At 57.0% G+C, this 268,127-nt stretch overlaps 17 protein-coding genes and 1 long non-coding RNA gene across 36 annotated transcripts; 7 read left to right on the top strand and 11 right to left on the bottom strand.

Moving 5' to 3' along the window:
- Nucleotides 1-47,268: 47,268 nt before the first annotated feature.
- PTP4A2 (protein tyrosine phosphatase 4A2) lies at nt 47,269-74,587 on the bottom strand. The gene is made up of 6 exons (XM_068159278.1): nt 74,335-74,587; nt 64,060-64,782; nt 60,286-60,378; nt 52,735-52,865; nt 50,261-50,335; nt 47,269-47,485 (listed from the first exon to the last, which is right to left on the bottom strand). Exons 2-6 carry the CDS (start codon nt 64,153-64,155, stop codon nt 47,377-47,379), a joined length of 504 nt encoding a protein of 167 aa, XP_068015379.1. The 5' UTR covers nt 64,156-64,782; nt 74,335-74,587; the 3' UTR covers nt 47,269-47,376.
- Nucleotides 74,588-76,311: 1,724 nt separating this feature from the next.
- Nucleotides 76,312-96,114, top strand: KHDRBS1 (KH RNA binding domain containing, signal transduction associated 1). Of its 3 annotated transcripts, none has more exons than XM_068159277.1 (9): nt 76,312-76,891; nt 85,073-85,200; nt 85,828-85,944; nt 88,116-88,262; nt 90,231-90,367; nt 91,263-91,482; nt 92,390-92,457; nt 92,751-92,809; nt 95,078-96,114. In XM_068159277.1, exons 1-9 carry the CDS (start codon nt 76,327-76,329, stop codon nt 95,167-95,169), a joined length of 1,533 nt encoding a protein of 510 aa, XP_068015378.1. In that variant the 5' UTR covers nt 76,312-76,326; the 3' UTR covers nt 95,170-96,114. The 3 variants fall into 3 exon arrangements, with proteins under 3 accessions (XP_068015378.1, XP_068015377.1, XP_068015376.1); XM_068159276.1 differs by having other exon boundaries at nt 95,072-96,114; XM_068159275.1 differs by lacking the exon at nt 95,078-96,114 and adding an exon at nt 93,885-95,065.
- A 495-nt stretch (nt 96,115-96,609) lies between these two features.
- LOC137451627 (uncharacterized) lies at nt 96,610-104,919 on the top strand. Its single transcript, XR_010989867.1, has 3 exons — nt 96,610-100,930; nt 102,486-102,642; nt 104,230-104,919. It is a non-coding gene; the product is annotated as an uncharacterized lncRNA (long non-coding RNA).
- A 252-nt stretch (nt 104,920-105,171) lies between these two features.
- On the top strand, nt 105,172-118,071 carry TMEM39B (transmembrane protein 39B). 3 transcript variants are annotated; one of them, XM_068159272.1, is made up of 9 exons: nt 105,172-105,261; nt 107,285-107,494; nt 109,695-109,914; nt 110,188-110,316; nt 110,884-111,038; nt 112,694-113,030; nt 114,124-114,311; nt 115,107-115,227; nt 116,121-118,071. In XM_068159272.1, exons 2-9 carry the CDS (start codon nt 107,367-107,369, stop codon nt 116,355-116,357), a joined length of 1,515 nt encoding a protein of 504 aa, XP_068015373.1. In that variant the 5' UTR covers nt 105,172-105,261; nt 107,285-107,366; the 3' UTR covers nt 116,358-118,071. The 3 variants fall into 3 exon arrangements, with proteins under 3 accessions (XP_068015373.1, XP_068015375.1, XP_068015374.1); XM_068159274.1 differs by having other exon boundaries at nt 105,202-105,311; XM_068159273.1 differs by having other exon boundaries at nt 105,206-105,311; nt 110,188-110,271.
- Nucleotides 118,072-138,916: 20,845 nt separating this feature from the next.
- On the top strand, nt 138,917-141,318 carry MARCKSL1 (MARCKS like 1). The gene is made up of 2 exons (XM_068159270.1): nt 138,917-139,055; nt 139,811-141,318. The coding sequence occupies exons 1-2, from the start codon at nt 138,978-138,980 to the stop codon at nt 140,420-140,422; spliced, it is 690 nt and encodes a 229-aa protein (XP_068015371.1). The 5' UTR covers nt 138,917-138,977; the 3' UTR covers nt 140,423-141,318.
- A 4,987-nt stretch (nt 141,319-146,305) lies between these two features.
- HDAC1 (histone deacetylase 1) lies at nt 146,306-166,273 on the bottom strand. The gene is made up of 14 exons (XM_068159269.1): nt 166,156-166,273; nt 160,152-160,264; nt 159,277-159,394; nt 155,961-156,035; nt 153,470-153,608; nt 152,480-152,621; nt 151,630-151,722; nt 151,211-151,319; nt 150,652-150,792; nt 149,998-150,106; nt 149,751-149,881; nt 147,369-147,515; nt 147,198-147,246; nt 146,306-146,475 (listed from the first exon to the last, which is right to left on the bottom strand). Exons 1-14 carry the CDS (start codon nt 166,202-166,204, stop codon nt 146,448-146,450), a joined length of 1,443 nt encoding a protein of 480 aa, XP_068015370.1. The 5' UTR covers nt 166,205-166,273; the 3' UTR covers nt 146,306-146,447.
- A 744-nt stretch (nt 166,274-167,017) lies between these two features.
- Nucleotides 167,018-176,662, bottom strand: LCK (LCK proto-oncogene, Src family tyrosine kinase). 3 transcript variants are annotated; one of them, XM_068159266.1, is made up of 12 exons: nt 176,228-176,662; nt 172,899-173,005; nt 172,520-172,776; nt 172,286-172,384; nt 172,046-172,149; nt 171,772-171,921; nt 171,226-171,378; nt 169,993-170,172; nt 169,529-169,605; nt 169,044-169,197; nt 168,260-168,391; nt 167,018-167,364 (listed from the first exon to the last, which is right to left on the bottom strand). In XM_068159266.1, the coding sequence occupies exons 2-12, from the start codon at nt 172,998-173,000 to the stop codon at nt 167,162-167,164; spliced, it is 1,611 nt and encodes a 536-aa protein (XP_068015367.1). In that variant the 5' UTR covers nt 173,001-173,005; nt 176,228-176,662; the 3' UTR covers nt 167,018-167,161. The 3 variants fall into 3 exon arrangements, with proteins under 3 accessions (XP_068015367.1, XP_068015369.1, XP_068015366.1); XM_068159268.1 differs by lacking the exon at nt 176,228-176,662 and having other exon boundaries at nt 172,520-172,610; nt 172,695-172,776; nt 172,899-174,304; XM_068159265.1 differs by lacking the exon at nt 176,228-176,662 and having other exon boundaries at nt 172,899-174,304.
- A 1,234-nt stretch (nt 176,663-177,896) lies between these two features.
- FAM167B (family with sequence similarity 167 member B) lies at nt 177,897-180,009 on the bottom strand. Its single transcript, XM_068159271.1, has 2 exons — nt 179,188-180,009; nt 177,897-178,484 (listed from the first exon to the last, which is right to left on the bottom strand). The coding sequence occupies exons 1-2, from the start codon at nt 179,476-179,478 to the stop codon at nt 178,221-178,223; spliced, it is 555 nt and encodes a 184-aa protein (XP_068015372.1). The 5' UTR covers nt 179,479-180,009; the 3' UTR covers nt 177,897-178,220.
- A 1,093-nt stretch (nt 180,010-181,102) lies between these two features.
- LOC137451618 (myotubularin-related protein 9-like) lies at nt 181,103-185,979 on the top strand. 3 transcript variants are annotated; one of them, XM_068159261.1, is made up of 12 exons: nt 181,103-181,114; nt 181,236-181,506; nt 181,727-181,786; nt 182,064-182,172; nt 182,586-182,711; nt 182,857-183,030; nt 183,156-183,373; nt 183,494-183,655; nt 183,773-183,914; nt 184,440-184,660; nt 184,821-184,972; nt 185,629-185,979. In XM_068159261.1, exons 1-12 carry the CDS (start codon nt 181,108-181,110, stop codon nt 185,790-185,792), a joined length of 1,806 nt encoding a protein of 601 aa, XP_068015362.1. In that variant the 5' UTR covers nt 181,103-181,107; the 3' UTR covers nt 185,793-185,979. The 3 variants fall into 3 exon arrangements, with proteins under 3 accessions (XP_068015362.1, XP_068015363.1, XP_068015364.1); XM_068159262.1 differs by lacking the exon at nt 181,727-181,786; XM_068159263.1 differs by lacking the exons at nt 181,103-181,114; nt 181,236-181,506 and having other exon boundaries at nt 181,590-181,892.
- An 857-nt stretch (nt 185,980-186,836) lies between these two features.
- Nucleotides 186,837-192,159, bottom strand: EIF3I (eukaryotic translation initiation factor 3 subunit I). Its single transcript, XM_068159264.1, has 11 exons — nt 192,112-192,159; nt 191,830-191,922; nt 191,612-191,699; nt 190,469-190,534; nt 189,858-190,007; nt 189,624-189,751; nt 188,714-188,824; nt 188,228-188,317; nt 187,868-187,941; nt 187,582-187,674; nt 186,837-187,260 (listed from the first exon to the last, which is right to left on the bottom strand). Exons 1-11 carry the CDS (start codon nt 192,112-192,114, stop codon nt 187,179-187,181), a joined length of 978 nt encoding a protein of 325 aa, XP_068015365.1. The 5' UTR covers nt 192,115-192,159; the 3' UTR covers nt 186,837-187,178.
- A 21-nt stretch (nt 192,160-192,180) lies between these two features.
- TMEM234 (transmembrane protein 234) lies at nt 192,181-195,094 on the top strand. Of its 2 annotated transcripts, none has more exons than XM_068159260.1 (5): nt 192,181-192,201; nt 193,100-193,251; nt 194,167-194,233; nt 194,415-194,507; nt 194,727-195,094. In XM_068159260.1, exons 1-5 carry the CDS (start codon nt 192,189-192,191, stop codon nt 194,786-194,788), a joined length of 387 nt encoding a protein of 128 aa, XP_068015361.1. In that variant the 5' UTR covers nt 192,181-192,188; the 3' UTR covers nt 194,789-195,094. The 2 variants fall into 2 exon arrangements, with proteins under 2 accessions (XP_068015361.1, XP_068015360.1); XM_068159259.1 differs by lacking the exon at nt 192,181-192,201 and adding an exon at nt 192,456-192,971.
- DCDC2B (doublecortin domain containing 2B) lies at nt 195,086-200,935 on the bottom strand. 4 transcript variants are annotated; one of them, XM_068159254.1, is made up of 7 exons: nt 200,583-200,935; nt 199,486-199,543; nt 198,931-199,007; nt 198,525-198,656; nt 197,861-198,007; nt 197,223-197,262; nt 195,086-197,094 (listed from the first exon to the last, which is right to left on the bottom strand). In XM_068159254.1, the coding sequence occupies exons 1-7, from the start codon at nt 200,858-200,860 to the stop codon at nt 197,035-197,037; spliced, it is 792 nt and encodes a 263-aa protein (XP_068015355.1). In that variant the 5' UTR covers nt 200,861-200,935; the 3' UTR covers nt 195,086-197,034. The 4 variants fall into 4 exon arrangements, with proteins under 4 accessions (XP_068015355.1, XP_068015356.1, XP_068015358.1 ...); XM_068159255.1 differs by having other exon boundaries at nt 198,525-198,602; XM_068159257.1 differs by lacking the exon at nt 197,861-198,007.
- Nucleotides 200,936-201,382: 447 nt separating this feature from the next.
- Nucleotides 201,383-204,990, bottom strand: IQCC (IQ motif containing C). Its single transcript, XM_068159252.1, has 5 exons — nt 204,849-204,990; nt 204,290-204,433; nt 203,431-203,761; nt 202,489-202,607; nt 201,383-202,332 (listed from the first exon to the last, which is right to left on the bottom strand). Exons 1-5 carry the CDS (start codon nt 204,921-204,923, stop codon nt 202,291-202,293), a joined length of 711 nt encoding a protein of 236 aa, XP_068015353.1. The 5' UTR covers nt 204,924-204,990; the 3' UTR covers nt 201,383-202,290.
- A 210-nt stretch (nt 204,991-205,200) lies between these two features.
- Nucleotides 205,201-207,169, bottom strand: CCDC28B (coiled-coil domain containing 28B). The gene is made up of 6 exons (XM_068159253.1): nt 206,853-207,169; nt 206,095-206,267; nt 205,837-205,994; nt 205,606-205,760; nt 205,479-205,501; nt 205,201-205,340 (listed from the first exon to the last, which is right to left on the bottom strand). The coding sequence occupies exons 2-6, from the start codon at nt 206,247-206,249 to the stop codon at nt 205,289-205,291; spliced, it is 543 nt and encodes a 180-aa protein (XP_068015354.1). The 5' UTR covers nt 206,250-206,267; nt 206,853-207,169; the 3' UTR covers nt 205,201-205,288.
- A 579-nt stretch (nt 207,170-207,748) lies between these two features.
- Nucleotides 207,749-221,677, bottom strand: TXLNA (taxilin alpha). 2 transcript variants are annotated; one of them, XM_068159250.1, is made up of 11 exons: nt 221,434-221,677; nt 220,075-220,227; nt 218,133-218,453; nt 216,838-216,929; nt 215,878-216,048; nt 214,847-215,041; nt 214,045-214,164; nt 213,684-213,758; nt 212,698-212,790; nt 210,679-210,774; nt 207,749-209,942 (listed from the first exon to the last, which is right to left on the bottom strand). In XM_068159250.1, exons 2-11 carry the CDS (start codon nt 220,190-220,192, stop codon nt 209,592-209,594), a joined length of 1,632 nt encoding a protein of 543 aa, XP_068015351.1. In that variant the 5' UTR covers nt 220,193-220,227; nt 221,434-221,677; the 3' UTR covers nt 207,749-209,591. The 2 variants fall into 2 exon arrangements, with proteins under 2 accessions (XP_068015351.1, XP_068015352.1); XM_068159251.1 differs by lacking the exon at nt 221,434-221,677 and adding an exon at nt 221,290-221,310.
- A 1,270-nt stretch (nt 221,678-222,947) lies between these two features.
- KPNA6 (karyopherin subunit alpha 6) lies at nt 222,948-248,202 on the bottom strand. Of its 5 annotated transcripts, none has more exons than XM_068159246.1 (15): nt 248,102-248,200; nt 238,794-239,018; nt 235,433-235,566; nt 234,285-234,380; nt 233,735-233,834; nt 233,427-233,521; nt 232,386-232,517; nt 232,090-232,178; nt 230,992-231,091; nt 229,857-230,020; nt 229,319-229,397; nt 229,098-229,223; nt 227,140-227,267; nt 226,331-226,509; nt 222,948-225,068 (listed from the first exon to the last, which is right to left on the bottom strand). In XM_068159246.1, the coding sequence occupies exons 3-15, from the start codon at nt 235,559-235,561 to the stop codon at nt 224,884-224,886; spliced, it is 1,602 nt and encodes a 533-aa protein (XP_068015347.1). In that variant the 5' UTR covers nt 235,562-235,566; nt 238,794-239,018; nt 248,102-248,200; the 3' UTR covers nt 222,948-224,883. The 5 variants fall into 5 exon arrangements, with proteins under 5 accessions (XP_068015347.1, XP_068015348.1, XP_068015346.1 ...); XM_068159247.1 differs by lacking the exon at nt 248,102-248,200 and adding an exon at nt 240,850-240,990; XM_068159245.1 differs by lacking the exon at nt 238,794-239,018 and having other exon boundaries at nt 248,102-248,202.
- A 2,052-nt stretch (nt 248,203-250,254) lies between these two features.
- Nucleotides 250,255-257,569, bottom strand: BSDC1 (BSD domain containing 1). Of its 2 annotated transcripts, XM_068159242.1 has the most exons (11): nt 257,525-257,569; nt 257,267-257,327; nt 256,426-256,542; nt 255,648-255,818; nt 255,491-255,545; nt 255,064-255,179; nt 254,676-254,744; nt 254,006-254,087; nt 253,276-253,815; nt 252,304-252,407; nt 250,255-251,398 (listed from the first exon to the last, which is right to left on the bottom strand). In XM_068159242.1, exons 1-11 carry the CDS (start codon nt 257,533-257,535, stop codon nt 251,366-251,368), a joined length of 1,359 nt encoding a protein of 452 aa, XP_068015343.1. In that variant the 5' UTR covers nt 257,536-257,569; the 3' UTR covers nt 250,255-251,365. The 2 variants fall into 2 exon arrangements, with proteins under 2 accessions (XP_068015343.1, XP_068015344.1); XM_068159243.1 differs by lacking the exon at nt 254,676-254,744.
- Nucleotides 257,570-257,692: 123 nt separating this feature from the next.
- On the top strand, nt 257,693-264,112 carry ZBTB8B (zinc finger and BTB domain containing 8B). The gene is made up of 4 exons (XM_068159241.1): nt 257,693-257,723; nt 258,018-258,990; nt 261,947-262,125; nt 263,611-264,112. Exons 1-4 carry the CDS (start codon nt 257,721-257,723, stop codon nt 263,920-263,922), a joined length of 1,467 nt encoding a protein of 488 aa, XP_068015342.1. The 5' UTR covers nt 257,693-257,720; the 3' UTR covers nt 263,923-264,112.
- The last annotated feature ends 4,015 nt before the right edge of the window (nt 264,113-268,127 follow it).

Raw genomic sequence — 268,127 nt, 5'->3', positions numbered from 1 at the left:
CACATAAAAGAAGAAGAAGAAGAAGGGGGGGGAAAAAAAACCCCAAACCCCACCTCATGTCAAACTAACTGCTGGAAAATTGAATCCTGCCCAGCTCTGATGCATCCCCAGGATCTCCAACATCTGCCTCTCCTCCAGCATGCTTTGAGCACAGGCTTGCAACCCACACACACCCCTCAGCAAACATCCCCCCACTGTGTGATGGTGATGGGATGCAGCACGGGCTGGGTTCCCTAGGATGACTTCCCAAAGCCACAGCAGATCTAAAACCTCAGCATTTCCCCCCCCACCAAAAAGAACCCAGGGAGGAGCCCTGCCCAGTGCTGTGACTGAGGTTCCCCCATTGCACAGCCAGCCTGGGACTGGTCCCATCCCACTGCTGGGATGTGGAGTGGGCCAGATTCCAAAATGGGGCAAGACAGCAGGAAATCAGTGCTGAGGTCAGGCTCCACCTCCTCAGCCTCCTCCTCCTCCTCCTGCCCCCGTTTTAAGGCCAATGCAGCAAACCAAAGCCCTTTTTTCTCCCTCCCAGCTCCATGAATTATTTCCAGGCACACAAAACCCAGCACCTGGAGGGAGCAGGACTCCCCCAGCAGCTCCTGGACCACAAAGCCCATCACACCTCACAGCAGCATCCCTTATCCTGCCCAACCACCAGCTGCAAACATCTTGATGCCCGTCTTGGAGCAGCTGCCTCATCCCACCAGCAGTCACAAGCCAAGGTGGTGCTGCAAAACCAGCCTCAGCTCCCCCCCATCCACCCCATCTGCCAGGGGAACCATCCCAAAGGCAAGAGGAGGGAAGGTCCTGGAGCAGCAGCTGAAGCCAGCAGCAGTCAATGGCTCTGCAGGTTTCATGCCCAAGAGCAGCCCACAGGAAAGGTCATTCCCTGCCATAGCTTCAGCTTTTATTGACCAAGCTCTGAAACAGCAAAATAATTTAATAGCTTAATAAATCCAATCGATGCAGGCAGGGGAGGGGAGCAGCAGTGATGAGCCAGAGCTGCTGGTGTCACTCTTGCACATGCTGGGCCCGGGGGACATCACTGAGGTCCAGAGGGATTATCCCAGCTGGGAAGAGGCACAGCACACAGCTGGCCAGAGGATGAGAGAGCTGGGAAGGAGCAGGATTTACCCCCAAGGATTTGCCTCCACTTTGAGGGGGAAAATGGGGGAAACCCAGCAGAGCACCACAGGAAGTCTTGGCAGGGTGCTGAAGGCAGCAGCAGCAACCTGAAAAAACAAGTGTGTGGGAGAGGGACACAGCATAGAAAAAAAAGGGATCTCAGGAAAAGAAAGGAAGAGACCCAGCAGAAAAAGAAATAAAGTCCAGCAACAAAAGGGGGGGGCAGCAAAAAAAGGGACCCAGCAGAAAGGAAAAGGGGGGCCCAGCAGAAAGGATAAATAACCCAGCAACAAAGGGAGCCAGCAGGAATAACAGGGACCCAGAAAATAAAAGGGGGACCCAGCAAAAAAAGGGAGACACAGCAAAAAAAGAAGGGGACCCAGCAACAAAATAGAAGGGGACCCAGCAAAAAAAAAGAAGGGGACCCAGAGGAAATGGGAAGCCAGAAAAAAAAGGAGGCCCAGCAAAAAAATAAACCAAAAGGGAACCCAACAGAAATAAAAAGGAAGCCAGCAAAAAAAAAAAGGACCCAGAAGGAAAGAGATCCAGCAAAAAAAGAGGACCCAGAAAAAAGGAGATCCAGCAAAAAAAGAGGACCCAGAAGAAAAGAGATCCAGGAAAAAAAAAGGACCCAGGGAAAAAAAGAGATCCAATAAAAAAAGGACCCAGAAGAAAAAGGGGACCCAGGATAAAAAAGGACCCAGAAAAAAAGAGATCCAGCAAAAAGAAAAAGGACACAGGGGGAAAAAAAGAGATCCAGCAGAAAAAGGACCCAGAAAAAAAAAGAGATCCAGCAAAAAAAGAGGACCCAGAAGAAAAGAGATCCAGCAAGAAAAAAAGGACCCAGAGAAAAAGAGATCCAGCAAAAAAGGACCCAGGGAAAAAGGGGACCCAGGATAAAAAAGGACACAGAAAAAAGAGATCCAGCAAAAAAAAAGGACACAGGGAAAAAAGGGGACCCAGGGAAAAAAAGGACCCAGAAGGAAAAGAGGTCCAGCAAAAAAAAATGACACAGGGTAAAAGAGAGATCCAGAAAAAAAAAGGACCCAGGGAAAAAAGAAAAAGGAAGCCAACCAAAAGAGGGAGCCAGAAAAAAAGGGCCCCAGACCAAAAAAAAAAAGGGGACACCCCCTCCCCAAAAGAAGGGAGCCAGCACAAAAAGGGCCACTTGGAGCCATGGTTCAGTAGTCAGGAGGTGTTGGGTGCCAGGTTGGACTGGATGATCTCTGAGGTCTTTTCCATCCTTATCGATCCTGTGATTAGAAAGCAAAAGGGAGCCAGCAAGAGGCACCCACCCCAAGCCCTCCCACAGGCCACCGGTGACTTCCCCACGGCACGAGTAGCAGTGCCCACGCTCCCTCTGCCCCCCGCCCCCCACCTCCCACCCCCCTCCTCCTCAACTGTTTCCCTTCAGCTTAGTTTCTTTGTTTCCCGGCTGTTAATTGCTCCCTCCTCCGTTTGCTCTGCTCCTCCAAGTGCTGCTCTTAATTTGCCTCTCTTGCTGCAGGTGCTTGGCTGTGTTATTAACTTTTAATGGGGAGTGTTAGGGATCCCTGAGTTTGTTTTCCTTGTTCCTGATGGATATTTAATTGGCCAGGGGCTGCCGGGGTGGGGGTGGGGGCAGCCAGCAGGAACCCAAGGCAAACAGCATCTCGCGTTCTCCCCCCTCCTCCCCTCACCCAAGTGCCAAATATTGTAATAAATAATGAAGAAGGCTGCAGCAAGGAGGTCCAGGAGCAAGGAGGCTCTGGAGGTGCTCACACGGCCCCAGCCCCAGGCTAAGAAACCCCTTTGGAGGATTCCAAAGCCAGCCCCCGAGGAGCTGGACAAGGGTTTTGCCGGCAGCTGGGATCCCACCAGTGAGGGTTTGGCATCCTGGTGTGCAGCTCTCCAGCAGGCCTCCCCCCCGTGCCAGCCTGGGCAGGGCAGTGGGGAACCAGCTGCTTAATAACACCTTGCATTAATGTCCCGCATTGCAGACGCTAATCAAGAGGCAGCAATCTCCCATCCCGGCAGAGATTTAACCCTTCACCAGCTGCAAGCAGCTGCATCAGCCTCGGCACCACGCCTGCCAACCTCCCCCCCTGCTCTTGGAGTCAGGTGCTGGGCCCTGAAGCGCTGCAAATCTCAGCTCCCTGCTCCAAACCAGCTCAAACCCCAGCTCCAAGCCAGCCTAAAGCCAAGCTCTCAGCTCCAAACCACTCCAGATCCTAGGTCTCAGCTCTGATCCAGCCCAGCTTCCATATCCCAGCTTGGAACCAGTCCAGCTCCCTGCTCCAAACCAGCCCAAATCCAAGCTCCCAGGTCTGAAGCAGCCCAAATCCCAGCTCTCAGGTCCAAACCAGCCCAAATCCCGGCTCTGACCCAGCCCAAAACCCTAAATTCCATCTCTCAGCCCAGATTCCATCTCCCACCTCTGACCCAGCTCCAAACCTGCCCAAATTCCAGCTCTCAGTTCCAAACCCATCCACATCCCAGCTGCCAGCTCCAAATCCCAGTGCCTGCAGGTCGGTGCCACCTCCTGCACCCCATTAGCCATCAGTCCAGCACATCGTGGTGCCAGCAGAGCTCAGCAGGACCCCCAGGACCCCAGCTCCACCCTGGGCCCATCCTTTGCAGCAGGAATGCTCCAGGGTTACAGCTCCCCTGCCTGGGCTGGTTGATTGGCAGCTGCCACTCAGCTGCTCTCTGCTGGCATCTCCCCAGCTGATGAATATTTATGCTTCCAGTGGGACCCTTCTGCAGGGGCCCTCCCTCTTAACTATTCATCAGCCACCAGGCAAAATGCTAATGCTGGGGGGCTTGGCCCATGGCAAGTGGCTCTCCTGTCACCTGTGTCAGTGACCCTCGCCCTCCTGTGCCACTGCAGGCCTGGGCAGTGCCAGGAGTGGTTTGAGAACATGGATGTGCCCCTTCAGGTCTCATCTGAGGGGTGCTGGGGGCACCCAGGGGCTGGCAGGGGCGAGTGGATAGGTGCTGGGGGATGTGACCTTGGCTGGTCACCTGGACCCTCCTGCATCTCCATAGGCCTCAGCCAGCCTGGCACAGCCCAGCCCAGCTCATTCCACTGCCCTGGGCACCACCAGCCCCACAGCCCAAACGTGCCCCTGGGCAGGGCCATGCTCTGCTCAGTGCTGGGGAAACTGAGGCACAGAGCAAGGCAAGGGCAGCCCAAAGCCACAGCAAGGGGAAGGATGAGCAGCTGCCAGGGCTGCTGCTGGGCACAGGCAGATGGCCCTGAGCCCTCCTTGCACCGTGCTCACCGTCTGAGCCCCAGCTCACAGCCATGCAATGCCATTAGCAAGAGTAGCTCAGCTAATTAAATACTCATTAGTGATACAGTCATTATCGAGGGCAATAAAAGCTCCTTGGCTCCTCTGCTCAGTGCTGTGCCCAAGCTGCCTGCAGCAACCATTGATCCCCCACCAGCACCCATCGGCCACGCAGGCAGGATTGGGTCCAGCAGGTGCTGTGTGTCCCTGCCCTGTGCTCACAACATTGGCCACCAGCTTGGGCCCCCCCTGAGGTCCCCCAGCCCCACCATCCTGGCAGCCCTCAGGCCCTGCTCCAACACCAGCTCCATGGTGCCACCCTTGAGGACCAGGGGGTGCCAACCCCTGCCCCAGGACCTCAGAGTCCTGCCTTGGCTCACTGCTGTGGTTGCATCCCCAGTGGGCAGCCATGCCATGGGGACAAGGGCTTGCCAGCTGCCTGCAGCCCAGCTCTGTCCCCACGGCACAGGGACAAGCACCACAGCCCTGCCAACCTGGTGGCTCTGGAGCTGCTCATCCCTGCACCCTCCAGGGGCACCTCCTGCCTGCCCCAGACCGAGCCAGCCTGGGAAGCCGTTCCCCATCCCTGTGTCACCCTTGCTCCAGCCTGGTTGCTGTGGTTTCCATCCACACTGCAGAATGGAACCGGCAGCCTGCGGGGAGCCACTGGCCGGGGTGGGCAGGCAGCAACCCTGCCTGCCCCGGGAGCCCAGGCCAGGCCACCCCACGGGGAAGGGAGAGGGTCTGATGTAATAGGAGAGAGCCAGGGCTGGAGTTGGAAAAGGAGGGGAAGAAAAAGGGAGAGGAGGAAGTGAGGGAGGAAGGGAAAAGGAGAAAGGGAGGGAGGGAAAAGGAGAAAGGGAGGGAGGGAAAAGGAGAAAGGGAGGGAGGGAGGGAAAAGGAGAAAGGGAGGGAGGGAGAGAAAAGGAGAAAGGGAGGGAGGGAGGGAAAAGGAGAAAGGGAGGAAGGGAAAAGGAGAAAGGGAGGGAGAGAAAAGGAGAAAGGGAGGGAGAGAAAAGGAGAAAGGGAGGGAGAGAAAAGGAGAAAGGGAGGGAGGAAGGGAAAAGGAGAAAGGGAGGGAGAGAAAAGGAGAAAGGGAGGGAGAGAAAAGGAGAAAGGGAGGGAGGGAAAAGGAGAAAGGGAGGAAGGGAAAAGGAGAAAGGGAGGAAGGGAAAAGGAGAAAGGGAGGAAGGGAAAAGGAGAAAGGGAGGAAGGGAAAAGGAGAAAGGGAGGAAGGGAAAAGGAGAAAGGGAGGAAGGGAAAAGGAGAAAGGGAGGGAGGGAAAAGGAGAAAGGGAGGGAGCGAGGGAAAAGGAGGAGGAGGTGGAGAGGGAAGAGCAGGCTCTTTCCCACGCTCCCTCCTCTCCTCCAGAGCCAGGGGAAGGCAGCGGCAGCAGCCCTTGCAGTTCCCTGCTCACCTTCCTGGCTGTTTGATCTTGCCGGAGCCTTGCCCGCCACCTCCTCCCCCCTCCCCTCCCCTCCCCTCTCGGCTTTTATTAGTTTAAACACATGGACGCATGAAAAATAAATGTTGCTCGGGAAAGACAGCGGCAGAGGGCTGGGAAGCAATTAGCATCCAAAGAGGCATAATTAGTGCTCAGAATGCAAGCGGCAGAGAAGAAATAAAGTAGCATTCGGATGCAATCAGGGTCGTGCCTGAATTGCAAACCGTTAACGGAATTGCTAATTAAGCCCAGGGTGTGAATCACAGCTTATTAAGGGCTCGGCTCAGGCGCTGCCGTGCGGGGCCGTGGCAGGACAGAGGGCTGGGCCAGGAGGCTCCTGCTGGGGGGAGGCTCCGTGACGAGGTGGTGACGGCGTTCGTGCCAGCTGCTGGCTCTCCCTTACTAGGAGGGAGTCATCCTCGGTGGCACAGAGTGATCCTCAGCAGTGGCACAGAGTGATCCTCGGTGGCACAGAGTGCTCCTTGGTGCCATGGTGTGATCCTCAGGGACACAGAATGATACTCAGCAGTGGCACAATGTGATCCTTGGTGGCATGGTGTGATCCTCAGGGACACAGAATGATACTCAGCAGTGGCACAGAGCCATCCTTGGTGCCATGGTGTGATCCTCAGTGGCACAGAATGATACTCAGCACTGGCACAGAGCCATCCTTGGTGCCATGGTGTGATCCTCAGTGGCACAGAGCGATACTCAGCAGGGGCACAGAGTGATCCTTGGTGGCATGGTGTGATCCTCAGTGGCACAGAATGATACTCAGCACTGGCACAGAGCCATCCTTGGTGCCATGGTGTGATCCTCAGGGACACAGAATGATACTTGGCAATGGCACAACGTGATCCTTGGTGCCATGGTGTGATCCTCAGTGGCACAGAGTGATACTCAGCAGGGGCACAGAGCCATCCTTGGTGGCACGGTGTGATCCTCAGTGGCACAGAATGATGCTCATCAGTGGCACAGAGTGATCCTCGGTGGCACAGTGTGATCCTCAGTGGCACACAGTGATACTCAGCAGTGGCACAGAGCCATCCTTGGTGGCACAGAGTGATCCTTGGTGGCATGGTGTGATCCTCAGGGACACAGAATGATACTCAGCAGGGGCACAGAGCCATCCTTGGTGGCAAGAGGTGATCCTCAGTGGCACAGAATGATGCTCATCAGTGGCACAGAGTGATCATCGGTGGCACGGGGTGATCCTCAGTGGCACAGAGTGATACTCAGCAGTGGCACAGAGCCATCCTTGGTGGCACAGAGTGATCCTCAGTGGCACAGAGCCATCCTTGGTGGCAAGGGGTGATCCTCAGTGGCACAGAATGATACTCAGCAGTGGCACAGAGTGATCCTCGGTGACACAGTGTGATCCTCAGTGGCACAGAGCAATTCTTGATGCCATGGCTCAAACCTCCATGGCACAGAGCCATCCTGGGTGGCACAGTTCAGCCTTCAGCAACATGATGTGAGCCTTGGTGGCACAGAATGATCCTTGGTGGCATGGTGTGATCCTCTGCAGCATGGTGCAATCCTGGGTGGCACAGAGCCATCCTTGGTGGCACAGTGTGATCCTCAGTGGCACAGAGCCATCCTTGGTGGCACAGTGTGATCCTCAGTGGCACAGAATGATGCTCATCAGTGGCACAGTGTGATCCTCAGTGGCACAGAGTGATCCTTGGTGGCACAGAGCCACCCTGGGTGGCACAGAGTGATCCTCAGCAGCACGGTGTGGTCCTGGGTGGCACAGAGTGATCCTCAGCAGCACGGTGTGGTCCTGGGTGGCACAGAGTGATCCTCAGCAGCACGGTGTGGTCCTGGGTGGCACAGAGTGATTCTCCTCACTGCCATCCCCCAAGCAGGGCAGCTGCAGTGTGCAGAGCAGCAGATTCTGGGGAGAGTCCCTGCTGTGCCAGCAGCAGCCCCTGTGCCTGCTCTGAGGCTGAGCATGCCCCCAGCAGGGCCGTGGCATGCAGGGCTGCTGATGGCAGCCTGGCAGTTAATTAGCTGCAATTAGCAGGGTTTGCCTCGGTTTAGCAGTTTGGGCAAATATTTGCCTGGGGACCACTGGCACAGCAGCTCCCCCTGGACCATGCTGGCTCCTGTGGGGATGGAGCTGGATGAGCTGGCGTAGGAAAGGGCAGGAAACACATCTGGTCCCCTGTGGCCTCCCCGGGTCCCCACAGGCTGTGGCAGGCTCCCAAGTGGGGCCAATTCCCTTGGGGGGACCCCCAACACCCAGGACATTCCCAAACCCAGCACACCCACAGCCTGCATCCTCACAGCCCTGCATCCCCACACCCCTTCCATGCCCAAATCCCACACCCCTGAGCCCCTGAATGCCCACACCCCACATCCCTGCACCCTCACATCCTTGTGTCCCACATCCCTGCATCCCCACAGCCTTCATCCCACATCCCTGCACCCTCACATCCCCACATCTCTGTATCCCTCTCTCCCCCACCCCTCTCTCTCCCCCACCCCTCTCTCTTCCCCCACCCCTCTCTCTTCCCCCACCCCTCTCTCTTCCCCCACCCCTCTCTCTTCCCCCACCCCTCTCTCTCCCCCACCCCTCTCTCCCCCCCGGGCAGGGGCTCCCTCGTTTCCCAGCTGGGGCCCTGCAGACACAGGCAGTGCACACAGAGCCCAGGGCTGGGCTGGGGGGGATTAATTATTGCCATTTTATCAACTTCAGACACGTCTCTCTAAAGGTCTCACAAGCTCCTGCTGTGCCCAGGGGGGAGGCTGCCCTTGCTGCCTTCTCTTTTGCTTTCTAACCCTTTCTCTTTTCTTCCCTGGGATTGTTTCATCTTCACCTTCCTGTTTCCTTGCTCCTTTTTTCCCCAGTGTTTTGGCAACGCTTCTCCCTGGCACGTCTCTAAACCTGTGTCCTTGTCAGGCATCCCAGGATCCTGCATCCCAATATCCCTCTGCAGAGGTGCAGCACAGCCCTGCTCCATCCATGCATCCCAGGATGCCACTCCCAGGGGTGCAGCACAGCCCTGCTCCATCCATGCATCCCAGGATCCCACTCCCAGGGATGCTGCACAGCCCTGCTCCATCCATGCATCCCAGGATCCCACTCCCAGGGGTGCAGCACAGCCCTGCTCCATCCATGCATCCCAGGATCCCACTCCTGGGGATGTCACCACAGCCCTGCTCCATCCATGCATCCCAGGATCCCACTGCCAGGGGTGCTCCACAGCCCTGCTCCATCCATGCATCCCAGGATCCCACTCCCAGGGGTGCAGCACAGCCCTGCTCCATCCATGCATCCCAGGATCCCACTCCTGGGGATGTCACCACAGCCCTGCTCCATCCATGCATCCCAGGATCCCACTCCTGGGGATGCTCCACAGCCCTGCTCCATCCATGCATCCCAGGATCCCACTCCCAGGGATGCTGCACAGCCCTGCTCCATCCATGCATCCCAGGATCCCACTGCCAGGGATGCTGCACAGCCCTGCTCCATCCATGTATCCCAGGATCCCACTGCCAGGGATGCTGCACAGCCCTGCTCCATCCATGCATCCCAGGATCCCACTCCCAGGGATGCTGCACAGCCCTGCTCCATCCATGCATCCCAGGATCCCACTGCCAGGGATGCTGCACAGCCCTGCTCCATCCATGCATCCCAGGATCCCACTCCCAGGGATGCTGCACAGCCCTGCTCCATCCATGTATCCCAGGATCCCACTGCCAAGGATGCTCCACAGCCCTGCTCCATCCATGTATCCCAGGATCCCACTGCCAGGGATGTCACCACAGCCCTGCTCCATCCATGCATCCCAGGATCCCACTGCCAGGGATGCTCCACAGCCCTGCTCCATCCACTCTGGGCTCGCCAAGGGCTGGGATCTCCCAGCCTTTCCCCGGGCAGGTGAGTGGCAGCCCCAGCAGCTCCTGCTCTCGGGGCTGGGGAGCTCCTGGCCGGTGCTGGGATGAAAGACAAACGGCTTCGCTTGAAGCCTGGCGGTAGAGAAAGGTCTTGGGAGCACCGCAGAGATCAAAGGGAGCTCTTCATCTGCTTTAATGAGTCCCTGCCAGGCGCTGCGGTCGGCTGGATGTGAGGAAGGGGCTTTCCGGAGGAGATCAAAGCCCTGAGTGAGCTGGAAGGAGCTGGAAGGCTTGGAGGAAGGAGAGGAAGAGGAAGGAGGGGAGGGAGGAAGGGAGCCAGGGCTGGGAACAAAAGGAGAGGGAGATGTGGCCTCACACGCTGGATATTAGGAACTAGAGGAAGGAACCTTAAAGTTCCAACCCCTGCCAGGGCAGGGACACCTCCCACCAGCACAGCTTGCTCAAGGCCTCATCCAGCCTGGCCCTGAACACCTCCAGGGAGGAGGCAGCCACAGCCTCCCTGGGCAGCCTGTGCCAGTGCCTCCCCACCCTCACAGCAGAGAATTTCTTCCTCATGTCCAACCTGAATCTCCCCTGCTCCAGCTTCAATCCATTCCCCCTCCTCCTGGCACTCCCAGCCCTTGTCCAAAGTCCCTCCCCAGCTCTCCTGGAGCCCCTTCAGCTACTGGCAGGCTGCTCTGAGCTCTCCCTGGAGCCTTCTCTTCTCCAGGCTGAGCAGCCCCAACGTGTGGCCTTTGGGCCGTGGTTTGGAGGCTGTGGTGGTGCTGGTTTGCTGGTTGGACCTTAAGGGTATTTTCCAGCCCTGAGGATGATTCTCTGTGCCTCTCAGGGGCAGCCCTGGGGAGCTGCTTCCCTGGCAGGCATCCTCCCAGCAGCTCCAGCACACGTGGCCCCAGCCAGGTGAGAACTTCTCCCAGCTGCTCCCTGTCTTTATCTCTCTGTTTGCTGTTGCTTTTATTATCTTGTTCCCAGGCAGCCTGGAGTCCCCTGCTCAGGACATTAATCCAGCAGAAGCCAGAGGCTTATCCAAATCAGGAATCTTCCTCAGTGATTTGGGAACAAAACTTGATAAACCCTTTGTAAAAGACAAAGAAAGGGAGGGGGAGGGTTGGGGGGGGGGGAAGAGAGAGAGAGAGATTTGATCTCCAAAGGGCCCATCCTGGAGCTGAGGAGTGATAAAGGCTCTGGCACAGCACATCTTCATCTGCTGCACGTCTCCTCCCCAGGAGCCCAAGCTGCACATGTTTGCTCTTCTTCTCACTAAGGTTTTCCTCCTCTCATCACAGCTCAGAGGAGAAATCCCAGCCCAGGGAGCAGCCATGGGATGCTCTGCCCTGAGCCTACGCTGCTGGCTTTGGTGTCCCTCAGCAGCAAGGCTTTGGTGTCCCTCAGCAGCAAGGCTTTGGTGTCAGGGCTGGGGCTGGAGGGGTCTTGGGGATACAGAGGTGCTTGGGGATTTGCTGAGGAGGAGGAGGAGGGAACCTTCCCTCTCCAGGGACACCCTTTGGGTGTCCTTCCTGGGAGCGTTGCTGCAGTCCTCTGCTGCTTGCCAGCTTGGCAAGAGGGGACTCCTGCTCATGGCCTCTCCAGCTGCCCTGCTTGGCCAGCCTTAGCCCTTCACAGAACCAGGGAATGGCAGAGCTTGGAAGGGACCTCTGGAGATCACCAAGTCCCATGGGCAGGGACACCTGCCACCAGCCCAGTTTGCTCAAGGCCTCATCCAGCCTGGCCTCCCAGGGAGGAGGCATCCACAGCCTCCCTGAGCAGCCTGTTCCAGTGTCTCCCTATCCTCCCTGGAGAGAATTTCTTCCTGCTGTCCAGCCTGAATCTCCCCTGCTCCAGCTTCAATCCATTCCCCCTCCTCCTGGCACTCCCAGCCCTTGTCCAAAGTCCCTGCCCAGCTCTCCTGGAGCCTCTTCAGCTACTGGCAGGCTGCTCTGAGGTCTCCCTGGAGCCTTCTCTTCTCCAGGCTGAACAGCCCCAACTCCCTCAGCCTGTCCTTGTAGTGGAGGTGCTCCAGCCCTCTGATCAGGCTCCTCCAGACCCTCTGCAACATGTCCCTGTCCTTGTGGAGGGCTCCAGAGCTGGCCTCAGTGCTCCAGGTGAGCCCTCACCAGCGCCGAGCAGCACAATCCCCTCCCTTGCCCTGCTGCCTGCGCATCTTTCTCTGCAGCCCAGGCCACAGCCGGCTTCTTGTGCTGCCAGCACACCCCAGGGAGGAGCTTTTGGGGACCTCTCTCTGCTCTGTGGTCCTCAGTGCTGACGGCAATGAGACCTCCTGCTGGCAGGGCTGTGGCCCTGTGCCCTGGGAGGCGGCGAGGAGGCTCCTGGCTGACAGCTCAATTATCAGCCCCCCGCCGCTGCCGTAATCAACGCCTGCCTGTGGATCCTGGCAAAATTAATCATCGTTGCTGAGAGCAAGACACAGCACTTGTAACTTTGGGCCGTTAATTAGGATCCTGTAATTGGATACAGCACTCCCTGTAAATCCAATTACCTGGGATTAGAGCGGCAGCGGCGGCGGCGGCGGCGGCAGGGCAGCGCTGCCCCGGCCCCGGCGTGGCTACCCCCAGCTCCTTCCTACCCCCTGAAACTCTGTCCTCAGCCTTTTCTCCCCCGCCGTGGCAAGAGCAGCCTGGAAGGTCTAGAAGAGGAAATATCACTAAATCAGGAGTCAGTGGAAGAACACCTCCCAGAGTGCCAGCTGAGTAACCTGGAGGCAGGGAGAAGTTGATCCAGAGGTGGGGAAGCAGAGGTGAGGAAGCAGAGGCGAGGAAGCAGAGGTGAGGAGCCAGAGATGGGGAACCAGAGGTGAAGAAGCAGAGGTGAGGAGCCAGAGATGGGGAACCAGAGGTGAAGAAGCAGAGGTGAGGAGCCAGAGGTGAGAAAGCAGAGGTGAGGAGCCAGAGGTGAGGAAGCAGAGGTGAGGAAGCAGAGATGAGGAAGCAGAGGTGAGGAAGCAGAGATGGGGAACCAGAGGTGAGGAACCAGAGGTGAGGAGCCAGAGGTGAGGAAGCAGAGGTGAGAAAGCAGAGGTGAGGAGCCAGAGATGGGGAACCAGAGGTGAGGAACCAGAGGTGAGGAACCAGAGGTGAGGAGCCAGAGGTGAGAAAGCAGAGGTGAGGAGCCAGAGGTGGGGAACCAGAGGTGAGGAACCAGAGGTGAGGAGCCACAGATGGGGAACCAGAGGTGTGGAACCAGAGGTGAGGAGCCAGAGATGTGGAACCAGAGGTGAGAAAGAAGAGGTGAGGAGCCAGAGATGGGGAACCAGAGGTGAGGAGCCAGAAGAGCTGTTGTGCTGGAGCAGCTGAGGATCACTCATGTGGCTACAGCACAGCTCAGCACCAACCACCCCAAACCCTGCCCTGAGCAGCTCCCTCCAAGGCCGCTCCGAATCCCAACGGAGTAAGCACCCCTGGGAGCCCCCAGCATGGAGCTGGAGCCCTGCCACGTGTGCAGGAGACAGTGACGCTCTCCCAGCCCCTCCTTGCCTCTCTGAGAGCTGCTCAGTACCACAGCTGTGCACCCCAAACGCCCTGCTCCCCACCCCTTCGCCCCAGGCGGGCTGGCAGGGCAGCGTCCTCTCCCTGTCCACGAAGATGAAATGATTTAACAAAGAAGAGGAGGAAAAGAGTGGTGGTGGTTGGTGGTGGTTTTTTTAACCCCACTGAACAATCATCTCTTTTTTAATGCCCACAGATAAAAACTGTAATTGTTTCCAAGTGAGAGGTGGGTAATTGAGGCTCCACTTTATGGTGCTTTGGACTATAAAGTCCCCGTGCTGCAACCTCCTGGCAGGCTGGCACAAAAGGAGAAGGTTTTGCTGAGGCTTGTTTGGAGTGTTTTATTTAAAGTGAGCTGGGGAAGAAGAAAATAGCTGCAACAATGACCCTTTAATTCGAGGTGTGTCCCCCCCAAGGGCTGACTCTGCTGCTCCCAGCTCTTTGGCACACCCGAGGAGCTTTTGAAGCAGGGGAAAAGAGGATACCAGGGGCAGGAACGGCTGCCCTGAGCTGGGGGCCTGCTGTGCTCCCTCCCCAACACCCCCCAGGATTTCAAAGAATGGTTTAGGTTGGAAGGAGCCTTGAAGATCCTCTGGATCCTGCCCCCTGCCACGGGCAGGGACACCTCCCACCAGCACAGGTTGCTCAAGGTCTCATCCAGCCTGGCCTTGAACACCTCCAGGGAGGGGACAGCCACAGCCTCCCTGGGCAGCCTCTTCCAGGGTCTCCCCACCCTACCTGGGAAGGTGTTCAGGCTGTGGCTGTGTCTGGCTCAGAGCAGAGCAGCTCCCAGCCCCAGGGAAGGATCCACAGTCACCAGGCTCCAAATGAGCTTCAGTGCTCATTTGTGCATTTGTGGTCTCAGGTGATGGAACAAGAGGAAATGGCCTGAAATTGTGCCAGGGGAGGCTTAGGTTGGAGACTAGGAGAAATGTCTTTGCTGCAAGAGTGGGCAGGGACTGGCAGAGGCTGCCCAGGGAGGAGGTGGAGTCCCCAGCCCCAGAGCTATTCAAGAAACCTGTGGCCATGGCACCTGGGGCCACGGTTCAGTGGCCATGGCGGTGGGGGTGGCTGAACACACCTCTGCATCCGTGCACACACACACTGCATGCCCACACCTGCCCTGCTGGGCACGCTGCCCAGGCCAAGCTCAGCCCAGCTCGGTGCCCAGCGGCTGCCAGGGCAGAGCCGCAGCCAGCGCCGCGGCTGCCAGCCCGGCTCTTGCCAGGCAGTGAGGGATTTGCCGCTGCGTGAAAGACAAACTCCCCCCCACGGCCCGAGCCCTGCAACGCTCTCCTAACAACATCTTCTCCCCTGTCAGGCTCTGAGTGTCAGCCCTAATCCTGACTGACAGCGGCCGTTTAACACCCGGCTTTGTGGCACTCCTGCAAGGAGTCTCCATTCATCTGCCTCCTAATAAGCTCCATCTTCCCCTCGGCCCCGGCCCTGCCTCATTAAACTCCCCGGCAGCGCAGGCTGCACTTTGGTGAGTCCCATTTCCATGCCAGCGCTTTGATCCTGCCCGCACGGCTGGCACCGTCCCACGCAGCTGTCACACGGTGCCACCCCCGCGGCCCAGCCTGCCCGGCAGCCCCACCGCTGGCAGGGAAGGTGGCAGCCATCCACGCCCCGTGGCAGAGGGAGTTTTCCTCCCCAGGACCTTCCCAGCTGCTCCCAAGAGGGAGGGGAGCAGCTCCTACCCTGCACCCTCGGTGCCTGCAGGTGTCTGATGTCCCTGTCCCCCAGGGTCCCCGCAGGCCTGGAGGATAAAAGACCACCGAGCAGCAGGGGCTGGGGGAAAGCTGTGTCAGATCCTCCCCCAGCTGCCCACAGAGCACCAGGAGCTGCTCAGGGGTGGGTGGACCCCCAAGCCCCGTCCTGGCCATCCCCATCCCTGTCCCTGCTGCCCAGAGGGGTGGAAAAGGGCAGGACAAGGAGAAAGGAAGGAGAGGACAGAGAGGGTCCATGCTGGAGGGACCCCAAGTGTCAGAGGCCAGCCAAAGCTCCTTGGCCCTTTCGCTGGGGGCTCCCTGGGGGTGCAACAGACTCTTGCTCACGGTCTGGGGCTGCAAACCCCAGCTCAGCAGTGGGATGTCCCCTGCCCAGTGCACAGCGAGCACAGGCTGGCAGAGGCCAGCAGGGGTGCAGCCCCCCCGCCCCCATCTCTCCCTGAGCAGGAAAGGGTTGGATCAGACCCCCCCCAGGGAGAGCAGAGGGCAGCTCCAGCCTTCATCTTTTCTGCAGCTCCTGGAGCTCTTTGCTCTCTGCACTGAATTATTCAGCTGCCACAAATCCTCTCTGCAGCACTCCCAGCACCAGGCTTTGCAAACACCAAACCCAGCACAGGTCCAGGGGGGGCTCACCCTGTGCCCCAGGGCCTGCCCAGCACCCAAGCCCCACTGCCCAGGGGGGTGCTGGCTCTGCACCTCAGCCAGGTGCAGCCTGCATGGCACCACTGCAGCTGCATGCAGCGGGCACCACGGTGCCAAGCCTGCTGCTGCCCTCTGCCGCGCTGCGACCTGCTGCCAGGGAGCTCCTGCTCCCAGGACACTGCTGCCCACCACGGGCAGCTCTGCAAGGACCTCAGGGCTTCAGCCTCAGCATCACAGCCCTGCCCCTGTGTGAGCCCTGGGCTGGCTCCACACCCTGGGACAGGGATGCTCAGCATCCCAGGATGAGGATGCTCAGCACCCCAGGATGAGGATGCTCCACACCCTGGGACAGGGATGTTCAGCACCCCAGGATGGGGATGCTCCACACCCTGAGACAGGGGTGCTCAGCACCCCAGGATGGGGATGCTCCACACCCTGAGACAGGGGTGCTCAGCACCCCAGGATGGGGATGCTCCACACCCTGGGACAGGGATGCTCAGCACCCCAGGATGAGGATGCTCCACACCCTGGGACAGGGATGCTCAGCCCCCCAGGGCAGGGATGTGCTGCAGGAGCCTATGAAGCTCCCCAGGAGCCCTGGGGCTGGCTGCAGACACCAGCCATGGAGGTGGGCAGGAGGGTTGGCACTGGTGCCAGTGCAAGGTGTGGAGCACAGCGACCTGCTGCAAGGGGCAAAGGGTGAGCCTGGCCTTGGGGCACCACGAGCAAGGAGACCAAACACCTCAGGGGTAGGAAACCTCCCTCAGCTGGGACCCAGCTGGGCACAGGATCAGGGCTGCATTTGCACAACCAGGCAAGGAGCTCAGGACCCCAGGGAGAGGGGTCCTGGCCGCATCCATACTGCAGGGGAGGAGAACTCAGCACCCTCAGCTGAGGCAGGACTGGCCCACGCAGCCCTTCTGCTCCCAGCCCCACGCCGTGACCTGCTGCACCACATCCCTGATCCCCAGCAAGCCTTCACAGCACTGGTGGCCCCATTAACATAATTAATTAGAGCAAGGGCCTGTGGCTGAGCTAATTAGAAATGTGCCCAGTTTTGATTCCCCTTTTAATTAATGTAGATTGTTTACAGGCAGAGCAGCTGCCCAGGCAGGGGTCAGGCTAAGGGTCCCCTTGTGCTTGGCACAGAGCAGATCCCAGAGGAAAAAGGGGTGGCCAGGGCTGACACCTTGGTGGCAGCACCCTGCAAGCCCGGGCCACAGGGGGGACAGAGGACCAGGAGGCCATGGGCAGAGGGGGGGCACAGCCCAGCTGCTCTGGGGGGCAGGCAGTTTGCAGCTGGGGACTCGTCCCACAGGGGGACACGGAGGAGCCACCCAAGGACAGCAGCTCCCACCACAAAGTGCCACCGTGCCACGGGGACAGCTGGCTGCCCTGGGGACCCCCAGAGGCTGTGCCCCTGCCCTGAGGACCCCAAAGGAGGCGTCGGTGCCACGGGGGCCCCAAAGGGAGCCCAGCTGCCAGACCTCACTAGAGGGCAGCAAAATGCTGCCGTTCCCAGGCCTGCTGCCACGGGGCCACCAGTCCCAGCTGCTGGTAGCCACATCCTTCTTGGGGGTCCTCACACTTGCCCCCCACCCCTCATCCCCCGCAGGACTTGGAGGCAGCTCTTCCAGTCACTCCTGGCTTCCACTGGTGGGGGATCTGCACACTCCTGGCTTGGCCTCCCCACCAGCCCCGGGGGATGCTTGGGAGAGGGGAGCTGGTGGGCAGCAGCATTGACCCCAGGATGCAGGCTTGGTTGGGTGATGCTCAAGCTGGCAGTGTCCCAGCAGTGTGGGGCCAGCCAGCAGCTACTGCTGGGGAAGAGGACAAAGAAGGGCTCAGCACCCCAGGGACCAGACCTCAGCTCTGGCAGAGAGCTGCCAAAGGCCCCCTGAGGCTGCAAAGTTTCTCTCCAAATTCCTAAGGTCACACTCACAAAGTAGAAGCCGTGGCTGAAGAAGACAGCACTGAGTGCTGGTCACTGCCTTGCTCCCCAGCAAACCTCCCCTCTGCCAGCAGCTCCAGCATGACCCCTGGAGCTGGTCAAGGCCAGGCTGGATGGAGCCTGGAGCAGCCTGGGCTGGTGGGAGGTGTCCCTGCCCATGGCAGGGGGGCTGGAGCTGGATGATCTTTAAGGTCCCTTCCAACCCAAACCATTCTGTGGATCTATGAACACCAAAACCAAAAGCCAGGCTGGTAGGCTACAGGTGCCAGGAGCCTGGTTGCTCAGAGCAGGGCAGCCATGGAATCTCCTCTGCAAGCCCTCAAAGAGGTGAGAGGTGAAGGACAGCAGGATCAGAGCAAGGATCAGAGAGGTGAAGGACAGCAGGACCAGAGCAAGGATCAGAGAGGTGAAGGAGAGCAGGAGCAGACCAAGACTCAGAAGCACTGAACACCAGGCCAGAGCAGTTGCAGGCTGCCTGCTGTGTTTACTACAAGAGGCCAGGGAGCCCTGTGCCATCTGGATGCTGCACAAGGAAATGAGATCAATTCTGAGGCAGAGAATTTCCCCAACGTGTTCAAAGGCAGCTGGGTGCCCAGGGGATGGAGATGAAGCCCTGCTGGGATCCACCTCTCACCTCCCTGCTGCTAAGCTCAGCCCAGCTCTAAATCCAATGCTTACAGCAGCAAAGCTTCAAGGGAGAGGCAGAGCTGGGGAGAGGAAAGGGATTTCCCACAGAAGGTTGATTAGTGCACCCAGTGCCCCTCAGCTCTGCTCCTCAGCTCTGCTCCTCAGCTCTGCCCCTCTGCCCCTCAGCTCTGCCCCTCTGCCCCTCAGCTCTGCCCTTTAGCCCTGCTCCTCAGCCCTGCTCCTCAGCCCTGCCCCTCAGCTCTGCCCCTCAGCTCTGCCCCTCAGCTCTGCTCCTCAGTTCTGCTCCTCAGCTCTGCCCCCTGCCCCTCAGCTCTGCTCCTCAGCTCTGCTCCTCAGCTCTGCCCCTCTGCCCCTCAGCTCTGCCCCTCTGCCACTCAGCTCTGCTCCTCAGCTCTGCCCCTCAGCTCTGCCCCTCTGCCCCTCAGCTCTGCCCCTCTGCCACTCAGCTCTGCTCCTCAGCCCTGCCCCTCAGCCCTGCCCCTCAGCTCTGCCCCTCAGCTCCTCAGCTCTGCTCCTCAGCTCTGCCCCTCAGCCCTGCCCCTCAGCCCTGCCCCTCAGCTCTGCCCCTCAGCTCTGCTCCTCAGCTCTGCCCCTCAGCTCTGCCCCTCAGCTCTGCCCCTCAGCTCTGCTCCTCAGCTCCCATCACTGCCCCTTCTCCAAGGAGCTCCTCAGCAGCACAGCACAGAACCTTTGAAGGCATTCCTTGGCCCCAGGCTCTCCACACCAAGCCCAGACGGCCTCGGGGGAGGACACAGCCTCCCCACTGCCTCTCTTGGGGTGAAGCCTGCTTTAGAAACCTTTTCACACAGGGGTTTGGGAGCCAAAGGAGCAAACCCCCCCCCCCCCCTCCCCCCCTCGAGATTATCATTATTATTTCTCTGCTAACCTTGGGATTTCCCCCAGGCTTACGTAGGCAACACGATCCCCAGGCTGTGCCTGCCATTAATCTCTGGTATTTACTTCTAACCTTTCTGAAGTGGCCTTCCTGCAGGCTGGGGCACATGCTTTGCATTTCTCAGACCAGAAACAAACACTGGAAAGTGCAATGCTCTCAGGCCAGGCTCCTGGCAAGAGTCTTTTTCCAGCTCCTCTGCACCCCCTTCACCCAAGGCACACACACATGAAAAACCTCCCACAGGGGAAAATCCCTCCTGGAGCTCCTGGAGCTGAGAGCCACCAGCCCTGCACCTCAGGAGAAGAGGTTGGCTTTGGATCAGCTTGGAGAGGAGAAGACTCTGGGGGGGACCTCAGAGCTGCCTACCCATATCTGAAAGGATCCTACAGGGAGGCTGCAGAGAGACTTTTCCTGAGGATGTTTAGAGACAGCACAAGGGGGAATGGTTTGGAGCTGAGGGAGAGCAGGGTGAGACTGGAGCTGAGGGAGAGCAGGGTGAGACTGGAGCTGAGGAAGAAGCTCTTCAGCATGAGGGTGGGGAGACTCTGGCACAGGCTGCCCAGGGAGGTCCTGGATGCTTCCTCCTTGAGGGTGTTGAATGTCAGGCTGGATGAGGCCTTGAGCAGCCAAGTGCAGGTGAGAGGTGTCCCTGCCCATGATGGGGAGGTTGGAGCAGATCATCTCTGAGGTCCCTTCCAACCTGAGCCATTCTGGGATGGTTCTGTGAAGGTTGGGCTGGGTGATCTTGAAGGTCTCTTCCAACCACATCTGTGCTGTGATTCTGTGGTCTGGATCCTTTGGGTCTGCAGTCCCCACTGCAACAGAGCTGGAACCTTATCAATGGCCAAGATCTGGGCAGCTCCATCCCAGCACCCCAGGCTCTTGGCCTGCAGGCAGTGAGGGAATCTTGCTGCCCAGCAACCCCCAGCTCGCTGCCTGGAGCAGAGATTCCCAACCCTTCCCTCACAGGAGCAGGGACATGCTGGATGTGGCTCTGGGAAAGGATGCTCAGCAAGGTTCAGTGAGACCCTCCCCTGAGCACACCCAGTGCAAGGAGTGCTTCAGGCTCTGTTGGTCTTTCTAGACCCTTGAGGTCCTACTCAACTCCAGCAAGGAATCATAGAATGGGTTGGGTTGGAAGGGACCTTCAAGACCACCCAGTTCCAACCCCCTGCCATGGGCAGGGACACCTCCCACCAGCCCAGCTTGCTCAAGGCCTCATCCAACCTCATTGCCAGAGAGCAGCCCAAACCACCTCAGCTCAATAACAGGAGAGATTCAGGAGCTCCTCTGACCCAAGGCCAAGCTGCTCTGTGGATCTACCTGAAGGCATGTTTGGGACTCAGCAGCCAATCAAAAATGATTCTTTGCCTTCCTCAAACCTCTCTCCCCTTCATATGGATGTGGACAGCAGCAGAAAATGATTTTCTGCCTGAAATCATGCTCAGAACAGGAGGTGCAGACAGCCAGGGCCACTGAGAATGACACAGATGCCTTCTCCTTAGAGGCACAAAGGGTGGTGCAGAAGGTGCTTAATTAATAGATGCTCTTGCTGAAAGCAGAGGACTTAGCCCATCCCCTGACTCACCAAGCTCTGCTTGTCAGAGAATGGTGGAGGTTGGAAGAGACCTCTGGAGGTCATCCAGTCCAACCCCCCCTGCTCCAGCAGGGCACCCCCAGCAGCTTGCCCAGGAGCACAATGGCCAGGGGGGGTTGGAAGCTCTGCAGAGAAGGAGACTCCACAACCTCTCTGGGCAGCCTGCTCCAGGCCTCCAGCAGCCTCACAGCAATGGAAGTTTCTCCTTAAATTCCTCAGTTGTCATCCTTTTAATTCCTCAGCTCCCTTCCTCCCATCCCTCAGCTCCTTTCCTCCCATCCCTCAGCTCCTTTCATCCCATCCCTCAGCTCCCTTCCTCCCATCCCTCAGCTCCTTTCCTCCCATCCCTCAGCTCCTTTCATCCCATCCCTCAGCTCCCTTCCTCCCATCCCTCAGCTCCCTTCCTCCCATCCCTCAGATGCATTTCACCCATCCCTCAGCTCCCTTCCTCCCATCCCTCAGCTCCCTTCCTCCCATCCCTCAGCTCCCTTTCTCTCATCCCTCACATCCCTTCCTCCCATCCCTCAGCTCCCTTCCTCCCATCCCTCAGCTCCCTTCATCCCATCCCTCAGCTCCGTTTCATCCCATCCCTCAGACCCCTTCCTCCCATCCCTCAGCTCCCTTCCTCCCATCCCTCAGCTCCCTTCCTCCCATCCCTCAGCTCCCTTTCTCTCATCCCTCACATCCCTTCCTCCCATCCCTCAGCTCCCTTCCTCCCATCCCTCAGCTCCCTTCATCCCATCCCTCAGCTCCGTTTCATCCCATCCCTCAGACCCCTTCCTCCCATCCCTCAGACCCCTTCCTCCCATCCCCCATCTCCCTTCCTCCCATCCCTCAGCTGCCTTCCTCCCATCCCTCAGCTCCCTCCATCCCCTCCCTCCCCCTCAGCCCAGCAGAAGCCACGCTGTGCCCAACAAACCCACCCACCCACAATTAACTTGAGCCTGGCTTCCAAACTTGGCTCAGCACTCCCTGGGATGCTGACAGCTGGGGGGAAAGGAGCTAAAACAATGAAAAACTGAAATCATCACTCTGCTAAATTAGAAGGTTGTTAAAGTCAAGTTGCACACAAAAGGAGCCCTGGTGTTGTGTAACCACATTCAGAGGCAGCTGCAGCCCGTGGCAAACACAAGGCAGACTTTTATCTGCTGTGGGTTTTGCTGCCTTGCAAGATCTTTCCAGGTCAGAACATCCTCCATGCATGAGCATCCCCACATGGCAGCACACAGCCCTGGCCCACAGCCCAACCCAGGGCTGAGCTCCCCAGCTCACAGCACCACATAGCCTGAGCCCACCTCGATATCCCAGTCCCACCTCAACATCCCAGTCCCACCTCAACATCTCAATCTCACCAATATATCCCAATCCCACCTCAACATCCCAATCCCATTTACATATCCCAATCCCACCTTGATATCCCAATCCCACCTCAACATCCCAATCCCACTCAATTATCCCAGTTCCTCTTAAATATCTCAGTCCCACTTCAATATCCCAATCCCACCTAAATGTCCCAATCCCACTTATATATCCCAAACCCACTTCAATATCCCACTCCCACCTCAATATCCCAATTCCTCTTAAATGTCCCAGTCCCACTTACATATCCCAATCCCAGCTCAGTATCCAAATTCCACTTAATTATCTCAATTACTCTTAAGTATTCCAATCCCACCTAAACATCCCAGTCCCACTTATATATCCCAATCCCACTTATATATCCCAGTCCCACTGAAATATCCCAGTTCCACTGAAATATCCCAGTGTCACTCAAGCATTTCAGTGCCACTTCAACATCCCAATCCCACTCCAGCATCCCAAATCCACTTAAATATCCAAACTCCTCTGAAATAGCCAAACTCCACTTCAGGATTCCAGTCCCACTTAAACATCCAAACTCCTCTTCAACATCCAACCTCCTCTTCAACATCCAACCTCCTCTTCAACATCCAAACACCTCTAAAACATCCAACCTCCTCTTCAACATCCAAGCTCCTCTTCAGCATTCCAGTCCCACTCCAATATCCCACCCCCACCCCCCCTTGGAGACACCCAGCTGCAGAGGGTGGATGCTGTGGGGCAGCTTCCTGGGGCAGCCCAGCAGTGGGGCTGCCGTGCAGAGGCCTCTCCCCCTCCCTCTGGCTCCATCCTCCTGGCTCCACAGGCTGGAAAATTCCTTCCCCCCTGCCCCCCCTTCATCCCTGGCTATCCCTCAATCTGCCCAGGCAGCAGCTCTGCCTTATCTTGGGAGGATTAAGAGCTAATCTATTTATAGTGAGCCAAGGCTCCAGGCCTCGGGAGGGGGCTGCTGCTCAGCTGCTACCTGGGGAATTGGAGAGCTGTGATTAGGAACCACACAAAGGTCACCTCCCCAAGCAGCCTGGGTGACAGAGATTGACTGGGGGGGCACCCTCAGCAAATTTGGCTCTCCCCAGGGCACTGTCACTGACTCACCATGGGGAGGGTTGGGGTTGGGTTTTTTTTCCCATCAATGAAATAGTGCTGGAGGCTCCCAGCAGGAGAGGGACATGGAGCTGCTGGAGCAGGTCCAGAGGAGGTCACAAAGACGATCAGAGAGCTGGAGAATCTCCCCTGTGGGGACAGGCTGGGAGAGTTGGGGCTGTTCAGCCTGGAGAAGGCTCCAGGGAGACCTCAGAGCAGCCTTCCAGTTGCTGAAAGGGCTCCAGGAGAGCTGGGAAGGGATTTTGGACAAGGGCTGGGAACAACAGGAAGAGGAACAATGGCTTAGAGCTGGGACAGGGCTGGAGATGAGGAAGGAATTCTTTCCAGTGACTGTGGGGAGACACTGGCACAGGTTGCCCAGGGAGGTTGTGGATGTTCCCTCCCTGGAGGTGTTCAAGGCCAGGCTGGATGAAGCCTTGAGCAGCCTGGGCTGGTGGGAGGTGTCCCTGCCCATGGCAGGGGGTTGGAACTGGCTGAGCTTTAAGGTCCCTTCCAACCCAACCCATTGTGAGTCTATGAACAAGAGTCTGGTGCTCAAGAGCCTCCAGATTCACCTTCCCCTGCCTACACCAGGCTCACAGACTCAAAGGATCATTGAGGTTGGAAAAGGCCTTTAGGATCCTTGAGTCCAACCATCAGCCCAGTGCTAGCAGCCCCCCCTAAACCATGGCCCTCAGCACCACATCTACAGAGCTTTTCAGTCCCTCCACAACCTTGCAGGAGATCAGGAATGAGGCTGAAGAGCAGGAGGCTGAACTGAAGGGTCAGTCTGCTCCAAGCCCAGCCTGGGGGGGTCCTGACCCCTGCCTGGAAAAGGGATCCTCCTACATGGCAGGACACAGCTGCACCACCTTTGGCACTGGGGATCCCCAAACTGGCCCCAAGTGCCATGTGCCCTGGAGCAGAGCCAGGAGCTCTGGGTCCCCAGGGTGGTATCAGTTCCACCATGGCTGGCTGCTGATGCTGCTGTCCTGCAAAAGCAGAAAGGGGAATCCCAGGGCAACTTCCACCTCAGCAGGCTTGGAGCAGCCTTCCAGAGCTGTCTGCAACACGGTGAGCAGGGGACAGGCCACTCAGAGCCCTGCCCTCGAGCCAGGGGACATTACTGGTCTGTCTGCTGCCCCAGCAGAGGGATCTGAATCTCTCTGAGAGAGGGAACAGCCAGAACATGGCATGGCTGGCACCCAAATCCCCACTGAACCAAGATGTTGGAGAGGGTCCAGGGTGAAGGGGCTGGGGAACAGGGATGGTGAGGAGCAGCTGAGGGAGCTGGGGATGTTCAGCCTGGAGAAGAGAAGGCTGAGGGAAAACCTTCTGGCTGTCTACACTCCCTGAAGGGAGGCTGGAGCCAGGTGGGGGTTGGGCTCTTCTCCCAGGCACAAGTGATGGGACAAGAGGAAAGGGCCTCAGGTTGCAGCAGGGGAGGGTTAGGTTGGACATCAGAGGAAAATTCCTCCCTGGAAGGGTTCTCAAAGCCTGGCCCAGGCTGCCCAGGGGGGTGGTTGAATCCCTGAAGGGGTTTCCAGGCTGCAGAGCTGTGGTGCTGAGGGCCATGGCTTAGCACCAGGCTTGGCAGAGCCAGGCTGGACTGGGTGACCTTGAAGGGCTTTGCCAACCAGAACAGTTCCATGAGTCCATGCCTTTTCCCAAGGTCAGGGCCCTAGAAAGTTCCCCTTTCAAGGTGACTTCCTCAAGCTGTTGAGAGCCAACATCTGCAGGATTTTCCCTGATAATGACAACAATAATCCTGCTGAGATTTCCCTAATCTCCCAGTGACTCATCTGCCTCCCAGCATCCTCTGCCCTAATCACCATAACCCTCCTCAGCCTCTCATCCCCTGCACACCCACCCTTGGCAGCAGACCATCCTAGCTGCTCTTCCTGCTTCTCCAGGCCTGGAAGCACTCTCTCCCTGCCATTACTACTTCCCCAACCCCTGGCTGGTGCACAGCACCCCGTTGCATGCAGGGACACCCAAGCCCCTTGCCAGGCTGGTTCCTGCAGAGCTGGGATTCCCCAGGTGTGCTGTGGAGCTTCCCAGCTGCTGGGCTTTGGGGGCAGCCTCTCTGCCTCATGGCTAACAGAATCACAGAGTTGTTTGGGTTGGAGAAGACCTCTAAGACCCTCCAGTCCAGCCATCAACCCAGCACCACCATGGCCACTGAACCACAGCCCCAAGTGCCCTGGCCACAGGTCTCTTGATGCCCTCCAGGGATGGGGACTCCAGCACCTCCCTGGGCAGCCTCTTCCAGAGCCTGACCACTCTTGCAGCAAGGAAGTTGCTCCTCATGTCCAGCCTAAACCTCCCCTGGTGCAATTTCAGGCCCCATAGTGTGGGGCATTGTCCTGTGTGGGATCAAGATCATCCTTCAGCTCCAGCCAGCAGCTGGAAACCTTCTGATCTCCATGGGAACTTGCACTGATTTGGATGAATCTGAAGTAAGGGTGGGGAGAGCCTGGCACAGGTTGCCCAGGCAGGCTGTGGCTGCCCCCTCCCTGGGGGTGTTCAAGGCCAGGCTGGATGAGGCCTTGAGCAAGCTGTGCTGGTGGGAGGTGTCCCTGCCCAGCTAGGTGATCTTCAAGGTCCCTTCTGTGACTCATCACAAGGCAAAAGGTTCCTTTATCCACCCTCCAAATCCTCTCTCTGTCACTTGATGTCCCCAGAGGGAACTGACAGCTGTGCCTTCCACTGCAGTTCACATTGCTGCAAGGCATCAAGTGCCCCAAAATGCTTCAAACCCCACCAGCAGCTCCCAGCTCTGCATCTCAGCTGACTTCTGAATCCCCCTGCTAGGGGCAACCTGCCCTGCCTCAGGCAGCTTTTGCTCCAGCAGAGATTGCCTGTGATTAAGCTGTGTCTTGGAGGCAGGAGATGATTGCTGAGCAGGGAGTAAACCTCAGCCTCTCCCCCCACTTCCCCCCCTGGAGCTGAACCCTGCACAGAGCACCAGGCACTGAACCAAACGTGGCCAACCCCCCCAGCAGAAGCTGCTGCAGCCAAGGACTCAGCAGCCCTGCAGGGAGGAGCAGATGTTGGTGTGCACAGAGGTGAGACAGCCTGCAATGGTTACCTGCACCCAGCCCAGCAGAGCAGGGAAAGACCTTCAGCCTCCTCCCTGCTTTGGGCAAATCTTCCTCAGGGATCAGGCTGAAATGTTCAGTGGGGTCTGTCTGGTGGGAAGTGACTTCTCCTGCAGCTTAGAGACTCACAGAATGGGTTGGGTTGGGTTGGAAGGGGCCTTAAAGATCATCCAGCTCCAACCCCCCTGCCATGGGTTCCAACCTCCCACTGGAGCAGGTGGCTCAAGGCCTCATCCAGCCTGGCCCTGACCACCTCCACAACCTCCCTGGGCAACCTGTTGTTGGTGTGAACAACTGGAGGCCAGACACATGATGGAGAAACTCTTCCCATCCTCCCAGGTGGCTTTTGAAGGGGGCAGAACATAAGAGCACAGCTCAGAGGTGAAGCACTGCAGAGCTCTGCCTTTCCAAGCATCACCCCCTCACAGAATCACAGCAAGGGGGGTTGGGGGTTGGGGGTTGGAAGGGACCTCTGGAGATCACCATGGAACCACAGACCTGTTGTGGTTGGAAAAGACCTCTGGGATGACCCAAGCCAACCATGCTCTACCTGCCAAGCCTGGGGCTAAACCGTGGCCCTCTGCTCCACATCTCTGCAGCTTATAAACACCTGCAGGGAGAGGGATTCAGCCTCCTCCCTGGGCAGCCTGTGCTACCCAGTCCCAGAGCAAGGTCACCCACAGCAGCTTGCCCAGGATCACAGTGGCCAGGCAGGTTTGGAAGGTCTCCAGAGGAGGAGACTCCACAACCTCTCTGGGCAGCCTGCCCCAGGGCTCCAGCACCTTCAGAGTTTCTCTTCAAGCTCAAGTGGAAGCTCCTGGCTTCCAGGTGTCCCTTGTCCTGTCCCTGGGCACCACTGAGAAGAGCCCAGCCCTACCCTCACCACCTCCACCCTTCAGCTCCTGCTGAGCACTGATCAGAGCTCCTCTCAGGCTGCTCTCTTCCCTGAGCCTGGGAGAAGGCAGGTCCCAGAGCCTGGCTCCAGGGTCAGCTAAAATGAAGTCCTGTTTATCTAAGGCTCTGCCAAACAGCCTCTTCCCTCTGTCCTCACTGCCACGGTGCCTTCCCAACCCCATTCTTTTCCCTGGCAAAAGCAGGTCACCATCTGCTCTCCCTCCTGCCTCTGGCTGCATGACAGCTCCTGCCTCTGCAGGAGATAAAACAGCGACTGCAAAGCTCCTTGCCTGGCCCAGGCTGGGGACTACAAAGCTGCTCTCTCCAAGCCAGATGACCAGCAAGGACTCCAGGCACAGTTGGATGATGGCTGTCACAAGGAGGCCTGCAGGCTATGAAATAATGACCAGGAACTGTCTGCCACATTCATTGACCTGCCCCCAGGAGATTGACCATTTCCACCTCCGAGGCAGGAACTCTGCCTGCTCCACTGCCAGCTTCTCTTTTCCATCCTGAAGTCCACAGCCACCCTCTGCTCCCAGGTGGGTGGACACAAAGCACTCAAGCAAGCAGGTAACAGGCACAGGTGACCCCCCAGCTCTCTAAAGCTCTGCAGTGATCAGCTTCTGGAGGAGATTTTCACATGCAGGAAGCTTGCTCAAGCAAAAAGCCCTCAGAAGAACACCTTCCCTCCCAGGGAGCCTCCTGCCTCAGCCCTGCTGCCCTCCCTGCCCTACACACAGTGTCCCAGGGCAGCCTGTCCTCACAGCAGAGGTTCTCCAGCCCTCTGCTCAGCTTTGTGGCCCTCCTCTGGACCCACTCCAGCAGCTCCACGCCTGCCTCGTGTCCACCCTCTTCCTCCCCTGGGCTAACCCGAGCCACCGCCAGCTGCAGCAAGCCCTGGCAGGGATGAAGCTGTAGACAAACTCCATGCTGCCAAGCTCAGCCTTCATCCCCCTGAAGCCCATTTAATGCTGCCACACTTCAGGCAGCAGCTCAGCTCAGGGTGACACTTTGCATCCATCCCAGCAGCCCAGGCTGTCAGGCTGGTTGCCGAGGCAACGGAGTGTTTGGAGGAAGGAAGGGTTTATTATCAGTTTCTCTATTGAATAAAGCCTCAGATGAGATTTTGTTTTCTCCTTGCTGATGCAAAATGTCACAGGTTTGGTTGTGACCCTGCTGCAGCTCCCTCTGTGCTCACAGATGAGCCAGGCCAGCCCTCACAGCACGCTTCCCCCCGCTGCCGAGGGAGTCCTGCACACACTCGCTGCCTGGGTCCCCAGCAACAGCTCACACAGAGCAGCACAGACTCACAGGCTGGGCTGAGAGGGACCTCAAAGACCAGCCAGTGCCAACCCCCTGCCATGGGCAGGCACACCTCCTGCCAGCCCAGCTTGCTCAAGGCCCCATCCAACCTGGCTTTCAACACTGACAGCCTTGGAGCCTCCACAGCTTCCCTGAGCAACCTGCTCCAGAGCCTCAGCACCCTCATGAGGAAGAATTTCTTCCCAATGTCTCATCTCAAGCCAGCTTCTTCCAGGCTGAAGCCCTCACCCTCATCCTCTCACTCCATGCCTTTGTAAAAAATCTCTTCCCAGCTCTTCTGGAGCCCTCTTCAAATCCTGGAAGGCTTCTCTAAGGTCTCCCTGCAGCCTTCTCCTCTCCAGGCTGCACAACCCCAACTCTCCCAGCCCGGCCTCACAGCAGAGGGCTTCCAGCCCCTCCCAGCATTGCTGTGGCCTCCTCTGGCCCCACTCCAGCAGGTCCCTGTCTGTGCTGAGCGCTGCAGAGCTGCCCCAGCCCTGCAGGGGAGGTCTCAGCAGAGCAGAGCAGAGCAGAGGGGCAGAATCCCTTCCCTCCACCTGCTGCCCACACTGCTGGGGATCAGCCCCGGAGCTGCTCGGTTTCTGGGCTGGCAGCACCGTGGGACAAAGCTCTTCAGAACACTTCCCAAGCACTCACAAACCACACTAACTGCTGCCAATTAAACAGCAATTTACTGACTGCAAGGAAGAAACTTTCCTCCAGACCGAGGGCTCCCTCAGAGTCCTCCTGCCCGGCGCAGAGCACTTGCTGCAGAGCTTTCTCCATGTGCTCTGCAGACCCAGAGCAGTCCTCCAGCGCCCCGCGAACTCAGCCCTGGGGCTGAGCAGCAGAAATGAGAGCAGCAGAAATGCAGAGCAGCAGGTTCCTGAGCCAGTGTGAGGAATGGGGGAGAGCTGGGGAGCAAATGGCTACACAAATGGCAGATTGACTTTCTCTCTCTCTTCTTCCTTTCTTCCTTTTTCTTCCTTTCTTTCTTTTTCTTCCTTTCTTTCTTCCTTCCTTTCTTCCTTTCTTTCTTCCTTCCTTTCTTTCTTCCTTTCTTTCTTCCTTCCTTCCCTTCCTTTCTCTCCTCCCTTCCTTCCCTTCCTTTCTCTCCTCCCTTCCTTCCCTTCCTTTCTCTCCTCCCTTCCTTCCCTTCCTTTCTCTCCTCCCTTCCTTCCCTTCCTTTCTCTCCTCCCTTCCTTCCCTTCCTTTCTCTCCTCCCTTCCTTCCCTTCCCTTCTCTCCCCCTTCCCTTCCCTTCCCTCCTCTCCCCCTTCCCTTCCCTTCCCTCCTCTCCCCCTTCCCTTCCCTTCCCTTCCCTTCCCTTCCCTTCCCTTCCCTTCCCTTCCCTTCCCTTCCCTTCCCTTCCCTTCCCTTCCCTTCCCTTCCCTTCCCTTCCCTTCCCTTCCCTTCCCTTCTTCCCCCTCCCCCCCCCCCAAAGCTCTCTGTGTTGTGGTGCTAAGGAGCCTTCCCCCACAGGCCAGCTCCACTCTTTTCCCTCACATCCCAAGCTCTTCCCAGAGTGTTCCCATCAGGCTCCCCAGGCTGATGCAGGCTCCAGCCTGGGCTCTCCACTCCAATGCTGTGACTCAAGGAATGCTCCAGTGTTTTTTTCACAGCTCTTTTAAAAATCACTTGGGAAGTGGGAACAGAGAGGAAGCAGCTTGCTGCAGCATGGCTCAGGAACAGGGAGGAGTTGGGCTCCTCTCTCCCACCCCCCTGGATAGGAGATTCCCAGAAGCAGGCATTAACCTGAAAAGGCCATTCCCCTGCAGCCCTCTGAACTGCCTTGGCAAAGAGCCCTTCCTGCAAAAGGCTTGGAGAGCATCACCAGATCCTCAGGTTTCATCCCCATGGAGCCTGCAAACAACATAGAATGGGATGGAGTGGAATGGAGTGGGGTAGAGTGGGATGGGGGAGATTGGGGTGGGATAGATTGGGATGGGATAGAATGGGATGGGGCAGATTGGGATGGGGCAGAATGCAGTGGGATAGATTGGGATGCTTTAGGTTGGAAAGGACCTTTATAGCTCCTCCAGTCCAATCCCCCAGCAGTCAGCAGGGACATCTGCAACTGGAGCAGGTTGCTCAGAGCCCCAAACAACCTGAGCTGAGCTCCCCAGCAAGGGGACAGGCAGCAGAGTGGGGAAGAAGCAGCAGCTCCTCAAGCTGGGGCACATCACCTGCTCTCCAGCCCTGCTCTGCCAGCCCAGGCACACGCAGATCCATTTGGCAAGGGGCAGGAGAGCTGCTCCACCAGCACACAGCGAGGCAAGCTGGCTCCCATCAGCCACTGCCATCCCCTCCCATCCCCTGGGATGGCTCAGTCCCTGTTGGGATGAATCCCAGGGTGCTGCACCTCAGGGATCTGCTCTCCTGGGCCAGGCAAGGGCAGGTGCTCTACCAGATGGCAACAGCTCAGCTGAGCATTAAAGATGTGTCAGCATCCAAACCAGGGGAGTCTGAGCCCACAAGCCTCACCATTTGACAGACATCATTTTGGACCACAACCAAGAAGGGAAGTTACTTAAGGACATGCTCTTTCTGGCCAGGAACCCACCCAGGCTGGGCTTTACCTCCCCCCTGCCTCCACCTCACCGCTCTCCGATGGCGAAAGACATCCGAGGGGCACCCAGAGCCCTCAGGGGCCTGGACCTGTCATGCTCAGCCAGGTGACAAATCTGTCCTGCTGCTCTCTGGGACTGCACTCAGCTAGTGCCAGGCAGACAGCAGATGGGGGAGTCAGGCTGCAGCTGAAGCAGGAGTAGCAGCCCCGAGGATGGTGAGCAGAGGATGGAGCTGCCCTGCCCGGCTCAGCGGGGCCAGGACGGCCCCCGGCCCGCAGGGACTGCAGCTCCAACCACACTCTGAGTCCCAGGGCAGCAAAGGCAGCCAAGTGAAGACACCTCTTCAGCTGTGACACCTCTCCTGGGGCTCATAAGGGGAGCTTTACAAAGATCAAGCCATGAAGGAGTCAGCAGCTCAGTGCAATGAGAAGATTGCTTCCCAAATCTCTCCTCTAGCAGCAAGGAGCTTTGGCTCTAGGGTCAGCCCAGGACCATCCCAGCACCACAGGAGTCAGCTGCTGCCAGCTTAACAAGGAAAGCTTCATTTTGTTCCCATTTTGCAAGCTTCTGCAAGGGGGATTCTGCAGCTGAGGGTCCCACTGCCTCCACTGCTAGGAAATGCCTCCTCCCCAGGACTCTTCCTCCCCTACCAAAGAGCCTGGCCACACACAGCCTGGCACCAGCAGAGCATCTCTGCAGGAGAGAGAAGGCTCCAGGGAGACCTGAGAGCAGCCTTCCAGTACCTGAAGGGGGGTACAGGAGGGGCTTTTGAGCTGGAAGAGGGGAGATTGAGGCTGGAGATTAGGAAGCAATTCTCTCCAGGGAGGCTGGGGAGAGCCTGGCACAGGCTGCCCAGGGAGGCTGTGGCTGCCTCCTCCCTGGAGGTGTTCAAGGCCAGGCTGGATGAGGGCTGGTGGGAGGGGTCCCTGGAACTGGATGATCTTTAAGGCCCTTCTAACACAAACCACTCCATGCCTCTGTGATCTCACCCTGCCATGCTTTGAGTCCCCACATGCAGCAGGTTGATGACCCCAGCACACCAGCAGCAGCAGCAGCAGCAGGAGGAGGCTCTCTCCTCACTGCAGAGAGCCAGGAGCCAGAGCCCCTCCTGAGTGTCAGCTGTGTGTAGCCCAAGGGCTGGACTCTCTCCCTGTGTTTAGTGCAGATTTAGAAGGTCTCTGTCCCCAGGCTCACAGAGGGTTTGCCCTTGAAGCATCCTTGTGAAGGGAACAAGAATCATGCCTGAATTCTGCCAAGGCATCCATCTCAAATCCCTTCTTTGTCTCACAGCAAATGCAAACCAGGCATTAAATCAACAGCCCTGGGGTTTTATGACCCTTTTCTCACCAGAGGCAGGGCTGGACTCCAGGAGAGCAGGAGACATCCCCCAGCTCTTAGCTCCCACAGCCAACCCTCCTCCCTGCTCTGCAAACAGGGGGAGGCCTGAGCTGGTGCTGCATGCACCATGATGGAGCATGGAGGTTGGACACACAAAGATGGGCAGAGGGCTGGAGCACCTCTCCTGCAAGGACAGGCTGAGGGAGCTGGGGTGGTTCAGCCTGGAGAAGAGAAGGCTCCAGGGAGACCTTAGAGCTGCATGTCAGTATCTGAAGGTGACCTGGAGGAAGGCTGGGGAGGGACTGTGCAGCAGGGCCTGTGGGAATAGGATGAGAGGCAGTGGTTTGAAACTGGAGCAGGGGAGAGTTAGGTTGGACACCAGGAGGAAGCTCTGCACAGTGAGGGTGGGGAGACACTGGAACAGGCTGCCCAGAGAGGTGGCTGAGGCCTCATCCCTGCAGACATCCCAGGTCAGGCTTGCTGGGACCCTGATCTGGGTAGAGATCTCCCTGCTGGCTGCAGGGGGTTGGACAAGATGCCCTCTGAGGGTCCCTTCCAACCTGCTGCACTCTGTGGTGGGAAGGAGGTGATGGGGCAGGGCTCAGAAGGCAGCACTGCAGAGCTGGGTGCAGGAACATGCCCTGCCAGCCTCCAGCTGGGCAAATCATTTCATGAGGCTGCAAATGTATTTCTCCCACCCCTCATGGGAGGTCCTGGGAAGGCAGAGATTTAACACTGCTCCATTTCTACCATGTATTGATCAGGTATTGGTGTTCTGGAGCAGCAGACAGCTCTCATCAATTAGAAAGAAACTCCCTGCTGCATTAAGCCCTGCAGACAGCAGTCAGAAGCCCTCAAAGGCTGCCTCAAAGAGCAATCACTCTCTGTATTATTGCATTTTCAATAGGAGACTGATCTCTGAGAGGTTGCATTTATTCCCATCATCAAAAAATTGCTACCTGGATGAAACAACAGCCCTGGCAGTCAGCCAGCAAGGGCAGCGTGGGGAGAGCTGCAAATGACCCCAGCAAAATGGAACAGAGCAGCAGGGAGAGCCTTGGGGTGCCACAAGGACTCTTTACACAGGAGGGGAGAGGCTCCTCTGCAGGGAGCTGCCAGACTCTAAAGTGACAAAGCACAGGATAAACCCAGCCCCAGCCAGCTGATAATTGCTGAAGAGAACACAAAGGACTGAAGGAAGCTCTCACACCCTGGGCTGCTTCTCAGGTGTGCTGGGATGGCCAACGAGGCCACAAGACTGTGAGCAGCAGGAGCGGGGCAGGGATTGTCCCCCCCTGAACTCAGCACTGCTGAGCCCACACCTTGAGTCCTGGGTTCAGTTCTGGGCCCCTCACTCCAAGGAGGACATTGAGGAGCTGGAGAGGGTCCAGAGAAGGGCAGCACAGCTGGGGAAGGGTCTGGAGAGCAGGGCTGGGGAGGAGCAGCTGAGGGAGCCAGGGGGGTGCAGCCTGGAGCAAAGGAGGCTGAGGGGAAACCTCCTGGCTCCCTACAGCTCCCTGAGAGGAGGCTGGAGCCAGGTGGGGGCTGGGCTCTGCTCCCAAGGAACAAGTGACAGGATGAGAGGAAATGGCCTCAGGTTGCAGCAGGGGAGGGTTAGGTTGGGCATTAGAATAAAATTCTTCCCTGGAAGGCTTCTCAAAGCCTGGCCCAGGCTGCCCAGGGGGGAGGCTGAATCCCCACTGAGGGCCATGGCTTAGCCCCAGCCTTGGCAGAGTTGGAGAATGTCAGACTGGCTGAGCTTAAAGGTCTTTGCCAACCAAAACAATTCTGTGACCAGCTCCAGGCAGAGACCATCCTCCACCAAACCCACTCCCATCTCACTCACACCAGTTCAGACCTGGGGGGCTGCTGGGTCCCATCACAGTGCTCAGGCAGTGGAAATACAGAGATTTATGATCCAAGGCCTCCATCTGCCTGGGCTGATGATTTCCCCATCACCTGGGGGTTTGCAGGCTTCCTGCAAGGAGCAAAAGTGGCAAAGAAGAAAGTCTGGGGAAAGGAGGGGTGTGAAGAAGAGGAGGAGGCTGCCATTCATAGAACATTTAGGGTGGAAAAGAAACCAAACCTTGCAGATCAGGTCCAACCATTAAGCCAGCACTACCAAACCCACTGCTGAACCATGGCCCTCAGCACAGTGGCTGAGAGAGAAGTGTCCTGAGACACAGGGCAAGAAACCCCAGAGTCTGGGAAGTGCTAAAGGCAGCAATTCATCCCCAAAAGGGACAGCTGCAGACCCCACAGCCCAGCTCAGGTTGTCAGTGGGAAAGCAGGAAAACAAAAGTGAGGTCTGGCTGGGTGAGAGGAGAAGGTGCAGCCAGGCAGAGCTGCTGGAGGAAGGCTGAGCTGCTCCTCTCTCTGTCTCACAGCTCGCTGTTACCACCTTGCTGCCAGCACAGACCACAGCTCCACCGACTGCAGAGGTGGTGTGGATGCTCCTCAGATGAGCCAGGCTGGCACCAGCCCTGCCCCACAGCTCACTGCACTGTGCTCAGCAGCTGCAAGAGACCTGGGCACTATCCCCTCCATCAGTCAGGGACACCCTGCTGCCCTGTGGCACTGCCCAGATCCTCTCTCTGACCTGCATCACTCCCACTTGGCTTCAAGTTTGGGAACTGGACCCAAGCTGAGGCCATCAAGGCAAGAGCAGAGGACAGAGCAGCTCATGGCTTGCTGTGCTCCAGAGGGAAGGAATCTCTCCATGCTGGCACACAAAGCCCTTTCCAGAGCTGAAAGAGCTGAGCTGGAAGGAGCAGGGCTCCAAGCAGGCAGGGCTGAAATCTGCTGGAGTGCTTTCTGATGCCTTCCCTGATCTCCTGAGGCAGGGAGCATGCACCAGCATCACAGAGACACTGAAACTAATCTGCTGGTTGCTGTCTAGCTAAGAGGCATCTCCTTCATGCTCCAGCAAGTGCTTCCTGGAAGCAATTCACTGCTCAGGCCATGAGACAAGGGAACATGGTTTTCCTCCCCCCCCAGACAAGGAGTTCCAGTCCAACTGATCTAAAGGTAGAAGCAGCTTCCCTAGTACCCCAGAGAGGCCAGGACTGTGGGGGTGCTCAGCCTGGAGAAGAGAGTCACAGAACCAGAGAGTCATAGAACCATAGGATGTTAGGGGTTGGAAGAGACCTCTGGAGATCATCCAGTCCAAGCCCCCCCTGCCAAAGCAGGGCAGGCCACACAAGAGCACATCCAGGCGGGGTTTGACACTCTGCAGAGCAGGAGACTCCACAAGCTCTCTGGGTAGACTTCCCTGCAGCCTCTCAATACTTGAAGGGGGCCCACAGGAAAGGTGAGGAAGGACTCTGCCCCAGGCAGTGAAGTGCTAGGACAAGGAGGGGTCCAGTTTTAAACTGAAAGAGGTTAGATTTAGATTTGCTGCTAGGAAGAAACTCTTGACAGTGAGAGAAGTGAGACACTGGAGGTGGTGGATTTCCCCTCCCTGGAGGTGTTCAAGGCCAGGTTGGATGAGGCTTTGAGCAGCCTGCTCTAGTGGGAGGGGGGTTGGAACTGGAGGAGCTTTAAGGTCCCTTCTAACCCAAGCCATCCTATGGCTATGAATTGCCAGGAGCCCCTCTGAGGGGCTCAGGGCTACCTTTCTCTAGCCTCCCTGATTCTGGTCCAAGGAGGCACTGCCAGAGGGCAAAGCTGGCTCAGGACTCGCTGAGTGAGCAGAGCCCTGGCTGGGTGCAAGGACAAGTGCCAGGGGTGCTGCAGGATGCCCATGCTGAAGGCCAGGCTCCATTTGTGTGCCACAGGCTCCTCTCCTCTGCCTGTTAGTCCCCCTCAGGAGCTGAGGCTGGGGCTGAAGGCTCAGCACTGGCTCTGCTCAGCAGAAATGCTCTTTCTGTTCGAGCTGCTGCAGTGACAGCCTCCTGCTGAGGAGGGCCTCTGCCACAGCAGGGGTTTGTCTGGCTGCGGAGGGCAGGGTCTGAGGGAGCTTCAGCAGCAGGGAGGCGCAGGAGCATCCTCCCCAGAGGACGTGGCACTGCTCTGCAGCCTGGAAAGCCCAGGGGCTCCGAGGCAGCTGGGCAGCAGGCTGGGATCAGGAGGCTGACAGCTGGCCACATCCCCACAGGCTGCTGCAGCAGAGCAGGGCTGGTAGCACTTTCTTGTCACTGAAGGGTGACAAAATTGCTGTCTAAACCTCTCTGTGTCTGAGCTGATCTGATTTTGAGATTTCTTTTTCCTTTGCTGTTGAAACCCTGCTGCAATCCTCTGCTGCACAGGACTGGCAATTTCCTCTTCAATCCCTGAGCAATCCCTGCAGCACAGAGCACAGCACATTTCCCTAATTCACATTACCAGCCCCATTTGCCTCGACAAGGGCAGGGGAGGGACCACCTGAGACTCAAAGGGAAGCTGCTGCCCTTTGGGTTCTCCCCTCTCCCAGGCTGTCCCCAACGGCTCTGCTTTTAGCCCTCTGCCCTCCCAGAGCTGTCCCAGAGCTCTTCAATCCACTGCCCAGCAAATGAATGGTACAGGCAGCAGCCTCTCTCCAAGAGCAGCAGAACCTCTTCCCTCTCCTAGGCTGTTAGACGCCATGGATAATTGATACACGACTCCAGCAGACAAAGAAATCAACCATCCTGCCTTCTGGAGGCCTCTTTCCTGCCTCCAACTCTCAGAGCTGGGCAGCCTTTGACCTTGAGCCCTTGCATTAATGCCTGCACACAGCCAGAGCAGGGCTATCACACACGCACTCAGCTCATCCCCCTGGGGTTTCATTTTCTCCTGCCCCTGAATAATGGCAGCTTTGTCCTTTAGGAAAGGCAGGAGCAGGCAGTTTATTGCAGGCCCAGCTTGCTCCCAAAGATAAACCCAGTGAAAAATGTCACCTGCTGATGTGATCCAGCCCCAAGTGCCACTTCAGCAGCTGCTCCATCCCAAACAGCCACTATCAGCAAACAGGTGGGAGAATGGCACTGGGTACAGCACACACACACAGCACAAATCCATAAACATGAGAGCTGGGGGGGTGGGGAGGAGGGGGGGAAGATGGCATTTCAGCTCCCAGCCCTGCAGGCCTGGCTCAGAGAGCTGCTTTGTTTCAGAGTGACAACAGCCCAGATTCACAGCAGGGCTCTGGCATTGCCCTGCTGGCATCCAAGGGCATAACTGCCAGCAGCTGGGGCCCTGCAGACCACCCAGCGCAGGGGGAGTGAAGCTGGAGCCTCAGCAGGGATGGGGCTGGGGAGGGAAGCAGCCTGGCACCACAGAGACTTGGTGGTGTGGTGCCAGGACCACAGAGATTCATGGAATGGGTTGGAAGGGACCTCCAAGACCTTGGACTTCAGAGACTCTGACTCAATCCTGAAGGGACCTAGCAGGCCATGCTCTTCATGGCTCTACCTGAGCATCACTTCAGGCTCTCCAAGGGCTTTGTAGACATCACTGCCTTGACAGTCCTGTGCTAAATGTTTTTGCCAGCCCCCAAACCTTTGGTGTGGAACTAAACTTTATGGCCTTCCCTTGTTCACAGAACCACAGAATGGGTTGGGTTGGGAGAGACCTTGAAGACCATCCAGTCCCAACCCCCTGCCATGGGCAGGGACACCTCCCACTAGCCCAGGTTGCTCAAGGCCTCATCCAGCCTGGTCTCAAACACTTGCAGGAAGACAGCAGCTTGTTCATGACTCCTGGGTGAAGCAGGAGTGATGCTGCAGGAGCAAAGCTGAGGAGCAAAGCTTGGGGGGGGGGGGATGGAAGGAGTCTGAGCAGCAGGAGCAGGAGGAGCATCCCAGGCCCTAGCAGCTCCCCCCCACCCCCCAGCCCTCCTGGGGTGTTTAAATTTCCTGTCACCATTAAGGAGAAAGACACAAATGTCAAATGCAAGACACCAGTAATGGATTTAACAGAGGCTGGAGAGGAGTTAACTGAGGCCCAGAGCATTTGTCTTGCTTTAAGTAATTACCCTTGCAGGGGAAGAAGATTGACACCCAAGCCCAGCCTGCTGGCGTTTTGGTCACCTCCCTCCTGACCCCCTTTTGCTTCCCCCCCCCCCTTTTCCTACTTAAAAGAAACCACCCCAAAGTCTCTCTGGCTAGCTTTACAGCAAAGGCAGGCAGAGCTGGCTCATTAAGGGAGGCTGAGAGAAGAAGCAGGGGCAGGTTGGGCTGGAGCCCACATGGTAATCACAACACCGCTTTGTAGTTCAGCACCGAATTCCTGCTGGCTCAATTACGTTTGTGGAGCCTACCCTGTGCTGCAGCTCTGCTGTGGGGAGACTTTTCTTTGTGCCTTATTGGCTGCACACAGTGCTACTGCCACAGCAGTTTCCTTGACAACATTTCTCTTTCTTCCTTTTTGGTGGTGGTTTTTCCTCCCCCCCCTCCCCCCCATCCTCCAATCTTAATCTTCTCTCTTTTTTTTTCCCCCTCTTGCCCCACTCCAGAGCTGCAAGATCAGGGCTTGACTTTGAATCCCAGCTCCAAGAGATATCACAACTCATAGCACAGCTGAGTGTTCCAGCCAAAAGCAACACCCCCAAAAAGCCTCTCCCACAAACCAAAGGCCTTTTGTGTGTGTGTCCCCCCCCCCCCCAGTTTGCAGCGTGCCCAGCAGTGGAGGAGCTGAAGGAACAGTTGGGAAGATAATGATTATCATTAAGTTGTGCAACACACACCTCTTCCTCCACATCTTTGTGTGTGTGTGTTTTTAATGCCTCCCAGTCTGACAACATTTTGCTCCCCTTCATCTTGCTTTTGGTGACTAAGGAAGAGAAAAGGCAAGAAATCTCTGGCTTACACCCACCCCACCACGAGCTGCCCTGCCCTGGGTGCTCTGCAGCACAGTACACTCCAGCTGACTCCTCCAACCCTCAACCAACCCCTCCAACCCCCAGCCAACCCTTCCAACCCCTCCAACACTCAACTAACCCCTCCAGCCCCCAGTCATCCTGTCTGACACTCAGACAACCCCTCCAACCCCCAGCCAGCTCCTTCAACCCCCAGCCAACCCTTCCAACCCCTCCAACACTCAACTAACCCCTCCAAGCCCCAGTCATCCTGTCTGACGCTCAGACAACCCCTCCAACCCCCAGCCAGCCCCTCCAACCCCCAGCCAGCCTCTCCAACCCCCAGCCAGCCCTTCCAACCCCTCCAACACTCGACTAACCCCTCCAACCCCCAGCCAGCCCTTCCAATCCTCAGACAACCCCTCCAACCCCCAGGCAACCCCTCCAACACTCTACCAACTCCTCCAAGCCCCAGCCAGCCCTTCCAAACCCCCAGCCAGCCCCTCCAGCCCCCAGTCATCCTGTCTGACGCTCAGACAACCCCTCCAGCCCCCAGCCAGCCCCTTCAACCCCCAGCCAACCCTTCCAACCCCTCCAACACTCAACTAACCCCTCCAACCCCCAGCCAGCCCCTCCAGCCCCCAGTCATCCTGTTTGACGCTCAGACAACCCCTCCAGCCCCCAGCCACCCCCTCCAACACTCTACCAACCCCTCTAAGCCCCAGCCAGCCCTTCCAAGCCCCAGCCAGCCCCTCCAGCCCCCAGTCATCCCGTCTGACGCTCAGACAACCCCTCCAAGCCCCAGCCACCCCCTCCAACTCCCTAGCCAGCCCCTCCACGTCCAGGGTGTCCATCAAATCTGTGCTTTATCTCCCCTGTGCCTGATCAGACGGCAGGAAAGCCTCGGACTCGCTGGCTGCCCCCGAGCAAGAGTGACAAAAAAGAGCACATCTCATTATTATTAGGACTAGCCAAAGATCTTCCAGCAAAACAGATGCTCCCCTCCCTGCCAGAGACGGAAATGATGGGACTGAAGGGGCTCTGGAGCGTTCTGTGGGAGCAGATCAATCCCGTCACAGCTCCCAGCAGAGCAGGAGGCTCTGCCTGCGCTCCAGCACTTCAAGCTCGCCGGCAGCAGGGCTGAGCAGCAGCTCAGGGATTAGATGTCAACAAGCTGCTGCTATTTTAACATTTCCCCCTGCCTGCCTTCCCCCCAGCCCCCCTCGCTGCCTTCCCCCCAGCCCCCCTCGCTGCCTTCCCCCCCAGCCCCCCTCGCTGCCAGCCTCAGGGGGTTCTGCTGCCCTTTTTTTTTTTTCCCCTCCGGGAAAATTTCTTCTTTCAGTCCCAAAGCCATCTGTGTTCCGTGCCAGAACATCCCCTTCCCTTCCAGAGAGACTGGAACTCGAGGCGGCAGTGAGGCAGAGCGCAGCAGCCGAGCCAGCCCCGCGCAGGCTGCGGCCGAGCCGAGGGCAGCCCCGAAGCCCCGAGTCCGCTCAGCCGGCATGAGCAGCTCAGCAGGGCCGGCTCATGAGCCCCCGGCCCTCCGGGGAACGACAAGGACAGCAGAAACCAACCCCCTCGGAAACAAGACAGTAGGCCGGGAAGGTCACAAGCCCCGCACCGCATGGGCCGTGCCAAGGGCGACCGCAGGGCTCGCCGAGGATCCTTGCAGCCGAGCCAGGGCTTCACACCGCGCTCCAGCAGCCCCAGCCCTCCCCTCCCGCCCGAGCAGGAGGCCTTTCACAACAGCCTATCCTCCGGCTAGCTGCCTGCACATCCCCTCAGGGTGCTTGTCAGGGGGAGAATCGTTTCGCTGAAGGATTCCACTCCTTCCATTCAGCCTCCTTGCCCAGCAAACTGCCTTCAGCAGCCACATCCTGGGAGCAGCTCTGCTTCCCTCTCTTGACTTTGTGCAGCCCAGGAGGACTCAGGACTCAGTGCTTTTGGACTCCCTTTGCTGAACAGAGAAGAAGTGAGTCCTTACCTGGTTCTTTTCCCCTCCTTGAGCTTCTCCAATCTATCCAGGCTTGGATCAGGGATTTTCCTTTGGTCTTGCCTCCCAGCGTCCCTTGTCTGTCTCCAGCTACAGAGTTCAGCCCTGCAAGAAAGGGCACAAAGCCACCTCAAATTCTAGCTCCCCTGCCAGTATCACTGCAGCCACTGCCAGAGCACAGCAGCTTCTCCAGCAGCCTCCAAACCTCGCCCAGAGCTGCTGCTTCCAGCTGCTCACCAGCCACACCACTACCCCCACAAAGCCCTCAGTTCCCTGGTACCAAGCACATCCCTGAGGATCTGCCCAGAGGAAGAGAAGTGGAGTTGCTGTCCTGTGTGCAGCTGCACCAGCTTTGTCAGACAGCCCATAGCCTCAGCAGCCAGCCAGCCCAGCTCACTTCTTGGTCTTGTCCCACCCAGCAGCAGTAGCAGGATCTAGACTAAATCTATGGCATGAGAAACAGTTTAGACTTCACCTCATTCACTGCTTGCTGGTGGGGATTTAAGTTCTGGGGAAACAAGCAGCCAGGAAGGCAGAATTAGACTGGAGATGAGGAAGAAATTCTTGACAGTGAGGGTGAGGAAACATTAGAGCAGGTTGCCCAGGGAGGCTATGGATGCTTCCTCCCTGGAGGTGTCCAAGGCCAGGCTGGATGAGGCCTTGAGCAACCTGGGCTGGTGGGAGGTGTCCCTGCCCATGGCAGGGGGTTGGGACTGGATGATCTTTAAGGTCTCTTCCAACCCAACCCATTCTGTGAACAAGGGAAGGCCATAAAGTTTAGCTCCACACCAAAGGTTTGGGGGCTGGCAAAAACATTTAGCACAGGACTGTCAAGGCAGTGATGTCTACAAAGCCCTTGGAGAGCCTAAGGTGATGTTCAGATAGAGCCATGAAGAGCATGGCCTGCTAGGTCCCTTCAGGATTGAGTCAGATGCAAACCCAGTTCTCAGGTGGGTTTCTCAACAGCTCCACTTTCATCCAGGAGCTGAGGGCCTACCCAATGTCCCAACTTCATACCTCTAGGAATCCAGCCAAGCCAGTCTCCAGGGCACACTGACCAGCAGGCTAGGCCAGATACCAGAGCCCAGAAACAGAGAGGTTGTGGAGCCTCCTCTAGACATCTTCAAAACCCACCTGGATGCATTCCTGTGTCACCTGCCTGAGGTGATCCTGCTTGGGGTCGACGATCTCTGGAGGTCCCTTCCAAGCCCTGCCATGCTGTGATTCCGTGATGCAGAGCTCAGCAGCAAACCCCTGCGTGCTCCAAGCACCTCCAAGTCTTTGTTTGGGGCATCACAAAGCAGGGCCAAGGCTCTGGAACTTTGTTGTCTGGAGGGGTGACACTACACAAAGCCAGGTTTGAGAGAGCTTGAGGGAAAAGGTTAAAGATTCTCTTTACTGACCAAAGGATTTCCCTTCTCTCCCAAGAGACCAGTACTTAAAATCCTCTCTAGAAGTGACCTTCATGGTCTTTCTTTCCCAACCTTAATGATCTGCAAGGGTGAAGAGTTAAACCATTTCTCATTTGCTAGCTAAAAGGACACCCCAGCAGCACCTGCAGTTTCTTTGCTCATGCAGAGTCACTCCACCCTGCTGCTGCTTTTTCATCCAATATCTGAAGGGAGCCTCCAGGAAGGCTGCAGAGGGACTGCTGAGGGTGTCTGGAGACAGGCCAAGGGGGAATGGTTTGAAGCTGAGGGAGAGCAGGGTCAGACTGGAGGTGAGGAAGAAGTTCTTCAGCAGGAGGGTGGTGAGACTCTGGCACAGGCTGCCCAGGGAGGCTGTGGCTGCCTCCTCCCTGGGGGGGTTGAAGGTCAGGCTGGGTGAGGCCTTGAGCAGCTGAGTCTGGCTGAGAGGCAGCCCTGGCCACGGTGGGGAGGTTGAGGCAGATGATCTCTGAGGTCCCTTCCAACCTGAGCTATTCTGTGACTCTTCAGTGCTCCCAAAGCAGCGTTCTAGGTGCCAGAAACACAGGTGGGCTTGTCATCTCCAGTGCCAGCACCTGCAGATCCCTAGAGGTTAGGGAAAGCATTGAGCAAGAGGAACAAGCAGCTCAGCTCACACAGGCACAGCTGAGCTCCACTTCAGCACAGGATATTTTTATCCCCAGTGGCCTTTAACGAGAGAGATTTCACTGCTGTGCATGGCAACCAAAAAGGTAGCAGCAACTCTCAAAACCAACCCAACCCAAACCAGTCTGTGGTTAACAAGGAGAGAGGGGGGGAAAAAGCACAAACACACACAAAAAAACACCAAACCCCAAGAGCCTGAACTCCACCACCACAAAAAGGAGATGGAACTTCACAGCTCCTGCTGCCAGCCTCCCAGTCAGAGTGGTTTTATTATCTCCTTGCCAACAGGGACTGAAAGTTTGCCCTAGTGAAACTAGTGGGGGAAAAAAAACCACCCTGCTAGATACTAGAAACAGGACACCCATTTGCCAGGGCCATGCTTCCCCTGATGGCAGCAAAGCCAAGCTGATTGCATTGTTATCTGTGGAGCCCAGAAAACAGCACCTTGGTGCTCTCTGAAATGCAGCACAGGGCTCCAGGCAGCAACATTCCACTGCCAGGGAAAGGGAACTGATTGGGATCCAGCAGCTCTGCTCATTGTTACCCCAAACAATGACCCCCTTCAGGCTCTGCCAGGGCCACGGTGTCTGCTCCTGTCCAGGGCACGGCAGAAAAGTTGTGCAACACAGCTTTGAGGGCTCTGGGGAAAGTTCAGAGTTGTTGTTTGGGTTGGGGGGAGGGAAGGGGGAGGGTGGTTAAAGGGAAGTTTCAGCCTGTCTGGAGAGGATGTTTTATGAGGAGAGGCTGAGGGAGCTGGGATTGGTTTAGCCTGAGGAAGAAGAGGCTGAGAGGAGACCTTCTGGCTCTCTACAGCTGCCTGAGAGGAGGTTGGAGTGAGGCTGGTGTTGGCCTCTTTTCCCAGGGAACTAAGGACAGGACAAGAGCAAATGGCCTCAAGTTGTACCAGGGGAGGCTCAGGTTGGGCATTAAGAAGAGTTTCTTTGCTCCAGGAGTGGTCAGGCACTGGAGGAGGCTGCCCAGGGAGGTGGGGGAGTCTCCATCCCTGGAGGGGTTCAAAAGACAAGCAGCTGTGGCACTTTGGGAATGTGGTCATGGAGGTGGCAGGTAGAAGGTTTGGACTTGATGATCTCAGAGGTCTCTTCCAACCTTTCTGATCTCTAAGTTCCCAGGTTGTTACAGAGGTAATGTGAAAGGCAGAGGACTGCTCCTGCCTGCAGCCCCATTCCTTCCTCTCCAAGCTGGACCAACCTTTCCCCCCCAGCACATCCAAGCCACACAGCACCCAAGGGTGATGAGTAACAGGAGAGGCATGCCCAGACCTGTCCCCAGGGCCTTTCCAAACCAGATTAAAGAGCATTTAACATTAATGAGCTGCAATAAATTCATCAAGAGCCAGAGGGAAGACATTTTACTGCAAGAACTTTATTGCACTACGTTCAAGTGCTGAACCAAGTATTGTGCCTACTGGACATGGGTCACAATCACACACACCCCTCCCTCCCCACCCCCAGATGGTGTCTAAGCTCTATGACACTCTGCACTTTTCACTAATTGTCCTCAATTAAGGCTGCAGAGTCATAGCATGTGGTCATTAGTACATTATAAATCAGAGGAAAACTGGGGGGGAGGGAGAAGGCAAAGTTATACAGAAGAGAATGTAAAACTTGGCTCCAGAAGGGCTCAGGGGCTTGGGGGTTGGGTTTAATCCAGCTCAATGCCTTTCCCCCCATCCCCCTACCCCAACTCCAGCCTCACTTCCATCATTTGTCAAACTGAAGTTCCATGTCACTAAAAACCCATCCACTTGGACTTGCAGAAGCAGTCAGAACAGCAGGCTGCTGGTTTGTGAGGGGAAGGCAGAGGCCACATTTAGGTCATTTCATTTCAGCAACACCCACCTTCCCCACGGAGTCAAACACGACCAGAGAGGTCACTGCCCTTGCACTGACACCACAAACACTTTGTGCATCTCCTTTACCTATTCAAGAAATCAGAAAGGTTACACATCTTAAAGGGAGGGAGGAAGGAACTCACTCATTACACCACCACAGCTGGAGCTGGGGTACAGACTGAGGCTTGGGCAGTGTTTTCCAGCCATGGACCTCAGCCAGGAACTGCTGGCACATCTGTGAGGTCAAGGGCTTGACAAGTACCATTCTCATTTTGCTTCAATTTCTAAACCACTTCCAGGAAGAGACCTGTGATGCATCACCTGCATCCAGAACACATCTAACAACTGAAGAGCAGGTCTAGAAGAGGAAGGGATCCTGTGAGGGCAGTTTGCATCACCTGCATTCAGAACACATCTAACAATTGAAGAGCAGGTCTAGAAGAGGAAGGGATCCTGTGAGGGCAGTTTGCATCACCTGCATTCAGAACACATCTAACAATTGAAGAGCAGGTCTAGAAGAGGAAGGGATCCTGTGAGGGCAGTTTGCATCACCTGCATCCAGAACACATCTAACAACTGAAGAGCAGGTCTAGAAGAGGAAGGGATCCTGTGAGGGCAGTTTGCATTGCCAGCAGCTGAGGTGTGGCTGAAAGATGGGTACCAGGCTACACCTACTCCAGGCACAGACCAAGGAAAGCCTTTGGTGCTCCAGCAGCATACAAAAGAATCACAGGAGAGTATGACCTTAAACCTGTATTCAAAGCCTTCAACAGCTGCATATTAGACACCAGGTCAAGTTGAAGCTTATGAGGTCATCACTGGGGTTAAGGTAATGTGTTTGGTAGAGGCAGCCTGGCTGAAACTGCTTATTAGAGGCCATTAAGTGACCTGTCTGGATTAATCCCCAGCCAACACCAAGGGCCCTGCAAAGGGACCGTGGTGCCCAGTCCACACTCCAAAGCCCTGCCTCTTTCTGAGTGGCCAGCAGTGACTGCAGGAGAGGCATGTTGGTGTGGAACTAGAGATCCTCCCTCCAAGGGGCCTCATGAAAGTACCAAGGCAATCAGTGGTTAAACAACTGGACACAAGGGCTAGCCTGGGAGAACTCTCCCAGCAGGCATCTCTTCAGGGACCACCTTCCTCTGTGCCCCCATTTGCACCTCAGATCTGTTTCAGGTGATACCCTCCCCTCCCCCCCCCAAGTGTTTACTCTGTTCAACAAGGCAGAGGATCTGGACAGCAGCAAATTTGGTCTTCCTCATGACAGGCAAATGAAACCCTTGTCTGCATTGCCCCTTGCTCACCTAGGACAACTTTGCACACCCCTCTGCTGCTGGGATGGGTTCTTCTAACCACAGAAAAGACAAAAATTCACCTTTCAGCCCAGTTCTTTGGAAAAACAAGACACAGGCACACATAAAATCACACACACACACACTCACACAGTTAAAAGCACCATCTCTCCACCAACCAGAAAAGGCCTGTAGCAGGTTCCCCAAAAGGACAGGAGGCAGTGAGTCTTCTGTTAAAGCCCACCAGGAAGCTTTCCCACACCTGCAGAGGCTGACACGCACCACAGACCTCACCAAACCTCTACTCTGTGCCCAGTTTGGGCTTAAGGCTGTCAGGCTGCTCCCAAACAGCAACTAAGGCTCCCCCCTCCCTCATGTCTCTCTGCCAGGTCCCAGCAAAGGGAAGGAAGAAAAACCCCAACCCAAACCGGAACAGGCAACTCCGTTTCAGGGTCTCAGGGGGAATTGACGCCCTAACTGGGGAGGGGGGGGAGGTACTCTCCTCCCACCAAGAAAACAGCTTCTGCACAACCCAATGCTCTGCTGGTTTTTCCTTAAGACATAAAATTTCACTTTATTTCTTTTTTTTGTTTGTTTGTTTGTTTTTTTTTCCTCTTAAAAAGTTAAAAATACAGAAGGTTCAGGAACTGCTTCCTCGCTCCCCTCCCAGGTGCTCCAACCGCCGCTCAAGGGAAGAACACAAATCCTTCACTCCCCATGGGTCTCAGTTAGCATCATCATCATCATCATCATCATCATTTTTTTTCCTTTTAAGGGATTATTATTTTATTCTGGTGGTGGGTGGTGGTTTTTTCCCTCCCCCTCCCCCCCCCCCCCCTTCATCCTTTCAATCACCACCACCATCAGGGAACAGAGAGGTGGAGGAGCCTCCACTCCACCGCTAATTTGGACGCCGTCAGGGTTGGTTTTTTTGCTTCCAGATTCACATTTCCAGGTGCCAAGAAGTCCAGAAAAGAGCCCATGCTAAACTTCTGCCTTGGTCTGAGATTTATTATGGGTTTGGGGTTGCTTTTGTTTTTATTTCTCTCTCTCTGGGTGGTGTGTGTGCGTGGGGGGGGGGGTTGTGTTTGTTTTATTGAACGCAGCAGTGACCGTTGGCGTCTTTGAAGCGTAATCGCATCTTAGGTCGGTATTTCTCAAGGTAAAGCAGCTGTTTGGAATTGAAAGCTCCCCTCCTCTTCCTAAAAACAAAGAAAAAAGGAAGGCCAATATCAATGGGGAAAAAAAGAAAAGGCAAACTTCCATCACCCTGTGCGTTGCAGTCCTGGCTTCAGAGCTTTGCAAGCAGTGCAGAATCAGAGAAGCGGCAGGGGTGGAAGGGAGCTGAAGGCTCAGCCGGTTCCAACCCCCCTGGCCGTGGCCAGGGACACCTCACACCACAGCAGGTTGCTCACAGCCACCTCCAGCCTGGCTGCAAACACCTCCAGGCATGAGGCTTCCACCAACCTGTGCCAGTGTCTCACCACCCTCATGGGGAACAACTTCTTCCTAAGATCCAAGCTGAATCTACCCATTTCTAGTTCTGCTCCATCCCCCCCAGTCCTATCCTTCCCTGACACCCTCAAAACTCCCTCCCCAGCTTGCTTGGAGCCCTCTTCAGATCCTGGAAGGCCACAATTAGGTCTCCTCAGAGCCTTCTCTTCTCCAGACTGCACAACCCCAAGCCCCTCAGTCTGTCCTCATAGGAGAGCAGCACCAGCCCTCTGCTCATCCTCATGGCCCTTCTCTGGACACCTTCCAGCACCTCCAGATCCTTCCTGCAACAGAGGCTCCAGATCTGGAGGCAGTACTCCAGGTGGGGTCTCACCAGAGTGGAGCAGAGGGGGAGAATCACCTCCCTGGCCCTGCTGGCTCTGCTTCTCTTGCTGCAGCCCAGGATGTGATTTGCTTTCTGGGCTGCAAGTGCACACTGCTGGCTCCTGTTGAGCTCCTCACCCCCCAGCACCCCCAAGCCAAGCATTTGGTGCTGGGCTCTCCCTCCACTGACGCTCCCGAGGGTTCAGTGCCTAGGCTGCCAACATCCAAACCCAAAAGCCAAGTCAGCAAATTTCAGAAGGTTTTCTTGGATGGGGGGAAGTTTGTTTTCCACTGCCAGCAGCAAACATTGAACACCAAGGTCACCCTTCCCATGCAGATGCATGGGCTGCTTATTCTGTGTTAGCTAAGTAAGATGTGACAGCCTGACACAAATATCTGAGAGGCTCTCAGAAAATAACTTCTCAGGATGAGGCAAAAAAAAAAGAGAAGAGGGGAGGGGAAAAAAATGAATTTAAGCAGGAAAAAAAAAATTCAGAGAACTGTGTTGACAGTTTACAAAGATAACTGGGAATCCATAAAGGGAGGAATGGCTCTCTTGGCAAAGCTCATCCAACATAATCTTACCTGCTGGGCTTCATTTCAAGATCTGATCTTATCACTAAACCAACAGAGCTCTGCAGTCTCATCCTGCTCCACTTGTGCTGTCTTCCAGGCAGGGAGGGGGAAGTTTGCTGCCATTTCCTGGGTGGGTGACCCCCAGCCACACTGCCCAGAGGGTTGGTGGTGCTCACCTGCTTGCTTGGGGGCCCAATCTCACTACAATCCCTTTTAATTACTTATTTTTAATCAGGAGCAATTAGTTCCAATTCTCCCCCTCTACTCAGCTCTGGGGAGACCCCACCTGGAGTACTGCCTCCAGTTCTGGAGCCCCTATTACAAGAGGGATCTGGAGGTGCTGGAAGGTGTCCAGAGCAGGGCCAGGAGGATGAGCAGAGGGCTGGAGCACCTCTCCTATGAGGACAGACTGAAGGAGTTGGGGCTGTTCAGTCTGGAGAAGAGAAGGCTCCGAGGTGACCTCATTGTGGCCTTCCAGTATCTGAAGGGGGCTACAGGAAGGCTGGGGAAGGACTGCTCAGGATCTCAGGGAGTGATAGGACTAGGGGGAATGGAATGAAGCTGGAGGTGGGGAGATTCAGGCTGGAGGTCAGGAGGAAGTTCTTCCCCATGAGAGTGGTGAAGCCCTGGAATGGGTTGTCCAGGGAGGTGGTTGAAGCCCCAGCCCTGGAGGTGTTTAAGCCCAGGCTGGATGAGGCTCTGACCAGCCTGATCTAGTGTGGGGTGTCCCTGCCCATGGCAGGGGGGTTGGAACTGGATGATCCTTGTGATCCCTTCCAACCCTGACTGATACTATGACACTATGATTTCTACAGCCCCAGCCTAGGTGGTTTTCAGCTTCCAAGTTCAAGACGTTTCAGTTTCAGGTCAACAACTCAGATTTGAGTGCCCAGAAAAGTTGGGCTCCAAGCCTGGCAGTGTTGAAAGCCAGGCTGGATGGGGCCTTGAGTCAACCTGGTCTAGTAGGAGGTGTCCAGGCCAAGGAGGAGGTTGGATCTGGATGATCTGTAAGGTCCTTTCCAACCCAAACAGTTCTGATTGCAGTGAAGGGGATGATAAGGAAGCTGGGGACACTTCTGAGCAGGGCAAGGGGTGATGGTTTGAACAGCAAGAGGGAGATTCAGACTGGAGAGAAGGAAGGAATTGTTTAGAGTGAGGGTGGTGAGAGCCTGGCCCAGGTTGCCCAGAGAGGTAGGAGATGCCCTATCCCTGGGACCATTCCAAGTTAGGTTGTTTGTGGCTCTGAGCAACCTGCTCTAGCTGAAGATGTCCCTGCTCAGTGGAGGTGGGCTGGACTAGAAGGAGCTTTAAAGGTCCCTTCTAACCTCATCCAAGCTGTGACTCTGTGGTTCTAAGGCTTTAAAAAGAGAAAAGAATTAAATAATAAGGAAGTAAAAGAAACCTTTTAATCCTCACCTCTAAAGAGGAAAGGGCCCAAACCTCAGCATTAACATCAAAGCCATGACCATTACTGTCAGGATACAGCAAGCAGCCAACTAATCTCCCAGGCTGTGCTGCAGCCACACTGCTCAACCACCACAGCAAGCAGGAGAGCTCTGAAGGGTGGGGGAAATGGAACTTACTGCCTTATAAACTGAACTGCATCTTCGTACTTCATTCCACATTCAATGAGAGCAAGTGCAACCAGTACAGGAGCCCTAAAGGAGAAATCAATATTTAACAGGGAAGATCTAGAGAACAATATATTGAACCCCTTCAAAATCCATCAAATGAATCCATAAGCAGATAGCTGAAGTATTTAAGCATTATCTACAGGAAGGCATTTGCCTGCTGAGTATCTCAGGTAGAATTTCTCCTAGCAGACAGCTCTGCTGCCTGCACACACAGACAATCAATAGCTCCTCAGTGTTTTGGGCATGAAAGAATAATTCCAGCTTTTTTTTTTTTCCTTTTTTACACTCACTCATTTCACTATAACTTAATTTTCTGCTTTGCTTAAGTGTGTGATATCTCCTTCATGCCTTTTGCTTCCCAGGGCACTGGGGGTTTGGCTGCACGCGAGGCAGCCCTGGGAGAACACTGAGCTGGGAGATTCAAGGCCATACCTTGAGTCCTGACTTCAGTTTTGGGCCCCACACTCCAAGAAGGACATTGAGGGGATGGAGAAGGGCAACAAAGCTGGGGAAGGGGCTGGAGAACAGGGCTGGTGAGGAGCAGCTCAGGGAAGTGGGGTTGTTTAGCCTGGAGGGAAGGAGGTTGAGGGGCAACCTTCTGGCTCTCTACAGCTCCCTGAAAGGAGGCTGGAGCCAGGTGGGGGGTGGTTCCTTCTCCCAAGGAAGAAGTGAGAGGACAAGAGAAAATGGTCTCAAAGTTGTACCGGGGAGGTTTAGGTCATACATGAGGAACAACTTCTTGCCCAGAAGTGTTGTCAAGCCCTGAGCCAGGCTGCCCAGGGCAGGGGTGGAGTCCCCCATCCCTGGAGGGGTTCCAAAGCAGTGCAGAAACAGTGCTGAGGGCCACAGTTTAGCAGCAGACTTGGCAGCACTGGGTTAATGACTGGACTGGATGATCTTAAAGGCCTCTTCCAGCCTAAACAATTCTATGTACCACAGCACACACTGACTCTCCTGGACTGATCTTCACCCCACCAAACACACAGAGGTGCATCAGGCCCCTCTGGCAGCAGAGGAGCAAAGGGTTAAACAGGTACTGGCGAGTGGACAAGGTGTACTGCTGGCTAAACAACCATCCCTCAGGAGAAGGGAGTCTGACTCGCACTGCTTTATCACTGCACCTGCAGCAGCAGAATCTTTCACTTTCCAAAGGGCAACCATTTGAACCTTCAAAAGTCACTTGAACAACAACACACACACACAAGAAAAAACAAGCTGTCTCTCTTTAGTGCAGCTGAAGCTCAATTCCCTTCTGCAGACAGACACTTTTCCAGATTAAAGCCAAATCTGTCAGGCTCTTGCTCTCCCCTTTGCCAGCAGCAGTCTGAGAACAGCAAAAAGGTCGTTCTCTGTAAGGAGGAGACACACAGCAGCAGTTTGTGTGACACACAGAGGATGAGAGGCTTCTGCTACCCTTTGGCCTGACATTCTGCAAGAAACAGGAGAGCTTAAAATCCCTGGAGCTCCACATGGCCACCTTCCTAAAGGTGCTCCTCAGATAACAGAACAGAAAGGGATAAACAAATGTTAATTGCCTTGGGGCTCTGGGCTCCTGTGGCTTTAAATATTGGCTGGTTCCCCTTCAACCTCTTCATTTCCCTCATCTCTTCCTCTCTGGAGGGGAACACTGAGGAACTTGAGGCACTCCTGCTCTTGGCTCAATTGTTTTCCTTAAGCCACCTTCCCTCCCCACTCATTCCTATACACACTGGATGGTCACTGGAGGAACATTCACACTGCAGTCCCATTTCCTCCTAGCCCACTGGATAAACACAACAGCCAGGGATTACATTAGGGAATGTGCATGCAGCATTTAGCCTTCCCAGACCACTCTGGATTGTTCCACCTTGAAAGGAAGCTGCTCTCAAAGAAGGGAGTTGTATTGAGTGGTGAGGAGAGAAACAGCTTGCATGGGGAGCCAGGAACAGAGGCCCAACTCTTCCTGAAACCGAAGTGATGCCACTTCAGGGTAAGACAGGAACTGAACTGGGTTTGCCAAATGCCTTTTTTGTTATTACCCCAGAACTCCAATGGAAAATGGGAGGAAATGAAGCAGCCCAAAGGGCACAGCCTCACAAGTTGTGTATTTCTACAGCAGCTGTCAAGAAGCACCACAGAAGTTACTGTTTTCATAGGAAGAACTATACTTGCAGATGAATAACTTCTCTCAGACTGCTGCTGTGGTCCATGACTGACAGAAGGGCTCTGAACAATCTCTCATCCTCCAGCAGTTGTGATCTGACTGAAGCTTTTTAAGCTGAAGCCAAGCCTCCCTCCCTTCAGCAACAGAAATTCGCTGCTGCTGAAGCCTTCTTTGGGAGAACAGAGAGGAACTGGCAGTAACTTCACACCTTCCATGACCTACCTCCCACACAAAGCAACTAGCTGGGAATGCAGGAGAGGAGAAGCTGGTGGGTACTGACCTTCCCAAGCCTGCAACACAGTGCACAGCCACACAGCTTCCAGGCTCTTCGCGGAATTTGGTTTTCAGCAGGTTTAGCCAGTCATCAACTATCTGATTGGGGGGTGGTGCTCCATCATCAAAGGGCCAGTCCTTGGGAGGGGAAAAGAAAAGGCTATTAGCTACACAGATTTCCACAGCATCACAGAATGGGTTGGGTTGGGAAGGACCTTCAACATCAGCTAGTTCCAAAGCCCCTGCCACAGGCAGGGATGTGTCCCACCAGCCCAGGTTGCTTGAGGCCTCACCTAAGCTGGCCTTGAACAGCTCCAGGGAGAGAGCATCCACAGCCTCCCTGGGCAACCTGTGCCAGTGTCTCCCCACCCTCACTCCAGGCAATTTCTTTCTAATATCCAGTCTAAAGCCCCTCTCCTCAAGTTTCAGTCTATTCCCCCTCATCCTGCTACTTCAAGCCCTTGCCCTTGCCAAAAGTCCCTCCCCAGGTCTCTTGTAGCCCCCATCAGGTTCTGAAGGCTGCCCTAAGGTCTCCCCCAGGCTGAACAGCCCCAACTCTCCCAGCCTGTCCCCACAGAGAGGTGCTCCAGTCCTCTGATCATCTTTGTTGCCTCCTCTGGACCCTCTCCAACAGTCCATGTCCCTCTTATGATGAGGGCCCCAAAACAGGATGCAGTGCTGCAGGTGTGGTCTCAGCAGAGCAGAGGGGCAGAATCCCCTCCCTGGCCTGCTGCTCTCACTGCTTTGGATGCAGCCCAGCACATCACAGTATCACCAAGGCTGGAAGAGACCTCAAAGATCATCACATCCAACCTGTCACCACAGACCTCATGACTAAACCATGGCACCAAGTGCCACATGCAAGCCCCTCCTGAACACCTCCAGGGATGGGGACTCCACCACCTCCCTGGGCAGCACACTCCAATGGCTAACAACTCTCTCAGTGAAGAACTTTCTCCTCACCTCCAGCCTAAATCTCCCCTGGCACAGCTTGAGACTGTGTCCTCTTGTTCTGGTGCAGGTTGCTAGAGAGAAGAGACCAACCCCACCTGGCTACAACCTCCCTTCAGGGAGTTGTAGAGAGCAATGAGGTCTCCCCTGAGCCTCCTCTTCTCCAGGCTGAACAATCCCAGCTCCCTCAGCCTCTCCTCACAGGGCTGCCTTCTGGGCTGCAGCAACCATTGCTGGCTCATGTTGACTTTTGCCATCAGCTGACCCCCCTCCCCTCCCCAAAGTCCTTCTCCTCCAGCCTGCTTTCAAGCCACTCCTCACCCAGCCTGCACTGGTGCTTGGGATTGCCCCAACCCAGGTGCAGGACCTTGGCCTTTGTTGAACTTCCTGAGGTTGGCTTGGGCCCACCTCCAGAGCCTGCCCAAGTCCTTCTGGAATCCACAGTCAAAGTACTAACAGCTGGGAGCAGGAAAACATTGGGTTTAGCACGAAGCAGGTGTTACACCAGCACTTCTGTGGGCATTTTTCTGGTGGCAGAGAAGTTTTGAGTCGATAGCATAATGTGAAACTAAATGTTTAACAATCACTTAATTGCACTTTTCAATAGCACTTCGATTAAAGCCCTCCACGAACTCCTTTGGAGGGTGGAATGGGTAGGGAGAGAGCTGCCCTTGAAATGTTGTTTTATTAAAAATATGTAAAAATCAATAGGCTTTTCAAATAAACATCTGAAAGATGAGAAGTCTGTAGACTGAGCCTGTGCCAACCTTTCAAAACACCATTTGTACTGCAGGCTCTGCAGAGGGGAGAAGCTGCCTCAGAACAATTAGAAGGGGGATCACAGCAGAGAAGGTATTTTAAGAACAACTCAGGTGGATCAGTTTGTCCAGCTGCCAGGAATCCAGTCAGAAAGTCAAAGCTGCCTGCCATGGCCACAGGTTTCTTCAACACCTTCAGGGCTGGGGACTCCACCACCTCCCTGGGCAGCCTGTGCCAGTGCCTGGCCACTCTTGCAGCAAAGAAGTTCTTCCTAGCATCCAACCTAAACCTCCCCTGGTGCAATTTCAGGCCCCATGATGTAGGGCATTGCCCTGTGGGGGATTAAGATCATAGTATCAGTCAGGGTTGGAAGGGACCACAAGGATCATCCAGTTCCAATCCCCCTGCCATGGGCAGGGACACCCCACACTAGATCAGCCTGGCCAGAGCCTCATCCAGCCTGGGCTTAAACACCTCCAGGGACAGAGCCCCAACCACCTCCCTGGACAACCCATTCCAGGGCTTCACCACTCTCATGGGGAAGAACTTCCTCCTCACCTCCAGCCTCAATCTCCCCACCTCCAGCTTCATTCCATTCCCCCTAGTCCTAGCACTCCCTGAGATCCTGAGCAGTCCCTTCCCAGCTTTCCTGTAGGCCCCCTTCAGATACTGGAAGGCCACATCCTTCAGCTCACACAGGAGCCAGCAGCTGGAAACCTTCTGACCCACATGGGAACTTGCACTGATTTGGATGAATCTGAAGTAAGGGTGGGGAGACACTGGGACAGGTTTTGCCCAGGGAGGCTGTGGCTGCCCCCTCCCTGGAGGTGTTCAAGGCCAGGTTGGATGAGGCTTTTGAGCAACCTGGGCTGGTGGGAGGTGTCCCTGCCCATGGCAGGGGGGTTGGAATGAAAAGTTCCCTTCCAACCCACCCCATGTTATGAATCTCTGCCTACTAAAGGTGCAGCCAACACTTAAACTACCTAAGGCCACCTCTAAAATCCTCAACGTGGCTGTCAATCACAATGACACATGAGGAGCTTCCCATTTTCCTGAGGTCTCTCCTGCAGCTTGTGCCAAGTGGAGAACTCCATGTCCTACATTTCAGGACCAAGCACAACATCACATGCTTTATAATCTCCTCAGCCCCCAGGGAGTGCTGTAGGAAGAACACTCCCAGGTGTAAGGGAAAAAATGACGCTGGGTACTCTTCAGACAACTGCAAAGCATTCAGAAGAGCTTCAGAGCCAGGGTTTATTATTCAACCCCCTCTCCAAGTGAGAGGCTTTGAGAAGCCCTCTCCTTCCCTCACTGGTAGCAGTAAGTCTTTCATGCAGGACTTTGAGAACAGGTTAACACAGTCACCCAACTGAAGCATCTGAACGAGCAGAGTACTTGTCCTGAGCCTCCCTTTACACTTGGCAGAGAAAGAGAGGCACCTCCAGAGAGCAGGTAAAGTAAGAGCCTTTGAAGCCTGAAAGAAGTACTTGGAAACTCTGCTCAAGCACAACCAAAAAGGTAAAACTCCAAACTTTTCCTTTTGCAAAGCCTTTGTGGCTTCCCTAACACCTCCTGAAGGAGCTTAGCACAGACCTCAGCCCAAGAACGCCTCAGGAACATGTCAGCTCTGAAAGCTGCAAGGTGGAGATTTGCCTTGGAACTACAAACCCCCAAAAAGCTTTCAGTTACTGACACAATTGGATGTGTGATTCAAAAAATGGGCAAAGTCTGAAGAGTGCAGAGAGCTCAAAAGCAAATGGGAAGTCCAAATATCTGGGACAAAGCAGCAAAATACAAGGCTACAGAAACAAAAGCACACAGTCAAACTCCTCTCTCAGAAAAGGCTTTTAGGGACTGCTCAGGATCTCAGGTAGTGATAGGACTAGGGGGAATGGACTGAAGCTGGAGGTGGGGAGATTCAGGCTGGAGGTCAGGAGGAAGTTCTTCCCCATGAGAGTGGTGAAGCCCTGGAATGGGTTGTCCAGGGAGATGGTTGAGGCCCCATCCCCTGGAGGTTTTTAAGCCCAGGCTGGATGAGGCTCTGGCCAGGCTGACCTAGTGTGGGGTGTCCCTGCCCATGGCAGGGGGTTGGGACTAGATGATCCTTGTGGTCCCTTCCAACCCTGACTGATACTGTGATACTATACTATGATTCTGTTTCCCTCTCAAGCACATGCTGCTTGCTGTAGCATTTGAGGCCTAGTGTCACCCACTGTCCCAGAAGAGATGCAGGGGCTGCCAAGAGAAGAGGCACTGCCCCCTGCAAGATGCTTCCTTGAGGAAAGGGCAGGATCTACACAGCAGTTCTGTGCCCTAGTTGCACATTAAACTAAATTATTTCCCTCAGCCCAAATACAGGAGGCTACTACAGAGCTTCAGCTCACAGGTGACCCATCACATCCACCCAGCTCTTGTGCTGGCCTCAATTCATCCCCATCAGCATGTGCCCACCAAGTATCACCTTCCCAGGAAAGGAACACCACTGACATTCCATCAGCACTGATAAAATGCATGGGACACTGCCCAGAGTGAGGAACAAGAACAATTCAGGGACTACAGGAGTGATTCCAGCAAAGTTTGGCAGGTTTCCCCCCCTCCCCTAATTATGAGTTCTGCCAGCGTCACCTCCAAGTTCCTGTCAGACAGGATAGAAAACAAATTGCTAAGCTCCAGGACCAAAGCAGTCATTAATAAGCAAGATGATGCACTGAGACTGCACAAACAGAAAATACAGCTCTTCTGTGCCACCCTGCAGCAGCTGGCAAGGGTGGCTCTTCCTCACCCTTCCTCTGGAGCAGCCTTGCTCAGCAGAACTGTTCAGGGGTGCCGGCCTGAGATGGCCAAGGGGCGCTGAGAGGACGTCAGGGAGGACCAAGGGGCGCTGAGAGGACGTCAGGGAGGACCAAGGGGCGCTGAGAGGACGTCAGGGAGGACCAAGGGGCGCTGAGAGGACGTCAGGGAGGACCAAGGGGCGCTGAGAGGACGTCAGGGAGGACCAAGGGGCGCTGAGAGGACGTCAGGGAGGACCAAGGGGCGCTGAGAGGACGTCAGGGAGGACCAAGGGGCGCTGAGAGGACGTCAGGGAGGACCAAGGGGCGCTGAGAGGACCTTAGGGAGGACCAAGGGGCGCTGAGAGGACCTTAGGGAGGACCAAGGGGCACTGAGGCTGCATCCCTAGCACGAAGCTGTCCCAGCCTCAACACCATGCCCAGGGAGATGCAGTAAATACCAGATGGCAACCATCTCAATCATGGGCACTCCTGGCTGCCTGCTGCTGTCCAGGTGGTGGCCACTTTGGAGGGCACAGAGGGTAAAGAAAATCTGGTCCAGGGATGAAGAGGAAACAAAGGACTGATAGAAGGAGAACAATGCAATGTGTCTTAGAACCTGAAGATGAACCAAACCACTGCAGCTTCCTTGGCTGTCAGCCAGTGGAAAAAAAGAAACTGCTTGCAGAAAAGTAAGTCCTGCCAGGCTCCTCTGCTGTACCATTTGTGTGTCACCAGCCCTCACACATGAGCAGAGCTGTAGGGACTGCAGGAGCCCACAGAAACCCCAGCCATCCCCTCCTCCTGTCTCCTGGATTTCATCTCTGTTGATAAACACACACATGCAATAGTACTACTGCAACCATGGAACATCCAATTCTCTACTTTCTCACTCTGCCATCTGCCAGAGAAACTCTGTAGCTGCCACATTCTGCCCATCCCTCACCAGCACAGCACCAGCCTGCAGAGCACAGCAGGAGAGCAGGCTTTGCTCTCCTTTTCAGGGGCTTCACTCCATGCTTTTGACCTCAACAGCTTTAAAATAGACACTAATCTCTCTCAGGCAGTGCTTTTAATCTGAATGTTATCTTTGCAAGCAAATATTAGCTTTAAATAGTGACGTGTTATTTTCTCAGCCAGCTGGTAATTCAATACCAGCTCTGAAGAGCCCCAGGGCTCTGCTCAGGGAAAGCTCACAGGAAGGAAAAGCCAGGCAGGAGGTGGTCACGTTGGGAACTAGTTAAGCTTATCTCAACCAGCCCAACGCTACTGCGCTGCGCTAAACTATTAAGGCAAGCTCATGGCTGGGATGATCAGGATCGCTGATGGTATTAGCAGCAAACCTTTCATGTCATCTCCTGCTCTCTGTCACCCTTCACAGCTGCCTGGGGGGGTGGTGCTCTCCTTTTGCCTCCTGCAGCAGGCAGAGGAACAGTGAGTGGTAGGTACCAAATGCGGCGAGGCTCCTCGGCTGAGGCAAAGGAGTGCAGACACCAGGCTCTGTCATGTGCTACCCAAAGCACTCTGCTCAGCATTTCCACTTTCTGCAGCAGCTTCCTCAAAAAACCTGCTTTCAGCTCAAACCTAGCCAACAGCAACTGTTTAAGTGTCCTGAGAACCAAAAATCCCCGAACTATTTGGGAAGCAGAGACTCCAGAGAACTCCCCAGAAGCTGCAGCTGCCCTGAGGGCCTGCCCACGGGCTGGAGAAGGGAGAGGCAAGGTCAGCTGGGTCTCACCAGCAACACTCTCCTGAGTCTTCCAGGAAGAACTCCACTCTCTGTTCTGGCACAGAAACAGAGAATTGCTCTTAAGCCCCAGCTGGAGAAGGTGGATTTTGCTCACATCTCTGGAGCTCCAGCTTACATCAGAGCTCTGATGGCTTCTACATCAGAAGTTTAATCCTTCCATGCTCAGGCAACCCTGGGAGGATGGCAGGCAGAGGTTTCACAGCAGCATGCCTGCAAACACTGTGATGTTCCAAGTCCAAGACAGCTCCAGAGTGAACAAAAAATACTCATCCAGAGTACAGCCCTAGGAGCACTGCTAGCCCTGTAATGACTGCTTTTTCCAGCAACACTGAGGCACACATGGCTGCCTGGAACTGGAGTAAATGCTTACCAGGGCCAGAAGCCAAGAAACCTGACTGACCTGTACGTGGAGTTTTCACAGCCATGCCAGGATACAACTTGTTTTGGTTTGGGCTTTTTTTTTTTATTCTCCCTCCTAATGGAAAACTGCAGAAGTTTTCCTCTGCCTGAACCATAAAAATCAAGAGGCAATAGAAGACTGACTACCTGTAACAAGAAGGGAAGATGCAGTTGCTGGCCTCACAACAGGGCATTACTCACTCCAATAAAATAAACTGATTATATCTGACACAGTATAATAATTCACAAGTATTGCCTGGAAAAATACTGCCTGCAAGCTTAGAGTGAGCACACACCTCTTAAAAAAACCTCCCCTGAAACACAGAGCAAGAGCAGACAATCTCCTCAGACAGCCATTGCATAACGTGAGCCACGAGGAGCAGGGAAGGAATTCCACCTGCTGACCAGGGGGAACCAGCAGCAGCCAGGCTCCATTTTGAGGTGGTCTGCAATGGATCAATATCCTGCTATAGCCTCTAAGTCTCCCATCAGTGTGTCAAAAGGTGGCAGCTTTGAGAGAAGGGAGTTTCGTCTCCCTCCTGGGAAGGTCGATGGCAAAGCCGAGAAGTGCTGCAGCTAGAGGAAAGGACCAAACCAAGTTGTATGAATCCCAAGGGCTGAACATTTGGATCAATACCAAATGAGTCACAAAAAGAACACCAAAATATCTCAACCAATGCAGAAACCCAGGGACAGCCATTTCTACCCCAACTAAAGTGCTGGGGCAACAGCAATCAATCAGCAAGTACCTTCCACGGAGGCGGGGGGGGGGGGGGGGTGGGGGGGGGGTGTCTCCAAACCAGCTTCACCTGATGCTGGGGATCACATTGGTTTGGGCCAACCTTAAAGAGTCACAAGCTCTTGCCCAACATGTGAGGACCACCCCCAGCACTCCCAGACATGAAGTTTTTCAGCTTTAAAGGTAACTCACTAGAACCTGGATTCCTTCTTTCTCGATAGGGGCTTTATCGTAAGTGGCATCGCAAACTCGCACCAAGGTTCTCACTCCGTACTTCTTCAGCTCCTTAAAGAAAAGAGGAAAGACATGAGCACACCAACAGAGTGAAGCAGTGGAGAACTTTCTCACCAGCTCCACATTCACAAAATTGTAAGGCTTGGAAGGGACCTCTGGAGATCACCCAGTCCAAACCCCCTGCCGGAGCAGGAGTGCCCGGGGCAGGCCACAATGGAACACATCCAGGAGGGGTTTGAAAGTTTCCAGAGATGGAGATTCCACAACCTCCCTGAGCAGCCTGCTCCAGGCCTCCAGCACCCTCACAGCAAAGAATTTTCTCCTCATGTTGAGGTGGGTTCCAGTTTGTGTCCATTGCCCTTTGTCCTGTCACTGGGCACCACTGAAAAGAGACTGGCACCTTCGTTTTGACACCCAGCCTTCAGCTATCTATAACCACTGAAATCTCCTCTCTCTTCTCTTCTCCAGACTAAACAGGTCTCTCAGCCTTGCCTCCTGAAAGAGATGTTCCAGTCCAGAACCACAAGTGTTAGACACTGGTACCACAACTATGGCCCAGCTCCAAGGTGACTCCACAGCAAAGGAGCAAGGGCCAAGGCAGACAGGAAGGTTTATGGCCTGTGTTAGGACAAGGGTTACAAGGGACAGGAATAAACCTGAACCACTTCTCAATTCCTCTCCACTGAGGAAATGCCTAGGTGGAATAAAAATTATTGCATGTAAGAGAGCAAAATTAAAATAGCTGCTTATATACTCCAAGCAGCTTCTTCTTCTCTTTAAATAGAAGCCTGGAACTGTTTGCTTCATCCAGTGTTGACATTTTGAGGCAGGGAGGAACAGAACACACACCCCACCATACTCCAGCTTCCTTGTAATGAACTATAAGTAGCACATTGTGCTAGATAAATAATCAGAAGATCAAACAAAAGCTGTTCCAGTTCACTTTGAAGGTTCATACAGCAAGCAGAATTTCCTCTCATGTTTGCACTGAAACACTCCAGCCTCTAGTAATTAGCAAATCATTTTCCTATTCCAGAGTCAAGATGCCTGAATGAGGAAGACAATCCACAACAACAAGGAGGAGGAGGGGGAAAAGTATCACAGTATGGGATGGTAGGGTTTGGAAGGGACCTCTGCAGATCATCCACTCCAACCCCCCTGCTAAGGCAGGTTCACTTAGAGAAGGTCACAGAGGAACACATCCAGGTGGGGTTTGAATGTCTCCAGAGAAGGAGACTGCACCACATTTCTAGGCAGCATATTCCAGTCCTCCATCACCCTTAAAGTTCCTCCTCATGTTTGGATGGAATTTCTTGTGCCCATTGCTCCTTGTTCTGTCACTGGGCAACACTGAAAAAAGGCTGATCCCATCCTCCTGACACCTACCCTTTATACAGATGTGTGTGTGTGTGTATTTATAATACATATGGGTGGTATTTTTAATATATATATTTTATAGATATATATAAAGACCAAAGGAATGTGGCTTTCAGGCAAAATTAAGCCCAGAGGAGACTCACACTGAAGAGCACACTGCCACATGATGGGACTCTCTTAATAGCCCCAGTCAGACATCAGTATTAGATGACAGAATCTCTCTGGAATGACAAAGCCCTGCATGTGCAAGATAAAACTCCTCTAGATGGAAGACAGAAGGGCACAAAGATCCAGCAGGTTTGGTGCAGAGTGCAGAAATACACTCTGCTGCTGCTCCTCTGCTGAGCCCATCTGCTGCTCTCCCAGAAAACGGAGTATTAAATTTGGTTGTATCTAAGATCTCATAACGCCAGGAGTGGGGTGACCCACTGCCCCTCACAGCTGACTCTTCCCACAGCTCAACCCAGGCAATGTCAGTTTACAGAGATAAATTCTGGCACCTGAAATCCCTGACAGTTCTGGGATTGGCAGGCCAGCTTGATAACACAGCGTGCAAACGAAAACATCAGCTCAAGTATTGCACTTAATCCTTCTCCAAGGGAGAAGAAAGGTCAGGAAGCAGCTCCAGTTCTGTGAGCTGCTCCTTTAAAAGCCAGAAGATGAGCAGTAGATCAATATATTGGAAGCACTGCATGGTTCAATGAAAAATAACATTTAGATGGGCAGCAGGGGAGGGAGGGGATTCTTGCCCCTCTGCCCCGCTCTGCTGAGACCCCACCTGCAGTGCTGGGGCAGCTCTGGAGTCCCCATCACAAGGGCATGGACCTGTTAAAGAGGGTCCAGAGGAGGCCAGAAAGATGATCACAGGGCTAGAGCACCTCTGCTGTGAGGCCAGGCTGAGAGAGTTTGGGTTGCTCAGCCTGAAGAGGAGAAAGCTCCAAGGAGACCTCAGAGCAGCCTTCCAGTATTTGAAGGGGGCTATGGGAGAGCTGGAGAGGGACTTTTGACAAAGGCATGGAGTGAAAGGATGAGGGTGAGGACTTCACACTGGAAGAAGCTGGATTGAGATGGGACATTAGGAAGAAATTCTTCCCCATCATGGGGGTGAGGCACTGGAACAGGTTGCTCAGGGAAGTTGTGGAGGCTCCAATCCTAGCAGTGTTCAAAGCCAGGCTGGATAGGGCCCTGAGGAACTTGGTCTGGCAGAAGTGTCCCTGCCCATGGCAGGGGATTGGAACTGGATGATCTTCAAGGTCCCTTCCAACCCAAACCGTTCTATGATTCTGTGAACATGCAGTCCTTCAGAAACCAGAACAAAAAGGGAGGAGGAGGGGTGTGTGTTCCAGACTGGAAGCTCACCCAGCCTCTTGCAATTACAGCAATGCAGAACTTTGGATAAAGCAACCAGTGGATCCTCTTCTCATCCTGTCAAGAGAACCTGAGTGATATATTAAAAGATAAAAACACCTCAAGTTTCCTGTTACATAAAGGCACAGCACTGAGCAGCAGGTGTGAAGGATGACTGTTCAGAACTGCTAGAGAAACGAGGAGCACATAAGGAAAGAACCACAGAATCAAGCAGGTTGGAAGAGACCTCCAAGATCATCCAGACCAACCTATCACCCAGCCCTGTCCAATCAACCAGACCATGGCACTAAGTGCCTCATCCAGGCTTCTCTTGGAGATCCCCACCTGGAGTACTGCCTCCAGTTCTGGAGCCCCTATTACAAGAGGGATCTGGAGGTTCTGGAAGGTGTCCAGAGAAGGGCCACGAGGATGAGCAGAGGGCTGGAGCACCTCTCCTGTGAGGACAGACTGAAGGAGTTGGGGCTGTTCAGTCTGGAGAAGAGAAGGCTCCGAGATGACCTCATTGTGGCCTTCCAGTATCTGAAGGGGGCTACAGGAAGGCTGAGGAAGGACTTTTCAGGATCTCAGGTAGTGACAGGACTAGGGGGAATGGAATGAAGCTGGAGGTAGGGAGATTCAGGCTGGAGGTCAGGAGGAAGTTCTTCACCATGAGAGTGGTGAAGCCCTGGAATGGGTTGTCCAGGGAGGTGGTTGGGGCCCTGTCCCTGGAGGTGTTTAAGCCCAGGCTGGCTGAGGCTGTGGCCAGGCTGATCTAGTGTGGGGTGTCCCTGCCCATGACAGGGGGGTTGGAACTAGCTGATCCTTGTGGTCCCTTCCAACCCTGACTGATACTATGATCTCCAGGGACAGCAGCTCCACCACCTCCCTGGGCAGCACATTCCAAAGGCAAACCGCTCTCTCTGTGAAGAGCTTCTTCCCAATATCCAGCCTGAACCTCCCCTGGCACAACCTAAGAAGGATGATCCCAGGGGGGTCTGACTGCCTTACCTCTATGAACTTGCTGAGGGTTGCATTGGTTGGGTTGTGAGTGATCAGGAAACGCATATTCTCGTAAGTAATTTCCACGGGGGCTGGACGGTTCATAATGGCAAAGAAAAAAATGTGTAAAAGGGCCCAAAAAAAGAAGGAAAAAAATATGAAAAAAGGGGGAAAAAAATAAAAATCAATAACCTTGGAAACGTTTCACAGCAGAAAACATCAAAAAAAAAAAAAGAGAGAGAGAGAGACCACTAAAATGCCTGGGATTGATCAGAGCTTGCTTTGACGTGTTTGTTCCTTAAAGAATTTGCTTCCAGAAAAGCAGGTTTGCTTCAGGATCCTCTTGAACTCAACTTCAGCCTCAGTCACTGCAGGTGGTATCCTTCAGACTCCCAACAGCTCTGACTACATGCAAGACTAGGCAGCCTGCTCTACATTTAGGCACTGGTGAGGCAAAAAAAAGTAAGGGCAGATTTTCTCTCCACTTTGTTTTCTTGAGGCTTAGTTTTGCTAGAGTCAGTAAAAGGAATATGCTTCCAATGTGCAGGAGATATCCCATATATTTGAGTGGGTTCGCTGTGTCTGGAGTCTTCAAGGCAAAAGAATTATGGCACGCAGAAGCCCCTTGCACTCAGCTCACTTGTCAGCCAGGATGCTGTGCTGGGCCTGGCAGAAGTCTGCCCTCACGCTCAGAATCGCCATAAATGTGCGACGTATATTCCAACAGAAGACCTGAAGAGAAGGAAAACACAGCATGTCATCAGGGGCTCACAGAGTCACAGCATGCACCAGCCTGGAGGGGACCTGAAAGATCAGAGAATGGGTTGGCTTGGAAGGGATCTTAAAGGTCAATCTAGTTGCAACCCCCCCCACTGTCTTCAACTCGACCTCTTTGCTCAGGGCCACATCGGGCCTGACCTTGAATGTCTCCAGGGATGAGGCATCAACCAACCCTCTGGGCAAACTGTTCCAGTCTTGCACCATTCTCATTGCAAAGAACTTCCTCCTGATGTCCAACCTGAATTTCCCCTGCTCCAGTTTCAAGCCATTGCCCTTTGTCCTATTGCTACAAGCCCTTCCTAAGCAGTCCCTCTCCAGCCTTCCCGTAGGTCCCCTCCAGACACTGAAATGCAGCTCTAAGGTCCTGCTGGAGTTTTCTCCAGGCTCAACAGCCCCAACTCTCCCAGCCTCTCCCCACAGCAAAGGGGGTCCAGCCCTCTGGACCATCTTTGTGGTCTCCCTCAGACCTGCTCCAGCAGGTCCATGTCCTTCTTTGTTTGGGGAGCCCCAGAGCTGGACACAGCACTCCAGACCAGAGGGGCAGAATCACTTCTACTTCCAGAAATGCCAACGATGAACCCCTTCAGCAAAACTCTAATTAGACTAGACAAACACAACTCAGTCTTTACTGGAGTCCCAACAGTTGCAAACCCAAATGTTCCTCCAGCTCTGAGCACGCTCAAGCCCAGTGACACAGCACTGTTCCTGGCAGCCAGGCACCAGAACAGGGAACAAGGAAACCTTTCTGTGCTCTCCACACCCCCTCCCACCCAACCAGGTGTTCTAGAAGAGGAGAAAATAGCACAAAGCTAAGTACACGTTTCAAAGTGGCTGTTGGTACAGTCATGCCTGTTTGGTTTGGGTCCAAATATGTAAACACACTGTTGGCCTGGCTTTGTTTTCTGAACAAAATAAGCCATAGGAGCAGAAACAGGAGTGCAACCAAACTGCTGTACAGCCAAGCTTCTGCTAGCAGATAAATTCCATCAGCATGGTTGTATGAAACTCCCAACAGAAGTGGGGAGATATAACAGAATGGTAAGGGTTGGAAAGGACCTCTGGATCTCATCCAGTCCAAATTCCCCCTGCCAAAGAGGATCACCCAGGGCAGGTCACATGGGAACACATCTAGGCAGGTTTTGAGAGTCTGGAGAAGGAGACTCCACAACCTCTCTGGGCAACCTGCTTCAGGGCTCCAGCACCCTCACAGCCAAGAAGTTTCTCCTCATATTGAGGTGGAACTTCCTGGATTCCAGTTTGTGCCCATTGCCCCTCAGCCCTATCCCAGGGCATCAGTGAAAAGAGACTGGCACTCATCCTTCAGATATCTGTAAGCATTAATAAGATCTACTCTCAGCCTTCTCTCCTCCAGGCTAAACAGTCCCAGGTCTCTCACCCTTTCCTCATAAGACAAATGTTCCAGTCCCTTCATCATCCTCATAGCCTCCCTTGAGCTCTTCCTTGTATTCTCTCCAGAAGTTACCCATTTCCAAAGCATCCAAAGGGTCATTTTGCAGTGATAACTGCCAGTTACTCTCAGTTCCATCTGCAGTTACAGAGCAGAGCATTAGGAGAGCAGCAGCTAAGAGACAGCCTTCAAAATACTGGTGTTTCAGCAAGAGATGGAACCATGACATTCTGCCATGAAGTTCGGGGGGGGTGGAAATGGAGTTAACCTAAACTAGTTCAATTCATTTGAGGCTGAAATACTAAATCAGCAACGTGGCTTCTCACTCATTAAGGAGCACTAAGCCCAAGAATCACAACTGACACTTCTCTGAGGAGGAGGTTTCAAATCACTTGAGCAGAATGCAAACTAGCAGCCAGCAGCCACAATCCTGCAGCTCAGGCTGAAAGGTCAACATGGCCACACTCAAGTGAACACCATTAGGGAGAAACACACACGTCTGGAAGTTCACACCCTGAAACTCCTGGTGCCTTCAGTGTTCTTAATGAGAGGCTCACTTTAAAACAGGCAAATTAAGTCCCACAAAATTCCCTTTTGGTGTTTTTTTTCCACTGACACAGAGTCAAAAATCACCCCAAGAACAGCAATTATTTCCTTAAAGAACAGCTCTCAATGCCAAAAAACCCCCACATTAATTAGGTTGCCAGAGGCAAGAACAAAGATGTTTTCAATAACCTCCCCTGCCCCTAACGCCGTTCTTGCTCTGAGTGACTGAAATACAAATTTCAGAAATGAATGCTGGAATATTTGATCAGTGTAATGACTCCAGGAATGAGTCTCACCCCAGATGGAAGAGCCCCATCTAAGCACATCATGCTCAAGTCCCCACACTTGCCAATTCTTGCACATTTGTCACAACTCTCTCATGCACGCCACCCAACCTCAAAGCAAAGGAGTTCTTAAAATGTATTACAGTCTGCTACAGCAATGGTGTTCCAGGAACAGGAGGACTCAAGTGGCAGCATCCATGTGTGCCCAACAACTGTAAAACTTGGTACAAGAAAGGCCTTTTTTCAGGCCAAAACTGGCCTGACTTTGCCCAACTTGAACATACGCCCCCACCATCTGACGTGACCTGGAGAGCGACCTGCAGACTCACATTGCAGGAACAGTTTCAAAACTAACTTTTGAGGACCTAACAGGGTCATAGGGTGGTTTGGGTTGGAAAAGACCTTAAAACCATCCCGTTCCAGCCACCCTGCCATGGGCAGAGATACCTCCTACCAGCCCAGCTTGCTCAAGGTCTCATCCAGCCTGGTTTTGAGTACTGCTAGGATTGGAGCCTCCACAACTTCTTCCCCATCAGGGTGCTGAAGCAGCTAGGACAGGTTGCCCCAAGAATTTCTTCCTAGTGTCTCATCTCAATCCAGCTCCTTCCAGTCTGAAGCCATCACCTCTCACCTTGCCTTTGCACAAAGTCCCTCTCCAGCTGTCCTGTAGCCCACTTCACGCACTGCAAGGCTGCCAGATGCCCTCCCCGAAGGCCATTCAAACGAAGCTAATGGCCAGCAGCTCTTGGTGCAAATCAAGACCCAGATCCGGAGTCCAGAGGCTGACAGCATTACAAAGAACACTGTCACGAGGGGGAGACCTATTGCATCACAGTTAAACAGCTCCTTCAAACATTTTTCTTTTCAGCACCAATCATTTGGTGGAAGGAGCCTCATCCGGTGCTATGTGCACTGCGAGGTGCATCAAATCAGGTCACTACGGTTAGACTTCTCCTCCCTCCAGCAAATCAAAGAGAGGATTTCAACCCAATTATTTTAAAAGTCCTTTGTAAAAGCAAGTTAGCAAGTCATTAAGAGAGGACACGTGGAGATGACATGTTCCAATGAATTAAGCATGGCAGGGGGAGCCACCAAAGCATGTCCTGCTCTCAGATCTGCAGCCACTTGCGGTCTGACCTTGGCCAAGCTGCTTTCAAAAGCTCAGCTCGTCTGCAGAACAGGAATGACACCACCTTACCTTCCCCCAAAGGAGTATTACTGAAGTATTTAATTAGCTAATAGCTAAGGAGTGATTAAAAATGTAAAGCACTGTATTTAAGTCTGGGAAAAAAAAATTATTTCCAGAAGGATCAGAAGTTTATGCAGCACACAGCCCTACCTCTGCCAGTTTGGTTCCTGACACAGAGCCCTTCCTCTCATGCCTTCCTACTGCTAAAGCTCAAAAAGAAAAAGCAGGCTTCTAATTAAGAAAATGAAAGCCAGGAAAGCCCCCATTGCCTACAACTTCTCATCTCCCCAAGTAAATCCTTTCCAATTTCTTTCTCCCTGTGTTAGCAAGCAAATCTGCACTTCAAAACCCCACGAGAACTAAGCCCCATCAAACCGACGACAATAAAGAGTCACCAGGTCTCTGCACAACATAAAACAAGACATCATTTTTCAGCCAATTACCCTTCAACTTTTTATACTCAAAGTGAGATAGAACATGGAGAGAGACCAAGAAATTACAACATGTTTTATGTGGCTGGCCTCAGAAAGGGAGCAGAAGGACACGTGGACGCTGGGAGTGAGGCACAACAGCTCCATCAGGAATCCGAGGAGGAGAAAAGGCAGAGGCAGGAGGACAAACAGAGCAATAACCACCAGATATGCTTAGAAGGCTGCTCCTGGTGTTGTCTAACTTAATTATCAGGGAATAATCATCAATCAAGATGCCTATCTATACAAGCAAGTTCAGTGAGCTGTGACACTCGCTGCACCCACAGCCAGGACTAATTTAAGCTACAACTAAGAGCACTGTGAGCTCCCCACCTCTCACACGGCCGCACGCCGAGAGCTTGATAAAGCCTAATGAGGCCAGCTGGAGAAAAATGGCTTTCAACAAACTATAAACACGCAGGAATATGCTCAAAAAGTGAGCAAGGGAGAGTTTCATCGACTAGTACAGATAAATCAGGGTGATTAATGAATTAAGATCAGAGTGGTGGTGGCAGCCAGGCTTTCTGCACACAAGAAAAGGCCATTCAAGAGGGCCACAGCAATGGCAACTTGAGCTTCCCTGGCAGTCACAGAGCTCTGATTTTCTCTCAGAGCTCAGGTTTAGGCTGTGCTAAGTTAATGGTTGGAGTTGATCTTACAGATCTTTTCCAATCTAAATGATTCTGTGCTTCTGAGAGAACAGTTAAACAAATTCCTGACTTGGTAGAAGCTTCACTTGAGATTATCTTAAGTAAAAATCCAACATCTCTACACCACTCATCTCCAGCAACTGCCCTGTCTGCTGGTCTCTTGAGTCCTGAATTAGATACTTCACCAGGGCAAGTTGCTGGTTCTTCTGCACTGAGCCTCCACAAGCTCAGGGAGACAGGTCTAATGAAAACCAAGTGATAAGAGTGTAAACAATGCCTGGTTCCACCATCTCCTTCGAAACATACTGGGAAGAGTGCTGCCCTAGCTACACCGGGACAAGGAAACAGCCTGCAACAGCTGCAGCCTCCAGGGATTTCAAAAGAGGGAAACCTTTGGAAAGGTCACTTGGATCACCTTTCCAAATAACTCTGTACACAGGATGCACAGCAGAGCCTGCTAATTTGTCAGGTGGAATTAAAATACTCCAGTGTTTTGAAAACCAGTGTTTTCCAACCACCTCAACTCATTTTGCTCCTTTCAGGGGGAATCCAAACTCGACGTTAACCAAGTTTGGTTAGGATCTGCCGAATTTTTCTCAGTTGCCTCTTCTCTAAAGCCTCATTCCTGCAGTTTGCAGGTTTTACATGCCAGATCAACACCAGAGTGCACAGCCTGATCCCATAAACCACCCTCCCTGCAGGACACTGCAGGCCAGCCAAGCTTTTCCTGACACTCTGCGTACGTCACAGCTCACCTCCCCTTCCCGCGCTGCCCCAAAAATAACGACCCACGTTCTGTCCACGCACTGTCAACATGTCCTGTTCTGCCTGGAGCACAAGGTGCTTCTCAAGGGAAGGAATTCATCAGGACCTCCAAAAGGAGCCTTAAACTGGTGGAACTACGTCAGCAGGCACCAAAACAACCACCTTGTCTGAAATACCCCCTCCTAGCACAGGGAAAAGCAACTCTGGAATGGACATTCTTGGACAAAACTCCTGTGAAGGAAGCAGGCTCAGGGCGACACGTGCCTGGAGAGGGGTGAGGTCAAAACTTTTCTTGTTCCACCCTATCCACCCCCGCTGAGGAGCTCCCTCCCAGCCTGCTGACAAGTTCTGCGGGTGACTCACTCGTTTCCTTTTGCACTACCCCAGTCGCTCCGTCCCAGGCCGTAAAAGCCACAGCAGCAGATAGAGATCTGCCTTAGCAAAGGAGAGGAGAGAAAAAAAACCAACAACACAGTCCAGACTAAAGAAGGCTCAGCCTCCAAGTGACACCTCAGGAAACAGTAAGCACTGTCAAGCATGCTGTGCAAGGCTCCTCGGAGAGAACAGTCCTGCAGCAAAGCTCCAAGTTGAGTAGCGGGCAGAAAAAGTTCAGCTGCCGCCCCTCAACTGGGGGGAGGTCAAACCACTGCAGCCACCACGGGCCTTGATACACAGAGATCCTCACAGACTGGTTTGGCTTGGAAGGGACTTTAAAGTTCATCTAGTTCCAACCACCCTGCCATGGGCAGGGACACCTCCTACCAGCCCAGCCCGCTCAAGGCCTCATCCAACCTGGCTTTGAACAGTTCCAGGATTGGAGCCTCCACAGCCAACCTGTCCCAGTGCCTCACCACCCTCGTGGGAAAGAATTTCTCCCTAAGGTCTCATCTCAACCCAGCTTCTTCCAGTCTGAAGCCATCACCCCTCATCCTGCCACTCCATGCCTTTGTAAAAAGTCCCTCTCCAGCTCTCATGTAACCCCTTTCAAGTACTGGAAGGCTGCTCTGAGGGCTCCCTGGAGCCTTCCCTTCTCCAGGGTAAACACCATCATCACCCTGCAGCTAGCAGCTGTGGGTCATTGACAACAGGGTCCTGATAGATCATCAGCACCCCAACGACTCATGCTAAATATTCTCACACTTTGAGATGAAGTGTTGCAAAGCCCATAAAACAACCCACCAAAAAGCCATTAACAAGTCAGGCAGGACTTAAAAGCACTTTCAAATCAGGCAGCCACAGGAATATTACTCTGTGAAGTTAGAGAGTTGAATTACTTGCATCTTACTCATCTCACTTTGAATTTGCCATTTACCTCTGCCGGAAAAATGACTTAGTGGAGAGCTGGCTCCTTTTCCCCCTGCTCCTGTGGCAGTTAAATTCAGTCTGACAACTGAAACTGAAGCTCACTGATAAATTTCACTGCCCTTCCACAAAGTCTCCATTGTTAACATCCACAGTTCATTATTTGGAGCAGGGTTAGACTTTCAGTGTAAGAGACCACAAAGAATTTAACTTTTTAGCAGAGAACAGAGTGAAACAAGGAGTAACAAAGAGAAACACCTAACCGTGACCTCAATAGAGACAGAACCCAGTGTCTCAACTGTTACACCTGAAAAAAAATAAGCAGATTTCAGACTCCTTTACCCCTTCACAATTAGCAAGATGAGCCATCAGATGATACCAAAGTCAATAGCCACTCTAAAGGGATTTTATGCTCCTATTATGATATGCATCAGCCAGATACCAGCCTGACTCAGTGCCCTGCAATTCACACGCATCAAAAAAACACCCAACTTTCAGCCCAGCTTCTCAAGCCATTAAGGCTATTTTTCAACGTTTAGGCAGAGCTGGTTTAAATCTCCAACTCTTTAAGGGGGCAAAGGAGCTGTCAAGCTAATCCAGGAGGCAACACGGAGCTCGATCAGCAACGGCGCCTCACTGACAACACATTTTCTCCTCCCAAGATACTATCAAAAGACACAATTTACACCCTGCACAGAATTCTCTGCTATCACTCCAGTATCTCAAGAGCTACATTTTTAGCTGTGGAGCACCTTCCTTAAAGGGAGGCCAGGGTTCTGTTTTTCCAAGAGCCACGCAGCTCCCAGCTCTCCCTCCCAGGCCTCGCAACAGTTAACCACCACAGCATTCCACCATGGGGCAAAGTCCAGCAGCAGGGAGCTGCGATCACAGTTCAGCCCTGCTCTGATAGAGAAAGAGCATCTGAGTTCTGCTGTGTGGAACAAAACCATGGATGGCTGCAGGAAATTCCACCTGAAGTCAACCACCTACATTAGGCATGGAAAAACATCCCAGTTAGAGCCTGTGCAAGCCTGACATTCCTCTCTGTGCATCCCTGTGTATGCAGAGCTGTTCTCCTACTTGAACTCCAAGTGATCTTTCCTTTCCAAGAGTTGAGTTATTAAATCTTAGTTCTACACTGAGTTGAGTCATAAGGAGATAGAGTTTTCTGGCTGCTGCTAGTGGTGGGTTTTTCCTTCTTTTTCATTTTTTTCCCCTCCTTTAAACACTAACTGCAGTTCTGAGTCAGACCCTCCCTGGTTCATTTTAGGAGTTTTGAAGCGAGTTTCCATTTTTACAGTAGCCTTTCAAAGCCAACTTTCTGCCTTACTCCTCCTCACACTGAAACCAACAAGAACACATCTGCCCCGAGAGAAAAAGCAGATCGTGACTAATCACACCCCGGGAACCACAAGGAACCGTGGCTGCAGCTGAGTGGAGGCTGCTTCACCATCACCCCTGTCCCACAACACCTCCCAGCTCGCAACCTCACCCGTGCTCCACATCCCAAACCTCCAGCTCTCCCACCAAACAGCACACCCTAAGCAGCAAGCCACAGCCATTCCCAGCAAGCACACCACTCCCTGTCTCAAGCCATCCTGCAGGTCCCTCTCAGCACCCTCAGTTTTTTCTTCAGCCACTGCCCTGTCCAGCCCAGACTTCACCAACTCCCCACTTCCAGCAGCTCCGGATCCCACAGGGCAGCCCTCCACACAAATTAGCCTCAGCATTCACAACCCTGCCCCCACTCAAACCCCAGGAAAACCACCACATCCTGGACACCCTTCCTTTCCAGCTCCACGTGCCCCCAGCCAGCCTGAGAAAGATTCAGCCTCCCCCACCAACATTGCTCCCAGCCTTCCCCCTCCATTTTCCAGCCCAGATCCCAGAAAATAAAGAAAAAGACAAAAAAAAAAATGAGTCTTGACCCTTTGCAGACCTTCTCCAGGCCAAAAACACATGGCAGGGCCTCTCTTCCCCCAAAACAACCCTCCCATCCTTCTCTAACTTTTCCATGCCTACAGAGCAGCAAGTGACACTCCCTCCCCTCAAACAAAACCCCTCCAATGCCCTCTGTGCCAGGTACAAGCGAGGCACAACCCCCCCAGGTCACCCACACCAACCCCTCTGCAGGCTCCTTCCTTATCCTCCAGGGCTGCAGTCCTACAGGCTACAGTCCTGCCTTCCCTCCTGCACGTCCCCCTCAAGCTCGGGCACACCACAGGCTCTCTCCCTGGGCTTCACTCACCCCAGCCCCACAGCTGAGGGGGGGGACCCGCACAAACCAGCCACAGGGACCTGGGGAGCAGCGGGCACTGAGTGGCCCTCGTCCCGCAGGCGAGGGGAGGACCTCCCAGGCAGAAGGGACACCTCACAATGCAGCCCAACGCCACCCACCTCGAACCTACCGGCCACGGGGGTCCCTCCGCCGGCGGCAGGGACCCTCCAAAGCCAGACCCAAAGCAGAACCAAGGGGACCCCACAAACCAGCAAGCTGCTCCCAGACGAGCCCCGAAGGCCCGGAAGGATTCCCCAGTCAAGCCCCACAGGCCGGGAAATCCCCCCCGAAGGAGCCCCTCAGAGCAGAGAGCCTCCCACCCCCCAGACCAGACCTGCAGCCCAGGCGGCACCGCCAGAGCACAAAAGACACCACCCCCCCCCCCACCCCGACCGCGGGGGCCCAAAGCAACTCTCTAGGCCAGGAAGGTCCCCCCCGGTCCAACCCCACACGCCGGAGGGCCTCCCCAAATTGCCCCAAGGAAGCGTGGAGGGGATCCCCGCAGGCTTCTCCCCGCAGCCCCCGGGGCCGGCGCTGCAGCCTCCCGCGGTCCTCTCCTCACACACACCCCCCCCCTCCGCCCCCAGCTCTTCCCCACCGCGGCCCCCTCACCCTGGGCATTGAGCGCGTCGGCGTTCTTCCGAGCGGGCCCGGCGCCTCCCACACACCGGGCCGGGGGGACGGGAAGGAGCGAGAAGGGGCGGGAGAAGGGAGGCGGGGGGAAGGCGGCGGCGGTAGCGACGAGCCCGGCGCGGCGGCTGCGGGGCCCTGCTCGGGGCTGGAACTGAGCTCGACCTGTCCGCGCGGAGAGACGCGAGAGCCCGCGCGCCGCCAGACGGCTTCTCGCGCACAGGCCGCTCCCTCCCCTCCCCGCCCGTGCCCCGTGGTACGGCCCGGCCCGCGCGCTGATTGGCACGGCCCGGCCCACCTCACACCTACCCACCCACGGCCCGCCGTGGTACGATCCGGACCGCCCCGCTTCAGCGTGCCGGCCGCCTCCACCGGCAACACTGCAGGGGTATGGGGGGGGGGGTGCGCTCCAGCCACTGTGACGCGGTACGAGAACCGCTGGGGTGGTTTCGCTCCTCACTGCCTTGCGACCAGCCGGGGCCCCCTCCCCGTGCGGCGGGAAACGACTCCCTCCACCCCCGCTGCTTTGGAACAGTATTGATACGGCCTGCTTTCCCCCCTGCTCAAGCATTGGTATGGCCCTTCCACACGCGACCAGAGGCCCTGGGGGCGGCTCGTCCTGCCCCGCTCACCCGCGGCCCGAAGCGAACCGGGCCCTTGGTACGTCCCGGCCCCCCACCCGCCACCTTCCGCCGCCCTTCTTGGACTGGTCCTCCGGCCACACGTGCACGCGGGCCCTGCCGCCACCCCCGGAGCACAGCCGCAGTGGTACAGTCCGCATTCCCCTTCGGCCAAGCTCAATGGTTCGGCCCACCCGCCGGTTCCCGCCGGTTCCCACCGCTTCCGCTTCCCCCGGCCGCACCGGCACCGGACAGCTGTCAGCGAGGATGCGATGGTGCTTTGTGTAACTGCTCCAGAAGCCGCGTCCCGTGCCGGGAGCAGGGGGGCGGCTTACCGTTCCCGCCTGGAAAACGGGTGCCGCGGCCGTGGGGAGCAGCGGGGCAGCACGCAGCTGGCTCTGCGGCCGCTCCGCGCTCTCGGTTGAAGCGAATGGTTGTCCACGGGATGAGAATGACTTTCAGAGATCGCTAAGGATAGCCAGGTTAGCCTTTATTGGTCCCTTGTAACCATGGGCCGAGGTGTCCTTTTCCCAGGACAAACCCAGGGAGCTAAGCAAGGACAGAGCCGCGGGACAGACGGACCGGACCTGTGGGCGCCGTTGCTGCCACCGGTCTGGCCCAGAGAGCGGGTGGACACTTTGAGGGGTTTCAAGACTGTGCAGACAAGCCATTTCCCACTAGCTCCACCCCAGCACCTTTAACTGGAGTTCTTTGATAACTATAGCCCACAAGACTCTTCTCTCTCCAACGCTGCACAACGTGACATACCACATGGGAGTTAACTGTTCTCTGCAAAGAGCCACACAACAGAATGGAGCCAGCCTGACAAGCACACCGAGGGCTTGACTGTACCACAGAGCAGGGCTGCAAGAGCAAGTGCAGGAAGACTCTGTTCCCACGCAGACCCTGCCAAAGTCCTGTAGGACAGCTCAGGGCTGGAAAGGCAAAAGTAGGCAGGCTCAGCTCCCTCATAGTACTACCAAGGCTTTGTACCACGAAACAGGGCTGTGAAGACAGGAGGAAGGCTCAACTCCCACACGTGCCCTGCCAAAGCCTTGTACCGCCATCCAAGGCACAAGCGGGGCTGCAGGCTCAGCTCTTGAGACAGGCCGTGGTGGCTTACCATGGCTGCAGAGGCCCGCCGGGGGTTGCTGCGCTGCCCCTCTTCCTCTCCGGCCTGCAGCCTTTCCCCACCACAGCCCAGGCCCGCGCAGCGCTTCGCGCCTCAGAGCCGCCGCCTGGCGGAAAGGCTGAGGGCGCATGCGCGAAGCCGCTTTGTTCTGGCGCGGACAGCGCCGGCGCATGCGCCGTGACGGCGCTGGGGACTCATTTTCGCGCGGCTGTGACTAATGTTATGCTGCCAGATCTACTCCTGCGCAGTGGGAGCCGAGCGGCTGCTGCGTCCCTGCGCGTGGGTCGGCGCGCGGGAGGCGGGAGGGAAAACGAGACGACGGAGACGGAGGGACGGGACTTCCGCTCCTTCATTTCCGGCCGTGGCGCTGCGGCGGTCGGTGTGGCACCGTTGCTTGGCCCGTTCCACTCCGCGCCCGCCCCGCTGCCCCTACCGCCGCCACCAGCGCTCCGTCCCCGCGTTATGCAGCGCCGCGATGACCCCGCCGGCCGTATGGGCCGCGGGCCGGGCCCCGGTGGCGCCCGCCAAGGGGGTGCTCAGCAGCGGCGACTGGCCCGTGGAGGGGGGGGCCGTGGGAACGCTAGCGGGGCGCAGCCGCCACCGCTTCTGCCGCCCAGCTCTACGGCAGGCGGCTCGTCCGGTCAGGCCTCCTCTGGCAATCCCGCTCCGCTGCTGAGCGGGTCCTCTGTCAAGATGGAGCCCGAGAACAAGTATCTGCCCGAGCTGATGGCCGAGAAGGACAGCCTCGACCCGTCCTTCACGCACGCCATGCAGCTCCTCACAGCAGGTACCGGGGGCCGGGGAGGGCGGGACGGCCCCGTGCAGGGCGCTTCCAGGCGCGGTGGGACGGACAGGTGTTCTCCGGTCGCGGTGGAGTGGACGCGGTATCCCACGAGCTCCGTGGGGCCGGTAGGACCGGAGGCAGCTCCTGCTAAACGCCTTGTGCCGCAAGATTATTGAAGGACCCTCACACGCCCCGGGTCGCTGGGACGGCGGCGGGCAGCTCCCGGGGGAAGCAGGGGAGGTGGGGAGGCGGCGGCGGCCCCTGCGCCGGTCCAGTCTAACTGGCCTGCCCGGTGCGAGATGAAATCTGGGGGGTTGGAAGACGAGAGATTTTTCTCTGTTTAGCCCCGTGCTTAATGGAGGGCTTGGGCTGGGAGAAGAAACGCAGACCCAGAAGTTCCTTTTTAACCCACGGCGTGCCGTCATACCGGCCCCTTCCATCCCTGGGTGGGGGGAGAGCAGGGGAAGGATAAATTAACCTGAGATTGTCCATTGAGCGTCTGCTTGAGTCCCTTGTGCGGCACGGTTTGCGATCGCTTTGGTTTGGTTTTCCCTTCCCATAAAGGCTGTTAGAGCTTGGTTCGCGTTTCTGCTGAGCCTAAAGAGGCGATGGAAATGGCAGTCTTTGTTCTGTGCCCAGACCAAGCCTCCTCCTTCCCCATCCCTGCCCAACCGCCTGGCGTTCTGACTGCCTCCCCGGAGCAGCTGCTGCTGCGCCCGCGTTCCCTGGCGCTCCCTCTCTCTCCCTTTCTCTCGAGTAGGTTCAGCTGCCCCCAGACACGGCAGTCAGCTGAAACAGATGGGAATGACTTAAAATATTTCCTACCGCTTCCAGCTTTCTGTGCGTGAGTGTAGTGAGGAGCGGGGAGGGTACCCGGCGTGAGGCTGCGCTCGGATTTCCGCGGCAGAGCAGCGGAGTGTGCTCTGCTTTTCAAACTGATTTGAAGGTTTCGGGGTCGTGGAAATGAGTGGTGTTGCCACAACTGCTGCGGGGCTAGAGGGTTTTATTAGCACCTCCTCTACCGTAGGGAAGAATCCTTGGGGAATTGCTGCCTCCCATTGTGTGTGAGGAGCCGAGGGGTAGCATCACGGGGTCGGGCGGGGTTGGGGGGGAACGGGGGGGAGGTGGAACTTGGCTTCACTCTCGGGCATCTTGATCTAAATAAATGAGTTTTATAATCCGATTTGCTGAGAATTTAATGCTTTTCATTAACAAAAGCCTTTTAGCCAGCTGATGCTCCGCAGCGCGGTGATAATGCTTCCCAGGGCAATGAAACCTGAGGAGCTGGCTGATTTCCTGCACAAAGGAGGAGGTTCTCAGCCCCACTTAGCAGTGCTTCGGGGGAACAAGGATTGATGAGGGTTTTTACGTTCGTTTTCAACGTTACTGATAGCAGCCTGCAGCTCTGTGAGGCTCCAGATGGATCACTGGAAGAGTTCCAGCTGCTTCCTGCTCACTTTGGGTGTGTGGAAAAATCTCTGCCCTTTGGGGAGCCTTCACCAGCAGCCCAAATTCAGACTGAGCTGAGCAGGAAGCTTGTGAGGAAGGAGCTGCAGTTTAGATGTTAGCTGTTTAGGTGGCTGAATCCCTTTGCACAGGTGACTCCAAACTGCTCTGGAGGGCTCAAAATGTCCCTGCTGCTGTGCCCACCCTTTGGGGATGTTGTGTTGCAGAAGCTGCTGTGAAGCTTGCTGTGGAATTTAGGCCTGGACCGAAGTGTTTCATGCATATGGCCAGCACAGCTTGAGCAAAATGACTTCCAGACAAAGGGAGAACTGATTCTTGAGTGTCAGCAGTATTCCTGCTCCAGCCCCTCCTCAGGAGTGGAATTTGCTCGTCCTGCCTGCCTCTGGGAGAGATCCCTGTGTGGGTTCAGCTGCTGCTTTAACAACTATCTGTTAAAATAAATAAATAAAAAGATAAAGAATCCCAAATACTTTTTTTTTTGTGGTTCTAAAGCTGCTCAGCAGCTCTGGAGGGAAAAAAAAAATCCTCAGTGTTGTTTAGGAGCCAGCTGAAGGGCAGCACAGGGACGGGAGACCGAGTCTGGAGGATGTGCTTTGTGATGGAGAGGCAGGGAAGTGGCTGCCCTTCAGGCTTGTGGTGCTCAGCAGCCTGAACACAGACTGCAAACTGGGATTTCTGGCACCCTTTGGCAGGTTTCCTCCTCTCTGCTTTTGGGGTCCCTTTGCCTGCCTTTGATTCGTGCCCTTCCCAGCTGCTGTGGGGAGGGGAAATGCTGATGCTTTGAAAGGCAGAATCCTCTCTGCTTGTGTGCAGTGGAGAGGTGGGAGATGTCCCCTGATGTGGTACCTAGGTGCAGAGTTCCCTTTCCAAATCCTTAGGGTAATCTTCACTGGCTTTATTTAATGAAGTCCCAGTGAGGTGCTGATTGTCTCTGAGCCTCCTCTGCTGCAGGTGGGCCTGTGAGCCCTCTCATTCCACCAGCGGGTCTCTGTAGCTCACATCTTGTTGGTCCTTATGTTAAGTGCAGCCCTTAACATCCCCAGAAGCGTGGAGTGGTGAGGAGGGGTGGAGGTGGGTGGGTTCAGACACAAAGAAGGACCCATGAAGGGATGGAGCACTGAGCAGTTGGAGTCAGAGCAAAGCACTGCAAAGCAGGGAGGTGTTGGAGGCCTCCTCAGCAGAGCCTTCTGTTGCCCAGAGGGGCTGGTTCTCAGGCCAGGCTCCTCCAGTTGTGTGTTCCAAGGAAGGGAAATGGGCTGTATGGGAATGTCAGATGCTGGGTGGTGGCCTCACAAGGGTGACTTGCCAAGGAGCCAAGCAGTGGGATTAGAGATGGGCTGAGGTCACAGGGGTGATGAGAAACTGGATGTAACCCAGAGCAGTACAAGGTCCTGAAGCTTGCTTTGTGTGGAGTTCAGGCTGTCCTGAAATGGAGAAGATTATCTCAGTTTCTGTGTTTCTGAGCATATCTCCTACCCCTCAAAGGAGCTGTAACTGCCACCTTGAACTTGTGCCCAGCTGTCACAGGCTGTGATGTGCTAATAACCTTTCCCTGTTGCATTTGTCAGTGTATACCTTGCTAAGCCATGCCAACACCACGAGCTGCTGGTGCCTGTCACTGCTGTGACCCTGCCTCCTCCTGTCCCCAGAGCCTCTCCTGCCCCTGCCATTTCCCACAGCTCACCTCCAGGCTTTCTCCTCTGTGCCATTTCCCACAGCTCACCTCCAGGCTTTCTCCTCTGTGCCATTTCCCACAGCTCACCTCCAGGCTTTCTCCTCTGTGCCATTTCCCACAGCTCACCTCCAGGCTTTCTCCTCTGTGCCATTTCCCACAGCTCACCTCCAGGCTTTCTCCTCTGTGCCATTTCCCACAGCTCACCTCCAGGCTTTCTCCTCTGTGCCATTTCCCACAGCTCACCTCCAGGCTTTCCTTTTCTTCCCCATGCCCTGTGCTGGTGGCAATCCCCTCCCTTCCCAGTGCAGAGCTGCCTGCAGATGAATCCTAGTGTAGAAGCTGGAGGGGTGGGGGGAGTTATTTCAGCAGAAAGCAGGAGGGAAGGGCTGGGCTTAGGGCTTGCCAAATTCTGCAGCTTCCACTATTGCCAAAATCCATCCAGGAACAGGTCCCTGCTTCCTCCCCTTGGGAGTCCAACCAGCTGGGGAGCAGCAGTGTGGGAAGGAGGGAGCTCTGCTTTCTTCCAGAGGCTCCCATCCCCAAATTCTTGTGGGTTTTAGGTGAGGGTCTCTGTTGGCTTTGGGGGCATGGGGTCAGTGTTACCATGCTGCTAAAGTAATGCTCTCAGTGCTGTGAGTCCCCAGAAAGTGTCACTGCTTGCAGAGCCACAAGTGTGCTGCAGGACAAGGGTTGAGTTTTCTTTTTGTCAAGGAGGAGCCTGGGCTTAGCTCAGGAGCGGCACTGTGGCTGCTTTAGCCTCCTCCTGGTCGAGCAGCAGCGTTACCAACCCCCTTTACCTGCCCCTTAGGACTTCTGCTGAGACAATGCAATCACTGCCCCCCATGAAGCCCTGGAAACCTCTGCCACACAATGCTGCCAGCCTGCTGCCCTTCCCCCTGGCAAGAAGGTAACCTTCTGCTGCTGCACCTCTGACGGGAGGCATGCTTCACCCCTCCAGGTGTGCTGCTCCTTCCTAGCAGTAAGTGGTCTGACAAACTGCTACCCCTGGGGGTTCAGTGCTGCCTCAGGTCGGGAAGCTGATGTGCCAGAATGCAGGGCAGATAAGGCTGGAATCCAGAGCAGTAGGACATGCTGGAAGGGGCATGTTTGCAGCCCTCCTCCACACCTCTTTCCAGACTTGGAGTTCCTTCTGCAGGTGTGAAGGGGACTGCAAGGGCACCCACACTGAGCTCTGTCCCCAGAGCTGCAGGACTTCAAGTCACAGACTGGCAGGGACCTCTGGAAGGGACCCCTGGAGATTATCTGGTCCAGCCCCTCTTGCTGGCAGGACATGTTGCAACTGAGATGTTTGCAGTCCTCCTCCACACCTATTTCACTGATTGATTGCCTCAGGTTGGAAGGGACTCCCAAAGGTCATCTTGTCCAACCCCCAGACTTGGAGTTCATTCTGAAGGGGGACTGTGAAGTCACCCACACTGAGCTCCATCCCCAAAGCTGCAGAGCTTCAAGGTACAGAATCACAGAGTTCTGGGGGCTGGAAGGGACCTTTGGAGATCATCCAGTCCACCCCTCCCCCTGCCAGGGCAGGTTCCCCTAGAGCAGGCTGCCCAGGACAGCCTCCAGGCAGGTTTGGGAATGAGTTTCTCTGCTCTTCAAGGTTTCTTCTGTGCCTTAGATTTCCTCTGAAGGCTTGGTGAGAGTGGATCTGCTGTTTAGCAAATGGTTAATGATTTGCTGCCCTCCCAGAGTGATTCCCAGGTGCAGCTGCTGCAGGAGGCTGAGTGAACTCTGCTGTGTGGTTGATGTCAGCTGTGAGTCACTGGTGTGCAGAGCCTGACCTCTGACTGCATTGTGCTTTGGCAAGGTAGAGGATGCCTCTGGGTAGTGTTAATTTACATCAAGAAGGGCTTTGGGGTGCTTTAATTCCTGCCATGTGTAGGAAACATTTCTTGTTAGCATTCAGAATGGGCTTGAAGAAATAAACTTGCTGGCTTCAGAGAGCCAAAATAGTTGAGAGGTGATCACATTGGATGAGGGAGCCTGAAGCTCTGCCTGAGCAGGGACAAAGCCACCAAGGCAACCTTCAGCTCCCAAATCTTAATCCTTTGTTCTTAGAGCTGAAAGTCAAACCCCTCCCTAAAGCCACCCAGGGCAGCCAGCTCTGAACCTCCTCTCATACATTTTACAGTGCTTGAACTTTGGTCTTCTTTTGGGGGGGTGTCTTTTTTCCCCCCCTCATGTCTTTAGAAGAATCATTTGCTTTTAAAGCAAACTTCCCCTGCCTGCAGCAGCTCTGTGCCTCCGTGCTGCACTCTTTCAAGCAGTTCCCTGAGGCCCTTCCTGAGCTGAGGGGCCCAGACCTGGACATAATATTCCAGCTGTGGCCTCAGCAGGGCAGAGCAGAGTGGCAGGAGAACCTCTCTGACCTACTCACCACAAGGCCTTCTGATCCACCTCAGGATGCCATTGGCCTTCTTGGCCCCAAGGACACGCTGCTGGCTCCTGGCCACCCTTGTGCTCAGCAGGTGGATGAAGGGCCAAGTTGTATCTGACAGTCCAGTCTTCTCAAACTGAAATCATGACCACTGTGGCCACAGCAAAGCTCCTGACCTGGACAGACATGGCAGGAAGCACCAAGATCTTGCAGCTGCCCTCTTTCCATTCTGGCAGTGACAAAGCAGTCTTCAGTTTCAGCTGTGTCTTGCAGCTTTAATCCACTTATGGATATCATCTTGGCTAACTGTCTCTCTTTCCCCCTGAGATGTGAGAAGTTGCATTCAGAGCTTTTTCAGCTCAGAGGAGATATTTATAGCTCTTGGGTTTGCTGGGGCAATGGCACAATTTAATCTGTGAGGTCGTGCTCCTCTCCTGCTAAGCATCTGGAGCTGGTAATTTGTGATGGCTGAGCATGGTGTGACCAATCTCTTTCTCAGGCCAAAGAGTGCAAATGCTTCACAAGTGGTTGGAGGTGGCTAATAATGGGTTGGCTCCAAATTTGGGGGAGATCATTGTCTAGTGCTGAGCAGGAAATAAAAATCCTTCCTGGCTGGGCTGCTCCTGGAACATAAAACCCAGTCAGCTGGGGGCTGTGTTCCTCTGCAAGGTGTGCAGGGTTCCCCTTGTGCAAAGGGAGGTGCAGTCATGCCTCTGAGAGCCTCTGCTGAAAGTGCCTGCCTTGAAGATACTCAGTCAGGGCTTGCATTTAGGTTGGGAGGGATCCTCAAAGGGCAGCTTGTCCAACCCCCCTGCACTCAGCAGGGACAGCTCCAACCAGACCAGGCTGCCCAGGGCTACACCAAGCCTGATCTTGAGTGTCTCCAGGGACAGGCTCTCATCCATTTGGGCTGGCTGTGAAGAGAGGACTCTCTCCAGCCACCTCTCAGTGACCACTGAATTTCCAGCCAGGCTGGAGGAGGTGTGTGTGTACCAGTTCCTGATTAGCCTGCCTTCATGACCTACTTCCAGAAGGTTGCTTGGCCTTTGTTCCAGATCCTCCTGAGGCTGCAGCATGCCTTCACTTCAAGTCAGAGGCTGCCTCTCTGCTTTTCCAGGACTCTCCAATTCACAACAGACATTAAAAAATCAGAATCTTATTTTAAGAGACAAAGGAGGGGGAGGAAGAAAAAAGGATGTGTAGTTGTTGCAGTGCCTGAATCAAGTTAAGGACTTGTGACACTTGCTTTTATGGCTGTGTGCCTGAGGCTTACAACTCCAGAAGCCCAGTCAGAAAGAAAGGAAAGTGCATTTCCTCTAATGAAATGAAGCTCATAAGACTTTCATCAGCCAGGCTGCACTCTGGAGTGGCACTCAGGCAGCCTTCCCTTTATTGGGATTGTTTTCACCTCATCTACAGCTCCTGATGGCAAGGTCTGTTGGCACCACTAACTGAATTACAGCTCTAAAGCAGCTCAGCAGCTCCAGCCATGGGAACTTGCCTGATGTGCTGATGGCCAACAGTGTCAGCAGGACTGTGTGCAGTCACAGGGTGACAGACTGCATAGGGATGGAAGGGACCCTCAAAGGTCATCTTGTCCAACCCCCCTGCAGGCAGCAGGGACATCTCCAACTAGCTCAGGCTGCCCAGGGCTACATCCAGTCTGCTCTTGAATGTCTGCAGGGATAGGGCCTCACCCACATGGGGCAGTGTTAAATCTCTGCCTTCCCAGGACCTCCCATGAGGGGTGGGAGAAATACATTTGCAGCCTCATGAAATGATTTGCCCAGCTGGAGGCTGGCAGGGCATGTTCCTGCACCCAGCTCTGCAGTGCTGCCTTCTGAGCCCTGCCCCATCACCTCCTTCCCACCACAGAGTGCAGCAGGTTGGAAGGGACCCTCAGAGGGCATCTTGTCCAACCCCCTGCAGCCAGCAGGGAGATCTCCAAGCAGGTCAGGGGCCCAGCAAGCCTGACCTGGGATGTCTGCAGGGATGGGGCCTCAGCCACCTCTCTGGGCAGCCTGTTCAGTGTCTCCCCACCCTCACTGTGCAGAGCTTCCTCCTGGTGTCCAACCTAAATCTCCCCTGCTCCAGTTTCAAACCACTGCTCCTCATCCTATCCCCACAGACCTTTCTGAACAGTCCCTCCCCAGCCTGCCTGCAGGTCCCCTCCAGATACTGAAATGGTCAGAGGGGTTGGGGCTGGTTTTGTTGTAGCTTCAGGAGCCCACCCAAGGGCACTGCCTTTGTGGTGGAGGCAGGAGCCTGGGGACTGCTAGAGGGAGGCACAGCAGAAGGAAGATGCAAAACTGTGTTTGCAATTTCCTCCTTTTCTCTGCTGCAGGTTTCTTGCAGACCATTCTCTGCTGTTGGTTCTGCTTTTTGTGCAGTGTCCCCTTTGTGGCCTTCTGGAATTCCTAGGTGTGAAGGGAGGCAGAGAAGAGGCAGGCTGTGGGCTGGCACTGCTGGGGTTGGCGCTGCTGAGGTTGGCTCTGCCTATCCAGACTCCATGAATGCAGTGCTGAGTGGTGGTCATCTGTTGACAGAGAAATGAGGGGGGGTTGTGGGGGTGTCCTCTCCTAATTCCAACCCTCCAGCTGATGCTGGCTTGAGGAATGTAAGCAGCCCTATTTTTATCTTGTTGTAGAGATTGAAAAAATTCAGAAGGGGGAGACAAGCAAGAAGGAGGAGGAAGAGAACTACCTGGATTTGTTTTCCCACAAGAACATGAAACTGAAAGAACGAGTTCTGATACCTGTCAAACAGTACCCCAAGGTGAGGGCCAGAAGAGAGCTTCCTGAACCTCTGGGGTCTGCTTGGTTTGCTGTGGAGTTTTGGTGTGGGTTTGGTTGGTTTTGGGGCTGGGGTTTGTTTTGATGGCTGGCTCAGAGCTAGCAGCTGTCAAAGTCTCAGGAGCAGCTGTGCCACTGCCCCACTGTCTCCATGGAATCTGTTTCTCCTGGGCAAGCTTGTGGGCTCTGGTTCCTTGATCTCTCACACTTGGGGAGCAAGCATAGCTGGGCTCCATTATGGCTGGAAGAGGCACTTCCAGATGTAGAGCTTTGAGTTCTACAGTCAAGAGCTCCTTGAACTCTTCAGGCTTTGCTGGAGAGTGGATGTTAAGATTGAACACTTTGCAGGAGTTCATCTAACTTGATGATCTGTTGGTTGGTTGGTTGGTTTTGTTTAGTTTCTTCCCCTCAAAAAGGATGTTCTGGGACTCACATTTTCTGGTGCCTTTGCTTTGGTCCCCTGGCTTTTTGGTGAGGTGAAGAGCAGCTGGGAGTGATTCAGTTCTTCTGTCAGCCAGCACAGCATGGAGGGAAGCTAAGTTTAAGGCTTCTGAACTCTGGAGCTCATTCTCCTTTGGTGTTGGGTTTGGTTTGTTTTCTCCATTCACAGTTCAACTTTGTTGGGAAGATTTTGGGACCTCAAGGCAACACCATCAAGAGGCTTCAGGAAGAAACTGGTGCTAAGATCTCCGTGCTCGGGAAGGGCTCGATGCGAGACAAGGCAAAGGTGAGGGCAGCCCCCTTCAGAGCATCCCCTGAGGCCTTGCAGTGTGCTGGGGGCAGTCACAGAACCCCAGCATGGTGGGGGGTGGAAGGGGGACTTTTGGTGAACCTGCTCTGGCAGGAGGATTGGACTGGATGATCTCCAGGAGTCACAGAATGGCTCAGGTTGGAAGGGACCTCAGAGATTTATCTGCTCCAACCTTCCTGCCACGGGCAGGGACACCTCTCCACCAGACTTGGCTGCCCAAGGCCATACCCAGCCTGACCTTGGCAGCTGTGGCTCAGTTGGTAGTGCATAAGACCTTTAATTGGAAGGTCTTGAGTTCAAGCCTGCAGTGGGCAGTAGTGTCCTCCCTACTCTAGTCATGAGGTCTGTGGTGACAGGTTGGACTCGATGATCTTTGAGGTCTCTTCCAACCTTAGTGATACTGAATGATACTGAATACTGAACCCTGAGGAGGAGGCATCCACAGCCAGCCTGGGCAACCTATTCCACAGTCTCACCACCTTCCTATGAAGAATTTCTTCCTCAGCTGCAGTCTAACTCAGCTCTCTCACAGCTCCAAACCATTCCCCCTTGTCCTGTCTCCAGACACCCTCAGGAAAAGTCCTTCTGCAGCCTTCCTGCAGGATCCCTTCAGGTCCTGGCAGGCAGCTCTGAGGTCCCTCTGGAGTTTTCTCCTCTCCAGGCTGAACACCCCCAGCTCCCTCAGCCTGTCCTCATAGCAGGGGGGCTCCAGCCCTTGGCTCATCTTTGTGACCTCCCTCTGAACTCACTCCCAACAGCTCTGTGTCCTCCTTATGAAGCTTACAAACAAGCCAGAGGGGCAAAAGCTTTTCAGGGCAATGAGGGGAAGAGCTGAATTGTTCCAGCTCTGTTACAGCTTTGGAGTGAGCAGGAAGGGGAAGAAACATTCTTATCATTTTTCCTGCTGGAGAAAAAAAAAAAAGCCAAACCCTCCTGGCACTTTGTGATTCACTAAAGATGCTCAGGACCATGCTGCTTCAACATCTTCACTGAACCATGAGAATTTGAGGATTTCAGAGGGAGCAGCTGGGGGAAAAAAGAAAGCTTTTATTCCTTATTAGTTTTTGTTCTGGAGAGGAAACAAAGTCCTTCAGAGAAGGACTTTGAAGGAGTTGCTGGAATGAATTCTAAGGTCCCTTCCCAACCTGAGCCATTCTGGGATTCTTAAAGCCATCTCATTAACACCAGGATCAAAGAGTGGAGTTAAGAGGAAGCTGCTTTGAGGCATCAGCCTTCACTAGGTGGAAATGAGCAGCTCCAGCTCATTCCATTGAGGAGAAAGGGCACAGCTTGCAGGTGCTTAATCTTCTAGGGGGGGCAGAAAAAGTGCCTGGTGTCAATGCATTGGCAGAAATATCAGTCACCTGGAAAGGCAGCTCTGAGGAGATAGGAAGAAGCATAGCCAGCAGCAGGGCCAGGGAGGTGATTCTCCCCCTCTGCTCTGCTCTGGTGAGACTTCACCTGGAGCACTGCATCCAGCTCTGGAGCCTCTGTTAGAGGAAGGATCTGGAGGTGCTGGAAGGTGTCCAGAGCAGGGCCACAAGGGTGAGCAGAGGGCTGGAGGCTGGAGCTGCTCTGCTATGAGGACAGACTGAGGGAGTTGGGGCTGCTCAGTCTGGAGAGGAGAAGGCTCTGAGGAGACCTAATTGTGGCCTTCCAGGATCTGCAGGGGGCTCCAAGAAAGCTGGGGAGGGACTTTTGAGGGTGTCAGGGAGGGATAGGACTGGAACAAAACTAGAAATGGGTAGATTCAGATTGGATGTCAGGAAGAAGTGCTTCCCCATGAGGGTGGTGAGACACTGGCACAGGTTGCCCAGGGAGGTGGTGGAAGCCTCACCCCTGGAGGTGTTTGCAGCCAGGCTGGAGGTGGCTGTGAGCAACCTGCTGTGGTGTGAGGTGTCCCTGCCCATTGCAGGGGGGTTGGGACTGGCTGAGCCTTGAGCTCCCTTCCAACCCTGACAATTCCCTGATTCTGTGAAGTGTAGGTGGCAGCTGGATGTTGGCATCATCTGTGTCCAGGTATGGCCAGAATGCTGGGGCAGACATTTCCTGGGGTGGGGGTGTGGGGAAGGACAGGGAAAGCTAAAAGCTGTTTCTCTGCACTTGTTTGGGTTGAGGAAGCTCTGCTCTGCTCTGCTCTCTTTCAGGAGGAGGAGCTGCGGAAAGGGGGGGACCCCAAATATGCTCACCTCAACATGGATCTGCATGTCTTCATTGAAGTTTTTGGGCCCCCTTGTGAAGCTTATGCTCTGATGGCTCATGCCATGGAAGAAGTCAAGAAGTTCCTCGTCCCAGTATGTACCTTCATCTCCTTTCCTCCTCCGAGGAGGAGCTTGAGGGGTTGGAGATGGGGAAAGATTTGCAGAGCCTGAGGCTGGAGCTGCAGGACTTGGTGTGGTTGAGGAAGGCCTGGAGCATTAAATCTGTGTTTAATACTTAAGGTGACAGAATTACTAAAGGCTGGAAAAGATCTGCAAGGTGAAGTCTAACCAAAGCTGCCAAGGCCCCCACTAAACCACGTCCCTCAGTGCCACATCTCCGCAGGTTTTCACTCCCTCCACCCCTGCCCTGGGCTGCCTGTTCCAGGGCTTGACAACCTTTTTATGCCTTGAGTCCAACCTAAACCTTTCCTGTTGTAACTTGAGGCCATTTCCCCTCATCCCTGCTGCTTGTTCCCTGGGAGAAGAGACCTGGCTGTACCCTGGCACCGCGTTCTGGGAGCTGAGAATACTCCGCCTGAAATCCCAGGGGCAGGCGGAACCCTGGAGGGGTGGGCAGCAGGGAAGTGTGGAAAAGGATGTGGGCACTGTGTGATTTCTGTGAGTCTGACACAGAGAGGAGGAGAAATTGCTCTGCAGAGTGTCTTTGAAGGAGAGAGGTCATCTTCAAGGAGCCCCTGGGAGGTACAAAACCTCCGCTTGCTAAAGCGAGCGTGCAGCCCTGCTATTTAAAGTGTCTTATCTGTGGCTGCCTTCAAGCAGTGTGTTAAACTTGGGAAAATGGGCAGAGAAGTCACTCTGGAAGCCAGCAGTGCTGTGGAGACACATCTGGCAGGAGCCTCCTGGCTTTGTGGCGTTGCCATGGCACCGTGAAGATGCTCATAGCGAGGCCCAGCCTGTCTGAGCGCGGTGGGGACGGGTGGGCTCCCGTGGCTTCCTGCAGGGCCACCAGGGATCTGTGCTGATTCTCAGAGCTAGATCCCCTGAGGGGAGACAGCCTCGTGGAGCCAGACACATGCTGAGTGCCTAAGAAATGGGAAGGACAGCCTGGGTTTGCAAATGGGGCTTTACTCTGCAGCAGGCTGCTGCCTGCCCTGATCCTTCAGCGTGTCAGTGGTTCCCGCTGTGTGGGCTCGCTGCCAGCCACTCGACTTTAAGTGGGAGCTGTGAGGTGCTGAAGGTGAGAGATGTCTTGCCTGCCTTCACCTCTCAACTCTCCACCATGTGCAAATAAATCTCAAAGAGCCACAGAGTCATTTAGCCTGGAAAAGGCCTGGGTCATTGAATCCAACCATTAACCCAACGCTGCCAAGTCTGCTGCTAAGCCTTGTCCCTCAGCACCACAGCTACACAGTTATTCAGTACTTCCAGGGGTGGAGACTCCACAGCCTCCCTGGGCAGCCTGTGCCAGTCTTTGAGAACCCTTTCAGGGAAGAAATGGCTCCTAATACCCAATCTAAACCTCCCCTGGTGCAACTTGAGGCCATCTCCTCTCATTCTATCGCTTGTTACTAGGAAGGAGACCAACCCCCACCTAGCTCCAACCTCCTTTCAGGGAGCTGTAGAGAGCAGTGAGATCTCCTTTCAGCCTCCTTTTCTCCAGGCTCTACAACCCCAGTTCCCTCAGCCCTGTTTTCCAGACCCTTCACCAGCTTATTTACCCTTTCCTGGGCACATTGCAGCCTTTCAGTGTCCTCTTGGAGTGAGATGCCCACTATAAGGAAGGCATCTTGCTGCCATCCCTGGGATGCTGAGCATCAGGTAGCCCCAGAACCCTCGTGAGGGAGGTCCTCTGCCCAGGGACCAGCTGTGGTGCTCGGTGCAGGGCCTGGGCATGCAGGTGGTGTGTCCCCCTTGGCCTGTTTGGAGGAGGCTGGCAGCTGTGCACTGCTGCCTGCTGTGCAGGTCCCAGTACAGCTAACCAGCAGCTTTGAGTTTAGGACTCTCAGGTGATTTTCCATCCCTGTGTGGCAGCTGGTGATACCCTGGAGCCCAGGCTGGCTAGTTAACTGTTCTTTGGAGCTGACTCTCTCCCTGTTTTAGGACATGATGGATGATATCTGCCAGGAGCAGTTCCTGGAGCTCTCCTATCTGAACGGTGTCCCAGAGCCAGCTCGCGGCCGAGGAGTCCCTGTGAGGGGAAGGGGAGCAGCTCCACCACCACCTCCACCTGTTCCAAGGTACCTTTCCCATACCCCACAGACCTGGAAATGTTGCATCCTGCTCAGGCTTGTGCTGCCAGATGAGGCTCACACTCCTTGTTCTCACACATCAGCTGTTGGCCTTGACCTTGGCTTTTGGCCATGGCTTTCCAGCCTTGTGTGTTGCAATGCTCTCAGCCAGCTGGCACCGAGCCTTTGGTGTGTTTTGAGGTGGAATCTGGGATGTCTTCTGTCTTCTTTTGGGTGCCTGAAGTCAGTAGCTTCATGAAGTAACCTTTCAACAACTGGCCTGCAAAAAGCCATGCTGTAGATTGATGGGGGTCATGTTTGCTTCTGGAGCCTTCAGCAGAAGCAGCAATTTCAGTTTGAAGTGACCTTCCCCAGGAAAGTTAGAGGCTGGCATTATTCTGTCATTGCTGTCAAGGCACTGGGAGAAATTGGTGATCAAGCTGTTGCTGGAGTTCTTGCTTCACTACCTCTTTCATAAGGAGAAGGTCTTTGCTTCTGAGTGTTTAGCTCAGAAGTGCCCCTGCTCATCTCAGCACTGATCTTCACAGGCCTGGGGTGGAGCAGCCATTACAGGTTAGAGCCAGGGGCTTGCTTGAAATGAACTCAAGAGAAATGGTTTGGCCAGAGGTTGCTGTCAGATTTATGTCTTCATCTGTGCAGTGTCTGATGCAGCAGAGGCCTCACCCCAGAAGAGGTTTCTGTGAATCCTGCAGTGCAGGAGCATTAACAGCTCCTGGGCTTGGGCTCTTGATGAAGAGTTGATGGCTCAGCTGATGAGGACTCTCTGTTTATCAAGCTGCTGCATTTCAGAGCAGGTGTAAGAAGCACCTGGGCTGCCCTCGGGGCTCAGCTGGAGCAGCAGCACAGCCAGAGCTCTTCACAGTCCTTTCTGTCTCCTTTTCAGGGGGCGTGGGGTTGGTCCTCCCCCTCCTCCTCCTCCTCCTCGGGGAGCCCTTGTGAGAGGAGCCCCAGTGAGGGGCACCATTGGCAGGGGAGCTGCTGTAGCCCGGGGAGTGCCTCCTCCCCCAGCAGTACGAGGTGCTCCTACCCCCAGAGCACGTGCAGCTGGCATCCAGAGGATACCACTTCCTCCTCCTCCTGCTCCAGAATCCTATGATGAATATGTAAGAAACTCTTTTTTTTAATCTTTGGGGTGGTTTTCTTTGTTTCAATTCCTACTACCTGACCATGCATTAAAATCAGGCCTAAAAGCAGTGAGATGGCATCAGAGAAGTGACCACCAGTCCCTAGTGTGGTGCTGGGTGCCCTGCTCTGCCGTTTTAGTCCCCATAGGAACTGCTGATGTTCTAAATACAAGGGGAATGGTGGGGTTTATTCAGCTGAAATGTACCCCCAAGGCTGCAGCTTGCCCTCAAAATCACCACCTCACACACTCCTCCTGCAGGAGGAATTCTTTGAGCATGAAACCCCAAAGGTTTCTCCCTGGCCCCCAAGTCCTTGAAGGGAATCTGTGAATGAGCATGGTGATGATTTTAAGTTGTGCAGCTAAGCATCACCCTCCTGCCAAGCTTCTCTTGGCCCCCCTGCTCTTGGTGTTCTAAAGGAGCAGCAGGACAGCTGGGTTGGATATGCACCCAGCATTTGGGGGAATCCTCACAGATAGTGATGTTTCCCCACATGGAAAAAAAACCTCTCACAAAACCAATCAATAATGAATAGGTTGGGATTGGTCCACCTGTAGATCTTGTGGTGTGGGTAACACATCCTGGGAGGTGGATTTGTAGTGCAGACAAACTGCAGCCTTGGACATGTAAATGACTCTGCTCAGTCAGTATTGGTGTGGCTCATTCCCCCCATGCCACAGGACACAAGGAGATCTTGGTTAGCTTTGTCTTGTGATTGAGGCCTTTCCCTGTGCCTCCACCCTTGAGCCCCTCCCCTGTGGCAGACCAGGATTCCCAGGCTCTTCTGGGAGCAGCTGTAGCCTGAAGTCAGTTTTGCCATTCCTCTTGCTCAGGCTTTAACCTTTGGTCCTTCCATTCACACTGTTTATGCCATCATCCATTTCAGGGCTATGATGATGCCTATGCAGACCAGAGCTATGAGGGCTATGAAGGTTACTACAGCCAGGGCCAGGGGTGAGTTGCTTGTCTCTGTTCCTGAGCTTTATGCATCATCCTGGGATCCTTTTGTTTCTTTTAAAGGAATGGAAACACATTTCTAAGCTTGAGCTGTACAGAGAGTGCCTTATTCTACTGGAATCTACCTGGGAAATCCCTTTTGGGGGTGTCCCAGTGTCCATAACACTCCAGGACACCGTGGCCATGAGTCATGTTGAGGCATTTTTGCTTTCCAAGTGTTGGTGCAAGCTGTGTGCAGATGAGGAATGTGATTTCAGCACCGTGTGTAATCACCCTAATTGCTCTTCCAGGGACACAGAATACTATGATTATGGACATGGGGAGGCACAGGATACCTATGAAGCTTATGGTATGTCTCTTGACTGGGAAGGGGCTGCATATAGCTGGGAATTACCTACAGTGGTTGGGAATTGCTTGTGGCCTACCAGGTGTTTTCCACTCCATGCCCTGAGCAAAAGCTTGAGGAGAACCTTAAGGGTTTCTCATGGTAGAAGATTGATGCCCTAAAGATTTGGGTTGGAAGGGACCTTAAAGGTGACCCAGTTCCAACCCTCCTGCCATGGGCAGGGACACCTCCCCACCAGCCCAGGTTGCTCAAGGTCTCATCCAGCCTGGCCTTGAATACCTCCAGGGAGGAATCATCATCCACAACCTCCCTGGGCAACCTGTTCCAGTGCCTCCCCACCCTCACTTTCTTAATAGCAAGTCTAAATCTACCCTCCAGGTCTGAACACCCAAAGGCACTCTGTGGTTTTGAGGTTCTTACCTAGCTTGATTGTCCAAAGTTGCTGCTTTTTCAAATTCCCCTTCTTTTTTTTTAACTGTGGAAATATCTTTTCATTTCCCTTGTGGCTTCAGAGTATTTTAAGAGCTCTGGATTTCCACCCACAGTGATGCTTTTGCTGGAATCTGGTTTGCAGGGATTGTGTTTTGTTGAGCTGGATGAGCACATGGTTCCATCTGCTTCCTTATGCTCTGAAACCTGCTCACTGACACTGTACCTTTGCTTGGGAAATGGATTTAAGTGTCACACAAAGGCCTCACTTTGGGGGGGAAACAGCTTGGGTCAACAAGATCTGCAAGCAGTCCATGAGGTTTAGCTAATTGGAATTGCCTGAAGCTGTCAGCTTAGGGCTGTGAGAGAGCAGTTTATAGATCCATAGAAAGGTTTGGGTTGGAAGGGACCTTGAAGGTCATCTAGTTCCAATCCCCTCCCATGGGCAGGGGCACCTTCCACCAGCACAGGTTGCTTGAGGCCTCATCCAACCTGGCCTTGAACACCTCCATGGAGGGGACATCCACATCCCCCCTAGGCAACCCATTCCAGAGTCTCACCACCCTCATACTGAAGAGCTTCTTGCTAAGCTCCAGTCTAACCCTGCTCTCCCTCAGCTTCAAACCATTCCCCCTTCTCCTGTCTCTAGACATCCTCAGGAAAAGTCCCTCTGCAGCCTTCCTGCAGGATCCCTTCAGCTACTGGAAGGCAGCTCTGAGGTTCCCCTGGAGCCTTCTACAGGCTGGACACCCCCAGCTCCCTCAGCCTGTCCTCGTAGCAGTTAAGTCCTGAGGAGTTCACATTCAGGTGCTTCACCAGAGATGCTTTTCCAGTCCAAGATGCAGTGGAGCAGACAGCTGCTGTCTTTCCCCTTGGCTGTCTCTCCTGCCTTCAATGGCTTGGTTTGTTGCCTGCGTTCGTCAGGCAGCACAAAGAGGCCTTTGTGCCTCCTACTTGGTAGGAGAGTGGTGGTGGTGTCTGGGATGTGAAGGCCAAAATGCTCACTGTATACTTGGCATGAAGTTGCCACAGCTAATCTGTTTATCCACAGTCATTTCCTTTTGGTCTCTGCTTTCACAGAAACAGAATTAGAGAACTAAGTTGTTGAGCCAGGCTGGAGATTGGGTCTGAGAGAATGGGAATGTGCTCCGTGGTGGTAGGAACAGCCTTGGCTGGCTGCTGGGCTTGGCTTTCATGAACTGGTGGACCTGGAGGGAAAGGCAGGTGTGGAAGTATGAGTGGTGCAAGCACCAGCCCATAATGAAAGCTGAGTTTGGCTATTTGGAACATCAGCTACCTAGGGGTCAAGAGGGGAGTGAACTTTGTTGGCATTTGGTGGCAGCAGAAGGGTTTGGGTTGTCCTGGTGTGTGTAGTGTCCCATCAGCAGGGCCAGCCCCAGCAGTGTCTGCTCTGAAGAGGCAGCAGCTGCTGTCTGGTTGTGTATTTTCCTGTGCTTGTAGAAGGGAAGGAACAGAAAAATCTGGAAGCAGGCTGGTGTCTGGAAGTCCAGTCAGACATGCTGCCATCCTACACCTCTTTCTTTTTTTTTTTCCCCCTCCTTTTTATTTTTTGTCTTTTTCCCCCCCTTTTTCTTTTTTCTCTTTTTTTCCTCCTCTTTTTCTGTTCTGTTTCCTCCTCTCTTTTCTCTTCTGTTCTGTTTCCTCCTCTCTTTTCTCTTCTGTTCTGTTTCCTCCTCTCTTTTCTCTTCTCTTCTGTTTCCTCCTCTCTTTTCTCTTCTCTTCTGTTTCCTCCTCTCCTCTCTTTCTTTGGTTGGTTTGGTGTTTGTTTGGGTTTTGTTTTTTTTTTGTGTTGTTGTTGTGTTCTTATTCCCACAGGGCAAGATGACTGGAATGGCACCAGACCCTCCCTGAAGGCCCCCCCAGCCAGGCCTGTGAAAGGGGCCTACAGAGAGCACCCATACGGACGTTATTGAACCACCAAAAATAACAGAACCACGAAGGGAGGGAAAAAACCAAACCAAACTACCAATTATGAGCAAAAAAAACCACCCCAAAACCCCCAAGTTGTTACTGATTCTTGTATCTCCCAGGATTCCTGTTGCTTTACCCACACCAGACAAGTAATTGTCTCCCTGTTTTTCTTTGTGGCCCTTTTCTTTTCTCCCCCTCCCAGTCCATCCTCACCCCCACCCCCACCCCACCCACCCCCTTCATCCCTCTGCATTCTGGCTTCTTGTCTGTAGTCTTTTAAAACTGAGTTAAATAGAGATTTAGAGGACAGACTTTTTAATTCATTTCCTTTTGGTTTTTTTCCTCTTTTTTTTTTTTTGTGCCTCTCTTTTTTTCTTTTTTTCCCCTTTTTTTTTCTTTCTTTTGCTTTATTTTCAAGTGTGGAGATTGCCTTTTTTTTTTTTATATTTTTCTCCTCTCCTTTCTCTGTTGTTTAGCTAAAAAAAAAAAACAAAAACAAAACCCCAAAAGAACAACTGTACCTTTTTTAATAAAAAGCAAAAAAAAAATCCAACAAAAAAAAAATTAGAGTTAAAAAACAACAACAAAAAAAAAAAAAAAACCACATAATAAATGTTAGTTTCCAATGCTTTGCTTAGCACTTATGAAACCTAAGGGGTTTGTTAACCTTTTTAAGTTTGGCTGTTATATTATTTTACTCTTATATTTTTTTTTTTGGTGAGGAACCCTTAAAAGTTGCTAGTTGCAGAATCCCCCAAGTAGGCTACATTTCAAAATTCAGGGTGGTGGTGGGGAGGGGTTTTTTATTAGGCATTAAAAAGCCAAAACCAAAACCGACCACAAAACATCATAATGTTAACAGTAGTTGCTTAGAAGTAAGCTCGAGGTGTCAAAACCACCCTTTAAACAAAGAAAAACCCAAAACAAACCCAAACAAAAAAAAACCACCAAACCAATTGCTGGTGAAATCTTTACTTTAAATCTTAATACCAAGGATCCTCCAAACAAATTAAATAGTTTTTTTGGGTTTTCTTCTTTAAAAAAACAAAACAACAATAATTGACTTAAAACCAAACAATTAGAGGGGGTAAAAAACCAAAAGAACAACAAAAAAACAAAGTTGGACTTTTTTCTTATGTGGGTTTTGAAATCTAGCCCAGGAACGTGCAGTGTTGAGAGATGCTTGGGAAGCTGATTGATGCTTTTGTTGTTCCCATTGTAAAAAGGGGGGTTCTGAGGTTTATAATGGGGGGGAAGGAGGGGGAGGGGGGGAAGGGGAAAGAATAAAACACCATATAAAACCCAATAATAATCAATTGACATTTCAAGTGTGGCTTTAATAGCCTCATGTTTGCTCTGAGAAAACAAGAGTGTTCTGTGAGTAAGTTTGAACTCTTCAATGGTTTCATTGTTTTGCTAATATTTTTGGGGGGAGGGGGGGATGAGGGGGTGGAGGTTGGGGGGGCCAGGTGAAAACAGTGCAAATTTCCAGCTGTTTTTTGCCAGCACTGTCAGGATTACCAACCCCCACCTTGACTTGTTCAGCCACCTTGGCTTGTTCAAGTGTGTCTCAACACTTGCTCTGCCTAAAAAGGGACGCTGCAGCTGAAAACAAAAACCCAAACCAGACAGACAAAACAAAAATAGAGGGGGGGGAAAAAAAAACCAACCCAACCCAACCAACCAAACTTCACTTTGTACATAGGGCAAAGGCCTAATTGGATTTGTTACGCTGTCCTCCCACTCTGTTTAAATGCTACATGTGTAAGCCTGCCTAAATAGGTAGCTAAAAACTTGTCAAAGGTGTCTGCTGCAGTTTGTCAATAAAGTTTAGTCCTTTTTTAATCAAATTAAATGTGATGAATTGTCATTTTTATTTGAATTTTTAGTATCTGGTAGAGCAATAAATAAAACACCCAGTAGTGAATTTTAGTAGTGTTATTGTCATCCAAATAACTATTACATTAATGCTAAAGCTAATTGCCTTCTTAAAAGATGGAGATGTGAAACAGAACAGAAAGTGGGGGTTTTATTTGGTTTTTGGTGAGTCTTACCAAGCTCACTGCATGAGCTGGATTTTGATTTCTTTCTTTTTAGGCAAGTAAAAGGGGAAGGAAAAAAAAAATGTTAATGTTTTTTTCACCCCCTGGAAGTTATGCAAGCAGTTTGATCCTGACCTGTGGCAAAAAAAAACCAATAACCTCTGATTTGTGGCTAAAAAAAACACTAAAAAAGTAGTAATCTACCTGTAGCAAAGTAAAAAGTGATCTGTGGTTAAAAAGCTGGCCTGTGGCAAAGTAAAAAGTGATCTGTGGTTAAAAAGCTGGCCTGTGGCAAAAGAAAAACTGATCTGTGGTTAAAAAGCTGATCTGTGGCAAAGTGAAAAGTGATCTATGGTTAAAAAGCTGACTTGTGGGAAAGTAAGAAGTGATCTGTGGCTAAAAAGCTGATCTGTGGCAAAACAAAATGATCTGTGGTTAAAAAGCTGATCTGTGGCAAAACAAAAACTGATCTGTGGTTTAAAAGCTGATCTGTGGCAGAACCAAAACTGATCTGTGGTTTAAAAGCTGATCTGTGGCAGAACCAAAACTGATCTGTGGTTAAAAAGCTGATCTGTGGCAAAGTCAAAACTGATCTGTGGTTTAAAAGATCTGTGGCAAAGTAAAAGTATATGGAAAAAAAGCTGAACTGTGGCAAAGTAAAAACTGATCTGTGGTTAAAAAGCTGATCTGTAGCAAAGTGAAAGCTGATTTATGGTCAAAACTCTCATCTGTGGCTAAATGAACACTAATCTATGGTAAAAAAAGACTTGATCTGTGGCAAAATGAAAGCTGATCTATGGTTAAAAACCTGATCTGTGTTGGAATAAAAACTTGATCTGTGGTTAAAAAAAAAAAACCCTGATCTGTGGCAAAAGGAAAACTTGATCTAGGGTAAAAAAAATCCTGACCTGTGGCCCAAAACCATAAAGAAAAACCCTGATTTGTGCCCCAAAACAGTAGTAACCTGTGGTAAAAAAGCAAAAGGAAGAGTTGATCTGTGGTAAAAGCTCCCATTTGTGGTGAAATAAAACCTCATCTATGGTAAAAGTCCTGCTCTGTGGCAAAAAAAAATAGCCCTGATCTGTGGCAAAAAGAAAACCCCCAACCTAATCTGTGGTAAAAACAACCTTGATCTGTGGTAAAAAAGCCTGATCCATTGGGAAAAATCCTGATCTGTGGCCAAAAAAGAACCCAAATCTGTGGCAAAATGTGGTAGTTTTAGCAAAAGAGAAACTTGATCTGTGGTAAGAAGTCTCACCTGTGGCAAAATATAAACTGATCTGTGGTAAAAAGCTTGGATCTGTGGCCAAAAAAACAGCCTAATCTACGGTCAAAACCCAGCCTGAAGGGGGCAAAAAGAAAACCCTGATCTAGGGTCAAAACCCAACCTGTGACATAAAGTTAACTGTGGCAAAACCCAGCCTGAAGGGGGCAAAAAGAAAACCCTGATCTAGGGTCAAAACCCAACCTGTGACATAAAGAAAGTTAACTGTGGCAAAACCCAGCCTGAAGGGGGCAAAAAGAAAAACCCTGATCTAGGGTCAAAACCCAGCCTGTGGCATAAAGAAAGTTAACTGTGGTAAAACCCAGCCTGAATAGGGCAAAAAAACCAAACCCAAACCCAACTACTCGCTTGAGCCTGCTGGAAAGTGTTGATGGTTCTTTGTTGAATTATTCAGATTTCAGGAGGCCTCCCAGAACATTCCAGGCTCCAGCTTTGAGTCTGAAATGGCTGGTGACAAAAGGAAGGCTGAGAGGGGAAAGAAACCAAAAGACCCAAACCCCTCCCCAGATAAAAATCAACTCTAAGGCTTAGCTGCCACCAGGAGGAGAAGGAAGCTTTCTGTAAACACCAACACCCCACACACCCCCCCAAAAACAAACCCTTTTGGCTAAATTGCTGCCCTTCCTATATTTTGGGGTTTATTTTGTTCCCAGTAGCTTTCCCTTTGGCAAAGCCACTTAAAAATGTCTCTTGTGTTCGAGGAGGGTGCTGCATATCCTCAGATCCTTCTGAGAGGGGCGCGTGTGGCTGGCTCTTAAGAGTCTCCTAAAGTAAACTGCTGCTTTTAAGAAAGGACATGAGGGGGAGAAAATGGTTTGTATACTAAAAAAGTTAAAAAACAAAGCAAAAAAAACCACCAAAAATTAATCATAGAGTTGTTAGGGGCCTCAAAGATGGTCCCAGTTCCAACCCCCTTGCCCCGAGCAGGGCCACCTCACGCTAGATCAGGTTGCTCAGAGTCCCATCCCCCCCTCAATCCAGCCTGGCCTTTAAAACCCACCAGGGATGGAGCTTTCTGCCACCTCCCTGGGCAAACCTGCTCCTGAAGCTGGCCATTTGGAAAAGGGGGAAGAGAATTAAAACTGCTTCAGGTGGGGGGTGGGGGGGGTGGGGTTGAAAAACAGAGCTGGAGGAGCCAAACTGCTTGTGGCAAGGGCGTGATTGCGAGGGGGAGTCCTTCTTAAAAGCAAAAGGCAAAAAGAGTTAAAGGGGCAAAAAGAAAAAAGAGTTGTTATTTGTAGCTTTGTTCTTGAAAGTGTCAATAACAGCCTTTTCCACACTGGTTTGGAGTCAGCTTTCAGGGCATTATGGTCTTGCTTGGTGAAAAAGCTCAGCCAATATCCCCCCCTTTTAAAGGAAAAAGTTATCGCAGGAGCAATCAGGATGTGTAAAGCTAACAGGCATCGCAAAGCCCCAAAAAAAGGTAACCTAAATGTCTGATTTTAATAGCACATTTCTCTCTTTTATTTTTTTTTATTTATTTGTTGTTTTTTTTTTAAACTGTTTTTTTTTGGGGGGGTTTTTTGGTTGTTTTTTTTTTATCTCACATAAAACCTGCGACAGCGATCCCGCATAAACTCCCCCCTTTTGAAAGCGTTCTCCGGCTCGGAGCGTGTCATAAAAGAAGAGAAGAGGGAAACAAACAAAAAAAAACAACACCACCCAACCCCAAAAAATTGCACCCACCCCCCCCCCCCAAAAAAAAAAAACCCAAAAAACACACCCCCAAAACCCCCCAAACCAACATGTTTTAAAAAGGAGAAACCACCAAAGCAATAAACATCTAAAAGCGACCGCCGCGCTGCTGCATAAATTTAGCTCTAACTTTCTCTTCTGTTGTTGTTTTTATTTGTTGTTTGTTTGTTCTTTTGGTTTTCTTTCCTTTTTTTTTTTGTTGTTTTGGTTTTTTTGGGGGGGGGGTTTTAATACTGTGCCCCTTTGAAAACGCTCTGCAATGGAAGGTGGGCCCCCTCCCCCCCAAAAAACACACCCACCAAAGAAACAACCCCCACCCCGATGCTTAAATACGGAGAGAGGTAAACCAAGCACCAATTTAGATAGCTCCTGCTCCTGCCAAATCCCCCCACCCCAAATTCTGCTCAGTTCTTTAAAGCTGTTAAATAATCACCCTTTATAGACTCCCCTCCACCCCCCCTGACCCCTCCCACCCCCACCCCAATATTGGTATTTACTGTGAACTCTTCAAAGCTCAGCTTTTAAGTTTCGTGTTTTCCTTCCTGTGTTAATTGCATGCAGGAATCTTTTTCTTTTGTTTTGTTTTGGATTATTTCTTTCATTTCTTTTGTTTCTTTTGTGCCTTTTCCCCCTTCTGCTGCCCTTAAGGAGTCTCACAAATGTCTTCAACTTGCAGGGCTGGAGAGGGATGAGGCTGTTTGAAGCACTGGGATGAAGATGAGCAAGGCCACCACCGAGTGGGTGAGTTTGTTTATTTTTGCAGCTCCGGTTGCAAGCTGCTGCCCAGGTTCTGTGGGGGAGGTGGAGGATGGCAACCATCTGAGCTGCGAAGCTGGAGCCATTCTTTTATGTACCCACAAATAAATGACACCTGGGGAAAGGTCACCTGCATGACTGACACTCTCACCAGGGGTCGTGGTGTGGAGGAGGTTTCGGCGTGTTGCCTGCGTAGAGCCCTCTCCCACCCAGATCCTGTGGAGAAGGAGGTTGAAGTGGGTTTGGGGAGGGAGGGAAAGAGATAAGATTTGCCTCTTGGAACTGGTTCTAAGCTTAGGTGCTTGCCTTCGAGAGCAGTGAGGTAGCATTGAAGTTCTTGTTACTCTGTGCTCCACAGCAGGGCAGCTCCCAAGTATGGAGCTTGAGGCCCCGTCCCTGGAGGTGTTTAAGACCAGGCTGGACGAGGCTCTGGCCAGGCTGATCTAGTGTGGGGTGTCCCTGCCCATGGCAGGGGGGTTGGAACTAGATGATCCTTGTGGTCCCTTCCAACCCTCACTGATACTACTATGATACTACTATGAATAGGTGACAGGACAAGAGGAAGCAGACTTAAGTTGCACCAGGGTGGATTTAGGTTGGGTCTTAGGAACAATTTCTGCCCCCAAAGGGTTGTCAGTCCTTGGAACAGACTTCCCAGGGCAGTAGTGGAGTCCCCATCCCTGGAAGGGTTTTGAGGCTGTGGAGATGTAGTGCTGAGGGCCAAGGTTTACTGGTGACTTGGCAGTGCTGGGTTAATGCTTGGGACTGAAAGATCTTCTCCAGCCAAAACAGTTTTGTCATTCTAATAGGGATTCCTGTGTGAGTCACAGGACTGGTGACAGCAAGTGAACACCCTGAACCCTGGGGAGGGCTGATGGGCACTCCTCAGCCCTCAAGCACCTTTGGGTGCTGGTGCTGCCCTTCAGCACCCACAGCAGCTGGACTCCCTCTGGTGGCTTCTTCTCTGCTAGATACCTTCAGAAATGCACCCAAGTGCTGCTGGTGAGCCCAGAGGTACCGCAGCTAGCGGGGAAGCTCACGCGTCACTGGAGTGACCTGCTTACACAGCAAGGACACTTGTCCCCCAGACCCCACAGCAGCAGCCATGAGCAGTTCCTTTGGGGACAGCTAATCACTTCCTCTCAGATCTGGAGATCACTGAAAGCCTGAGCTCCATAAATAAAAGAACAAAGCAAGCAACCCTTGCAATGCTGAAGCTTCAAAAGGCAGCCATGAAAAGCCCTGAGCCTAGGACAGCGAAGGACAGCAATCTTATTTCATGTGGAAGTGTAAAAGCTCTCAAACAAGCTTCTCTTATCTTAGGAGTGTTAGTAGCATAGGTGGGAATGCTGTCATGGAGAGTGAGATTGCTTTCAGTTCTTTGCCTTGAAAATTGGATCTGCAGTTTTCTGCTGGGGGGGACTCACACCCTGGCTGGATTTGTGGCCTGCCGGTGGGGGAATGCATCTTCATTTACAGTGTAATTGGAGCATCGATTGCTGTGGGCTTGTACCAGTCTTTCCCATTTCTTTCTTAATAGGCACAGCTTTTACACCAAGTGGGAAAGATTTGCTAGAGAATCAGCTCTTATGATGCAGTTTTTTTTAACCAGTACAAGTGGATCTTGTGACCTCCACCCCCTCTGCCTTTGGAGTCCTGGCAGCTTGAGCCTCGTGGGCTGCGTGCTGACAGCAAAGGTTTGAATGTGATGGAGGGATGGGAATCTTCACCTGCTGCAGAGAACTGGCAATGCCAAAAGGATTTGGAAAGCCTGCCCTGCTTCCAACCTCTCCCTCCCTCTCTCAATGCTACTACATTCAAATTTTAGCTTGGAGTCTGCAGAAGCTTAATTGGAGAGCCCAAAATAGCCAGCAGCATCGGATGTGTCTCTCCGAGCTGCTGTAATTAGCCAGACGGTCCGGGGGTGATACAGGACGAGCTGCAATTTCTGAGGGGTAGAGATTCCTTTGGGTGCTGAAGGCTGAGTCACCCAAATTAACCTTCCCTTTTACACCACCACGTAAGCACTGGAGGTGGTGTGAGCTAACCGGCAAGCAGAGAGCTTTTTCTCTCCCGATTTCCTCAAAGGACTGATCCAGGTCTCGTTATCTGTGCGGCTTTGGTAAAGGCCCCAAACGAGGTGAAGGTCCCAGCTGTGCTGGGTGCTGTACAGCAGCAGTCAGGTCTCCCCTGTGGAAGAGAAGCTTGGCTCCAGGAGCTCCTTCCTGCTGCAGAGCAGTGCCTCTGCAGTCCAATCTTCTCTGGCTCTGAGTGGCCACAGCTTGTCCAGCCTCTAGCTCAGCAAGCTGGGCTTGCTTGGAGCTGGTACAAACCTGGGCTTGACACTTGCTTAGTGAGGCCTCACCAGGAGTGTGACATGGAGCTTGCAAGAGAAACACTCCTGCTGGGATTAGAGATGGTCCCAGCAGCTTCTGCTGGAAGGAGACTCTCACACCCTGCCTGTCCCTCACCCCTGGGTTCAAGATGCTCTTTGGGTTATTAAGTGAAGCAAAGGGCTGCAAGCTTTATTTGGTAACTTGCCCCTGGTATTGTTGTGGTTAACTCAAACCTCTGTGCTTTAGTGAGGCCAAGACATTACCCTGGCACTGCCCCCACTGTCAAACTCCAGCTTTGGGGTTTAAGAGCACAGCAGGGTTCCCTGCTCAGCTCTTGAAGCAGCAAATGATTCTTTTTTGTACAGAAAGGGTTTTTCAACACGTGTGAGAGCATCTGTTGTGAACACAGCCAAGAGAAACAATCTCAATGTGTTCCTCTTCCCTTCCTATCCCCATCCCACTGCTCCCCTCAAGGCTGCCTGGGCAGAGGGTGACTCTGGCAGCCTGTGACAGACCCTCCACGTGGCCCCAGAAGAGAGGAGGCCAGCTGTGGTCTGTCTGCTGGGAGCTGCAGGGAACAGGCAGCGCTGCTAGCACAGCTCTCCTCTCAGCTGCGAGGAGCTGGTACAGATGGTGCTTTTGGGGAGGAAAGGCAGGGCTCAGGGAAACTCTTCTTTAGTTAATAAACCTATAATATCTTGAATGAGATGTTGGACACGTGCCCCATTTGTGTGCTTTGAGGGGGAGGAATTTCTGCAGGCTAGTCAGGGCCCGTGGGAGCTCCCAGCTCAAATGTAGATGTTACTCCTCTTGTGCTCAGGGAGCTGAGTTCCTGTGAGCACAGAACACAAAACCTTTGCTGCTAACTGCTCAGTTGAGCCTTCCTTTGCTGCCATATGTTTTAATAGAAATGTTTGTTTCCCCGCTCATTTTGCTCCTTTTGCAAAGTGGGAAGAATCTCCAAGGAGCTGATTGCAGATCTGATGAAAGAACCTTGTTGAGAAGCTGTTGGCTTTGCTGTGGCTGGGAAGTAGGAACCTGCCAGCTCTTGGTGAGTGTCAGAGAACCCCAGAGCCTCCCTTGGCTGCCGTCAACACCGGAGAGCAGCGACTGTCTGTTGGGAGTACTGAGAGAGAAAAGTGTTTTCCTGTGAAGCTGTTACTTTTACTGCTGGATTTAGACCCAAATATGACTAAATCTGTGGTGTTGGTGTCTCCTACCTGTCACCTTCATCATTATTCCTGGAAGACTTTGTTAAAACCACAGACCTCTGGCTACTCTTCTGATTTTTGATGGCTCTGCCCAAGGCAGGTTTTAAAACCAGGGAAAAGTGAAAGACTGGCCCTGTGAGAGTTCATTATGTTAGAGATGGCTCTGCCTCCAGCCCAGGCAGGGGGTGTGCTCAGGATTGTGTAATGCTCCATCTGTGCTGAAGCATCCAACACCCACAAGCTGAGGAAATCAATGAAAAACACCACAAGTGCTTGATAGAAAGGTGGTGAAAATTGATCAAGGTGAATCACAGCATCAAAATAACTTGTAGAGGAAGCTGGCACGCTCTTCCTGGGCTGGTATTTAACGAGGAGCCTTCAGCAGATGTTGGAAGTGATTAGTCATACCCTATAATAAAGTCCTCACGATGACTTTTTGATGGTTTCCAAAGGTGTGAGGTTTGTCTCTCGTTTCTCATCCTCCTGCCCAGCTGCCAGGGAGGGGAGGATGGAGTGTGGAGGGGCTCTGCCTCAGGGCGGGGAGGGGGATGTCTTTGGAGCAGGGCGGGCTGTGGAGGGGTCCAGCCATGCTTGGAGATGCCCCAGGAGCTTCGCGGCCCCGTGCTGGGGAGGGGGCGTGGCGAGGGGCGGGGTCTGGTTTCGCGCGTTCCCCGCCGGAGGTGGTTTGTCCTCTGCCGGCCGCCATCGCGCCGCCGGCCCCGCCCGCCATATTGTGCCCGGCGCAGGCTTGAGCGGCGGCCGGAGATGGGTGAGGGGGGAAGCGAGCGGCGGGACGGAGCCGGGCGCCGCGGAGCGGGGGTGAGGGGGGAAACGGAGGGGCGAGGGGTGGAGGAGACGAGCCGGGAGCTGGGGCAGAGAGGCCGAGCGGCGGGCGGGGCGCTGGGGAGCCCGGAGCTGGCTCCGCCCCGTTGCCGCCACAGCCGCCGTGAGGGGGGCGGCAACCGGGCCGCGGCCTGAGCCGGAGCCCCCGGGGCTCCCTGGAGCTGCCTTGGGGCTCCCTGGAGCTGCCTTGGAGCCCCGGTGCTCCCTGCGCTCCTCTGCAGCTCGCCGATGCCCCCTCTGCAGGTCTCTTGCACCCCAGTGGAGTCTCCGGAGCCCCCAGTGCTTCCCTGTGGCCCATTCTGCGAACTTACAGCCCCCTCCCCCGGTTCCCACTGCTCTGCTACAGCCCTGGCCGACACCCCAAGGGGTTTATGGGCCCCTCGTTACCCTCTTACAGCCCTACTCTGTGCCTCCAGAGCCCTCAGAGCCCCCACTGCTCCCCAGAGCCCCTGTGGCCTCAGTGCTCTTCCGGAGCACCCAGGTGTGCCCCCAGCTCTCCATAACCTCTGCCTGCACCCCTGGAGTGTTTGCGCTCTGGCCTGCACGTCTGCAGACGCTGTACCCCCTGGCCTGTGAGGGCACACCTCGTACCGCCTCTGTTCCTTCAGCATCTTCACCTGAGCGCCCAGAGCTGCTGCAGCTCCCAGGTTTCACTCTGTAGCTCCCGACTGTGCCCTCCCGACTCTCTTGCCGGGCCAAACACTTCCATTCTACCTCTGCTTGCCCCTCTCAGACTGTCCTGGGCCTCACACCCACTCCACACCATCTCCATCTCCCCACAGTGTCCTGTCCCTCAAGTGTGGTGTTCTGGGTGTCCCTCTGCCCACCAGCAGTGCATCCCCAGGTCACAGACTGAGCTGTCTGACCTTTGCTCTGTGCCCCCCCAGTGCTGCAGCCACCTCTGAGCCCCACTTGAGCCCTCCAGCCCCACGGCAGGAGGGTTGGAACGGGGAGGTCCTTTCCAACCCACCCCACTCTGTGCTTCTCTGACAACACTTCCAGGGTGTTCTTTGCTTCTCTTGGGGCTAACCCCTCCTGTGCCCTGTGTCCTCCCCTGGCCGGGATGGTTGGCTGGAGGACTCTGGAGCTCAGTGTGAGCTTTAAACTTGACTAAGAGCGATCTCCCAGCCTTCAGCCCATTGTTTGCAGCCCAGGTGCTAATTGCTGAGCGATGGGAGGCAGAAATGTTAGGCAGTTCAGCTAGGGCCTGCCCTGAGCTCGGATTTCACTGCTAGGAAGGGGATTTGTAGCCCCCTGGCTTTCCCCCAGGGTGTGGAGGTTCTGCTCGGGTTCAACGGGAGCCAGAGATGGTTTTTAAACCCTTGATGGTCGTAGCTTTGGTTACACTGCGGCAGGCAAGCCCTAGAAAAGCAGACGGGAGGCTAACATCTCCTTCAGGTCTGTGCCCTGCAAGCGCCCAGCAGCTGCCACCGATGCCCTAATGAGATCAGTTGTTTATTTATCACCCATCTTCAAGGAGCAGAGGAAAACAAAGGCACTTTGTGTCCTTTGCAGTGTGCCTTTCAGAGAGCTGCGACTCTTTGATCCCACCAAAGGGGGACCTGGCTAACACCCCCGGCTCAGTGGAGCCTTTGGGCAAGATGTTTAGCGTCTCTGTGAGTGTGTAAGACAGGGATCACCCCCAGTGATGCAGGCTGGAGAGTGCCTGGGCTCGGGGGGGAGGCACGGAAGGCTTCTCCCTCCCCCTGTGGAAGCCTGCGGGCCTCCGACTCTCAGCCTCTCGGTGAATTCACAGCACCTTTACAAGCTGCTGCACGTCCTGCGAGTGCCAGGAGCTAGCTGGGGGCCACATCTGCAGCTTGTGGCGAAGGCAGGGGATGGAGGGAGGGGAGCTGAGCGAAGCTGCATCCTCCAGCAGCGAGCGAGGGATCGGCGCCGCTCGCCGCGCCGGGGGCAGCAGCTGAGCTTTCCTTCTCTTTGCCTTCCAGTTTTAAAGCCTGGAGAGACAATCAGGCAGTGAAGAGCGGAGAAGCCCCCCCGGAAGACCTTCCCTCTGCACCCTCCGTTGGTATGGCAGGGGGCAGGAGGGGCCCAAACCGCACCTCCTACTGCCGCAACCCTCTGTGCGAGCCCGGGGCCGCGGGCGGCTCCAGCCACGCCAGCAGCTCCTCCGTCACCGGCGTGCGCTCCCGCACCAGGTACTGCACCCCCCCGGCCCCACAGCCGCCCAGCTGGCAGGCCACCACCTCCCCAGCGCCCCCCGGGGGGGTGGGCAGCATGGCACTGTTCAACCCAGAAAAGAGAAGGCTCCCAGGGGGACCTCAGAGCTGCCTTCCAGCAGCTGAAGGGAACCTCCAGGAAGGCTGCAGAGAGACTTCTCATGAAGGTGTCTGGAGACAGCACAAGGGGGAATGGTTTGGAGCTGAGGCAGAGCAGGGTTGGACTGGAGCTGAGGAAGAAGTTCCTCAGTGTGAGGGTGGTGAGACTCTGGCACAGGCTGCCCAGGGAGGCTGTGGCTGCCTCCTCCCTGGGGGTGTTCAAGGCCAGCTTGGACGAGGCCCAAGGCTGTGAAGTGCTTTGTCAGCCCACGATGGACTTCCAGGGCTGTTCAAAAGCCTTCAGTCACCATTGAATGGGAAGTAAGGAGAAAGCCAACATCTTCTCCAGAGCCTGATTCTGGAGTTGCTGCTGTTGCATCTCCTGTGCCCTGAGGTTCATGTCAGCTGAGGTGTTCCTGGGGTGGAGCTAGGCTTGGTCAGCTGTAGGCTGTGGGAGTTTCAGGTTCCAGCTTGGCTGCTTGGTTGCATTTTTGTGACTGAGGTGGAGAGGAGGAAGGAGAAGCAGAGCACCCCCAGCAGTGTGTAAGCAGGAGGTGCCTTGTGAACTCTGCAGAGAAAATCTTAGAGCTGCCTTAGCACAGTCCCTGCTTCCAGCCCTAGGCCAAGAAGTTCAGAGGGGTGCAGTTATTCAGCAAGTACTTGCAAGGCCACAGGAGGTGTTGCAATCCACCTCACACACTGGGCAGTCTACCATGAGCAGGTAACAGGTCCACAGCCCAGCTCACCTCTGAGTGCTGCCTCTCTGCAGCTCTACCCTTGGACACCAATCACCTGCATGGCAGCCCTGGCTGGGGCCTCCCCAGAGTGCTTTACTCCTGTCAGAGCCTTGTTGCTGCTCTTGGAGGGGCACTCTTGTGTTCAGGGCAGGAAGGGCTTTGTGGAGGAGCAGAGCAGGAACTCTTTGTACATAGAATCCCAGAATGCCAGGGTGGAAGGGACCCCAAGGATCACCTGCTCCAACCACTCTAAGGTGATAGTTGAAATGAGCTGGCCCAGCACCCTGCCAAGCTGAGTCTTGAAGCTGCCCAGTGGAGGAGAATCCCCTGCTTCCCTTGGGAGATGACTCCAGTCTCTGACTGTTCTCAGTGGAAAAGTTGTCAGGGGAAGAATTGCCTTCTGCAGTCCGGTGGGAACCTTCCCAGCAGTGACTTGTCCCCATCACCCCCTGCCTCTTCCATGTGTGTCCAGGAACAGTTCATAGGTGGATTTATCAACCCTGAGGAGCTGAGTCAGCCCTGTCAGCTTGGGAATGTGGGGATTGCAGAGCAACAGCTCAGGTTCTCAACCTCTTTCCCCTCACACATGGCTTTGTTGTAGGCTGCCAGCCTCCTGTTGATCCCCTGGCATCCGCCCCGGGCTGGAATTCTTCCCTCAGTCACAACACCCAAGACTTTCTTGGTTGGTTGGTTGGTTTGTTTCATCTTGGGATTTCCAACAGGAGTTTGGGCTCTGTAGATCCTTTGAAACCCACACCCAGATTCCTTTGAGTGTTGTTATTTTGAGGTGGCAGATCAGGAGAGCTATCTTGGTGTCCATTAATTACCTCCCTTTGCCGAGCTCTCTGGGGTGGTGTTTGTGGTGTGCGTGCTCACACAGGAATAAGCACCTCTGACTAAACTTGTTTTTCCTCCAGAGCTGAGTAGAAGTGAAAGCATGAGAAAGGGCTGGTGTTTAATTGCTCTGTGTTTCATGTTCAAGCACTCTCAGAAAGGTAAAGAGCAGCTCAAAGCTTCCAATTAATTAATCGAGCCACTGGCCGCCCCTTGAACAGCAGAAGGGCTTTGGAAGCCGTCTCAACACAGATTTCACAGCAAATCAGCTGGGGCTGGAGATGGCCTGGTTCCAAATATTCCCTTCTCTGAGTAAATTCCTTGCTCACACCTGCCTGGAGCAGGCCTGGACATCTTCAGGGTGCTGGCACTTCTGGCGTGGGGCAGCCGTGGACCCACGATGGTCCGAATCAGACCGGTGTCTCACAGGGTTGGAGGCTGTGTGCAGGAGGAGAAGGCTGTGCCCATCTCAGGGAAGTGACTGGTGGGCCTTTGTTTTGTCTCCCCAGGAGTGGCTCAGGTACAGGCCTTTCCAGCCCACCCTTGGCAGCTCAGACAGTGGTTCCCCTGCGCCACTGCAAGATCCCAGAGCTGCCTGTGGAGCGGAGCGTGCTGTTCGAGCTCCAGCTCTTCTTCTGTCATCTCGTGGCTCTCTTCGTCCACTACATCAACATCTACAAAACAGTGTGGTGGTACCCACCCTCCCACCCACCTTCACACACCTCACTGGTAAGCACTGCTGCCTGCTGATGTTCGCAGGCTGCCTCTTGGATCCTTCAGGCTTTAAGATGTCTCTGTGGGTGTTTGGTGCAGACGGCAGCGGCTTCGGCAGCCCTGCGGGCTCGCTCGCGCCACTCGCTGTCAGGAGGTTCACAGCCCTGCCTGTCTGCTGGGCATTCTCTTTCTGGTCTTGGAAGAAAAAGTCCAAGGAGAGGAGAGTGAGCCTGAGGGTGTCTCAGCTGCCTGATGGCAAGTGGAATCCTTTTGGTTTTGTCACCACAGAACTTTCACCTTATTGACTTCAACGTGCTGACAGTGACAACCATCGTCCTGGCGCGCCGGCTGATCGGTGCTGTAGTGAAGGAGGTAAAGTCCCCAGGCAGATCATCTCAGAAGGTTCTTTCCTCTCAGGTGAAATGTAAAGCTCTGTGTCCCTGTTGCATTTCCAAACTTCTGCCCTTTGCTCAAGAGCTTCCTGTTGTGTCCAAGGCAGAAACCAAGGCAGAGAAGAGCAATGAGTGCCTCGAAGCGTTGCTCATGGTTCTCTCTGTCCTTCTGTGGTTGTTTCTGAGTTGCTGTCTCAGCTAGGCAGGGCCAATCCTGCTTTCCTCCTCGTGGAGAGCAGCATCTGGCTCTTCTGCTGGCTGCTGCCATGAGGAACCAGTGGAGTTTGCTTTCAGCTGCCTGCAGCTGGTGAGGGAGGTCCAGGAGAGTGGGCTGGTCACAGCCACAAACCAGCAGGCCTTACCAAGAAACCCTGAGAGCTGTCCTCATTCCACCTTCAGGACTGAGGCCCCGGGTTTGGAGAGTCCTCAATCTCCTCTTGTTGGTGGCAGCCAAGCAGAGCCTTTTGCTTGCCCTTCCTCCGTGCATGCGAAGCTGAGTGTACAGCTGGAGTGCTGCTCCTTCACCCTTTGCTTCCTGCAGGGAGGGTGGCTCAGCCTGTCCCCTGCCCAGCTCTTTCCTCTCTCCCCACAGGCTTCCCAGAGTGGCAAAGTCTCCCTGCCACGCTCCATCCTCCTGGTGGTGACTCGGTTCGCGGTGCTCACCGGCACGGGCTGGAGCCTCTGCCGCTCCGTAATCCACCTCTGCAGAACCTACTCCTTCCTCAACCTCCTCTTCCTCTGTTACCCGTAAGTAGCCCAGGAGGACAGGCTGAGAGAGCTGGGCTTGCTCAGCCTGGGGAAGAGAAGGCTGCAGGGAGACCTTAGAGTGCATTTCAGTGTCTGAAACCTACAGGAAGGCAGAGGAGGGACTGCAGCAGGGCCTGCGGGGATAGGATGCGAGGCAATGGTTTGAAACTGGAGCAGGGCAGAGTTAGGTTGGACACCAGGAGGAAGTTCTGCAGAATGAGGGTGGGGAGACCCTGGAACAGGCTGCCCAGGGTTGGGGTTGAGGCCCCATCCCTGCAGACATTCAAGGTCAGTCTTGATCTGGCCCTGGGCAGCCTGCTCCAGTTGGAGCTGTCCCTGCTGCCTGCAGGGGGGGTTGGACAAGATGCCCTTGGAGAGTCCCTTCCAACCTGATGCACTCTGTGACTCTCCTCTGTCACTTGGGTGTGATTTCCAGTGTTGCTTCCATGGGTGTTGCTCAGGTGAAATGAAGCCTGAGAGCAAATAAAAACTCAGTGACCTGGTAACAGAACTTCAGCCACCTGGTAACAGAACTTCAGGCACCTGCTAACCTCTTCTCCTCTTGCTGTGTCCCATTTCTTCCTGGTGGCAGGGCAGAACTGCAGCATTTACCCACAGCTCAGCTGTAATGCCAGCACTAATGATCAGATTGCTCTGACAAGGGTTGTCTGCTGTTGCCATGGGGTTTAAAGAACCTCTGCCCTCTGTTTGCCTGAATTCTTGGGTGCCTCTGCCAGGTGGAGTGCCTCAAGCAGCTTCCCTCCTTCATGCTGACTAACAGAAGCTCTGTCTCCAGTGAAGTGGGAGCAGCTCCCTTCTCTCTGGTAGATGCAGGAGGAAGCATCTCATCATTCATGAGGAATCTCACTTCTTCCAAGGAAGAAATGACAGGACAAGAGGAGATGACCTCAGGTTGCCCCAGGGGAGGTTTAGGTTGGACATGAGGAACAATTTCTTCCCCAAAAAGGCTTCCCAGGGCAGTGGTGGAGTCCCCATCCCTGAAGGGATTGAAAAGCTGTGGAGATGTGGTGCTGAGGGCCATGGTTTAGTGGTGCCCTGGCAGTGCTGGGTTCATGGTCAGGACTCCATGATCTGAAAGGTCTCTTCCAGCCCAAACAAATCCATGATGCTGTGGGTAAAGATCTGAGGCTTGGTGCTTGCATTTGAGGTCAGGTGCAGGAATCTCCTCCCTGGAGTTCACACAGCCCCTGGATGCTGGTCAGGAGGGAGATGTGATGCCAGCAGTGATGGAGAGGAGGCTCAGGGGAGACCTTAGTGCTGCCAACAGCTACCTGAAAGGAGGTGGTAGCCAGGTGGGGGTTGGTCTCTTGTCCCAGGCTACCAGCAACAGAACAAGAGGACACAGTCTCAAGCTGTGCCAGGGGGAGTTTAGGCTGGAGGTGAGGAGAAAGTTCTTCCCAGCAAGAGGAATTTGCCATTGGAATGTGCTGCCCAGGGAGGTGGTGGAGTCCCCATCCCTGGAGGTGTTCAGAAAAGGCTTGGATGTGGCCCTTGGAGCCATGGTTGAGTTGTCAGGAGGTGTTGGGTGACAGGTAATAGGTTGGACTTGATCTGTGAGGTCTTTCCCAACCTGGTTGATTCTGTGGTTCTGTGATGAGAGGCAGCAGCCCCCCCCTGTGCTCTCCCTGCTCCAGGTTTGGGATGTACATTCCCTTCCTCCAGCTCAACTGTGACTTCAGGAAGGCAGGCCTCTTCTCCCACGTGGCCAACATCGGGCCCAGAGAGACCAGTGAGGTCAGCTCCAGGGGCAGGGACTACCTGAGTGTCCTGAAGGAGACCTGGAAGCAGCACACCAGGCAGATGTACGGCATGGAGGCCATGCCCACCCACGCCTGCTGCCTCTCCCCCGACCTCATCCGCAACGAGGTGGAGTACCTGAAGATGGACTTCAACTGGAGGATGAAGGAGGTGCTGGTCAGCTCCATGCTCAGTGCCTACTACGTGGCCTTTGTCCCAGTCTGGTTTGTGAAGGTGAGCAAAGGGCAGCCCCTGCCTGTGCAGACACTCTGCCTCCAGAGGTGGGGCTGGCTTGGGGGGTGGGGAGGAGGTGGGCGTGGGGTGCTGGAGAGGATTTGGGTCTAGCTTCTTAAAGGCACAGCCTAAAACTGTCACAGCTTCTCAGCTGGAACATGGGAGAGGGGCAGCCAGGGGGCTGTGTGCACAGGCAGCTGGACCAAACCTGGGCACAGAGGCCTTGTGACAAGTGAGAAGCAAAACCATCAGAGTTTAGCTTTGCTTAACCTCCAGAGAGCAGAGGACAGCATTGTCCTCGTGGTGCACAGCAACAGGACAAGGAACACTGGCCACAAACTTGAACAGAGAAGGTTTCACCTCAACAAGAGGAGAAACTTCTTTACAGTGAGGCTGAGAGAGCACTGGAACAGGCTGCCCAGGGGGGGTGTGGAGTCTCCTTCTCTGGAGACATTCCTGGGTGGACTGCCCTGGGTGCTCCTGCTTTGGCAGGGGGGTTGGGCTGGGTGATCTCTGGAGGTCCTTTCCAACCTCTAACATTCTGTGATTGTGCCTGTCAGGAGAGTGTGAGTCCTTCCTGCCACCCAGGGAAGCTAGCAGGGCTCCAGGCTGACCAGTCCTTCTGACACTGACCTCCTGTGAGGACAGAGCTCCGGGAGAAGGAGATTGGCTTTAAGAAGGGAGGCAGTGTGGAGGAGGAGGAGGAGGAGGAGAAGGAGGATGAGCCTTAGAGGATTCTTCCCTGGTTTAAGTTCTTGGTTTGTTGTAGAGTGAGGGAGATGTCCTGGAGTGGGTCTGTCAGACCTCAGGGATGAGCCCAAGTGCCCTTCCCCTGAGGAGCTGCTGCCACCAGCTGAGCTAGGGGAGCATCAGGAGCTACCTCTCTCTTCCTGGTGCTGGATGATGCTGGCAGAAATGTTTTGCTCTGGCGTGTTCAGGGCTTGCACAGCAGCCACCTTAGGTGGGTGCTGCTTTTCCAAGGTGGGGGGGAACAGCTTCATGGTAAGCCCTCATTGTACCTGCCTGAGTGCTTTGTGTTTTGGTGGCTTTGTTAGGTGGCACTGTCCCAAAGTTCCTCTTGCCCCCCTCACAGAACACTCAGTACTACGACAAGCGCTGGTCCTGTGAGCTCTTCCTGCTGGTCTCCATCAGCACCTCGGTGATCCTGATGCAGTACCTGCTCCCTGCACGCTACTGTGACCTGCTCCACAAAGCTGCAGCACACCTGGGCTGCTGGCAGAAGGTGGACCCAGCCCTCTGCTCCAACGTGCTGCAGCATCAGTAAGGACCTTCCTGCTGGGGCTGGGGCTGGGGCTGGGGCTGGGGCTGGGACTGGGGCTGGGGTGTTCTCTTGGCTGGCAGAAGCAGATGGGGAGCTCAGTGTGCCAGGCAGCTCTCCTTCTTGCTGAAGCAAGCAACCCTGCTGCACCAAAAGGGTTGGAACAGGCTGCCCAGGGCAGTGCTGGAGCTCCCCATCCCTGGAGGGGTTTGAAAGCTGTGTAGATGTGGTGCTGAGGGACCTGTGTTTGTGGTGGCCTGATGGTTGGGCACAGCAATCTGAAAAGGACTGTGGCTGGAAAAGTCCTTCAAGATCATCAAGTCCAACCATTCTGTAACTCTCCCAGGGCCACTGCTACACCATATCCTTGAGCAACCATGTCTGGATGGCTTAGAAACCCCTCCAGGGATGGGGATTCAGCCACTTCCCTGGGCAGCCTGGGCCAGGCTTGGAGAAGCCTTTTGCTTCAGAAGTTTCTCCTTCCAACCTAAACAATTCCATGGTTCTAAGAGAAAGACAAATGAAAGCAGAGCTCTTGGCCAACACATCTGACAGCTTCCAGGCCCTACCTGCAGCCAGCAGCTCTGACTTTTGGCAGCACACCTGCTGCTGCTGCTGGCCACAGGTCACTGCCATTGGCCACCTTCATTTGCCACTGTCTCGATGGACCCTGGCGAATCGCAGCGGCTTCCTGCTGCAGCAGCAGCTGGGACGTTGTCCTGGGTGGTGGTGGGAGGTCAGCAGAGTCCTCATCAGCCCTGGGTGGGTTAGAAGTGAGCTCTGCTTGTTTGCCACAGGTGGACAGAGGAGTGCATGTGGCCTCAGGGAGTGCTGGTGAAGCACAGCAAGAACGTCTACAAAGCCGTGGGGCACTACAACGTGGCGGTGCCCTCCGACGTCTCGCACTTCCGCTTCCACGTAAGAGCTCTTCTCCTCCCCAGCCACCGAGGGCTAGCACCTCAGCAGGGTCCCTCTCCCCTTGGCCCCAGCACTTCAGGGCTGCCCAAGCTGGCTCTGAGCAGGAGAGGTTCCCCCAGGGTGTGGAATGAGCAGGGGTTTGGGCGGCGGCGCGTTCACCCTGCGTCTCCCGTCAGTGACTGCCGCCCAGGGCTCTGTCCTGAGGCATTCCCAGGGAGATGTTGTGCCTCCAGAGGGAATCCCAGAGGAACCCTCATCAGCCTCTGCTCACACAGCCTGTCCAAGGCACAGCCCAAAGGGGCTGACCTCACTCAGTGCCTCATTCCAGCCTATCAGCAGTAGTGTGACCAGCAGGACCAGGGCAGGGATAGTCCCCCCCTGTATTCACCACTGCTGAGGCCACACCTTGAGTCCTGGGTTCCTCACTCCAAGAAGGACATTGAGGGGCTGGAGAGGGTCCAGAGAAGGGCAGCACAGCTGGGGAAGGGTCTGGAGAACAGGGCTGGGGAGGAGCAGCTGAGGGAGCTGGGGGTGTGCAGCCTGGAGAAGAGGAGGCTGAGGGAGACCTCATTGCTCTCTGCTGCTCCCTGAGAGGAGGCTGGAGCCAGGTGGAGGCTGGGCTCTGCTCCCAAGGAACAAGTGACAGGATGAGAGGACATGGCCTCAAGTTGCACCAGGGGAGGGTTAGGTTGGACATTAGAAGAAACTTCTTCACTAAAAGGGTTCCCAGAGCCTGGCCCAGGCTGCCCAGGGGGTGGCTGAGTCCCCATCCCTGGAGGGGTTTGCAGGAGGCAGAGCTGTGGTGCTGGGGGCCGTGGCTGGAGCGGGTGCCCTCAGAGGGCTCTGCCGACCAAAGCGCTGCCGCGGCTCTGCGACTGCGCCCTCTCCTCCAGTTCTTTTTCAGCAAACCTCTGCGAATCCTCAACATCCTGATCCTGCTGGAGGGAGCTGTCATCTTCTACCAGCTTTACTCCCTCATCTCTTCCGAGAAGTGGCACCAGACCATCTCCCTGGCGCTGATCCTCTTCAGCAATTACTACGCCTTCTTCAAGCTGCTGCGGGACCGTCTGGTGCTGGGCAAAGCCTACTCCTACTCTGCCAGCAGGGACTCAGAGCAGAAGCTAAACTGAAACAGTTGCACTGATCCTGGGGCTTAGTACCGAGCAAACAAGAACAAGAAACCCTCAGAGCTTTGTATTTTTGTTACCACTGCTTTGTGTGTTGTTTGGTTTGGTTGGGGTTGGGGTTGGGTTGGGTTTTATTCGGTTGGGGTTGGGTTTGATTTAGTTGGGTTTGGTTTGGTTTTTATTCATTTGGGTTTGGGGTTTGGGTTCTGATTTAGTTGGGTTTGGTTTTTATTCAGTTGGGTTTGGGGTTTGGGTTTGATTTAGTTGGGTTTGGTTTATTTTCAGTTGGGTTTGGGGTTTGGGTTTTGATTTAGTTGGGTTTGGTTTGGGGTTTATTCAGTTGGGTTTGGGTTTGGTTTTGATTTAGTTGGGTTTGGTTTGGGGTTTATTTTGTTTTCTATTCAGTTGGGTTTGGTTTTGTTTGGTTTTTCATTCAGTTTTGGTTTAATTTGGGTTTCATTCAGTTGGGTTTGGGTTTTATTCAGTTGGGTTTGGTTTGGTTTTGGTTTTCAGTTGGTTTTGATTTTTGTTTTGGTTTATTTCTTATTCAGTTGGGTTTGGTTTGGTTTTGGTTTTCAGTTGGTTTTGATTTTTGTTTTGGTTTATTTCTTATTCAGTTGGGTTTGGTTTGGTTTTTATTCAGTTGGTTTTGGTTTGGTTTTGTTCTTACTCAGTTGGTTTGGGTTTGGGTTTTATTTAGTTGGGTTTGGGTTTATTTTGGGTTTTACTCAGTTGGGTTTGGTTTGTTTTTGGTTTTCAGTTGGGTTTGGTTTTGGTTTGTTTCTTATTGAGTTGGTTTTGGTTTGGTTTTGGTTTTTATTCAGTTGGGTTTAGTTTGATTTTGGTTTTGTGTTTGTTTTGTTTGGGTTTGGTTTTTATTCAGTTGGGTTCTGGGTTTATTTTGGGCTTTATTCAGTTGGTTTTGGTTTGGGTATGGTTTTCAGTTGGTTTTGGTTTTGTTTTGTTCTTATTTGGTTTGGTTTTGGTTTTTATTTAGTTGGCTTTGGGTTTATTTTGGGTTTTATTCAGTTGGCTTTGGTTTGGTTTTGGTTTTTATTCAGTTGGCTTTGGTTTGGTTTTGGTTTTTATTCAGTTGGCTTTGGTTTGGTTTTGTTTTTCAGTTGGTTTGGGGTTTGGTTTGTTTCTTATTCAGTTGGTTTGGTTTGGGTTTGGTTTTTATTTAGTTGGTTTTGGGTTTATTTTGGGCTTTATTCAGTTGGGTTTGGTTTGGTTTGATTTCTCATTCAGTTGGTTTTGGTTTGTTTTTTATTCAGTTGTTTTGGGTTTGGTTTGGGTTTCATTCAGTTGGGTTTTGGTTTGGTTTTTATTCAGCTGGGTTTGGTTTTGGGTTTTATTCAGTTGGTTTTGGTTTGGGTTTCATTCAGTTGGGTTTTGGTTTGGGTTTTATTCAGTTGGGTTTGGTTTTTATTCAGTTGGTTTTGGTTTGCTTTTTATTCAGGTGGTTTTGGTTTGGGTTTTATTCAGTTGGGTTTTGGTTTGGGTTTGGTTTGGGTTTTATTCAGTTGGTTTTGTCTTGGTTTTCATTCAGTTGGGTTTTGGTTAGGGTTTTATTCAGCTGGGTTTTGGTTTTGGCTTTGTTTTGGGGTTGTTGCTTTTTTGTTTTTCTTTGATAATTGATGGAATTAAAAGGGAAAAAGGAAAAAAAAAAAAAAAGAAGAAAAAAGAACAAAGAACAAACCTATTTTTTTACTCCCAACAGTTGTCTGTGTGTGTTTGTTGGTGTTGGTAGAAGACCAACCTCCCCTCCTTGAGAAGGGTTTCCTCTTGTGTGTGTTGGGAGGGAGGTGGTTAGTAACAGCAGGGGGGGTGGTGTTTGGAGAGGCACAAACCAGCAAGGAGCAGGGGGGAAGGAGGACTTCAGGTGGGAAGGAGGACTTCAGGTGGGAAGGAGGACTTCAGGTGGGAAGGAGGACTTCAGGTGTGACAGAGCTCTCAGTTTCATTCTGAATCACACCATGGAATCATTAAGGTTGGAAAAGACCTCAAAGGTCATCCAAGCATCAACCCAACACCCCCATGGCCACTAAACCATGGCCCAAAGTGCCATATGGCCACAGGTTTCTTGAACACCTCCAGGGAGGGGGATTCCACCCCCTCCCTGGGCAGCCTGTTCCAAGCCCTGACCACTCTTGCAGAGAAGGAATTCCTAATACCCAACCTAACCCTCCTCTGGTGCAATTTGAGGCCATTTCCTCTCATCCTGTCACTCAATATAGGCAGAGGAGACCAGCCCTCACCTCACTGCATCGTGAAGGGTTGAGCCCTGACCTTGTCCTTTCCAGGGACCCCAAAGGACCTCCCACAGCCCCCCCGTGCTGTGTGGCCATGAGGAAGGCTGCAGTGATTTTCATTTCACAATTCTCACCATTCTACACCCATTTGGCAACCCATTTGCGTCCATTTTTCAACCCTTGTGCCAAAGCTGCTGCAACCCCTCGCTTTCAGCCCCTGCAGGGGATGGTTTGAGGTCCACAGGGATGGGGTGGGAGGGTCCGGCCGTGGACGGGGAAGCTCGGGGAGAGCTCGGGGAGGGTCGCGGGGTGGGGAGAAGCTCCAGGTGCTTTCACTTTTCCCGGTTGGGTGCCCACGCCGCCTTGCCGCCTCTCCTGCCCAACCTGCCCGTCAGGTCAGACCGGGGCTGGGACCGGGAGAAGGAGCAGGGTGACATCACCGGGGTGAGGAGGAGGAAGGGGCGCAGCTCAGCCCCCCGGTGACTCGCGGCTGGCGGCAGCGGGGTCGACCCGGAGCCGCCACCGTCCCTGCTGCCGGGGGGGCACCGGCCGTGCCCGCCGCTTTGGCCGGGTCCGCGCTCGGGGCCCGCGATGGGGCTCCCTCGGCCGGTGCCGGATCCGGCCTTTGTTCTGCGGGCATCCCGTGGCCGCCAGAGGGCGCCCGCTGCCGCTCCCTGGGCGCTCCCGGTGCTGGAGCCGGCGCTGGTCCTGCTCCTGCTCCTACTGCCGGCCCTGCTGCCAGTCCCGGTCCTATTCCCAGTCCCGGGACCGGTCCCGCTCTAGCCCCAGCACGTCCCAGCAGCGCTGCCGGTCTCCAGTGCAAGGGAGCCCCATCCGCGCCCGGGGAGACCGGGAACGAAACTGGAGATCAAACACCGAACCAGGGACGGGCCCTGGGGACCGAGACCGAGACCGGGACCGGGACCGGACCCCAGCATCATCCCGGTGCACAGGGTGGGGACAGGAGGCCGTCACCGGCCATGCCTGAGAGGTGACCGCGAGCAGAGAGGTGACCCCGGGCACGGTCCCGAGGCTCTCGGTAACCGGCAGTCGGCTCTGAGCATCCGACCCTACGGCAGTCCCACTCCGGCCCTCAACGGGGAGAGCGGCAGGGAATCGGTGGGGGCAAAGGGCCCCGGGAGCAAAGTCACCGCCGAGATTAAAGCACGGTGTGAGCAGCACATGGAGAGGGCGAAGGGCAAGGGAGGAAGAGGAAGGGGGAGCAGGAAAAACTCGATTGGGGCTGGCAGGGAGCACTGGGGCCTGGGGTGCAGCTGAGCCCCCCCTCGGGACTGTGCCCCTGCGCCCTAAACCAGCACCGGGGAGACACCGTGAGGGGGCAGGGACAGAGCTGAGCCTTCCACCGAGAGGCCTCTGGCTCACGGCATGGGAAGGCTGCAAGAAGCAACCCCCCCAGCAGGTCCTGGGGCGAAGTGGGGAGGGAGGATGGAGAAGGAGCCCCCCCCCCCTCTCCCACCTCCCCCCTGCCCCCGCTCCCCCCTGCCGTCTGTCTCTGCCTCTTGCATGGCTCCAGCCAGGGCCGGCTCCAGCCACTGGATGGGATTGCAAACTGGGCAGGGGGGAGGATGGTGCCCCGGGCGGGTGTGCTGTGCCCCGGCCCCCTCCCCACGGCAGCAGGAGGAAACGGCCGTGTCCAGCATTTCCCGAGGATGAGGATTTCCTTCCTCCCATTGAGCAGGGACCCTGAGGTTAGCACGCAGCCGTGGGGTGCTCGGCCCGTGGAATGGGGGACCTGGATGGAAGGGGGGGGAGGGAGGGGCAGAGACCCCCATGACACACACAGCACTGGCAGGAACCCCCACACCCCACACCTTTCCCTCTCTGCCTGCCAGGACCCCCCGCAGCAGCCCCTCTGCCCGCGGGGACCAGGCTTTGGGCAGTCACAGGATGGAGACGTGGAGCCACTTCCCTCTCTCCTTCCCCCTGGATTCTCCCCCTCCCTCCCCTTTGCCCACTCTGAGCACTCTGCTGGCATTGGGGGGGCAAGAAGGAGCAGCCCTGGGGTGACAGAGCCTTACCCTCCCAGCAGGGGCTGGATGAGCTGCAGCCATCCTGGCTGAGGGGTCTGGGCTTCCAGTCACAGCAGGAGGGTATGGAGGTCCCCTAGGTCCAGCCCTGTGACCCTCATCATTAGTGACCTCTGAGCAGAGCCTCCCACCCCCAAGGGTGCCTGCGCCCCACTGCTGCCCCCCCCCAAGCCCCCTCATCCCCCGGCCCCCTCCTCCTTGCAGGAACCCGGCCCGGACACGGAGGTCACTGCATTCCCAGAAAAGGCTTTTCCTGCAGCTGGGAAGCGCTGCGGAGGAGGGCGAGGGACACGTCTGGTTCCCTTGACTCGTGTGACTGCACAGGGGCTTTCCCAGGGGCCCCGAGGGGATGGGGACATCCTGGGGGAGCCCCCGGGTGGGAATTCCCCTGCGAGCAGCCCGGTGCTCTTCGGTGGTGACTTCATGGGAGACCCAGCTGCCTTGGTGACCCCAGGGCAACCCAAATGGTGCCCGGCCCCGTGGCGGCTCCGTGCCCCGGGGGTCCCGGCTTGGCCGGGCTCCATCTGCCGCCCTCCCCACGCCTGCTAATCCCGGGATTAGCAGCCAGATGCCAGGCGCAGGTTTGCTGCAGGTAACGAGTTTCCCTCGGGGAGGAGGCTGGGGACATCAAAGCCCAGGCAATTGTGGCTAATCCCATACCTGCCCCTAACGAGCTCGGCCTCCCCCTGCCTGCGCCCAGCCGGGATCCGGCAGCTGCCAGGGAGAATCCGGCTGGCACCAGGGAGTGGTGCCCCAGCCAGGAGGGCAGCGGGCACAGGGAGCCTGTGTGTGCTGGGGACTCATCCCAGGGTGCCCCCAGGCATGAGACCCCCAGGATAGTGGGCACGGTGTTGGGTCACAGAGCAAAAGGCCAGGCAGCCACCCCCCGCATGGGGCACGGCTGAGCCCTCTCTCGGCCGACCTGCAGCGTGCTGGGGACAAGCTTTGGCCTTGCTGCCCACTGGGAATCCTCTCTGCCGCTTCCCGGTGGACACAGCTGCTGGGAAGTGGCCGTTTCCCCCCGAGAAGCCCATCCCAACATTCCTGGGAGGCCACATCTGCCGCCCCCATCCCCAACCCCAGAGCCTCCGTCCCGCGGTTCCCAGCCAGTCCCACCCCGGTGCGGGTGGAGGAGGGACGCTGCAGGCTGCAGCCGCTCAGGATGGGGCTGCCAGCAGGGCCCCGACCCGCAGACCAGCTCCACACATTCCCCACTGAGCTTCCCTCCCCTTCCCCTCCCCTCCCTCCAGATTTCACACCTGAAACCATTTTCTCCCCAAAGCTGCTGCCACCTTCCAGTGCCAGTTCAGAGATGGTGTTGGTGCCCTGCTGGTCCAGTCCCAGGGGGTCCTGGGTTGCTGGGAGAGCCTGCAGCAGTGATAGCCTGCTGGGAACACAACAAACACCCCCCCAGCTCCTCCTCTTCCTCCCCCAAACCCCAGCCTGATCCTTCTTGGAGCACTGCCAAAGGCAGCATCCAGCAGCTGCTGATGTGGGGAAGGGGATAGGAGGCTGGGGGGGGGGACAGGAGCTAAAGGTCCCCTCCCTGGGGGCAGAGTGCCTGGGGGTTATCCCAGCTGGGCTGTGTCATCCTGTATCTGGAGGCTGGTAGCTTTAATTCTTCCTCAATAATCATTTATGCCATTAATAAATTCAGATGCCTGAAGTGGCTAATTAAGGGTTCGTTTGCCTGCTGCCAGCTCACACCCAGCAGGTTTTGGGTGAGATCAAAGGGGGGAGGAGAATCAGAGCAGGGAGGTGAGAGCATCCCCCCAGTGCCCATCCACCAGCATCCCTGCTCTCCTGGGATGAGGACTGAGGGCTGGGGACCCTTCAGCAGCACCCCAGGTCCTGCTCCACACCCCGGGCCCAGGGCTGTGGGCTCTCTGTGGGTCCTGGGCACCCCAATCCAGGGGGTGCTGAGCTGATCTGAGCTGGCCACCACTGGCCCTTCCTCTGCCTGACCTTGCCAGGGGCTCACCTGGCCAAAACCGGGGCAGGACACGGCCCAGGGGGCCCCATCCTGAGACCTGCCATAATTGCAGCCCTGAATTAGCTGCTGCACATCCTCGTGAGCAATTACACACCCGGCCTCGTTTCCTCAGCTCAGCAAGCCCAGGCTGGGGAGCCAGGAGCTGGGGGCGAGCAGGCAGGGGGTGGTGGGGCTGGGGCTGGATCCCAAGCCGCCAAGCCCCTCCCAGTCCTCTGCTCCTCAGCTGAGACCTCTAAACTCATTGCACTTGTGCAAGGGAGCAGAGAGCAGGCTGCCAGCACCCACAGCCCTGCAGGGAGCAGCTGGTGACTCCCATGGGGCAGCCTGGGGGCCAGATGGGTGGCAGGGGAGCAGAGCTGTGCCACCACCAGCCCCCCGCTGGCTTCTGCTGCCACTTTGCCCAACCAGCTCCAGCAGCAGCTATAAATATTTCACAGCTCCATCCTCTGCTCGGTGCTGAACTGACAGCTGGAGGCACAAAGCAGCTCCCACCGCTCCCAGCCCGCCCTGCTGGAGGCCGCTGGGCTGAGGCTGTCGCCGTGTGGGCACGGCCAAGGGCACGTCCTCTCCCTGCACCATGGCTCTGAGATGGAGGTACACAACTCCAGTGAGAGAGACTGGAAATGCTTTGAGGAGTGAAAGGTGGTGGATGGAGACTGGGGAGGGCCCAGGGCCGTTTCCCAAGCGCTGGGGACAAGGGCAGAGCAGGCAGAGCTGAGCAGGTTGCCCACCTCCCAGGCATCCCCATCCTGGGCACCACACAGGCTGAGCCTGAGTCCTGCTGGAGGTCCAAGGGGCCATAAATCCCTTCCCCCCCTCAAAGCCACCCTCCTGCCCCCACATCCCCTCAGTCAGACCCCAGTGGAGCCAGCTCACCAGCTACCAGCAAGGGTCCTGCCCCTGGCACAGGCGTGCTGGGCTAACCGTGCCCGGCTGGCAGCAGGGCAGAGCCAGCTGCAGAGCCTCTCAGGCTGCTGCAGGAGGCTGCGAGTCCCAGCCCGCGGCTGCTCCTGGGCACGCCGCAACCTGCAGCCCCGCGGGTGGCACAGAGACCTTCCCAGCCCCGGGGCTCGCCCGGGAAGGGCATTTTCCTGGCACTGAGGGAGTTTCGGTCTGGCTGTGGCCACGCTGGGGGCACAGCCTTCGTGACCCCATGGGACACAGGTTTGCCAGCGGCAGGCTTCCTCCCAGCGCCACCGCTCTGACCCCGACGCCTTCCGCCGCCCTCGGGCCCGCGGCTGCCTTCCTGCCCCGTCCTGTTTCCTGCCCGCTGGCAGCAGCTCTGCCTCCTCCCCAGCCCCACATCCCCCTCCCTGCTCCCGGCATTCCCAGTTTTCCCCTCCGTGCCTGCACCATCCATCCTCCCCCAGCCCTCGGATGGGAAGCTGTGGCCCCAGCCGCTGTCCCCGGACCCGCTGCCCAGGGAGGTGGCTGAGGTCCCATCCCTGGAGATGCTGAAGATCAGACCTGATGCGGCCTTGAGCAGCTTGATCTGGTTGGAGCTCTCCCTGCTGCCCGCGGGGGGCTTGGACAAGATGCCCTTGGAGGCTCCCTCCCAGCCCCACGCAATCTGTGCCCCCCTCCCCGGAGCTCTGATCCCCATGCCTCTGGGTGGGGCCTGATCCTGACCCCACCAGCACTGCTGGAGCAATGCAGCTGTGTTGGGAGGTTGCAGGTCCCCCCTTCCAACAACCATGTATTGAGGGGCTGCAGTGGGTCCCACCTCCCACCAGCCATTCACTGGGGGGCTGCAGGGGGTCCCCCCTCCCACCAGCCACCCTCTTCCAGCTGAGTGCTAACAGCACCAAGCAGAGTGAGGCTCCCCCGGGTTGGGGAGCAGCAATTCCCCAGCTGCAATCACTTTTGGGGATCTACCACTGACCTACTTTTTAATCCACAGGGATTGCACACTTCCAGCTGACAGGAACAAGCCAGATCTTTCCAGGAGCAGGGGCAAGCCCCAGTGAGAAGCATTTCCCTTTTCTCTTTGGGGAGCTGAGGGTCCTGCAGGCTCATCCCAGCCCCGCTGCAGGCTGCTGCTGAGGTCAGGCTGTTCCCACGCTCAGCCCAAGGGTCTCCCCCAAACCGGTCGGGCGTGCAGAGCTGTGACTTAGCCCCGAGTCAGGCAGCATGCAGCAGCAAGCCCAGGGCTGGGGGGGTGCTGGTGGAGGGCATGGGGTGTAGCAGCAGGATCAGACCTGCATGGGCTCCCACCCCCACCCCGTGCTTCCTGGGCAGCCACGCTGGAGCCTCAGTAAAGAGGGAAGCCAGAGATTTCCTTTTCCTTGCTCCTGCAGAGCCGGGGTGACCCCCACCCCCGACCTGGGCACCCACAGGGTGAGGACTAGGAAGGGCTTTCTTATCTCCCTGCTTGGCTGATGCAAGGTTTGCTCATTGCTGCTGCTCCCCAGGGCAGGTGACGTCGGTGGTGTCACCTTCCCCTGGCCGGTCCAACCCTTCCTGCAGGGTGATGCCACCAAAGGCTCTTTTACACCCTCCTGGCACCACACTCAGCCACGTGGCTGCTCAGACAAGACCACCAAAGCTTCTCACCACCAGGGTGGTGAGAGCCTGGCACGGGTTGCCCAGGGAGGTGGTGGAAGCCTCATCCCTGGAGGGTTTTGCAGCCAGGCTGGATGTGGCTGTGAGCAACCTGCTGTGGTGTGAGGTGTCCCTGGCCGTGGCAGGGGGGTGGGGACTGGCTGAGCCTTGAGCTCCCTTCCAACCCTGACAATTCCATGATTCTCCCCCAGTCCCAAGGTCTCCACTCCCCAGGGTGGTCAGGGTGGGTGTTGGGGCACCCCCCCAGGGAATGGAGGCCTCGGGGCTGGAGGGGGTTGCTCGAATCCTGGCTGTTGGGAACAGGCTGTTGCCAACCTTCTGCACCAGCCATGAATAAGTGGATTAGGAGCCAATCTCATTATCACTGCTAGCAGCCTTGGTGAGGGCTGTGGGATGGGGACAAGGATGGGGACAGGGCTGGGGACACTCCTGGGAGGTGGGATCAAGGGTGGGCAGTGCCCAGCGCTGGGCAGATTGTGGCCACGGCGCTTCCACAGCAAGAGCTCTGCTGCCTGCTGATCCCAGAGATGTGGCATCCGGGCTCTAATGAGGCAGGATGGTTAATTAGTCAGTGTCAATTTATGTTAATTAGTTGGAGGAGTCGAGAGACTTGATTCCTCTGCCACCTGGCTGGCACTGGGATGTGCAGAGCCTGGCTGGGAGGAGGGGGGGGAGGTGGGGGGCATGTGCCTGTGTGTGCTGCTTTGGTGTGAGGCTGCTGGAGCCCTGCAGCAGGCTGCCCAGAGAGGTTGTGGAGTCTCCTCTGGAGGCTTTCAAGCCCCATCTGGATGTGTTCCTGGGTGACCTACCCTGGGTGATCCTGCTTTGGCAGGGCGGGGTTGGACTTGATGCTCTCTGGAGGTCCCTTCCAACCACCACCACCAGGCTGGGAGTCTGTGGTAGCCACGTCCCCAGGGCAGGACAAGGTTGGCACAATCCCAGGAGATGTGACTGGCAGCGTGGGCTTGGCCAGGGGCAGCGACAGGCCAAAGCAAGGTGAAGTTTCCTGCGGGTGATTCATGCTCTTCCTTGACTTTTCTGCCTGTGAACAAGGGCTGAGCCGCAGAGGAAGCCACAGGGGTTTCCAGAAGGGCTCAGACACACTTCCCTCTCCCTCCCCCCTGCTGCCACCTCGCTGCCCGCTGCGATTTCCTCTCTCCTCCTGGGGGCAAAACGCAGCCGCTCCGGAGGGGAAGGAGCTGTGTGAGCAGCACCAACGAGACTGGGAAGCTCCTGGTGGTGGGAGCAGAGCTGGGAGCTGCGAGGAGGGAAGAGGGTGGGAAAGATGCCGTGGTCAGACCCAGCCCCCCGCGGGCTGGGAGCTGAGCAGGAGGCGAAGCTGCTCCTTAGCTTCCTCCGGGCTGTGGGCACCGCATCTTCAGCTGCTCCCGGGGCTTGGTTCTGCTTCTTCAAACAGGATTGCAAGCACCAGAAAAAGGCAAAACCTTAATCCTGCAAATCCTCTGCTGCTCCTGCTGAGGACCTCGGCGTGTGGCATGGGCTGGCTGTGCCCGGCCCCCGCTCCCCCAGTGCCCAGGCTGGGGTGTTGGGATTGGACACTGCCCTGGGGCTGCCCACAGCTCAAGCCCTGGAGCAGCTGAACATGCTGCTCCCCACCCCCACCCCAGCTGAGGTGTTGCAACCACCAAATCAGCTCCAAATTAAATCAGCCACATGCAAACCCAATCTGTTAACCCCTGGCAGGGTGGTGGGGACGTGCCCCCCACCATGGGCACCGGCACGGGAGTGGTGGTGAGTGCCACACTGCTGCTAAGGACGTGTGGCACCCACCAGCTCCACGGCCTCCCTGGGGTGCTGGGACCACTCAGCATGGACTGGGGTGAGGTCTGGGCACCCACGGGGGGGGTGAGGGGTGTCCCCCCCGTGCTGCCCCCGGCTCGCAGCCATCTGGCCAGGGTGTATTAAAGGCAGGGAGGAGCTGGAGAGAAATGAGGTCAGAGCTGTGATGGCAGCCAGGGAACAGGGCAAGGCTGCACCCACCTCATCTCCCTGGCAGCAGGACCCTGGCACTCCCCCTCCCCCCGCTCCATGCCTCCATCAGGATCCAGTTGTGGCACTTTGGGATGCCCTTGGATGCCACCAGGATCTCAAAGCCAGCCCCAGCCCCGGCTGCAGCAGCTGGCTCCTGGGTAACAGGGGATGTGCTGGGTGGACTTTGCCCCTCTGCAGCATTGCCACAGCCTGGCAACACTGGCAGAGCCAAGCAGGAAAGCTGTGCCATGCCTCTTGGGAACGCTGCCCATGCCACGGGCATCAAACAGCACCAGGGAAGGGGGAGCAGAGCCCCATCCCCCACAGACCCCGCAAAATCCATGCAGGGAGGGCAGCAGGCACCTCCTGGGCTCCCCCACTGCCACTGCCTGAGATGGGCATGTGGGTGTAGTGCCAAAGCCGTGCCCCTGCCCACGCTGGAGCAGCAGCAGCCTGGCAGTGTGAGTGCCCACGGGCAGCTGCCTGCATTTCATGCATTTTTAAGGAGAAGAAGGTTAGTAGGTCACTCCAGCGCCGCAGGCTCCTCTCCAGCTGAGCTGCTGTGCTGCCAAACCCAGCCAGGCTGGCAGTGAGGGGGCTGGGGTGGGCACACAGCAGCCGTGCCCAGTGCCATGGCAGAGCAAGGCTGCAGCTGCCCCGGGGGCTGCAATGGTCCTTCTGACCCCACCGGCTCCGGCCACCGTGCCCTCGCTGCCGCAGGAGGGGGATGCGGCCAGCCCGGTCCCTGTCCTGGTGCCAGCGGGCAGGGAGCTGGCATGAACCATGCTGGGGGGAGCTGAAGGTCCCCATTAAGGTCTGGCAGATGCTGGGGCTCTAGCACCCCGAGCCACAGGGCCCCACGGAGGCCGGCAGGGTGTGGTGGTGGCGGCGGAGAGGTAAAAGGCACCGCGGTTAAAAGTTAACACAGAGACAAAGAGAAGCCAGGATGGCAGCGCCAGCGTGGCCACACCAGTGCAAACAGCAGAGTTTATGGTGGCTCAGGCCTGGGAAAGGGGTGAGTGGCTCTGTCTCAACCCTGCCTGGCCTCTCCCTGTGCCACCATCACCCCGGGGTGGCATCGGTGCAGCCGCGCCAGTGCCTGTGCCCACGCTTGCAACACCTCTGTGAGGAGCAGCACACACAGGCTGGCACCAGCGCTGCTGCTGGCTGAACTCAAACCTGGGGTGAAGCCAGACCTGGGCTGGGTGAACCCAAATCTGGGGTGAATCCAAATCTGGAGTGAACCCAGGGCTGGGGTGAACTCCAGTCTGGATTAAACCCAGACCCGGGCTGGGTGAACCCAAATCTGGGATAGATGAACCCAAATCTGGGGTGAATACAAGTCTGGAGTGACCCCAGAGCTGGGAGGACCCCCAATCTGGATTAAACCCAGACCTGGGGGGGGATGAAACCAAATCTGGAATTAATCCAGACCTGGGGTGGGTGATGCCAAACCAGGGGTGAAGGCAGAGCCGGGGTGAAGGCAGAGCCGTGGTGAAGCCGGGGCTGGGGGGGGTGAAGCCGGGGCTGAGGGGGTGAAGGCAGAGCCGTGGTGAAGCCGGGGCTAGGGTGGGTGAAGCCGGGGCTGGGGGGGGTGAAGCCGGGGCTGGGGGGGTGAAGGCAGAGCCGCGGTGAAGCCGGGGCTGGGGGCGGTGAAGCCGGGGCTGGGAGCCACGGCAGCCATGCAGCTCCCTGCCGCCGCGCAGCCCCCACCCCGCATCCCGCAGCCGTTGCCATGGCTACGGCCATGCAAGTCTGGGCGAAATGCATCTGCTGATGCAGCCGTGGGGGTGGGGAGGACACTGCTGCTCCCCAGTGCTGCTGCCAGGCAGGGACACCACCCCCACCTCCACCTAAGAGGTCCCCACCAAGCCCATCACCAACTGCTGTCCCCTCCCAGGACCTTTGCTGAGAGCCACGGCAGGACACTGGGGGGGTGGAAAGGGTGGGTGCCAGAACCCTGCCGCAGAGGGCTGCAGGCTGCCTTCGATGGGGTACATCACGGTGAAAGCCCAGAGGCTCCCCCAGCCCTGAAAGTGCTGCAAGAGGTTTTTCAGCGCCGAGGAAAGCCCAAAGAGGGGAGGTCAGAGAGCTGCGGGTACAAAAGCCCTGCAAAGCAGGGGAGGCAGAGAGCTGAGCTGGCACAACTGGGAGGCAAAGTGCTCCCCAGCAACCACAGCACCCGGCTGGGGCACGGAGCAGCCCCCCTGGAGCCCAGCACCAGGGGCTGTGGGCGCTGCTGGCCCTCAGGCTCCCTCCCAGCCCTGCCGGCGGCTGCGGTGGCCCTGGGGACACTTTCGGTTTTGCTCAGAGGAGGAGGAGGGGAATTCTGCTCCCGGCGTTGAGCAATCCAGGCTGGGCACAGCCGGGGATCAGGGAAGGAGGGGATTTCTGATGGAAAGTTGCAGACAACCCCAGCCCTGACGTGATTCCCCAGCCCAGCTCCACGCCGGCTCCTCCCTCGCAGCCCAACCTGCTGGGGGCTGAGTCCCCTGCCCCCTCCCACCGGTGTGGGATTCGGGGGAGGGAGTTTTCCTGGCACCCCAGGATTCACTGGGATCAACAAGTACCCCCAGCCCCTCAAATCATCCAGGATCCAGGTGGAGGGAGCAGCAGTGGGGAGGTTAAAGGCATTGAGAATGCACAGGTTCCTCAGGAGGCTTTGGAGCTCGCAGTCCCCTCAGATGAGTGGGGCTGGAGAGCTGCATCTCTCGGGGCTGGAGGTCTGCATCCCTCAGGGCTGGAGGTCTGCATCCCTCAGGGCTGGAGGTCTGCATCTCTCGGGGGTGGAGGTCTGCATCCCTCAGGGCTGGAGGTCTGCATCCCTCGGGGCTGGAGGTCTGCATCTCTCGGGGGTGGAGGTCTGCATCTCTCGGGGGTGGAGGTCTGCATCTCTCGGGGCTGGAGGTCTGCATCCCTCAGGGCTGGAGGTCTGCATCCCTCAGGGCTGTTTTTCCAGGGTACCAGAAGATAACAGCCCTCTCAACTCCATCGTTTCCCAGCACCCCTCCCGCACCCCCCGTCCCTCCATCCCTTCTCCCGGGCAAGGCAAAAGCTAAGCCCGCCCTGGATGTCCGTCTGTCTTTCCTGCTGGCTGTCCACCCAGCCCATGGCAGTCCCCTCCCCCCACGTCCATCCTCTGCACACAGTGGCCTCTCTCTGCCCGGGCCCGTCAGATGTTGCTGAAAAGGAACAATGCGAGGTATTGTCTGTCCCGGCTCGCAGGCATCAAAACCCAGCAGCGCAACAAAAAGAGACATTGACTTGCAGGGAGAAAGAGGCCCATAGAGCCCGGGCTGCTGGCCCGGGGGAGGGATCCCTGCCCCGCAGCATCCCAGCGCCGCTTTCCTGTCCCGGCTCCGGCGGTGCCGGCTGCCCCGCGACGCGGTCGGCTGGATGCCACCAGCCCCGGGGACTGGGCTCAAAGGAGTCACCACGCTGGGGGCTGGTGGTGGAGAGGAAGGGCTGCTGGGCCCCATGGACAAGGGATGTCCTTGGGATCAGCACCACAGAAGCTCAGCGTGGTGAGGGTTGGAAGGGACCCCTGGAGATCATCCATCCCAACCCCCCTGCTCCAGCGGGGCACCCACAGCAGCTTGCCCAGCAGCACAGTGGCCAGGAAGGGGTTGGAAGCTCTGCAGAGGAAACTCCACAGCCTCTCTGGGCAGCCTGCTCCAGGCCTCCAGCACCCTCACCCCAAAGGAGTTTCTCTTGTTCAAACCTCCTGTGTTCCAGTTTGTGCCCACAGCCCCTTGTCCTGTCCCTGGGCACCGCTGACAGAGGTCTGACCTCATCCCCTTGCCCCCCAGCCCCTGGATATTTATTGACATTGCTCAGCTCCCCTCTGGGGCTGCTCTTCTCCAGGCTCAACACCCCCAGGGCTCTCAGCCTTTCCTCCTCACAGAGATGCTCCAGGCCCCTCAGCACCTCTGCAGCCTCTGCTGCACTCTCTCCCTGTCTCCCGTGGCAGCAGACATGCAGGGTGCTGGCTGCACTCCTGCTGCTGCATGTGCCCAGGCTGGGACCCCCTGAGCCAGGCACCCACCCCCACACCTCCAGGGACATTCAGGGCTCACCCACAGCTGTAGCCCCTGAGAACAGGGAAGGAGAAGTGGCACCAGCACTGCTGCCCCACAGCCACACTCACACAGCCAGGGCAGGGACATGGCATCTGCTGCCATCACACAGCCACAGCTCCATGAAGCTTGGTGGAGGCATTGCCCTGAGTAGGAGCAACAGCTGACCCTAACCCATGTCCCCATGGCAGCATGACAGCCACCACATGTCCCCAGCCCTACTGGGAGCAGCCCACTTGCACAGGAGCAGCCAAGGCAGAGTGGCTCAGCTCTGAGGTTCTTTCTGCAGCCAGTCACAGGAACATGGCAGAGGTGACCCCAGGGATGGAGGGAGCTGAGCCCACCTTGCTGAGGCAGGAGAAGATCACTGTCCCCAGGGGAAGAACAGCAGCCTGCCTCTGCTGTGCATCCTGGCTGTGTATCCCCCAAGGCTGGACTCGATGTGGGACAATGCCCAAGAGCCACAGGATCCCCTGCTGCCTGTCCCAGCTGTGGCCACGCTCAAGTGGCTCCTCTGCAGGCAGCTCCAGAGGAAACAGGATGGGGAAAGCTCCACTTGGACTGAGCATCCCTTTTGTTTCCATTATAAACTTCCCTTCCACCGAGGAAGGAGGCTCTGAGACACGCTCCCCACTCACCCCCGCGCAGGGGACCCTGCCAGCAGCACTGCCTGGGCTGAGATGGAGCAGAACCTGGTGTGGGGCAGCACCCAGCCACCCTCCCCAGCCCTGCTGCCAGCTGGAGGCTGCAGTTCTGCCCTCCCAGACACCCGCTGGCAGCTGTCCTGCTCCTGGAACGTGCCTCAAGCAGCAGTGCTCGGCTTGCTCAGGGTCAGGGAGTCTTTTATCAGCCCTGAGATTCAGCCCGGGGCAGGGATACAGCAGATAAGGGGTGTGGGAGAGCCTCCTGCCCGGGGCCAGCCTGATCTGCTGGGTTCCTGTGGCCGGCAGGAGTAGGGCAGTGGTTGTCCCTCTGTACTCAGCACTGGTGAGGTCACACTTCAAATCCTGGCTTCAGTTTGGGGCCCCTCACTCCAAGAAGGACATTGAGGTGATGGAGAGGGTCCAAAGAAAGGCAGAGAAGCTGGGGGAGGGTCTGGAGAGCAGGGCTGGGGAGGAGCAGCTGAGGGAGCTGGGGGTGTGCAGCCTGGAGAAGAGGAGGCTGAGGGAGACCTTCTGCCTCCCTACAGCTCCCTGAGAGGAGCCAGGTGGGGGCTGATGTCTTCTCCTTTGTATCAGGTGATAGAAAGAGAGGAAATGGCCTCAAATTGTTCCAGGGGAGGTTTAGGTTGGATATGAGGAAACTTTTCTTCACTGAAGGAGTGGTCAGGGACTGGCACAGGCTGCCCAGGGAGGTGCTGCAGTCACCACCCCTGGAGGTGATCAAGAAACCTGTGGCCATGGCACTTTGGGCCATGGTTTAGTGGCCATGGTGGGGTTGGGTCGATGGTTGGACTCAGTGATCCTGGAGGTCTTTTCCAACCAAAACAGTTATCTGATTCCTGTTCTCCTGGGAGGAGTTGGGAGAGAGCAGCAGGCTGGGAAAGGTCAAGGTGAGGCTCTCCATGGGGTGTTGACCTTCACCATGCAGAAACTCCTCCAGGACTGTGCCCAAGGGATCATTCTTCTCCTACCACCCAGGCAGCCCATCCCAGTCACCCTGCTGATGGGTTTGAGGTTAGAGGCCTTGGCTTTGTTTGCAAATGCTCCAGCTCCTGGCCAAAAGAAGGGCAGATGGTCTCTGAGATAAAAACAAGGGGACTGCTCTTTCTTTCCTCCACCATGACTCACAGCTGCCAACCTCTGCCCCCAGCCACCCCTCCTTGAGCAGGGCAGGGGGCGATGGGGAGGGAGCAAGGTCCTGGGGTGGGAAAGAGGTGCTGGTCCTGCAGGGTGGGCTGTGGGGAGGATGTTACCGGAGTGAAAAGCAAGGCCAGAAATAGCAAAGGCAGTTACACAAGGCACTGGTTGCCATGGGATCTCCCCAACCCAAAGTGACTGGCTCTGGCAGGCACAGAACAGGCCCTTTCTTGTGTTTCTATGGGAAGTCAGCTCCTTGCTGCAGCCTCCCGGGCTGGAGCCTTTCCCAGGGCAGGAAGGATTCGGGAACGCCGGCCGCGGCGTCGGCTCCGTGCAAGCAGCAGGGAGAACCCCCCCAGGAAAGACCTCAGCAGCTTCTTGCGTGGGTCCAGGACACTTCTCTGGTGTAAACATCTGAGGGACACTCAGCAGCCAGCCTGAGTGACTGCACAGCCGTGAGCAGGCTTGGTGGTGCTCAGCTTCTGCTTGGGCAACAGGCTGGAGAGATCCTCTTGGCCACCACTGACCTCCTGCCTGCCTGTCCTCAGCCAGCCCTCACTCATCTCCTGTAGAACCCCCCAGCATGAAGCTGGCCAGACTTCCCCTCTGCTGCTGAGGATGTCCTCACCTCACTCAGCACCCATGGTCTCCCCCAGCCCCTCTGCCCCAAGCCCCTTCTGGGCTGCTCAGCTGGAGCACCGCTCGCCGTAGGGACCAGACGGGTGGCCACGTCCTGGAGCCCTGGGAATGTCATGGGTGGGCATGGCTGGTGGGCATGGCTGGTGGGCATGGCTGGTGGCCACAGCCAAGGCAGACCCCCAGGCCCTACCCCATGGCTACTATTTTTAGCCAAGGGCTCTTCCCAAGGGCCATTCCCATGCTGGAGCTGCTGCCATGGGAGACGCTGGTGCCGCCCAGCCCTGCATGCAGCACAGCCCAGCCCTGCGCCACCCCTGCTGGAATCCTCTCCCTGGAGAGAGCTAATTAGCTAATTCCTTTGCTATTTAGCAATCAATATGGAAATCCCTCTGCTTTATACCCAGTGTTGCTGGTTGCCCTGGCTGCCCCCTCCCCTCCCCTCCACTAACACCATTAGAAATCCTCCAGCAGCTGATCAGAGGCTGGCTCCGGATCCATACATAACTAACTGCACTGACTCTCCATTAAGGGAATGCGGTGGCTGGCAGGAGAAGGGCAAAAGGGCTGGGGGGCTGCACCCTCCTGCCCCACTCCAAGCTGCCTGTCCACCCCAGTGCAGGGGTGGGGTGGGGGGAGCTGGGCTCTCTGCTCTGCTTTGCAGCCTGGCAGCGCTTAGCACCTAATAAATTAATAATCAGCAGGCAGCGTAAGTAGGGCTGGGGAGTGGCACAGAACACCCGCCGGGATCTCGCCTCCCCGAGGCCCTTCAGCCAGGAGCAGCGTGGCAGAGAGGCAGACAGATTTGTCTGCCTGTCCATCTGCTGGAGGAGCAGACAGACAGACAGGCAGACCCGTCATCTGTCCCTCTGTCTGCGTCCGGCAAATCCCCGGCGCTGCCCGGGCGGCCAAAGCCCCTGGCGCCGGCAGGGATCCCGGCAGCAGCCTCTGCCCTGCCTGACACCTGGGGATGGAGAAGCCCAAGGCACGGCTGAGGCAGCAGAGGAGGGATGGGGCCCGTGGTGAGCAGGGCTGGTGCTCACACTGGTTTCTCCTGGGAGGGGTTGGGTTGGGTTCATGCCGGGAAGCCTTCGCTGTGCGCAGTGCAACCTCCTCCCCCTGTGGCACCACTCCGGGCGCACAGAGAGCCACAGAACCACCTGGCTGGAAGAGACCCTGAGACCATGCACTCAGCCATAACCTAACATCTCCCTGGACACAGCTCCTAGACCATGTCCCTAAGCTCCTCATCCACGTAGCTTTTGAACACCTCCAGGGAAGGGCCCTGACCACCCCCCTGGGCAGCCTGTGCCAGTGCCCAGCAACCCTTTGGGTGAAGAAATTGTTCCTCAAGTCCAACCTAAACCTTCTCTGGTGCAACCTGAAGCCATTTCCTCTCATCCTGTCACTTGTTACTAGGGAGAAGAACCCAACCCCCACCTGGCTCCAGCCTCCTTTCAGGGAGCTGCAGAGAGGAGAGGTCTCCCCTCAGCCTCCTCTTCTCCAGGCTGAACAACCCCAGGTTCCCTCAGCTGCTTCTCATAGGTCTTGTGGTCAAGAGCCCTCACCAGCCTTGCTGCCCTTCTCTGGACACACTCCAGCCCCTCAATGTCCTTCCCAACACCCCCTGTGACACAGGGAAGAGGGAAACAGCCTCTGCCCAGGCTGGGAGCTGGAGCAATTAGCCACAGGACTGCCCGTGGGGTCCCACCCTCACCCCACAGAGCAGCACCAGCGGCAGCTGCCAGCATGGCCACACTGAGCACCACTCCTGAGCCAGCTAAGCCCTTCTGGTGCCACTGCTGCCATCAGGACAGGCATCTGCAGCAGATCCAGGGCTGTGGAAGAGGAGGCAGGCTGGGGAACGCTCAGGGGAAGGTCTCTATTTATAGCCACGTCCCTCACGCCGTGCCGCAGGAGAGGGCTCAGGAGAAGAGAGATGTGGCACCTGGGGATGCCTCCCCGATGGAAGCAGCTGGCAAGCAGCTGCCAAGCAGCATGCCAGGTCTCCTGCATCGCCTCTGATGGTGGGGGGAGGGCTGTTCTCCCCCTGCCCACAGCCAGGCTGCATCTTGACCTGTCCAATCATGCCAGGGATGTCTCATCTGCCTCATCTGCCAGCCCTGGTGGAAGGGGAACAGCAGGCTGGAAAGTGCTCCCTGCCCTCCAGCAAAGCATGCAAGAGACCTGGGCTTTGCTTGGGGGCTGGGGGTCGCTGAACCAAGCAGCCTCAGCTGAGCCAGCAGCACAGAGCATGGTGACAGCACCAGGAGCACCCTGCCAGCCCCAGCCCTGTAAACCCCACCCCAAATCCTACCACTGAGGAAAGCATCTTCCCAGCAAGCAAGGAGTGGAGCTGTGCATCCCCAGCCTGGCAGACAGAGCTGCACAAGGGCTGCCACCAGCACCCCAAAAGCTGTGCCCCCAGAGCCCCCTCTCAGCTCCCAGCTCCCACTGTGGTGGTGCAGTTGGGTGGGGGGCTGCTGGTGCTGCTCACCTCAGTGCTTCTCCTGCAGCTTTGACACAGGACAGGAGTGCCTCAGGGATGTGGCAGGGATGGGTGGTCTCAGATGGGCACTGAGAAACCTGGAACTCAGTTGGGTTTGCTTGGCATGGCTAAAAGGTTGTCCTGCTGCAGTGGTGGGGTGGCATGGTGGGATGGAATGGGTCAGGATGGGTTGGGATGGGATGGAGTGAGGATGAGAATGGGGAAGGGATGAGGATAGGGATGGAGCTGGGGATGGGATGAGGCTTGGGATGAGATGGGACAGCAGCATGACCACCCTGTGTTCCTTGCAGAGGAGAGCCAGGACAAAGTGAAGCTCAGCAGAAAGGCAGAAAGCCACTGCCAGGAGGTGAGAAGAAAAGAGGATAGTTGGCACAGCTGCTGGGGCAGAGGCAAGGACTCTCCAGCTATGGCTCTGCCAGGTTCTGCTCCCCAGCAGACAATGGCTGGGGACACTGGCCTGGAGCAGCAGCAGAATCACAGAATCATTAAGGTTGGCAAAGCCCTTTAAGTCCAACCAGAACCTACCTACCATGACCACTAAACTACATCCTGGAGCACCACAGCTGTCCACAGCTTCTTGGACAGCTCCAGGGATGGCAACTCCACCAGCACCCTGGGCAGCCTGTGCCAGTGCCTGCCCACCCTTGCAGGGAAGAAATGGTTGCTAATCCCCAACCCAAACCTTCCCCCCCCGTGTTTGCCAGCTCAGCAACACCCTGGCTTGGACACTTTGTCTTCCCAGAGCTTAATGGCCTTGCTAGGCTCCGAAGGGCACGTGCCAGACCAGGGGCTGCCTCCCCCACGGCTCCTTGGCAGCCCTGATGGGCAACTCTCCATCCCACAGCCGGCCAGAGGCGTGGGCAGCCAGGCCAGCAGCAGCCCAGCAGCCGTTCCAAGGCTTTATCATCAACTGGCCACCAAAAGTCAATAAGGAAGACGCTGCCTGCTTTAATTAACAGCGCGATTTCGCTCTCCCAGGGGGTGAGATGATGTGGGGGGCAGGGAGGACAGAGACAAAACATGACCTTGTTGGTGGAGCACACACAGTGGCACATTGTTTTCCCCCTGGGAGATGCTGGCCTTGATCCTGCTGGGGCTCTGCAGCACAGCTGGAGGCTGTGGGGCTCAGGGTGTGTGTGGGGGTCCTGCTGCCTGCGCTGGCTCGGTGGGTGCAGGGTGTGTGGGGAGCACCGAGGACATGGGGGCTCAGGACGTGGCACTTGGGAGCAGGGCCCCTGCTGCTGGTGGGGTGTGGGTCAGCCAGGGAGCACTGGTGGCTTAGAATCACAGCATCATGGAAGTGTTGAGGCTGGCAGAGGCCTTTGAGCCCCCCAAGCTCAGCTGCTCTCCTGCTGTGCAGCTCACAGCCCCACGCTGCTGCTAAAGCCACTGCCACTGAACCACATCCCTTAGCACCACATCCATGAGGCTTTTGAACACCTCCAGGGAGGGTGGCTCCACCACCTCCCTTGGCAGCCTCTTCCAGTGCCTGACAACCCTTTCTGTGAAGAAATTCTGTCCTAATCCCCAACCTAACCCTCCCCTGGCACGACCCAGGGCCATTTCCTCCTGTGCCACTCTTGCATGGGAGAAGAGACCAAACCCCACCTCTCTGAGGTGGTGGTAGAGGGTGGTGAGGTCTCCCCTCAGCCTCCTCTTCTGAAGACTAAACAACCTTAAAATCATGGAGTCCAACCATAACCTGCACACAGCTGGCCCTAAGCTCCTCATCCAAGCATCTCCCCTCCAGCACCACCTCCCTGGGCAGCCTGGGACAGTGCCCAGTGTCACTATTGGTGGAGAGACGTCTCCTGGTAGCCAGCCTCACTCAGCCTGCCCTGCTGCAGCTCCAAACAGGCTTGGACAGGCACAAGAGAGTCTTATTTTGGGGAGCACCCTGCAAGGAAATCATCCGTGCCTGGAGCCCCCGCTCCAGGCACTGCTGGCCGTGACCAGTGGCCCTGGCAGCACCAGGAGGCTGCAGGACCCTTGCCAGTGTTGCCAGCCACTTTGGTTTGTTCTCAGTTTCTTTTCTCCTCAGTTCTCCTTTTCCAGGAAAGCAGAATCCCAGGAGGACAAAGGAGCTGCTCTGTGTGCCTGGGAGCGCAGGGCGGTGGGAGCCAGGCTGTGACAAGTTGTGCCCCGCATCCAGACCTTCCAAGAACTGGTGGAGCTCACCCTGCAGGGAGCAGCACCCTGGGGTGTCAGGGCCACACTGCCCCATGGCACTGTCCTGGGGGTGATGGGGCTGGGATGAGCAGCACCGTGGGACCCTCTCAGCAGTGCTCCCGGTGTTGGGAGCACCCCGGGGGTGTCAGGGCTGGGAGGAGAGCATCCCAAGGGTGACCGGGCTGGGGTCAAAGGCATCCTGGGGTGACAGTGGTGGGATGAGCATAACCCCGGGGGTGTCGGGAGCGGGATGAGCAGCACCCTGGAGGTGAGAGGGCTGAAGAGAGCAGCACCCCATTCCCCTTCCCCACCACCCCCCGTCTCGCCCCGCCTGCTGCTGCCCCGGTTCTCGGGGGTCTCACAACCGGGGAAGGGGAAGCAGCAGCCCTCCGTATCTCCCACCCCCCAATCCCCAGTCCCCAATCCCCGCCGGGGCGCTGGCTCCATCCCCGTCCCCCGCCCCCGGGGCGGGCTCGCTGTCGTCCCGCCCCCTCCCCGTGCCTTATTACCGGGGCTGCGGGGGGCTCGCCCTACTCCCGCCGAGCGCAGCCGCCGCGGCGGGGTCCCTCGGCCCGACGTGCCGCACCATGGGCAGCCAGGGCTCCAAGGCGGCCAAGGCGGACGGGAACGCCGCCGACACCGGGCCCGCCAAGGCCAACGGGCAGGTAGGTACCAGGGGAGAGCAGCGGCGAGCCCCGCTGGGGCGGGCTGGAGAGGAAGGGGCTTGGGGGGGGCAGACAAAGGCGGCGGCGGCTGCTCGGTGGGGAAGGGGCGATGGTGGTGGTGGTGGTGAGCCCGGAGGGGGTTCGAGCTCCCGGTCCTGCCCGTCGGGCACCGAGCGATGCGGCACCGCCCGCACCGCGCCCCGGGCTCCCTCCCGGCCCCGGGCGGGGGCCCCGTCTGCCGCCGCGCCCCGGTACCGGGTGTGGAGCGCGGGCGCCGCCCGGTGGTAACGCACGGAGCCTCCCCCCCCCCCCCGCCGTCCAACCCCATAGTGTAATCCCCCCGAGCCCGGTGCATCCCCTCTCCCCATGCGCTCTCCATGCCCGGTGCCACCCTTTCCCCAGCTGTCCGCCGGTGGCAGCGCCCCGAGCCCTCCGGTGTATTTCCCGCCCCCATCGCCGGTGCCCCTCCGATGCCCGGAGTGTCCTCCTCATCCCGGTGCATTCCCGATCCCCGTGCCCCTCCCGTGCTCGGTACACCCTTTTTTCCCACCTGGGCATCGGTGGCAACTCTCCCCACCCCCACCCGGAGCCATCCCTTATGCCCAGTGCATTTCCCCCCGACCCTGGGCATCCCCTCACCTGTGCCCAGTTCCTGCTCTTTCCTTGGCTGGGTGGGGGGTGGGATTTTGGGGAGGGGGTGCTGAATCCTAGCTGTGCCTAACACTCTGCTCTTTTCTCCCCCTCTTCCTCCACAGGAGAATGGCCATCTGAGGCTCAATGGGGACATGACACCCAAGGTGGGGGACCAGGCTGTACCCCTGAACGGGAACGGCTCAGCTGAACCCCTCAAAGAGGAGAACAAGGAGGAGCAGGACGGTGGAGACACCATCGAGCCTGCCCCCCCTGCCGAAGGGGGGGAGGCTAAGCCTGAAGGTGCTGCAGCCCCCAAGGACACCCCCAAGAAGAAGAAGAAGTTCTCCTTCAAGAAATCCTTCAAGCTGAGTGGGATCTCCTTCAGGAAGAACAAGAAAGAAGCTGGGGACTCCTGTGGGTCCTCTCCCACGGAGGACCAAGGCAAGGCAGAGGCCAAGGGCGAGGAGAACCCCACTTGCTCGGGTGGGGGGACGGAGCCATCGGCTCCCCCCGAGGAGGGGGCGGCGGAGGAGCCTGGCAAGCCTGAGGAGAGCCCTGCCGAGGGGCAGCAGGGAGCCGAGCCCAAGAGGGAGGCTGCAGAGGCAGGGGGAAGCAAGGAGGAGGAGAAGCAGCAGGCAGGGGAGAGCCACGGGGACACAGGCAAACCAGAGGAGCCCTCCAAACCCGCGGAGCCTGAGCCTACAGCAGCTCCAGCGGAGCAGAAGGAAGAGTAGAGCCCCCCTGGCACTGGCCTGACTTAAGACTCTTTACTCCGTCCCCTCCATCCTGGTAACACCACGGACTCCACACCACCCCCTGCCCCGCCTAGGACTGACACCACTTTCTACACCCAGCACTCCCCCCCTCCCCCAGAGCTCTTTGCTTTCCCTCTCCTCGTTAGAGAGCTGGTTTGGATTCCCACCACCGCGGAGTAGTTCTGACCTTACAAAGCCTTTCAAACTGTGGAGGAAGGACTATCCTGGACCTAACTGGAATTTACAGTCTGTGAGACCCCCCCCTCCACTCCCCCCAACCTTCCCACTCCAACCCCCACCGAGCCAGGGACTGTTCAGTGGATTCCTTTTGCTTTGGTTTTATTTCCCCACCCCCCTCCTCTGTTTACATTCCTGGTCCTGACTTCATTTAAAGTATTTTGTGCTCTTTTTCTTTTTTTATAGAGATCAAGGGTTTAAAAAGCTAATCTGGGTAGTTGGTTTGGGGTGGGGTTGGCTTCTTCTTGGTTTTAGGATGTTTTACTCTTGGCTTAAACCTCTTTCCCCCCCCTTTCCCTCCCTCCCCCTTACAGCTTGTAAGTCTGCTGTGTTTAATTCTGCTTCTAGGGGATAACTTTTAGGGGTGGAGGGAGGGAGGTTGAGGGGAAGGGGAGGGGGAGGATGGAGGGGGGGAGGGCTCCCAGCTGTACCATGTGAAGCCACATTGAGTTTGGATTTTTTTTTCCCTTCCCTGTAAATAATTCTTTTCTTTTCTTGTTAGTTGTTTTGGTTTTTTTTAATGGCCAAACCAATTGGATTTGTCAATTTTCTAACTTCTCAAGGGGGGGTAAACAAAACAACAACAAAATGAGTTAAAAAAAGGGCAAAAAGAAGAAAGAAAAAAGAAATCACTAAAAGCTGTCTGAGCTTTTTTTTATTCCTTGTAATATTTGGGAGGGGGGAAAGGAAATTAATAAATGGTGACCCCTTTATGGGTCTGAGCTCTGAGTCCTTCTTGTCCTGGGGAGGCCAGACAAGGGCTGAGGAGAGGAGATGCTAGCAGTTGCTTATTGAGTTCACCAGCTGCTGCATTTAATCAGCCCTCCCCAGCCCTGGCTCTGCTGGCAGTTAATTGACTTGCAGCAGATGCAGAGCCACAGCCACAAAGGACTTTCTCACACACACACACACACGCCCCCACCCCAGCCTCTGGTCGCTTCCCTTCGGCTCCCAACTGCTCAGCTGCCTGCTTGCTACCTGTTTTCTTCAGGCTCTCCCTCTCCCCCCCCCCCCCCCCAGCCAAGGATAAGTTAAAGTGATTGATTTCTCTCCTTCTATGGAGGGCTGTTGGGGTGAGACTTCCATTTGGAGCTTGGTTTCTTCAATTTTAAGTGATTCTTGTTGGTTGGTTGGTTTTGGTGGCTGTAGAAGAGGGTTTGGCTCTCTTCTCCCCTGGGAAGACACAGTAGAGAGCCAGATTCATGCCCTGGGAGTGAAGATTGACCTCCTCCAGAGAGAAGATGAAGGCACAATGGATGCCTCTGTCATGTCTGCTGCTCTCTGCACAGGGCTGGGGGTGGGTTGTTTTTCCCCCACCCCCCCAAGCCAGGCACGCAGCAGAAGGCAGCAGCAGCACTGCCCCTCTCCAGCAGCTCCAAGGCAGCAGCCTCCAGCAGAGCTCCTCCATTTAACAGCCTCTTCCCAATCGCCATCCCAGCACCTGCCCCTGCTGCTTGGGCTGGCAAAGGAAGCGAGGGAAGGCAAGGACCTTTGTTTGCCCCAGCTGGCAGCACCCTGGCATGGCAAGGCCTTGGGGTGTGAGGCCCATCCCTGGTCCCTCAGGTAGGTGGAAAGGGCCCAAACCCTTTGTCTGCCACACCGCATCCCCTGGTGGAGGTGGGAAGGCAGAGTCAGCACAGCAGGATCTCCATCCCTGGTCGTTTGCCCCCCTCCCCTCAAGCAAAAAGGGTCTTTTAGGTGCAGGCATTCTGGTCTGGGAGTGATTTGGCAGCTGGCTGGTGGGGTGTGAGGCAGGGCCAGCCGGGCTCTGGCTCCCCGCAGCCGCTGCAGAGCGTCGTGGCAGCCATCTTAAGAGAGAGGCTGGAAGGAAGAGGAGCTGCAGGCATTATCTGGCAAGGGGGGATGGTGGTGGTGGGGGAAACTCCTGAATTGTTTTGTGTTTGAGGAAGAGAGGATTTGAATTGTCTGCTCTGGTGAGAAAGGAGAAGTTGAGTTTCCTGGGGTGGTTATGGCAGCAATAAAAGTCAACTGTGCCACACAAAGCCTTAGCTGCACCACCCTGCTTTGGCTTCTTGAAGCTTTCTGTCTCCATTTCAGGTGGGGTCTCAGCACTCAGTTGCAGGATTCTCTTGCTCCTAATTAAGGACAGGATTTTTTTTTTCTCCACCCTGTGTTTCAATTCTTTGTCTCACTTGAATAGCAGATAAACCCCCACTGAAGGTGAGCCAAGAGCTGATCCTCCCTGCCCACAACTCCTTTATTCCTTGTCCAGATTAGCCTTGCTTTCAGGGCATCAGCTGCTGGAACACACCAACCCAACCACAGAGCCAATTAGTGTCAGCAATGCTGCTGCCACTTAGGGAAGAAACAAGGAGGGGAGGGGGGTGGGGGGAAGGAAACCCCCAACACAGCCCTGTGACCCTTGGTAGAGGAGCTGTGAGCAAAAGAGAAGACTAACAACCAAAGCCCAGGGTATTTTGATTTGCCTCAGCTGGAGGGCAGGGTCAGGAGGAGAAGTTCAAGGCTACTTGTATGAAATACAGAGGAAAGGATAAAAGCAGTTCCCCCTCTTTCCCCCCCCAGCATCTCTGGAAGGAAGCAGAGGGAAGCTTTCAGGTGCAGCACAAGCACTGTGCCAGATGAAATCCATAGGATCCAAGGCATCACATCCAGCTCCTAGCAGCAGAGAATGGCTTGGGGTGGCAAAGCCCCTTCAGATCACCCAATCCAACCATTTGCCAGCTCTACCCTCTCCATGGCTCTCAGCAGCACAGCTCTGCCTCCTGGAAACCCCTCCAGGGATGGGGATTCAGCCACCCCCCGGGCAGCCTGGGCCAGGCTTTTAGAACCCTGCCAGGGAAGAGGTTTTTTCTGATAGTCACCCCTGGGGCAGCTTGAGGCCATAGCCTGTCCCTTGTTACTAGGGAGAAGAGACCAACCCCCACCCGGCTCCAACCTCCCTCCAGGGAGTTGTGGAGAGGCAGAAGCTCTCCCCTCAGCCTCCTCTTCTCCAGGTGCTCTTCTGAGAGAGGAGGGAAAGCAATCATGGCTCAGTTCCCCTTCCCTTCCCAACCCTTCCAAGAGCTGTCCTTTCTTCTTGCTGGGCCCTACCATCCTGATCACAACCACTTTAGGTGCCAGCTGGAGCAGAGGAGGCTCCCCATGAACAGAAGGGGAAAACCTTTCCACTGGGAGGGTGCTGGAGCAGGCTGCCCAGAGAGGCTGTGGGGTCTCCTTCTCTGGAGGCATTCAGAACCAGCCTGGATGTGTTCCTGGGGGTCCTGCCTTTGGTGATCCTGCTCTGGCAGAGGGGGGTTGGATTGAAATGATCTGCAGGGATCCCTCCCAACCCTTGATTGTGTGAGTCCAGAGAGGTGTGGCCATGGCACTTTGGGGCATGGTTTAAAGGCCATGGCCTGGAGGATGCTCTTAAAGGTCTCTTCTTGGATTCCAATTTCCACTGCTGGCTTCAAAAGCAAACAACTCCTGCTCCTCCCCCCAGCCAAGGTGTCAGAAAGCAGCACACCCTCACTCCAACCATAGAAATGTACCAGTTTTATTACAAAGGCTCTCCAAAAGTCAAAATAAAAGCATCTTTAAAAAACCCACAATTAGCTTTCCCCCTCCCCCACCCTCCCCACGTTTCCCTCCCCTCCCCCAGACACAAAGTTACACTGAGCTCTCCGGGCTTCACCTACAAACACTGAGGAGCAGGAGTGAGACAACTCACCCAGCATCAAAGAGACTGAGGGAACAACAAACCAACCCTTAAAAATGTCACTGTGGGAAACAAAACAGAAGGGGGGGAGGGGAGGGGAGGGGGGAGGAAAGAAGCATCTAAAAAAATCACCCCTTTCAGGACTACCCTGGGGGGAGTTAGCAGCATTGTCAGAGTCGAAGCCATCCGCAGCGCTCCCCGGGAGGTACAAACCCTCCTCCCCTCCTCCCCCCACCCCGGGAAAGGAGAGCAGTGAGTCAAAAAGCTGCCAGCAACCACCTCCTGCAAAGCATTTGCACCTCTGTCCCCTCCCCACCCCCCCCACCCCCCCCCAGAGAAAAAGAGTCAGCTGCACGACAGCAGATGCCAAAGAAAAGGCCAGGTCTGGGCACAAAAGAGCTCAGAGGAGCGGGGAGAGAATGGGTGGGAGGAGGAAGAGGAGCAGGGATGAAAGCGTGCAGAGCCCCATCTGCTGTTCCCTTCCACAGATAACAGCTCAGGAGGCTGATAAGACAGTTCCTCTTATTGACTGGCCCTGAGAGCAAAGGAGAGGAAAGGGCCAGCCTGAAAACATGGGTGACTTCACCTCGGGGAAGAGCTTCAGAGCGAGGGCCACAGCAAGGAGAGGCTTCAGCCTCGGGGGCTGGGGGCTGGGGAAGCGCTGCAGTGGTTCCAGCTGAGGACAGAAAGCAGGCCTGGCAGAGCACAGCTCAGGCCTGGCACAGGTCAGTCCTGGCTCAGGTCAGTCCTGGCAGAGCACAGATCAAGCCCTGGCAGAGCACAGGTCAAGCCCTAGCACAGATCAAGCCCTGGCAGAGCACAGGTCAAGCCCTAGCACAGATCAGTCCTGGTGGAGCACAGGTCAAGCCCTGGCACAGATCAGTCCTGGCAGAGCACAGATCAGTCCTGGCACAGGTCAGTCCTGGCAGAGCACAGGTCAGTCCTGGCACAGATTAGTTCTGGCAGAGCACAGGTCAGTCCTGGCACAGGTCAGTCCTGGCACAGGTCAGTCCTGGCAGAGCACATTACACAAGCAGGAGAAGCAAAGCAGGTGGCCAGAGGGGCAGTAACTCACTTTCCCCCCTCCAAGAGGGGCAATAGGCATAGAAAAAGCCCCAAGAGGTGTAAAAATCTGAGCTCCTCCCTCCCTCCAGCTGCCCAGCACTGCCACACAACTGGGTCTGCAAGAGCCTGCCAAGGGTTCCCCACACAGCAGGGGCACTTTTCACCTTGCTCTTTGCCAGCCCCCCAGCTGCAGGGCTCTGGGGCTGCCTCACCCAAGCACTTGTCAGCTGTCCTTTGAGCTGCTCCACCTCTCCCCAGGAGGGTGCTGCTGCAGGGAGGTAGCCAACTCTACTGAAGAACTGCACTATTTGACCCTGAGAAGTGGCACCAGCTGGCAGTTTAAAGTTGCCTTGCCCTGGCTGGACTCAAAACTGCAGCCCAAAAGGAACAAGTCAAGTCTCTCCCAGGCTTCAGCTGGGAACTCATATTCCCACCCCCCAAAAAAAAACAACACCCCAACCCCAACAACAACAAAGCAACAAAGCACCACCAAACCTAAACCCCAAACCAAGGAATAAAACCAAACCCCCCAAACCCAAAAACATGGAGAGAGAGAGAGAGAAAACAAACCCCAAGACACAGAGAAAATTCATGGCCATCTTTCCACCTCACCTGAACTGCAGACACTACTACTACTTAAATTATCCTTTCTCTTTTTTTGACCCAGGGGTGGTTATTTTTGAGGGGGAGAGAGCAAAGGAAGGAAGTGATTTCTTTCCAAGACCCCCTCCCCTCCTCCTCCCCCCCCTCAAAGGAGGGCAGTGGAAGGCAAGAGGGGGAACTTCCCAGTCACCACACCTGGGCAGAGCAGCTGTGGTTGACTCCACAAGCTTCCTCCCCACTCTGCTCCCAGGGGAGGGGCAGCAAGGAATAATTTACAGTTCTCAAGTCATTTATAATATTTATATAGAAATATATACAGAAACCATATATAAAATAGAGATCCTGTGGGGATGGGAGGCAGCCAGGGGAGCTAACCTGGGACAGCTACACACCAACAGCCACTGCCCAGCTGCAGTCGTCTTAGGTGGCTTTTGTCTCTTCCTTCACCCTGGGGAAGCAAGCAGGGAAGGATCTGGGGTTAGAGCAACACCCTGGGGCTGTGCCCAAGCTTTGGTGCCAAAGCAGAGCTGCAGCCTGCAAAGTGCTGCCCCTGTGGCACATCTGCAGCTAAAGCTTGTGGGGATCAGCCTGGAAAAGAGAAGGCTCCAGGGAACCTCAGAGCTGCTTTCTAGTATCTAAAGGGAGACCACAGGAAGGCTGCAGAGAGACTTTTCCTGAGGGTGTCTGGAGACAGCACAAGGGGGAATGGTCTGAAGCTGAGGGAGAGCAGGGTGAGACTGGAGCTGAGGAACAAGCTCTTCAGTGTGAGGGTGGGGAGACTCTGGCACAGGCTGCCCAGGGAGGCTGTGGCTGCCTCCTGCCTGGGGGTGTCCAAGGCCAGGCTGGGTGAGGCCTTGAGCAGCTGAGTCTGGCTGAGAGGTGTCCCTGCCCATGGGAGGTTGGAGTAGAGGATCTCTGAGGTCCCTTCCAACCTGAGCCATTCCATGCTCCTGGCTGAAGGCTCAGCACTCCTAAGCCATTTCACCAAGGCTTGTGCCCTCCCCCTGCTCTCTCAGCTGGGCTCTCTCCACAGGCAAAGCTCTCCCTGCTAGGAGCCCATTCCCACCTCCCCCCTCCAACCCCTCAACCTGTGCCAAACCCCAGGGGGGCCACGGGGAGAAGCCTAAGGAAGCAAAGGCAGAGCTGTTTGCTCACTGTGCCAGGGCTCACCCTTTGGGTTCTGCTTTCTCCTCTTTTGGTTTTTCTTCTTCTTTCTCTTCTAGGAAGAAAAGAAAAGAAAACAAAACAAAACAAAAGGACAAAGACAGAGAGCAGGGAAGCAGCTGCCAGGCAAAGACCCAGGGAGCTGGGAGGGCTGCTGGTGCTAGCTCCCAGGCTTACCTTTCTTCTCCTCTTCCTCCTTCTCCTCCTCTGTTTTGACCCTCTTTGCCTTCTTGAAGCTGGCAGCGTTCTTGCGGCCTCCCTCGCCCTCGTCCTCGGAGTCGGAGAACTCCTCGTCGCAGGAGATCCTCTTGTCGGAGTTGCGGACTGGGTGTGCAGGGGAGAGCAGCCCTCAGCAGCTCTGCAACCACCCAGCCCTGTGCTCCCAAAGGCCACCCACTCCAGCCACCCCCCAGCTCCACCCAGGCTGGGGCTAAGCCATGGCCCTCAGCACCACAGCTCTGCCTCCCTGAAACCCCTCCAGGGATGGGGATTCAGCCTCCCCGCTGGGCAGCCTGGGCCAGGGTCTGAGAACCCTCCCAGTGCTGAAGCTTCCTCTGATGTCCAACCTAACCTTCCCCTGCTGCAGCTGGAGGCCCTTTTTCCTTGTCCCATCTTGTTCCCTGGGAGAAGAGCCCAACCCCCACCTGGCTCCAGCCTCCTTTCAGGGAGCTGTAGAGAGCAGTGAGGCCTCCCCTCAGCCTCCTCTTCTCTGGGCTAAACAACCCCAGCTGCCCCCAGCCTCTCCTCACAAGACCTCCTCCAGAGAGCCTAAGGAGGAAGGCACCAAGCACCAACCTCTCCAAGCCCATCCACACACTGGAAGGAGCTAACAAAGCTCCCTAAGTCACAATGGGGCCCCAGTAAAAGGCATTTGCTCTTGCTGCCTGCTGGACCTTCTCCCTCCTCCCTGCCCATGCCTGAGAGCCAGGCTCAGGAGCAGGGCTTGGCTTGGGCACCCTGGGATGTCAAGACTCGACAGCAGAAGCAGGTTAGCCAAGCTCACACTGGGAACAGTCTGTCTGCCAGACCTAAAGGCCACCAGCCAGCCTGGCTCTCAAGCAGCATTTTCACTCCTGGGCTCAAACCCTGACAGCCTCCCAGACAGGATTCTGTCACAGCACCTAGCTCACAGGAACTGGTGGGATTCTCACATCACAGCCTGGGCTCTCCCAGTATGGAAATCAGCTGGCAGGAAGGGGAAAGGAGGCTCCCAGCCCTGCAGTGCTCAGCACAGTTGCTTTGTCTTACCAAAGCAGTCAGAAAGGTGGGAGCTGACTCAAACTGAAGGACTCCAGACTACAAACCTATCTAAATCACACATCCTCCTCTCCTTCCCAAGGCAGCTCAGCTTCCAGCCTGCACATTCTAGGCCTAGGGAGGTTCTCCTCCCCCTCTACTCTGCCCTGGGGACACCACACCTGGAATACTGTGTCCAGGTTTGGGCTCCCCAGTACAAGAGGGACAGGGATCTGTGGGAGGGAGTCCAACAGAGACTACAGGGATGATGAAGGGACTGGAACATCTCTGCTGTGAAGAAAGACTGAGAGACCTGGGGCTGTTTAGTCTGGAGAGGAGAAGGCTGAGAGGAGAAGGCTGAGAGGAGAAGGCTGAGAGGAGAAGGCTGAGAGGAGAAGGCTGAGAGGGGATCTGATCAATGTCTGTAAGTATCTGAGGGGTGGGGGTCAGGATGAAGGTGCCAGGCTCTATTCAGTGGTGCCCACTGATAGGAGACAAGGAACAATGGGCATAAGCTGGAACCCAGGAGGATCCAACAGAACATGAGGAGAAACTTTGGTGTGAGGGTGCTGGAGGCCTGGAGCAGGCTGCCCAGAGAGGCTGTGGAGTCTCCTTGAGGCTTTCCAACCCCCCCTGGATGTGTTCCTGTGTGACCTGCCCTGTGTGCTTTGGCCAAGGGGTTGGACTGGGTGATCTCTAGAGGTCCCTTCCAACCCCTACCATCCTACCACCCCTATGATTCTCAGCTAACTTGCTCCTGTTCAGTGGTGGCAACCATGAGCCCCAGCTGGGCAACGTGTCCAGTTCTGGAGCCTCTGTTACAGGCAGGATCTGGAGGTGCTGGAAGGTGTCCAGAGAAGGGACACAAGGATGAGTAGAGGGCTGGAGCTGCTCTGCTATGAGGACAGACTGAGGGAGTTGGGGCTGTTCAGTCTGGAGAAGAGAAGGCTCCAGGGAGACCTAATTGTGGCCTTCCAGGATCTGCAGGAGGCTACAAGAAAGCTGGGGAGGGACTTTTGAGGGTGTCAGGGAGTGATAGGACTGGGGGGGATGGAGCAAAACTAGAAATGGAGAGATTGAGATTGGCTGTGAGGAAGAAGTTGTTCCCCAGGAGGGTGGTGAGAGCCTGGCACAGGTTGCCCAGGGAGGTGGTGGAAGCCTCACCCCTGGAGGTGTTTGCAGCCAGGCTGGAGGTGGCTGTGAGCAACCTGCTGTGGTGTGAGGTGTCCCTGCCCAGGGCAGGGGGTTGGAGCTGGCTGAGCCTTGAGCTCCCTTCCAACCCCAACAATTGCTTCTATGACTACCCCAGGGAGGAGCTCCTACTTGAAATCCGTTTCTCAGGATCCTCTTCCTCTTCATCTCCACTCTCCTCCTGCACAGCATCCTCAGGGATTGGCTGCATCTGCACCCCGGGGGCGTGAGGCAGCATGCGCAGGTTCTCGAAGAGCCGCTGCCTACAGCCAGGCAGCAAAGGAACAGCTCAACACCTCCTGGCAGCAAGGTGCCAGCCAGGCCTGCCAAGCCCCCTGCATGAGGTGGCAAGGCTGGCAAGGAGGAGCAAAACACTCACTTGATCTTCTCCAGATACTCGTTGGTGTTCTGGTTAGTCATGTTGGAGGGGCTGATGTGGAGCTTGAAATCTGGTCCGAAGTACTCGAAATAGTCATTGTAGGGCAGCTCTGCAGGCCAGGAACAAAGACCAGATCAGCACTGGAGTGCTGACAACACACCACAGGCACATGGTAGAGAAGAGAGAGCTGAAGCTCTCCCAGCCCAAGTTGAGGGGAAAGCAGACAGTTAGCAACAGGGCAGGCAAAGCTTACTCTGGCAGTGAGAACACCACCAGCATCACCAGAGGGCTGCAGCAGAAGGTCATCTCATGACAGTCAGCAAGGCTGCTGAGTACCTTGGCTGGAGGGGAGCTACAGGACTTGAATGCAAACAGGGAAGCAGCTATTGTAAAGCAGGGAACCCAAAAGCTCTTCCACAGTTGACACTGACACAGCTCAGAGCTGTAACCTCGCTGGGCAGCCTGTTCCAGAGTCTCCTTACCCTGGCACTGGAGAACTTCTCCCTCAGCTCCAGTCTAACCCTGCCCTCCCTCAGCTTCAAACCATTCTCCCTTGGCCTGTCTCTAGACACCCTGATGAAATTCCCTCTCCAGCCCTCCTGTAGGGTGTCAGTGTCCCTTAGCCCTGCTTGAAAGGCTCCTGGGGGGCATTACCATTGGGGATTTCAGTGTCCAGAGCCACAGCAGTCTCATAGGTCCAGCACCGAGCCACGTTGCGGATGGTGTAGCCTCCTCCTCCCAGCATCAGCATAGGCAGATTAAAGCTCTTGACAAACTCCACACACTTGGCATGGCCTGCAGCAAAACAGTGAGGAAAAGGTGAGAAGCTCATGGTGGAACAACAGACTTTTCAATGGAAGGGGGCTAGAAGAAATCCAGGGAGGGACTTTGGACAAGGGCTTGGAGTGATTGGATGAGAGGCAATGACTTTGAGCTAGGAGAGATTGAGACTGGAGATGAGGAATAAGTTGTTGACAGTGAGGGTGGGGAGGCACTGGCACAGGCTGCCCAGGGAGGCTGTGGATGCCCCCTCCCTGGAGGTGTTGAAGGCCAGGCTGGATGAGGCCTTGAGCAACTTGGGCTGGTGGGAGGTGTCCCTGCCCATGGCAGGGGGTTGGAACTGGCTGATCTTTAAGGTCCCTTCCAACCCAACCCATTCCATGATATTAGTGATGCCAGTTTGACAGAGACACTGCATGGCTGGTTCTCTTACCTTTGATGGTCAGATTAAAACACCCCAGCCTGTCCCCTGAGAGAGAATCTGACCCACACTGCAGGACAACTGCGCTGGGCTGGAAAGTCTCCATCACTTTAGAGATCACCTAAACAAGAAACCCCTTGTTACACACCCTCCCAGGCCAGTGTCACAGCAAGACAGTCACATCCATGGCAGCAAGTGACACGAAGCCATCCCTGGTGTCCCCACAGCTGCTGTGCTCCCAACACTGAGGCTCTCACAGAGAGAAGCTCCCCGACCACAGGGCTGCGATTGTCAGGGTGAAACACAGCCCCCTCAAGAATCTCATCAGAGCAGAGTGAATCAATTCCCTCCCTCAAAGAACAGCTCCAGGAGCCACCCAGGGACAAAGCATGACCCACAAAGAACCACTCAGCTAAGATGTCTTCACTCACAGGCTTGAATATTGCTTCGTAGGACTCATCGTCGATGCCGTCCCGCAGGGGATAGTTGACAGCGTAGTACTTGCCCTTGCCTGCACCAATGTCCTGTTAGAGAGAGACCATAAGTCACCAGAGAACCCACAAAGGCTGCCCCCAAAATAGCAAGGGAAGTCTGAGATTCCATCAGGATAATCCCAAGGTAAAGCCAGGCTGGATGGACCAACACCACCCCTGGCAGAAGGCAGCCAAGAGTCAGCTGGCTCCAACTGCCTGGGCAGGAGTGGAAACCTTTGGCCCTGGGTGTGCAGAGAAGGGAAGTCTGCTACTACAGCTTGAGGTGAGTGCTCAGAGGAGAAAGATCTACTACTACACATTGCTCTGAGTGCTCAGAGGAGAAAAATCTGCTACTCCACCTTGCTCTGGAGTGCTCAGAGGGAAAAATCTACTGCATGCTGCTGTGAGTATTCAGTTAGCAAGCAGCTCCAGGTGGCCACCCTTCTCGGGCACAACCCCACCAGAAGGCTGCTAAGATGCTGGTGTCCAAGGTTTGGGTTTGTCCAGGCCACTCTGCCAGAGCTGAGCCAGCTGCCTTCAGCAGCAGGATGTCCCTTTGAGAGCTGGAGAAGCCAGAGGAGGCTGGATGGGGCTCTGAGCCAAGCTGGATGTGGCTCTGAGCAACCTGCTGCAGTGTGAGGTGTCCCTGCCCATGGCAAGGGGGTTGGAACTGGCTGAGCCTTGAGCTCCCTTCCAACCCTGACAGTTCTGTGAGTCTAGGGGCAGTGATTTAGTTCACTTCCTGACAGCAAACAGATGGAAGAGGCCAAATCTGAGGAGCAGTTTTCTGCCAAGCCTTTATCCTCACCCTCAGGTCCCCTGTTCCTGGGAAGTACTCTCCGTACTTATGAAAGGACACAGTCATGACACGGTCTGTGGTGTAAAAGGCTTCCTCCACTCCATCTCCATGGTGAATGTCAATGTCAATGTACAGCACTCTCTGGTGATACCTAGGATCAGAAAGGAGTCAAGATGCTGCACTTCTCCACAGCAGAAATTGTCTTCACCCAACAGAGCAACTGGGAGGAGAGTGAGGAATGTGCTGCTGCTCCCCAGGACTGCAGAGCCACCAGGCAGCTCTCTCTAGACTAGAGAGAAACAATTTCTCACACTGAGGCCCAGGTTGCCCCAGAGAGGTGGGAGATGCCCCATCCCTGGAACCAGTCCAGGTGAGGTTGTTTGGGGTTCTAAGCAACCCACTCCAGCTGCAGGTGTCCCTGCTGACTGCAGGCAAATGGACCAAATTACCTCTAAAGGTTATTCCCAAGCTCAAGCCATGAGTCCCTCTGGAGCCCACAGGCAAAGGAGCCATGGAGAACTGCTATGTGCTTTGGTCAGCAGTGGAAGAGAACCACAGGAGAAAACCAAGTGGCTTTTACTGCTGCAGCTGACCTTTGAAGGCAAACTCAACTCAGTGTACTGAGACTCAGCCAGCAGACTGCAGTTTTGGGCCCAAGCCTCCCACTGAGCTTTGCCTTGAGCCAAAAGCTGTCACATATCACATCTGTGCCCTCTTTGCCAGGGTGGGTGGCAAGAGAGAAGGTCCTGAGAGCAACCACACAATGCTCTGAGCCTCCAGTCTCCTGCACAGTGTCACTGTTAGACACAAGCCTTGGGGGCAGAGAGTCCTGCAGCCCACACCACAGCTGACCAAACCCTCCTGAGGAAACATTGCTACAAAAAAGAGAAAACAACAAAGGCAACAAAAGAGAAAAGACTGAGAAGGAAGGCAGTGAGAACTTGGAGGAGCAGCAGAGCAGAGAGGACAAACAAAAGGAGTCACTGGTACTGCCCGTACTTGAGGAGCTCCAAGATAGCCAGGACGATATCGTTGACGTAACAGAAGCCAGAGGCCTCTGACTTCTTTGCATGGTGGAGGCCTCCTGCCCAGTTCACAGCAATATCTGTCTGCTGCTTGTTCAGCTTCACAGCACTGGCTGTTGGGAGAAGGAGGACAAAATGTCAGCAGGAGAGCAGAGGCCCCATGGCAGAGACCCAGGGGGAAAGCAGTGTTCCGTCACGATCGCGTCGCTCTGTGGGTGGCAAAGCAGAGGCCCTGTCCTGGGCTGCAGCCAGAGGAGTGTGGGCAGCAGGGCAAGAGAGGGGACTCTGCCCCTTTGCTCTGCTGAGACCTCACCTCCAGTGCTGCACCCAGTTCTGGCAATCCCAGCAGAAGAAGGACACAGAGTGGAGTGAGTCCAGAGGAGGCCTCAAAGATGAGGCAAGGGCTGGAGCAGCTCTGCTGTGAGGCCAGGCTGAGGGAGCTGGGGCTGTGCAGCCTGGAGAAGACTCCAGGGGGACCTCAGAGCTGCCTGCCAGTCCCTGAGGGGAGCCCACAGGAAGGCTGCAGAGGGACTTTTCATGAGGGTGTCTAGAGAAAGGACAAGGGGGAATGGGTTAGACTGGAGCTGAGGAAGAAGTTCTTCAGCAGAAGGGTGATGAGACTCTGGAACAGTCACCTGGGAGGTTGTGAACATCTCCTCCCTGGGGGCGTTCAAGGCCTTGGATGAGGCCTTCAGCAACTAAGTCAGGTTGAGAGACACCCATGGCAGGGAGGTTGGAGTGGAGGATCTCTGAGGTCCCTTCCAACCTGAGCCATTCCATGAACCAACTAACAAAAGGCAGGGGAAGAGAATTGCAGGCTCTGCTCCATCTCCACACACTGCTCCCTGCTTTGCCTCACAGCATGAAACCTGCACAATCAGGTCCACAGCATTCTAGAGAGGGTCAGAGATGAGGACAGCCCAGTTCCCAGTGCCCTCAACAAAAGATTTTAATGAAGGCTTTTATCCACCATATATGTAGGTCAGCCATTCAGTATGCATTTAGGCAGAGAAAATTCTCTTCCCCTCAGCCCCATCCCAACCCCCTGCCCAGATATCCAAGCCTCCCAGGAGCAAACTAAATGATGGATTCTGTGCAGCCTCCAGCTATGGGGGACCACAGAGAGCATTAAGCACTGCTGCAGTCAGTGCCTGTAGGTGCTGCTGAACAGGAAGTGAAGACGTCTGGATGGCACCGTGGGAGCAGCAGCCACAACACTCACGCCCATGCACAGCGACACAGCCCCAGCACCACTCTCAGCAACAAAAGCATCTGAAGAAGAGGGAAAGCTTTGGAAATGCTGCAGCTTCCAGGGAAGCTCCATGAGTCCTTTCAGCTTCTGTTTTGCCTGCTGTCCATGGGCTTGTTAAAAGCCAGCACAGAGGAATCCTTTTCTTCCCTCTCCAGGTTCTGCCTTCCCGGAGTAAGGCTTTTACAGCCTTTTTTTTCCCCTCCTCTCTGAAGCTCACATTGATTTATTATTATTTTTTTCATTAAACCCCTGTTGCTGCTGTGGTTTTGGTTAGCTCTGTCTCTGGACATCTTGTTCTACCACTTCCAGAGTCCTTCATGCATTCCAAGCATCTCCTGGGATGCCTCCCCAGCAGCGTGGGCAGCAGGCGGAGGGAGGGGGTTCTGCCCCTCTGCTCTCTTCTGCTGAGAGCTCACTTGCAGTGCTGGGGCCAGCTCTGGAGTCCCCAGGACAAGGACATAGAACTGCTGGAGGGGAGGCCAGGAAGATGATCAGAAGGCTGAGGCACCTCTGCTGTGAGGCCAGGCTGAGAGAGTTGGGGCTGTTCAGCTTGAAGAAGAGAAGGCTGCAGGGAGACCTCAATGCTGCCTCCCAGGATCTGAGGGGGGCTATGGGAGAGCTGGAGAGGGACTTTTGACAAAGGCATGGAGTGAGAGGATGAGGGTGAGGGCTTCACACTGGAAGAAGCTGGATTGAGAGGAGACAGTAAGGAGAAATTCTTCCCTCTGTGGGTGGTGAGGCACTGGGACAGGCTGCCCAGAGAAGCTGTGGAAGCTCCATGCCTGGAAGTGTTCAAAGCCAGGTGGGATGGGCCCCTGGATGGGAGGTGGTGGAAGCTTCATCCCTGGAGGTTTTTAAGGCCAGGCTGGATGTGGGTGTGAGCAACCTGATCCAGTGTGAGGTGTCCCTGCCCATGGCAGGGGGCTGGAACTGGATGATCTTTAAGGTCCCTCCCAACCCAACCCAGTCTGAGATTCTGTGATTCACTGAAGAAATCCAGCCTAGTGGAGGTAAGCTTAACTCATGTAGAGGGATCTGTCTGCATGCAAGGTTTGAACTCTCACAAAGGAAGAAATCTGGAGCTGATTACTAAAGGAATCAGAAACAGGTTCCCACGGCCTCCCCACCACCACCTACAACAATTTCTCTCATAGCCAGCAGCACATCTGCTGAGGAGAAAAAAAAGGAAAGAACACAGGGATTGTGAGCTTACCAACAGAGCCTCCAGCAGAGAGCTGACAGAACTCAAACAACCCATCAAACACAGGGCAGTCTTCCCCAACATTAACTGGAAAAGAACACACAAGAGTTAGGAAGGCAAAAGCCACCAACAAATGGCCAGCCCCGACCCACCCTGACTCAAAAACAGTCACCCAGGGGAGGGCAGCTTTAAACAACAGAAGCTTTCAACAACAAAACAGCACCCCCAGATGCTAACAAAACCGACCTGGAGAGGCTAAAGAGGTTTGTGGCTGCAGGCAAGCTGCTGCCAGGAGCTCTGGTGAGAGCCACACGCCACCTACTGGGGCGTGCGCCAAGAGCCATCTCCAAACCAGTCGATCCCGTTGGAAAATGAGTGGGCAGAGAGGAGATGCTATCAGCGAGGCTGTGCAAGAGCAGGGCACGTCCTCAGCAGCGGCTCAGGGAGCTGTTCGTGGGCTTCCCGGCAGCCTGCTGTGCTCCAGCAGCGCCAGCTGGCCGCCAGGGGAACACCGCAGGTCAAAGCAGCCCTTGCTGCCTGCCGCGGGCCCCACCGCAGCTCTGCTGCCCAGCTGCTTCTGCCTTCTGGGGGATCATGGCGATGTTTCTGAGCACAGGGCTGACACTGAGCTCCATTACACAATCCCAGGGCCAGCAGGAAAGGGTTCAGCTCCTGTTTCCTGCTGTCTTCCTGACAGGGAGTTGAGAAAGCAAAAAGTGGCAGTGCTGGGGGAGAAAGGGGGGAAGAGAGCAGACAGTGAGGTGTGCTGGGCAAGGGCTTCACACCCACAGCTGTTCTGCTACACTTCACACTGTCAGCCAGGTTTCAAGCTCCCTGCAGTGCTGGAGCTTTGGTCTGGATACATTTTGACTGTTCCATGATTAACCCCCCCCAAACACCCAAGCAACAACAGACCTGTGTGGAATCTGCTCCCACTAAACCTAACAAATAACCTGTGTGCCTTGGCCCAACAGCTGCAGGATGTTTTCTTTTGTGCTTAATGAGAAAGGCACAGCCCTGGCAGCAGGAGGAATTCCTCAGTGCACAGACTCCACAGAGACTGTGTGAGACAGGAGTCTGAATGGTCCCAGCTAGGGACAGGGATCTCTGAACAGGCCAAGCCCCACCAGGACACCCAGAAGGAAGCAACTGCTCCTGCTTTCCAGTTGCTTCAGCAGGGCAGGGCAGGGCAGCTGGCAGAGTCTGGATAATTCACTCACAAGGGTGGTTGGAAGCTTTCTCCTCTGAAGTGAGGAGAATTTCAGTCATCCATTTCTGGGCACTTCCCATCACCACAGATGAAAACTTCTCCCCCTTTGGGCTCCAGAGCAGCCCTCCCAAGTCCTGAGGCAGGCAACATGCCACCAGCAAGGTGAAATTAGAGACTGTTCAGTGACCTTTTCAGCCCCTCAGAACTTTGTGGGCTGCACTGCCAGTACTTGAGGGCATCCCTCTGGTGTACCTGGCAAAGCCAGGAGCTGCTACATTAAGCAGAAGCCACTTGGGCTCTCTTCCCAGCAGGCAGGAGTGCTGAGAAGGGGTATTAGTAACAAGGGTCAATCCCTTGACTATCAGCACAAAGCCCTGATGGAAGATGAGAGGCACAGATGGCTCCTTCTTCCCTGCAGTGGGTGGGAGATGAGCTTTGTATCTGGGAGAAGCCAGCATTAAAGGTGGAACCAATCCTAGCAGCCATCCTTCCCTCAAGGGAAAGCTCAAGGAAGCACCAAGAGGCTACAGAGACCTTGGCAGAGGTGAACCTGTCTCCTCTCCCCCTAATCCCTGCTCTGAGCCTCCTCTTCTACTCTCTAGCTCCTCAGAGGCTGCTGCTTTGCAGGCTGAAGGAAAGCTCTGTCCCCTGCATGGTTAAGGGTAATTTTCTCATTGTGCCTCCTCCTTCAAGTAAAAATAGGCTCTGTGGCAGAACAGTGGAGAAAATGTTGACTAGCAGAGAGAGCTGAGTGGGTGTTTATGAGCTGTATCTGCTCCAGGGGTAAACAGTTCAGCTGGTGTAAATATGTACTTTGGTTGGTGTCATTTGGTGGATTGGGTACTGCAGGAAGCCTTTCAGTGGCTATTACTCACATTACCCATTCCTCTCACTTCCTTGTGCCTTAACATCTGTCCCCTTCAGCTCATTCCAGCTTTCCAAGTGCCTCCACTTCAGACTTGAAGCCCATATTTCTTCTCAATTGAAGATGAAACTTCCTCCACATCAATGAACCCCAAGGGCCCTGCTTTGGGTTTTTTGCTGCTCTCGAGGGTTGCAGCAAGACCAAAATGAACCTCAAGCCTGCCCCACTCTCTGTCTACAACATCTAGCTGGTGCCAGTCATGGTGCCATCAGCTCAGAGGTGCAAAGAGACCCCCAAATAAAAGGGTTCTGGAATATTAAAGTCACCATGAAAGAGCCACTCCCTGGATAGGTTGGAAATGGAGACCAAATCAGTGAGGATGTCCCTGCTCACTGCAGGGGGAACAGGCTGAGGGAACTGGGGGTGCTCAGCCTGGAAAATCCTCCAGGGGAGACCTTAGACCTGAAGGGATCCTACAGGAAGGCTGCAGAGGGACTTTTCATGAGGGTGTCTGAAGACAGGACAAAGGGGAATGGTTTGAAGCAGGGTTAGAGTGGAGCTGAGGAAGAAGTTCTTCAGTGTGAGGGTGGTGGGACATGGAAACAGGCTGCCCAGGGAGGTTGTGGCTGCTTCCTCCCTGGGGATGTTCAAGGCCAGGCTGGGTGAGGCCTTGAGCAGCTGAGCCTGGCTGAGAGGTGTCTCTGCCCATGGTGGAGAGGTTGGAGTAGAGGATCTCTGAGGTCCCTTCCAACCTGAGTCATTCCATGACTCTAACACAAAGTGGAGAGGTTGGATTGTGCCCTTGCTGACTACCAAACTGTCACTTCAGAGTGACTGCAGGATTTGGGCACTGGTTCATGTTGGGGTGGGAAGTTTCAACCCACCACAGACCCAGCTGATGAGTAGTGTGGGGTTTGGTTGGTTTCAATCACTCAACCTTTTCCCACCTCAGTAGCCCTGGTTCCAGGTAAGCAGCAGCACAAAGCACATGGCAGCTCATCAGTGGAGCAGTTCAGCTGTCTGTGAGCCAGGAAGGCAATCTAGCAGAGTTTCCATCAAAACAAGACCAGCAGAAGGCAGCCAGGTCAGGAGGTTATCCTGGGAGCCATTCTGAACATGTTTGATTTGCCAGGGAAAAGAAATCACTAAGCCAAGCCCAAAGCCAGCAGAAAGAGCTTCCTGGGGCTCTGCTTACTGCTTTCATCCCCAGCCTCTGGACCCACAAATGTCACAGCAGCGTGTGCAGGGCTTACATCTCTGCATCTGCTTGCTGTACTCAGACATGTTGTCAGGGCGGATGGACCTCAGGAACTTGATGTAGTCGTCGCTGTGGTACTTGGTCATCTCCTCGGCGTTGGCCTTGTGAGGGCGCTGCGAGGGCAGAGACACAGCAAGGCCTTGCTTGCAGAACGCTTCTCTCTCCCCACCTCTCCCACCCCCCAGCCTCAGATTTGCTCCCAGGAACAGCCCACCACTCCAAGCAGGCCAACCTCTCCAGCCAGGCCAACCACTCCAGCCAGGCCAACCTCTCCAGCCAGGCCAACCTCTCCAAGCAGCCCAACCTCTCCAGCCAGGCCAACCACTCCAGCCAGGCCAACCACTCCAGCCAGGCCAACCTCTCCAGCCAGGCCAACCTCTCCAACCACACCAACCCTCCAACCAGCCCAACCACTCCAACCACACCAAGCAGACCAACCACACCAACCCTCCAACCAGCCTAACCACACCAAGCAGACCAACCAGAACAACCACACCAAGCAGCCCAACCCCTCCTACCAGCCCAACCCCACCAACCCCTCCAACCAGCCCAAGCAGCAGCATTAAACAAGAACTTGTTCACAAAGGCAAGGATGCCACTGCTAGGGACTGGGATGTCCCACCCCAGGCAGAACAGCAGCTTCCCAGCCTCCAAAGCCTGCCTGGAGCAGGGAACATCTCACTATGAGCAATCAGAAGAGAGCAGAAACATCTCAGCACAACTGCTTGGGGCTGGGTTGGGTTTTTTTTTCCCCCTATCTGGTTCATCAGCAGAGAACTTACAAATCTGAAGCATGCCAACTAAAAACCTGACAGCTGAACTGAAGAGCTGAGGCCTGCCAGGCAGGTTTCTCCTCAGCCCTGCACTCACATATATCTCCATCTTCCTATAGAGGCCATAGTTCAGCAGGAGGTTGTGAGTCATCCGGATCCTGTGGGGCTTCATTGGATGTCCTTGGCCATAGTAATAGTTTCCAACATCACCTGGGAGCAGAAAGGAGTTTGTTACAGCAGGGAAAACTCTGGGACCCCTTCAAACACAACCACAGCTCAGCCACAAAAGCCATCAGCTGGACTCAAAGATCTCCAGAGGTCCCTTCCAAGCCCTGTGATCAGCCTGGCTGTCCTTCAGCAGCAGGCAGAGGATGCAGACTCTCCCCTGGCTTGCACAGGTATCCCCATGGATTCAGGAAGGTGTCCAGAGCAGGGCCAGGAGGAGGAGCAGAGGGCTGGAGCTGCTCTGCTATGAGGACAGGCTGAGGGAGTTGGGGCTGTTCAGTCTGGAGAGGAGAAGGCTCCAAGCAGACCTAATTGTGGCCTTCCAGGATCTGAAGAGGGCTACAAGAAAGCTGGGGAGGGACTTTTGAGGGTGTCAGGGAGGGATAGGACTGGGGGGGATGGAGCAAAACTAGAAATAGGTAGATTCAGATTGGCTGTTAGGAGGAAGAAGTTCCCCATGAGTATGGTGAGACACAGGCTGCCCAGGGAGGTGGTGGAAGCCTCATCCCTGGAGGTGTTTGCAGCCAGGCTGGATGTGGCTGTGAGCAACCTGCTGTGGTGTGAGGTGTCCCTGCCCATGGCAGGGGGGTTGGAACTGGCTGAGCCTTGAGCTCCCTTCCAGCCCTGACAATTCTCTGATTCTAAGTTTATCCTAGCCTGAAACCAGATGGACATTAGGCCATGAGAGTATGGCCAGACAAGGGACTTGATTTGTAATGCCAGTGCTGAGCAAGGCAGCCCAGGCAGAGCAATGGACATCACACTGAACAAGTCAAGAGCAGGCAGCTCCAGCTCTCTGGGGCAGGAGGAGCTGTGGGCACCACCTCTGTGTGTCCTTCCCCAGCCAGTGGCAGCTCTCCCACATCCTCTCCAGGCAGTTCAGGTACATGACAGCTCACATTCAGAGCTCACAGCTTTCTCCTGTGAAGGCAGGCTGAAAGTTGGGGCTGTTCAGCTTGGAGAAGAGAAGGCTCCAGGGAGACCTCAGAGCAGCCTTCCAGCACTTGAAATGGGCTGCTGGAGAGGGACCTCTCACAAAGGCATGGAGTGACAGGAGGTGGGGTGAGGGCTTCTAACTACTAGAAGCTTGATCTGGATGAGATATGAGGAGGAAATTCTTCCCCCTGAGGGTGGTGAGGCTCTGGAGCAGGTTGCCCATGGAAGCTGTGGAGGCTCCAAGCCTGGAAGTGTTGACAGCCAGGCTGGCTGGGGCCCTGAGCACCTGGTCTAGCAGGAGGCTGGGACTGGAGGATCTTTCAGGTCCCTTCCAACCCCGAGCAGCCTGGGACTCGATGGCTCTCTGAGCACAAACCCACACAGCAAGAGGCAGGGGAGTTCAATCCCAGCTCAGACAGTGACTCATCAGAGCAAACACTGAGCTGCTTTGCCTCAGTTTCTCACCTATTCACCTAACAGACAGCAGATGCAAGGCAGATCACTCTGTCAACAAGCAAACAGCAGCAGAGCTGTCAGTTCACAGCTTCCCCAGCTCCCTCACCCTTCATTCTTGCTTGAAGTCCTTCAGAGGCAGCCCAGCCCCCCCCCAGCAGGAGGAGCAGCCCCAGGGGGCACCGGCATGAATGAAACTCCTACAAAAACATCCCAGGGGTCATCTCCCCAGGGGGATTCCCTCCTGCCTTGCACAAGCTGAGCTCAGGCTGCACTCTCCCACAGCAGGCACTGCTAATTGGGGTTTCCTTTTCCCTCCTCCCCCCTCCTCTTCTCCCAGGCTACCTTCTTTTGATGAAACTTAAAGGGGGGAGGGGGGGAAACGATTTAACATTCAGCTTTCTGCCTCCTGCCTGATTTGGCTGCAAGAGGCACAGGCTCCAACGCTGCCAAGAGCAGGGAACAGCCACACAATATGGCACAAGCTTCATTTTCCTCTTGGGGAGCCAGAGCAAGTCGTTGGTGTAGTTGTACAACTCCTGATCAGCTCTGGGAGCAGGAGGCTCAATCCAGTCTGGGCAGTGACTCACTTGGGAGCATTCATATTTCATCACCAATCCTTAACATTCAGGAGGAGCTGCTGCTCCCTCACAGCACCCAGCTCTTCCTAAGCTCTTCCTCCTGCAGATCTGGCCTGGCTTCAGTCAAGGGAGATGCAGACAGCACAAATCCCACACCCAAACCACTCTGCTGCTGGAGGTTATCCATCCATGGCATGGAAGTGTTCTTTGCATGGAGGTATTGGGCTGGGCAGAGGGCCCTACAGCAAAGATCAAGTGAAATCAAGCTCTGGAGAACTCAAGGAGAGATGCTCAAGAGCTTTTTTGCTAGCAACTACAAGCACAGAAGCAGAGGAAGCTTTGAAAACTCATCTTCCTCACCATCCTCCTCAGCTCAGGCTGGCAGCAAAATGCCCTGGGGAAGCCTTGGCTTCCAGAGCCCCTTTGTGTTTGCTCTGCTCAACACATCCCACCACAAGTCCTCCAGAGCAGCAGAGGAGCCTGTCTGCTCTTGGATGGCAGGGCAGACTAAGAGAGTGGGAGCTGAAGAGAGTCCTCATCCTGTCTGGGAGGGTTGAGGAGGTCCCTACCCTGGCAGCTAATAAAGGAGAAGCTGCTGTTCAGGTTCAAAGCTTCTCACAGACCTTCAGCACCCCTCAGGGTGTCCATGGAGGACCCTGGAGACGCCAAACCACCTTGCCCCAACCTCTGCATCCCACTCAGACCCTTCCTTCCCTGCAGCTCAGCTCCCTTCTCCAGCACAAGATGCCCCTCCACCAGCTGAAATGTGTGGCTCAAGGATGTCTACACACAGAACTCTAGGATGGCAGGGGTTGGAAGGGTCTCTGAGGATCATCAAGCCCAACCCCCCCACCAGAGCAGGGTCACCCAGGGCAGGCCACACAAACACATCCAGGGGGGTCTTGAAAGCCTGGGGGGAAGGAGACTCCACAGCCTCCCTGGGCAGCCTGCTCCAGCAAAGAAGCTTCTCCTCACTTTGAGGTGGAACTTCCTGGGTTCCAGTTTGTGCCCACTGCCCCTTCTCCTCTCAGAGGGGACCACTCAACCCATGACAACAACAAAGAGATCTCTGGGGCTAGTAAAATGAGCAGATCCTGCCTGACAGCCCCTTTGAATCCCCCAGGGCCACCTTCCCCAGCCCCCTGTGTCCATCACCCAAAAGCACCACCCAGCCACCTCCCTTGGGGGGGGAATCACTGCCCTGGGCTGTGCTGCTCCAACCTCCCTGGGTGGAAAAATCAAAGACCCCAAGCCCCTGGCCTCCCCCAGCTGCAGAGGAGGCCTTCCCCAACAATAAAAGCACAACCTTCAGCCGGGGCCAGGCTGTGGCCCTCTGCCAGCTGCTTGTAAAAGAGCAGTGGAAGGCAGGCACTGAAACCTTGCCACAGAGGGACCCAGGGAGGGCAGCAGCAGAGCAGAGCACAGAAGGTTGACTTCATGGAGCTGCCAAGCCATAAAGGCTACCAGGAGAGAGCCTCTGCTTGGGGCTTGCCCACCACATGATTGGTTATTCCAAATGCAAGGCACCATTAAGTGCCTTTAAAGGCTCCAGCCTGCTCACCCACTGAAAAGCCTCTTTGTGAGGGCATTATGCTCCAAGGGCAGGCAGAAGTGTGGACACAGAGATAGCTTTTTGGGTTCCATTCCACCCCCCCAGCATCCAGGTTGTGTGAACATGCAAAGCACTCCAGCACTTCCCACGAGCTCCCCAAGGCATCTCCAGCCCCAGGGCTCCAGCATCCCTTTCCATCTTGAGAGTCCCTGAAGGGTTTGGGGTGGAAGGGACCTTAAAGCTCAGCCAGTTCCAACTCCCCTGCCATGGGCAGGGACACCTCCCACCAGCCCAGGCTGCTCAAGGCCTCATCCAGCCTGGCTTAGAACATTTTCAGGGAGAGGGCATCTACAACCTCCCTGAGCAACCTGTGCCAGAGTCTCCCCAGCCTCACTGCAAAGAACTTCTTCCTCATCTCCAGTCTCAATCTCCTTCCAGCTTCAATCCATTCCCCTTCATGCTGTCACTCCCAGCCCTTGTCCAAAGTCCCTCCCCAGCTCTCCTGGAGCCCTTTCAGCTACTGGAAGGCTGCTTTAAGGTCTCCCTGGAGCCTTCTCTAGGTTGAACAGCCCCAACTCTCCCAGCCTGTCCCCTTAGGGGAGGTTCTCCACCCCTCTGATCATCTTGGTGGCCTCCTCTGGACCTGCTCCAGCAGCTCCAGGTCCCTCTTGTGCTGGGGGCAGCAGATATGCTGGGTGCTGCAGAGAGATCAGCCCTGTGCTGAAATCAGGCTCAGTTTCTCTGCACCCAGAGCTCTGAAGCAGCCTCCTCCTCCCCATCCTGCCCTCCTGAAGACACTCTCTGAGTCAGAGACCCTGCAGTACTGTCACCACAAGTTGCAAACCTACTGCTTCACTTCTTTGCCACAGGCCTGACACATCCAGCTTGAACACTGAGCACACTCACATCTCAGGCAAAAGAAGTAACAAGAAGAAGCTGGGTTTTTATTTGATCTCACAGACTTGAGAACCAGGACAAAATGGAGAATTGCACACCACCTCTCACTGAGTGATCACAGAGCCTGCTACAGAGGAGCCCACCCATCACCAAGGCACCAGGTCACCCCTCCAAAGGTGGCTGTGAAGGTGCAGAGATAACACAACCATGAGTCCCCCCCCAGGGCAGAAGCAAGGAAGCCACAGAAGAGACCTAGGTTGGGGGCTGGCCACTTCTAATGCCTCATTACTTCCCTACCCCAACAGAGTGATGATAAAGACCCAAAGCAGTGCTCCCTTGGCCTCAGAACAGGAAAAAATAAAGAAGAAGGCAGTCTCTAGTCCAGCCAAGTTGAGAGCCAGAGCTAAACAATGCTCCTAGACACAGGAACTCCCTACACACAACCATGCAGGCAGTCTGGCTCCCACTGCAGCTGGGTTTGTCCCCTGCTTGCCAGCAACACCACTGCCCCAAAGGCAGTCCCAGGGGTGCCTCTTCCTCTGAGCATGGCTCCAGGAGCTTTCATCTCCTTGTAACCCTCCCTGTCCCCCAGCACCTCCTCCAGTGGTCCTCATCCTGCCAGGAACCTTCTTGAGCATCTCAGCGTGGCTCCCAAAGCCTCTCTCAGCCCCATGCCCCTCTGCTCATCCTGCACCCTCCACAGCCTCTCCCCACCTCCAGGGTCCCCAGGTTTCCACACCTCCCCAAGCCTGTCCCACTCCTCCTCTCCCCCCAGTGCTGCTTCCCTCTTTCCCCCTGCTCTTCCCTTCCTCCCCTCCAGTGATGCCCCACACCCTTCCCACAGCCTCACTCTCCCCCGTTCCTCCCACCCTCCCCTGCCCTCTACACAATCCTGCCCCCAGCCCTATGCTGACCCCTGCACCCCCCCAGCCCTTCCCTGTCTCTATCCCCCCGATATCCATCCCTGCGCCCCCCGATGCAGCCCCCAGCCCTCTGCTCTTCCTCAGTTCCCCCAATACCCACTCCTGAACCCATCAGAGCAGCCCCCAGCCCTTTCTCTCCCAGTGCCCCCAGTATCCACCCCTCCATTCTCCAGTGCAGCCCCCAGAGCGAGCTCCCCTTCCCCCTCCCAGCCCCTTCAGGGCAGCCCCCAGCCCCACTCCATTTCCCAGCAGCCCCCCCCCCAACCCCATCCCCCCCCCCCGAGCAGCCCCCACCTTCTGTGCCCTCCAATGACCCCCCATCCCCCTCCCCCGTCCCACCCCCCACACCTAACCCCCAGTGACCCCCAGAACCCCCCCAGTGCGCCTCCCATTCCCCCCTCCAGCGCCCCCCACTGCCCTCCTCAACCCCCACCCCCGCCTCCCCTCATCCCCCGTGCCCCTTCAAGCCCCCTCCCCCCCCGCACCGGGCCCGCCCCCCTCCCCCGGGCCCCTCCATCTCCCACAGCCCCTCACCGTCATAGTAGTAGCAGACTTTCCTCTTGGTCCCTTGCGTCAGCGCCATTTTCCTGCCTCCCCACAGCCACAGACCCTACCGCCGCCCCGCGCAACCCAACCCAACCCGGCCCTGCCCGCCCCGGGGCCGGAGCCCCGCCGCCCCGCTTGCCCCACCCACCGCGCTGCCCTCAGCCTATCGCAGAAAGCCGCTCCGCCCTCCTCTGCCTCTTGACCAATAGGAAATGGCGGCGCCGGGCGCGGGGGAACCAGCAGGCTAGGCGGAGCGGCGGGGTGCCTAGGCTGGGCTGTACCACTGCCCGCGGGGGCGGGGCTGCGCGGGTTGCACCATCGCTGGGGGGGGGGAAGTGGGGGGGGGGAGGGGGGGGCGGGGGCCGGACGCTCAACCAGGGAGAGGGTCCAGGTGGGCGGGCGGAACCATTTGCGGGGTGGGGGGGATGCCAGGTGCGGCTGAACCAGCCCGGGGGAGGGGGGGAACGCACAGGGTAGAGGCTTCTCCCTTGTTCCCCCTGGGGTCGGTAAAAGCGGGGCCGTGGGGGTTTCACAGAGTCTCAGGCTCCCAGCAGCACCCCGGGGTGGGGGCTATCCCCTGGCCAAGAGCTGGGGTGGCCATTGCTTGGGGAGGGGGACAGGTGCTGTCACCAGGGTGATGCAGGAAGCAAACCCCAGCCACAGGGGAGACTGGGGAGAATGGCAGCTGGATTTGCTCCCAACCAAGATCAGTGTGGTGGGCACCTGCTGAGCCCCACACAGCTCCACCAGAGCCCCCAGTGCATGCCAGCCCTCTGCTGTTTGGAGTCACTTGTTGGCTTTCGCCATCCATCAGCTTCTGGAGGGAGTGAAATCCTCTGCTCCAAAGATCTGAAGCGCTTCAAGTCTTTACTGCCCAGGTCCGGGTCTGCCAATGTGCCTCGGGGCAACATGTATGGAGTCTGTGGGGACCTGACGCAGGGGGAGCACCCACGGGCACCCCGACACAAGGGTGTCCCAGCTGCTGCTGGAGTCCTCACGGTTGCTGCTGGTACTGGCCCTCGGTGGCGGTGAAGAAGTCCTCCAGCACACTCTTCATGTACTCAAAGGTGGGACGTTCCTCAGGCCTCTCCTTCCAGCACTGCCTCATCAGTTCATACAGCTCCCCTGGGCAGTTGTCCGGCTGCGGCATGCGGTAACCACGCTCCAGCTTCTGGATCACCTCAGGGTTGGTCATCCCTGCAAGGGCAACACACACAGCGCTGAGCTGGCACCGCGAGGACAGCACACACAGCACCCTGCCTTTCCAAATCCCATGGGAAAGCTTCCTGCTCCCCAGCAGCCAGCAGATGGAGAGGGGAGATTCTGCCACTCTGCTCTAGGGAGACCTCACTTGGAGTTCTGTCTTTGTCTCCAGCTATGGGACCCTCAGCATGGCAGAGACATAGATCTGCTGGAGCAGCTCTCCTCCAAACACAGGCTGAGAGAGTTAGGGTCGTTCAGCCCAGTGAAGAGAACTTTCCAGAGAAACCTTAGAGCAGCCTTCCAGTACCTAAAGGGGCTACAGGAGTGCTGGGGAGGGGGCTGTTCAGAAGGGCTTGGAGTGATAGGATGAGGTGCAATGGTTTGAAACTGAAGCAGGGCAAATTTAGGTTGGACATTAAAAGTCCTTCACAACGAGAATGGTGAAACACTGGAAGAGGTTGCCCAGAGATGTGGTTGAACCTCACCCCTGGAGCCACTCAAGATCGGAATGGATGCAACCCTGGGCAGCCCACTCTAGTTGGAGGTGTCCCTGCTGACCTCGGGGCGGGGGCGGGGGGGAGTTGGACAAGATGCTCTTTGAGGGTCCCTTCCAACCCGATGCAATCTGTGCACCCTGCCTCTGAAAAGCTCTTGGTGGCTTTCGGGCGGTGGCAGGACACGTGTGTGTGTGTGGCAGCGGTGGAAGCCACGGCAGGGCTGGCCGGGTCGGGAGCCAGGAGGGGCTGGCGGCAGCGGTGTGCGTGCGGCGCTGCATGCACACAGCCGCAGCTCTGCGCCTGCGCCAGCCGCCCGTGCCAGCCCCGCCGGGTGCCAGCCCCGCTGCCAGCCAGCCCCGCTGCCAGCCTGCCAGCCGCCGGGAAAGCCTGACCTGGATAGGGGATCCGGCCGTAGGTGACAATCTCTGTGAGCAGGATGCCGAAGGACCAGACATCCGACTTGATGGTGAACGTTCCATAATTAATGGCCTCCGGCGCCGTCCACTTAATGGGGAATTTAGCCCCTGAAAAGCAGCAGGGGAGAGGAGGAAATAAAACGCTGCAGCCGAGCTGGAAGTGTCCCTTGAGTTTAACCTGATGTGACAGCCCTGAGTCAGCCTCTGTCCCTGCTGCGCGCCTGGAGCTGGGGCTGGTGGCAGCCAGCCCCCCCTTGCCCTCCGCTATTTGGCAGGCTACAGAGCCCCCGGGGTAGGCTGGCACCCCCGCGGCGGGCAGCACGCCTGTTCCTCCGGGAGCCACTAGATAGGGCTGTGACCCCACCGAACACGGGGCTGGGGGCACAGGCGGCGTCCTGCAGCCCCCTCTGGCTGGAGGGGAGAGCGGGATGGAAAAGGGTGGGGGGGGAGAGCGGGGTGGAAAAGGGTGGTGGGGGGAGAGCGGGGTGGAAAAGGGGGGGGGGGGGAGAGCGGGGTGGAAAAGGGTGGTGGGGGGAGAGCGGGGTGGAAAAGGGGGGGGGGAGAGACTTCTGCACCCTCAACCTGCTCCCCTCTCGCAGGGCTTCACACCATCCTGCAGCTCCTGGGGTACTGCAGGGACCCCCAAGCAGGGATGCAGGGAGGTTCCCTTCTCCCTTGGCACTGAGCTGTGTGCACCCCGAGAGTGGGGCTCAGTGGGGGGGCCCGGGGGGCCGAGGCAGAGGGGGCCAGGGCCACACACCCTCGCGAGCTGTGTACTCGTTGTCCTCGATGAGCCGAGCCAGGCCGAAGTCGGCGATTTTGCAGCAGAGGGCATCTGACACCAGGATGTTGGCAGCCCTCAGGTCCCGGTGGATGTAGTTCTTGGCCTCGATGAAGGCCATGCCTTCAGCAATCTGCAGTTGGCAGTTAATTGCAATTAGACTGGAGATTAGGAAGAAATTCGTGGCAGTGAGGGTGGGGAGACACTGGCACAGGTTGCCCAGGGAGGTTGTGGATGCTTCCTCCTTGGAGGTGTTCCAGGCCAGCTTGGACGAGGCCTTGAGCAACCTGGGCTGGTGGGAGGTGTCCCTGCCCATGGCAGAGGGGTTAGGACCAGGTGATCTTTAAGGTCCCTCCCAACCCATTCTATGATTCCAACAGCCAGCAGCCCAAGCTGGGCAGAGCCAGCTCCAGCTCTGGCAGAGCTCTCTCCACCAGCAGCTCCACAGCTCCGTCCCCACTCGCCTGTGCAGCCATGTCCAGAAGTTTGTGGATGCTGAGCTTGACTCCTTCTGAGGTCTTGAGGAAGTCCACGAGGCTGCCTGCAATGAAGCCAGCAGGTCTCTGCACAGGCAGGCACACTGCATCTACTGGGGCTGGGTGTTGCAGTGGTGGAGTCACCAGTCCCCAGCTGCAGCACCAAATGTGTAGCTGAGCAGCTCACAGCCCCCACAAGGGCAGGTAAGAGCAGACAGGCAGGAGAGCACCTTGCCTGCAAGGCCCTTTTACCCCTGCCAGGGCTGACCCCCAAGCTCCCAGCCGCTGGAAGAGCAGCGGAGCACAACGAGGCGAAGGAAGCTAAAAGCAGCTCCATAAACAAAAGCCAACCCTTGGCCACTGATGGGGGCAGCCACGAGCTGAAAGACCACAGCTCTGCACAGCTCCCAGCCACCCCCACCCATGGTGGGCAGCAAGTGGGGTGCCCTCACCCTTCTCCATGTACTCTGTGATGATGTAGATGGGCTCCTTCGTCACCACGGCGTAGAGCCGCACCAGCCGTGGGTGCTGCAGGTTCTTCATGAGGTTGGCCTCCGCCAGGAAGGCACTGGGTGACATGCTGCCCTGCTTCAGGTTCTTGATAGCCACCTTGGTGTGGCCATTGTAATAACCTGCAGAGGGATGGGGCAGAGTGTGAGGAGGCAGAGGGACCCCCCCACCGGTGGGCATGGCCAGTGGATGTGTGGCAATAGCGGTGCCAGTCACAGAGGCAAGCATGGGGACCACTCAGGGAGCATCCCAACCTAAAGCTGCACAAGGAAGAGATGTTGGAGATTGCAAAGGTTGGCTGAAGATGGGCAGAGGACCTTTGTGCCCTGGAGGACTGTTGGAGTGGGGCCAGAGGGCTTGGGGGCTAATCACAGCTCAGCAATGGTCACCTCCTGGGGCAAGATCTGTAACCACATCCAAACCCACCAGGCTGATGCTTTGGCCTGTGGCTTTCAGCCACCAGAAGGAAAGGAAGCTGTTGCTTGATGGGCTTTGAAGAGGAGGGGTGATGGGGGTGTGTGTGGACAGTGCTGTCCAAGCCTGGCTCCTGCTGGGTACCTGGAGGGGACTTTGCAGGACAGCCAGCACCCAGGGGAATGAAGTCAGGGACCCCACTGAGAAGGAGGATGGAGGGGAGTGAGGCAGTGTCAGTACCTTCCCCACCACTCACCCAGGGAGCAGGAGATGCTTTCGTGGCTGGGTGGCAGCATACCAGAGGCCCTATGCTACCTCCAAGCCCCCAGCTGCTCCCAGTGTCACAGGGACAGCCACAGCAAGGGTCATGTCCAGTGCTTGTGGGCCCCATGCCAGACCCACGGTGAGCAGAGCCCAGCTGGAGGAGGACACAGTGCAGCCCCCATACATGACACCTGCACCAGCACCCATCCTGGTGCTGGGTGCCTGCCCAGGCAGTGCTGCAGGGGTCTGGGTGGCAGGGGTGGGAGAACTGGGGAAGCTTGGACTGCTCTGGGTAAACCAGAGCTGCTCCTGGGCTGCTCTAGCTGCTGGTTTTCTCCTCTCTTCCAAAGCCTTGTGAAAAGCTGAGCTCCCACACTTGGGGCTGTGCTGGCTGCTCCATGAGAGACCCTGACTGAGGGCACCACAAGGTCCATCTGATGGTGCCCACACCAGTGCCCTCTTTCAGGAGGAAAGCCCCCATTTTCACCCAGGCTCACCCATCCACACTTCTCCAAACTGCCCTGCTCCCAACTTCTCCACCAGCTTCAGTGACTCCCGTGGCACCTCCCACTCATCCTGCCACCAGGGCTTCTGCGGCTTCTGGGTCCGGCAGGGCTTGCCCAGGCGAGTGCAGAGTCCATCAGCGCTGCCTGTGGCACAGGGGCAGGGAGTGCCAGCATCAGCATGGGCAGAGGGCACCGGGCACCCACCACAAGCTAACAGCCTGGCTGGGGTGTGAGCAGAATCCTAGAACACATCAGGCTGGAAGGGACCCTCAAAGGTCATCTTATCCAACCCCTTGCAGTGAGTAAGGATACAGAATCATGGAATGGATTTGGTTGGAAGGGACCTTAAAGATGATCCAGTTCCAGCCCCTCACCACCACCACGGGCAGGGACACCTCCCACTGGACCCGACATCTCCAGCTAGATCAAGTTGCCCTCTCAAATGTGACCTTGAGTGTCTCCAGCAGTGTGTTCTGCTCATCCCATCCCCATCCCTATCCAGTCCCCCTCCAGGAGCAGCTCCTCCGTGGCACCTACGTGTGTAATGCTCCACCAGCTCATGCAAGCTGCTGAAGGTGACCCGGGGGGAGATGTAGTACCCCCCGCTGTCCATGTTGCGGATCTTGTAGTGCTTCACCGTCTCGCCCTGGTTCTGGTCGAAGTCCCTCACGGACAGCGAGTAGGAGCCTGGGGAGGAGGGGGGCGGGGGAGAGACCATGTAGGTGCGGGGACCCCGCACTCCTCCCGTGCTCCCCAGCACCTTTGCCAGGGGCTGCGGCGGGAGGCGGCGGCAGAGGCTGCAGGGTGATACCTTTGGAGGTTTCGCTCTCCCGGATGAGGAAGGAGCCGTGCGTGTTGCCCGACGCCAGCAGCTGCCGCTCCGCATCCTTGCGGCTGATGTTCTTGAAGAACCACCTGGGGGCACAGGGCAGGGTTAGGGCTGGGGAGGTTGCTCAGGCCACCTTCAGCCACCGGTGCTTTGTGGGGGGCGCTCCTGGCCTCTTCCCCCCTGCCACCAGTGCGGCTTGGTTCCTGCTCAGCCCCTACTCACGGCTCTGGCTCCAGGCTGTTCACCATGGCCACGAAGTTGTAGGGGATCAAACCCTCCTGGCCGGTGGTGAGGGACTGCGCCTTCCACCACTCCCCACTCCTGCAAGAGCACAGCAAGGTGAGACCTCCCCCCTCAGTTGCCAGGCCCCCACATGGACCGCCCCCCCAGCAGCACGGGGCCGCGGGCTGGGGGGCTGCAGGGTCGTGCCGGGTGGTGCCATTGGCGCTCACTCACTCCTCCAGGACTCGCAGCTTCTCTCCCTTCCGCAGCTCCAGGTCCCCATCGTGCTTGGGCTCATAGTTGTACAGGGCCACCACCAGCTTATCTGGGAGGGCAAGTGGAGGGGCAAGGTGGCGGTGGCCAACCGAGGGGGTGTCCACAGCCACCCCCTGCCACGGCTGGACCTTACCTTGCAGGGGGGAGCATGGTGGAGTCGTGGCCTCGTAGGACACCAAGGGGTCTTGCACCTCGGAGCCGTTGTGGATCAACCTCTGTGAGAGGACAAGGAGCCCCATGAGCCTTCACCTTCCCAGGGCTGGGTTTGGCCATCCCATGGCCACCACCAGAGGTGTTTGGCCACTGGTGTTGGGGGGGCCACTCGCCCCCTCCTCACCTGGCGCTTGCTGTCGGGGTCGATGGGGTAATTGCAGTGCTCACAGATGTCGATGTTCTCGATCCAGTCCTCATCGTAGTCTGAGCTGCAGCAGCAGCCCATGGTGGCTGCAGTGAGATGGGACATGGGGAGGGAAGCCTTGTCTCTCCTAGGGTGCCCATCCCTGTATCCATCCATCCATCCATCCTTCTGTCTGGCTGCCCATCCTACACACTCCCCAGGTTCTCAGCTGAACTGGGGACGTGCCCTGACCCCCTGGCACCAGCCCAATTTCCTCCTAACAGAAGTTAGGTTTGTTCCTCAGACCAAAGTTCTGGCTTGGGTCATTAAAAGCACTGAAGGCAATCAGTCCCCAGCCTCAGGCTTCCCTTCCCCACCAGCACAGCCTGGACTTGCCTTGCCTCTTTCACCAGCTCCTTCCCACCCTGCAGCACTTGGCCTGATACCTACATTCTCCACCTAGATCCCAGTCGAATCATGATGACTCCACCACCTCCTCGGAACAGGCTGCCCAGGGAAAGGTGGAGTCACCATCCCTGGAGGTATTTCAGGAGGTGCTGAGGGCTGTGGTTTAGTGGTGGTGGCTCAGCAGCAGCAGTGGGATTGTGAGCTCTAGGAGAGTGGTTGGGCTTGGTGATCTCAAAGGTCTCTTCCAACCTCAATAGCTCCATGCTTTGGTTCTGTGATTCTATTAGTAGCCCAGCAGCAATTAAAGTGCCCTTGCATGGCTCTGCAACAAGCTTTGGCTGGTGCAGGCACCTCCCTGACCCTGAAAGCAGCTCCTGGGGTGAGAGGCGGATGTGAGAGCTCCCCGACCCATGCTGCCTCACCTCCAATTTCCTCCTCTCCCCCAAGCTCTCCTTAGCCTCCTCACCACACATTGAGCCCCACCACTGTGCTCCTGCTTCTCCTGCATCAGGGATGCCCTTTAAGCCCACCCCCTCCCTGCTTGGGTGCCCCTCATTCTTGGCAGCTCACCCCGAAACATCAGCGATCCTCCAGCCTCAACCATCAGCCCTGGTCATGGTGACACCAAGCTGGTGCAGGGCTACAGCCCAGGGTCCCTGGCACTGTGGTGTGGACATTGGGACAGCCTGGGAGTGATGCCAGGAGTGTCTTATGGGTCCTGAAACCCCCACCCAGCAGCTCTCACGCAGCTTCCCCTGCGTGCCAAGCGTGGCACAGAGCCAGGAGCCCTGGTGCTGCCTCAAGTGGAAACAGCCCTGGAAAAACCTCTTCTGCAGAATCCTCCTCGCCTACACCACCAGAATTTATCTCCACCAACACTTAGCCTCCAAACCCTCCTCTCCAGCCTCTGCCCAGCCGCTCTGGGGGCTCTCTGGGGGTTGCAGCACCGTTTCCGCAGGGCTGGCAGCCCCGCGGTGCCCAGAGCCAGCCCAGGTGTCTCTGCCCCAGCACCCGAAGCCAGCAGCCACCTCTGCAAACATCAAGCAGCAGGAGCTCTTATGTGGCAGCCTCAGAGCAGCTGCAAGGGTCCCTGCTCTCACCGTGCCCTGCAGAGAGCCAGGTCCCTGGCACACCGCTGAGCCGTGGCAGCTGCTTTGCTGGGCCATGCTGGCCCCTGGCACTGCCAGCACCATCTTCTCCTTGGTTTCCTACCCAGGAGCCATCCTGTGGCTCTGGGTCACAAGCACACACTTGAACTCACCTCTCTGTGCTGCCAAGGAGGGCATGACAGTGGGTGCCTGGTTTGAGTGGGTATCCCCATGGGTGCCCGGAGGAAGATCCTCACAGCAGGTCCCCAGTGGAGGGTGTGGAGTCCCCAGTGTGCCACCAGCCCCAGCCATCACAGCCAACTTCCAGCCAGACCCCCCCCAGATTGTGCTGCCAGGGCTGGTTTTGCAGACCAGGAGCCCTTAGAGAGAGCTGAGCTCAGCTGTTCTGACATCCACAGCAGGGACACTGTGCCACCTCCGGGTGCCCACCACCACAGCAGCCGAGGGCTGACGGTGACTAAGGTCCTCCCAAGCTGTGAAATGCTGCTTTGGGCACTCAGATGTGAGATCCCACCCTGGTGCCTTCAGCTTCTGGGGACACCTATTTGCAAACAGACTTTGGCACCCAACACCAAAGGGCTTTGGCCACACCACAGTGCCCTGATGCTGGCAGGAGGAGCAGGCAAGGCTTTGGTGATGCCCAAGCACAAGCCTGGCCCCACAGAGGAGAAGCTCCGTCTGCCCCAAACCTGGCCACAGCCCTTCAAAAGCCTTTAGCAAAGGCAAGCAGTGCCAGGAGGTGTTTTTTGTCCTTCCTGCCCCAGGCAGGGGTGGGGTGGGAGGTGCTGCTATTGTGTCTTTTTTGCCTTCTGTACTCAAGCCACAGCGAAATTTCCACCCAGCAGCTGTTTCACCTGCACTGCACCAGGGCCCTGCTGGTGACAGAGGGCGTTTGAGGTTGGCCTTTGTCACTGCATCTGTGCAACCGAATTTCTCCTGCAGAGGCTGCTGGGGAGGGAGCTGTGGGTGCCCCTGCCTCATGCCCTGTGCCCTAGGAAGGTGGCTGCGTGTGGGCATGGGTGTGCACGAGTGGTCTTGCACCACCTTGTAGGTTCCTCTGCCCAGCTTTGCTTGGGAGCATGGCTGGCCCTCCACCACCCCACCCCCAGCTCTTCTGTGCTGTCCCTTCTGCACACACTGCTCTGCCCAGGTCTGCTTGGCTCCTTCCCACGTGTGGGTGGGAGTGAGGAGGGCTAAAGCCTGGGCTGACCTCATCCCTACTGCTTTTCAAGACTCGTTGGGGTGCCCTGGATGTCCCCAAGCCAGCTGTGACCCGGCTGGGCAGTCAGCCCTGCCCTGCTGCAGCCTGGCAGAGAGCTGGAGGACCATGGCCCCAAAGCTGCCATCACTGTGGGGGTTGTTTGCACCAAGACAGCACCAGAGCCAGGTGTGTCTCAGTGTCTGACCCCCCCAAACTGGGCAGTGGACCCCAATGGGCCAGCACTAATCTGCTGCCTGTCCCTAAGCCGCTCTCATCCACGGCATGGCCCTGGGGACAGAATGCTCACTTTGCCCTGGAAAGGGGTGGCTCAGAGGGAGGCTCCCCAGGCAGGCAGAGGGCATTGGGCTGGCTGCTTTCACCCCAGCTGGGAAGCTACAGAGGAACAGGGAGCACGACCCTGCTCCCCCCATCCCTTACCTGGGCACCAGCACTCACATCCCCCACCGGCATAAGCCCAAACCCCCATTTCTCTCCCTCCCAGAGGGATGGAAGCACAGTGAGGATCCCCCCGCCCTCAACAGGCAACCAGATGGTCCCCAGCTCCCAGAGCCTGGTGGGTGCAAACCCTCCCACCCCCAGGTCCCTGTTACCTGGTGGCAGCGAGGCAAGGGAGCAGCAGCTCTCAGACTCCCATGGCCCAGCAGCAGGGGCGAAGGTGGTGGTCCCCACTCACGTCCTCTCCATCCCTGGGCAGAGTTTGGTGACCCTCTGGGGAGCAGAGCCCAGCTCCCTGCTGCCACTGCTCGCTCTGGCTCCCCTCTTGCCCTGGTTTCCTGCCTCATGAGCAAACTCTAGAGGAGCTGTTCACAGCTCGAGCACAACCGCAAGAGCTGCTGACGAACCCCCGATGGCTTCCTGCCAGCCCTGGCACCGAGGGTCCCTGCTCCCCCTGCCCCTGCCAGTCCCCAGGCACCAAGGTGGGCAAGATGCTGAGCCTTGGCAGGAGAGCCAGGTGCCACAGGCTGGGAGATGTGTTGTGAGGAGCCAGCGATGGGCAGGGGATTGCCACCTGCTGCCCAGGCAGTCCCAGCCCACCGAGAGCTCTGCTCCCCTGTACTGTCCCCTCTCCAGTGCCCAGCGTGGGGAGACTGGCATTGCCTCCACCAGCCACCCCCATCAGACCCTTCCCAGGTGGAGGGACTCCTCCTACACGCCTCAGCCCCCACTTTGGCCATCCACACCAGGTCACCCCAGACCTTAGCTCCCTGGGAGCCACGGTGACAGTGGCTGGAGCCAAGGGGACAGTGCCATGCCCTGGCCATGCTGCCAGCCCTGTGTTGCCAGAGCCAGCTCAGAGCAGAGCAACCACAGCAGCATTGTCTTGGCTTTTGTGATCAAACATGAAGCCACAGGTACCTGCTGGCTGCTCTGTGGAGGCAGAGGCAGGAAGCCCAGCTGTGCTGGTGGGGGGGTGTCTGTGGCAGCTGGGGGGTGGCATCGTGGTGGCAGCTCCGGATGTGGCATCCACCCTGGCAGGGACATTTCCCAGGGACAGCAGTGGAGCCCCATTCCCATCGTGCTTGCCAAAGCCATGTGTGCCCCAAGCAAGGGGCAGCTGGGCCCCTGGGGTGTGCTGCAGCCTCTCCCTGTGTCCTGCTGCTACTCTGGGAAGGAGAAGCAGTGCCCAGGATTATCCCCGGGTCACCCCACAGCTCCTCCAGGTCACCTCACGGCTTCCCCAGCACTGCTGGCCAGAAGGGTTCTGTGAATGTCACATCCTGGAGGGGCTTTGTAAAAGGGTTTGGTGTTACTGGGGGAAGAGAAAAGGCCAAACCCAACCCCCTCTGGGGAAGGCAGTGTTATCAGCCCAGGCTGGCACTGCTCCCAGGATCCCCCCCTGCTCCCAGCACACTGCTGCAGGGGGGTCAGAGATGATGGGGACAGGATGCGGGCACGGAGGCTGCCAAGCCCTGAGCGTGGCCCCCAGCACTTCCCAGCCTGGAGCCTCAAGAAACAGCCTCTCCACTCACAGCCTGTGGGGTGACAAACACTTCCTGGGGTGGTGCAGCCCTGAGCACCCACCTGCTGCCAGGGGCACCCAGGCAAAGGTTGGCAACAAGGTCCCCAAAGCAGAGACACCATCCCTATGGCACAGCACCATCCTGCAGCAGAAACCGGTGAGGATCCACCCACCCTACGAGGCAGAGCCCTGGGGGGCAGCTGGGAAAGGGGGGATGTGAGCATGGTCCCCTCTGCCACCCCCCAGGAGCAGCATCTGGGGGCACAGGTGGGTGCCCAGCTACATGCCACCAAAAAAAAGAGGAATGAGCATCAGCTCTCCCCTTCACTTCCTTTTATTCCTCCTCAAAGGGCTGCTCCCCTCATTTTCCACTGTGCTTGACCCCCACCATCCTTATGGAGGGGGCACTGGGTGTCCCCAGATGCTCTGTGCCCGCTGGGGATGCTGGCATTTCCCATGCCACTACAGCGTGGCAGTGCCCTGGAGCAGGGCTGGCAGCACCGTGGCTCAGCGCTGCCTGCCCTGAAGGAGCTCAGCAGTTCCCCAGGGCGTCTTGGGAGGGCTCCTCGAGCCCTGCCGGGTCCAGAGGCAGCCAGGGGTGCCCAGCAGGCTGCCAGGCGGGCTCAGCAGAGGGAGAAGCGCCGGGAGTTGATGTTCATGCGGGTGACACCGATGTGCTTGAGGGGCATGGAGAGCAGGAAGGCAGCCTTGGGAGGGATGTTGCAGAGCAGGTCGGAGTCTTCCTCGCAGCCCTCCAGGCCGAAGGTGGCGTCGTCCAGCATCTCCTTGTGCTGGTGGCAGGCTTGCTCCACCTTCAGCCGGTGCAGCTGTGCCCGCAGGCGCATCAGCTGCTGTGCCAGGCGCTGGTCCAGGGCCTGCATCTCCCGCTGCAAGGCGAGATGGGCATCAGGGCAAGAGGGGGAGCCAGCCCCTGGGTCACCTGCCTGGGCAGTGGGGGCGCTGCGGCAGCAGGGCTGGGGCTTGGCCAGGGCACAAACCCACCAGGGACCACGGGCACATGCAGCCCTGGCATCAGCACAGGGTCTACACATGCAGCCCTGGGGCCAGCACAGAGCCTACACACACAGACCTGGGGCCAGCACAGAGCCTACACACACAGACCTGGGGCCAGCACAGGGTCTATGCCTGCCTCACAGCCCAGGGTCAGCTCAGACACTCGTGGGTTTGCACCCACAGCCTAGGTCACCCCAGGAAAGCCACCACAGTTGTGCCACACCACTGAGGTCCACCACCACGGCAATGCCACAGCCCTGCCACCAGCACAGCAGGCAGGAAGGGGTGGCAAACACAAACCCGAGCAGAGCTGCGACCTCCGGGGCTGTGGAGGGGACATGGGCAGAGCTGGGCACCACAGAGCCTCATGTGCCCTGCAGACACTCACTTACACCAGCCACACTGGGCAAAGGAGCAAAGCTCAGCGCTGGGGCTGGGGCTTCCTGGCCCTGGCACATCCATGAGGTCAGGCTGCAAGCGTCCCCTCTGCACAGAGAAGCCTCCTGGCCCCAACTCCCCTTGGGGCTCACCCCTCACCCACCCCTCATTGTCCCCATCCCACCAGCAGCTACTCACCAGCTCCATCCTGAGCCACTCCAGAGCTGCCTCCATAGTGGCAAAACCACAGACCCCTCCATCCTGCTCATCCTTGGGGCGCTCAGATGCCAGCTCTGCCCCCGGTGCCCCCCCAGAGGTCCGGTTGCGCCAGGGCTGGCCCCGCACCCGAGCCTCCCACTCCAGGTAGGAAGGTCTCCGTGTCTGGAGCTTCAGCTTGGCCGTCAAAGCCTTCACGCTGTCCATGCTCTCCTCCTCCCAGCTGGGCTCCTCCTCACCCAGCTCCTTGAACTTCAGCTGGCTGAAGGCCATGATGGCACCCACCTGAGTCCCACCCCAGACCCTTGGGAGACTCCCTTCTCCCTTCTCCCTTCTCCCTTCTCCCTTCTCCCTTCTCCCTTCTCCCTTCTCCCTTCTCCCTTCTCCCTTCTCCCTTCTCCCTTCTCCCTTCTCCCTTCTCCCTTCTCCCTTCTCCCTTCTCCCTTCTCCCTTCTCCCTTCTCCCTTCCAAGCAGAGCCCTCTGCACCCCCAGGGTGAGGAGCACCCTAATGAAGAGCACTCAGAGCAGCAACTCCCACCAGCTGCACCCACGTCCTGGCTATTTATTGACCCCCCCCGAACAATAAAGGCTGTCCTTGGGGGCACAGAGGACACTTCCAAGGGGCAGGGACTTTCCTTATCCCGAGGAACGCAAAGGAAGGATCTGTTTCGTTGTTTGGTGACGCTCTGGGTGTTGTGTTTGTCGGCCTGGTTATTTTTTTTCCCCTTTTCATTTCTTTTTTAGCATTGTTGTCTCCGGCTGGGAGGAGACTCCCAGTTCCCCGGGAGGAAGCCTTCACTGGGACACACTGGCAAGGATGATTTATGCCCTTCCCGCACCCGGGGGGTGGCCAAAAAAAGCCCCAGGAAGGAGAAAAAAAAAGAACCCGCTCGGGGTGGGGGGAGGACAGGGCGAGGTGCTGGGGGCAGCCAGGGTCCCGCACCCCGGCCGGGCCCTTAAGGTGGAACGGAGTCAGGATCCGATGGCTGTCCCCTCTCCCCTGCCTCGGGGCCGGGCCACCTTAAAGCCGACATCCGCCGGGCTCGGAGCTCTGCGCTGAGCCACCGGCATGGCAGAGCTGTACGGGGCATCGCCCGGCTCCCTGCCTGGCACCTGAGCTGCCCTGCTTGCACCCCTGGATCCCTGCTTGCACCTCTAGATCCCTGCTAGCAGTTTGAGCTTCTGCGCTTGCACCCCGAGGTGCTCTACTTATGCCCAGCCGTTCCCTCTGCACTCTGATGTTCCCTGCTTGCTCCCTGGGATCCCTGCTGTACCCCACAGTCTTCTGCTTGCACCCTGAGATTCTCGCTTCTGCCTCAAGGTTCCCTGCTTGCACCCCAAGATCCCTGCTTGCATTGTGAGCTTGCCCTGCTTGCACCCCACAGTCCCTTACTTGCACCCCAAGGGCCTCCACTTGCACCCCGAGGTCACCACTTACACTCCAAGGGCCTCCACTTGCACCCCGAGGTCCCCACCAGCCCCCAGCCAGAGCAGGTAAGCTCACAGGGGTGGCCGGGCAAGCAGCACTGCCACCACTCACCCTCCTCCTCCTCACCCAGGGCACTTGGCAGCAGCTTTTGCCCCATCCTCAGGCCCTGGGGGTGGTAGCTTTGCGCCCAGGCAGAGCTCATGGGGGTCAGGGCCAGGCTGGTGCCCGGCGTCTGGCAGTGGCTGGCACAGCACTGGGCAGGAAAGGACCCAGAGCTGCGCCCTGCAAGGCAGCAGTTGCGTTGTCACCAGCCGCCAAAAATCTTCCCCCGGCTTGGGGTCTGGGGGCCGCTGGGGAGCCTGGAGCCAGCTGAGCCCTCCCCACTCTGCCCCTTGCCTCAGTTTCCCCGCGGGGCAGGGCAGGGTCGCCAGGGGAGGGAATGTCACACTCGTGGTGTGGAGAGGAAGCCCAAATGTGCTGTAGGTGACAATGTAAACAGGCAGGGGGGGTGAGGCGATGGGGCCCAGCGTGACGCAGAGGGAAGAAGGGGTTTCCAGGCTGGGCTGTGCTCGCTGCAGGATTTCCCCTTTCTCCTTCCAGCCCTGCGGCAGCCGCGGGTCCCCGTGCCCGGCAGAACCGGGGCGCACCGGAGCCCGGTGGCCTTCAGCACCGCCATGGAGTTCTCCGAGCTGATCAAGACGGCGACGGTGGAGAACGTGCTGCTGTCGTGTGCGGGGCTGCCCGCGGTGAAGGGCACTCTGTGCATCACCAGCCACCACCTGCTCCTCTCCTCCCGCCCGGGGGGGGACAGCCAGCCTGGCACCGTGGAGCTCTGGCTGCTCATCCGCAACGTGGACGCCGTGGAGAAGAGGTGAGTCCGTCCCCACGGCCAGCCCCACGCGGCCCCTTCTAGCAGCATCGCCCCTGACTTAGCTGCAGGAGGCTGCCTGCTGCTCTCCTGCTGCCCACGCCAGGGCACGGCCACCCCACGGCGCTGCCGGCTGAGCCTCATCCCTCCTCTTCCCCCTGGCCCACACCGGGGGACGCTCTCGGCACCGGGCATTGACCTCCTCTTCTCCTCCGTGCCTCAGAGTGCAGAATTTAGGCTGGTACCAGCCCCCCCGGACTAACGGCTCCCCAGGAGACACCAGGTTTGCCTCTTCGCACTCTCTCAGCTCTGGCAACCCACCCAGCGCTGCGGCACCCACCGGGGCCCAGGCAGGGCAGGGAGATGGTGGAACTCCCCTCCTCAGACAGGTGTGCCACCAGTGCCAGAGGAGAGCCAGCCATGTGGCACCCCCAGTGGCACAGCCCTCTTGTTTCACCCCACTCAGCTCTCCCCAGGGGTGGGGAGAGGACACTTCAGGGCTGTTGTCTGTCTGTCTGTCTGCGTGCAGCCAGCCCTGACCTCCCTCCTGCCTTGCCCAGGCTGTCCGGTTCCTCTGGCACCATCACACTCCGGTGCAAAGACCTGAAGGTGCTGCAGCTGGAGATCCCTGGCATGGAGGAATGCCTCAACATTGCCAGCTCCATCGAGGTGAGGCTGCCCGAGCCCTGCCGGGGTGTGAAGGGTTGGCAGGAGAAAGTGGCTGCCCGCGGTGTTTGCTCTGGGTCTGGCATTAACGTGGGTAAACACTCAGCTCCCAGCTGGCACAAGCTGTCCACAGGGCTGGTAGAGCCAGTGCCTGCCCACAGCCCTTGCTGGGACAGGATTTGCAGAGCCTCATCCCTGGGGGTTTTGAAGGCCAGGCTGGATGTGGCTCTGAGCAACTTCATGTAGGGTGAGGTGTCCCTGCCCGTGGCAGGGGGGTTGGGACTGGATGATCCTTGAGGCCCCTTCCAACCCTGACCATTCTAAGGGGGGGATGTGGTGGGGACTTTCTCAGCCACCTCTGTGCTCTGCTCTGCACTCCCCCACCCGTGACCAGCTCGACCTTTGCTCCTCTCCAGGCCCTCTCCTCGGTGGACTCGGTGATGATGATGTACCCCTTCTTCTACAGACCCCAGAGCCTGAAGCTCGAGGAGGGCTGGCACCTTCACCCCCTCGAGCAGTACTTCCAGCAGATTGTCTCTCAGGTGAGCGACTCACCTGGGCTGGAGGGGGAAAAAGGACTTCCCACCACCCCACCCCCCTCCCCGGCCATGCCAAGCTGCAGGCTGGGGGTGGTGCTGCCAGGAGGGCACCCGAGGCAGCCCTCTCCCCACGCCACATCTCCTCTAGACGAGCCAGTGGAGGCTGAGCGACGTGAACCAGGATTTCACCACCTGCCCTACCTACCCTGGCACCCTGATCGTGCCGGCAGCGGTGGGCGACGACACCCTGCGGAGGGCTGCCCGGTTCCGGCAGGGAGGGCGATTCCCTGTCCTCAGCTATTACCACCCCAAAAACGGCACCGTGAGTCCTTCTCCCCAGCCTGCCCCTTTCCCACCACTGCTCAGAGCGCCTCCCGCCCCCATCCTGTGGGGATCCCCTGGTGCCCCCCAGCTGTGGCTGCTCACCCTCCCTCCCCGCCCCTGCAGGCGATGCTCCGCAGCAGCCAGCCCCTGACCGGCCCCAACCGAAGGCGGTGCCGTGAGGACGAGCTGCTGCTGGGGACGGTCCTGGATGAGGGGGAACAGGGCTTCATCATCGACACGAGGTCAGCCCAGGCTGCCAAGCAGGCTCGGATGACAGGGGGAGGCACGGAGCCCAAATCCTTCTACCCGCAGTGGAGGAGGCTGCACAGACCCCTGGAGAGGTGAGGGAGCTGCGCTGAGACCTGGCGCTCTCCTCACGCTGTCCTGCCAATGTCTTGGGGACTCCAAACCCTCCCCAAAAGATTCACTGAGCCCCCAACAGCACTTTCCTCCCCTCTCAGAGGCCGCCCACTGCAGGAGAGCTTTATCAAGCTGGTGGAAGCCTGCAGTGACAGCTCCATCACCATGGACCGCTGGCTGAGCCGGCTGGAGAGCTGCCGCTGGCTGAGCCACGTCAAAGCAGCCCTGAGCACAGCCTGTCTGGCTGCACAGTGCCTGGACAGGTACCAGTGCGGGGGGGGAGGGGATTCCTGCCCCGTGGACCCCGTTTTGCCCCTCTCAAACCCCTCAGTGTGACACAAACCTCAGTCTCACCAGCACAGCTCTGCCCTTGCCCGCAGGGAGAATGCCAACGTGCTGGTGCATGGGGCAGAGGGCACAGACACCACCCTGCTGGTGACAGCGCTGGCACAGGTGATCCTGGACCCGTCCTGCCGCACGCTGCTGGGCTTCCAGGGGCTGCTGGAGAGGGAGTGGATTAAGGTGAGACCAAGCAGTCCCCCTGGGTTGATAATTAGAGGGCTGGAGCTCCACTCCTATGAGGAGATACTGAGGGAGTTGGGGTTGTTCAGTCTGGAGAAGACTCCGAGGAGACCTCATTGTGGCCTTCCAGGATCTGCAGGGGGCTCCAAGAAAGCTGGGGAGGGACTTTTGAGGGTGTCAGGGAGTGACAGGACTGGGGGGGTGTGGAACAGAAATAGAAATGGGGAGATTCAGATTGGCTGTGAGGAAGAAGTTGTTCCCCATGAGGGTGGTGAGAGCCTGGCACAGGCTGCCCAGGGAGGTGGTGGAAGCCTCCTGCCCGGAGGTGTTTGCAGCCAGGCTGGATGTGGCTGTGAGCAACCTGCTGTGGTGTGAGGTGTCCCTGGCCATGGCAGGGGGGTTGGAGCTGGCTGAGCCTTGAGCTCCCTTCCAGCCCTGACAGTTCTGTGATTCTATGATGCCAGCCCAGCTGGGCACCTCCCTGCTCCCCTTCACCCCCATCACTGCCCCTCGGGGGCCCCACAGGCTGGCCACCCCTTCCACCTGCGCTGTGCCCGCTCTGCCTACTCCCACGCCCGGCTGAAGCAGGAGGCTCCGCTCTTCCTCCTCTTCCTCGACTGCGTGTGGCAGCTGAGCCGGCAGTTCCCCTGCTCCCTGGAGTTCAGCGAGCAGCTGCTCCTCACCCTCTTCGAGAGTGCCTATGCCTCTGCTTATGGCACCTTCCTCTGCAACAACGAGAAGGAGAGGTGAGTGGGGGGGGAGCTGGGGACAGCTCTGTGCCCTAGGAGCAATGCCAAGGTCACCACCGTGCCCTGGAGCCAGGGGCTGAACCAGAGTCCTCCTGGTCAGAGCGTGGGTTGCACCAGGCTCTAGCAGGGACTGAAGCAGGTCTTGACTCTTCCACAGGTGCCTGTGCAAAGTGAAGGAGAGCACTCACTCCCTCTGGGCCTGGCTGAACCAGCCTGGGGAGAAGAAGAAGTACCTGAACCCTCTCTACACACACAACCCCCTGGTCATCTGGCCCTCAGTCGAGCCCCAGAGCATCCAGCTCTGGCAGGGTAAGCTGTGTGCAGTGCTCTCAACCCCCTCTGCAGCTGCAGGTTGGGCTGTGTGAGGGAAAAGCTGCTCTGCTCCTCCCTAACAGAGCTACAGCACAGCTGAAATCAGAGAGTCATTGAGGTTGGAAAAGACCTCTAAGAGCATCAGGTTCTACCAGAGAGTCAGTCCTAGAATGCCAGGTGGGAAGGGACCCCAAGGATCATCTGCTCCCACCTCTCTAGGTGACAAGGCTCTGCCAAGCTGAGTCTTGAAGCTGTCCAGTGGAGGAGACTCCCCTGCTTCCCTTGGGAGAGGACTCCAATCTCTGCCTGTTCTCATGGGGGGGAAATTGTCTGCTGGATTCCAGTCAGAATCTCCCCAGCAGTAACTTGTCCCCATCACCCTTTGTCCTACACCTCCCTGTCCTGAAGTGCCACAGCTGCTTGATTTTTGGACACCTCCAGGGATGGTGACTCCAGCACCTCCCTGGGCAGCCTGGTCCAGTGCCTGACCACTCTGTCTTCCTGACAGCCAACCTAAACCTCCCCTGCTGCAACTTGAGGCCATTTCCTCTTGTCCTGTCCTTAGTCACTTGGTAGAAGAGGCCAACCCCAGCCTCCCTCCAGCCTCCTTTCAGGCAGCTGTGGAGCAGTGACCCCAACCTCTTCTCTCCTAGGTTTATTCCTCCGCTGGCTTCGTTCATCCCAGTACCTGGATGAGGCCTGGGCAGAGATCCAGCACTTAGTGGAGAGCAACAAGGCCCCTGCCAAGGAGAGCAGAGGGAGCAGGCTGAGCCAGTCCCTCTCTGACCCCACTGCCCGGGTGGAGAACGAAAGATGAAGAGCAGTGTGGGCACTTTGGTCCCCAGGCCAGGGGGACACTCTGACTGCCTGTGGGGAGCACTGTGCAGGACACAGGCCCCACAGAGCCCAGAGGATGGCTCTGGGCAGTTGGGACAGAGCCTTTCACAGCCTCTGGGCTGCACAGACTGAGCTTCTTTCAGTAAAGTCCTCCCTCTGACAGCCCACACCTGCTGTTCTGCTCATACACAGGGGCAGGAGTGGCCTCACTCCTTCACCAGTGAGGTTTCACAGCAGGGAAGGGCAGGAGGGTAGAAGGTGGATGTGCCCAGAAGGATCAATCCCCAGCAGCTCCTGCTGCCCTTGCCTGGCTGCTGGACACTGGCAGCACAGCAAAAGTGAAGTGGAAGGCCAGAGGAAAGCTGCAACACCCTCTCCACAAAGGCCATAGAATGGTAGGGGTTGGAAGGGGCTTCTGGAGATCATCACTGCCAAAGCAGGACCACCTAGAGCAGGTCACAGAGGAACACATCCAGATGGGTCTTGAAAGTCTCTTAAGGAAGAAAACTCCACAAGCCCTTTGGGCAGCCTGCTCCAGAGCTCTTTCACCCTCACAGTACAGTTGTTGGCTCCAAGCGTTGCCTCAGTTGGTCCAGGCTGGGAGGCAGCTTGGGAAATCTGCCCTTGAACCTAGTTTCAGGGTTAGAAAGGGATCCAAACCACCCCTTTAGACAGACAGAGGGCTGGCAGGAGGAGGATTTGCAACACAAGCAGCCTGGTGCAGGAAATAACTCTTCTGTGAGGAAAGTTGGCTGAGGGTCAGGCCAGCAAACAAACACAGCAGCAGCAGCAGCAGGGGCAGTGTGCCTGCAGCTGGCCAGCCAGGGGCTGCCTGCTGCACCTCCAGCCTCTTCACACCTCAGGGTTAGACCCCAGCTGGAACCTCACCTCCTCACCCTGAGGTGGGCAGAGAGCCAGGAGGAACCTCTCTGCTGCCCACCCTTGGGTGGGGGGAAGGCAGGCAGAAGTGCTCAGGGTGCTGTGGTTCCCGTCCCAAACCCCAACCCCACAGAGATTCTCCTCCTTCTGTTTACAAAAGGCTTTTATTTACTTCCTGATGACTTTTTTTTCTCTCCCCTGCTGTATAAATATGCCCAGCAGGAAGCCAGCCTGGCCAAGGGCAGGCAGCCAAGCCAGCTCCCTTCCCTCTCCTTCACCTCCCCTCCCCCCATGACAGCCAGCCCTGCCCTTTGGAGCTGCTTGGGTTTTAGCTCCCCACCTCCAGCAACCCCCCTGAAAAAAAACCCCAAGTTCATTGCCAACAGCTTCCCCTTGGCTCCTGCTGAGCAGACCAACTTCAGGCCTCAGTTCTGTGCAGGAGCTGCTGGAGTGGGCAGTGGGTTGAAGGAGGGCAGAGAAGAAGTCCTCAAGCCTCAAACTCAAACTCGAAGTACTGGGGGTCGAAGTAATGGATGCGGACGTAGCCATCCTCACCCCCACTGCTGTAGCTGCAGGGGAGGAGAGAGAAGGGGAAAGTCAGAGGTGCTGGCAGCAGCTCACTGTTTACATCACAGAGTGGTGAAGGCTGCTCTCACAACCCCCCTCCAGAAACCAACCAAGGAGTCCCAAGCCCAAGAAAAGTATGAAGGATGCAGACAAAAGGTGCAGCGGCGTGGAAGGGAACCCCCCTGGCCTGGCTGGGAGAGGGGAGTGAGGGAAGGTGCTGGGTCTGTCCCCAGGGCTGAGAGCCCAGGAGCTCAGCCACCCCCCAGCCAAAAGCTGGGTTTGGGTGGGCTGGGGCATGCTGCAAGCCCCCCAGAGATCCTCACCTCTTCCCATCAGGGTGAAAAGCAACACTGTTGATGGGCCCGAAGTGACCTTTGACTCTGCCAAACTCTTCTTCAAAAGCCAAGTGGAAGAACCTGGGAGAAGGAAGATCTAAATGAGCACAAGTCCAGAGCATGGTTAAGGACACAAACATGTTCTCAAACATGTTCTGCAGGTTTAATGACTCCTCTGACAGTGGCAGGAGCAGGATGCTCTGGGAACAGCACCCCTGGGCTGCTGGGAGTCCTCCTGGGGAGCACTCAGCCCTGCCAGAGGAAAAGCACCAACCTGGCCTCAAATTTGCCAATCCTGGTGGAGGTCGTGGTCACATCCATGGCCTCCTGCCCACCACCAAGCACAACCTGCAATGGAGAGAAGCCACAACCCCTCAGTGCTGCTGAAGAGTGAGCTGAGCCTTGGGGAAGCCTCCTCTGAGCCCCCAAACTCCTGACTCCAGCCCCCGAGAAGCTCCCGCCTCCCAGCCACCCTCATTTGGTGACCAGAGGACACAAAGCTCTGCTCCCTGCACCATACCATGGCAAAGGTGCCCAGCCCCACCCCACAGCCATGAGTTTTAGGCTGTGCTGCTGACACTCTGCCTTCCAGGAGTCCCAGTGAGGCCCTCAGAGTGAGCAAACTCATCCTTACATGATCAAAGATGGGGGAGAGGGCAGCAGAGTTGACCGGCCGCTCCGTCCTGAAGGTCTTCAGGTGCTCCAGAGTGGTGCAGTCAAACAGCTGGCAGGAGAAGGCAAAAGGCAGAGATCATCTGCCAGGCAGCTGGCAGCCCCACTTAGCTCCCTCCAGCCTGGCTGCTGGGCCTCATCTGGGCAGGTGTTCACTCTGCAGTCACTCACAAGCACCAAACCCCCACCCTGAATCCCCAGGTTTTGGTAACTCTCACCCCCAGCACCTGCTGGAAGTAGCCAGCTGCAGAGAGCTGTCTCTGGAGGTGCTGTTTTCCATGCCTGGCCAATGATCTCATGTGGTGGCACCTCCCCTTTCTCACTGAGTTTTGCCTTTCCATTTACTCCACTTTCTAAGGGGCAGAGCTCTGTGACAGCCACAGCTCTGAGCAGAGGTCTTGCAGGCCAGCAGCAGCTCACTGCCTTTCTGCCCAACAGGAGGCCTCACCTTGGCTGTGTTGTCTTTGGAAGCTGTGATGAACATGGTCATGTCCCTGGAGGTCTGAATGTCATTGATTTGCTTGGTGTGCTCCTTGATGTTTGAAAGCTGCTCCCCTGACTGAAGGGCAGAGAAGGCAGCTTCAGTGCTGGCAAGGGAAGGAGGCCCACACACAACCTCACAACAAAAATGCTCCCATGTGGGGGGAAGGAAGAAGAGTGTGGCCAGCAGGTCAAGGGAGGCTCTCCTCCACCTCTACTCTGCCTCAGGCCACATCTGGAGTGTTGTGTCCAGTTCTGGGCTCCCCACTTCAAAAGATGGAGAGTCCAACGAGGGCTATGAAGATGCTGAGGGGCCTGAAGCATCTCTGTGAGGAGGAAAGGCTGAGAGCCCTGGGGGTGTGGAGCCTGGAGAAGAGCAGCCTGAAATGGGATCTGAGCACTGCTCAGCAAGAGCTTAGGGCTGGGGGGCAAGAGGATGGGGCCAGGCTCTTGTCAGTGGTGCCCAGGGACAGGACAAGTGGCAGCAAATACAAATTGGAACCCATGAGAAAAAAAACTTCTTTGTTGTGAGGCTGCTGGAGGCCTGGAGCAGGCTGCCAGAGAGGTTGTGGAGTCTTCTTCTGTGGAGAGCTTCCAAACCCACTGGGACATTGTGATCCTGGGCAAGCTGCTGTGGGTCCCCTTGCTGGAGCAGGGGGGTTGGACTGGATACCTCCAGAGGTCCCTCCCAGTCCCCAACCCCAACCAAAAACCCCTTCAGGTGTGGCTGTCAGCAGCAGGGCAGCTGCTGCTGCATCAGCCTTGTCCTTCCACCAGGCTGCTGGCTGGAGCCAGAACCCTCCTTTCTGTCCCATGGGGATGCTGAAGTCCTCCCCCAGGCACTGCTGTCCAAGGGAGCTGGTCCCCCTCAGCCTGACCTTGGCACTGAACTGGTTCAGCTCCCCACTCTCGTGTCCGGCGATGATGAACTCTCCCAGGGGGCCCCAGACGGCGCTGGTGATTTTGGAGTCACTGCAGGGGATTTTCATGTAAGGCTCGTTGTTCTCTGCAGGAAGGAAGGAAGGGGACAGGCAGACAGACACAGTGGCACCAGCTCTGGCCATCAACACTTCCCTTTACTCCCTGGGGCAGGCCCTGCCTGGGCTCCTCACCGATCTGGCTGGGGTCCCGCAGGTCGAAGAAGCTGACGAAGCACTGGTATCCCATCTGCTTGTCCGTGGAGAACATGATGATGTTCCCTCCAAAGTCAAAGCCACACGTCCTGACTGCTGAGCTGGTCTTCACCAGGGCAAGCTGCTTCCCTGAGCACACACCACAAAGTGTCACCACCCCCAGGGATGGCACTGGGAGGCCAGTGAAGCCCAGCAGCTCAGCAGCAGGGACCGCAGAACCTTAGGGGCTGGAAAGGACCTCGAGAGGTCACAGGATGTCAGGGGTTGGAAAGGACCCAAGGAGATCATCCAGTCCAACCCCCCTGCCAAAGCAGGATCACCTAGAGCAGGTCACACAGGAGGGGGAGAGCTGATGAGTGAGAGCTGCATGGGGTGGAGCTGCTGAGCAGGCTTGGTGACCACATTTTCACCACTCAGCGGGGAAGGGAATGAATTCGCTAAGGGTTCACTCAAACCCAGGCACACACAAACTCCAGCAGCCTTGAGTTTGGAGTCAGACCTCTCTCAGGGGAGGAACAAGCACCTCATGCTGCCACAGACTTCAGAGCAGCACAGAGCTGTGACTCAGAGCTGAGTGGGCAGAGTCTCACCTGTTTCACAGTCCCAGAGCCGGCAGCTGTTGTCTGCAGAGCCGGTGAGCACGTGGCGAGTGTCCCCTGGCCAGCAGTTAGGGAACCATGGAGTCACAGACTGGCTTGGCTAAGACCTTAAACATCAGCTGCTCCCAGCCCCCTGCCATGAGCAGGGACACCTCCTACCAGCCCAGCTTGCTCAAGGCCCCATCTAACCTGGCTTTCAACAATTCCAGGCTTGCAGCTTCTCTGGGCAACCTGTTCCAGAGCCTCACCAACCTCCTGGGGAAGAATTGCCTCCTAATGTCTCCTCTCAGTCCAGCTTCTTCCAGTCTGAAGCCATCACCTCTCATCCTGTCACTCCCTGCCTTTGTAAAAAGCTCCTCTCCAGCCCTCCTGGAGTCCCCTTCAAAGCTTGGGAGGCCACTCTGAGGTCTCCTTAGGTCCTTCTCCAGACTGAACAACTCTCTCAGGCTGCCCTCACAGCAGAGGTGTTCCAGCCCTCTAATCATCTTTGTGTTCTCCTCTGCACCCTCTCTAACATTTCCATGCTCTTCTTGTACTGGGGGCTCCAGCCCTACAATCATCTTTGTGTTCTCCTCTGCACCCTCTCTAACATTTCCATGCCCTTTTTGGAGCCCCCAAGACATTCAGCATGTTCTCAGCCCCTAAAAGCTGCTGCCTAGAGACCCAGAGAATACTGACACACAAGATTAAGAAGCTGCATTACACAGAGCTCAGCAGCATTCACTTCAGGACCAGCACCACAGGCACAGAATCCAGGTGCTCCCATTACAGACCCCACAGCCCACCTCTTGAAACGTTAAGGAATAGGACCCAGACTTGGCATTAACACAGCTTGTGCCTATTCTTGTCTCTGTTGCCAGCTGCCACATTGGAGGCAAACTTGGACACCTCCCCAGGGCCACCCCAGCAAAAGGAATGATGGACAAGTGATAGCAGGCAGGGCAAGGCTGGAGATGCTATTCCAAGCAACAGCCCAGGAAGAGAAACAGCCAAGACACTGAGAAAAGGAAAGCCAGCAGAAGAGTTAAACACTCTGCATCACCCCCGCGCTCCTGCCCGAGAGGCAGCAGAGCAGCAGCTGGGAGCCGCCAGCTCCCAGCACAGGACAAACAGGTTTCCAGCATCAAAGGATACAGTCTGCATCCACGCACCACACGGCTCCCGTGTGGCCATTGTAGGTGCCGAGCCTCTCTCCGTTCACCGAATACCAAACGTTGACAATCTAGCAGAAGAAAACAACCCAGCGCCCCGCTCAGCCGCCGGGTTAACTAAGGAGCCTGCTGCCGAGCCGGCCGACTGCGCCGGGGGGGCTCGGTTTGCAAGCCGGGGGTAGGGGAAGGGGCAGCACTCACGGGATCCTTGGCCACGGTGAAGAGCAGGTCTCCCTCTCGGTTGTACTTGATCTGCGTGATGGAGCGCTCATGGCCTTGCAGCAGGATCGGCTTCTACAGGGCGGGAGACGCCGCTCAATGCCTCGGGCCAAGCGCTGCCTCAGCCGCCGGGTCGGGGCTGCTGGGCTGGGACGCGCCCCCCTAGCCCCCCAACCCCCTCCCAGCCCAGAAGCCCGACCCGGGGACCCTGCAACACCCGAGCACCCACCCGTGCCCCCAGCCCGCTCCCGGCCGCGCTCTCACCATGGCGGCCGCGCTGCAGGCGAGAGCGTCCCGGGAGAGCGCTTCCGGGTCACGGCCGGAAGTGCGTCACCGTCACTATGGCGCCCGCGGGTGAGCTTCCGGCGGCGCTGGGGGGAGAGGGGAGAGGGGAGAGGGGAGAGGGGAATGGGGAGAGGGGAGAGGGGAATGGGGAGAGGGGAATGGGGAGAGGGGAGAGGGGAATGGGGAGAGGGGAGAGGGGAATGGGGAGAGGGGAATGGGGAGAGGGGAGAGGGGAATGGGGAGAGGGGAATGGGGAGAGGGGAATGGGGAGAGGGGAATGGGGAGAGGGGAATGGGGAGAGGGGAATGGGGAGAGGGGAGAGGGGAGAGGGCTGTCCTGGGCGGCGAACGCTTTGGGCTTTTTCCCTTTCGGAAAGGGAAGTAGTCACCGACGGGAGCCCTGTGAGGGCTTCCTTGATGGGGAGGGGGGCGGCAGGCTGGGCCCTGGGGGAGGGAACAGGGCTGCGGTCTGCACCCGCTGAAGCCTTCCTTGAGGGGAGGAGACGATCGAGGCCTGGACCCCCGCGGGGCTTTTCCCTGAGCAGGAGGATGGGGCCGGGGGCTGCACCCTTGTGAGGCTTGCCCTGAGCAGAGGAACGGGGCCCTGGGGTGGAGCCCTAGGGGGAGAACAGAGCCGTGGTACGGAGCCCTGTGGGCGCTTCCCTGAGAGGGGCACACGGCCACAGGCTGAGCCTGCCTGTGCGGAGGATGTGGTGACGGGCTCGGCTGGCCGAGGTCCTTTGCTTGAGAGAGTGACCCCAGGCAGGGCCCCGCAAGGGACCCCCCGGGGGGGCTGCAGCAGCAGGCCCAGAGCGGGGCCGCTGGCGATGGGCAGCAGCGGTGAGCCGGGCTGCGGAAGGCTGTCCCCGGGGGGCGCGGGGGGGGGGCAGCGGGCCGGGCTCTGTGCGATGGCAGAGCCCAGGCAGGCCCTGCCCCGGGGCCGGCTCTGAGGCCGCGCTGTGCCGCAGGCGAGGCGGCGGCGCTGGTGCTGGCGGCCGTGCTGTGGGGCAGCACCGGCCCCTTCCTGCGGACGGGCGCGGCGGGGCTGGAGGAGGTGCGGCGCCAGGGCCGCCTGCGGCAGCTGCTGGCCGAGATTCGCTTCCTGGGCCTCAACTACAAGGTGCGACCCGGCCCGGGGGCCTGGCCCAGAGGGTGGGAGGGGGTCTGAGTGCCTTTGGGTCATTTCTAACTGTCCACTACTTTTTGAGCTGCTAAAACATTCCAGCTAGCATTCTTTGTTCTCTTGGGGTCGTTCCTGTTCACTTCTGGACCTGATCCTTTTGAAGTGTTAAATGCTCCATTTGTCATCTCTCTGTTCTTGCCCTCCCTCAGCAACACTGCACTCACTTGCCCACAGCCCTGCTCTTGCTGTGCAGAACCGAGAGCCCTTTTGTAGGCAGCAGGTCATTAACCCTCCTGCCTGGTATGAAATAATCACAGCCTGCCTTCTGCAGACCAGGGAGCTAAGACAGAGAGCAGCTTCTGACTGGCAGTGGAGTCACCAACTGTGCTGCATTTCCCCTGCCAGACACAGCACAGCAGGAGCAGGTCTGGGCTCCTTGGCTGCCTGCTTGCAGGGGATGCTGGTGGGGTTAGTCTCATAGTATCAGTCAGGGTTGGAAGGGACCACAAGGATCAGCCAGTCCCAACCCCCCTGCCATGGGCAGGGACACCCCACACTAGATCAGCCTGGCCAGAGCCTCATCCAGCCTGGCCTTAAACACCTCCAGGGACAGGGCCCCAACCACCTCCCTGGACAACCCATTCCAGGGCTTCACCACTCTCATGGGGAAGAACTTCCTCCTCCCCTCCAGCCTGAATCTCCCCACCTCCAGCTTCATTCCATTCCCCCTAGTCCTAGCACTCCCTGAGATCCTGAGAAGTCCTTCCCCAGCCTTCCTGTAGGCCCCCTTCAGATACTGGAAGGCCACAATGAGGTCACCTCAGAGCCTTCTCTCCTCCAGACTGAACAGCCCCAACTCCTTCAGTCTGTTGTGTGCAAGCCCCTGACAGGCCTGTGGTGCTCTTCCCACAGTACATGCTGCCTTTTCTGCTCAATCAAGGTGGATCTCTCCTCTTCTACCTCACCTTGGCCTCTGCAGGTTGGTTCTCCCTGCTTTCATGGGGTGGGGTGGCTGGGATTTGGGGATGCTCAGTGCTGTTGGGTGCTCAGTTAAAGCATCAAGCAGCTGGCTTGTAGTCCCCACTGCCAAAAGAAGCATCTTAGGATCTGTGCAGCATCATCCACTTGAACCTGGTTGGGTTTGAACTCTTCCATTTCAGATCTGTCCCTGGCTGTGCCACTCTGTAACTCCTTGGCCTTGATAGTCACACTGGTGACAGGGAAGATTCTGGGAGAGGACATTGGTGGTAAAAGTAAGTCCCACTCAACCTGTTTGCTCCCATTGTCTCCTGAAGCCACCAAACACCCTCAGGAGGGCTTGAAGTGGTTAAGTCATTCTTGCTGCAGAAGCTGAGAAGGAAGTGACAGAGCCTGGGGTTTGTAAATCTGGAGACAGAACTGGCTCCCCTAAGCTAAGAGTTCACAGGCCTGAGTGGTGCAAGCTCCCAAGGCCTCCCTGTTCCTTCCTGCAGGAGCTGTGGCAGGGATGCTGCTCACTGTCCTGGGAGTCACCCTCTGTGCAGCTGCCTCATGAAGGGGAGGTGGTGAAAAGCAGAGGGAGGATGAACCTGCTCCAAGGTAACCCCTGTGGGTTCTGGCTCAGCAGCAAACCCTTCAGCTCAGTGGAAAACTCTCCTCTGACCCCTGGATGTCCAAAGAAACCATGGAGTGACTTCCCTGAGCAGCAGGGTGGGAGAGGGAGTGGTGCCAGGAGATCCTGCTGCACATCTTGAGTTAAGGACTTCTTTGCCTGGGGGTGCCTCAGGGCAGGGCTGGTGAAGTTGCCTTGCTCAGCACTGGAGGGATTAAAGGAAAGGGTTAATAAAGGCTGCAGAGGGAACTTGTGGGACTGAGTGGTTTGCAGAAGGGATCTGTTCAGGAGCTGCTCCTTTTTCTGGCCAAGCACATGACAGTGGCTTCCTCAGCTGCAGGGGGCCAGGTCATGCTGCTGCCACTGGGTTCCCACTTGGCTTTACTCTGCTGGAGCCTTGCAGAGGGCCTCTCATCTGCCAGGCAGCAGCAGTGCAGCCTGGCCTGGCCCCAGGGGAGCACAGCAGTTCTCAGTGGAATCATCAGGCCAAAATACCACAGGGCACAGGAGGAGAAAATCTCTGTTAGCCTTGGAATTCATCAGAAACATGAGGGAGGGAAAGAGGAAGCCTCCCTCAGAGGCACAGAGGGTTGACAGAGCAGCTCCTGCTGCTCAGGGCTTGTCCTGAGACAAGGTAGCAGAAGCAGACACACAGAGTGTGGGGAACAGCTTAGAGTGCTGCTAACAGCTGCAGTGTTGTGTCCAGTTCTGGGCCCCCCACTTCAAGAGGGACAGGGAACTGCTGCAGAGTCCAGCAGAGGCTCCAAAGGTGCTGAGGGGCTTGGAGCAGCTCTGTGAGGAGGAAAGGCTGAGAGCCCTGGGGGTGTTGAGCCTGGGGAAGGGCAGCCCCAGAGGGGATCTGAGCAGTGCCCAGCAAGAGCTGAAGGTTGGGAACAAGAGGATGGGGCTGGGATTTCTTCAGTGGTCTCCAGGGACAGGACAGAGAGCAGTGGACACAAACTGCAACCCAGGAGGTTCCACCTGAAGGGGAGGAGAAACTTCTTTGCTGTAAGGGAGCTGAAGCCCTGGAGCAGGCTGCCCAGAGGGGTTGTGGAGTCTCTTCTGGAGAGCTTCCAACCCCCCCTGGCCCCTGGGCAAGCTGCTGGGGGTGCCCCCCAGAAAGCAGCTCTCACCCCACTGAGAAGTGCCAGCCCAGGCTCTGAGGCAGAGGCCACACATCAGGCTGCCCATGGAGCTGAGGAGGCAGGAGCCACTCACTCATCCCCCAGCAGTTCAAAGGAGCTGTCTGCCTTTGCAGCTCTGATCAACCCCAGGAGACTACCCAGGCAAAGCTGAGTCCCTGCCAGCACAGGGCACCTCAGCTCTTCACTGCTGCAGGGCCTGGGTGGAAGCTTTCAGCCCTGAGGAGAGCACAGACAGGGAGCATCATGCAGGCATTTCCCACACAACTGCTGCAAAGCAACTCTTTTATTTCCCTCTTTCAGAAAGGGGGAGGCTGTGGGGGGGGGTTGAACTTGGGCCTCTCCCTGTGTTCAGCCAGTCCATGTTTGTTCCTTGCCAGGCTCCAAGCCTCAAGCTGGCTCCAGGCAACTTCTGCTTAACAAGTTTTGGCTGGCAGGGTGCAGCCTTGGGGTGAGAGGCTCTGCAGAGCCAGGAAAGGATCTCAAACACTTCATCAGACCATGAAGTGGAACAAATTCCTGGCTGTGGGGAATCCTGTTGGCTTCTGCTAGGCATGCTGCAGCTCCCTGGAAGCAGGAGGAAGGGGAGAAGCAGCACACAGCTCAGGACGAGGCAGGGGAGCCTTGGGTAGCCTTGCTGAGGTGGGAGGCTGCAGCTCACGTCCCAAAGGGAAATGCTCACCACCCAGAGGGCAATCCCTGAGCTGGCTGAAGTGCAAAGCCCTGCGAGTTCCACCCCGGCCTCTGGGCGCTGAAGTTCCCCCTGCTGGTCGCTGCCATCGACACAGCCTGGAGAGCAGCACAGCACTTCCTGGAGCCCAGGGACAGCACCTCGGGGAGGAAAGGGAAGGAGGCCCAAGGAAACTCAGCTCTGAACTGCTGGTGGGTGTGTCCCCAGGGGCTGCCAGTGGAGGGCTGACCCCCGGAGGTGGCCTCTGCTGTGCACAGCCCTCAGCACTGCTGGCTTCCAGCTCCCTGCAGGGCAGCTCATTTCTCAGACCTGAGGGGTGGCACTGGGGACATCCACCCTTGGCTGGTCCTCCTCCTTCACTTGCTGGGCACCTTGCCTCTCCTTCCCTGGGTCTCTGGGTTTACAGGCACTGCCTTCTGTGGGGAGGAGAAAAGGCAGAAGCTGCTCAGTGGGTTCAGGGGGCTGGTCCTGAGGCTACAGAAAGCTCTGGACACTTCCCCTGGGTGTGGAGGGGTTCCTGCACAACAGCCATGGAGCCACCTACCTCCCTGTGGTGCTTCTTGTGCCTGGAACTTGGCTGCTCCCTGTAACAAGAAGCAGCAGACTCTGAGCACCAGGCTGCAAGTGGGACAGGATCTCCTCTTTCCCCCCAAGAGAAGGCCCCTGGGGGGGTTTGCTCTCAGCAGAGGCAGAGCACACTCCCCAGAGGGTCACATCCCCACTGCCCTGCCTGAGGGGGCAGATCCTCCTCACTGCTTGGTGAGCACCTGGGAAACAACCAACCCCCTGCTGAGGCATTGCCACAGGCTGCCCAGGGAGGGGGTGGAAGCCTCTTCCCTGGAGGTGTTTGCAGCCAGGCTGGAGGTGGCTGTGAGCAGCCTGCTGTGGTGTGAGGTGTCCCTGCCCATGGCAGGGGGTTGGAGCTGGCTGAGCCCTGAGCTCCCTTCCAGCCCTGACAGCTCTGTGACTCTGTGCTCCCTGTGGTGCTGAACTCAGGGTTTCAGGGGCTGGGCTGACACCAAAAGCTTTGAGAAGCACAGTTTTGTTCCCCAACTTCCACCACATGAAGCAAAACTCCAGGCCCTGGAGCAGGCAGGCAGAGGAGGGCTGCAGAAAGGCTGACTGGGGCTGCAGAGCACCACGGGGAGGATGCTGTACAGCCCCTGGCCACAGGCTACATACCACAGGGACCTGCAGATGGAGCCCTGGGGCACCAGCAGCTCACAGTAGGGCAGCTTCTTGTACTCCTCATTCCCCACTGCCACATAGTAATGGCCACTGAGCAGCTCCTCCCCACTGCACACCTGGGTCCCATCCAGCCTGCAGAGCCTGAGGAAGAGACAGCCAAGGGCAAGAGCTGACCTGGGGACTCTCAGAACCATGCTGCTTGGCAAAGACCTTGCAGCTCCCCCAGTCCAACCCTTCCCTAACCCTGCCAAGCCCTGGGGCTAAGCCATGGCCCTCAGCACCACAGCTCTGCCTCCTTGGAACCCCTCCAGGGATGGGGATTCAGCCTCCCCCTGGGCAGCCTGGGCCAGGCCTGGAGAACCCTTCCAGGGAAGAATCTTCTGATGTCCATCCTGACCCTCCCCTGCTGCAACCCGAGGCCATTTCACCCCCTGCTGTGCTCTTGGCTTGCTGCTGTTTCACCAGGCCACCAGCAGCATCAGCCCTCCTCACAAAGCACCCAGGCCTGGGGGCTGTCCCTGCCTGAACGGCAGGGGAGGCTGGGAAGCAAAAGAGGTTGGCAGAGCAGCCCGGAGGAGGCTGGCTGAGCCCCCGGGCCCCGGGGCTGCTCCCAGCCCCTCGTGTTCTGCAGCCAGCAGTGCCTCCTCTGGATGCCCACCTGTGGACAGCCCCACACTGCAGGCTGGTTTTCTCTGTCAGGGTGGCCAGGAGGATGTCCCACTGCAGAGGGCTGCTCCTGGAGACAGGCAGGGGGAGAGGAGGGCTCAGCAGATCCCCGTTCCGGAAGACACTGCAGCAGGCACAGAGCAGGGCCTGAGCCCAGGGGCCTGAGCCCCAAGGGTCTGAGCCCCAAGGGTCTGAGCCCCAAGGGCCTGCAGCTGGGCAGGGGGAGAAGGAGAAGAGCCACAGGGGGAGAGGCCCAGGCAGTATTTCCAACCAACACTGCCGCTGAAAGCTGGGAATTGTCCCTGGGGGGCAGCATCCCCAGGATCCCTGGAGACATTCCCTCCTCCAACCTCCCCAAACATCCCCAGGGACCCCCCAAGGAGCACTGAGGCACTCACTGTATGGTGCAGGGCAAGTGGGCATCCTGCTGCCATCCCAGCCAGGGGTTCCCCTTCCAGGGAGCTGCAGCACCGAGCTGGGGACAGAGTCAGAGCACAGCAAGGGTGACAGCCCTGCCCCACAGCCTGCCTGCCCCACAGCCTGCCTGCCCCACAGCCTGCCTGCCCCACAGCCTGCTGGGGCTGCTCCCTTGGCTCCAGCAGGAGCTGCCTGCCCTGGGGCCTCCATTGGCCCCGAGGGACACAGCCTGCCCCGGGGGACACAGCCTGCCCCGGGGGACACAGCCTGCCCTGCCTGCAGCCTTGCTGCTGCTAGGTGGAGTTTGTTGTCAGCAACACCGAGGCTGGAGGAGCTCTTGGCATAGCTGAGCACATTCCAGAAGTGCCAGAGAGCCTCTGAGCACCCTGAAGGGGGATGAGGGGACCCAGCAGCAGCCCCTGCCCTGTCTTGCTGATCCCTGGGGCACTTTTGCCTGCTCTCCAGCCAGCTTCTCAGCTTCAGCTTCACTGGTGCCAGCCCCAATGCACCTCACACCTCCTGGCTCAGGGACTCACCTGCAGAGCTCCTCTCTTCCTCCTCCCACGTTGCTCCTTCCTTCCATGGCTTAGGTAGCTGTGAGGAGAGGACAACCAGTGCCACAGCTGAGTGTAGAGCAGTCAGCAGCCCCCCAGCTGCTCTGCCCTGGTGCAACCCCCCCCAGACACGTGGGGCACCCCTTGGGGCCACTTCTGAAGTGATTCCCCAGGTTGCTCACCCCATGGGCTCAGTCTGCTACACTGAGGAACTGCCCAGCCACATGAAGACCATTTCAGGTCCCCTGCTACAGACACCCAGGAGGTTCTCCCAGGATTTGGAGGAGGCTTCAGGAGAACTGGAGAGAGACTTTTGCACCAAGGCAGGAGAGAGAGGATGAGGGCTGAGGGCTTCAGCCTGGAAGAAGCTGGGCTGAGATGAGACATTGGGAAGAAATTCTTCCCCCATGAGGGTGCTGAGGCTCTGGAGCAGGTTGCTCAGGGAAGCTGTGGAGGCTCCAAGGCTGTCAGTGTTGAGAGCCAGGCTGGCTGAGGCCTTGAGCAGCCTGGGCTGGTGGGAGGTGCTGCTGCCCATGGCAGGGGCTTGGAGCTGGATGCTCTAAGGTCCCTTCCAACCCGACCCCTCCTGCCAAGCTCTGATTCCTTTGTGCCACTCCCTGCTCAGTGCTCCGGGGGCTGAGTGGTGTTAGTGCAGCTCCTCCCAGCAATGCCCAGCAGGGAGCCAGCTTCACCAAACCAAACCTCCTCCAGAGGCAGAGGAGGCCAGGACAAGGCTCTGCAGCCCCCAGGCAGCTCCACTTCGTGCAGGGCTAGAAAGCAGAAAGCATTCCTCAGGCAGTGTCTGCTGGTGGAGGGAGGCAGCTGGGCCGCGGCAGCGGGCAGCAGAGCCTCCCACTCAGCACAGGAGTGCCCAGGAGGCAGAGCAGCACCTCCCAACATCTGCCCAGGAGCAGCTCCCCTTCCACAGGAGCTCGCCAGGAGCAGCTGCAGTTTCCAGCCAGCTGGAGCACGGCCAGCAGCAGTTGGGAGTCTACCTCTCCCCCCTCTTCACATCCCAATCCACTCCCCACGTCCGAAGCAGCTTCCCCAGCCCAGAGCCCCAGGGTGCAGCTACTCACTCGAGCCTCTGGAACCGCTCCGAGCCGGCAGCCACATACCGACAGCCGTCCTGCAGCTGCTCCAGCCCGGCCACCCGGTGGCCCTGCCGGGGGGTGTAGAGCTTCCTCACGGCCAGGGGAGCCTGGATGCTCTTGGTCACCTCGTTCAGGAACCCCTCAAAGGTCAGGAAGTGCTTCTGGCTGACCACAAACCTCCGCCCGGGGAAGAAGAGGTCACCGTTGCGATACACCACCACGGTCTTGGCTGCAGGGGCCGCGGCTAAGCGCCGGGAGCTCATCCCCAGCCGGGCTCAGGCCAACCCTGCTGACTGCAGGGGCAAAGGGAGGGACCCTGGGGAGTGGAGGAGAGCTCCAGCCAGCCTCCTGCTGAGCCCCAGCCCTCCCAAGCAGCCCTGCCCAGCCCTGCCCAGCCCTGCCCTGCCCAGCCCGAGTGGCTGTCTCCATGGCTGCCAGCCCAGCACAGCAGGAAGGGCTGGGCCTGCCCGGGGGCCACATCAACCAACCTGCAGAGCACCTTCTCTGCTGGAGAGCCAGCACCCACACAGCTCTTCAACCCTCAGACTCCCAAGTGCTGTGAGCTCCCTCACCAGCCACGGTGGCCAGCAGGCTCACATGAGCCACCCTGGAGGCTAAGTGCCAGCAGCTCACACCCCAGCCAGAAGCTGGCACCCCCTTGCCACCTGCATCAGAAGAGCAATGGCTTTCTGTCCTGCGTGGGCTGGACCCACAGCACCCTTGGCATTGAGCAGGTTGCCAGGGACTGAAACCACTTGGCTCTGCCCAGGAGAAGGCAGCAAGCCAGGCAGGAACAGAGGGGCCCAGAGAAGAGCTTTGGGAAAGCTTTTTATTCACAACCAAGTCAGCATCATCAGAACAGCAAGTGACATCTGCCAGGTGGCAGGAGTGACCCTCCTGGCAAACACAGAGTGTTCCCACAGGAGACTCAGGCTCACAGCAGGGAAACACAGCACCAGGTGGCAGGACCCCTTCTGAGGGGCCCCAAAACAGCCCTGAGCTGGAGCAACCTATGGACAAAGCACCAAGCCCCAAGTCCTGACTGGCTCCCTCCAGCACCAGCTCAGGGGACTGCCACAGGGAGCTGACCATGGCCACAGCAGGCTCAGCCCTGAGGTGCCATCACTGCCCAGCAGCTGCACAGGGAAGCCAGGAAACTCTCCTCCTACCTTAGGGCTTCAACCAGGTGTTCCCCACAGGCCAACCAGGAGGGCTTGGAGATCCCAGATCCTGCAGAGCCATCCCAAACACACAGCTCAGACCCCCTGTGTGCCACCCCCAGCTCAGCAGAGAGGAGCTTGTTCCTGCAGGCTCAAAGCCCCTGCTGCCTTCAGGCATTTCAGGTCTAAGCAATCAGCTGAAGTCCCTTCTGTAGGTGAGAGCCTGCCCAGCCTCCACGTGCCCCTGGGACCATCCAGCTCAGTCACCAGAGATCAGATTCCTGTGGAAGGAGGCCTCAGTGGGACTCCCTCCAGGACACATAACCACCTCCCTGGCTCCACAGTGCTGTTTGACCCCTGCACTGACCAACCATTTGCACTGAGAAGCAAGGAGAGGCTTTCATCTGCAGGGGCAAACACCAGCCCACAGAGCTGGAGTCCCTCTGAGCTGCTGCTCTCCAGGTGCTGCTGCCATGACTGTGGCACTGCTGCTCCACACCAACAAGAGTGCCCCACAGGCTGGGGATGTCCTCCTAGGGGTCAGGAGTGCCCAGATTCTGTTTGAGCATCAAGTACTGCAGGAGGAAGAACACCAAGCACCAACCAATCAACCAGGGCACTGCCATCACCCAGCCCAGACCTGCAGTGACTGCTCTGCCACCCTTCAGCCCCACCACAGCCAGGCACTGGCCTGAGCCTCTGCTTTGGAAGGGGCAGGGGCAGGCCCTTACATTCTCTCTGCTGGCAATAGCCTGCTGCAACCACAGCAGCTCCATGAGGAGGTGGTTCCTGTAGGCCTGGAGCCCAGGGCGGGTCCGGGGAAGCTCCTGGATGGCCTCCAGGGGAATCTCTGCAAGGAAGCACACAGGGGCTGGGGTGGGGAGGGACCCTTGAAGGTCAGCCAGCCCAACCCCCTGCAGTCAGCAGGGACAGCCCCAAGCAGAGCAGGTTGCTCAGAGCCCCAACCAACCTCAGCAGGAATGGTTCCAGGGATGGGACCTCCCCTACCTCCCTGGGAAGCCTGGGACAGGCTCTCACCACCCCCAGTGACAGAAACTTCTGCTTAGCCTAAATCTCCTTCTTTCACTTCAAACCAGCCCCCCTTGGCCTGTCACAGCAGGCCCTGCTCAGAGCCTGTCCCCAGCTTCCTGCTCACTCTCTTTAAGCACTGCAAGGCCACCAGAAGGTCTCCCTGGAGCCTTCTCTTCTCCAGGCTGCACAACCCCAACCCTCTCAGCCTGGCCCCACAGCAGAGGGCTCCCAGCCCTCCCACCACTGCTGTGGCCTCCCCTGGCCCCACTCCAACAGGTTCCTGTCTGTGCTGAGGACTCCAGAGCTGCCCCAGCACTGCAGGGGGTGTCTCAGCAGAGCAGAGGGGCACAGTCCCCTGCCTCCCCCTGCTGCTCACACTGTGGGGAGCCAGGGCTGGGGCTGAGCTGTGAGCACAGGTTGCTGGCTCACTTCCAGCTGTTCACCCACCAAGAACTGGCAGGATAACCCTGGACAAAGATTCAGATCACATCCCCTGCCTCTCCTGCACTGAGCTCTTCCAACCTCTGCAGGATATCCTCCAGCTTCTCAGCTCTCCAAGGCCCTGCTGTACCCCCTGAGCTCAGCACCCTGTCACTCAGAGCACACAGGAGCTCACACTGTGCCCAGCTCCCATCTCTCACCCAGGCAGTCTTCGAGGGGCTCTGGCTCCAGGGCAGTGCTGTCCCACAGGGAGGATATGCTGCTGTCCTGCTGCCAGTCCTGCTCCTCTGCTGGGGCACTGGGCCCCTTCTCAGTGCCTTTATCAGCATCAGCCCCAAGGTCTGGGGGGACCACTGCATGGCCTTCACCCCCAGAGCTCAGCTCTTTCTCCTTTTGCAGCTGGGCTGAAGGTTCCACATCACTGCAGCCCTGGTCCTGCTCAGTGGTGTGCAGCTCCTCCTGTGGCTTTTCTGTGCTGGCTTTGTCACCCAGTGCAGCCTCAGAGGGACCTGAGCACTCCTCTTGGGCTGGCTGCTGAAGAGGCAACAGGTGAGCAATTGAAGTGTAAAGACAAGGACATGGAGAGCTCTGGAAGGTGCTTCTGCTGTGCCCCAGCTCGAGGTCTGCTGCTGGCACTCCTGACACCAACAGGCTCTGGTCTGAACCACTATGAACTCCTTGGAGGGCTTCACCTCCCAGAAGTGGTACAAGCACCCAGAAAGGGTGCTCAGCCAGCACGGGAGAGGGCCTGGCCGTTCGGTACCACCAGGGGAGGTGGGTTCCCAGGGACAAGGGCTGCAGCAGCCACCTGCACAGGTCGGGTGAGGCCGAGAGGCTGAGCTCCACCCAGAGGGGGGAGGAGATCCCGAGTCAGGGACTCAGGGGGGTCTCACAGGCTGCGGATATAGAATCCCCGGAGTTAACCTGGTAGAATTACAATCCTGGACCTATGCTGCAGAAGTATCCCCCTGCCCGGTCCTCCAGCCCGGCCACCCCCGCGGACCCACCATCCCCCCCGAGACGGGGCTGCAGAAGGCTCTCCCGTCCCGACGCACGGACCTCGGGGAGAAACACAGGCCGCGGCAGGAACCGGCCCCTCCACTGCAGCCGGCTCAGGTCTCCTTCGAGCTCCCGCACCACCTCCTCGTACTCCGCCCGCAGGCTCCGGAAGCGCTTCCGCAGCAGGTAACCCCTGACGCAGGCCTGCGGGCACGGCCGGGAGTGTCGCTGGAGTCAGCCCCACCCGAGCCCCCTTCAGCTCCCTCCCCACGCACCCCGGCGCACAAGGAGCAAACGCGTCCCGCGTCTGAGCCACGGCAGGGTTTAATGAGGCACGGCCGGCTGCCGCGGGGGCCCCGCCGCGGGAACCCCATCCGGCTGTGCAGCCCCCTCCCTGCTCCGTGATGTCCCCTCCCAGCGGTGCTTCCCCACGGGGACACACACACCCCCCCACCCCCGGCCTCCCGTCTTCCCACGGAGACCCTCCCCGGCCGCGTCCCCCCACCACGGGACCCCTCCCCACGGGGCCTCCGCCGCCACATCCCCTCCCGGGATCCTTCCCACAGGACTCCCCCTCCCGCCGCAGCCCCTGCTCGTGCGGGCCTCCCCACGCCCCCACCTGCAGGCGGGTCACGGCGCGGACCAGCCGCCGCCACCCCTCCGCCTCCGCCTGCGACTCCAGCGGCGCCGCCATGGCGACCGCCCCCGCCGGGGCGCCGAGTGATGACGTCACATACCCGCCCCGCCCCCTACCCCACGGCTCCGCCCCCTACCCCACGGCTCCGCCCCCTACCCCACGGCTCCGCCCCCTACCCCACGGCTCCGCCCCCTACCCCACGGCTCCGCCCCCGCCCGGCACCCTGCTGCCCCCAAGATGGCGGCCGGAGCGAGGTGCGTCCTGGTCTCTCAGGGCCCGGCCGGCCCCGCTCTGTCCCTGTGTTCTGTGACGTGTGTCGCCTCCAGCGGCCCTCCGGCGGGGGGGCAGCCCCGGTGTGGGGCTCCCGTGGCGTGTCCTGGTGGTGGCCGCCGCCACCCCCCCGGCCAGGGCTGGGCGTGGGGTCAGGCGGCCGCGTCCTCGGGGTCAGGGCTCTCGGCGAGGTGCAGCTTCTGTCTGAGCGTGGGTCAAGGGAAAGCGCCACGGGCATGGCCCCCCCAGCGCCAGCGCCACCGCCACCACCCCCCTCACTGCCACCACCCCCCTCACCGCCACCCCCACCGCCGCCTCAGCGCTGCGCCCAGCCCAGGATACATGGAGCTGCTGAGCTCCTCCAGCTGTGGGAGGCAAAGACAGAGGCTAAGGCACCGCCAGGGAGGCCACCGGGGAATCCCGGCCCTGGCAGAGGGGCTGGGCAGGGGGTGACAAGGGTGGCGCTCACATGTGCCAGCAGCTGGTCCAGGTTCCTGTCAGCAGCCACTTTCTTCTGCTCCTCGGGGAGCTCCTCCACGCAGACGTCGAGGCCGAAGTGGAGCCGTGCCAGCTTCTCCTGCATCTCCCGGACGTGCTCCAGCTGCTCGAAGGAGCACTCCTTCCCTGTGCCCGGGTGGGAGCCGTCACCGGCCCCGTCCCGTTCCACAGCCCCCTGCCGCCCGATCCCCCCGCCCCTCACCGAAGGCCTGCAGCTTTCCCGAGTGGAAGTCGCTGAGGAGGCTGAGCAGCCCGCCCTCCATCTCGCAGACGTCGGACACGTCGGTGAGGAAGCTGTGCTGCAGGGGGGCCCCCCGCGCCGCCCCGGTGCCAGCCGCCCGCACCCGCTCCTTGCTGGTCCTGCACGAGGGACAGAGAGGATGGCATCGCCCAGAGCCCAGCTGGCCCCGCACCCGGGGGGCCACGGGGGACTGTTGGGCACCCCCCCGCCGGCACTGACCGCCTGAGCCGGGCGCGCTGCCGGGGCGAGGGCAGGGTGGGCAGCGGCAGCGCGAAGGAAGTGCTCTTGCTGGGGGGCAGCGGCCGCGGGGCCCCGGTGGGTGCTGGCTGAGCCAGGCAGGTCTTAGGGCTCCGCTTCTTCCTCCGGTCCTCCATCTTGAAGGGGCAGGGACCCTGCGCAGGACGGACAAAGCTCTTGGCAGCGCCTTCCCCGGGTGGGGGCCTCTCGTCCCGGAGAGGACGTCTCAGCCGCAGGGGGGTTGGGGTCCCCCCAGGGGAGCAGCGCCCGCAGCCTGCGGCACAGCGGAGGGGCCCCGGGACCCTCAACCCGGCAGAGTGCCGACCACGGCCACAGGTGAACCGCAGCGGGGCTCCCCGGGGCTGCTCCGGGGCTCGGCAGCGGCGGCAGGGCTGAACCGGGAGCTCCGGTGCCGGTATCCCGGCGTCAGCGCCGGAGCATCGCGGTGCGGAGCCACGGCAGGGATTGAGCCTCCGCTGGCAGCTGCCGGCCTGGCTCCGGCTCTCGGCGTCTTTCCCAGCGCCGCAGCAGAGAGGATTTGAGCCGCACAGCCGGGGCTGAGCCACCGCCGGTGCCCGCAGCGGGAGCGGGGAGGGCACCGCGGGGCGCCCGGCACCCCCCGGCGCTCGCCGAGCACCCCAGGAGCTCTTCGTGCTGCCGGCATGGGGACCTGGGAGCCCCTTTGTCCGTAGCTTCCAGCCGCCCTCCCGGAGCACCGCAGCCGTGTGGCGGAGACTGACCTGTGCCAGGCCCTGGTGCGCCTTGCGGTGCCGACTCAGCTGCGTCCCCGAGCCCGCCGGACACCCCGAGCCCCACCTGTGGCCTCTTCCCCAAGCCACCGAACGCTGCGAGCCCGCTGGACACCCGGAGCCCACCGGACACTGGCCCTGCAGCCCCGGGGATTTGCATTTAAAGGGGAAGGGAACTTCCTCCAGGGCGTCCCCGGGACGGTGGCACCGCCGGGCACCGGCTGCCCGCAGGGGGCCCGCAGCATGCAGGGGAGGGCAGGACCCTGCCCACGGCCCCGCACAGCAGCCGTGTTGGTACGGGGAGGGTCTGGTGTGGGTGACAGGGTCCCCTCCCGCAGGCCCTCCCCTGGAGTGCCCTGGCAGAGCCCCCTGCGGCCACCCCAGGCCAGCAGTGCTTCCCCCAGGTCCCCGCGGTGCCACTGACGTGAGCACAGGCTCCATCCCTGCAGGGACAAGCCCCTGGGTGAGCAGGGCGGGAGGAGTCCTGCCCCCAGCAACCACAGAACCAAATGCAGCCGCTCCTTTAAATCATCACAGGACTCGAAGCCAACCTTTGGCACTTTGGAGCCAATGCAGACTCCAGGGGCTGGCCGATTTGGGGGGATTCGACAGCCCCAGGGAAGGGGACCCTGCCCCAGCACAGGGAGAGCAGCCCCCCTGTCAGGAGGCCCAGGGACAGACTCCTTACCCTTCTTCTTGGCAGGGATCTTCCATCATTGCACAAGGTCCCTCCCAGCCTTCCCCCACCCCAGAGCACCTCCCACGAGTCAGGGAAGCCCTGCAGAGGCTGATGTGGGCTCCCTGCTCCCACTCCAGAGCCCAGCACCCCAAACCTTCTCTCCCAGACGTGTCCTAACGAGCGAAGAACAAGCAGAGGCAGCAGCAGCGAGGTTGGGTCAGTTTCTATTGGGTACCAGGATACACAGGACAGGCCCCACAGAGCTTATCTGTACCACAACAGGGAAAAGGAGGGGGGAAAAAAGGGCTTGGTGGCTTTCCAGGGCTTTGAGAGGGCAGGAAGAGAAGTCCAGTGCCCAGCCCCAGCCCTCACCCAGCCTGGCTGCTGGGAACAGGGTGGTCCAACCGTGCCAGGGCTACATTCACTTGCTGGAGGGCTCCTGCTGCAGGCAGCTGTGTCCCTGTGCTGGAGGAAGGAACACTGCCAGCGAGGGGCCAGGAGATAAAGCCAAGCCCTGCTCCAGGGAACAGGTCCCAGGAGGTGTTGCTGACTGCAGAGGCTCCTCAGACCCCAGAGCTCTGCCGCTGACAGCCAGCTTCGGTGGAGCTGAGCACGCTGGAGGCCCCAGGGGGGCAGGGGGGAGGTGGAGGCAGTGGCCAAGGAAGTCCTTTGTGAGGGCACTGCACAGGGGCTGCTCTGTTGCTGGAAGAGCAACCAGAAGGGTCCTGCTGAACACATCCATCGTGAGGAAGGCCCTGGCCAGCTCGCTTCAGCTGGAGGTGAAGGGAAGGCGATGCTGAAGAGAAAGTCTGCTGTAAAGAGAAACTGCAGCAAGGAGGTTTCCAAGCAAGCAGAGGTCTCCCAAAAGAACAGTGAGAAGAAAGAGTCTTCAGGAACTCAGGAGAGCTCCCCCAAGCCCCGTGCCAGCAGGCCCTGGCCTCACCAGGAACACCTCCCAGCACGAAAGGGTCCCTTGGGTGAGCCCTTGGGCCTGCAGGCAACAGCCACAGAGCCCTGCCCAGACACAGTGGTCCCTGGGAGCTGCTCTTCTGAGAAAGCAGAGAAAGGAGAAGGAGGAGGCTGTGACAGCACCAGCACAGCCAGCCTGGAGAGCTCCCGGGGGGCTGATGCTGCAGAAGGGCCCAGCCCACAGCACCATCCTTGGGCTGCCTCCCAGGAGCAGCCGCAGGTCCTCTCCTCCTGGAGCTCTGTGGACACCTCAGAGGCGTTGGGGGGGGAAGGGAGGCAGAGGAGCTGGGGGGGAAGCTCCCCCAAGGCCTTGCACAACTGATCAGACACTTGTGCACAACACTGGGGCAGCAGAGCTTTGGGTTAACTGTTTAATACACTTGTGCAGGTGTGCGTATAGCAAAGAGGCAACTGTGAATCGTAAGGCTAGAGAGACTTGGGCAGGGCTGGCAGAGCAAAGGGCTCAGCTGGGCACCCCCAGCTCCTCTGCTGCTTTCTGTCCCCGTTCAGCACACAACACCCACAGAGGAGGGGGCACAGCCTCTCTGCCCCCCTCCCCCCTTCCTCTTCCCTGCCAGCCAGGGCACGAGACAGACACAAAGCCAACCAGGGAGCTCCCTCCTGCCTGACAGAGAGCTGGGAGGGACAGCCCAGCGCCGGGCAAGGCTCCTGCTCTGCCCTGCCCGGCTGCCCGGCTGTGGAGGCCGTGCCCGCTGTCCCCAGCCGTGCCGGGGCCTGGGGGAGCCACAGCCTGCCAGGGACAAGGCTCCTTAGTGCCCAGGACGAGGGGGCGAGTCTCCAGGTGTCAGTCGTTCAGGCACAGGCAGGGAGCTGGGGCCCTCTGCGTGCCCAGACAGAGGGGGCAAGGGCTGCCCTGCCCCCGCTGCCAGGTGTCCTCTATATACAGATCAGATACAGATGTACTGGAACGGCAAACCCCCTCCAACAACCTAAGCTAGGCCATCTCAGCCCCCCAGCACAGCTCTCCCCTCCTGCCTGGCCAAGAGGAGAGGGACAGCAGGTGGAAGTCTCCAGGAACATTCAGGTCTCCCTCCCTCGGCCTCCCTCCGCCCCGCGGGGGCTCAGTCAGCGCCGGGCGCCTCGCTCCCGCCCCGCCCCAAGGTTCCTGGGCTCAGTTCTCCCAAGCTCTCGGCGGGATCCCTGCTGGCCGCCGGCTTCCCGGGCTGCAGACAATCCTCAGGCAGGCGCTGCTCTGCCGGGGCCGCTCCCGCCGCCGCCGGGGCCGCTCCTGCCGCCTCCGGCCCCGGCCCGGGCTCCCGCGGGGGCTGCGGGTGGGGGCGCGGCGCCTGGGCGCACAGGTCCTGCACCTTCTTGTTGAGGTCGTTGCGCTCCGTCTGCAGCGCTCGGCACAGCCTCTCCAGCCGCTGGATCTTCACCTGCAGCCCCTCCAGCTCCTTGTCCCGAAGGGTTTTCTGCCACGAGGAGACACAGCTCAGACCCTGCCCCGCTGGGGACAGGAGAGGCAGAGACCGCAGAGGGAGAGCAGTTGGGAGCAGGCAACGCTGGGCATGGACCTGATGCCCCCTGCCGAGGGCCAGGAGCCGATGCCCCCTGCCAGGGGCCGGGACCTGATGCCATCACTGCTTTTCTTCCCTTGCCCCCCCAGAGGCCAGGTGTTGCTGGGGACTGCTGGGGACTGAGGACTTCATCCACCCAACCTCTGCACTAATTAACCATCAATTGACTTATAAATATCTGAGGGCTGGGGGTGAGGAGGGAGGGGACAGGGCCAGGCTCTGCTCAGCTGCACCCTGGGACAGATCAAGGGGCAATGGATCTAAACCCCAGCACAGGAGGTTCCACCTCAACAGGAGGAGAAACTTCACTGTGAGGCTGCCCAGAGAGGCTGTGGAGTCTCCTGCTCTGGAGACCTTCAAGACCCATCTGGGTGTGCTCCTGTGTCACCTGTCTGTGGCAGGGGGACTTGGGCTTCCCTGTCCTTTGAAGGTCCCTTCCAACCCCTAACATCCTGGGAGCCTGTGATGGAGGAGCTCCAACCACTCTTACAGGGAAGGAAATGAAGCTGAAGGGAAAACCACAAACCTTACCAACACCCCCACCCCCTCAGCTCCAGCTCACCCCCAGCCCAGCCCTCAGCACGGTGCTCCAGCTGCCAGCCTCAGCTCAGGGCAGCCAGAGCCTCCTCACCTCTTCAGCCATTTCCAGGAGGGCCTTGTTGCTGCTCTCCCAGCGGGAGCGGTACATCGTGGTCTCCTTCTCCAGCTTCTTGATCTTCTTGGTCATCTGCAGAGCCATGGGGACAAAAAGGGAGCCAGTAAGCCCCAGGCAGAGACATCTCAAAGGCCCCCAAGCAGGACACACAGGGGAGGTTTAGGCTGGACGGCAGGAACAAGGTCTCCACTGAAAGGATTGTTCAAGCCTGGCCCCAGGCTGCCCAAGGCAGTGGTGGAGTCCCCACCTGCCCCAAAAGGTCTCAAAGCCATGGAGATGTGGTGCTGAGGGCCATGGTTTAGTGCTTGATGGTTGGACTCAGTTTTAAAGGTCTTCTCCAGCCTGAACTATTCTCTGATTCCAGAAGGAGGCAGCTTGGGGCTGATTGTGACAGCAGCAAAACCAAACCAGAACCAAAGCTCCTCCAGCTCCCAGAAGCATTAGGGACACACACAGGCAGCTCCTCCAGCTCCCAGAAGCATGAGGGACACACAGAGGCAGCTCCTCCAGCTCCCAGAAGCATTAGGGACACACAGAGGCAGCTCCTCCAGCTCCCAGAAGCATGAGGGACACACAGAGGCAGCTCCTCCAGCTCCCAGAAGCATTAGGGACACACAGAGGCAGCTCCTCCAGCTCCCAGGAGCACTGGGGACACACAGAGGCAGCTCCTCCAGCTCCCAGAAGCATTAGGGACACACAGAGGCAGCTCCTCCAGCTCCCAGGAGCATTGGGGACACACAGAGGCAGCTCCTCCAGCTCCCAGGAGCATTAGGGACACACAGAGGCAGCTCCTCCAGCTCCCAGGAGCATTGGGGACACACAGAGGCAGCTCCTCCAGCTCCCAGGAGCACTGGGGACACACAGAGGCAGCTCCTCCAGCTCCCAGGAGCATTGGGGACACACAGAGGCAGCTCCTCCAGCTCCCAGGAGCATTGGGGACACACAGAGGCAGCTCCTCCAGCTCCCAGGCTGCACTGGGGACACACAGAGGCAGCTCCTCCAGCTCCCAGGAGCACTGGGGACACACAGAGGCAGCTCCTCCAGCTCCCAGGCTGCACTGGGGACACACAGAGGCAGCTCCTCCAGCTCCCAGGCTGCACTGGGGACACACAGAGGCAGCTCCTCCAGCTCCCAGGAGCATGAGGGACACACAGAGGCAGCTCCTCCAGCTCCCAGGCTGCACTGGGGACACACAGAGGCAGCTCCTCCAGCTCCCAGGAGCATTGGGGACACACAGAGGCAGCTCCTCCAGCTCCCAGGAGCACTGGGGACACACAGAGGCAGCTCCTCCAGCTCCCAGGCTGCACTGGGGACACACAGAGGCAGCTCCTCCAGCTCCCAGGCTGCACTGGGGACACACAGAGGCAGCTCCTCCAGATCCCAGGCTGCACTGGGGACACACAGAGGCAGCTCCTCCAGCTCCCAGGCTGCACTGGGGACACACAGAGGCAGCTCCTCCAGCTCCCAGGAGCATTAGGGACACACAGAGGCAGCTCCTCCAGCTCCCAGGCTGCACTGGGGACACACAGAGGCAGCTCCTCCAGCTCCCAGGAGCACTGGGGACACACAGAGGCAGCTCCTCCAGCTCCCAGGCTGCACTGGGGACACACAGAGGCAGCTCCTCCAGCTCCCAGGCTGCACTGGGGACACACAGAGGCAGCTCCTCCAGCTCCCAGGAGCATTAGGGACACACAGAGGCAGCTCCTCCAGCTCCCAGGAGCATTAGGGACACACAGAGGCAGCTCCTCCAGCTCCCAGGAGCATTAGGGACACACAGAGGCAGCTCCTCCAGCTCCCAGGCTGCACTGGGGACACACAGAGGCAGCTCCTCCAGCTCCCAGGAGCATTAGGGACACACAGAGGCAGCTCCTCCAGCTCCCAGGAGCATGGGGGACACACAGAGGCAGCTCCTCCAGCTCCCAGGAGCATTAGGGACACACAGAGGCAGCTCCTCCAGGCCACCAGGCTGTGCTGGGCAGCAGAGGTGTCACCTACCTTCTCCATCTCCTGTTTGAAGGTTGTGAAGACTTCACTGCTTTTGGAGAGGGTGTTCTGGAACTCTTCAAACTTCTCTGTGTAGAGAGCCAGCTGTGGGGAGAGACAGAGTTCCAGCTCCTCACTGCTCCCCAGGGCCCCTCCTGACAGCCTGCCCCAGCCAGGCACTGAGCTGGTTACCTTGGGACTGGACCTGAGGACAACCAACCTGGCAGCACAGAGCTGCTCTGCCCCAGAGGCTCTGGGGAGCATGCAAACATCCTGATGTGCTCTGTGCACAGCTCCTGGCCTTGGCAGGAGGCTGGCTCTGATTCAGCAGGGCATGAGCCCCACGCTGCTCCCAGCACTGGGGGTGTGCTGGTGGAAACCACAGCTCCTCTCTGCCAGAAGGCAGAGTGGCTGAAGGAGGTCTCAGCTCACACTGTGCTCACCCAGGGTCACCAACACCAACCCCAGGACCAACCCTCCCCTTTGTCTGTAGGAACTTTGGGTTGTCCTTTGCTTGGAGAGGAAGGAAGCAGCCCCAAAGCAGCAGGCTTGAGCACACAAAGAAGGACAGACCCCCAAAGCACCAGGCTTGAGCACACAAAGAAGGACAGACCCCCAAAGCAGCAGGCTTGAGCACACAAAGAAGGACAGACCCCCAAAGCAGCAGGCTTGAGCACACAAAGAAGGACAGACCCCCAAAGCACCAGGCTTGAGCACACAAAGAAGGACAGACCCCCAAAGCACCAGGCTTGAGCACTCAAAGAAGGACAGACCCCCAAAGCACCAGGCTTGAGCACACAAAGGACAGACCCCCAAAGCACCAGGCTTGAGCACTCAAAGAAGGACAGACCCCCAAAGCACCAGGCTTGAGCACACAAAGAAGGACAGACCCCCAAAGCACCAGGCTTGAGCACACAAAGAAGGACAGACCCCCAAAGCACCAGGCTTGAGCACACAAAGAAGGACAGACCCCCAAAGCACCAGGCTTGAGCACAGACCTGCTGCTTGAGGTGGGTCTCCTGCTGCTTCATCAGTTCACACATCCTCTGTGATTCCACAGCTTCCTTCAGCAGCTAGGGAAGAGCAAAAGCAGTCACTGAGATGTCCCCAGGGAAGGCTCTCAGCATGCTCCTGCACAGCTGCTGCTTGGCCTGGAGACAGAAGCCAGCTGGGAGAAGCAGGAAGAGCAGAGCAGGGCTCCAGCCTTGCTCCTGAAGCCAGCTGGGGAGCAGCCAGTGCTGGGTGTGCAGGAGGCCTGGGGTGGGCTGGCCCCATCTGGCCTCTGCACTCAGGGACCCAGCAGGGGCAAGGCAAACAGCAAAGTGCTGAGAACCCCCAGGGGACTGCACCAAGACTTACGAAGTCCTTCTCCCGCTGGTGCCTCTCCTCTGCCTCCTTCAGCATTTCCTGTGCCTGCTGGAGCTTGGCATCCACCAGCTGCTGCTGCAGGTCCTTGTGTTTGAAGACTTTCTCAATGTGCTGCAAGGGAACACCACCAGTCACTGACAGCCCAGCCAGGGACCCAGGGGAAGACAGAGTCTGAGGTACAACCAGGCCAGGAAGGGCACTGAGGGGCTGGAGGGGGTCCAGAGAAGGGCAACAAAGCTGGGGGAGGGTCTGGAGAACAGGGCTGGGGAGGAGCAGCTGAGGGAGCTGGGGGTGCTCAGCCTGGAGCAAAGGAGCCTGAGGGGAGGCTCTCTGCAGCTCCCTGGAAGGAGGCTGGAGCCAGGTGGGGGCTGGGCTCTGCTCCCAAGGACCAAGGGACAGGAGGAGAGGAAATGGCCTCAGGTTGCAGCAAGGGAGGTTTAGGTTGGGCAGGAGGAACAACTTCTGCCCCTTGGGGGGTGTCAAGGCCTGACCCAGGGCAGTGCTGGAGTCCCCATCCCCCAGAGGGGTTTCCCAGCTGTGCAGAAGTGGTGCTGAGGGCCAGGGCTCGGCGGTGCCCTGGCAGTGCTGGGCCGACCCCCGCGACTCAACGGCCTTGAGAGGTCTCCTCCAACCAAAAGGATTCCATCAGCCCTGAGGTGCCTTCCCCCAGCAGCAGCAGCAGCCCCAGCAGCAGCAGCAGCCCCAGCAGCAGCAGCAGCCCCAGCAGCAGTGCCCTGGCAGAGAGCAGGGTGCAGCAGGGCAGCCCTGCCCCGTGCTGCTGCCCCTCACCCACCTCCTCGCGCAGCTCGTACTGCTCGATCAGCTTCTTCAGCCTCTCGGCCAGCTCCATGTTCTCCTGGCGCAGCTTGGAGTTCCTCTCGTTGTGCTGCTCCATCTGCAGCTGGATGTCATTCAGGGTCACCTGGAAGTGGGAGGTCACCTCCTTGCGCTTCTCCTCCTCCTCCCGGGCGCGCTGGACGCCTTCCTCCTGCGTCAGCGGGGCGCGGCGGCGTCAGCAGGGCGCCCGAGGGCCCCCCGGCCCCTGCCCCCCTCCGCTCAGTGTGCCCTGACAGGACACTCAGGCCCCATGGATGAGGACATGGAGCTGCTGGAGCAGGTCCACAGGAGGCCACAAAGATGATCAGAGGGCTGAGAACCTCCCCTGTGGGGACAGGCTGGGAGAGCTGGGGCTGTTCAGCCTGGGGAAGGCTCCAGGGAGACCTTAGGGCAGCCTCCCAGTAGCTGAAGGGGCTCCAGGAGAGCTGGGGAGGGACTTCTGACAAGGGCTGGGATGCCAGGAGGAGGGAGAATGGATTGAAGCTGGAGCAGGGGAGACTGAGACTGGAGATGAGGAAGAAATTCTTTAGAGTGAGGCTGGGGAGACACTGGCACAGGCTGCCCAGGGAGGCTGTGGATGTCCCCTCCCTGGAGGTGCTCAAGGCCAGACTGGATGAGGCCTTGGGCAGCCTGGGCTGGTGGGAGGTGTCCCAGCCCATGGCAGGGGGTTGGAACTGGCTGAGCTTTAAGGTCCCTTCCAACCCAACCATGCTGTGAATGGTGGCTTAAGAGCAGAATTCAAGCCCTGTCCCTGGGGGGGGGGGGTGGCCTGTGGGCAGGCAGTGGTGAGGGTGTGGGTGCCAGGGCAGCTGGCAGCAGGGAGGGGAGGTGCTGGGGGTGCAGGTGCTGGGGGTGCAGGTGCTGGGGGTGCTGGGGGTGCAGGTGCTGGGGGTGCAGGTGCTGGGGGTGGGGGTGCTGGGGGTGGGGGTGCTGGGGGTGCTGGGGGTGGGGGTGCTGGGGGTGCCCTGGGGGCAGCACTCAGCTTGCCTTGAGGGTGCGGTTGTGCCTCTGGAGCTCCCGGCAGAGGCTCTCCAGCTTGCTGCGGGCCAGGATGGCCTTGCTGTGCTCACTCTGCAGGTGATCCTTCTCCTGCACCAGCTGGCTCTGCTTCTTCTGCAAGATCTTCATCTGCTTCTGGGAGTTACGGTGCTCTTCCAGCTGGGGCAGGGGAGCAAAGGGCAGAGATGCAGCGAGACAGAGCAGGGCTGTGCCCCAGCCAGGGCCTTGCACAACAGGCCAGGGCTCTCTGTGCCCTGAGGACAGCAGCTTTATGATGCTGAAGAGGCCAGATCTAAGCACTGAAACAGAGCCCAAGATCCCCTGGATGGAGCCCTTCTCCTTCCTGAATTCCTGTCCTGAGAGAGTCTCTAAGGTTTAGCACCAGGCTTGGTTGGAGGGAGGCAAAAGTTGGATCTGATGATACTGAAAGGTCTTTTCCCACCCAAACAATTCCATGGCTCTCTGATCTATCCTGGACAGAGACCTCACAGCTGCATTTCAGTCTCTGAAGGGGACCTGCAGAGAGACTAGGGAGGGACTGTTGAGAAAGGCCTCTGGGGATAGGAAGAGGAGCAATGGTTTGGAACTGGAGCAGGGCAGAGTTAGGTTGGACACCAGGAGGAAGTTCTGCACAGTCAGGCTGGGGAGACACCGGAACAGGTTGCCCAGAGAGGTGGCTGAGGCCTCATCCCTGGAGACATTCCAGATCAGACTTGCTGTGGCCCTGGGCAGCCTGCTCTGGCTGGAGCTGTCCCTGCTGCCTGCAGGGGGTTGGACAAGATGCCCTTGGAGGGTCCCTTCCAACCTGGTGCAATCTGTGACTGACTACCCAGCACAGGCACACAAAACTCAAGGTGTGCCCCGAGCTGTCCTCCTTAACAGCTCCTGCTCCCTGCTGCAGTGTCCTCCCCCAGTGCCCAGGCCTGGGAGGCAGCAGGGAGCACTCACCAGCTCAGCGTATTTCTTGCAGAGTGCTGCTAGTTTCTCCTCTGGCGTGCTCAGGGTGTTCAGTGTCTGCATCAGCAAAGTGATTTCCTTGCCTGGAATGAAGCACTGAGTTAAACACAGAAACCAAATCCCTTACCAAGAGCTCTGCCTCATGAGGGCAAGGACAGGAGAGACAAAGCAGCTCTGACAGCCCTGGGCCACAGCTGCCATCCCCAGCACCTTCTCAGGGCCCTGCCCCACAGATTTCACCACGTGAAGAAGTGAAGCAGCTGGGGAGAGGCCTGGCTTCCAGAGTGGGAAAGCAGCACTGGGCTGGCAAGAGAGAATTCTTCCCCAGGAGGGTGGTGAGAGCCTGGCACAGGCTGTCCAGGGTGGAAGCCTCATGCCTGGAGGTGTTTGCAGCCAGGCTGGATGTGGCTGTGAGCAACCTGCTGTGGTGTGAGGTGTCCCTGGCTGTGGCAGTGGGGTTGGGACTGGCTGAGCCTTGAGCTCCCTTCCAACCCTGACAATTCTGTGAGTTTAACTGTGCCCAGCCCCAGAGGAATGCTCCTGGTCCTGAGGCTGCAGCAGCCCCCAGAGCAGCTGGGCTCACCCCCCACCCCCCACCCAACACCGCTGCGCCAGCCCCAAACACACCACCCCCAAACATACCACCCCCGAGGGTGAGCAGAGCTGTGCCAAGCCCCCAGCTGCAGCAGTGCCAGACCCCCAGCTGCAGCAGTGCCAGACCCCCAGCTGCAGCAGTGCCAGACCCCCAGCTGCAGCAGTGCCAGACCCCCAGCTGCAGCAGTGCCAGACCCCCAGCTGCAGCAGTGCCAAACCCCCAGCTGCAGCAGTGCCAAACCTCCAGCTGCAGCAGTGCCAAAGCCCCAGCTGCAGCAGTGCCAGACCCCCAGCTGCAGCAGTGCCAGCCCCCCAGCTGCAGCAGTGCCAAGCCCCCAGCTGCAGCAGTGCCAAGCCCCCAGCTGCAGCAGTGCCAAAGCCCCCCAGCTGCAGCAGTGCCAGGCCCCCAGCTGCAGCAGTGCCAAACCCCCAGCTGCAGCAGTGCCAAAGCCCCAGCTGCAGCAGTGCCAAAGCCCCAGCTGCAGCAGTGCCAGACCCCCAGCTGCAGCAGTGCCAGACCCCCAGCTGCAGCAGTGCCAAGCCCCCGGCTGCAGCAGTGCCAGGCCCCCGGCTGCAGCAGTGCCAAGCCCCCGGCTGCAGCAGTGCCAGGCCCCCGGCTGCAGCAGTGCCAGGCCCCAGCTGCAGCAGAGGCTCTCAGGCCGCTGGCACAGCCAGAGCAGAGGACCTCTTACCCAGGCCCTTGGCTTTCTTCTTCTCCTGAGCCCTCCTCTGGTCCCTCTCGCCGCCCTCCTCGCCGCCCTTGCCGCTCTCCTTCTCGCCGTTCATCTCGGGGCCGCCCGGCTCCTGCTCGCCGTTGCGGGGGGACTCGCTGCGGCTCTTCTCGGCCTCCTCGGGCTCGGGGGGCTCGCCCTGCCCCCCGTCCTCCCCCGGGCCCTCCTGGCTGGCATCCACGCAGTAGGTGTTGAGGATGTCCTCCAGCTGCCTGCTCAGCTCCTCGGAGACGTCTCGCAGGGCGGGCCGGGGGGACCGGGCGTCCTCCTGCGCCAGGGGAGCTGCGCGAGGTGGGGACACGAAGCTGTGAGCCCCCCCCCGGCCCCACCTGCTCTCTGCCAAGGCAGGGGGAAGGGAAGGGAAGGGAAGGGAAGGCTTCCCCGGCACCCCTCAGCACCGGGGCTGGCTCCACGTCCGCCAGCATAAGCTGCTTTGTTCCGGCTGCGTCCCCAGGCAGCTGCCCTGACAATGGAGGTGCGCCGCGAGCAGCTCCTCTTTTGATCACGGCAGCATGACCAAGCCCCTGACGTCTGCCAAGAGCAGAAATTCCGCCCCCACTCCTCTCCCCACTCCCCTTCCCACCACCCTTTAAGGAAGGCAGGTTGTGTGTGAGCTTCCCCTCACAGGAGCTGCCTGCTAATACCCAGAGGCAGGCTTTCCCACGGGACAGCGGGCTGGGAGCCCTGGGTTAAGCTCTCTCCTCACACAGAAGAGCAGCAGGGCCACCTCAGATCAAACAGATCTTGCCCCCAACAGCAGGCACCCAGGGCAAGAGGAGCCAGCAGGTCCTGCAGTAAGCTGCTTTGCTTCCAGAGTTCTTCTAAATCACAGAATCTCAGCAGGGTAGGGGCTGGAAAAGACCTCTGGAGATCACCCAGTCCAAGCTCCCTGCTCCAGCAGGGCAGCCCCAGCAGCTTGCCCAGGAGCACAGTGGCCAGGGGGGGTTGGAATCTCTCCAGAAGAGACTCCACAACCTCTCTGGGCAGCCTGCCCCGAGGCTCCAGCACCCTCACACCAAAGATGTTTCTCCTCCCCTCCAGGTGGAACCTCCTGGGTTCCAGTTTGTGCCCACTGCCCCTTGTCCTGTCCCTGAAAAGGGTCTGGCCCCATCCCTCTTGCTGAGCATTGCTCAGCTCCCCTCTGGGGCTGCTCTTCCCCAGGCTCAACACCCCCAGGGCTCTCAACCTTTCCTCCTCAGAGGGATGCTCCAGGGCCCTTCAGCACCTTTGGAGCCTCCAGTGGGCTCTCTGCAGTAGCTCCCTGTCCCTCTTGAGCTGGGGAGCCCAGACCTGGACTGGAGGTGAGAGCCTTAGAGCAGCTGTTATTTAACCAACACTACTCACTGTGTGCCTCCCACACCCCCCAGGCAGCAGAACCCAAAGCAGAGCTCATTTCAGCCAAGCACCTGCTTGCCCAGGGCTGGTTTTCACCTCCCAGAGAGTCATTTTTATGAAGCACCAATATCAGGGCAGGTCACTCAGCACCAAGCCTGCCCCAGGGCAAGAAGCTGTCTGGCAGTGTTGGGGCCCTGAAGCAACAACACCCAACCACTCATCTGCAGCTGAGGACAACTCCATCTGGGCTGGGCTGGCAAAGTTAATCTTGAGGGGGGCAAATTCCAACCCCCCACATCTGATCTGCTCAGGAAGGAGTAACCACTTCAGAACTGCACACACACACCCCAAAAAGGAGAAGAAACTGCAACTTTCAGCCCCCTACCCCCCCAAATCACAAATACAGAGGTGGAGAGAGCAGCCCACCCTCATATGGGGAGGGCAACACCCTGGCTCCTTCCTTGCTCCAGTCCCAGCCTGCTGCATGCCCTGCACCTGGCTGTCAGCACTGCCAGCAGAGTGGGCAGGAGTGGCACAGCCCCCAGCACTCCCAGGGGCACTCTCCCACCTTCCAGGGGTGCTGCAGCCTCGGTGGAGTCGCTCTCCTCCAGCACCAGACCGCTGCCCATTTTGGTAGAGCCAGCAGGCCGTGGGGTGGCTTTGGTCTCCCCACCCTGGTTCTTCATCTTGACCTTTCCTCCCTGCTCAGCCCCAACAAAACCTAGAGAGAGAGAGAAAAAAACAGCAGCCAGGGTCAGCCTTCAGAAACAGCAGCTTGGAGGATTTCAGGAGTTATCAACCTGGACTAAGAGGCTGAGGGGAGACCTTCTGACCCTCTACAACTCCCTCATAGGAGGCTGGAGCCAGGTGAGGCTTGGTCCCCCTAGCAACAAGAGGAAACAGCCTCAGGCTGCACCAGAGGAGGTTTAGGTTGGACATGAGAAGGAACTTGTTCACTGGAAGGGTTCTCAAAGCCTGGCTCAGGCTGCCCAGGGAGGTGGCTGAATCCCCATCCCTGGAGGTGTTGGAAAGCCACAGAGACATGGTGCTGAGGGCCATGGTTTAGCACCAGGCTCGGCAGGTAGGGACCGGTCGGGCTGGGTGATCTTAAAAGGTCTCTGCCAGCCAAAAGGGTTCTGTGATCCTCCTGCCCTTCCCCAGCAGGCAGGCAGTGAGCTCAGCCCTTCCTCCGAGCGCAGCCCAGGACAGGGCTAAGGAAGGGAAAAGCGCCGGAGCAGAGGAGCGGCGGCAGCCAAGCACATGTGTCATCCACCCACGTGGAGGAGGCCGTGCCCCCTTCCACGGCGGCTCGGCTTCACGCCCCGCACATGCCCCACAGCCCCGGGCGCTCCTTTTCTGCCTGGGCTGCTGTAAATAGCGCAGCCGCCGAGCGCTTCCCGAGGGCTCCCACCGGCGCTAAGCGGCTCCGCGGCACCCCACGCGTGCTCCGCACCCCAACCCCAGGCAACGAGGCAGCAGCTTTGACCCTCTCCTGGGCCTCGCCCCCAGCCTGACCCCTCGCACCCCACACCCTCACCCCTCCCGCAGCCTCGACCCTGACCCCCTCGCAGCCCCGACCCTGACCCCCGGCAGCCCCCTGCCCATCGCCACTGACGTGGCTCCTCAGCAGCCCCTGCCCTTGGCACTGACACCCCTGTCCCGGCCAGCCCCCTCTCCTGGCGCCCCCCCAGTGCCTCCACTCCTCCCCTACCCTCATTAATATTCCCCCAGCCCTAATTGACACCGCCCCCCCCCTCCCCCGGCCGTACCCCCCGGTCCGTACCCCCATTCCGGTACCCCCCACGGGCCAGCGCTCCCACGCTGCTCCCATTCCTGCTTCCGCTTCCCCCTCCCAGCCCGAACCCCCCCCCCACTTATGACGTCAAAAGCAGTCCCCCCCGGCACCGCAGTGACGTCATCCACGCACCCCCGTGGCGTCAGCTCCAGCGGTCTGACGCAGGTCTCCCCTCTCTCCTCAGCCAATCACGGCGCAGGACCCGGCGGCACCCCGGGACATCGGCAGGGCGAGGGAAGAGGCGGGAGGTCGGAGCGACCCCTTCCAGCGCGGCAGCCGCCGCCGGTACCGCTGAGTGCTGCCCGCGGCACCCGCCCGACACCGCCGCCTCCCGCCGGCCTCCGCGCTCAGGGAAGCGGCTCCGGCCCGGGCCTCCCAGCGGCCGCGCACTGAGCATGCGCCAGGCCGCGCTGCCGCCCAATCAGCGGCGGGGCGCCGCGGGGCCTGCCGGGAAAGACCGGGGAGAGGCGGCAGCCGCGGCGGGAGGCGACGGGGACTACAGCTCCCGGCACGCACTGCGCGGGGACTACAGCTCCCGGCGTGCGCTGCGCGGAGGGGGCCGAGGGGACTCCAGCTCCCGGCACAGACTCAGAGCTACTCTGCTTGTCAAAGCCCTTTAGGATCGTTGCGTCCAACCCTTCCCTGCCACTGCCACGGCTGGGGCTGAGCCAGGTCCCTCAGCGCCACATCGCTGCCTCTTTCAAACACCTCCAGGGACAGGCAGTCCACAACTTGTGACCTCAGGTTCCCCTTTTAAGGCCTGTCTGCATTTCAAAGAGCAAGACTGAGCAAGACTTTGGGGTTTTCTTTTCCTCTGTGCTCCTGGAGAAAGGGGTCAAGAACCCATTCAAGGAGGGAGTTTCTTCTAATGTTCAACCTAAACCTGCCCTGGTGCAACCCCAGGCCACTTCCTCTCACCCTGTCACTTGTTCCTTAGGAGAAGAGGCCAACCCCCACCTGGCTCCAGTCTCCTGTTCGGGAGTTGTAGAGAGCCAGAAGGTCTCCCCTCAGCCTCCTGTTCTTCAGCCTGTGTAGTCCCAGTTCCCTCAGCTGCTCCTCCCCAGCCCTGTTCTCCAGGCCCTTCCCCACCTGTGTTACTGTTCTCTGGACCTGCCCCAGCCCCTCCCTCTCCTTCTTGGTGTGAGGGACCCAAAACTGAACCCAGGATTCGAGGTGTGGTAGAGCAGGCCACCATTGCTGATCCAGCCCAGGATGGTGTTTGGCTTTCTTGGCCACCTTCAGCCAGGTGTGGATCAACACCCTTGGTGCATGCTGTGCACAGGGGTGGCAATGGGGCATACAGCTCCTGGCCCCCTCCTGCCCCTCCCTTCCCTTATCATTTAGAAGTCTCACCCCTGGATGTTTTCAAGGCCAGGCTGGATGGGGCTGGGAGCAGCCTGATGTGGTGCGAGGTGTCCCTGCCCCATGGCAGGGGGGCTGGAACTGGATGACCTTTGAGGTCCCTTCCTACCCTAACAATTCTATTACTTCCAGTGCAGTGAAGCCCCAGCCTGAGGCACCACCAAGTCCTCCCATCACCCCTGGAGGAGAGACTCCCCCACCATCACCCCAGAGAAGCTGCTCCAACCCTCCCCCCCACGCTTCACCCACCACCGCCCCTCAGAGATTCCCACCACAGCCACACCTCAACTGCACAGATGGAGTTTATTCATTTCACAATTAATTGGGTTCAAACCCGAGCTCAGGCCGCTGTGGGGCGATCACCACACTTCGCTTCTCCCTCCCCACCCCAGAGCGGCGGCCGAGGCTCTCTTCCCCCCACACCCAGGAAGTGTTCTTTGGCTCTCCAGAGCCCAGCCTGGTGGCTTCTGTCTCAACGAACTGCTGGCTGAATTAACTCAACCCCTGGCAGAGGAGCTTTTTTAAGACAACTCTATGTTTGCTGATACAGTACTATGAGTGAACAGAGGAAGAGAAGCAGGACAACCAGTGAAGGGAGCTGGGGGGGGGTGTGGGGGGCCGTCGTTCCCAGGCCTGCCTGCCTCACAGTGCTGCTATTTACATAAATTACAGAGACCTCATAGAGAATTCTTGGCTTCTTTTTGTTTTTCTTCTCCTGCAGCCCAATTAGACAAATATCTACCTATATATAATATAAAAAATACAGAGATTTGATTTTTTTTTTTGCCTTTTTTTGTTGTGTTTTCTCTTCAGTAAAATGTACAATGGAGCCAAACTGTGAGCAGGAGGTCGGCCTGAAGAAGTCAGGCCCGAGGCCGACACCGCACGCGACGCCGCCGCTGGAGCCAGGGGAGCTATGTCCTCCCCCTCCTCCTCCTCCTCCTCTTCCTCCTCCCCCAACCCAGAAGTGATCCAAAAAAAAAACCACAACCCCAACAAACCCAGAAGAAAAAAAACCAAACCAACCCAACCACCCCCCCAGAACTCCAAACAGGTTCTGAAGGGGGAGGGAAGAGGAAAGAAAATAAGGAACCCACTCCTTCAAGTAAAGATGAAGTTGAGTTTTTCACCCTTTCAACAGTTCCATGACTTCAAGTCAGTAGCAATGCAAACAAAGCCTGTGCAAGGTGGGGGGTGGGGGGGCAGCTGTGCTTTGCTGTTTCAAAACCCACCCACCCACCCCCCTCTCTTCAGAGTGTGGGGGGGGTCTTGGTGCCTCTCTTTTTCTTTCTCTCCTTGCAAATACCACTGCCAATTCTTCCAGGGAATCAAAAAGAAAAGAAAGAAACTCAAACCAAATCTTCCCTTCCCCCCAAAAAAAATTCTAACCAAAAGAAGCTTTCCCCCCCCACACACCCACCCTTGAAAAAGAAATACCAATAAAGCTTCCCAGGAGTGGGAGAACTTCCCAATTTCTTTGTCCATTTACAGTATGTTGCAGGGGAGGGGGAGCTTGGCCCGAGGTTCAAGAGGACTGTCCACTGAAGGAGGGTGGTAGAAAAGCCCAGGGTTAAAAACTTGGCTCTTGGCAAAAATGAGTCTGTAATGAAGAGTAACATGTGCAAAAAAAAGAAAAAACCCAAAAAAGGGAAAAAAAACCAAACCAAACCCAACCAAACCCCAGAAATAATTCTTAAATAGATCCAGAAGAGACCAAGCCCAGGCTTCCAGAATTACTGCTTGTCAGGATTGCTTCTTTTCTATTTGTGTTCTTCCCCAACCCAACGTTGCCACCTCGACTGAAAAAAGTACCAGAGGTAAGAAGTGAGACATCTGGGAGACAGCACCACCCAGAAAACCAAACATCAACCAGCCCAAGAGGTGCAGATCTGTTACCTCGAGTGTCCTTCCTTCCACCCAGATGCCTGCTTTAAAGACATGTAATGCAGCAGCAGCAACAAAAACCAAACAAAATCAGAAGGGAAAAAAGTGGAAGAACATCTCCTTCTCTCTGTGAGGACAAAGCCCTGCTCCTAGTTGGCTGAAGGAAGATTTCTTTCCCAGCAGGTGGAGTGGGTGCTCAGCCTTCCGTTTGCAAGGAGGGGATGGAACCATCAGCTGCTCCCAAGTTCCTTTTCCAGCAAGTTTGTGGTGGTTTAGTAGTTGTTGTTTTGGTGTTTGGGTTTTGTTTTGTTTTGTTTTATAGCCACTCCAGGCACATTATAGCTGGAAGCCTTCCATGGGAGCTTCAGGTTGCTGGAAGATGAATTGCTGCTGGTTGTCGTCTACCTGGGGGGCTAGAGCGGAGTCGTCTTCCACGCCGAAGTAGTGCTCAATCAGGTCAAAGGCCTTCTGGTAGATCTCTTGGTTCTCGTGGCTCTGTAGGAACTCTATCTTATCCAAACCTTGGAAGGAAGAAAGAGTGGAGTGGGATGAAACAGGGAGAGCCTGCTATTTACACTGTCCCACAGCCATGCTCCAACCCTGCCCCTGCTCACTGCTAGGTCTCTGTCAGATCTGCGCTTCGGGAGCGGCACTGATGACTAAACCCAGCGATTCCAGGGCTGCCTGGGGGGGTGGTGGGGGGCTGAGATTTCCCACCCCCAACATTAACTTTGCCAGCTGGATCAGGCAGCACTGAAGTCCTTCCAGTAGCTGCTTTAGCTTCCAGGAGCTGCTTTAGCTTCCAGGAGCTGCTTTAGCTGACACAGGCAGAGCAGATGTGCTCCCTGCAGTGAGATGACAACAACTGCCTGTGAACAGCTGGAGGGTTCAGAGGGTAGGGAAGGAAGCAGAGCCCATCCCAGTAGCCTCCAGGAGGGCAGCAGAGGGCTTTTGGCTGTCCTAATTAAACCCACTGCTGAAGAGGAAACATCCAAGCAGAAGAATGTCAAGAATGATTCTTCCTGGGAGAATCAGGACACCAAGTGTAACAGCAAGTGAGAGGGCAAAGCAGACACTGGCAGTACACAGGGAGTTTCAGACCAAAATAGGAGCTGCTCCTCAAAGCATTAAGAGCAGGCCAGAAAAAATGAAACCATCAAATGAAGTCTCTCTGGGAAAAGCTGAATCCCTCTGGATTTCCACTGTACATCTTGGACTAAGAATAGAATCAGAATGCTTTGGGCTGGAAGGGACCTCAGAAGTGTCACTTTTTACTTAGCTTATTTCTGATTGCTCCCAGCTGATGCAGGCCACAATTACCAGCTTGGCCTCCAGGTCTAGGAAGCCTGGAGCAGAGGTGTGAATAGTTTTTGCTTCCAAGTACTTTGTCCTGTGCTACATCAGCAGACCTGTCCTGTCTCTACATGAAAAGTCCTGCTGCAGCCTTCCTGTAGGATCCCTTCAGGTCCTGGCAGGCAGCTCTAAGGTCCCCCTGGAGCCTTCTCTTCTCCAGGCTGAACACCCCCAGCTCCCTCAGCCTGTGCTCACAGCAGAGCTGCTCCAGCCCTTGGCTCATCTTTGTGGCCTCCTCTGGACCCACTCCAACAGCTCTGTGTCCTCTTTTTCTGGAGACACCAGAGCTGGCTGCAGTATTTGAGGTGGGGTCTCAGCAGAGCAAAGGGGCAGAATCCCCTCTCTTGCCCTCTGGCCAACCAAACTGGCAGACTCCTTCCAGTACATCCTGTGCTGTTCAGCAGCACCAAGGCCACCAGCCACAACCTACCGTAGGCCTCCTCGATCAGGCTGCAGTAGGGGTTGATGCCTGTCCCGCTCTGGTTGGCCTCCTGTTCCCCAAGCCTCAGGATGTTCTCCAGCCCATTCAATGCTACCTGAACGATCTTGGAGTCCATAACAGTCAGCAGGTCACAAAGAGGTTTGATACAGCCCAAGTTTACCAAGTACCTGAAAAGAGAACACCACCAACACATGCTCAGCAGCTAGCAAGCATCACTTTTTGTTTCCCCTCCTCCCAAGAGGTCAAACTAAACCATCAGAAGCTCCCTTTAAAATGCTTGCTGCCTGCACAGCTCATGTTAGCCACTTATTTGCACACAGGCACCTCCCCCTTTAAACTTAACTCCCTTTGAAATCCAGGTGAAACCCAAATTCCAGCATGGAGTTGATTTGAATGGTCACCCAGCTATCTAAAGGGGAAGGAAGGAAGCAGTTTGGATCATCTTATCCTGATCACAGAATGGTTTGGGTTGGAAGGGACCTCCAAAGGTCATCCAGTCCAAGCCCTCTGCAGACAGCAGGGGCATCCTCAACTGGAGCAGGCTGCCCAGAGCCCTGTTGAGCCTCACTTTGATTATCCCCAGGGATGAAGCCCCAACCACCTCCCTGGGCAACCTGTTCCAGTGTTCCACTACCCTCATGGTGCAGAGCTTGTTCCAGAAGGAGGCAACAGTTTACAACCCCAGCGACACCTCTGCCTGCGGCTCAGCTGCTGGCCCAGAGGGTCTCCAGATTCTGGGGCTGCACTGCAAGCAGCAAAGCCACCAAACAGTTAGATTTCCCACCACCAGGGAGTACCTGATCTGCTCAGGAGTTCCTCCTGAGGTTGCATTTGTGATGGCCCAGGCTGCCTCTTTCCTCGTGCGGAACTCTGCTTTCTGCAGGATCTCAATCAGCACTGGGAAGATGTTTGCATCTATGACTGCCTGGGGAGAGGGAGGGAGGGAGAGAGCAAGGGAAGAAATACAAAAGTTTGAATTGGTTTCTAAAAGGGCTGTTAAGCACCTGAAAGAAACCCCTCCCTCCCTTTTTCACTGCTGAGCTTTTCAAGCTGCACCCCTCAGCCATTCCTCAGCCAAATCCTATTAGCAGGAGAGATTCAATTCCATAGCCAGCAGAGTGCCAATCCCTGCTCCCATTGCTGCAGGAAAGCTTTCAAGCCCTCAGCTGCCTTTGAATGTAGGTCATGCAAAAGAGAATTAAAACTTCTGCATTTCAAAAGGGGGGATCTCTAATTCAGCAGGGAGAAATGGGGGCTGGAGCTCTCCTCCTCTTCACAGACCCCCAGCGTGGTGGGGATGGAAGGGACCTCTGGAGATCACCCAATCCAATCCCCCAGCTCCAGCAGGGCACCCCCAGCAGCTTGCCCAGGAGCACAGTGGCCAGGTGGGGTTTGAAGGTCTCCAGAGAAGGAGACTCCACAACCTCTCTGGACAGCCTGCTCCAGGCCTCCAGAATCCTCACACCAAAGTTTCTCCTCCTGTTCAGATGGAGCCTCCTGGGTTGCAGTTTGTGCTCACTGCCTCTTGTCACTGGGCACCAGCCCCATCCTCATGGCCTCCACTCTTTAACTACTGATCAGATCCTTTCTCATCTCCAGACTAAACACCCCCAGGGCTCTCAGCCTTTCCCCCTCACAGAGATGCTCCAGGCCCCTCAGCATCTTTGTAGCCTCCACTGGATCAGACCTGGACATAATACTCCAAGATGTGACTTCACTAGGACAGAGTAGAAGGGCAGGAGAAGCTCCCTTGACCTGCTGGCCACACTCTTCATGCCCCCAGGAGACCCTTTGCCTTAGTTTCATAGTTTCATTCAGGGTTGGAAGGGACCACAAGGATCATCTAGTTCCAACCCCCCTGCCATGGGCAGGGACACCCCACACTAGATCAGGCTGGACAGAGCCTCATCCAGCCTGCTCTTAAACACCCCCAGGGACGGGGCCTCGACCACCTCCCTGGACAACCCATTCCAGGGTTTCACCACTCTCATGGTGAAGAACCTCCTCCTCACATCCAGCCTGAATCTCCCCACCTCCAGCTTCATTCCATTCCCCCTAGTCCTATCACTACCTGATATCCTGAGAAGTCCTTCCCCTGCCTTCCTGTAGGCCCCCTTCAGATACTGGAAGGCGACAATTAGGTCACCTCGGAGCCTTCTCTTCTGCAGACTGAACAGCCCCAACTCCTTCAGTCTGTCCTCATAGGAGAGGTGCTCCAGCCCTCTGATCATCCTCGTGGCCCTTCTCTGGACACGCTCCAGCACCTCCACATCCCTCTTGTAATAGGGGCTCCAGAACTGGACACAGTACTCCAGGTGGGGTCTCACCATGGCCTTCTTGGCCATGAGGGCACATTGCTGGCTCATGACAACTTCTTGTCCCCCACCACCCTCAGGTCCTCCTCCTGCCAGCTGCTTCCCAGCAGGTCACCTCTCACTTGTCCTGGTGCAGGGGATTATTCCTGCCCAGGTGCAGGACCCTACACTTGTCCTTGTTGAACTTTAGAAGGTTCCCCCTCCCCAGTTCTCCAGGGATCCAGCCATGGGACTCATTCCAGGCCAGTCTGTTGGTACAATTAACAAGCTATGATTTCCCACCCCCCCCAGCCCTTGCTTAGCAGATGGCTGGGAGCAGCAGAGCTCCTAATTACTGCAGAGTAAGAGATGTGAACAACCCCAGCCTCTAAGTGTCAGCTCTGCAAAAGAGCTGAGCTTGGAATCTGGGGTCATTAGAGGTGGGGTGGAGAAGGCTGTACCTGTATTTGTGCTCTGTTTCCTGCTGTGATGTTTGATATGGTCCAACAAGCTTCTTTCCTGATTGACTCCTTGGGACTACTTAATAAATGAAGGAGGCAGGGCAGGGCTGAACAGTTCAGAATCACCTTTGGAGAAAGCAAGCAGAAGTGAGGTCACCAGGGATCAGGAAGGATTTTTCCCCCCCTCTCATTTCCCTGCCACACAGCCCAGCTCCTCTCACCTGGGTCTGGATGTCATCTCCTGTCACAATGTTGCCCACAGCTCGCAGAGCTGGGGAGGCCACTTTGTAGTCGTTGTGCCTGCAGGAGAAGAGGTGCAAGGACAACAGCTGACCTCACAAGTGAAAGAAAAACAGACCACAAGCACTGGGATCTTCAGAAGAGTCTCTTCCCACTATCTCACCTGCTCTCTTTACTTAGAATCCCATCCCCTAGCACAAAGACTGATTCCTTGATGGCCTCTGAAGGCTTCCCTGAATGTATCTGAAGTCTGAGAGCAGAAGACACTCTGCAGCCCTCTCCCTTTTCACAGACCACTTGTGTCAGCCCAACCTCAAGTCCTCCTTAGCCTACAGAATGAACAAGCAGCCCAGCACTACTCATCTGGCAAACCAAAACCAGGCAGCTACAGCTCTCAGCCTGCTTCAGCTCCTCCAAAGCCAGCTGAGGTATCCATCACCTGAACCTGTGCACAGAGGGCTTTGGCTGTGAAGCCCTGCTCAGCCTCCCAGGGCTGAAGCAGCAGGAGAAGAGACTCACATTAACAGCTCCACCAGTCGCCGGCACACTCCCGAGTCGATCACTGCCTGAATCTTCTCGTTGGGACCGTCGGATAAGTAGGACAGAGCCCAGCAGGCATCTGCCAGCAAGTCAGAGTCGCTGTTGAACAGCAATCTGGACAAGACTGGCAGGCAGGGAGATACCTACAACACCAGAAGGGTTAGTCAGGGGCTGCTGAGGACCAGCACCAGGTTTGCATGCAGACACCACGGGGCTTTGCTGACTGGCAAGGGCAAGTCCTGGATGTCCACAGTTCCCACCCCAAAGGCAGCAGCTTCCTTTGCTGGTTCACATCCCTCAGAGTGAGTGTCTGAAGTCACCCCAACAGCTTGATTGCTAAACTGAAATGGCCTCTCTCCCTCTTGGAGCAAGTCTAGACTGTGGAGACAAGCAGCACCTGTGCACACTTCTGTTCTGGAAGCTCCTTACAGGGCTTAAGAGCGAGCACTGCTTGGTTTTTTCACTCCTAATAACCCTAAAAAGCTCTGTTCAGAGCAGGAGCCATCACCTCTGAACACTTCAATCTCTTCTAAGTGGTTTCACACTCACATGCAGCTCAGATTCCACCTCTCCCCACAGCTTCCCAGCTTTGACACGTGAGCTTTCCCTCTCACAAAGTGAAACACACTGATCTGAAAACGTTTTTGCTCTTCCGAAGGAGGAGGAGACACCTGAAGGCCAGCACCAGCTTTTGGTCTTGCCAGCAGCACCCCAGGAGAAGGGACAGAAGAAAGCTCCCAGGGTCTTGTTTGGTAGCATTCAAGAGGGCTCAGAATGAAGTTTCCAGTCAGGATTTGAGCAGTCTCAGAATTCCAGAGTTTGTAACAAAAGGGTTTAAGTGAAGACCAGAGTGTGCTGCTACCTTGCAGGGAAGCCTGGGCTCAGCCTTTACTGGAGGGCTTCAGCTGCCAGCTGAGCTGGGCAGAACAGCTGGCAGAGATTTGACCACTCAAACACATCTGCTGAGCAAGGAGGTCGACCTCAGCAGGAAGAACCTCACCCTGTTCCCTCCCAGAATGACTTAGGGAAGTCCAGCAGGCAAACCCCATGTAGAGACACATCTCAGCTGGGTGTCTCCCTATCAGCTGCCTGCCAGCAAGGCTTTTCCTCTCACCTTATCAAACTCAGGTGGTGGACTCTTCCCTCTGCACAAGTTTGACAAGGCCCAGACTGCATTTCGTGTCATTGTCAACCTGGTGGACTTTGTGAGGAGCCTGAGGAGACAATCACCAGGGATCACAAACCTTGCTGTGGAAGCCAGCAAGGGAATCAAAACACAAACTAGCAGGACTTAAAAAGGAAGTCCAACCACTATTCCACTTGCTGCAGCTCAAGCCATGCTGGCTGTCACTGCAGCCTCTCCATAAGCAAGGAGAGAAGTGCCCTGCAATGACTTCTGAGGCTAAACAGCTATTGCTCCTAGCAGCATCAAGTGACATGGGGCAGGAAAGCAAGCTCCACACTGGACAAGTTGCAGAAGGAAAAGAAAGTTAGCTGAACACAGTTCCAAGTTCAGATCCAGCCCAGGCAGACACTCACACCACTGGCTGAGCTGGTCCTTACTAGAGGACACCTGGCACAAACTGGCTGCCTCTCAACCCTGAGGGCAGCAAGTCCTGAAGGCTGAGGGCTCCAGTCACTGCTGACAGGTGGCTGACAGGAGTAGCAGTGTCACAGGCCAAGGCAGCTGTGACACAGCAGCAGTTTGCCAGCATAAGATGAACTCTTTGCAGAGCAGTGAGAGCAACAGGCCTGACAGACTACTTCTGCCTCTCTGGTGGGTGTGCACCACACTTCAGAGCTGCAGAGGCAGGATGGGTGTTCAGAAACCTGCTCCCTTTCCTCAGCCCTAGAGGAGCCCACTGAAGACAAGGCACTGGAAACCCACAGCATAAGCACACAGAGCAGGCATCTGGAGGGATGCAGTGAAACAGCAAGGCCTGGGACTCCAGAAAGGGAGGCACACTGCAACAGCACCCAGTGCAGCTTCAGAGCAGGGTAAAGGGCTGTGAGAAGGCATGTTAGCTACCAAGTCCCACTCTGTTGGTCAGATACTTGTCTGAACTGCCAGTTGATGTGGCACCAATGGTTTGATTCCCAGAGAACATCACCACCCACGGCTGGGGAATCTCTTCCCCCAGCTCAGACACTGCTCTGCTGTGGCACAATGGGACTTCAAGAAGTGCACTGGCAAGTACTCATGGCTACTCACATTAACAAGGGAGGAAGGATAGCGCAGTTAAGGACATAATCTCTACACACAGAGCTGTCTCCAGCAATGTTCCCCAATGCCCAGACAGCCTGAAAGGAAACAGCAACAGTTTTAGCATTCACCCAGTTTCTGAACAGAGGAAGAAAAGGCTAAGTGTGCTAAGGAAGCATTTCCCCCCCTCCCATCCCAGGCAAACAGCACTTCGGTCTGGTCACTCATGTTAAACACCGCCTCCACCGTCTGCAATCCACTGCTGCTGTCATCTCCCTGAGCCCACAGCAAGCCATGAAGCTTACCTGCTCTTGAACATCCTCAAAGTCAGAGTTTAACAGCTCTATGAATATAGGAACTGCCCCAGCCTCGATGACTATTTTGGTCTGTTGGGAAGTGCCAGAGGCGATGTTCGTCAGCGCCCACGCCGCTTCGAACTGAAACGAGCCAAGAGATGACACCAAAAAACCAACCCCAAATGAGCAAATGCAAGGATCCTTAGCTGACAAAACATTTGCCACTTGAGTTTGGGCTGTAGCTCTCTAAGCCTCTCCTGAAGAGGCTGAGAGAGAAACAAAGCACAGGACCCTTCAACAGGCAGAGGGAAGCGTTGCCTTCGCCTGAGCAGCGAGGAGAGCTCCCTCTGCTAAGTGCCTGCTCTGAGGCTGGAGCTGCCCAGAGGATCAGCAGGTGAAGGCATCACTGTGACCCACACCACATCATTTCACCAACACAACCATTTTTCAGCCTTGAGCTCCAGTGAAGCTGAGCAGCCAGTTCCCTGCTTTTGCCTCTCATCCTCTGGGTTAAACCTGGATTTCCATTCAGTTCTTCTTGAAAGTAAGCTCCTGTGATAAATGGCCTTGGGCCAGAGGGGCAGGAGGATGAAAGTGGCCATCAGCTCTGATCCAATTCCATGTATGGAAGCATCTTTAATCCCTACAGAATACCTCCAATCATTACCAAGCTGGAAGGAATCTCAAGAAGCCATCTAGTCCATCCCTCTGCCCCATGGCAGGACCAGCACTACCTAACCCCTTTCTTACAGGCTCTCAGCCTGTATTTAAGTCTCCAGTGATGGAGGTGTACTTCCTCCCACACATCTACTGTGGCCCCAGTAGCTCCTATCAGACACAGGAAGGCCAAATCCCCTTCTGCTGCAGCTGAACCATGATCTTTTTGCCAGCATTCTCCCAGGGCCATCTGCAATTCCAATTCCCCCCCCTGTACATCACCCAGCCTGCACCCTGGGGGTTCAGGACACCTTTTTTCCCTGTCAGCACCCAGGGGTTATCTTGTTAAACTGTGAAGCTGCAGGACAAAGGGCTCAGAGCAATCTCCCTTACCTGTAATGTGCAATTTTCACTTCTTTTCAGGAACTCAACAAATCTGTCCACCACTCCTTGAGTGTTTATCACTTCATCTATTGGAGGGTTGGGCTCTGAAACAGCAAGGCAGTGTCAAAACAGTCCAGCAGGCCAAGGCAGGGGAGTAACATGCATGAGCTGTTAACTGCATGATCTCAAGGTGTACTGAATTCAGCAGGGCAGCTCCCCAGGCTCACAGCTTCTGGACACCAAGGTGCATGCAACAAACACTTGCAAGGAGAGCCTATGACAGATCCCCCAGCAGGGATGAGGGGAGTTCTTTTTACCTTTGGAGAGTAGCTTCCTGAATTTCTGAGTGGTTGCTAGCTGCAGATCAGGGTCATCTGAGAAAAGCATCTCCACCATCTCTCTTGTGATCACTCCCTCCTGAAGAGGAAACAGCACAATGGTTCCATTTCACACCAGGATTGTTTAAAGCATCCCAGTTGTGGCAGCCTACCAGGATTTAGTGCTTAGCCAGCAAGCCAGAGTCACAGCCTGAGCTCCCAGCACACTATTTACTCCCTGCCAGGCTTTCCCAGCTCACTGTAGTAACACTTGCAACACACTCAACAGTGAGGAAAACAAATCAGCAGCCTGGTGTAGTGGGAATGTCCCTGCCCATGACAGCAGCTGGATGGTCTTTAAAGACCCTTCCAACCCTAACTGGGCTATGAATCTATGAAAGCCATTGAGGTCTGACAGCACCAGGCAGCTAAATCCATCTGAATGCACAGCTCCAGCACCAGGAGAGGCACCTTCCCTTCCCCCCAGTTCCAGCACCAGGAGAGCCACCTTCCCTTCCCCCCAGCTCCAGCACCAGGAGAGCCACCTTACCCCACATGTTGTGGCACTGACATATGAATCCACAAGGAGACTATCAAACATGGAGGCATCTTCATTGATCAGTTCCACATTTCTTCTTTTGAAGAGCTGGGGAGGAAACAGAACACAGGAGTCATTATTAGAAAGCAATGAAGGACAGTCCTCCTAACCAGATATTCCTGTTCCTCAACCCTTCAGCTAGACTGAAGGCAGCCAAGGGAGGGAAGCAGCCATTAATAACAGCTCTGCACTCTGAAGGCAAGCTTGGCCTATAAACCCCACCAATAAAACAGGCTAAGTCTTGCCTTCAGATATGCAAATGCCCAAGTCACTGAGCCACTGGCACAGGCAAGCACAGAATTTGACCCAGCAGGTTAGGAGGACTGGGGAGGAAGCAGCTGGTTTGCTCTGCCAGGGTCTCATTTACATCCAGCCTGAGCCACACACATCACCTGGGAGTCACCTCTTACTGTCATGGACCTCCAAGCCAATAAACCCCAAACCAACTCAGGAGTAACTCTGTGCAGCCCACACTTGCTCTGCCTGCTTTGAGGAAACAACCTCCACCACTAAATAATCCAAAACCACACAGAATCAACCAGGTTGGGAAAGACCTCTGAGATCATGGAGTCCAACCTCTCACCCAACACCATCTCATCAACTAATCCATGGCACCAAGCACCACATCCAGGCTCCTCCTAAACACCCCCAGGGATGGTGACTCCACCACCTCCCTGGGCAGCACATCCCCAGGGCCAATCTCTCTTTCTGTGAAGAATTCCTTCCTAACCTCCAGCCTAAACCTCCCCTGGCACAGCTTGAGACTGTGTCCTCTTGTTCTGGTGCTGGTTGCCTGGGAGAAGAGACCAACCCCCACCTGGCAACCCCCACCCAACCAACCCAACCCCTTCAAAACCAAGGATCTGTGAACAAAAACCCTCCAGCAGCCCAAGGCCAAAGTGCTTGGGCAGCTCTTGGGGTTACCAGGCAGGAAGAGAGGAGAGCAGGGTCTCGGTTAGAACAAGGGGCAGGGGGTGAAGCAAAGAGTAAGAGGACTGCCAACAAACCTTAATGCACAGATCCTTGAAGGTCCCAGTTTGGCAGCAGCAGCATGCTGGCTGTGTTAAGGCTGCACACAAGCTACCCAAGGTGACAGTTACCTGTTGCTCTCGTTTCTGTTTGCGCAGCTGGATGCCCTCCTCCTCCCTCCGCCGCCGCATCTCCTCGGGGTTCAGGGCTTTGTTCTTGTAGCTCTTCATGCGGTAGTTGTCCTTGGCGGGGCTCGCCATGCTTTCTGCCGGGACAAAAGGGCTGTCTCAGCCTTCCTGGCGCTCTCTGCTCTTTTATCCTTAGCCCAGGGGGGCGGTGGAGTCACCGTCCCCCAGAGTCGTTGGGGAAAGGCCTGGAGGTGGCCCCCCGGGAGGCGGCTGAATGGCCGCGGTGGGGCTGGGCTGATGGCTGGAGTGGATGATCCTCAAAGAGCCATCACAGGATGGCTTGGGAAAGGACCTACAGCAGAGATCATCTGCTCCAACCTCCCTGCCATGGGCAGGGATGTCTCTCAGACTAGTTGCTCAAAGCCTTATCCAACCTGGCCCTGAACACCTCCAGGGAGGAGGCAGCCACAGCCCCCCCGGGCAGCCTGTGCCAGTGCCTCACCACCTCCACTGCTGTGGCCAGGTCTGGTGTCCCCAGCATAAGAGGGACACAGAGCTGCTGCAGTGAGACCAGAGGAGAGCCACAAAGATGAGCCAAGGGCTGGAGCAGCTCTGCTATGAGGACAGGCTGAGGGAGCTGGGGGTGTTCAGCCTGGAGAAGAGAAGGCTCCAGGGGGACCTCAGAGCTGCCTGCCAGGACCTGAAGGGATCCTGCAGGAAGGCTGCAGAGAGACTTTCCCTGAGGGGGTCTGGAGACAGGACAAGGGGGAATGGTTGGAAGCTGAGGCAGAGCAGGGTCAGAATGGAGCTGAGGACTCAGAGGCCTTTTCCAACCCAAGCAATGCTATGACTCTGCTCCTCACCAGCAGGTCCACACTCATCAAGCAGCATGGAATAGTCCAACAGATTTGCAAGAGCTGCTCTCAAACACTGAAGTAGAAGCTTCAAGATTGAATGGGAGCCTGACCTTGGCTCATGGGAGTTAAGAGGGGTTGGTCACTGAGACTCTGGCACAGGCTGCCCAGGGAAGTTCTTCACCCTCCCTGGGGGTGTTCAAGGCCAGGTTGGCTGAGGCCTTGAGCAGCCCAGGCCGGCTCAGAGGGCCCCTGCCCATGGTGGGGAGCTTGCAGCAGATGATCTCTGAGGTCCCTTCCACCCTGGGCCATTCTGTGGCACCCTGAGCATGGCCTAACCACACATGGACAGTTTTTTCCCCAGACTGCAAGGTTCCCAGTGTCTGGATGGCAACAACTCCACAGAAGTGAGAGCAAGCCAAGGCCTTGCTGTCACAGCCACCCCAGCCCCCCTTGCCAAGGGAGCTGTGCAGGCCACCTCTGCCCTCCCAGCCTACTGCAGTGCTCAGTGCCTGACCCACTTATTCTGCTGTTTCATCTCGACTTGAAACTTGATCACTTGTGGCTCTGCCTCTCAGCCAGGGAAGTGACACACCACTCATTGGCACAGTTAAAGGCAATCAGGGCCAGGCAGTGCCCTGAGTACAGAAGGCCACAGATTCCTCAGCTGCACCCAGCTGTAAGGCACTGCTCTGACCAGCTGGCTCCCCCTTGCCCCACTCCAAACTCTCCCTTTCTCCCACTTGTGACACCAATGACTCTGATTAACATCTGTGCCCCTCTCAGGGCAGGAAGGGATTGTGACAAACAATGGCACTGAACCCTGAGCCCAGCCTACACAAGTTTGCTGGGCACCCACAGCTTTGTTTACCTCCAGCTGTCCAAGGCAGGTGGAAGAAGTGGCTCCTGCAGCACCCTCTCCTCAGCCCTTCTCTTTCAAGCTAAGCACTCCTCAGCCAACTGCTCACACAGAGTTTCAGTCTGGCTTATCAACTGCCTCCAGCCACCCTGGAACCCTCCCAAGATCAGCTGGAGAAGATTCAGACCTCACTGCCCTCCTACCAGGAAAGCCCAGGGCCAAACCAAGCAACAAATAAACACACAACATACAAATGTCCAACATTTCATTGCTGCTGAAGGAGAAAGCAGCTGGGAAACTGCAGCTCAAGCAGGAGAGGAAGCTAAAGGCTTCCAACTCTGTGAGTTCCCAGAAGTCAACTGCCAAGACACCAAGCACTGTGAGGAAGTCAGCCTTGATGTGGCCCTGGGCAGCCTGATCTAGTTGGAGGTGTCCCTGCTGACTGCAGGGGGGGTGGACAAGGTGAGCTCTGAGGAACCTTTCCAACCCCATGCAATCTGGGAGCCTGTGAAGTCAGCCTCCACAGCATCTGCTTTCCAAGGGGACATTCTCCTCCCCAGCCAGCAGGAGGACATCCTTCTGCAGAGCAATAAAGGCAGATCCCCCCAGCCCCTCCAGGTCATTCCCACCCTAACACAGATGCTGCCCCCAGCCCCCCCAGGTCATTCCCACCCTAACACAGATGCTGTCCCCAGCCCCAGGTCATTCCCACTCTAACACAGATGCTGCCCCCAGCCCCCCCAGGTCATTCCCACCCTAACACAGATGCTGCCCCCAGCCCCCCCAGGCCATTCCCACTCTAACACAGATGCTGCCCCCAGCCCCCAGGCTCCCCAGGTCATTCCCACTCTAACACAGATGCTGCCCCCAGCCCCCAGGCTCCTCAGGTCATTCCCACTCTAACAGAGATGCTGCCCCCAGCCCCCCCAGGCCATTCCCACCCTAACACAGATGCTGCCCCCAGCCCCCCCAGGTCATTCCCACCCTAACAGAGATGCTGCCCCCAGCCCCAGGCCATTCCCACCCTAACACAGATGCTGCCCCCAGGCTCCTCAGGCCATTCCCACCCTAACACAGATGCTGCCCCCAGGCTCCTCAGGTCATTCCCACCCTAACACAGATGCTGCCCCCAGCCCCCCCAGGTCATTCCCACTGTAACATAGATGCTGCCCCCAGGCTCCTCAGGTCATTCCCACCCTAACACAGATGCTGCCCTCAGCCCCCAGGCTGTCCAGAGCTGGAAGAAGGTCTGAAGCTCAGCACCCAACAGCTTGCACCCAGAGACAACACCAAACTTGAAGGTGGCTTGCAAGCCTGCTGGCACCTCTGAAGGCAAAGAGAAACTACCAAGCAGAGCTTCTCATCAGCTAAAGCAGCAGTCCAGGGCCAGGTTAGAAAGCTTCTCCCAGTGAGGTGCTCAGGGCACTTAAGTGGCCAGAAGCTGTAAGCAAAAGGGACCCCATCACACTGGGGCCAGTAAGGAAGAGCTGTAATTGCCTCAGAGTTGATGGCAGGGTTAAAGCAAGCACATGAAAGGAGGCCTTGCAAGATCTTGAGCCCTCCAGGAGTTTGCTTTTAGTCCCTTTCCTGAGCCCCCCCCCGTTTTGTTAAGGTCTATCCTCCACAAAACCAAACTGAGAAACCTACTTACAGCACTGAGCAGGGCTGCTGGACTGCACCCTGCTGCCAGCTGCACTGGGAAGCCTGGATTAAAGCATGAATTGTCTTCCTGAGTTGATTCCTCAGAGGTTCAGAGGACAAGCTGGCCTCTTTCAAAAGGTATCTGAGCATTTACATGGCAAAGGAGAGCAGGGACTGAAGATCACAGGAACCATCCAACTGCTCTCTCACTCCTCCTTCCCTCTTCCCAGCAGCACTGTAGGCCAAGAAGGGAGGGAAGAATTCCATTATTAACTGACAGGCAGCTCCTTCACAAGGCTTTCAAAGAACCTGGAGGCTCTGGGGGGTTAGATCTGACCTTACAGGAGCAAGGTGTCACCTACACACAGACCTGGACTCCCAGTGATGGGCACTCAGATTGCCACACCAAGAGCTGGCCCAGCCACACAAAGAACTGCTGCCTTCCCTCTGAGGAGCACAAGAGAATCCCCAGCAAGGCCAACTTCACCTCTCCTTGGGAAGCAAAGTCTCCAATTAAAAGGTAATTAAGAAAATGGGGAGGGGAGGGGAAGGGGGAAGTGAAGTGAAGTGACTTCATGCCACACACAGGATTACAGCCAGGAGTGCCACAGGACAGCTCAGCTGCATCCAAGCTGGCACAGCCCCACTCAGCTGGGCACAGCCTGCACCCTGCTCTGGCTGTCTGAATGCAAGCAGAGACTCCTGGCTGTGCTGTGAGGGCTCAGAGCACACCCAGAGCCTTGGAGTTTGAGGCTTTGCCTTGCCAAGAGCCCTGCTGGAGGGCAGGGAGAGCCCAGAGGTGCAAGCAGCCCCTCAGCAGAGATTTGCCCCCTGGGCTGTGACAGCACAGCACTGGGCAGCAGCTGCTCTGGCACTCGTGTCCCATCTCCTCTCACACATCTGTATCTCTCCAGATGTCATCACAGAATCCCAGCGTGGGGTGGGGCTGGAAGGGACCTCTTGAGCTCCCAGGGTCACACAGGTTACATCCAGGCAGGTTTGGAATCTCCCCAGAGGAGAACTCCACAACCTCTCTGGGCAGCCTGCTCCAGGCCTCCAGCAACCTCACACCAAAGAAGTTTCTCCTCCTGTTCAGGTGGAACCTCCTGGGCTCCAGTTTGTGCCTCTTGTCCTGTTGGAGAGGCTGGCCCCAGCCTCTTGCCCCCCAGCCTTTAGCTCTTGCTGAGCACTGAGCAGATCCCCTCTCAGGCTGTTCTTCCCAGGGCTCTCAGCCCCAGGGCTCTCAGCCTTTGCTCCTCACAGAGCTGCTACAGGGCCCTCAGCACCTTTGGAGTCTCCACTGGATTGTCTCCAGCAGTTCCCTGCCTCTTGAACTGGGGAGCCCAGACCTGGGCACAACAACAGATGAGGCCTCAGCAGGGCAGAGCAGAGGAAGAGGAGCAGCAGGGCCTTCTTCCAGCCCAGCACCTCTATCAATGCTTCACCCACACCAAGCCACTGATTTCTTCCCTGAGAAGGGAACACCACAAGTGCCTGGTTACGACCTGAGGGTGAGCTCAGCAGCTGCTGCAGCAGCCCAGGCTGCAGCCAGCCCAAACACAGGAGGCAGGACAGCCAGGGGGATGCCAGGCAGGTACAAACCCATCACCTGCAGTGTTTCAGCCACCAGCCCATCCCAGCACCACTGCAGGCCAGGCTGCAGCCTGCCGAGTTGTATCAGTGGGGGCACACACACAGCACCACTCACTGAATCTGGAGCAGGCTGAAGTGCCAGAGCAGGGACAGCAATCAGCTGCTCACAGATGCACAGGAGATACTCAAGCCACTGGTTTTCCACTCAGGGTCTTAACACCTTGCCCTGAGAAGCTTGGCTTTCACAGGAAAGCTTTCACCTGCCAAGGGATGGAGTGGAGCAAGGCTCCTGAGCTGCTGCTCAGCCTCTGCAGAGCACTGACCCACTGACAGCACCTTGTGCTGCTCCTCTCCTAGGGAGAGCTCTCCTTTTGCTTCCCCAGGAGCCACCTAAGCCCTGCCTTAAATGACAGAATCAGCTCACACCCCAGAGCTACAAAACTCTTCTGCTGCTGTCCCAGCTCCAAGCTTACCTGCAGGGCTGGAGGGCACTGAGGCTTTCTCCTTCCACACCACAGCAGCTCAGCCAGAGCTATCTGTGCAGCCTGGGGCTGCTGAAGTCCCCCTTTCCTTCCACCCTGAGACCACACCAAACAGACTGCACAGCAGATAAAGCCTCCTGGCAGTGCCTGCAGCCTGCCCAGCCCTTATCTCTCCCCAGAAGCCACCCCCACAGCAGGCACAGGGCCCTGCCTCCCCGATGGGGAAAGGCTGCAGGCAGCCAAGCACAGGTGCCTGGGGCAGTGCTGGGAGCACATCTAACAACCTGCTGAAGGAAGAGGCCAGGCTGACTGCCCTGCAAGGGGGCTCTGCAGAGGTTTAGTTGGCTTGGCCACGCACCACAGCCTTCTCCCTCCCTGCTATCACCCCCAGAGCTGCTGAGGCACCAAGGCCAGCTCAGGCCTGCCTGCCCAGGTGCAGCACCATGCCTGTGTGGGAGCACAGGATCGTTCAGCAAGGGCCAGAGCTCGTCCTTGCTCCCCTGGAACACCAGCACAGGGTGAAGATGTTGTCAGGACAGAAAGGGAAAACAATCTAGGCCAGAATCAGGAGGAGGCAGCTCCTCCACCAGGGCAAACAGCAACAGAGCTCTCCCAGATCCAGCAGAAGCCACTTCAGCTGCTCAGGCTGCAGGCCCTTGCTTCTCCTCCACTCCTGCTGCACACATCCTGCTTTCCTAGGAACCTGCTTCCCTCTGAGCTCAGCACCCCTTGGACTGTCCCAGAACCACCCAGTCCCTGCCTTCTCTTTTCACTGGTCGCTTAGAACTGACACAGAAGTCCCTCTGAAGTCCCTGTGTCTCCTCCCCATTCCTGACAGGGGGTCAGAGGGGTGATTCCTAATGCAGGCCAGGATGCCCTTGGCCCTCTTGGCCCCCTGGGCACACTGCTGGCTCATGTTCAGGCGGCTGTCAATCAGCACCCCCAGGTCCCTCTCTGTTTGGCAGCTCTCAGCCACTCTGACCCCAGCCTGTAGCTCTGCCTGGGGTTGCTGTGGCCAAAGTGCAGCCCCTGGCACTTGGACTTGTTGAATGCCATCCTGTTGGCCTCTGCCCATCTGTCCAGCCTGTCCAGGTCCCTCTGCAGAGCCCTTCTGCCCTCTGACTGACCAACATCTGCTCCCAGCTTGCTGTCAGCTGCAAACTTGCTGATGACTGACTCCATCCCCTCCTCCAGATCATCAATGAAGATGTTCAAGAGCACAGGGCCCAGCACTGCTCCCTGGGGCACACCACTGGTGCCTGGCTGCCAGCTGGCTGTGGCACCATTCACCACCACTCTCTGGGCTCAGCCTCCAGCCTGTTCCTCACCCAGCTCAGAGTGTAGTGGTCCAAGCCAGGAGGTGACAGCTTAGCCAGCAGACTTGAGGTGTTCTGTGAGCTGAGAAACCTCTTAGCAAGAGGCAGAGGAGCCACCAGACTTCAGGGTGAAGCTGCACTGCCTGAATTCGTTGGCAGCTCCTTGTGCAAAAGGAAGCTCCTGCAGGACACAGAAGTTTGCCTCCTGCAGTAGCTCTGATTGGCTTTGCTGAGAAAGGGGGAAAAACATCCCCCAGCTGTCAGACTAAAGCCTCACAGAGTGTCAGGGGGTGGAAGGGAGCTCAAAACATCACCCAGACCAAAGCCCTTGGCCAGAGCAGGATCACCTGGAGCAGGTTACCCAGGAGCTATGGCACAGGCTGCCACACTCCTCCTTAGGGATAGAGTTAAGGGATTCTCCACCTCAAAGAGGAAAAGCCCAGGGTGGAAGTTTGATCTTTCAAGGCTCAAAGCCTGCAGACAGCTCTGGCAAAAGCCAGGCTCCAGCAGCTCAGCTCTGGAACCCCAAGGTCACTTCTGCCATGCCAAGATTCCAAGAGCTTCTTCACCTTACTGGGTCCCAAGCTCCACCTCACTGCTGTCCAGGTGCCACTGACCCAAGTGCCCTGCACTGCAAACAGCTTCAGCTTCAGCCACTTCTTGCTGTGTTTCTCTTCACCTCAGCAGCTGGTGAAAGCCTCCAAGCTGAGTCACTGCAGGGACTCACATGTCTAAATCAGGACTTGTGCTGCTGAGTCAGACCAAAGTGACAGAGCAGGGGAAGAGTCAGGCTGGCAGGTCTGACAGGGCCTTTTTTGAAGCCACACAAAACAGCCCTCAACCAAAGCTCTGAAAAACCCTTCCCCAAAGGCAGGCTTCAGAAGAGAGCTGGGGCAGGTTTGGTGCTGGGCACAGGACACATCCCTGCAGCCAGCCTGGGAACAGCAGGGCAGAAGGGTAGGAGAATGACACTGGGGACTTGAACACACTTCATCAACCCCAACACCACTGAGCCACCACTGGGGACCTCTCAGAGCTCCCCAGCTCTGAGCACACACTTGGGCAGATGACCTCCAAAGGCTCCTTCCAGCCCCACTTGTCCCTGGGATAGGACAAACCTGCTCAGGCCTAATGAAGCCTCACCTAAACTAGACAAGCAGCAGCCCAACACACTCAGTGAGCTCCTGAGCTCCATCTGAGAAGCCTCACTGGCCTCACTTTGGGGTTCTCCTACCCAGCAGGAAGTTTCTCCACCTCAAACACTGACTGAAGGCCCAGAGGAGCTCCCACCTGCCCCTGCCTCCCCCCTGCCCCAGGCTCTGAGCTGGGCAATGAGTTCCTACAGCATCACACTCCCCCCACAGCTGCTGCTCTGATCTTAGGAAGAAGTTATTCAGCACAAGGGTGGTGAGGCTCTGGCACAGGCTGCCCTCCCTGTGGCTGTGGCTGCCTCCTCCCTGGGCAGCGCTCAAGGCCAGGCTGGATGAGACCTTGAGCAGCTGAGTCTGGCTGAGAGGTGTCCCTGGGCACGGTGGGGAGGATGGAGGGGATGAGCTCTGAGGACCCTGCCAACCTTCTTGAAGGTCTCTTCCACCCAGACACATCCTGTGGCTCTCTGTGGGTCCCTCTGCCCTGCTGCCTTTGTTTTGGGTCTTTACTCCAAACAAGCAGGGGCAGCCCTCCCAGGGGCAGCCCTCCCAGGGGCGTCTCACACCCAGCCTGCTGCAGTTTCCCGGCGAGGCAAACGCCCCCAGGCAGCTCTGGGGCTGCCTGCTGCTGCTGCAGCCACCCCTGGCTCATCCCCCTCCCGGCCTGGGAACAGCCAGCCATGTGCTATCACTGCTGGAATGTGCAGCAGCTTCACTGATGCTGCTGTGGAGGAGGGGAAAGGGGAAGGCAGAGGTTCTCTCTGGGGAAAAGGAAGAGTCCTGCAGCTTGCTCCTCCTTCCCCAGGTCAGCCTAGGATCCCCCTGAGGCTGCCCACAGAGCCACCAGTTCCTCAGCATGTGCCCAGTTCAGCTCCACTCCTCCCCCAGAAGAATACAACACCTGAGGCTTTCAGGCTCCAAGCCTCTCTTCATGCCCACTGCCATCTCCTGAGGCACTCAGACCTCCCTGCCAGTGGCTCCAGCACAGCAGTGCCACCAGCACAGCAGTGCCACCTGAGGCCACAGAGTCCCTGGGGACAGGGACTAACTCTTCAACTCTGCCAGCTCACACTTGACACCCAAGAGCCAGCACACAACCACAGGATGGTAGGGATGGAAGGGACCTCTGGAGATCATCCAGCCCAAGCCTCCTGCCAGGGCAGGGCACACAGGAGCACAGCCAGCTGGGTTCTGAATGTCTCCAGAGCAGGAGACTCCACAGCCTCTGCTCCAGGGCTCAGCACCCTCACAGGGACAAAGTTTTCCCTCCTGTTCCCCTGGCACCTCCTCTGCTCCAGCTTGCCCCCAGTGCCCCTGGTGCTGTCCTTGGCCAGCCCTGAGCAGAGCCTGGCTCCAGCCCTGCACATCTTCATCCCCAGCACTGAGGGCAGCCCTCAGGCTGCTCTGCTCCCAGCTCCCAGCCCCAGCTCTCAGCCTGGCCTCACAGGAGATGTTCCACTGCCTGCAGCAGCTCTGTGCCTCTGGGCTGGACTCTTTCAAGCAGTTCCCTGAGGTCCTTCTGGAACTGAGGGGCCCAGAACTGGGCACAATATTCCAGACACAGCCTCAGCAGGGCAGAGCAGAGTGGCAAAAGAACCTCTCTGACCTACTCACCACAAGCCCTTCCACTCCACCCCAGGATGCCTTTGGCCTTCTTGTCCACAAGGGCACAGTGCTGGCTCCTGGCCATCCTGTTATCCCCCAGGACTCCCAGGTCTCCAGCAGATCATCAGCCCCCAACCTACACTGGTTCACAGAGCTGTTCTCTCCCAGGTGCAGGACTCTGTGCTTGCCCTGCTCGTATTTCATTCAATTTCTCCCCACCCAGCTCTCCAGCCTGTCTGCAGGAGGCTCACATCCACACCAGAGGAAGAGCTACAATCACTCCACCGAGCTCAGGCTTCCCAGCCCCTGCCCTGCTGCAGAAGCAAACCAGCACTGATTTGCCAGGCAAATCCGAGTTCACCTGGCCCCTGCTGGCACACAGGAGCTGCAAGGCTGGGGAAATGGCTCACTGCACCAGTGCACTGCCTCAGTGCCCCAGCTCCCCTTCCCAAAGTTCATGTTTGCTCACCTGCAGAGAAGCAAACAAAGCAATGCAGCCAAATAAGCAGACAGAAGCCCTCAGCCCCCCCAGCTTTGGCCAGGAACTGCTCCACAGGCTGGACAGCAGCAGAGAGGCAAGCCAGAGCTGGCATTTGCATGGCAAGGCAAGCAGGGACTGAGGAGCACCTGAGGCTGAGGAGCACTCCAAGAGCAAGAGCACAGCTGTTAGCAAACCCTGCACCCTCGACCCACAGCATGCAGAGGAGGCTGCCAGCACCCAGCAGTGCCTGACAGGACATGGGCTGAAGGAGGGAGAGCAGGGTTGGACTGGAGCTGAGCAAGGAGTTACTCAGTGCAAGGGTGGTGAGGCTCTGGAACAGCCTGCCAAGGATGCCTCCCCCCTGGGGGTGCCCAAGGCCAGGCTGGATGAAGCCTTGAGCAGCTGAGAGGTGTCCCTGGGCATGGGGGGGAGGTTGGAGCAGATACCTCTGAGGTCCCTTCCAGCCTAAGCCCTGCTATGCTTGAGATCATCAACCCCACACCATGCAACAGCAGCCTCAGCTCACTGGAGAGGCACAAGTGCCATGAGCATGAATTTAATCTCCCCCTCATTTCCATCCCTCTGTCAGAAAAAGGCCTGCTTCAAACTCCAAGAAGGAATGGGGAGGGGTGGTGGGGAGGGCTGGGAAGCTCCTCTGCAGCTCCACACAGCACAGGCAGCTTTCAGACAGTCACCAACAGGCCCCAGGAGATTTTTCCAACTCCCAAGTTGCCAGTCAAGATTTCACAGCTGAAGCTACAAATGAAGGTGGAAGAGCTGGGCTGGAGTGGGAGAGCCAGGGCACACACAGACCTGCAGCCACCAACCTAACCTGGAAGGTCACAGGAGAGCTTAGGATGAGATTGTGTTGGTCAAGCAGCATCCCACCCCACAAGCTGCTCCTCAAGCTGCTGGAGTCTGGGTAAGAAGAGACAACACTGCTGGGGAAAGTTGCCAAGAACTCAGCCCTTCCTTCTCAGAGGATCTTTACTTTGCTAGGACAGGAGAAAGCCCAGGGCAGCAGGGCAGGGGAGAGAGAGCCCAGGGCAGCAGGGCAGGGGAGAGAGAGCCCAGGGCAGCAGGGCAGGGGAGAGAGAGCCCAGGGCAGCAGGGCAGGGGAGAGAGAGCCCAGGGCAGCAGGGCAGGGGAGAGAGAGCCCAGGGCAGCAGGGCAGGGGAGAGAGAGCCCAGGGCAGCAGGGCAGGGGAGAGAGAGCCCAGGGCAGCAGGGCAGGGGGGAGAGAGCCCAGGGCAGCAGGGCAGGGGAGAGAGAGCCCAGGGCAGCAGGGCAGGGGAGAGAGCCCAGGGCAGCAGGGCAGGGGAGACCTTTGAGATCATCAAGTCCACCCCATCACCCAACAGCATCTGATCAACTAAGCCACGGCACCAAGCACCCCATCCAGGCTCTTCCTAAACACCTCCAGTGACTCCACCACCTCCCTGGGCAGCACGTCCCCATGGCCAATCTCTCTTGCTGGGAAGAACTTCCTCCTCACACCCAGCCCGAACCCCCCCTGGCACAGCCGGAGCCTGTGCAGGCAAAGAGCAGGCTTCCCACAGCCTTGGCTCTCCCCTCCACCCGAGCCACCCAAGCTCTGGCTGACTGCTTACAGCCTGAAGACAGAGCCCTCTGCGAGGGAGGGCAGGCAGCTTCAGCTTCAGGCTGCAGCAGAAGCGACCAGGAGAGAGCCTGCTCCTGCTAAAGCACTTTCTGCAGGGCACGCCTCGGTGGGGATTTATCCGTGGCTAAAAGGGAACCATCTGCTCCCCCTCTGAGCGCCTCGGTCTGGTCAGTGGCTGATGGCGACGCTCCCTGCCGCTCCGCTTCCCTGCCCAGCGCCGTGGGATGCGTTTGCTCGGGCTGTCGGCAGCAGCGTGCTGCTCGGGGCGGCCTGGGGAAGCCCACACTGACCCCGCTGCTCCAGCCGCAGCGCGGGGAGGCTGCCACACGCCGAGGCCCTGCCGGGCCGGGGGAGCGCTGGGCGTTTGAGCAGGACCTCGCTGCAGCTCGCAGCTCAACTCTGACAGACTTCAGCGTTTAAATAAACTCGAGAGCTGAGAGCTGACAGCAAGCCCCAGCTATTCCAGCGCCGCTTCAACAGCAGCGGCTGGCTCTGCACCCCCTGCGCTTCCCAGAGCCTTCACCTCGGTACCGGCGCCAGACACAGCTCCCAGCCCCCGAGAACCAGCCTCCAACCACCCCCGCCGCCGCTCTTCCTCCAACCTGAAGCTGCCCAAAGCCCGATCCAGCTATTAGCGGCAAACCCCTCCGGCGGGACGCCAGTTCCAAGGGCCCGGCTGCTCGGAAGGGTCAGCCCCGGCCCCCGCACCACGGAATGCCCTCAGCAAGAGCCCCCCGCGCCGCCGGCTCCCCGCCAGGGGCCGCCCCGGCCCCGGCCCCGCGCCCGCCCGCAGACAGGCAACTCCCAGAGCTCTCCCCGGGCACGGCCCCACCGTGCCGGCGCCGGGATGACTCAGCGGCGGCCGCCGGGGCCGCGGCCCGCTGCCCCCCGCCCCACAGGGCCACCCCGCCGGCACTGAGGGGAGGCGGCCGGAGCCTCGGCGGGGGGCGCGGGCAGCGCCGCCAGGAGCTGTTCCCTCTGCTAGCCCGGCGGGGCGGCCTCTCCTGCCCTCCCCGCGTCCCCTCCACCCGCTGCCGGCGAGCCCCGGCCGGCAGGACCGCGCCCGTCCTCACCCATCGCGGCTCCTCAGGCGGCGGCTCCTGAGCTGCGGCGGCCACAATATGGCGGGCAGGGGAGAGGGAGGGCGAGGGGAGCGGACGGCGGCCGGCACGGACCAAACCTGCTCCGTGCAACGGCCGCCACGCCCCCTACGGCAGCAAGGGCAGGGAGGGGTCGCTCCCTCCCGCTAGGGACACGGCGCTCGGGCGCCCCCGGCTGGAGCGGAGGACCTGGCCCGGCCCTCGCGTCCCGCCGCTGGCCCTTGCGTCTCATCATCCCAATCTCATCCCCTCGCACCCTCTCCCCTCCTTTCTCACCCCTCACATCCTATCTCCTCCTGCCCAATCTCCTTTTGCCCCGTCCTCCACGTCCCCTTCCCTCACACCTTGTCCCCACCACGTTCCCTCTCGGTCCACAACCCCCTGAAGCCAACCCCCCACGCATGGGTTTTGAGCTCAGAAACACTCTAAGCTGTCCTTTCGTTGTAAAATCTGCCAAGAACTTACCTCCTCAGCAGCTCTGGGGCTGGCTGCAGCAGGCGTGGTGACATCAGGGGATGAGAGGCCACCCAGGGGTGCCAGGCCAGCAGAGTGCCCACCCTGACCTCAGGGGTGAGCACACCCTGCTGCAGGGCCACCCCTGGAGCCTGGCAGATTCTGGCTTCACCAAGCTGCTCCCCTGAGAGCCAAACCAGACCTTCTGTGGCAGCACCACCTCTGCAGTGCCCCCAAAGCCATGGCTAGAGCAGGGGTAACAGCCTCTAGGTCCTGCTCTGTGCCCACCTGCCCTGCTGCTGATATCCCCAAGGGGCTGCACCAGGAGCAGGAAGGAGTCTCCAGACCTGGGCACCTCCAAGAAGTGCCAAAACCTCCTGAAAATGCTCCTGGACCCAGACATGACCCTGAGACTCTGCACCAGGGGGAATCAACAGGCACCCATGGTGAATAACCCCTGAGGACTCATCCTGCTCCTCCCAGATGGAACAGAAGGTTGCCAAAGTGGCAATAACTTTGGAGGTCAGTGCTTCCCCTCCCCTCTCCCCTGCCCCTCAGGGGGTGGTGCCAGGCCCCCAGCCAGCAGGGACAAGGCTTGGTTCACAGCTGGGCATTTTCATCAGCTCACTCCCAGCCAGCAGCAGTGGGGAGCAGGCTGCACAGCAGCTCTGAGCAAGCTGCTGGAGTGCAGATTCAGCTTCCCAAGGCTAGGGGAAACTTTCCCCTGAGGTGGCTAGGAGGGAATGGACATTTAAGCAGCTGGCCCAGAGCCCCTCTGAAGGTAGCTGTCCCCATGCCCCAGGCAAAGGAAACAAACCCCCCCCAACACAGGCAGAGACTCTGTAGAATTCCTTTAATTGCTGTTAACTGCAAGTCTGTAAAAGGTTTGGAGAAAGTCCTAGTTACAAAACTACCAGCTGTTAGAATGGTTCCTGGTTTTCACCCCAGCTAGAAAAGGCTCAGGGAGGTGCAGAGTAGTTCAGAACAGGGAATATTGCACAGACAACCAACTGGTTAATTTGACTTCTAAAGAGAGAGAGAAAAAGGAAACCCCCAAAGTGACAGAGCTGAGAGCACTGCAGCCTGGGAGCTCTGCTCAGCCCCTCCACCCCAGAGGCAGGACAGCCCCTCTCCAGTGTCATCCTCCCACTGGGGTCAGCTCCCACAGTAGGTTTGCCAGCTACAGCTGCACCTGAGCCCAGGACAGGGTGAGGCCACAGAACATTTCAGAGGCTTGGCTGGGCCCACCCTGACCCAAGCAGAAGAGCTGCAGCTGAGTCCTCGTGGGCTTTGCAGGACAGAAGTGCTCTCATGTAAGTGCCTGAGGTCACTGGTGCCACCAATCCACCCCCCCTGTGGGCAGCTGCAGCTGAGAATCTCCCCAAAGAAGGGGGGGAGGGAAGGAAAAACAACCCCAAACAACCCCAAACCACCCCAACTTTTCCAAGTGCACCTAAGTGAATGCTATCCAAACCCAGGAGGAAATCCCCAGCTCCAACAAAGCAGCCCTGGGAGGGGCAGAAGGACAAAGGCAGCATGTATAAAACCACCACCCAAAAGGCCAGAGACAGCAGGGAGGGCTCTGGCACTGCATTAGCAACATCTTGAGGAGCATCTGGTGATGTGAGAAGGGAACTGCCCCCAAAAAAGAGAGGCCACAGGTCTGAAGGAAGCATTGCAAGCAGCCATGGGGGCTTAAGCAAAGGGACCCAAGTGAGGCTGGTGAGCCTGGTGAGTGTGGGGACAGGCAGGACATGAGGGCTCAGGGGAGGGGCCAAAGTCTCAGCCAACAGGTACCACCCATGCTCTGGTGCTTTGCCTCCTCCTGGGCTGGGAGAGGGAAGGGCCAAGCCCCAGCAGCAAGGCAGAGGTTAAAGCAGTCAGTGGGTCAGACTGGGGCTTGGCAAGGGCTGACCTGGGCACCACAAAGCAGGGGTGCTGCTCCCAGCATGGCCCCAAGCACTGCTGGCCCCAGAGAGTTCAAGTAAGAGCAAGCCACAAGTATGCTGTTGGAGAATTGAACCCAGAAGCACACAAAGCCCAGCAGAAGGCAGCAGGGCAGGGGAAAGCAGCAGGCCATGGTGCTGCTCCTGCAGCAGGGAACAGGAGCTGCCCTTAGAGAAAGCTTCCAAGATGAAAAGCCAGGCAGAAGCTCAGGGTTTGGCAGGGAGTTTGGCTCCTTCCAGCACAGCCCAGCTGGGAGTTAAAGCCACAAGCCAACTGCCTCTCTTGGCAGCAAGGTGCAGCACAGCAGAAGGGGCTCTGACTGCAGCACCTCCAGCCCCCAGCCTCGCCCTGCACCGGGAGGGGTGCTCCTGGTGAGCAGCACAGGGCAGGCAGTGAGCAGCCACAGCTTCCACCCAGCAGCTGCTGTGCTGTGTCTTGGGCACACACACACAAGCAGACAACCAGCCAAGAGGGTAGTCTGGTGGCGCCAAGCAACCCTGCCAGGTGCCTGGGTGCCCAGCTCTCCCCAGGGACCCCTTGCTGCATCCCATCTGCCGCCCCCCAGCAGCCTGGGGCAGTCAGGGTTTGGCTTGGCCAGTCTCCAGGACCTACTGAGAAGATGGCTCCCTAGCAGCTAAGTGTAGGAGTGAACTCTTGCTTCCTCCTCCTCCAGGTCTGAAGGAGTCACTCGAGTTGCCCACAGGATGTAGCAGGAATGCAGACTCCCCCAGCCTGGACTGCAGGCCCCAGCAGAGTCACACACAAAGGAACAGCCAGGCCGTGGTACCTCACACTCGGTGGTGGAAATGAGCCTGTGACACACTGGAAGCAGCTGCTTTACTCCCAGTCTTCCCACTCTTCATCTTCCAGCTGCAAACAAGAGTAACAACATCAACTCAACAGCCACCTGCAGGAGAGCCTCCTGCCCTGGGCACCCAAGTCAGCACGCAGCCCGACACATCCTCACGCTCTCACCGCAGCCATCGGCTCCCTGGGGAGCTTGCAGACTCATCCCTCTCCAAGCATGCCCAGACAGCCCCTCTGCTCCAGCCAACACCCACAGCTCCCAGGGAGAGATCCCAAGCTCAGCCCATCCTCCAAGAGCAAGTCACTCCTTTGAGAAGCCTCCTGTGAGCTGCTCCAGGAGGCAGCTGCTTGCTGCAAGTGAGGCCTTGGGGCTGCTAAGCCTGGAGGAGAGAAGGCTCCAGAAGACCTTCTTGTGGCCTTTCAGTACTAAAAGGGTTCAGTAAGAAAGCTGAGGACAGGACAAGGACAAGGGGTGATGGTTTGAAACTAAAGAGAGGAAGATTCAGACTGGAGAGAAAGGAGAAATTTCTTATGCTGAGGGTGGTGAGAGCCTGGCCCAGGCTGCTCAGAGAGGTGAGAGATGTCCCAGCCCTGGCACCACTGCAGCTCAGGCTGTTTGGGGCTCCCAGCAACCTGCTCTAGCTGCAGATGTCCCTGCTGACTGCAGGGGGGGGTAGGTTAGATGACCTTGAAAGGTCCTTTCCAACCCAAACCATCCCATGACTCAATTCCCTTCCCAGGCAGCAGCACCCACACCTGAGTGCAGCATGCAGCCCAGCGGGCTCCAGCGTGGGGGCTGGCACCGAGGGAGTCACACTCCTGCTCTGGGGCACCGTGGCCTCCCTCCACCACCCAGGGGAACCATCCAGCAAGGGCAGAGCTCATGCAGCATCAGCCCAAGGAGCTGCTGCTGGGTTGCTGGGAGCATCCTTCATGGCTGTTTGAGTGAGCAGCTCCCCACAGCTCACCTCCCCAGAGACTGCCACCTTCGAGAGCGCCAGCTGCACCTCCTCCTCGGTCATGTCCAAGTCAAAGTCCTTCTCCCAGTCCTCACTGATATCAGTGCTGGAACCTGCAACCACAAACACCAGGACTGAGCCTACCAGAGCTGCACAGGCTCTCCAGATGCTCTGGCCAAGGCACACAGCTGCCAAGCCTGCCCCCTCCTGCAGCTGAGGGGGTTCAGACCTGCCTGAGGAGAGGAAGCCTCTCCTGCTCCCAAGAGCAGGCTGTCGAGAGGTGGGTGCTGAAACATCTCCTCCTCTGGCCTGGGAGAAGCAGCCTGGGTCATGTTTCAGTCCCACAGGGAACACAACAGATGACAGCAGTGACTTAGCCATGGGGACTCTCACAGGCCCCAAGAAGAACCTCCTGAGGCAGGGGAGCAGCAGGGACACTCCTTGGGGTGACCACATTCCCTACACAAACCACAGCCAGGGACCAAAGGCCTGCTCTGTGCAGCCAGCAGGTTTCTTGTCTAACTCCACTCTGCTCAGGGTGCTTGGCCACCTTGCTGGATCTTGGGCTGCTTTATAACCCTATAACCATCAAGGTAATTATGCTGAGAGACCCTCTGCTGAGGGCAGAACCCCCTGCAGGGAAAGGTTTGTAGCCAGTGTCAGAGCTGCAACACAACCTTTCTCAGGGTCCTCAACCTCTGTTCTCCCAAGGGAGCACAGGAACAAGGCTCAGGCCACAGCCAGCCATGGCAGCAGCCTGCTGAGAGCACTGTCCCCACCTGCTGTGGCACCCTGGACTCAGCCCAGCAGCATAAGGCTTTGCTTCCCCTTTAGTCTTGGCCATCAGACAGTCTTGGGACCCAACCATCCTGGGTGAGTGTGGCAATCCTCCTCCTCTCCTCCTGCACCATCACAAATTCAGGCCCTCTCCCCACAGCTGCCATGGCCAGCAGAAGGCCTCCAGGCTGGCCTCACACCCACCTTTCTTGCCATTGTTGGAGGGGGTGGACTTCCCACTGTCTGAGTTCAGCTCAAAGACTCGGAGATCCGTTGGTCCTTCCTCTTTCAGAGTCTCTGTCCTGCCCTGGGCTCTGCTCTCCACCTCCCTGAGCTCTGGAGCAGCCACGGGCTCTGAGGATGCTGCTGACTGCCGGGCAGGTGCAGAAGAATGAGCAGGGTCTGAGGGCTTTGGCAGGGAGCTCTGCTCTTCTGAGGTGGCCTCCAGCAGCCTCTGGGAGAGGTCTCTGGTCCCAGCTGGTTGTGCTCCAGTCTGTAGCTGTGCAGCAGGCACAGAGGCAGGGTTTGCAATCTGAGTCACAAGGGAGACGCTCTCACTGCTCTCAGAGGGGCTCCCCTCTGCTGGGGCTGGCCCTGCAGGGAGGACAGCCCAGCTCTCCTCTGAGGGTCTCTTGGGAGCAGTGGGGTAGCTTCCCTCCAGGCCTGCAGGGGCAGATTCGTTCTCTGCTGCTTCTGGAAATGTGATGTTTGCACAAGGCAGGGGTGACATCCCCAAGAACTCCTCTGTAGGAAGGCAGAAGAGAAGCAAGAGATGTTTCAGCAAGTGCAGCAGCAGCTGGTGGGGCAGCAGGGCTGGCTGCAGCTGGGCTGGGAGCTGAATTTGTGGGAAGGAAGAGGAGCCACCACCCTCTCTAACTGAGACCTTCCAAGGTCCACACCTGCCCTCCCACAGATCCCCAAGCACCTGACTCACCCTCATCCTCTTCCCAGCCTGGCTCCTCTTGGTGAATGCTCTGCTCTGCTCGCTGCTTCAGAGCCTCCCTGCGGGCTTCATCCTGCAGGGAACTCAGTGTCAGCAGCTGCTCACCTCCCCAGCCCTCCCCACCCCAGGCACTTCAGCACTACTGACAAGGGCACAGACAAGGCAGCCAGAGCCCTGCTCCTCCAGCAAAGCTACCTTAGAATCACAGAACTGGTTTTGGCTGGCAAAGACCTTTAAGATCATTGAGTCTCTCTCTGTGCCAAGCCTGGTGCTAAGCCATGGCCCTCAGCACCACAGCTCTGCCACTGTGAGACCCCTCCAGGGATGGGGATTCAGCCACTTCACAGGGAGCCTGCTGCAGTGTTTGAGAACCCTCTCAGTAAAGAAGTTTCTTCTAATGCCCAAGCTACACCTCCCTTGGTACAGCTTGTGGTCACTTCCTCTCCTCCTGTCACTTGCTCCTGGGGAGCAGAGCCCATCCCCCCCGGCTAAAGCCTCCCTTCAGGGAGTTGTAGAGAGCCAGAGGATTTCCCCTCAGCCTCCCCTTCTCCAGGCTGAACAACCTCAGTTCCCTCAGCCTCTCCTCACAAGCTCTGTTCTCCAGACTCCCTTTGGTCTGCATCAGAGGTCCCTGGCTGCAGCCAGCCCCCTCCTGAGCTACCTGCTGCAGGCGATGCACTCTGTAGAAGTAGCGCTGCCAGAACTCCGAATGGGAAACAGCCACTGGGACCTGGGCAGGGGAAACACCAGGAGTCAGTCCAGGGGGAGGGCTGTGGCTGCTGCCTTGCTATGCCCTCCTCTCCTCCCAAGCCTGGCACTGACTCTCATGACCTGTGCAAGGCTTGGGGGTGAGCTGGCAGAGGCTCTGGCACACATGAGGAGCTCCCGTTCCAGGCCTGTGGCAGGGAAGAACACAATCTGCTGTGCCACTTCAGCACACCACCACAGCCCCTTGCACCACCAGCTCCATGGCCCAAGCAGCTCAGGACTTCCTTGCACCATACCCTGACTCAGAAGCTGCCTGCTAAAGGAGCTGGGCAGGGCCTTACCATCTTGGTGTAGAGAGCCCTGATGGAAGGGCTGGTTGCCAGCAGCTCTGCAATCTCCCCTTTCTTCTCCTCTAGGTCAAACTGGGAGAGCCAGGCCTCAAGGAGCTCAGCAGGACCTGCAGAGGACAAGCAGAGAGCTATCAGCCTTTGGAACAAACAGGGCAGGAAGCTTCAGTGGAAGGATGCTGCAGGCCAGGCCAGCTGGGGTGAGCAAGGGGCAAAAAAGGAGGGAGACAAAGCTGAGCCCAGCCAGCGGCGTGGGCCCTCTGCCAGCACACAGGGCCAGGGTAAGCTGGGCCAATAAACTCCCAGTCTAAGCCAGCCCCCACTGTCAGAGGCAGATCTCTCCACTAACACTGCCCACAGCCAAGCTGTAGGTACTCCAGGGCAGCCCACAGACCCCACACCAGACCCTCCCCACCCCTACCGTCAGGCTCGTTGCAGTAGGTGGCTGGGTCTGACTGGAGGCTGTAGAGGCGAGCCTGGAGGAGGAGACAGAAAAGGCAGAGCTGTCAGTGGGGAGGCAGCAGCCCAGCCTGAGAGCAGAGGAGCCCAGAGGGCAGCTCTGGCAGTGGGGCACTCGCCTTGGCGCTGTCGTAGGGCTCGGTGGTACCCGCGGGCGTCGCCATCAGCGTGATCACGTCGCAGTCGATCGTCTTGTCCGGCGACGGAGCGAACGTGTCCGAGATGACCCCCAGGAGGTCAGAGATCCCCTTCCTCACCTTCTCAGTTGCACCTGAGGAGCCCTCTGTCCTCTGGCAAAGGAAAAGCAGCACACTGTAAGGAGCAGTGCCTGCAGCAGCAGGACAGGCCTCAGCCTTCTCTGGGTAGGCTCCTTCCAGGGAGCAGGAGCTCTCTGCCTGCAGAAGACGCTGAGGGCATGGCTGTGGGGCCAGGGCTGGGCTAGGGGAAGGCTGTGGTGGCAGTCACCAGCCCCAGGTGACAGGGGGGCAGGCAGGCCTTGAAACAGGCTTGTGGGGAGCTGAGCCTACGCTTTGAAGGGAAGGAGGGAGCCAGGTTTGGGGACTGGCTGGTTTAGGATTTGTGTGCTGTGACAGCAGCAGAGGTGCAGGGCTGGAGCTTGGGAAGAGGTTCACTGTGGTACTACACACCACAGAGAGAGGGAAGGCACTGGGAACCCTTCTCCAGTCAGACCCAGAGGTTCCTCCCCACTATAGCACAGAAACTCCACAGGCTGCTCAGCAGTGACTCTGCTCTGGGGAGGAAGTCTGAGATCTGGAGCTCATGGTCAGACACTGGGGGCTGCTCAAGGAATCACATCCCCAGAGGCAGCTGCAGCCTATTCACAGCTGCCTTTGCCTTCTGGCACAAGGAGCCCAGCTCCCCTGCTCCTCTACTCACTGCCAGCTTGTCCTTGACCACGCTGGCTGTAGCAGCAATGGTGCAGGCTGTGTCATGCTGCACAACTTGAGTGAACTCTGCCAGGTCCCTTTTCATGAACTCCAAAGCTTCTGTGGACTGTAAGAAGAGGAGAGAGAGATTGTGTAACCTTTGCAGTCTCCAGCAGAGCCAAGGCTGCTCTGGGAATACCTGACACATCAGAAAGGTTAAGGTGCAAGAGGCTTTAACCCAAGCCCTGACCCAGACAGGTGCACCAGGTAAGGTTGTACCAACCAACCTCACAGAGTGGTGGGGATTGGAAGGGGCCTCTGGAAATCATCTAGTCCAACCCCCACGGTGAGGATAGGGCACAAACCCACAGATGAAGAACAACAATGCAAACAGCTGTGCCCAAAGGATGTTACTGGGGTGGTTATTTCTCAGGATAAGAACATAAAGAGAGGTCAGGAAAAGCCTTGTTGTGAGTTTTGTGTATAATCAACACAAGCACTGGTGTCAGAGGCAGGAAATTACACATCGGAAAGCAATGTCCTCCCTGCTCAGGTGGCGATTTGCACACCAACAGAACCCAACATCGGTCAGGACAGAGAGACACTGAGTTATACCAAACACAGCCCAGCCCCCCCTGCGTGCACCGGTCGGTCTCTCTGCCGGGGCCCCTGCTGGGTACCAGCAGTCACCAAGGCCAAGCTCTGAAGGCATCAAAGCCACTGCAGACAAAGCCGCTGCCAGGACCTCGTCCCACAGCCCACGGGGAGCGCGGTGCAGCGCTGGCAGGGGTAGGGACATCGCGTCCCGCGGGGGTCGCCCCACAGCCCCATCCCCTCCCGCCTCCTCCTACCTTTTCCTTGACAGCTTGGTAGCTCTGCTGCAGCCAGCTCCGCCACCAGCCGCCGTCCTCCCTGCCGGGGGACACAGGCGTCAGGCAGACCCCTCCCGGCCCCACCCACCACCCAGGTCCCGCCGCGCCGCCCCTCCAGGCCGGACCCCCTCCCGCAGGACCCTCTCCCACCGCCCCGAAGCCCATCCCCGGCCCCTCCCCCGCCGCCGCCGTCCCCCCCAGCCCACCGGGCCACCCCCCGAGCAGCACCGCACTCACCCCTCCGCCATCTTGGCGGGCTGACGTCACCAATATTTACCGACCCCTCACCCCGCAGGCCCCGCCCCCCCGCGGCGGCTTCCGTGACGTCACTTCCTGCCCCCGCCTGCCCCGGCTGGGAGGGGTGGCGTGGCCGGCGGTACGGTGGCCGGGAGGGAGCGGGAGGGCGGCTGGCGATTGCGAAGGTGGGCTGCGGATGGTGAGCGCGGGCGTGCTCCGGGGATGCCAGGTTATGAGGTGGAAAAACCTCCCGGGAGCGGAGCAGGAGTGAGGGTCCGTGCGGAGGTGGCGGTGTCGCGGCTGCTCCCGGCCCCTCCGGTTCCCGCTGTCCGGCAGTGACCCTGCGCTCCGGGGAGAGGCTGGGCGGGTCGGTGCCCGGGAGCTGATGGTGCTTTCTCGCTGACCCTGGCAGCGGGCGGCGGCGGTGGCGGGCGGATCTGTCTTTTCCCGGGAGTTCTCCTGCTTGACGGTGCCTTCTGATTGACCCCGGCAGCGAGCAGAGGCAGCGGCGGCGGGAGCGATGGAGATGCAGTCGTACTACACCAAGCTGCTGGGAGAGCTCAACGAGCAGCGCAAGAGGGACTTCTTCTGTGACTGCAGCATCATCGTGGAGGGGAGGATCTTCAAAGCGCACAAAAACATTCTGTTTGCCAACAGCGGCTACTTCCGAGCCCTGCTGATTCACTACATCCAAGACAGCGGACGCCACAGCACCGCCTCCCTGGACATTGTCACCTCGGAAGCCTTCTCCATCATCCTCGATTTCCTGTATTCTGGGAAGCTAGATCTCTGTGGGGAAAACGTTATCGAGGTGATGTCTGCAGCTAGCTATCTGCAGATGACCGATGTGGTCAACTTCTGCAAAACTTACATAAGGTCCTCCTTAGATATTTGCAGGAAAATAGAGAGAGAAGCTGCGCTCTACCAGGCTGATAGCGGGAGCGCCAGCGCGGCGAGAGAGGGCACCTCCTGCAGCGCCAAGAGCCAGTGCTTTGCCTCTGGCTCTTCCCTGCAGGAAAAGGAAAGGCTTTCGGATTGCCAAAGGGATCCTCCCTGCGGGGAGTGCAGCAGCTGCCACCCCCTGGAGCTGGTGGTCAGAGAGCCTGTGAGCAGCGACTGCCCGGACGCCGTCAACTCCTCGCTGCCCAGGGCGCTGGAGCCCAAAGTAGAGTTTGACTCTGACGAAGTGGAGGTGGAAGTCGGTGACCGCCTGCCCCAGTACCCCCCCCCGCTCTCCCTCGAGCAGGTGGAAGAGGGCCTGCAGGGTGGGCAGGCCGTGGACCTGGCCTGCAATAACTACCACATGAAGCAGTTCCTAGAGGCTCTGCTGCGCAACAGCTCCGCTCAGAGGAAGGAGGATGTGGTCCATCACTTTGTCCGGGGCTTTGAGGGTAGGCCAGAGGACCCGGGGGTAGCCATGAGTTCCATGATGGACATTCACAGCGACTGGTATGGTGAGGACACAGGTGAGAGGACCCTGGGGGGTGTAGTCTGTACAAGTGAGGAGGAAACCTGCTTAGCTGTGCCACTTCCTTTGTTACTCTCCTGCTTGTTGAGGGTTCTGTTGCTGACTATTATGCCTTAGCCAAATAAAGGATTGTTCTGGACTTCCAAAGCAAGCTGTACTCATTTATTCAGTGCAGCATGTGGCAGGTAAGGATTTCTTAACTGCTTTTACAAAGTCTCTCTCTGAAACAGGTCCTGGAGCTTGGTGTTGGTGACACTGCTTCAATAAAACTCCTCTGGGGCCTTGTTGAATTCTTTTAACGTTGTGAGAGGAAGAACTTTTTGGTGGTGGTGGTGTAAAGAGCAATTGGAAAGAGAAATTGAGCTGCCACAAGAGGGATCTGCTGTGGAGCCTGCCAGAGCACAACAACTCCTCCTTCCCCGGGAGCTCCTGCCAGCAGCTCAGCTGCTGGGTGATATCTGTTTGCTGATAACTTTCAACTTCAAAAGGGCAGAAATTTGCTTTATTCTACACCAAGTGATACCCAGAAAGTCTTTAACAGCTTTAAACTCTCTGGTGTTGATAAAGACAAGGATTAACTTTTACCTCTAGGGGCAGACTCGTTTTTCAGCTGCTGTCAGCTGGGGCTCTGCTGCTCTGCCAAGCCCAGGCCCCAGCTGGGCCAGCAGGAAGTATCTCCCAGCAGCAGTGTCAGGGACCTGGAGCAGAGGGTGACATCCATACACATTTCTCCTGAAGTGGGCAATAAGGATCTGGGCATTTTGCCTGCTGCTGATAACGTGGCACACAACTTCTCTCATCCCAGCTGCCTCATGGAGATGGGAGGTGGCTCTGTAAGTGCCATCAGGATGTGAGGAAGGAGATAGTGCTGCAGGCAGCAGAGAGGAAATGTGTCACACAGTATTCTACCCTAGGTAGCAAGCTTATGTTCATGGAACCATAGAACAGTTGGGTTGGAAGAGACCTTGAAGACCATTTAGCTCCAATCCCTCCACCACAGCCATGGACACCTTCCACTAGCCCAGGTTGCTCAAGGCCTCATGTTGCTGTCATGCATGCATCATGTCTGTGCCAGGCATGCATCTGTGATCTTAAAGCAAATCAAACCCAATGTTCTCTCTCTCTGCTTTAAAACTCAGGCATCTGGTAAGGTCACAAGTCCAGCCTTAAAGTCACCAAGCCCCTGGAGTGCTGCCCCCAGATCACTCCTGTGGGTTGTGGTGTGTAGCAAGGCAGGAGCATCTCACACACAAACCTTGCTTGCTTGCTTGCTTCCTCTCCTAAAATCTTCAGGTTGTTAATGAGTCACTAGAAGGGAAAGTGATAGAAGCCATCAGGGGTTGTGACAAGGCAGTAGAAACTGTGAGTGTTTAGCAGAATGGGAGTCTCTCTTCTCTGCTTGTGGTGCTCCTGCTGCTTTCACAAGACACCTGGAGTGAGAAAGACAAAGTCCTGATGAAGGCTCTCTCCTGCATTCAGCCTGACAGGTGAGAGCAATGCCACTGACTTCCAAGTGGCCACAAGTGTTCAGTCATCCTGGTCCCCTTCACGGCTGGGGGAGGGCAATCAGGCACCTCTGGAGAGCCTGGAAGCAAAGGAGGGCCAAGAAGTGCTTCTCTTCTTCTCAATGGAGCTCTGACTGCCCAGCAGGGGTTAGCAGCACCTTGTGAAGGTGCAGAGTGGAGGGAGAGTCCTTTCACCCTCACCTTAACGCTGGCCACTCCCTTTGATTGAGTCTGGGTTGGCCAAACCTTAGGAGGAGGAATGTTCTCTCCAGCCCCACCTGCTTTGGTGTAACTGGAGGAGCTCAAGGCTTGCTGTGGAAACACTTCCCTGAGTCAGTAACAGGGAGAGCTGAACTTCCTCATACAACATCTCAACCTTTTGTGCTGGAGAGAGGAGGTTCAGTCTGGGCTGCTGCTGCTGCTGCAAAACAGGGCAAGAGCCCTGGGTCTGTAGAATGTGAGCTGCAAAGTCAGTTCTCTCTCTTTGTCTCTTTTTGCACCCAACCTCCTACATCAGATAATTGCTTTTTGGCCCAAGGGAAAGGCTCATCAGCAGAGGTCACCAAGTGGAGTTCTTCAGCCTCTCACTTCCAACAGCAATGCTCAAAGGAATGGCAGCAGAAGCAAGGGTTTGGATTCTCAGGTGGCCTCCCCAGGTTCATCTTAATGCACTTTGGAAGAGCAGATGAGGAATTCTTGTTCTGCCTGTGGTTGGTGTCCAAGGTTGTCATTTCCAAAGCAGTTTGTGGCTGGTGGTGTCTTAGAAAGTCTCCTGCTTGCCTTAATACTTCTATGTGATAATGCAGAGACCACACTGAACTGCAGGTTGGACCTGAGGAACAATTTCTTTGCTGCAAGAGTGGTCAGGGATTGGCACAGGCTGCCCAGGGAGGTGGTGGAGTCCCCATGCCCGGAGGTGAGGAAGAAATGAGATGTGGCACTTCAGGGCATGGTTTAAATGGTGGTGGAGGTGTTAGGCAGGAGGTTGAATCTGATGATCTTCGAGGTCTTTTCCAGCCTTGATAAGTTCTACACTGTTCTGGCACTTAAACAGCTTCTTAAAATAAACCTGATTTGGTTTCCTGTTGCGAGCCAGCTCCCTGAGCGTGTCAGCAGCGTGAGTGTAGGCAGGCTGAGGTCTGAGGGACTCCTGCAGCAGCACCTCAAATTGCACAGCCACCAGGAATCCCAGGTGAGCCAGAGAGGGGAAAGCATTGACTTCATGTGCTTTAGCTGCCAACTGACCTCCCCCTCTCCAGCCTCTGGGGAAGGCTGTGTGGACATGGCCCTTCAGGCCACGGTCTAATGGCCATGGTGGTCTGGACAGTTGGATTTGATGAGCTGGGAGGCAGGACTCAAACCTGCAGCGAGGAGGAGGAGGAGGAGAAGCCAAGAGAGCTGACCCCAGCAAGCTGCCTGACCTAACTGCCTGTGTTTTCTCCCCCCAAGGTGACGTGCTGGTGGTGCCAATCAAGCTGCACAAGTGCCCGTTCTGCCCCTACACGGCGAAGCAGAAGGGGATCCTGAAGCGGCACATTCGCTCGCACACCGGGGAGAGGCCCTACCCCTGCGAGACCTGCGGCAAGCGCTTCACCCGCCAGGAGCACCTCCGCAGCCATGCCCTCAGCGTGAGTCTGCAGCCTCTCTTGGGGAGCTCACCATGCTTCTGCTCCTGCAGAGAATCACCAGAGAATTGTCAGGCTTGGAAGGGAGCTCAAGGCTCAGCCAGCTCCAACCCCCCTGCCACAGCCAGGGACACCTCACACCACAGCAGGTTGCTCACAGCCACCTCCAGCCTGGCTGCAAACACCTCCAGGGGTGAGGCTTCCACCACCTCCCTGGGCAACCTTTGACAGACTCTCACCACCCTCATGGGGAAGAACTTCTTCCTAACATCCAATCTGGATCTACCCATTTCTAGTTTTGTTCCCTCCCCCCCAGTCCTATCCCTCCCTGACACCCTCAAAAGTCCCTCCCCAGCTTTCTTGTAGCCCCCTTCAGGTGCTGGAAGGCCACCATTAGGTCTCCTCAGAGCCTTCTCTTCTGCAGACTGAACAGCCCCAACTCCCTCAGTCTGTCCTCATAGGAGAGCAGCTCCAGCCCTCTGCTCATCAACCTGCTGGGGACTGCTGGCATTTCCCAAAACAACCTTGGGCAAAGCAGTCGCTGCCGATCCCAGGGCAGCTTTTCTACTGACCAGTTCAAGCCACTCATGTTTGGTTCCTTGGTGTTTGTGTAGCTCCAGAGCTTTGTTGTTGCAAATACTCCCTCCCTGGAGGTGTTCAAGGCCAGGTTGGATGAAGCCCTTGAGCAACCTGGGCTGGTGGGAGGTGTCCCTGCCCATAGCAGGGCGCTTGGGACCAGATCATCTTCAAGGTCCCTTCCAACCCATCCTGGGAATCTATGAAATATGATGGGATTAGAGAACCACTTTGGTTGGCAAAGCCCTTTAAGATCACCCAGTCCAACCCAGTCTCTAACTCTACCAAGCCTGGTGCTAAACCATGGCCCTCAGCAGCACCTCTCTGCCTCTTTTAAACGCCTCCAGGGATGGGGATTCAGCCACCCCCCTGGGGAGCCTCTTCCAGCCTTTGGTCATCTGCCCTTTAGTTTAACTGTGGATGATCTTGGAGGTCCTTTCCAGCCAAGGCAATTCAGTGATTCTCTGTACTTGTGTCGCCCCTAATCTTTAGCACTGCACATGTGGTGAGATCATCTGTCCTTTAGCTTATCACAGGGTGGTTTGGGTTGGAGGGGACCTTAAAGATCATCCAGCTCCGACCCCACTGCCACAGGCAGGGACACCTCCCACCAGCCTCATCCAACCTGGCCTTGAACACCTCCAGGGAGAGGGGACATCCACAACCTCCCTGGGCAACCTGTTCCAGTGTCTCCCCACCCTCACTGTCAAGAATTTCTTCCTCATCTCCAGTCTCAGTCTCCCCTCTTCCCTCCCCATCCCCCCCTCACCCTATCCCTCCAAGCCCTTGTAAGAAGTCCCGCAGGGGGCAGAGGTTTCCCTGCTTTGTATTTATCCGAACCTCCGCCCCAGAAAGAGCTAAACCAGAGGGCAGACTTCCCTCCTCACCCCAGGGTTTTCTTGCTGCCTCCAGGTGCACCGCTCCAACAAGCCAATCATCTGCAAAGGCTGCAGGAGGACCTTCACCAGCAGCCTGTCCCCAGGGCTGCGCCGCTTCGGGCTGTGCGACAGCTGCACCTGCGTCACCACCACCCACGAGGACTCCATGCCCATCAACCTCAGCCTCGTGGAGCCTTCATCAGAAGGCCAGGAGAAAGGGGAGGCTGATAATGATTGGCCCATCTATGTGGAGTCTGGAGAGGAAAATGATCCAGCTGATGATGATGATGGGGATGACAAGCAGGAGATCCACAGGAGCTTGTTGGACCGAGAAACTCTCATGTAGCAGTGAGAGGAGAGTGGGAGCAGGGACAGAAACCTCCCTGTTTGACCCCAAACCTCCCTGTTTAACCCAGTTTGTGAGACTGAGCTGGATTTTGTTACTGCACTTTTTTTGCTCTCTTTTAAACACAAGAATGGGGAGAATTGGAATTCTTAAGGCTTTGAAGTTTTCAGTGCTGTGCACCAGAAAGCTGTGAAGAATCTTTTGCTTGGGGGGTGGGGTGGGGTGAGGTGGGGTGTGGGGGTCACAGAGGTTGTACTCCAGCAGCTCCTGGTGGTGTCTCTGCCTCCTCGTTTGGATTTGGCAGGTGGAACATCTCTGCTGGTTTGGTAAGAAGGGTTCTGCATGGAGTGCTGTCATGGTCCTCAAGCCCTGAGCTGAAAGGGGCACCAGGTTCCTTGTGAAGATGGCATGAAGGGGGCACCAGGTTCCTTGTGAAGATGGTGTGAAGTGGAACAGGTTGCCCAGGGAGGTGGTGGAAGCCTCATCTCTGGAAGTTTTGAAGGTCAGGCTGGATGTGGCTGTGAGCATCCTGCTGTAGTGTGAGGTGTCCCTGCCCATGGCAGGGGGGTTGGAGCTGGCTGAGCCTTGAGGTCCCTTCCAACCCTGACAACTCTGTGGTGAGATCTGAGCTCTGCACAGGAAACAGCTCTGAAAACCCTTTCTGAAGCAGCTGGGCAGGAAATCTCAGACATGTTTATCAGCCTCTTTGTGTGCAAACCCTTTTCTTGCTCCTTTGCTGTGTTTTCCTCTAGTCCTTGGTGATCCTTCTCATGGTTTACCTTGGTGGGAGTTTATCCAAGCACTGTTTGGTTCCGTTGGGCTTGTTGTAAACCTCAGCTTGGACCTCCTGGGGTTTTGCTTTTTATTTTGGTGGGATGGTTAAGGTTTGACTTGGAAAGGAAGTAAGCTTTGGATTTGTTTTTGTTTACCTTTCTAGTAGCAAATTGATGGGAAATAAGCTAGGGAGAAAATGCACCCCCAACAGAAATGCTGTGAGCTCCTGTTTCCTACTGGAGACAGAACTGAACTGTACTGTGAAATGTGACTGTTGCTGCTTCTCTGCTCTGCTGTCCATAAGGGTTGCACCAAAAGGCAAACTGTGGGAGCCTTTCCAGCTGGGGTGGGAGGCTGGATCAGGAGCCTGCAGGGCAGACAAGGACTGGGCAGCTCCTCCCACTTACCGCTGCTTGAGGTGCTTAGTGTAAAGAGTTTTCCCCAGTAGATGGAACCTCAAAAGCAGAGAGCCCTCTGATGTAACCAGTTTGGTGTTCTGCACACTTGGTGCTTTTAATTTACATGGGGGGTGGAGGGGGAATCCAACAAACCCCAAAGAGCAGCTCAGGTTCCCTGCCTGCTTCACCCCACAGCAAAACCTTTGTCCCATAGTGATGCAGCCCAGACGGCAAAGCCTACCCTAGGCTGCATCCAGAGGAGTGTGGCCAGCAGGGCAGGAGAAGGGATTCTGCTCCTTGACTCTGCTCTGCTGAGACCTCACCTCCAGTGCTGCCTCCAGCTCTGCTGTCCCCAGCAGCAGAAGGACACAGAGCTGCTGGAGAGAGTCCAGAGGAGGCCACAAAGGTGATCCAAGGGCTGGAGCAGCTCTGCTGTGAGGACAGGCTGAGGGAGCTGGGGGTGTTCAGCCTGGAGAAGAGAAAGCTCCAGGGGGACCTCAGAGCTGCCTTCCAATAGCAGAAGGGATCCTGCAGGAAGGCTGCAGAGGGACTTTTCCAGAGGGTGTCTGGTCATTTGCTGGTCATTCTAGCATGAGGCTGCCACCTCCTTGTAAATAACTGGCTGCTAGAGCATGGTTCTGGCTGCTGCACCACCACTGAGCAGTCAGAAGCTCAGCCTGGCTGAGCTGTGCAGGGCTGGGGGCTGGCCAGCTCTGAAACTCTGAGGACATTCAGAGCAGGGAAAATGAACCTCTTGTGCAAGTCCACTCGTGGTAAGGGCTGCAGGAGTTGGCTGCAGGAGCTGGCTGCAGAACCCTTCAGTGATTCCCCCCCCCTCCCCCCTTCAACCCTACTTCCTTTGGTCTTAGAGATTGTTCTTGTGTGTCTTGTGCCTAGAGAATGGAGCTGTGCTAAGGTCTGTGTAGTGTGGGGGCGTGGGTGGGGGTGGGGGTTCACTGATGGCATTCCTGATCCAAAGGGACCACCAGAGTGGGATTTGTTTCCTGTGGAACTGTCATTTTGTGCTGCTTTGTTTGCAATGGAGTCCTTCAGCTGTGGTGGTATTTAGGAGGGGATGTAGCTGATCCACATTCTTGTGACCAGATGTTCATGTAACTCTGTTTGCTGTGCTTTTCCACTTGGGTTTGGGTTGGTTTGGGCTTGGTTGGTTGTTTTTTTTTGGGGATGTTTTGCTTCCTGAACTCTTCCATTGTAGATCCAGCCTCTTACAAGCTTTGAGAAAAGGATGTGGCTGCTAAAAATACAGCCTGGAGAAGAGAAGGCTCCAGGGGGACCTCAGAGCTGCCTGCCAGGACCTGAAGGGATCCTGCAGGAAGGCTGCAGAGAGACTTTTCCTGAGGGTGTCTGAAGACAGGACAAGGGGGAATGGTTGGAAGCTGAGGCAGAGCAGGGTGAGAGTGGAGCTGAGGACTCAGAGGCCTTTTCCAACCCAAGCAATGCTATGACTCTGCTCCTCACCAGCAGGTCCACACTCATCAAGCAGCAGGGAATAGTCCAACAGATTTGCAAGAGCTGTTCTCAAACACTGAAGTAGAAGCTTCAAGATTGAATGTGAGCCTGACCTTGGCTCATGGGAGTTAAAAGGGTTTGGTCACTGAGACTCTGGCATAGGCTGCCCAGGGAGGCTGTGGCTGCCTCCTCCCTGGGGCTGCTCAGGGCCAGGCTGGATGAGGCTCTGAGCAGCTCAGTCTAGCTGAGAGGTGTCCCTGCCCATGGCAGGGAGGTTGGAGCAGATGAGCCCTGAGCTCCCTTCCAACCTGAACCACTCTGTGATTGATTGATTGCAAATTCCTGTGGTGCTTGATGACCAATCCCCAAAGTGCTCTTTGTAGGGAACTGATTTCTGCCAGGATCTCTTTCTCAAAGTTTTTTAAGGGCCATGCCACATATCCTAAAGTCTTAGCTCTGTGTCATTGCCTCTCTTCAGGGGTCCCAGGCTTTGCAGGTACTTTGCAGGCAGCTGCAGCGTATCTCAGTGGAGGAATACAGCCTGCACTGCTCGTGGGAGCTGGTGGAAACCTCTTGGTGCAAGACTCTGTAAACCTTCCAGATGTGGTGATTGAACCCTACTGATGTTTTGTAAAGCAGTTTCATAACTGAAGTCCTTTAGTCTAGTTTCAATGACAAATTCCTTCTCCACACACAGAGAGAAAAAACAATTGCTGTTTGTAGAAGTGACTTGAGTTCTGTTTGTGGATCTTGGAGCAGTCTGAAGATTTCTCTCTCTTCCTTTTTCCCCTTCTTTTTTATTTTCTGGATTGTCTAGAAAATAAAACTCCTCTGAGAGGGTTACTTGGATTCTTTATTATTATTAGCATTAGCATTGTTAGCATTATGATTGTCAGCATCATATTGATTTAGTTATTGTTTCTTATATTCCTGTTCCAAAGTTGACTGAGCAAACCAGGCAGTGTCCTAGGTTAAGGCTCACTTTATTTATCACCTCCTCCCCCACCTCCTCCCCCACCTCCTCCCCCACCTCCTCCCCCACCTCCTCCCCCACCTCCTCCCCCACCTCCTCCCCCACCTCCTCCCCCACCTCCTCCCCCACCTCCTCCCCCACCTCCTCCCCCACCTTCTCCCCCACCTTCTCCCCCACCTTCATCTTTATCTTCATCTTATCAGCATTCTATTTATCTATTTATTATTTCTTGTTTTCCTGTTCCAGAGTTGTCTGAGCAAACCTGGGGGCATCATCGACTAAGGCTCACACTTTATTCTTGTTATTAGCATGATTATCAGCATTCTATTTAGGTATTTATTATTTCTTGGTTATTATTATTATTATTATTATTATTATTATTATTATTATTATTATTTTCTATTCTTCTTATTATTATTATATTCTTATTATTAGCATGATTATCAGCATTTTATTTAGGTATTTATTATTTTCTGGTTATTATTATTATTATTATTATTATTATTATTATTATTATTATTATTATTATTATTATTATTATCTTATTATTAGCATGATTATCAGCATTCTATTTAGGTATTATTTCTTGG

This window comes from Melanerpes formicivorus, unplaced genomic scaffold (assembly GCF_026170545.1).
Source record: "Melanerpes formicivorus ecotype bairdi unplaced genomic scaffold, bMelFor1.0.p_v2 SCAF_45, whole genome shotgun sequence".
Lineage (NCBI taxonomy): Eukaryota > Metazoa > Chordata > Aves > Piciformes > Picidae > Melanerpes > Melanerpes formicivorus.
Note: the sequence above shows the minus strand (reverse complement) of the source record. Positions and strands in the feature narration are given on the sequence as shown.

Excerpts from the sequence above, each read along its gene's own strand:
- PTP4A2 (XM_068159278.1), bottom strand. The coding sequence starts at position 64,155 with ATGAACCGTCCAGCCCCCGTGGAAATTACTTACGAGAATATGCGTTTC. Across the intron at positions 60,379-64,059 it reads CCCTCAGCAAGTTCATAGAG|GAGCTGAAGAAGTACGGAGT; the intron begins GTAAGGCAGTCA and ends CTTTTCTTTAAG. Across the intron at positions 52,866-60,285 it reads AAGAAGGAATCCAGGTTCTA|GACTGGCCCTTTGATGATGG; the intron begins GTGAGTTACCTT and ends TCCCCTCCCAAG.
- KHDRBS1 (XM_068159275.1), top strand. The coding sequence starts at position 76,327 with ATGCTGCCAGATCTACTCCTGCGCAGTGGGAGCCGAGCGGCTGCTGCG. Across the intron at positions 85,945-88,115 it reads CGATGCGAGACAAGGCAAAG|GAGGAGGAGCTGCGGAAAGG; the intron begins GTGAGGGCAGCC and ends GCTCTCTTTCAG. Across the intron at positions 90,368-91,262 it reads CCACCTCCACCTGTTCCAAG|GGGGCGTGGGGTTGGTCCTC; the intron begins GTACCTTTCCCA and ends TCTCCTTTTCAG.
- TMEM39B (XM_068159272.1), top strand. The coding sequence starts at position 107,367 with ATGGCAGGGGGCAGGAGGGGCCCAAACCGCACCTCCTACTGCCGCAAC. Across the intron at positions 111,039-112,693 it reads CTCCTCTTCCTCTGTTACCC|GTTTGGGATGTACATTCCCT; the intron begins GTAAGTAGCCCA and ends TCCCTGCTCCAG. Across the intron at positions 113,031-114,123 it reads TCCCAGTCTGGTTTGTGAAG|AACACTCAGTACTACGACAA; the intron begins GTGAGCAAAGGG and ends CCCCCCTCACAG.
- MARCKSL1 (XM_068159270.1), top strand. The coding sequence starts at position 138,978 with ATGGGCAGCCAGGGCTCCAAGGCGGCCAAGGCGGACGGGAACGCCGCC. Across the intron at positions 139,056-139,810 it reads CCGCCAAGGCCAACGGGCAG|GAGAATGGCCATCTGAGGCT; the intron begins GTAGGTACCAGG and ends CTTCCTCCACAG.
- HDAC1 (XM_068159269.1), bottom strand. The coding sequence starts at position 166,204 with ATGGCGCTGACGCAAGGGACCAAGAGGAAAGTCTGCTACTACTATGAC. Across the intron at positions 151,723-152,479 it reads CAGGAACAGGGGACCTGAGG|GACATTGGTGCAGGCAAGGG; the intron begins GTGAGGATAAAG and ends TCTCTCTAACAG. Across the intron at positions 150,793-151,210 it reads TTTTAATCTGACCATCAAAG|GCCATGCCAAGTGTGTGGAG; the intron begins GTAAGAGAACCA and ends GTTTTGCTGCAG.
- LCK (XM_068159265.1), bottom strand. The coding sequence starts at position 173,075 with ATGGATGGATACAGGGATGGGCACCCTAGGAGAGACAAGGCTTCCCTC. Across the intron at positions 172,777-172,898 it reads ACCCCGACAGCAAGCGCCAG|AGGTTGATCCACAACGGCTC; the intron begins GTGAGGAGGGGG and ends GTCCTCTCACAG. Across the intron at positions 170,173-171,225 it reads GTTTGGAGAAGTGTGGATGG|GTTATTACAATGGCCACACC; the intron begins GTGAGCCTGGGT and ends ATCCCTCTGCAG.
- FAM167B (XM_068159271.1), bottom strand. The coding sequence starts at position 179,478 with ATGGCCTTCAGCCAGCTGAAGTTCAAGGAGCTGGGTGAGGAGGAGCCC. Across the intron at positions 178,485-179,187 it reads AGTGGCTCAGGATGGAGCTG|CGGGAGATGCAGGCCCTGGA; the intron begins GTGAGTAGCTGC and ends CTCGCCTTGCAG.
- LOC137451618 (XM_068159261.1), top strand. Across the intron at positions 183,031-183,155 it reads ACCACCCCAAAAACGGCACC|GCGATGCTCCGCAGCAGCCA; the intron begins GTGAGTCCTTCT and ends CCGCCCCTGCAG. Across the intron at positions 184,973-185,628 it reads GAGCATCCAGCTCTGGCAGG|GTTTATTCCTCCGCTGGCTT; the intron begins GTAAGCTGTGTG and ends CTTCTCTCCTAG.
- EIF3I (XM_068159264.1), bottom strand. Across the intron at positions 189,752-189,857 it reads GCGGGACCCCAGCCAGATCG|AGAACAACGAGCCTTACATG; the intron begins GTGAGGAGCCCA and ends TCCTTCCTGCAG. Across the intron at positions 187,675-187,867 it reads ATTGGCAAATTTGAGGCCAG|GTTCTTCCACTTGGCTTTTG; the intron begins GTTGGTGCTTTT and ends TCCTTCTCCCAG.
- TMEM234 (XM_068159260.1), top strand. Across the intron at positions 193,252-194,166 it reads TCCTGGGCCTCAACTACAAG|TACATGCTGCCTTTTCTGCT; the intron begins GTGCGACCCGGC and ends CTCTTCCCACAG. Across the intron at positions 194,508-194,726 it reads AGAGGACATTGGTGGTAAAA|GAGCTGTGGCAGGGATGCTG; the intron begins GTAAGTCCCACT and ends TCCTTCCTGCAG.
- DCDC2B (XM_068159254.1), bottom strand. The coding sequence starts at position 200,860 with ATGAGCTCCCGGCGCTTAGCCGCGGCCCCTGCAGCCAAGACCGTGGTG. Across the intron at positions 198,657-198,930 it reads CACTTGCCCTGCACCATACA|TGTCTTCCGGAACGGGGATC; the intron begins GTGAGTGCCTCA and ends TGCCTGCTGCAG. Across the intron at positions 197,095-197,222 it reads ACAAGAAGCACCACAGGGAG|AAGGCAGTGCCTGTAAACCC; the intron begins GTAGGTGGCTCC and ends TCCTCCCCACAG.
- IQCC (XM_068159252.1), bottom strand. The coding sequence starts at position 204,923 with ATGGCGGCGCCGCTGGAGTCGCAGGCGGAGGCGGAGGGGTGGCGGCGG. Across the intron at positions 204,434-204,848 it reads GCGCCGTGACCCGCCTGCAG|GCCTGCGTCAGGGGTTACCT; the intron begins GTGGGGGCGTGG and ends CCGTGCCCGCAG. Across the intron at positions 202,333-202,488 it reads CTATTGCCAGCAGAGAGAAT|TACTTGATGCTCAAACAGAA; the intron begins GTAAGGGCCTGC and ends TTCCTCCTGCAG.
- CCDC28B (XM_068159253.1), bottom strand. The coding sequence starts at position 206,249 with ATGGAGGACCGGAGGAAGAAGCGGAGCCCTAAGACCTGCCTGGCTCAG. Across the intron at positions 205,761-205,836 it reads GGGAAAGCTGCAGGCCTTCG|GGAAGGAGTGCTCCTTCGAG; the intron begins GTGAGGGGCGGG and ends ACCCGGGCACAG. Across the intron at positions 205,502-205,605 it reads TGGACCAGCTGCTGGCACAT|CTGGAGGAGCTCAGCAGCTC; the intron begins GTGAGCGCCACC and ends TGCCTCCCACAG.
- TXLNA (XM_068159250.1), bottom strand. The coding sequence starts at position 220,192 with ATGAAGAACCAGGGTGGGGAGACCAAAGCCACCCCACGGCCTGCTGGC. Across the intron at positions 216,930-218,132 it reads GAAGAAAGCCAAGGGCCTGG|GCAAGGAAATCACTTTGCTG; the intron begins GTAAGAGGTCCT and ends GCTTCATTCCAG. Across the intron at positions 214,165-214,846 it reads AGTACGAGCTGCGCGAGGAG|CACATTGAGAAAGTCTTCAA; the intron begins GTGGGTGAGGGG and ends GTTCCCTTGCAG.
- KPNA6 (XM_068159245.1), bottom strand. Across the intron at positions 233,835-234,284 it reads TCAGTGCCACAACATGTGGG|GAGGGAGTGATCACAAGAGA; the intron begins GTAAGGTGGCTC and ends TTTCCTCTTCAG. Across the intron at positions 232,518-233,426 it reads GTGAAAATTGCACATTACAG|TTCGAAGCGGCGTGGGCGCT; the intron begins GTAAGGGAGATT and ends GGCTCGTTTCAG.
- BSDC1 (XM_068159242.1), bottom strand. Across the intron at positions 255,819-256,425 it reads TGGTCAAGGACAAGCTGGCA|AGGACAGAGGGCTCCTCAGG; the intron begins GTGAGTAGAGGA and ends TTCCTTTGCCAG. Across the intron at positions 255,180-255,490 it reads CTACTGCAACGAGCCTGACG|GTCCTGCTGAGCTCCTTGAG; the intron begins GTAGGGGTGGGG and ends TGTCCTCTGCAG.
- ZBTB8B (XM_068159241.1), top strand. Across the intron at positions 258,991-261,946 it reads CTGGTATGGTGAGGACACAG|GTGACGTGCTGGTGGTGCCA; the intron begins GTGAGAGGACCC and ends TCTCCCCCCAAG. Across the intron at positions 262,126-263,610 it reads TCCGCAGCCATGCCCTCAGC|GTGCACCGCTCCAACAAGCC; the intron begins GTGAGTCTGCAG and ends TGCTGCCTCCAG.